Below are 222212 nucleotides of genomic sequence, written 5' to 3' on the forward strand. Positions count from 1 at the left end.
CCCCTGCTCCAGGCCACGGCTGCTGACATCTCACCGACACCAAACCCCTGCTCCAGGCCACGGCTGCTGACATCTCACCGACACCAAACCCCTGCCCCCGGCCCGCACAGACTGCTCCAGCCCGCGCCAGAACTCCCCGCCCCTCCAGCGGCTGCTGGGCCGAGGGAGGCACCAGCGCGGGCTGAAATCCAACACCGTGACTGCTGCGGCCACTGGGCGAGATACTGACCCTTTCACTACACAGATGAGACCTGCAGGCCTTGTTCCTCTCTCCAGGGAGAGAAAAGGAGTGACGACACTTAGGAAGACAACATGAAGACACCAAGGTCAGTTAAGAAGGAGTCAAGCCTCAGACGGAAGAAGGATGAGAAGATGCCAAATGGGGCTGAAAGCTCTTTTGGTAGGGCTATGGAGATGGACAATGATATACTGAAATATCCCCTTCAATTCATGAGAGAGTATGGGGAGTTGAAGTGTTCAAACTGTGGATGTGAGCAGAGGCATCCATTGATGAAGCCAAGCAGATGTTTGGAGTACCTGTGATCCCATGAGAAGCTTGAACAGAGACAGAGATGAGAGTGATGAAGACCCTTTTGCCCACAGGGAAAGAAGACCTCTGTTCCCAGAGATGATCACAGAGACAGATGAAGAGAACCTTGGCCTTTGAACAGCTCATCTTTAAAATAATACCCCATGAGTTCATGGGCTGTGGACACATCTCTAGGAGGGCTGTGAAAATGGGAGGAATTTCATGATGCAGAACTTTTCCTGTGCAGCTGGTATTTGTGGAAATGAAAAGCCACAAGAAAACTGTTTCTTGTAGAAAAGTCTCCATGGCATGGCAAAAGAAAGCTCCTCTCCCCACAAGAACTGATGAAAGACTTTTGTATAGTTGGTAACTGGTTTAACATCCCAGGTTTTTTCTCTACGTTGTCAGTTGGGAAAGGAAAGAAGTTGGGCAGGGGGAGGAAAAGTGTTCTTGAGGTTTTATTCTGATGCTTCTTATTCTCATAGTCCTGTTAATAAAGTTTCTTTATACCTTTTTAGTAAGTCTGTTTTGCCCTTCTCCTAATCCATACCTCACAGCAAGAAATGAGTAAGTGCACTGCTGATTTTAGCCAGTGCTAAACCCACCACATTATTTGGTGCATTGGCTGGAAGACTCAAATTGGCAGACCTAAACCACTACACTAAGGCAGCCTCAAACAACTTGGCTACCAAGATGGTGCTTCCACAGCCAAGTCTGCAATGACAACCATGGATGCAGGATGTGCCATGAGTATAGAAAAGAGAAAATACAGCTGTCATGATGGGAGCAGAGTCCTATTAACATTCAAGTGGTAATTTTATGGAGAAGTTGTGGTACTGTGACATGAAGAGAATGGGGTGTTTATCCAGGATAAACACCTGTTTAGTGTCAGGTGTTGTAAGAGAGCTCTACAAAACCTCTCATCATTTTCATCCTCTCATTTCTATTATTTCGTAAAAGCTCTTTTTGTGTGCAAGGCAGTGATATTATCTTACTGAATTTTGTAATTTTGTAATGGAGTAAGTTTGTTTTGTCCTTGTGCTGTAGCACACTTACTTATAAGGGTTGGCAGCATGCACTCTGGACCCTGGAAGCCTTCTGCTGCAGCGATGTCTGAGAGATCAGCCAAAGAAAGCCAAAAAACAAGAAAATAAAAATTCAATCAAGCTTCTGAATAGAATGTGAGAATAAGAGAAGAATGTAGGCCTGCTAATCCTTCTTAAAGCATGGAAGCCATTTGTGATAGCTCAACATCTTGTTGTAACATTAAGCACTCCATGCAGATAAGACTGAAAGCATTTGGTGGCTGCTGGTATTTGGTAGTTGAGGAAGGGTGAAGGAGCTCCTGTACTGGGAGGGAAAGGAGGAAAGGAAACAAGACCCCTCTACAGCCCCTAATATAGAACAAGACAGCCACAGACACCAGCCCATGCCTTGCAGAGTAGAAAGTGATGCAGACTGATGTGATTCTGTGCCTATTCTTGGTGTCTGTTCTGTGTCTGATTCTGTGTCTATTCTTGGTATAGCTGAATACACCATAAGCATTGCTAGACATCAGCTGGGGCTGCATTTTATCATGCACCAGTATAGCAGGTTTCTCAAAGGCTGCTGTGGAAGGCTGGGAGCACTGGGAAATGTGGGAAGAAAAAGATCATCCTAACTTCTTTTCCCCTTCATCACAACAGGAGTTGTGTTATGTAGATATAAAAGCTCAGTATAATCATTAGAAGCATAACCATCTTTTTGCTTCAGACATAGGGGAAACCCAGTCTGGGCAATTCCGCTCACTCAGACACTGTAATTTGAAACTTACCTACAACCCCAAATCTCTCACAGTTCCAGTTCCATTTACTCATCTGCAGAATATCCCCAAGACCCTTAGATCATTCCTATCCCATAAAATCAAGGTGGGATTATGTGCACAGGCTGCTGACAGGCTGCAGATGAAGAAGGATGCAACTGGCTATAGACAGAGGATGCTTTGAAGAGGCAGGAAATATGTGGGAAAAGGAAAAAGACTCTAGCAGGTGAAATGGGGAAGAACATGTTTATTTGGACACTTTTGAAACAAAAAAGATAAATTCCTTACTATAGCCATTATTATTTTTAGACCTTTGGGTCAAGAAGTTTTCAGGTGAAGTGTCAAATATCCACCTATCCAAAGACTGTTCCATGACTTGCTGCAGAAATGTAGCTCCAACACTAAAGATGCTGCAGTTTAGTGCATCTTACAGTTGCTTTTTATTGTCCCACTAAGAAGGGGTGCAAGAGGCTGTAAACTGTCTTTGTGGGCAAAGGTTGAAGTGTAGAAATAACTTCTGAAATAACTTCAGTTATACAACTCAGTATTGGGACATACAAGCCACATGATTAAAAATATAGAAATCCTGGTTTTATGTCAGGCTTGAGGAGCTTGGCATTAGTATCTGGCCTGGAAGCAGCTTAAATGAGTCTGTTTTTAAGGATTGAAGAAAAAAAGAAAAAAGAAAAGGAAGCAGGCAGCAGACCAAGCTGTGCTTCAGAGAAGCACATTTCCATGCTGCAGTTTTGCCCCCCACCAAATATTTGGGTCATGCATGAGGTCCAGCCACTTCCACCAACAGGCACAAGCTGGTGCTCTGAGGACTAGAGAGCTGGGCAGGAGAGAAGTTACCCAAGATTGCACAATGGAGAAATCAGGGCCACACACAAAAAAAAAGCCAGTGTTAATGATCAGCCAGTTCCCCTGGTTCCAGTAGAATTCCCTCCCTTTCCCTGGCAATAATTGCAACACCATGTGTGGAAGGGTGACAGCATCTCAGAAGACCATGAATGGGAAGCAGTGGTGCTTGTTTCCCTGTCTCTGGAGCTCTGGCAGAGCCAAAGCTGGATCCTTGATGAGCCCAGAAGTCTGTGTCTCAGAGGAACACTGGTAGCTTTCTAGAGGAACTTCACGATTTCTGGAAGAATTGCAACAAAACTAGCCTTTTAGGAAAGTACTTGTATTTTTTGTTGTCATGTTCCGACAGAAATAATTTTTCAATCAGCTGATTTTTAGTTTTTTTCATTTGCTAACTATTCTAGAGAAGAATAGCCAGAATAATAGGCCTGTTGTGTACAATTACCACAGCTTTCCTAGCACTGAAGACACCAGTTAGGAAAAAATATGAGAACTCATGTACCAAATCAAGACTTTTCCCTCAGAGTGACAATTCTGGGTGACAGTTCTTAGGTGCTGATCAACCCACTGTGGAAACACTGGTTGTATTTGAGTTTCCTTGCTAGTCTCCAGCCCAATTCACTGTACAAATCACCAACTCTGAAGGCAGTCTTTTCTCAAGCAAGACTAAAGAGAGCATTTGTAGCACCTCACTACAATGTTTCGTCGCTCCCAGATGATGCTGGAGGACACTGGAATCCTTTCCAACATTCCATATACTGAGATGGCTTTCCAGGATGTGCATGCATAAAGACAAAAATCTTTCTCTTTAGATTGTGCAAATGAGTATTACTCCACCAGGAAAGGCACAACACCTTTCACACCCCAGCCATGTGTATTGAATAGAGGATTTACACTTTTCACAGTCATACCTTGGAATTCAATGGAGTGTTCCTGCTCAAAAGAGGGCATGCTTGCTTCTGACTTCTCTTTGTAATTGAAGAACTCTTAGAAATGAACAGGATATGAACAGGAACACTACAGGCCAGTAGAGCTTTGGCTGAATGTGAGTTTCTTACATCAGAAATTCCAGATGCTGGCAGTAACTCTCCCTCACCTTCTTCCCCCATGATCCAACACCCTCTCTTGAAAAGTAAGAGTGTTGGCAAACCAACATTTTCCACAGCTGGGAATACAAACTAGTCAGGAAACAAAAGCGGGGATGTGTGATTGTACCTTCAATCCCATAAAAAGTTCAACTTGCTACCTAAGTACATATTGATCATGCGAATAAAATATCAGGAGCTTTTCTATTATTAACCTCCTCATGGGTGGATGAATATATTAAAATTTATAAGGCTCTGAAAGATTCTGTGATGAATGCCACTCAAGGATTGCAGCACACCCAGACAGATCATCTGCACACATGTAAGTGATACTCACTTAGGAAAGTTTTTCTTTTGTAAAAACTGCAAAGGGCCCCCTTGGTTAATGACATTGTTCAATCTTCTTACCTTTCTTCGTAGATTCAGGGTAGAAAAGTATTCCCTTTCCATTTTGGTGCTTGTTGCTAGAGGTGTCCTGATAATCAGACTAATCTTGGGACCAATTTTCAACACCTAGCAGCTCAGTAAACTAAAATGCTTAGACAATTTATTCTCTAAAATATATTGTCAGCTAGGTAACACTTGATATCTCGTTTCATGACTGCATTTTATTTTTTTCAACTGAAATCCAGCATGTGTGTTTTCAAGAGATTATCTCCATAATCATTTCCTTTTTGCTATGGAAATTATCTGAAAATTGTTCTTTGATACGAGAGAAGAGTTCACAAGGCCACACTGTATAAAAGCTTGAATCATGCAATTATCATTTGTAAAGAGAAACTGTTATCAAAGTAACTGCAGGGGACACCTCCAGGACTCCTCTTAGAGTCAGGAAATTTGAAACATATATTTCTCTAACATGAATTTCACTCCAAACCCTTCTGAATAATTCATGTGGGTTGATTTAATGCCATACTTAAGTCTGGCACTCAGGACAGAGATCAGGGGGTTCTGCCACACATGGATGATTTCACCAGTTCCTCTAGGGCTAGGGGACAGAGCTGGAGTCTCTTCACTAGGGATTTGTGATGCCTTTAGTTTGGAGACAGTCTATTCCCATTCCTATATCAGCAGCCTTGTAGAGAAAGGCTGGGGTGGAGGTGAGTCCCTTCCTCTTTCTGCCTGTTTCTTCCTGCTGGGGAGGCAGGAAGGCAAATGGGAGCAGGAGCCCCAGTCCCCCATCACTCTGTCCCCTGCAGAGCTAATGGCAATCAGAACCAGAGCTTCTGCTCTTCCTAAGCAGCATCAAATGACCCACAGTGGGATAACAGGTGTTATCTGTTCTTTAAAGAAAAAAGGTACCTTGACATGAGAGAGCACCATTTTGTTCTTCATTCACTAAATGGGGAGCTGTAAATCGCTAGGAAATGGTAGTTTACAAAGCACTGAGAGGAAGACCTGGTGTTTAGCATTTGACCAATGTGGAAAGAAGGAGTCTGGTTTTAACTGTCTGAAGTGTCCACACACAGGCAAATCAGCTGAAGGGATGCTTGCAGCTTGTACTTTTTCTTTGTAAAGGAAAAGGGCTGAGAGACAACTGTGTTCTGACAACTGCAGCTGGCAAATTCCTGTTGTCTCCCAACCTAGGATGAGTGGGAGAACTAAATCTATGTGGGAGCCTGTAACTACCTCTGGGGACATTTTGAGCAAAGGTGACTTCCATGAACTCAGGATTTCAGCCCACAGGGTTCTGGTCTGCTACTGTGCTAAAGGTGTCCAGGACTCCCATTCCCATTTCACAACACAGCCTGCAGACCAAATGTCATTTGGTGTTTCTGGATTTTTAAAAGAAGGACGTGAGGAAATGGGAAACAATCCATAGGCCTTACCAGTATTTAATCCCAAGGTACTTTTCTAATGCCAGGTGCTCCTTTATTTTCTTTATTTTTTGAAACTAATGCATATGTATTTTGACCAAAGTCAGAAGGTGGCAAAATACTGTGGTTTTGTTAATTCCCAAAGGCCAAATTCCTCCACTATCAAAACAGGGTGCTGATGTACAGAACCAAGTTGCTGAGCAATGCTGAGCATAACTGTGTTTGAGTTTCAGTATAACAAGGCTAGGAGCCTCTCACACAGATGTAAAGCTGATGAGTTGCAATACAAAAGTATGATAGTTTTGTCCTTTGCAACTTCATTTTGCTGAACTGCAACAGTCCTGAATTCATGTTAACTATTTTCTGTGTAATATGCCAGATTTTATATTTAAATGGTAGTCATAGGTGGTTATTACTTACAGATATTCAAAAGCCACGTTATCTTTATGACACTTGAGGAATAGGAGAAAACACATAGCTGTGCCATGAGAAGTTGGTCCTAAACCATCTTGTTCTAAGGTCTCTATTTTTCAAAATTTAATCACTGCCTAATGCTAGAGATGACACCTACTGGGCAAGTGAAGGCCTGGCACACCAAGTATTCCACAGCCTCCCGAGTATTTGGTAATTTCCTGAGACAAGAACATATCCTCTTCACCCTCTGTGACAAGATTTTGTTGCACTCTTCACACAGGCTGGCAATTTCCAGCTGCCAAGAGGAGGGACAGAAGCACAAGTCCTCAACTCACTAAAACTTGTGGGATAAAAAGTGGCTGTGTTTGCAGAGGAGAAGGTCCTCCTGAGACTATTACTTTTACTGCAATCTAAATATTCCCTCCATTTCATTTGCTCTGTATAGAAGCAGGAAGGCATTAGGGAAAACACCAAATACCTTTTTTAACACTGGCTAATTTTCTTTGCTCTACAGGCAACTATGACTATAACTTATTTAAAACATGCCATTGCCAAACAGTGTTAAACAACAAAATAGCAGGTTGTTAGAGTTCATCAAACACAAGCAATAGTCACAGCACAGTGGGAAAGAAAACACAGAAAATTGTCCCTTAATGCTAGCTAATTATTCACATTGGGACTAATAACAGACTTTCAATATGTAAAATTATATTAGGTGTATTATCCACGTTGTTGTTCTTATTGCTTTCTAAAGAAATTTGAAATTTCTGTCAACTCAGTCTGCAAAAGCAATGCAGTCCAAACATTGAGGGTACTTAAAGTCAGTCTATATTCTGTATTAGGCACTCACCAATATAATTCCACCAATTAAAATTGCAATAATTTAGAGGAAAAATCCAGCAATTTAGAGGATTGTTACTCCTCATTTGAACTTATAAGAAAAAACTTTGACACACTTTCTATGTGAAGCTACAGTGATTAACTGCATATATTAGATATTTGGAAGTATAATTAGTTAGCCATCTGCACAATTCAAATTACACAGGAAACATCTTATTCTTCACAATACTTGACAAACTGATGTTCCACAACTGCCCACACCTCTTTGTGTAAAAGAAGATACTTAAATATATGGAAAAATAGCTCAAAGCCATTCATATCTTAAAAATTGATTCCACCTTTATTAACTTAATAGGGTAAGTCCTAATATATTTGTATTCAAATAAAGAAGTAGAAAAGAAAAAACATAAAAAATAAAAGGAAAGTGTATGTTCAGGAGTGGTCCAGAAATTACCTCTGCCCATGCAGAAAATAACATCGCATAATAAAGTCCCCAGATCCCCAAAGGAATGACAGACTGGCATATAGTGTCATGGGCTTTTTTTAACTTACCAGTTTTTGTCAGCTGCTCAAGTTTAGTAAGGGGGTTCACTTTGATCTGTTGGTCTTTGAATGTTCATGTTCATATTCTCCCCATGTGATGGCAATATACAGGACACTGGTCTTCTCCCAACATCTTTGGTATTTGGAAAGATATAGAAACTTTACTCTGTGTTGAAATTTTTTTTCACAGGACAGCCCTAAATATAGAGATCCCATACAAGAGACCTTTCCCTCAGGCAGCCTTATTCCATTTTCTTTTCTGAGAGCATTAAGGTAAGATCTCACCAGGCACTGTTCAGGAGTTGAATAAATTTGTGTAGAAATGTATCAGCAGTTCAGTGAACAGATTCACAGGAACCACAGCTTCTGATTCTGATTGTGTTGTCGTCTCGGTTTGGAAGACAGGTGTCTGCTAGGAAGAGCAGGGGCCTCTCTTGGAATGAAAAATGTAAACCCCCCCTCCCTCTGAATTATTATAATTTTGAAGTCAAGGGGCTCTCAGGCAGAGATCTGCAGATAGGAATAACAATTCTTTACTAGTATGTATAACAAGGCAAACAAACAACAATAACTACAGCGTTAGCAACAAAACAGAACCAGGGACCCTGTGACAGCTTTCTTGGCTGAGATGGATTCTGAAGAACAGGTCTGTTCACAGGAAGGTGGTGGAAATTGAGGGACTAAGGATTGCCACTCAGAATTTTCACTGGAAAGAATAGGGAAAATTTGGAAAACAGATGTATAAATGTATTAGTGTTAATTTTTACTGAATTAATCTTGTCCTGACTTTCTGGAGGTGATATTTTTACTTTATGAGAGAGTAAAAAATGTGAACAAGTCTGAAAATAATCTGAGGGCAGTGTATTGTCTAGGAACACTGGAAGGTTTTGCTTGGAGAACAGCAAAGGTATCTTCACAGTGAATACAGTGCAGAAGGCAGCTTTGAAGAGGTGTGACCACAAACAGCTGTCTTGGGATGATTTGAAAATTCTTGTTCTGTCTTCTGGAAGTGTGTTTGTCTCTGTGTGTGATGTATCTATTACACATCTTAACCTGAAAACCCAGAAATACAGTATTTCTGCTTTACAGAAGTGTGAAGTGATAGGGAAACTTTTCTCTTTCATGTCTCATTTGAATTATTTTAAGTGTTATTGATGGGAGCTCTGAAATAAATTAGTGACAGACTTAAAAATTAAGAAAACCTTGAAGGTTATAAAAAGATAGTAAGTTTAAGTATAAAAGTATTTATAAGTATATATAGTATGTATAAGTATATATAGGTATATGAGCATAAAAGAGTGTAAGTTTGTAAATTTTTAAATATTATAAACTTTTAAATATAATAAACTTATAAAAAGTTTATAAACTTATATTAAAAGTTTATAAACATAAAGAAGTTTATAAAAGTTTCATGACCTTTGGTCATGCAAACTGCAAGCAAGATTTCTTTTACTCAGGATTGCTACACTTCCTGCATTATTCAATCTGGAGAAAGCTGACAAAAATACTTCTTGGGACACTAACTAGACTAGTGTGTTTTATGGGAACATATGGCAACAGTAGGAAACAGTAGGAAAACTGTCACCACAGTTTATCGTAGTAAAGCTTCATGCATTTAATTCCATGCTTTAAGAACACTTAACATGCTGAAATTTTGTGCATGTGCACTCATCCATGTGCAGAACTCTCAGGGAAAGAAAGAGAAATGCAACAGATGCAGAAAAAGTATCAGCAAAAATAGTCTGCTTTAGGTTAGGTATGATTGACATCATCACAGCTTTCTCCAAATTGTTGTTAGACTTAGAGTACTAAAATAATTACAGTATCCCTTGGGGGAAAAAAGAGTACTTGGTACAGTATTTGAAATGTGTTGGTGTAATTCTCACCTGGACTGTCTAGATGAATTGGAAGAAATTTGGGGTCCAGTTTTGGTTTTGCCCATCTGTAGAAATGAACCTGCTTAGGTTCATCTCTAGAAAATTCTCAGCCACTCAGATGGCCGTCTCATAATTTTTTTGCCAAGACAAAAGAATTTCCTGCAGAGTGACAAAACTGGGTTTTTTTCAGTTAGTAGATTACCAAAATAGAGTTTTGATTAGGAATATGTCTCAGCAAGAATAAAATCAGAGAATAAAATGTAGATGTCTCAATTCAGTGCATGGAGAGATAATGAGATTCAAATCAAGACCTTTTCTATGTAGAAAAAGAAAATTACTTTGGCTGTTATTTTTTTCTGCATTAATAAAAAAATGCTCTGGACATTAGTCTTAGCCAGATACATGATAATACAAAATATGACAGAGGTATTCAAAGGGGTAATCCTCACTATCACTGTGGCTGTGGTTAGTAGAGCTGAATTTTGTGGTCAGATTCAGAGATTGTTATAAAGTAATTCCAGCAGATTTAAATAAGGTATTATTTATTGGCAATATTGTGATGCTTCAGAGTTCAGGATGGCTTTGACATTGCAGGTGTGGAGAGCTGTTACATGTCACCAGATGCAAACAAATCATTCAAGGACTTCCTGAACACAATTATGTTGTTCTGAACACCACATGCTTTCTCCATAGGGTGAGTATTCTCAAAATAGTTTTATTTCTAAATCTGCTCTTGTAAATTCAAAATTTGACATCTCCACAAAAGGGAAAACTGAATAGTTTAAATAGTCTGGTGAGGTGGTTGTGCAGTACTTAGGTCTACTTCTGTAGACAGAACCCTCCAGTTGTGATACGGGTCAGTGTTAAGCCATAGTCTGGCCATCCCTTCACCATGAAATTCTTTGATGTCATGAAAACTACAGTGCATATTTAAATGAACTGTGCCAGCACTGGTATATTTACAAGTCCTGTTCTTCCACTTCACATTCATAGCATTTGGGGTTTTTTTAATTGAGTTTTGTGGGGTTTTTTTCCTATTTTGAAGTGAAAAAAGCAGGAAAATAGTGGTTGTATAATTTTATGTGCTGGAGGAAACACAGGTGAAATCACCTGTTTTCCCTGAAGTATAAATCTTGGGCAACTAAAACACCAAATAAATTAGTGTTATTTTAGAAAATTATATAATATTAATAAGTTCTAGAACAACCATCAGAAAAATATTTCCTATTAAATCTTTTAAATAGCATTTTCCTGTTTAAAATAGCCGCTCATTACTAGTGTTAAATGAAGAACTTAGAATGCAAGGATTTTTGGAGGACGTATTTTAAGTTTCAGGATAAATTAAGTCACATGTCTTCTGTCCCACTTTTTGATTTGCTGATTTCTTTTATCCCATTTCTGGAAAACCCATGAGGGTGAAGGTTTGGAGAACATCAGCTATTGGGATTTTAAGAGAGACAGGACCACTGAGAGACATCTTAAAGCATGATTTATTATTCTTCTACAGTCTCGTGAAGTTGTGAGAGCATCTTCACCATATTCACCAGACGTTCTTGGTCAGTGGTCACAAAACCACAGGTTTTTTAAAGGTTAATTAGCCAATGAACTTCTGCCACAAAAGAATGTTTCTACTTTCACACCAATAGTTATTTTGTTTCATACGTCTTTGCCACAGCTTGGACTTTCTAAACCAGCCATATAATGACACACAAGACTACTGGTTGTACCTTAAAGTTATTACCTTTATAACTACTTCTATATCTTAACTTTAAAAACTTAAAACTTTCCTACAACCTAGCTTAATGTCTTTTCTATCTAAACTTCACATTCTTGCTTATGATTCTAAATATGGAAGCCTTCTCCATTGTCTTAAATCAAACCCTGTGTTCATGTCTATGCCTGAGCTTGCATTTACAAAATCTTGAGAGCTTTCTGTGCTTGGGATTCCCATAATCAACTATGAATAGTTCTACATTCAGCCTTGGGACATAGTTTGGCTGTGCAGAAAAAGGCAGTCACAGGGCTAAACATTTCCCTTCTTTCTACCTTATCCAATGCATTGCCTTTTTCAGACTGCAGTTTTCAAACCTAGGTGCCTAAAATGAAGGGTTGTGGTGTAGCTGACACCTAAAGCAAGTGATCTCTTCTTCAAATGCCCTAAGAGCCCACCATAGCAATCATGTCTGGGGAATGTTACTGATTTTCACCACTGAGGTAATTGGCCCTCAGTAGCTCTTCTTGGGCTACAGTCATGTTGGCCATATTTTAGCCAGCAGTGCATTTCAGAAACAAGTGCATTTAATCCCTTTTTCCTGTCAAAATACTAGCAAAAACCAAGATTAAAAGATAAACACATTGATATAACCAGCAGTTGCTATAATACCCACGTGTTCATTTACTGTTGCCTAGCTGAACTCTAAAGCTATTAGGAAATCCTCATGTCATTTACTATTATTTTAGCAACGGATATCTTTACAAAATGTTATGAATCATGTAAGTGACTTTGTTCCAGTAATAGATGCATCATCTTAATGCACTTCTTAAGAGCTGAGCACTTGATGTGTTAATGAGGTGTGCAAAAGTACCACACAGTATTTTCTGCAATTGGGGACTACAGAATATAGCATTATTTTTGAGTAGGCCTTATTATGTCAAGCACAGCATCAAGTGATACTAGTGCTCACATCTGCAATTTTTGCTGATCCATAGGTTTTCTTCCTTAATGTCTCAGGGAATATTTGCATTTGGAAAGGTCAAGGGAACATGAAACATTCTCAGAGATGAAGATTTCTATTCATTGCAGATTGGTGTGCTGCACAAGCTTCCACAATTCATACATTAACAATAATCCTAGTTTTACTTGCAAGCATCAACCTTCTGCCTTTCATATAAAAGGCAATTTAATTCTTCCATGAGCTAAGTTTTGAGTAGTGCAAGAAGTAATTGTAACAATTTCATGAAGTGGGATGTATTGTAATCACTAGATACAGTTTTTGAACAGTTTGATATAGGCTTGTGAAAGAAGAAAAAAATTCCCTATTTTCTCTGCAGTCTCAACCACCTTGCTCTCTTCTGGTCCAAGAGTGCTACAGCAAGACAGCACAACTTGTACAGAAGTAAAAGACTCGAATTTCAAAAATAGGTCCAAGTTATTTAACTTCAGAGTAGTAGCAAGTTTGTCAGTAATGAGCCCAGGGGTGAAAGGTATAAATCAGCCAGCACACCTCTACTTTGCAGTCCTGGCTGCTAGAGAAGGACTTGCAGGGTCTCTTGAGGCTGGAGTGGACTGAGGTCCCTTGGCAGAAATGGGCAGCCAGGAGCAAGAGGGAAAACAAAGACCTGTTTTCACTAGGTAGTCCTGAATAATGCCTGTGAAGGATGTCTCTTCTTGCTCAGCTGATTTCAGGAGAGATGAGTGTGCACAAGTGCTTGTGTTCCACAGGCTCTGCGTTGTACGGGCAGTGGAGCAGATTTATCAACACACACACAAATTTAAAGGGCTCAAAGAAGTCTCCTTGCAAAGAAGATTGGCAAAGCACTATGAAGGCCACAGGTACCCAGTTCTGAAGCCAAAAACCATTCAGTAGAAAACTATAGTTGTATTTTTCCATGACAGTCTAATGCTAAAGAACCAGGAGAATCAGTAGAGGCTTACATTGTACGAATGTGCTGCTGAGTTCTGTCCCTGCAATCATGCCTCATGCTGGGGAAAGATGGATGACTTTCCTGAAAGAACCATTGCAAAAACTTGCCAAATTCAAGCTGTCAAACCTGGACCAGTCAGAAAATGGACAAGGTTTGGGGTCCATGAGTTGTGCTTCAGATTTGTAACCAAAGGAGAAAATTTAAAACCAAATGCAAGCTGTAATAAATCACTCTGATTTATTGTTTTGTCTCAACCACTTGTCCAATTGAAAAGTTTAATTACCTTCTGTAAATAATTTTCCAAATTTCCCTATTCTTTCCAGTGAAAATTCTGAGTGGCAATCCTTAGTCCCTCAATTTCCACCACCTTCCTGTGAACAGCCCTGTTCTTCAGAATACCCTGGGATATTGTGTGAACAGATGAATCCTTGATTTGGAAAATGCATGCTTGTGACTGGAAGCCCTCTGGGTTCCCTGGTAGCTTGCTACAGCCTGGATGGCAAAATCTCATTCTCTGTAAGTAGGTACTAACTCCCAGATATTCTGGTATCTCAGGTGTTCCAGCCCCATGCATTAAAGGGCATTATAAACTGGCATAGTAAACTCCTACTCCCTGACAAAGGCTACATAATTAAAGTTTCATAATTCATAGCTTTAGATCCTTTATTTGCCAGGATGTTCTCTTATGGGAATAATTGCAGTAAAAAAAAAAAAAACCCAAACCAAAAAATCCCACAAACAATAACAAAACAAAAACCAAACAAAAACAAACAAACAAACAAACAAGCTCTCTCTCTCTTTCTCTCTCTCTCTCTCTCTCTATATATATATATATACACATATATATATATATATCACCACTCACTGATGATTTCAAGGATATGTTCATAACAGTCAAATGGCTGAGGGAATTTCCTAAGGAAAGTCTTCAGGATAACAGCAGGAATATGGATATCATGATAATCATCAAAATTCACAGACTTACCTCAAAGGAGAAGAAGCAAAAAGGACATTCAATGATATGTTCTACTTTTTCTTAAAGCTACTTGAAAACTGTTTCACACAACAGTTTGAGCAGAAAAACTCTTGTCCTTCTGCTGCTGGTAACTCCTAATATTTTATTTTTGCATTTTTCATTTGCATAGAGTTTAATTAATTTTCCTAAAAGAGGTTCTCCCCATAAAGGCAATTCATAAAATGACTTCACAAGGAGGTCATTGACTTACAAAATTACTTCACTACATTTCATAAATTATTAGGTAAAATTATATTTCTTTGTCATAATCAGAGGCAAGATGACACAGGGACTCTGCACTTTGTGACTACACTAAAGTGCATAATATTTTTTTATATTTTTTTTGTGAAAAATACACCTTTTTTGACTCAAACCTCATTAGCTGTTACAGATTATTTTTACAGCTCTGGATGGACATCAAGAGATGACTTGCTATTCAGCAAGCATTAAATACCTACTGCTATCTCCCAGGTTTCTCTACTAGTGCTCTTATTATTTTATTTTGAAATGGCTTTGATTAATTATTTGCAAGAAATTGCATTTCTGCTTCACCAACAAAACCAGGAGCACTCAGATTGCTACTGGCAATGGTGTGATGACAATTTACCCTGATTGTAGTTTCTGCACATCTTTGATAGTTTGGATGCTGGCTGACCTCCTGAAGAGGCCCTCTACTTATAGTCCTGAAAAATAATTTGAAAATTAAACAAATATAAAACAAATTTTAAAAATAAACTGTTTAAAGGTGTTTTGGTGCAGATCATTGCTCCTTACATCCCTCTGGAAGCCACTGGGACTCAAAATTCTACCCGTCCATGGTGTTTTGAAATATCTGATTCTAGTCTTGAAGCAGTTCTGAATTAATATCCTGAAAGATGTGTGCCTAACATTGTGGACTAACTGATATCTGACTTCATCTAGGGAAGAAAGATGTTGAAAAAGGATTTCATTTGGACCTCAGTTTTCAAGGTAAATTATTTATCTTTTATTATATTAAATTATTATTTAATTATTATTTAAAATAGGATGGGGCCAAGAACTACTACTTTTCTTGAGACTTGTGGTACTTCTTGCTTTTTGAGTTTGGTAAAGCTCTCATTTCCCTCTCCTTCTTTCCAGTTTGTGCTGTTCCTCACATCCAGCACATAATGTAATTTCACTCACATGTTGTCTGAACTGGCAATTCCTACTGGAAATAGAGTCATCTAAAATATTAGCCTGTGCTGGTCTGACTAAACAAGAAATTGCAGTTTTGAGACGGTTGGTAGACTACCCACAGCTTGGAGGCACTACTCTATGTTTCTGTATATGAGTGAGGAAGACCAGATTGACTTTTTTATTTCTTCATGCAGGTGAGCAGCCAGACTGAAACATTCTAATATTTCAACTAAAGTACACATGAGTTTGTTTGCATGATCAATAATCTTTACTGTGTTCTAGAAAAATTGAGTCATATATTAATGAAGGATACTCAATCATTCTTTCAAATTCACTCAGATTGCAGAATATACTCATGCATGTATTTCATGCATGAAAAATCAGTAAATAATTAACAAAATTCCTGAATGAACCCATCATCTAGTATTGTTCACATGAATTTAGGTCAGTATACCAAAAAACTGGTAACATACCACTGAACTACATTATCATAGACAAGTTTCAGGGTCTTTTGCCAAGGACCTCAAGCTCTGTTTGAAAGTGCTCCACTGACTAGATTTAGAGGTTTGGCTGGAGTTCAGCTGAATACAGCTCCTAGTTACTTCCTAGCAAAATATTCCCTTGCCTGTTGAATATTAAAATTTTAGCTTATGCACTCACTTCTAGAAGGAGTAGGACATCTCAAACTACCATATCTAAGCTTCTTAACAGATGTGGTTACTAAAGGAACCAAGTATGATATAGTTGACCCCTGGCTTTACTCTCCATCAGATTGTGTTTCACTTAAATAAAATTACAGCAAATAACATTACTGTAGCAAAACCGTTCCATTAGATTTATTGTACAACCTGTCTAAAAACACTGCTTGGGAAGTAGCAGATGGGAACTACTAGCTTGTCAAGGCATGTCCTCAGCAAATGTTTCCTGAGAATTTGAGTAATTTTATACTTGTTGTCAGTGGACTAGAGGTGTTCAGTACAAACAACTCTTTCAGAAAATGGATATCCAGAAACATTTCCAATTTGGTTTGCAGGAATTGAGTTAATAATTAGTGTTTTTATCTGATATGAATCTTGCTGTAAGGACTACAATGTAATAAATATCAATTATTAACAGGTTTTTGCCTTTATTGTTTAAGCTTTCAAGAGTCTTATTAAAAACATTTATTTGTAGCACAGACAACAGCTGTGCTTATCTGGCTCTGCTTCCCATCAATGTTCCTGTAATGGCACATAATACTAAGCTCTTGCTGGTTATGTTTTTGGACAGGGAAAAGCAACTTTTATTTTCATCTGCAAAAAGCTGGGATACAGGCAATATCTGTATTCTTCTGGAACTCATTTCCCATGCCAGGTGAAACTGAATCAATACACAGCAATTTGTTTGAGTACAGGTGGCAACAAGCCAACTACCAAAGTAAATATACCCAGTGCTTTTTACATTTGTGGGCAACCCAGCCAAATGACAGGACACATAATTAAATGTAGGTTAGTGCAATTAGTTAAATGTAGGTTTCTTTTTCTTAGGGAAAAAGAAAAAGCCATATTCAACAGTAAATGAACCGCAACAGCAAGTCACTTTTTTTTTTTTTTTGACATATAAGATACTCAGAAAATAAGAAATTAGAGCAATTCTTAAATCAATCTAGGGTTCTGACTTCAGTCTCTGTTAAACAGAAATACGAGTCAACAGCAATTATGCTCTTGATGGAGGAAAACAATGAGCCTGGGTACACTGATGAACTGTGAGAAACATGAACTGAAAAGGACACTTTGCTTTAGAAGTTTGTAAAACTATTAATTATTCTTAGTGCTCTTTGTGGTTAAGTTGGTCAAGGGAAAGCTACCTAAATCCATTATTTGAGAGACAGCATTTCCCTTGTCACATAACCTGAAAACAGTATTAGCATATGCCCCAACAAGGGTCTCATAACAAGTGATGGGAAGTGTCTCAGTTTGAGACAAGTTAGGAGGAAACATCCTCAAAGTGGCATCTCCTCAGAAGAAGTAGGTTTCAGCCCTTCCCCCACCAATATGACAGGAATTTCTTGGTGGAAAGTGAAAAAAAACCAGTTTATTTAACAAGCAGGCTGCACACAGGCATGGAAGAAAGAATGAATAATGTTAGATATTAAAACCTTTTCTCTGTGGAGAAAGCTGGTGGAGTTTAGAGTTCTGCTCAGCTTCTCCTGAGGTCCAGAGACCAGACTGTGGCCAGGGATGTGGAGTCCCTGCAGCCTTCCCATGCCAGGCCGTGGTGTAGGGCTCCTGGTGATGTTCTGGTGCTCCAGATCATCCAGCTAAGGGAAACAGTTCCAGAAGAAGAAGCCACAGTCCTGGGGAAAACTTCTTGCCTCAGATAAAAAAAGCTAGCTAAAAGCAAAGAATGTGTTCTTTCCCTCTCTTGAGAAAGACAGGGAGCAAGTCCAGGGGAGCCTCTGTTTGAACACAGACTGCCAAAAGAATTCCAGCATGACCGGAATTACAGCATGACCTCTTACAGCCGTCTCTGTAAAAAGACTTATTTTTTCTTGTGTACAAGTTGGGCTATTTCACCATAAATAGTATAAACAACACAGTCTATATAAAGTATTCACCCTGGAGTAGCACTGCCAGAGCGCTGTGAGGGCATGAAGGGCATGAGCCTGGATTCCCCAGTTCTGATGAGCACTGCATGCCACTAGATTCTATCACCACTGCAGAGCCTGTGATGAGTTAATTCACACAAACTGTCCCCTGCCCTTCACCAGAATAAACAAATATAGAGATCAGTGGACATTTACTAACCTGTATTAAACTCCTTAGATCAAAAAGAGTGAAATTTAATTCTAAATATTAAGTGCTAGACAGAAAAATGTAGTATGACTAGCAAAGAAGCCATCTATACTCAATAAATTGATACTGCAATTAAGAATGAAACTGAGTAATTATTTAAATGTCAGTAATCATAAATGAAAGAAGGCAGGCACTTTATTCCACACTGAAATAACATAGCTTTCACCAGAGTAGACAATATTTCACAGTGCCATGACAGAACTGTGTCACACTCTGCATTTATTTACTGTTGCTAAAAATGCTTAGCTCCCCTCCTACTTGCCCCCATCAGTTGTCCCACAAAAAAAGACACAGAAAATCAAAAACAATAAAGATAAATTAAAGCAACACATGCTGTCAAATGGCTGGAAACTTGTCAAAGGAAGGCAGACAAGAAAATTACATTCTTTTTCTTTCAATCATCCTTGATTTGAGGGTTGCTGGCATCAAAAACCTTTGTTATTTTGTCTGCTTTCAGAAGAGAAATGGCAAAGACTGAGCATCTGAATTCCTTCTGTCCCAAATTCAGTTTGGAAATGTTTCTTACAACTAGGATCCTGCCAATTCTTACAAAGTGTTCATCCTGATTTGGAAGTGATTTTCATTCCCACTAATGCATGTCTAAACAAAGACATCTTCTTTCAGATTTCCTAGCTCTAGTAAGATTTTTTATTTTTTTTTAATTCAGGACTAATTTATTTCTTATACAAGGACTGCTGAGTTCATAGCATATTTTAATTGTCACTGCTTCTTCTTAAATACCCAAAGTGGCACTAACTTTACTGTTTAAGACAAAATTGAACGATTTTTTTAAAGCTAGTATAACAGTGCAAGTTTGAGCAGGAGATTGCATATCCTTCCTTCTCCTTGCATTCTGAGCAATGAATGCAGAGCAAATGAATGGGAAGTCTACAGCTCATAAAGGTGATTTGCATTGCAAGAAAGAGCACAGCAGAGCAAGACCAGAGGAAAAGGAAAGAGACATTCCCAGTCCTTCTGAAAAGCCTTGCAGCAGCAGAATCCAAAGTTTATTTGTGTCCTTGAAGTTTTGAACTGCATTCTATGGCCTTTTCATGTATGAACGAATATTCTCAGTTTACATTTGGAATCTCAGAGAAGAATTTATTAGTAATGCCTGATGTGTTGGTTTTGCATGGCTGGTTTTTGATGGAGAAGGAAGAAACCAGCCATTCAAGTGATTTTTCTGTGAGAAGCTGCTAGAAGCTTTCTCTGTGCCTGGCATAGCCAATCCCTGGATGGCTCTGAGAATACACATGCTGCTATGCCAATTAGAGAAGCTGGCAATGCCTCTGTGATGAAATATTTAAAAAGGAAATCTAAACTATGTGCAGGTTCTTCTGAGGGGTGGGGAGGTGCCACAGCTGGGGCCATCCCAGTGCCACAAGCAGCCAGGTGTGGCCATCTGGGCATGGCCAGTGGTGAGCTTTGCCTGCCTGTCACCTCTAGCCTGTTGCACTGCAGGCAGAAAGGCGGGGTGGTGGCTGCAGCTTCTCCTTCCCAGTGCTGCTGCATGGCTGCAGCCATCTCTGTTGGAGTCAGAGGCACAGAGTGCGTGCCCTTATCTCTGATACCTGGCTCTGACATCCAAGATAACACTGAATTTCATATAACACCATGAAAACAACTCCTGAAGTTAAATAGAGAAACTAAAAGTGAGAGTGCGTAAATTAGAGAGTTTTCTTAAGTCACTGGGTGAAAAAGTTAGTTTAGAGTTTAAACTAGTTTAGAGAACAGAAGACAAGATGGAGGATTTAGGGTGTTGTCTCTTTTCCTTCTTCTTTCTTCTTCATCTTCTTCTAGAGGTTTTTGGGTAACAGAAAGTGATTGGATGGAGAATGCCTTAGTGCAGCACACAGGTGATGGGTAATTGGGTCACTAAGAAAAATAATTTACATGTTTGTTGTTAATTGAGTGAAAATAAGTATAAAGATAAAAGAGCTGCATGTTTCAAGGCCATTTTGTGCCTTTCGAGCCAAGTCGAGCCAGGCAATGGTGAGTTAAGCAGAAAGTCTGGGGAAGACATGCCAAGTCTTTTGATAATATATTAATAAACACAAGGAACAAGAGCCTAACATTCCTTTGGAGTATCCTTCCTGACATAGAACCAAGATAAATGAAACTCCCTGTGAGGGAGTATCCCAGAAGAACTTGGCCCTGAAAAGACCGAGAACGAGCAACAATCTCGGCAAGGTTCGCAGCAAGTACCTGCTTGGCTGTACCTGCTTGGCTGTACCTGCTTGGCTGCTTTTTGCCAGCTGTGCTGCTGTGGGCAGAAGGGACAGGGTAGCAGCAGCTTTTATTTTTCAGCATCCTGCATGAAGAGAGGCGCTGAAAGGCAGGGGCCACATGGCTGGTGGAGAGAGGCACGGCGAGTGATACCCCAACAGTCCAGTTGAGATCAACCTTCCAGTGCTACGAAACCCTCTAAGAACTTGAGAACAAAAGAACCTATGGATAACAATTTTCTTCTGGATCACAGAAAAGGAAAAGAGGAGGGACATGGGAGGAGAATCAACATAGCAGCACTGAGGTCAGTGAAGGGAAGTAGAGGGAAAAGGTGCTCTGAATGTCAGAGCTGAGATTCTTCTGCAAGCTGTGGCAAGGACTATAACACAACAAACTGTCTCCCTGTAATTCCTGAAGTGCATGGGGGGATGTAGAGATCCACTCACTGCCTATGGGAAAAATTGCTCATGCTGGAGCAGGCAGATGCTGAAAAGCTGTAATTTTGTGGGAGACTCAAAGAGAGAGAAAGCCCTTGCTTCCAGAGAACTGCCTCCTGTGGGAAAGACCCCATAGCATAGTAGAAAAGACTTCTCTCCCTAAGCAAACTGAAGAAAGATTTTGACTGAAAAATTGACAAAAATTCCCTTACCCTGTGTCTCCCTGTGCTGTCAGTAGGAAGGAGGGAGGGGCTGGGGGGTGGGAAGGAAAGGGAAAGGTGTTTAAAAGGCTTATTTTATTCCTCATTATCCTTCTCTGATTCTGTTAATAATAAATTCATTTTGCAAATTTGAGACTGTTTTGCCCTTGAAGTGTTTCTCCTGGTCCCTATCTCAACTCATGAAACCTTTGTTAATTTTTTTTCCCTCTCTTCTATGCAGAGTGAGGGAGCAACTCTTGTGGGTGCCTGGCATCGGGCCACTGTCAAACCACAACACCTGAGCACAAAAAATACAAACTGTGCTTACTACAAAGGTCATTTTTATTTGATGGCACACAAACCAGTCTTGGAATTTATCTCATCTCCATGAGCCTTATGTAAAAATATTCATATGAAAACAAAAGAGCCAAGAACTTGGAATATTCAAATGGCCAATGTGAAGCTTTCCCAGTGTTGCATTTTTAGAAGATATTTGACTGATCACAAGAAGGGGAGGCCAGGATGCAAAGCTACAGCAACCCAGACATTCAGAATGCATAACCATCCATCTCTACCCATTCTGACTACCACCACCATTAAAAAAATGGAACCAGAACTTTCTCCAGCAGCAAGATTTGTTGTGATTCATGGAAAGGACAAAGAGGAAAGATTAATCATTGTTTACCACTGCTTCTTCTAGTGAACAGATAAAAGACAGCTTTAGTTGTCACTATAATCATACAATAGGATATTTATTACTTTATCATTAAACTTCTACTGCATATTTATTACCATTCCATTTAGACCTTTGAGTCAGCACCCAGGACTCTCCTGTGGTACCACGAGACAACAAAGAACAAAAGCTTTATGCTGTGTAACACTTCCAAGTCAACAAAGTAGGTGGGGTAAGAAAGACTTGGCCATGGAGAGATATCTGTGAGATAATTTTCCTATAGGGACCAGTTTTCTTTTCTGCTTTGCAATTCCCTAATGCAATTCTTTCACCATGACCTTATTGTTCCATCCCTTCTGAGCTGCTATTGATTTCACATGAGCTCTTTAGTAACCAGTTCTCTGTGCAATTCTCCTGTAGCTGTTTCCTTATATGGCCACTCTATAGAACACAAATGTTTTCAAATTTTGGAAATTTTAGTGATGATCATAGGAGGTTACTTTGCTTTTAAATTTTTTAAAGCATGAATAAGCATGTTGTTTATACCTTTGAGGATACTCTCTAAAACATAAAATACATTAACAGTAATAATCCTATCTATAAATTTCAAAGTTGTATTTTGCATAAAACCAGCTACAAATTAATGTATTTATGTTTGAAATAGGCTTCACTTGAGAGACATCCCCGCCCTTTGTAACCTATTTGACATCTTCATGCAAGTCTTAACAGCACAGTTTATACATGTATTCAATCAAATAAAAATACACAAAAGCTGATGCCTGACCTCCAGATATTGGGGGGTTTGCAAACAAAAAACAGATTTTGTTGTGTGGTTTTATCCTTCACAGCATGGCATTACTGAAACAGTTGGTCTTGAGGGGCAGCCCCCTTTTACAGTCTCACTTTGTCACAGAGGAGCTGGTGAGGACACATGGAGACATTAACCAGATAAAGAAAATAAGCACCCTGTGACTAAGCTTGGCTTCTTGGAGAAAAGGCCCTGTGAGTGAAACATCAAGTGTTGCTGTTCCCTGTGAAAAGAATAATAACAGGTGAAAAACACTTAAGAAAAGAGAGTGGATATTTAATTCAGCAGTGTAATTTCTCAGGGCATAGAAGAGATAAAGTAGTACACACACACAAAAATCTTATTTAGTGCAAGTCAAGCCTTGCATTTATAAACTAGATGGTTTTGAGGCTGTGCATAGAAAAAAAGTCCTCTGGTTTGCTGGTTAATATGAAGAGCAAGTTACAAATGGGCTTTTTTTACAAGCTTTTTTTACTATTTGGCCTGACTAAATCATCACATGGGTTCAGGATGATATCACACCCTTTCTGAAATTAAGAGCATTTCTCTGGTTTGGTCCAGAAGATGACCTCTGAGGTTTAGTCTTAATGAGCTGATGACTTTTTCAGATACTCAGAACACATTTTAGGAAATCAATTCTTCTCCATGGAAGTTTAAAAAACCAAAATCAGGAATTTTAAAATTCAGTATTAAAAACATTTTTCAGTCTAAAGTGAAGCTGGAATGAAAATGGTGAAAAGACTATATTTTATCCCCTTCTTGAAAAAAACAATCTGAAAATTACAGGAATTAGGAAACTTCAGCTTATTGTGTTTATTGTAATACATCTAAGACATGAACTATGATAGTTCTTGTTTCTAAAATACAGACAGATGTAGATGAATCTCTGCAAACAGGAAATTCTTTAGTATCTGTAAAAGTACTGGAGAGGCTTACTACCTGGATCCAGTGAGAGCAATCATGGTCAGAAAGAGCACTATGCAGTCAAATAAATGTAAATGTCACATAAATGTAAACTGGATCTAAGAAGGGGAGTTTTGACTCATTTGTACAGGTGACAGTGCCTCCACACTGGGAGAAGCTGCTGCAAAAAGAGGTCTCTGAAACTGAGGCACAAAATTGAGGAGGAAGACTGTGACCCCAAGCAATCTGTCAAAGGAAGTGGAATCAGTCAGGTGGAAAAGGTCGGGTGAGCTTCAGGGACTGAGAACTTCCTTAGGCTGGACACACCACTGCAGCTGCCTAGTCTGAATAGCAGCACAGCTCTTGCACCAGAGCTGCTCAAGAAGTAAGTCTGAGCAGTGCAGAATGGACATAAGGGATGCCACAGGGTCGCTGATATTTCAAGAAATCCTAACTCTGCCGATGAAGCAGGATTTTGCAGAAGCTTCTGTCCTCTAACTCAGAGTTTCCAAAACTGATGTCAAGTACACAACATGTGAAAATGTAGCAATGAAAGAAAGAGTGGAATTACTGCACCTTGGGTGAAAACCAAATCCTACTTCCTGCTAACTCTGCAAGGCTGAAAGCTACCAAAATCAAATGAGTCAGGGGAATGACAGTGAATTTTTGTCACTTCCAGAAGACAGTGACAAAACTGAAACTGAAACTTTCACTGTGCTTATGGCCATGTCTGGAGTGCAAAGAATGGTGCCAGTCACCTTCCTGGGGCTGTCAGCAACCCACAGAGCCAGCACAACTGAGTTATTCCAGATTTATAGAAAGAGTTAAAATCACAGCAGACAGCAGGTACAACAGATACCTGCACACCTATAATCAAGTGCAAAAAAATGCATGTCTATCACCTACTACTTAACAGGCTTGGCATGGCAGGTACTTGGCTTTCAAGTAAAAAGTACTTTTTACTTTTCAAGCATCAGCTGGCTGAGAATGTCAAAAAAACACTCTACCTGACAAGCAATCTCTCTTTAGAAATCTGATTTGTGGAAATCTCTTTATGATAGGGAATATCATAGCTCTGAGCAAACCTGTGCTTGGCTGGAAAATAATGTTGACCGAACCCTTGATGCTCCTTCCTGAGGGCACAGAAGGATTGAGAGCTGAGGAAAAGAATAAGTTAGTTCAGCTAAGAAGAGCTTGAACTGGACTGTGAATCAGTGGCCAGCACTACTCTGCCACTGATCTGTGAAGATGTACAAAGTAGGACAAGAAGTCTCATCACATCCGAGTCCATCCCTTCCAAGCTGAACTGACAGTGCTCTGAATAGATGAAATTCTAGCCATAGGTGGACAAGGCTTAGAGAAAACTCAAGGATGATTACTGCTTTCAGAATGGCAGATATTTCATCTAGGAGAAATGCTGCAGTGATGAAGATGAGCCAACCCTGGAGTTTTTTTAACCATAACCATCATAACTTGCTTTTTTTCCCCTCTACTGCACATTTGGTGTTGCTTTTTCAGAAAACTAGGTATCTGAGCTGACTCAGCAAATGTTGAGGGAGAAGAGTATGAACCTGGTGCAGCAGTGATGAGACAAAACACCCAGAAAGAACAAAAGCAAGACATAGAGGTTTTATGTCAGATCAATGCATGAATAACTAGTTATTGGTCACTAACACAACATAATGATGGCCATAAACCCTCTGTTTCTTTAAAATCTTTAAATGAGCCCAAGAAAGGATCAGAATGCAAAGCCTTTCTCATATACACAGGCAAAAGTTTAACTTAATTAACATTTTTGTGGCTATATTCTCATTCAATTTCTAGGTAATAACAAATGTAAGAGGTAATAATGTTGGTGCCTCACTCAGCCTCATTATAGCTCTATTGACTCCTATGATTAGTAAAGAAGAGGTATTTGGCTATGAAGATAAACTAAGTATATGGAAAGATGATTGTTTCATAATTTAAAACACAAAAAAATCTGGGTTTCATCTGCAGATGGGGCATGCACTGATATACTACACAAGCTCTAATTATCCTCTTACGATAATAATAATTACAGGAATGCCACTCACTTGTGTTCCACAATTCTTCGTAGTGAACTATTTACATTCCCTGTGTTCAACCATAATATTTGGTACAAGCTACCTCTGCAAAGTTTCCATAATCAGCACCACTCTGGAAACAGCACACCCAAAGACCTTTTTGGGTCTGAGTGGAAATCTTGAATTTGGACCATGAGGTCTATTAGGAACCAAAAGGTCCATTAGGAGCTCTTCACCTTTAATGGCAGAACTGGCCCCACTGCAGCACTTGGCCTTGGCTGCTGCAGGTATTCTAAAGTTAAATCAGCAATTTTTAGGGGCAAGGAGCCAGCTGTTTTGTACACAAGGATGCCTACAGATGGAGCCTGAAGATGCTCCACTAGTTGCACACTCTAAGGTGCAGTGGATATCTCTGTGATTCTCCTGTACTCATCACTAATAAGGTTCATTTAAGGTATGGAACATACAACAAAAAAAAGTGGTTAGTTTTTTAATGTTCCTATTTATCCAGAGATAAACTAAAACACAAAGGAGCATAGCCTAGCAATGAGGGCAAATGTCAATCTAGTCTGTCCTCAATTATATATGTATTATGTCACACTGACCTAATGGAAGCCAGGATTTCTCTTGAAAATTAGCAATAAAAATGAGAAGTAATTTTTTTCTTGCCTGCCTCCTTTTGTCTTCACAATTGTGAAGCCTATTCAGAGCAAGTTTTTAAAAATGTTCGTAATTTATCACTTTATCACAAACTCAGACCAAACCATGGTGGAAATTGTTGAAATGAACCCATATTAAGACACACATAGTTTGAATACTGAAAGCAAAAACTAGATTACATTGATTTTTATTGGAGATTCTATTTAATTCAAACAGTATTATATAGGTTTATGATGCATATTTCAAGACACTCTTCAGATTTGCTGTTTCCTAACTAATCCTTAGAGAAAAAAAAACTTGTTTAGTGTTTGGTTTGGATCTGTTTTTTTTTGATAAGACAGTATCAGACTTTTTTTTTTTTTGTCAGACAATAATCTGATAATAATTATTTTCCATCCTTTCATGGCAGCACCCAGTCACCACTCTAGTTCTCAGGATATAAACATATCCTGTGTAGTTATAATCTTTGTTGTAACAGGCATTGAGTATTAAATAGTTTCATACTATTGCTCTTGTTCAGAAAAACCCATTCTCTTTTGACACAGAACTCACCTTTACTTTTTAGATAGGATAGTTTCCTTCATTACTGGGGGGATTAGTTCACCTTTATTTTTGTCCTTCATACTGTCAGAGAGGGGAAAAAAACCCAAAAAGTAACATCCTTTAAATGGCATTTATAGACAAAGGCTCAAAAGACAGAACAGTCTGAGCAAAAACCTGAGAGAAATCTGAGAACACATATACATTACATTTCACAAATGAAGATACCTGTACCAAAAAAGAGATTTCTTCAGAACTCTAACAGGTACTGAATGAAAATCTGAAACAAGCAGCTTGGTTTTCTATCCAAAGAGCCATTCCTAAACACTTATTTCTTGCCAGGAAAGCTGTATAACTGCCCCTGTGCCCAGAAATAAGTAAGTGCTATGTGCTGGGCTGAAAGGGAAGCAAGGACAGAGTGGCAGAATGGTATTCCAAGTTAATTTTCTCCCTGCTTGAGACTGGTTTTGCTTAATTCAACTCCCTGCCTTTGGCATGTCCCAGCTGAGATGTGTTAATTAACCAACAGTCTGCTGGTGGCACCTCCTATCAGGCTTGGTTGGACACTTTTGGTGGAACAGGGTTTCCAGGCAGCTTAAAGGCAGGCAAGGAAGGAGTTCACAACAAATGCTTCACGTTAAGTCTTGATCAAGGGATGCTGCAAGTTTAGGAAACTTTTGTCATGTAGATTTTTCTTTGTAATTTGCTTCTTTTTAAGCTTTTAATGTCTGTATAATTAAAAGGATATTGTACTATTTATTTTGAAGGCAAAGCAATGCAGTGGGATTATTAATGCTTTTAATTATTTGAAATTAGGTTTCTTTCTCTTTCATGAGTGAACACTTGAGGCAAAAAAATCAAGTATTTTTTTTATCTAGTCAGAACAGAAAATTATGTAACTATCTTCCTTATTTTGAAAAAAAAGGGTTTTGGCAGTTTGGCAAAAGAGACAGTCAATATCTGCTGAGCATTCTGCTACACTTTATAGTAATCAACAACAAAAAATAACAGACCAACCTCATATTATAAAGTAGACCTTGTGCTACCAGCTGAAGTTGCACCTGCAGAAAACAATGATTCTTAAGGCCTTTTCCAAACACTGTGATTCTCTTTCTGTCTAGGCTTACTAATTACTTTGTACTTTAATAAACTAACTCATAATAACTGGAGTTCTATTTGACACAACTTCTGTAACATCATTGCATGGAAAGAGCAATCCAGTATTACATTTTGTGTTTACACCACATGTAAAAACTACTCCAAAAGGAATGTTACAGCAACTAAGTCAGAATGGAGGGACAGGGAAATTGTCAAATATCTCTCCCCTGTATTTTTTTTCGATAGGTTAACTTTGGGTCTCCATGCTCAAGAGGTTGGTCACTCCCAGCTTTGCATACAGGGGCAGTGAGAGGATCCTCCAACAGGAAGATTCAGAGCAAGATCATGCCTTAGATACCCTGTGGTTTTGCCTTTCCTACTCATAAACTGACAATTCACTTCATGTTATTTGGTTATTAAGCTATCAAATATTTTGATTCAATTCATTACTCCAGGGACACAATGCTGTCACTGATTAGTACAGTCTCTCCCATTCACAGTTTCATTGCTCTTTCCTACTTTCACCATCCAACCTCTTCCCAGGCACTAAAGTATCTTTATTATGTTATCCACATTTTCCCATACAATAGTTCATGTATCACATTCCCATTTGCTACAGAGAACACTGCAAGTCGCTATGTGATTGTAATAAACACATTGATACACCACCTACTATTTCAAATATTAGACCAGTCTGCTGTTTAAAAGGAAGCTGAAGAACTAATGAAGTTGCTCTTTGCTGCTATGGATTTCTATCCTAGGTCCTAGCTCTTTCTTCATCTTGGTAATCAAAGATTATTTCCTTATACCATCTACAACCTCACTTCCCTTACAGAGTATTTTCATAACCTCCCCTCACCACTTTGTTTCATATTTCCTCATAGGTAAGGAGCAGCTCATGTCTAATTACTATCTGGACACTAACTTATGCACCAGTATACCAAAGACAAGAGAAAACTGAATTCCTGCTACAGTTTCTATCCTTTCAAGCAATAATTTTTAAAAGTTTGCAGTATTTGGGAAAGTTCTACTCCTCTGCCAAGTTTGGATGACATAAGCCCAAAGCTCTTCTGTGAGTTTTACCAAAAATCAATCCATTGACTGCTCTTTTTCAACAAAACACCCATATTAGAATCTAAAGTGTATAAAATTCAATGATGCTCTATGTAGGGGTTAATACAGCTTTGTGGACACTGCTGTATCTACATGTAACATGAACTGTTTAGGAATGGGGAATTTTGCTTGCTGTAAACAAACACAGAAATATTACTTTAAAAATACAGGCAAATTTCACAAACCATGTTCACAATGTGACAATTTCAGACATTTGACCAAATAAATTATACAATGTATGCAACACACTTGCAGGAGAGAAAATACTAACAGCAAGGCATTAATTTAATTCAGATAATTCTAAATTATGGTACTTTATACATTAGAAATTATCATTATTTGCTGCTGCTTGCAAGTATAATGTTTAGATTAAACTATCCAACCTCTTGTTCTTACACATTGGCAAGGCACCATTAATTTCAATACAAAACAGCACCAGACCTGCTGGAGTTATGATTCTCTGCAGCATCATAATGACATGATAATGGCCAGAAGAAATATTTATGACCTGACTCGCAAGACCAAGTACCACCTCAATGTTCCCCATTATCACAGATTTTTGAGAGCTAAACCAGAGGCTATGAGCACTCCTCCACAGAAAAAAAAACAACACTCACTCATGAGAGAAACTCCTGCCACCAGGACCAAGTTCATGACCCAGTCCTCAGAATCAACACAGAACAAATTGTGCAGTGACTGTGCAGCCCCATTAATAAACTAGTCTAGCTAATAAACCCCACCAGGAAGGAAGTTCTAGGGTCTCTTTGCACAGTAAGCAATGTTGAAATCCCCAGTGAAATTATATCTCCCAGTAAGGGACTAAAGAAGAACAGGGGGTGGGAGATGAGGTCAGTACTGAGGCCAACATTCCTGATGTCAGCGAGGAAAAGCCTGCAGAAAATCAAGGTAATGGGGAAAAAGCACACATTAATTTTAGCTTTTCTAAAAGGGGAGTTCTAACGTGCTCCTTGTGTGTCAAAGGATTTTATTTCGTGTGTTTAAGCCCTAAACACTCAGAGCAGCTTTTATTAAAATTAGTCAAAAGCCTAACTCACTTAAATGGGAACATCATCAAGACTTTAATGTGCTTGGAAGCTGTTACATCTTTATTATTGACAATTTAAGCTCATGGAACCCATTCTCAGCCTCTCTAAAGTTGCACTGATTGCATTTGCTTTCTTACAGCTGCTCACTCCAGAGAAACCAAATAGCAACCCAGCAGCTTTTTAAAAATGTTCTCTAATTATTATTGTTACCCAGAAAAGTGTTTCCTGTTTCAGTGTATAAATAGCAAAGTGATTATTTACAACACTTGCTCCTGTTGAGAACTAGTATATTTGTCAGAGAGGTAAAACAAATAACTGGGCTATAATTTGCAATAATAAACCCTACACTTCACTTTTTTTTTTTTTTCCCCCTAGGGAAAAAAGGTACAGTTATACAGTTTTTGCACTTCTACCATTTTCTACAGGACTCCAGTTTCCCTTGAAGGAAAGGTTGTTTCTGTTCTCAGTAAAATGAACAAGGGTCTCAAGAAAAATGGTATTTTAAAATAGAATAGGCTGTTCCCTGACATGCAAATACATCCAAAGTATTGCTCTGTTTCTGCAGCACTGGGGTGAGCTGGGATGAGTATTTTCAGAGCATTTCACATTGTGGGACACAGCTTTCACTTTACTGGACCTAAAGTGACATAAAACAATTGGGACATGACATCAGTTAATGTAAATCAGAGCAGCTCAAAGATCAATGAAATGACACCTCTGTCCTCTGTTTCTGGATCCTGCCAAACAATCCATGTTTCTCCTGCCTCGTCCAGGATGGTGGGATGAGCTGCCATGCCTTATGATAGATAATGCAAACTGTTCATGAGGTATTGAAATGAGGCATTTTCTTACTTTTTTTGCTTTAGTGATGAACACAACAGGGCATTTCTACAGCGCTCACTACAGCTTCTGGAAATGATTCACAGATCTCAGTTATATCACAGCAATGTCAAATTCCAGAGAGATCTATTCTGGTAAACACAGTGCCAGGGAGAGGAACTTCTCACTGTAGGATACATGATCAATTACTGCAACACGTTACACACCCAATGACTCATTTCTGGACAGCAGACAGTTTCCCACACATAGTACTGAGATGTCAGTAGGTATTCTAGACTGATAATCTTTCTCTCTCTTTGCTTTTCCTATCCCTTTCATTTTCTCCCTGCTGAGGCCTGTGGAGGTTTGGTTTAGAATGCATTCCTCCTCCCTGGTCATGCATACACAGCATGGACAAGCAGAAAGATTATGACCAAAAGGAAAGCACTCTGAAATGTTTATGACAACAAATTAACAAGCGAAAGCTGTACAGTTGTGGCAATTTTGAACATTTTTTCTGTCCTCTTTCCCCCAGCCATGGCATTCGATAGAAAAAGCAAGCATTTCCTGTATTCTCACAAACAATATTTAATTTCAGATTTAAAAACTAATCAGATAAAACAGAACAATGTCAATAGTTAGTCAAGGTCAACTCTGTGTGCTGTATTTGAGCTCAGCTGTGACCTTCCTTGATGAGAGGCTGTCAGGTGTTTATCAGACCATACGGCACAGGACAATGATGCTGCTTGGCCCGTAGAGTCAATTATTAATTTCTTTGTTGGAATTTAGGACACTTCATTCACGCATTTTAACTGTACTTATCTGATCTACAAAAGCAGAGGGTCCCCATAACTTTTCCTTGCCCTTTTAAACATAAAATCTTCACTAATGACTTTTAGAAGAAAAATCTTATTTTTCACCCTGACATGCAGACCAAACTAAAGCAGATAGGTTTGAATAGCCAATTCCTTCTGTTCTACATTTTTTTGTGTGAAGAAAAAGCAGGAAACTACTCATACTGTAGCAACACAATGCATGAACATTGTTTGAAATGTCTGGCTTTATGAAAGCAGTAGCTACTGGTGAATAACAGGAGGTCATTTCCATAGTACTGTAGTACTCTTCTCTGAAAGTCTTTGATCACTATAAGCTGTAACTTACAGCCAAGGAGGAATACTTCTGTGTCTGCCCTGTTTCAGTGCTATTCCTTGCCATTTCCCTCTGCTGAAGACTTGAGGTGAGGCTTGATTAACCTTTCAGCTACCTCACTGTGGTTTTTGCTCTCCTCACTACCTGCACATAAGAAGCTTGAATTAGCCAGTTAGAGCAGGACACAATAAACAGCAAATGTGCAAAGCCATCCCACCCACTCTGTGTGACACATTCATCAGCACATATCAAACCTGAGCACGGATTCCCATTACACTGTAACCAAAAAATTAAGTATGGACATAACTTCCCCAGGAGGATTGTTTTGTCTGATATTCCCATGAAAATGAACATATATTTCAGTTGTCTTATTTTATGTTTTTAAGGAAATTCCACTGTCTTTAACATGAGATCAAACCGTCAAAGGCACAATTTGGCAACCAGGTAAGCCACTCATAAATGCTTTAGATAGACTGTCATTCAGCAAACTGGGCAAGTCTGGTCTACACCTGTAGGCATAAATAATTAAAATAGAATAAGGGATAACCTGTTTTGGTCCCCCACACTTTATTTTGAAGATGTCCTATAAGGCAACTTTGGATGATTTAAATGCTTTTACCAAGCTCACTTATTATTGTTGGAATTAGTGTAGCTCCAGTGGAAGCTTCAGGACAACCTGTTACCACATTCAAGTTCAAGCTGCAAAGAGCAAATTTTTGAGTTTTCACAGAAGCTCAAAATGAGGAAGGTTTTCCACTTCATGTCTGTGCCTAATACAAAGCACATGTTTAAATCCCAGACAAGCAAATGTAAGTAAAGCTGGATAGACATGTAAGATGAAATCAATTTGGTGTGTGTTTGTTTTTTTCTCTCCACAAAGAGCTTGGGGTGACTCTGAGGGTTTAAAGACACCAAATGCAGCCATTTTAAATTTAGATTTTGCATCCTGAATGGATGGGGGTTACATAGGGAAGAAAAGTTTTGAATTAACCCGAAGCCCTTCTGTTCATTTATAAATGAAACCAAATTCCGTATAGATTACACTTCCAAGAATTATACTCCCAGTTCTCACAGACTCTCTGTGATTTTTAAATTCCCAGTTGTCTTCCATAATTTTGAAAATCCAAATCTACAAGGTTAAAAATGTCATTGTGAGTTCAAAGATTCCTCCAAGGCAAGGTACAGGTCTTGGAAACTCATTGATTTATCACTGTCTAAATGGAAACTTCCTTCAGCTACACTTCAATCTGTCCTAACAAAACAGGATTTTCCCCTCTCATGTGTTGAACAAAAGTGAGATATTTTGAACCAATGTTTAGTCACCTTCTGCTCTTCTAGTTTTTAATTATAGGTCATGAAAGCAAAAGCATTGACCAATACAAACTGATAAAAAAGTTACAAGAAGGAGTGTTACCAGAGAGAGCATTGCCTGTTGCTTCTAGGGAGGCATGTTCTAAAGCAGGTGGCTTCACCACCTTCCAGAGCCAGACATCACTGGGATCCCATTATCAAACATCTCAGCAAAATTAGGCCACCTAGAAGTGCTCTGGATGAAGTCCATTCATACATCTTTTACTGACCGAATAAAAATCATCATCCCAGAAGTACTGAATATGATGGTATCTCAGGCCTACGTGCCTTCTAATTTCTATTCTTGAACTAAAGAAAGACTCCACAGAGAAACAGTCCTTTAATGGCAGTAACTTTATCTGGGAAGCTTCCCTGATAGTGTAATTTTTATTAACTGTAATGAAATACACAGTCCACATCTTCCCATAAGGTAATACAAAAATAAAATCGGCCCTCCTGCAAATCTCTTCAGGGAAAGAGAAGAGCCTCTCAACCAGAAGAGGCTTTCAAACCTGCCTCTTTGCCAGACAGGTAGGAGATCAATGCTGTTTTGCCATCATAGTCTATAAATAACATAAAAGGAGAGGGAATAAGCAGAAGCAATTCATCCTTCAAGATGCAAGTCGATACCTTTTTTTGCTTCAGATTTTAAAAGCTTCCAACACACATTATTTCCTCTCCTCCACTTTTACCTTTCTTTACAAATGTAGTCTAAATTAATTAATTTCTGATTCAGAAATTATAGGGGATTTGTTTATTTGTAATTTTAAGTGATGATGCCACTTCTGCAAGAGGGAATACAACATGGCATAAAACACTGTCCTTCTTAATGGCCCAGAAGAGCCACCTGAAAGATATCCTTTGAATTAGAGAAGTGAGTTAGCCATGTTTCAAGTATTAGGTTGAACTCTAAAGAGTTCATAAGCATGAAAGTCAATCTCATAGTAACCCTTACACAATAGATGTTGATGGTACTAATTTCGTATCTTCTAGAAAGGACTAATGCTTAACACTGAACTAGAGAAAAAAATCTCTTTTGTGTCTCATTTTCAGCTGAATCATTAAAACCAGAAAAGTAGACTGGGGGTAGAAGGAGGTTTGAAAAAAATGCATGTACCAGATAGCCTAAATTGCCTTTGCTGAATGTGAACAATATTCTTTAGCTGCTTCTGAGAAGAATAGAAAGATGACAGAAATTACTGTGGGTAGGAAGCTAGGTTTCATGGTCTCTTTTTTGTTGTTGTTGTTTTTTATTAGATTGAATCTTGCAAGTCCTATTGCCATCCCATTCCTCATGTAAGGTAAGCAATTTTTTGTATTACATAGAGGGCTATGTAATACAATATTGTAATCTATGCAAGCAGCTATCAGGGCTGGGAGGGCATGATTTTATTCATTTCATAAAACATCAGAACAATGTGTGAGCAGCAAAACAACCATGTATAATAGCTTGAGCATCCATTGTAGATTTATTCAGCCACTGCTGAGCCTGAAGCTCTGTTTTGGCTTGGCTATCCATAATCTAAATATCTCCAAAACACTTTCAGACTGTCAGCATCCACCAGCAACATATCGGCTTGGAGCTCTGGCACACACAGGGAAACTTTGGTCCACCAGGAAAAGTTGTGCAACCATGATAGCATTGACTAAAGATACTGCAACATGAAAATCAGGCAGGTCACTGGTACTGTGAGACTTGTCCTGAATTCATAGAACCTATTGTCTGGCCTCATACTTTAGTGACTTTTAAAGAGAAGGAGAAACTAAATATATAACAAGAAAATTATTTGCAGGCAGTCTGTCTGGTGAATATGCACATTACAGAAAGCTGCAGGGTACAGAAATCACATATTTTAGGAATCTTATGGCTTACTATTGCAGGCTGACCCCAAATAGCTGGGTAGGCAGAGGTGGCCATGGTGGAGGAATCTTAACCATAGGTGGAAGTTTTCCCTTCTGTTTCCTCCAAAGATTTTCTTCATATCTGCAAAAAAAATCAACATTTCAGTGATATTCTGTGCACCACAGATGGCAGAATGTATATGTGAACAGCTACAAGTGTTGCTCATGATGCTGATCTCCTGACAAAAGTGTATATCCTGCAGATCTTACAGAACCTTCTCTTACAGAATTTCAGGATGACAAATTTTTAAAGTGGTATTTATGGTGGAATACTTAAGCAAGACATAGAAGAGCCTTTTTGCTTCAGCCAGTGGAGCATAGTAATAAATGTGTCAAAAAAATAGAATGACACTGTAATTTAACAGCAAAATTCAGACATTTTTGCTCCTCAAATTACAACTCCCTTTTCTTTGGCAACCATGCAATCCAATTTATAACCTCAAAGCTCTAAGGTATTTTCTGTTATCCCCTATATTTTTACACAAAAGGTGTGTAAAAAGCCACCAGGCATCAGTAACAGTCATAATCAAAGCTTCCAGTTACTTTCATTCAGCAGTGACATAAAATCACTTTCTCTCAATACATCAAAGCATTTCCATGTAAAGCACCACATTAGAAAGACTTATTGATACTAATACTGGTGCTTGACTATTCCAGCCCTGTGCAGTTCTTTTCCTTTTCATCTCCCATCCACTCTCAAATACTTCTCCCTAGTACACACAAATACACACCACATAACCATAATGGATCCACTAATAGCTACATTACACCATTAGACACACCCAGGAAGTTTAAAATCAATCGACACTGATGACTGGGAATGCTCTTCATATAAAAGAAGTCAACCTGTTGCAATATGTAAGGAAAGAGGTCAGGATTACAGTTTTGCCCAAGAAAATTGTATGATACCTATAAGCAGCAATGACATATAGATTGGTTTTGCTAACACTCACACAGAAGTAGCAATCATATTAAGAAAATGCTCCACAACAGAGATGGAGTTTTTCCAAATCTGTCACAACTAAACACCTGATGCACTTCAGTATGTCTGTGATGGCCATGCAGCTTTCAGAATTAATCCAACCCAGCACAAATAGGTAAATTACACTTTAAATCACTGAAGAAATAGATTCTTCTTGGAATACAATGATCAGGATGCAACTCCACCTGAGAAAAAAGTGAGGCAATGTGTATTAAATTTACCACATACCAGATAACTTCTTGAGGGATATTTAACTGGTCATATTTGAGATGTTCTCCCAGATCACCTAAATAGTTCAAGTACGTGATCTTTTTCCCAAACTTGTGGCTAAAAAATAATTTTAAAAAATCACAAAGTAGTATAAAAATTAGCATGGGAGGAATATTTACAAAGGGTTTAGTTTCTAACACTACAAAAATGTAAGTGCTGATGTGAGTCATTGATTTTAAAAGAATTAAGGATTTTAGAAAAATTACGTATTTTAGCTAGATACAGGCCTTGCTAGAATTAGTTAGATTTAAATGATTAAGTTAGAAATATGATCTGAAAAAATGAATCCCAGATTTAGGTGAAGAATTACTCGTCCTTGGATATTTGCTTAGCTGTGCTTATAGTAAGAAAAGAGAAAATGATAAATAGGCTTAAAAAGATAACAGACCCTACATCTAAAAACCCAATTTAAATTCACAAGGGAGGAAAACTGGAGTTCTACCAAATGTCATTTGTAGAAAGGTTAGAGTGAGGAAGAGTAGTCTTCCTTCATCTTTTGATGACCCCTCCTCACAAAAAACTATCCCCTCCTCAAACTAGGGAGCTGATCACGCAGGCATAATGACTTTCTAAACTCATTACCATGCATTTTAATATGGAGCAGGGAACGGAAGGGGTGTTATGAACATATATTAGTATTTTGGATATTCAAGACTTTTGTAAATAAGTGGATACTGGAATCTTTTGTCAACTTGCAGTGTGTGTTAAGGGGATGACCCCCCACACTTGCCCAGAGCTGTGATTAAAACATACCCTTTATAACTTTAAACTGTTAGAGAGCCTTTCATATATTTTAACAGATTGATATTGATTCTAGATCAATATTGCTATTTTGGTAAATCAGATGCAACTCAAAATTTGACTGTAATTGAAGCAGTAGGAGACATAAAGATATATTTAATTTCATATGATCAAGCACATACAGTGCATGCCTGAGAGTCTGATTTGAATAAAAGTAACTGAATCCCATCTTTATGTTTTGTGATTTGCACAGATATGAAAAACATCGCTTTAAAAGGCACTGAAAACCAGTTTCACACCGCATCACTCACTAAAATAATTGTTAACCTTCGACAGAATGTTATCCAGACCACAGAATGTATTTGTATGATGTAGGTATTCCACTCTGCAAAAAGACAAAATAATGGGTCTGTAGAAATAAACCACACCGTAGTTAAGCGACAGGTAAAATTTTCAAAGCATTTTTAGTGTATACCCTTGAAGTGCTGGGCCATCAGCTTCATCCCTTTTGAACAGGGCTGGATAGCTTCTAGGAAACACCAGAAATACTATTTTTTTTTCTTTCTACAAGTTGTACAAAACAGACTTCTGAATTTGAAGCTCAAAGTATCATCAGTTAGGTCTTTTTCAGCCAGAATACACGACCAGCATATAGACACGGTGCATATGAGCCAAGGTGTTCAAACAAGGGTCAGGAACATGTTTATACATATGATCTGAAATAATGTCTTATTTTTCCACAACACAAAATATTTGGACTGTAATGAAGTGTCAAGAGAAATAGTAGGTGCTGTAGTAGTAGTAGTGTACTTTGCTTCAATTTACTTTAATAGAAAAATTTGGGAAGAACTCTGTCATGGATGAATTTGTCCCTGGATTGTCCAATCCGCATGCTCCCTCTAGCGGTACATGGAACAAACAGTCACTTCTCTGAATTTTGCTAGCCGGAATTTTGGAGCACACCAGGAATATCATTCTGTGCATGCACAGTTCCAGAGCTCCCCAGAGTGTCTTTTATCCAAAAAAGCCAGAACTTCCAACCTCTTCTCTAAGGCACAGTTGAGCACACAACTCTGTAGCTAATCACCTCTGGTAACAGAGGACATGTCACAGAATCCACAATATGTGAAAAAGTCATGGGCAATTAGGAATAAGTGCTGATCCTTTAAAGTGCTACATCACCACTGCCACCTAAATGTATATTATTTTCAAAACAGGTTCTGTTAGCTATATTAAAAATATGGTCTTCCTACAGTTATCTTGCACTTTAGAGAAAATACTCTTGACTTAACACATTACCTTCTTGCTCATTTCTTTTGGGACTGGAAAGATGTGCTAGCAGGTACCAAATGTACTAACAGACCACTGAAAAATAAATACATGTCTCTTAATAATGAAATCTATTTTACATCTGATATTTTTATTGGCACCACTATCTACAAATGAGTCTGGGCTATAATTCAGCAAATCTAGGAAATAGAAAGTCCAGAGGATTTTACTCCCTTATTTTTATGAATTGGATTAATATTGACATTTAACAGCATGATTTGCCAAGATAAAATTAAACTAAAATTAAAAGATACTATGAAAAAATTTAAATTGCACTACCCTAGTAAATTAACAATATTAATAAGTTTTAGTCTTTGATGAAAGAATGATTTGTACAAATTGTACATGGGCTATTTCACACTTAGTAACCCAAACTTTTTTGACAAACCCAAACTACAGTCGGTCTGAAAAGCAAAGGCATGGTTGTCTATGAAACAATTTTAAGTAGAAAAGAAGGTTTATCCCTAGCTTCAGCTGATTCCTGCTTTCTGGTTGTGGACCTTTTCAGAGTTTACTCATACTTTCAATTATTTTGCCAGTCCCAGTGTGCAAACACCTTTGTTGCTGTTGGTCACAGATTTATAAAACAGAAAGTAAAGTGTAACTAAATTACACTCAAAACAAGAATCGAGGTACACAGTGGTAAAAGTAGAGTACAAACAGAAACAACCAATTGTGATGAAAACAGGGTGATCAGAATGTCAAGGTAAGGATGCATCTAAGATGGCAGGCATTGTTTGAATTATTTATGCTAGACATTAATGCTTAAGTGTATCAGGATCACTCATTTTTCAACTGCCAGTGTGTCACACTTTCCAAAAAAAAAAAATAAAATTTAGACATAGTAAGATCCAGGGAAAACGAGTATTTGCAATGGGTAGCTGCAATCTCATATTTTTTAAGAATTAGCAGGCAATTATTGCTGTAAGTCAAATAGTACCACTGTTGTCCACCTGTGGCTCCACTGAGGGAATTAACATGCACAGGCTGAAAATCACTGGTGTCCCAAAAGCATCTTCTTGCAGCTGTTCCCAAGGAGCTCTCAGCTAACTCCAAGAAAAGAGATGGTTTCACCAGAGTATTGTCCTGTCCATCATGAATTTTCCTGGGTTAATTTTTGTGTTTTGTTAAATTTTTGGTCTGGGCTTTTTTTTCTAGAAGGTTTCCATACTTATCTTAAAGCAAATCAGGAATAAACAAACCAATAACAAAAATAAATCTATCTTCATTCCTGAGACACCATCAGGTACCGGACATCCTGCATCGGTCACACTTTTCCCACCACTGCTCTGTGTCCTGGACCAGCGTCCTGTGTCCAGTGACATTTATTTTACTGCTAGTTAAAATAAAGACCTAGAGTTTTCTTGTTTCAAGAAAAGCATTTTCTGGAATGATTTTCAGCTAGAATTACTTTTTAAAAAATTTTCACATGCACCTTAGTTGTCCTGATCTGTCTAGAAGTTAAATTTCCCTTTTCTACTTAATTAGTTTTCTAGCCCTCAGAAACTGAATTGATTGCAAGTTACTGTAGTGGAATTTTTTGGCTGGTTCTTTATGGCTTCTCAAGATTAGCTGTTTCCATCCTGTAGCCCCAAAAATATTCACAATATTATTTGAAAAATGTCAGAATTTCTTTGAAAGTGACCAAAGTTGAGAAACAGAAGCTGAGCAAGCCCCACCATTCTTGCACTCAGCGGTGTCTGCCTGTTGCTAATGGTTCCTTGGAGGTAGCACCAATTTTTTACCATGCAAAGGAAAAGAACACCCAGTAAATCAAACATCACCTTTACCATTATATCCTCCTTTTCAAATTCCTATGGGTACTTCAGGGATTATCCATTAACTTTGAGAACATAAGTAATGTCAGTCTTATTCATACCAACTTCTGATCAGCCCAAAAGTTAATAATTCATCATCCACTTTACTGCACCGCCCAGTAACTCCAGTCATGCACACAGTTCCATTTCTTAAAGTGCTGTCAAACACAACAAAAAAGTCATAGTCCACAGAATAACCATGCTTTAAAAGCCATATTTACTTTTACATAGCAGTAAAACTAATAGGAATTGAGACTCCCTCTTCTTAGAAAGAAAAGAACTCTTCTCTATTCATTTCCAAGCTTAAGCTCACCTTACTCATTAGTTCAAGAGTTTAAATGGGTATTGGACTGACATATTTTACTGTTACCTGACATATTTTACTTCAAGCCTTTTTAAAAGCAACTTATTAGAGAACAAACCATCCTTGAACTAAATGGGAACAATGTGTTCATTGAACTGCCAAGCACCTTATAAGAGGTTTAAAGATATTCCACAGAATTTTTATGAAGTTGGTTGGATGGACAACATACAGTGCTTTACCTAGGAAAAGAAAATAAAGCTGTTAGAAAAATGTTCAGTGCTAGAGATGGTAGAACTGAATAGCTACAATTGAATAGAAAGTTATTATTACAGGCATATTACACAGTATCCTTTTCAAGTACATTAAAAAGACCTAATTCAGAAGAAATGGAATGTAAAATGAAAAAAAAAAAACAAAAAAAAACCAAAACCAACCAAAAAAAGCCAATTTTTAAAAGTGGTCAGTTTTGACAATAGGCCAAATGAATTATTATGTTCCTAACCAGTGTCTGCTCTCTCACAGACTTAATGTCAGGTAGACAGAACAGAAATTAAGTAAATTTGAAAAAAATATTGATAGGAGAATGAAGGATTTATAAAGAAGTCTTTGATTAAAAACATTACTTTTTTCATATCTCTTTATTTTCTGCTTGCAGGACTTGCATGTTGGAAAAAAAATTAAAATTTTCAGATATAGAATTTATACATAATTTTTTCATTTTATCACTAATTTTGTCCTGCTTTGCTAGTAATTGTTATAAATACACTCGAGAGAGTGTTACTCTGTTTATCACAGTAATTACCAGGGGTGAAGCCAGCTGCTAGTTGCTTGATATTGCATTGTCTCTTCTGTATGAGACAAAACCTTCTTTCATTACTGCTTTGCATGATTCTACTGTTCAGTTCATGATATCTAAACAATAGATTTTAGTTGGCTGAAACTGAAATGGAAACCAGGCAGCACAAAAAGACTCCTCTCTTATTCAATGTTATTGCAAAATCAAATTGAGACATGAATATTGTCTCAATGAATCCTGATCCTGATCATTGTCAATGAAATATGATCATGAACTTAGTAAAAATCTTGTAACAGGTTATGCTAAGAGGGGGAAAAGGGAATCAGGAAACTCAGGAATTACATTAATTTTTCCTTTTGGTTTTTAATTGGGCCCGTACACATGTGAATGAAACAGGTAGTGTGTGTGTTCACAAAGCCACTGCCACACAAGGAAACAACTATCCTTGTGCAACTGGCACTACTTGCCTAAGAGCCCAAAAGCCACAATAAAAACTAACAAGTGAAACACCTCGGTTGCTTTATAAATGTTTCTATTTTAACTGTGTTTTGCACCTTGAAGCACCTTGAAGTTTATGTTCCTCAGTTTCCTAGATTACCATGTCCAAAAGGCTCTATTGAGCCTCTGCTGTGAACCTTCAAAGCAAGATCTATTCCTTTGAAAATACTACTACTCAGCATTTGCTTTCATGATGCTGGCTAATTAGTCTCATCTGTCCTCCTTTTCCTTTGACCCCAGAAGTCTGAAAAGGGCAGGGCTATTTTTGTTTGGTTGGTTTGGTTTTTTCCTTCAGGCTAATACAGTACCCCATACATGTTGGGCTGGGAATTTTGCTTTGAGTTATCAATGACAGCATGCCAAGAAGTTCCAACTGTTAATAAAATGACAGGTTCTGCCTGGTGACCTGAGCCTCTGTGTTCCATTTGTTCTGTGTTTTCTGGGTCAGGGTGGGGGAGCAGAAACAGATTTTTGGAATAAATGAGAGTCTCATCATGCACTTGTAGGCAGCAAAAAAAGACACTGACCTTGTACTGCTTCTCCCCACAACGCAACTCTAAATCTAGCTTAAGAATCTCCCAAAAGGAGAACAGTGCAATGCTTTACTCTGGAATTGTCAGTGCATGTCAAACCCCAGTATTGCAGTCCAAACCTCTTGTCAAAGACAGAATATAACAGACCTTTGCCTTTCATCTCCTTTATGCAGCCCTAGAAAGAACAGATGCATCATACTACCCATATTCAGTCATGTTGCCTTCCTGATGGCAACTTACAAACAAGTTACAACATGCTGACAAGTAAAAGACTGACTTTAATAGGGACTGGCTGCTCCATTGGTAACTTCACACTTTCAGGGAGCGAACATCACAATTCTGGTCTCCACTATTAAAATGAAATTCATCCAAGAGCTTTGGCCTCAACTACACCCTAGCCAGCTACTCCATGAAGTCCTGAACCATAGCCATCAGCACTCCAAAGCTCAGTACATCCAAACACAGATCTTGGTTTTCTTCCCATGCCCTTTCTTACCTTTGGATAACAACTGCAGTGCCCAGGCCATTCCTCAGAACGGTACAGAAGACACCTAATGAAAGAACCAAGAGCACTGACATCATTACAAGAATTTGCAATGGCAAAGTGAACTCAGTTTATTGAGGGTGGATCAGGACAGATTCACCTAACTTCCCTCATGGAAGTTAGTTATAGACATTACACAATCTGAAGAGTAAACCAGATCTTTTAGAGACTTACTACCTGTCAAATTTCTTGCAGGCTGTTTGTAGCCATTTCATAGATGGTTTATTCAGGCTCTTCAGGCCATAGTGAAAGTAGACAACTGTATAATCATTTTCTATGTACTGGCCCAGAGTATACTTTAAATACCTGAGGAGAAAAATAGCATTTTGGTTTTAAGTCAGTTTACTGGATGAGATTTTTGAAGCAGTAACTGGGAAAGAAAATGTGCTATTTTTGCACAGAATGCTATTGACTGCTGTGGTAGTTTGGCATTTAGAAAAAGTGGAAAACATTTACAGAAGTGATTCCTCTGAGAGAAGCTGCTGGGAGTTTCTTCTCCGGTTGAGATCACACTAACAGCTGGCCAGTTTTGAGAACTGACACCATTTTAGACCACTGAAAAGTAAGATCACCTTTGTGAATACTATCTTCTAAACCCAAGCCCGGGAACTGCTTTTGGGCCTTGAAAGGTGTCAGAGCTCTGGTGTGGCAGGGCCTGCTCCCTGCCCCACGGCCTGTGCGGCCTGGGTGGTGGTGGGGAGGTTGGGCTGGACTCCAGTGGCTCCAGGCAGGGGATGGAGACTGAGGGGCTTCCCCCAGCCCCAGGCCAGGCCAGGCTGTGCTGCGGCCCCTCCCAGGAAACCCTCTGGGTCCTATTCCAGCAGGGTGGCTGAAGCCTTTTCCAGGGGGGGCCCAGCCCTAGGCTAGGCTGGGTCACAGCTGCTGACATCTCACTGATGCCCTCTCACCCCCCACATGACCAGCACAGACAGAAAACCCTCTGCTCTCCCTGCGGCTGCTGGGCTGAGAGAGACACCTGAACTCTGACACCATGAATGCCTGCTGTGGCTTGGGCCAGATTTAACCCTTTCACTACACAGATGAGACCTGCAGACTTAAGGCTCCTCTCCAGAGAGAGGAAAGTGAGAAATCAGCACATAAAAGACAACATAAAACATCAAACTCAGTAAGAGAAAGAGTCAAGCTCCAGATAGAAGGAGAATGAGAAGATGCTTTAATAAGCTGAAATATTCTTTTGGTAAGGCCATGGAGATGGACAATAATGCTCTGAAAAACTCCTTTAATTCATGAAAGAGTATAGGGGAGAATTAAGTATTTCAAACTGTAGATCTGAGCAAAGGTATCCATTGATGAAGCTAACTAAGCATGGTGGAGTAGCTGTGGCCCTATGAGACTCTTGAACAGAGATGAGAGCTGATGAAGACCCTTTACCCCAAGGGAGAGAAGAAGTAAACCTCTGTTCCCAGAGATGATCACAGAAACAGAAGAAAACCTTTGCCTTTTAAAACTCATCCTTAAAATAATACCCCTTGAGTTCATGGCCCATGGACACACCACTGAGTGGTGTGAAAATGAGAGGAGAGCATGATAACAGAGTTTATTCTCAGGTGGCTGCCAATCATAGAAATGAAAAACCACAAGAAAACTGGTTTTTGTGGAGAACTCTACACGGAATGACAAGAGAGAACTCTCCATACAGAGACTGATGAAAGACTACTGTATAGTTGGTACTGCTTTAACATCCCAAGTTTTGTCTCTATGGTGTCAGTTGGGAAAGGAAAAAAGTTGGGGGAGGTGGGGAAAAAAGGTTGCTGGAGGTTTTATTCTGGTTTCTTATTCTTGTAGTCTCGTTAATAAAGTCTCTTTATTCCTTTTAAGTTTTAAGCCTGTTTTGCCCTTCTTCTACTCTATATCTCACAGCAAGAAATAAGTAAGTACTCTGGTGATTTTGGGCTAGTGCTAAAAACCACCACAACTGCAAATTCATGTTTGCTTCAAAATATTTATCTAAGAAGTTAATCTTTCTCTAGTGGCAAATAATTCCACATCATTGCAATGCCTGAAATTTTAAATAAAATATTTAGTTACAAAAACTACAGTGCTCATGAATCACTGAAAAATGAAGACAATATGGGACTGTGTTTGCCAAGAACGTTTTTAAGAGATGTATTTTAACTAAAAGCAACTTGTATTTTTGCTTTTCTCAGTCTTTGTAAAGTCTTCCTTTTAGACAAGCAAACAATGTCATTTTCCGTTTTCAAAACAATGAAGAATTTGTTTTGGGCTTTCCTCTTAATTTAAAAGTTTCTAAATCCTTAAAAATCCATTACCCCTAATTAAACTGCTCCTCTTGAATGTATTTGTTTTTCCCTTGTTTGCATTGTGAGGACTGAGTTTGTACATGATTTCCCTTAATTTAAAGCACGACATGATGTATCCCATCTTGAAATACTGCATGATTTATAAGCAGATTGCTGCGTGTCCATTCTTTTACAGTATAGTTTAAGATTATTTTCATTCCCTTTCTTCTATAATTGAGAACACAGGATGGCCTATTACACAGCTCAATGACTCAAATAAAACAATGATGGAGCAGTGCAATCTAACCTCATTTCTTGCTGTGTCAGATGTCAATTTTCTCATGTTATTCTCAATGCTGCCTTCTTATTCTGCAACAGTCCTAACTATTGCTCTTAATTGAATGTAAGTATTTTCATTCAATAAAGTAGACAGTTCCATGTGCCATGTACTGGGCTGTGACTATCTGCAAGTATGAACACTATGAGTACCTCCCTTTGCATAGAAAAGCCCTTCACTTCTTACCCTGTACTCCCACAGTCTCATTTATCTTATTCCCTCAGCGTACTGTAAATCTTAGACTGCAATTAACATAATGCTGTTTTGATCCCTGATGCAAATATTAATGGTATTTTGATGGAAAAAGTAGTAGTGACAGTCAATCAACACTTCTTTAAGAGTTTTAAATTAAAATATACCTAAACGGACTTTGTTACAGAGTGCCTTGTGTTTTATTTTACAGCATGTAAATTTCTTGTTACATTGCATCCAGAAAACATGTATTTTTAAAAATAACAGAGTGTTTTGGGAACATATAATAACCAGTATTTTTCTACAGTCAATTACCTGTTCCAAGACTGTTACAAAATTGCAGGGATGTTACAAAAGCTTTACCAAATCAATTCTTTAAATTACTTCATCACAAAATACCTTGCAATCAGGGCCTACTCTTTTCCCACAGCTTTTTCTCAGAATTCAACATCTGAATCTAATTACTTGAAACCAGATCACTTGCTATTGCTACCTTCACATTTAAAACTTACCTTCAGTTCTCTCTTAGGACAGATTTTCCAAGTGAACCTAATGTGGGCTCCAATTCAGGAAAATTTGCTGTGAAGAGCATAAAAAATGAAGCAACACACTCAAAATAATTTATTAAGTAACCTGTTTTTTAATCCCTCTCCGTTTCTGAGAAGTTGAAACAACAAAATTTTTGTCCTTTCCAATGGTGGTGTTTGAAAGGTACTCAAACATTTTGAGAATTGAGGCTGTACAAGAACTCCAAATAGGTTTAAAATGCTTAATAAGGACAGGATTCTCAAGACAAAACAGATCTTGCAGTGACAAACTACAAGGCAGAAACATGTCCTTATACCTTGCTGCAGCAAGTTTATAAGGAAGAATGTTGTTAATTTACATATTTGCAACCACTTTTAATGCAAAACCCAAAAATTATATACATGTAAAAATATTAAGCATAATGTATTGAACATAATATAGGTAATTTTATAAAACAGAAAACCCACTAAGATGCAAATAACTAAACAACACTCTTCCTGAGTGATTCAGGTAAAGTATGCCAAATTGAAGCAAACACAGCTATTCATGAGAATATATGTACACAGCACAAAATTGCTAGAATTTCTCTTTCATTGGTCCACACTATGAATTTTTTTTAATTTTTTTTTTTAATACAAAAAGTATTTGTCAATAAAATCAAGACAACAAGTAAACCTTGAATTGCTTCTTCCAGTAGAGACTCCAGGTGGGTTAACTGCCAGTTTAATCCATATCTCATTCACTTAACATTAGTAGTTCTTACATCCTCTTCATTTCACTCCCTGCCTGTTGCTTCTCCTCCCTGAGAGCTCATTCCCCTGGAAGCAAGTTAACAGAAGTTCTTATATAAAGTGTAAAGCAGTCCATGCAGGAGATTAAAAGCAACTTACTCAAGCAACCTTGTGTGATTGAACTGGTGGGATGGGGGCATGTGGCAGCAACTGAAGATAATCACCTTCTTTCCAGAATTGTCGACACCTGGTAAACAAAACAGTAAAGACAATACTCAGTTACTAATGGGACCTCAGGTATCTGAAAGAATGGCATGTATCTCCTGATATTTGGGGCTACCTCTATCTCCTATTACTACCCAGAACACCCTGTGAAATTACACTGTCAAGTCGCATGTTACCTTTAAAAAGCTAGGCAAATGATAAGGCAAAGCTCAGAAAGTCATATGCAAATGGTGGTGGTGCTGCTCAGCTCCAGACAGGGAACACTGAAGTCCTCCTGGAGCATTCAGCTGTGGAAGAAAACAGGCCTGCTTTCCCTAGTAGTCTTGGAAACAGCAGGTTTTCAAACTTATTTTTGGAATTTATTAGAACACAAGCGCTTTGGGCATCTGCTTTGTCACACATATAAATTGGATGTTTTTAACCAATTTAAGCTTTCTTAGATACTCTCTTTCAGAACCACTGCTACACTAAGATCACATTAAAACACAATAGACAAGGCATAGAATGATCTGTCTAACCTAAAGATCTGTAGGTATACATCCCTTAGCCCTCTGATAAAGCACATATTGCTGCACTCAAGTTCATTTGCTCTTTGACTCATGACAGCCTCACCCACACTGTCTGTACAGACAAGGCTGGTGTTTGTGCCATGACCACCCCAAAGTCAAATTCCACTATACAGAAAGCCAGACAGAGGCTGTGTCATGCTCATACTAAAGGTCACTCAGCACTGAAGACAGTGAACTGGTAAGATTTTAATATCTACATGATACTAAGATTTTATATCTACATGAGTGATACCATTCTTTTTAAAGGAATATAGAAACATTTAAGAAAACATTAATCATATTTGATACATTCTTGGTCTAATTTTTACCTTCCAACTAAAGGATATTCAATATCTTGCTTCTATTGCTACTGAAATATCAAAGTTTGACTTGGATATCAGTAGGAGTATCTATAACTGGGGTTATTATTTAAGATTCTGTTATTCCCCTTTTACCCCCAATTAAGTAGCTGTAATGAATAAACAAATAAAAAGGAGTAAAATTGGGGAAGTTAAACTGCAACAGAATCAATTAATGAATACATAAAATCCTATGAGCATTTTTATGACAACTGGGTAGAACAGCTTCAGACACGTTAAACCATGCTAATTTGTACTAGTGATCAAACTATTGATCTGCAAAACAAAACACACTGCAAACACATGTTTTCCATCATTCAGCTCAGAAAGAGGTTGTTGTCCTCATCTGACATATTTCACACTAAGACAAAGAATCCTGCATTTGCCTTGTCCAGTTCAACAGTCATGATAGGACAGCATCTATTTAAACCCATTCCTTTTTAGGTGCCAAAGGAGAAAAGAGAGGGAAGAGACAAGATTAGCAATTTTCACATATGGACATGGACTGGGAGACATCTTCTGCATTATCTATTCTAATCCTGTGTGATCACAAGGAGGTGCACTAGATAATCCTTCCACTGATTTGTCAAGCTTTATCTTAAAAACCAGTTAGGTTTTTTCTATTTCATGATCCTCCTGCTCACTGATTTGACAACTAGCAACCCATTTTCCCAATTCCAGTCTGAAAGCCATTTTCATTTTGTACAAATTTGTTCTTGTGACAACATCACTCAGCTGAAGCAGTGCTTCTCCTTCAGCACTATTTATCATCCCGAAGTACTCCAGGCAATAACCACATTCCCTCCCATCCCATGCTCCACTGCTTGTAAACAGGTCTCACCTTCTATCTCTCCCCTGACATTGGTGTTCTCTATTCTGCTCCAACCTGAATATGTCTTTCCCAAGTGACAAGAACTATATGACAAATTTCAGATGAACATCACACGGGGGACTTAAAAAGCTTTCCTAATGATATCCACAGTATTGTCTTTGCTGAGAAAAAATGATGAAGTAATAATTTAGCTTGACAGCTATAGCTGGATTATCTCTGATAGCCACCCCACTCTTATTTCACAGAAGACCACTTCTTACTTTTTTTAAAATTAAGAAAACTAAGAACTTTTCCTGTTTGCTTTAACATCCTCTAAAGATCTATCTCAGCTTGAATTTTGATACTTATCACTTCAGTCCTATAGTTTTAAACAAAACATAGATTTCTCAGCTGTCTGACTCTTTTCTTCTGTTCTTCTTTTGGCTGGCTATTTATTTTTATTATCTTCCTCAAAGGGTTTTTTTTCCATACCACAAGGCCTGATGTTCCTTCCCACATTAAAATAAATTCTGACTCCTGGGTTAGGTAAGGAGCTTGAGAATCACTAAAGAGCACACAACACCACAATTATATGTAATCAGGTATGTCAGCATATTGCTCTTAAACAGACCATAATTTATTTCCTTTAGTTATTAAAGTGTCTTGTTTTATATTCTCAGAGTACTTATAAGGGCATTATAATGTGGCATGCTTTAATAGGAATGATGTATTAAAATTAAAACATTAATATGATTGCTTTATAAATCATGGCATGTTTGTGAAAAAAACTGCTGTGTTACAATACACTCCAGATATTTTATTTGTTAGAAATAATAGTTTTTATGAGCAAAGCTCCCTCAGGAGGGCAGTGACCTTGGAATATGCCTATTGCACATCCCAGAACATGTATTTTCCAGTCCAATGCAGTCTGCATTCTATGGATAGAATAGAACCCAAAGACACGAAAGTTTGAGAAGTAAAATGGGGAGTGGCAAACACAAAGAAGAGTGTAACTCAAAGTACATTGATTTCAAACCTGCACAGAGTGTATTTTGCTACCGGAAACCCAAATTTCCCTGCAACTTAAAACTGAAAGATGCCTGATTTTCTACCAGGAACAAAGGAAGAATGAACTGCAATTTCAGCTTTGCTCCTTGATGTTTCACTTTCAGGTCAAACATGTAGTTTTGTGTTAACCTACTTTATTGGCCAGCTTAATGTCACCAGACATCTTCAGATCAAAACTTCTTTTACCCTCCATGGAAAATGTGCTCCCCTCTTTATCTTTGTTTTCAGGCTCCAGATATTCAGGACACATTCCCAAAGACTGAGAGCACTCCCTGTCCTCCAGCCAACTACCTACATCTTTCTAGATACCCCTCATGCAGAGGAAAGGTCTGCTAGACTTTGCTCACACATGGATAAAAGGCTCCTGCCTTTGGATCAGGCACTTACTGTCTCACAGACACATTTCTGGGTAGGCTCAGGATTATCAGCTGTATGGCCATGGAGCCACTCCTGGAAACATAGCACAGAAATCATTTGGTTTCAGCCATTTGGCATAGATTCTTTTCATATTCTTTACTGACCTGCCATTCTTTATTGGCAATACAATGGTGAAAATCAGCAAGTAGACACTGAGACTGACTGAGAGAGCACACACATGGCTCTGGCTCTTTGGGCTTCTCTCTGCTGAAATAATTTGACAACTTGAGAAAAAAACTCAAAGAATTTGAATGCTGATTCCACACAGGTTGGTAAATTAATATTTAAAATTAAAGGATTATTACTTTGAAAAGTTCAATGCAAGTTTCCTGTTGGGGTTTAGGATTCTTCCTTTTGTTTCTTTTTCTCAGGGAATTTTCCCCCATACATGTTGCTAGCAGACAATAACTGGGTACTTGAGACAAAAGAGTTGCCACAGCTCAGGGGAGGGGTGCAGCTGGCTACTCTCTCTTTTCACCTGGAGGTTTCTCTGGGAAGGCAGAGATACCACGGGCTGGGGAAAAGAGTCTGGGTGCAGCTGCTGGCTCTTTCTTGTGCTCTCAGCATTCAGAGAGGGGAGAGGCTGCAATCCCTGTGGGGACAATTTGCCACCACTGAGGTGGTGTTGTTTGTTTGGCTTGCTAGACACATATATACTAGTAAAGAACTGTTAATCCTCTTAAAAATGACAACATAATATTGGCTTCTGCATTTATGTATTAGGTTTTACATGTTGTTATTGATTATAAGTATTTGGATATGGTACCATTTGTAACTCCTTTTAGCTGCTCGTTAGTATAACACAAACTATTAGTTTTGCACCACATAGCTTATAGAAATAATGGTGTGATGAATATATTATATCTATGTATGTAGAAATATGTATCTTATTGTAGAAATAGTAGACTGATGAATGTATTATATCATAGACCTTAGCAAAACACGAAATGTTAAAATGTTTTTATGTAACTAGTAGAATGGTGTAAAACAATGATGCTATTTCCCCCAAATCTGCCGACTGACCTCTCCTAGTAATAACAGTGACACAAACCAGAACACCGGAAAAGAATTGGAGAATAACTTGTTAATTCCTTATCAGGGAGTGTAAAACAACAGGATGGAAACACAAGAAGAAATAAAACATATTGACCTAATCCACAGGATGTCATGCAGAAAAGTCAGAGTGTAAAATCAAACAAAAGAGTTCCTGAAACATCAAAAAGCTTACAAGAATGCTTGAATAATGTATGAAACCCATGAATAGGCATGTACCTCAGTAATGTAACAGTATATAGATAATAATGTCTTAATCTAATAGTGTGTTCTCTGGCCAACAGCCAGAAACACACTAGCACTGGACATTGTCCTTTTATATTCCTTTATTAAACTTTTAAAAATTCTAAAAAGTGACCTTTGTTCTTCACAATCCTTTTCCCATATCTTTGCCTGAAAGTCCTTTAATTTCAAAGTTACAAAAATTTGGGAGGGAGGGAGGGTCATATTGTCTATTCCAAGGGAGGTTCCTGATGTCCTTGGCAGACACCTGTCCTTCAAACCAAGATATTTACAAAAAGTTTATACTAGTATGTGTGGATATTCTAATGAAATTTAAGAGCATAATAGCTATTCTTCACTGGAACTATATAAATTTATGATCTTATCACTGAGCACAGAAAAATATCATGCTTATATTTAGAGTAAAATACTTAGAAATAGTCCTGCAACTGTTTAGCATTTATTGTGTGCATAAAATTCAACACTGTTTGGGTTCTTACATTTTATATTGACACCTCTGTCTTTTCAGAACTAATAAAATCAGTAAAAAATTCATAATTTCTAAAACTGCCAGTTCTCTATACAAAATAACACTTTGCTATGTTGTATCACTACCCTGACCCAGAAATAATTCAAGAACTTTCCTGTTTTTAAGATTAACATGAAAAACTATTATGTTAAAATGTAAGAGAAAAAGGTAAAAACTTAATTCATATGTAAATTTGCATTCATATGTCAATTTGGATTGAATTAATATTCAATACAAATACTTTACTCTTTCTATATCACATTAGTTTAGGGGTTTTCATAGAATGATCAGAGAAGGAGCAGAGAGAAAGGTTAATTCCTCAATGGACTGAGAGACAGCCTTGAAAATCAGAAAGAAAGGAAGACTGTCTCCCTGTCAAGAGCATCTGTACTCTAGCCTACCAAATTCTATGTTGATCAAACAGTGTTGATTTCTCTGAAAGCAATTTTCTACTGGGCTCATCCATTCCATTTCAACTTCAAAAACAGGAAAGCAGTTTTTATTCAGTGATGGTATATATTGTTCTACACTTAGAAGCCCAAGTTCATGCAGTTGGGTCTTTCCAGTGCTTATTCCAGGATCATAGAATCACAGACTGGTGGGTTGGAAGGGATCTTAAAGATCATCTCATCCCACCCCCTGCCATGAGCAAGGAAAACCCTCCACTATCCCAGGTTGCTCCCACCCCCATCCAACCTGGCCTTGGACACTTCCAGGGATGGGTCAGCCACAGCTTCTCTCTGCAAGAGTCTCACCACCCTCACAGAGAAGAATTTCTCACTGGTATCTAACCTAATTTCTTCCTCACATCTCATCTGCTTCTGCCTTCTGTCAGTTTGCAGGTTGCCATGATGACACGCATGTGACGAAACATTTTTCTACAGTTATACTGTACATCCAACCTCAAAGTAGATTGCATTTTGCCTTTATAATGCTTGTGGTCACAGTTGCAGAACTGGAGCAGGTAAGGAAACCTTAAACCTCGACTCTCCATCACCAGTTTTCTTTGACTGGAAAACCTGTGACACTGTCATTTCACTGACCACAAAATATGTGAGCATAATCTCTTCCCCATACCCACTGCCTTACCTTGGAAGGAGTCAAAAATCTATTTATGGGAAAGAATTAAGCATGTCACAGGGAAAGAAAGAGTGCTTCCCACTGCATATAAATACCTGCATGTATCAGCCTTTCCTAGTTCTGAAAGCACTAAAGAAAAGGGACCATTTCTAGCCATTATTAGAAAAGATACTTTTTTGTTGTCTGAAACAGGACAGGTGTTCTGTTATCACATACACTTGTTCATTGGGCACAGTACAAGCACATGAGGTAAAAAAAAAACGTGCCTAATGTATATACAGTTGACAGAAAGCCTGATGTAAGCTTGCTCTACCATTAGAGCATGAACATGGATAAGTGCTTGCAATAAATACACTACACCATTTTTTTGATCCAGCATAACTGGTTATTGACTAAACAAAAAAATTACTGTAATGTAATCATAATAAACACTAATGATCAGTCACTATGGAACTTGCTCTCCAAATTAATATACTGTAGTACATACTAGTTTGTCAGAATTATGTTGGGCTGAACTCCTGTTTAACTAGCTTCCATCTCAAGGGATTACATACTTTCAATTGCAGACAAGTGTATTTTTAAGATTGTGGATTTTAATTAAATTCCTCTGACAAGTTACTGGACAAAGGGTTGGTGTACTGTGATAAAAAGGGTTCTTTTAATTGCATAATTATTCACTGGGGATTCCTCTGGGTGGAATAAATTAGGGCTTTTTAAATAGATTCCTGTTCTTCTTATATTTATGTAACTCAGGTCAAGGTTTCTAGTTCTTGCCAAAATATCCAAGCTTACCATCATCCCTTCCACCTCCAAGCTGCACAAAACAAAACAGTACTGTAAAGTATTGGAATTCCAAAAGCCATTTTATATGGTGTTTATATAGTACATGTTTAACTATAAATCTCAATTCAAAATCAACTTAAATTATGATAACAACAGCTGTCATCCCACTGTTTCTTCATATGCACTAGACAATTTCTTAACAAGTGCACTGAAGGCCCAGCTAGCTGTTGGTTTGACAAAACTAATTATTTTTCCATTGACTCACAAGTATTAAGATTAAATATTTGCAAGCTGGATAGTTTGTTATGATAACTTACTGTGCAGGAAATGTAATGCTGTAAAGCATGGAAGTGTTTTACTATAAGAGTTCAATGTGCAGTGTCCATTGAGCTGACAAGACAGTCAGTGAGTGTTTCAGATAACTCAGAGATTGTTCTGCTGGTGTCAAGGAGCTCAGGAGGGCCCAAACCAGTTCAAATCTTCAATACCAGCCATATAACCCAGCAGCAACAACAGCCCCCTCAAATATAACCCTGAAACCAAATCCTTCCATAATGCAGTCCACCTCAGTGTTCCCCTCTATTCACATCAGTGCATCACATCCTCAGAATCTTGATATTTCAAGTCACAGCCCCTACTAGATTTTTATAGATGCTTTGAAATTCCAACCAAAGAAACATTCAAGAACAGCTTTACATTTCACAGAATCACAGAAATCCAGAATGCCTTGGGTTGGAACGGACATTAAAGCTCATCTCATCCCACTTCCTGCCATGGGCAGGGACACCTTCCACTAGACCAGATTGCTCCAAACCCTGTCCAATACTCGAACACTTGAAAACTTCCAGGGGTGGGGCAGACACAGCTTCTCTGGGCAATCATTGCCAGAGCCTCACCACCCTCACAGGAAAGAACTTAACATACAATCTAGACCTACATCTTCGTCAGTTGAAAACATTCTTCTCTTCCCCTGTCACTCCATACTCTTCTAAATAGTCTCTATCTTACTTGTTTCCTCCTTCAGGTACTGTAAGGCCTCAGTTAGGTCATCCTGAAACTTCTCCAGTCTGAAAAAACCTAATTCCCTCAGCCTTTCCTCATGGGAGAGGTGCTCCACCCATTGGATCAACTTGGTGCCTCCTCTGGACTCGTTCCAGCAGTTCCATGTCCTTCCTGTACTGGGACTCCAGACTTGGAGGCCACTCTGCAGGTGGGATTTCACAAGCAAGTGGCTTCCACAGTCTGGGACAGCTTCTAAAAGTGGAAGCCCACCTGACATTACAGACTTTCATTAGTAACATTGACCAAAACAGAGAGTAAAATTGAGATAAATAATCCCATGAAACTCTTGACTTTTCTCACTGTTTCAATTCTTTTTCAATTCTTCTATTTATTTACTGTGTGTAAACACATGAAAGATTATACATAGCAGACATAATAATTTTGTGCCTTTCTTCTGCCTCACATGACAGATTTAAATACTGAACAATAATAGGAAAGACGTGTAAACTCTGTGAACAAAACCACTTTAGTCTTGCCTATTTCTTGTACAGCAGGTAATACATCCTTTCATAATAATTCAGTGTCTTCTTAAAATTAAGAACAGATTAATTAGATTTATATTCTGAATCTTCTCTATTTCTTCTTAGCAATGTGATAAAAGATTCCATAAAGTATTTCAAGATGGAGCATCCAATACAATGGATTCTCAGCATGCACATTTTCATGCATTTATAGACCTTATATTCAGTGGTCTAACAAATATGTAATCAGTTTTCTTTAACACTCATACAGAGGTAGCTCTACAGCTTTTTAGCTGGTAGATATCTCTGGAAAAATTTTAGTAAACACATGTGAGAGGAAAAACAGGAGAAAAACACCTATTTCCTTGTAAATAACCTTTAAACTTTTTCCTGTGCATCCCTTTTTGCACCTCATCCAAGCCTCCATACGCATCAAGAACTGTATGTCTAATGCCAAGCACTGTGTACATTCCAGCTGTTATTTGGTTTTTTTTCCCAGAGACTGGTGGCTACACTCAGTTCTCTTTTATTCTCAAGTCAGTCCTTTACATCAGGCTAGTCTCCTAGACTGAAAGTTTTTGAAGAGCAAAGCCCCTCTCTCTGTATGTATGTATGTATGAGTGGTTTTGGGGAAAAGCAAATATATATAGGCACTCCATTAAACTGTTTTTTCATGTTTTCAAACTATTCCAAAAGTAAGGATTATATTTCTGCTTTCACTGTTCAGGGATCGTGGCAGCTCCATCATTCAAAGGAAGCAAGTCAGGATCAGCTCTCTTGGGGATGTTGTTCTGTTCATACTACTTGGATTTTTCTCCTGGCAAACTTACAGGTAGTATTCAAATTGTCTAAGAGAAGAATTTTCTTAAATGACTTGCAAAGTCTCTAGTTGGAAATTGTTTGCTGAAGAGAAAATGGATTCCAGATCATCCATATTAGGTCTGACACCATTCCTTCTCCTGTTCCTTTTGTTCAAACCTTGTCACTATGTCTATATCCATTGTGTTACTTGACTAGAGGGAAAAATAACCATCTCAGTAGGCATGAACAGTTCTGTTATGTGCGGTTCTAGGTTGGAGACAGAAATCACTACCTGAGTCCTCTTCATCATAAAATAGCAAAAAGTTTATTACTGTTGTTCTTTTTATAGGGGGTATGAACTTCCCCAGTTTATATAGCTGATTGGTCAGGCCAGCTCTCTGGCCAATGATACAGAAACATCAGTGACTAACTCAGATCTACTCAGGGAACTCTTATCAAACCTCTTGATTAGAGGCTAAAATAGCATGCCCCTTTAGACAGCATCCTGAAGGTCTATAACACTTCAGTGGCAAATATCAAACTTAAATGCCAAAAAACCTCTGAAAATCAGGGGTCACACCTCCTTGGGAGAGGTTTTGGTGTCTGAAAAAAGGCTCCTCCTTTCAATGACCCTGACTCCTGCTCCATGAGTAGCTTTACTTTTGTGTCCAGCCACCCAGGCTTATTCAAGTCCTGATGAGAAATTGAGCCATCACTGATCTCAGAGAGTAAGAAGCCAATAGCTCACCGGTGTTAAAGGGAAAAGGAAAGCCGAATCACCAGCAAGGACATCAATACAAAGTACTGCAGCAAGGACAGGAATCGTGGCTGTCCCTTCAGCTACCCCTGTGGGAAGGGAAAAGGCATCCAACCAGAACAGGCTGGTTCCCTGCTGTGAAAGTGTGGGAAGAGATCCCTTTTGTCTGGCCTGAACGGTTTCAGCCTGTTGGTGGACTTCTACCAGGGTGTCTTGGAAGGGGGGGTTGGATGGCAGGAATTGCAGGAATGCTAAGGCAGCAAACAAGAGAAACTGGTTTTAGTGTATAGTTGAAGCCTACCACAGCTCACCCGGGAATTAAATCAGCCTTAACTAAACTTTGTGTCACCTTTTGCCTGGAAAACTTGTGGCAAAACAACAGAGTTATTGCTCGGACATCTGGAAAGGTTCCATATACAGCATAAATTCAGCTCCTTATGCATGCACACAACAATATGGATTTTAATTACATACTAAATATATGATGCAACAGAGTGCTGAAAAGTGAGCTAACTACATATAAGTATCTATGGGGGGTGAAGAGAAATAATTTTCAAGAGACTAGTAACAAAAGTGGAGGAAGTAGAACCCTGAAAGCACAGCACACCAATACATTGCTGGAGATAGTCTTCAAGAGCTATTTTATGGCTGAGAGTGTTCAGTCTCAAGATGCACAACTTGTACTACATCCAGACAACCATGGCATGCTTCCTGCAATTGTCACTACATTTTGTGTTTCTTGTCAGTGTGATAATACAAGCTCCAATTCTGCAAGAGGAATAATACACAGAAACTTTTTGTTCCATGGAGCTCTCCTACGAAGTCAGTGGGAATATCCACAAGAGTGCAAATTCACCTACCCACAATCAAACCCACCAATATTCTCATTCCCAGCCATGTTCAGCTTACATATCCTTGAGCAAATAACCACCACTCTGTTCTCAAGCAGAACTGTAAGCATCGCTGTAAAGTAACAGTCTCATATAATATCTACTACAGTATTAGTTTTTCCCGTTATGACCTTTGAAACATATTATTGGGGGAAACATTAATAATGAAGGTGTCCTGAAGAAGGAACACACTGAAAGCCTGGCCATGCCACCACCAGGTGAGTTCAGTGCAGCCGCTGCCCGATGGGGCAAAATGCGGGTTGGATCCCAGATCACTCAAATGGTTGGTTTCCCTTTAGAGAGGGCACTTCACGTCCAAATAAAAGATGTGTTAGGGTAAAAGGGCAGTGTTGCATTTTGGGTCTGCAGGACCATGTCCAGGGAAGCTACAGTTACCAGTGACCGACATGGGACTCCAATGACATGGGCTTCTGCTCAGGAAACCATTTATTCAACACAGGAACAAACTCAGCTTAGATCCAGAGACAGAGAGCCCCAAACAGAAGCAGGGTGGTGGGTTTTATGGGACAGAACCAGGGTGGAGTTTAAGGTGAGGGTCTAATAGGAACAGAACAAGGGAGAAACCCCAAGGGCTCAAACCCAATCAGAACTCCCTGGGCTGCTGCCCCACAAGGGGCCGGGGTGGGGCAATTCTTCCTGGGATCACAGGGCCCATCCCCTGAGGCAGAGGAATGGAATCCACTTTTCCTGGGCTTTAAACACTCACTTTAACAATGCTTGTCTGAAACTAAATCTTTGCCTCTCTTGGCAGGGGGCACCTCACACATCAGCCCAGCAGGTTGCCAAAATGAAAAGCATAAAGTGCTTGGTTTGACACATCCCTATATAGATCCTTGTATCCATACAGGTCTCCAAAGTGCTCTCTGGAAGAGTTCCCTGGGTCCCACTGTCCCCACGCCTCTCCTAGCCCCTCTCCCTCTAGGAGACCCGTTGGCTTTTGCCTTTTACCAGAGATGTGGCTTACGGAGTGACAGCTGCTGGGTGCCAGAGCAGAGCACAGCCCAGCCTTTTGGTTCTGCTTCCTGGGGCAGGGTACGGCCGGGACACAAGTCTAGGGCAGGCACAAGGCCCACCCTCCATGCAGCTCCATTCAGGAAATCCCAGAGGAGGGTGTGGGCATTGATCTCTTCTTACTGCCTCTTGATTGTTCAGGGGAAAATAACTCATGTACCAATGTTTGCAGCATTGCCAGCTGACTGCAGAGGGGAGATGATCTGTCGCTGTTGGACATGAAATGATTCACACAGACACAGCTCAATGTGTGATAGGAAAAATAAAAAGATTTATTCCGTGACTCCAATATTTATAGATTCTCAACAATGACCAGGGGTTGGATAGTTAGGTTATCACCTTCCCAATCACACTGGTAGTGAGGAACGTCCAACAAAAAACGTTTCTTTAATGGAATGTATAGACATCTATGTTTTTAGTTATGTTTATAGTTCCTGGGAAAGTGGCTAGAAACTATGAAAACAAGATCAGAAGGTTTACTTCTCAGGGTGACAATGATCACAGTGATACAGAGCCCCAGGGGACCCACCATGGGTCATTCATCCCAGGAGGGCACTCGGTGCTGCAGGGCTAGGTGGCATTGCCTGAGGAGTGAGCAGGCACTGCCTGCCCACTGTCAGTTGCCAGCCTGTGCAAACAAAGTTGACATTTACCATTTTACATGTATCATTCTGCACAGGTGTGTGACACCAGTAGCTCCTCCAGGCCTACTCATGTCCCCACACCATAAGGACAGGTGCAAATCATCCTGACAAAAGACTCCAAGGAAGAATTTTCCTTCGTCCCACAGTTTCACCTGCATGATGCTGTTTTATTTACACTCCCTGGAACTACTTTCACACTCAGAAATTGGCAGCAAAAGAATGGGAAATAAGCTGTGATAAATCAATGGTAAGGGGGAAAAAACCCCAAAACCCCACAGTTAGAGGCACAAGGCAATTGTACCACCAAGTCAGAAATTGTCAGATGCTTCCACTGCTCCTGTGAAATCCTGCCAGGCTCACCTCCCCTGGTTTCTGATGTTGACAGCCATCACAAAGGGGGTCTGTGGCTGCAGGATATGACTGCCCAGACAGTTCCATGTGCCTGTCAGACAGAACTGGCACTGCAGACTGAGTGATTAGTTTGTGCAGTGCTTTTTCTTTCTTCTGTCTGTCCTCTTCACCCAACTTTACTCAAATTAAAAGGAATTTCTGCTAAGGGCCCAACTTCGCATTTCTTCTATTAAATTGCATGTAGCTTCTCTTTCTGCAGATTCATCCAATTCTTTCCATGAGGTATTCCAATCCTTTCCTGTTGTAACAGCAGGCCTTGAGTTTATGTTGTCAGCATCTTTAATTAGCACACATGTTTTTTGCCAAGGTCACTAATAAAATTTTAACCAAGATTAGTTCTGAGATTGGTCCCTATGGAACCACATTAGTAACCTCCTTCCACCAAGACTCTTCCTTTCAGCACATGCTATTGTTCTCGCTTTTCATTTCTAACATTCATACACATCTCTCCATCTTAATTAATATTTTCCGTATGGCAACCTCTCAAATGTTTTATTGAAGTCCAGATAGATTTCATCTACTGTATTAACATTGTCTAAGAGAGTGATTTATAAGACTTTATCATACTGGCTTACTCTGGTATGTTCTTTGTGGAAATACTGCTGCATTTTAACTAGGTTTTCATGTATTTCCACATTTTTAGTTTTCCTTCAGTGATTGTTCTAAAGCTTTGTGTACTAATGAGGTCAGATAAAGAACCTGTAGCTGCTTGGATTAGACCAGTTTTCTCACAGCATACAAGTCCCACACAAAATCTCTTTTCTTTTCAGTGTTTCTTGGGCTGCTGTGGCCACCAGCTCTGACCTGAAATTAAGGCTCAGCATGCCTGTGATATGTGGTAAAAAACCTCTCTATAACTCACAAAGTAAGTTATAAGAGCTGGTATGTATTTATTCAGCACTAAGGTGCATGGGGGATATCTCCTCCAAAAACATGCACACCCTCAGAGACTTGTGCTTCTCTTTTTATTCTCTACAAACCAGGGCTACACAATATACCTTCATATTCATATGAATACACCTAATACATAATATACCTAATACATATTCATTTCCCAGCCCTGCCTGTCCCTGTTCCATATTAAAATTAGCTCCACATCTCTTTGCGACTGTGCACTGCTCTTTGTTGGTCACTCTGCTGGTCACCTGAGGGTCTTTGGGAATGAAGTCAGTAGTCTACCTCTCAGCTGAACTTTTCATCTTATCTCCTTGTTCATGCTCTCTTTTAGTCCTTCGGCCATCTTCCGGACTTTGATATCAGTTTTCCTGGCTTAGGGGTCCAAAGAACCCCCTTATCCTGTGGTGCCTTTGTCCCTGTATCCTGTTTGCACACTCTAGGTCTTTATCTTACCTTGTAGCCTTGTCGTTTTCCTGTTCTTGTAAGCACAGTAAATGTTTAAGCATTTCATATGGTTTTGTCAGCACCCCCCCTCTTTTGTCAAAGCATTTCTTGATGCTTGATTCTTAATTCTTAATTTCTCTGTCTTACCTGAGGTTTATTTTAGACTAACCCCTCAGTCCCAAAAAGCCAAATGTGTAGTTTTTATTTCAAAGTGTACCTCACAGGTTTTTTCTGCAAAACTACACAGATTGCCTAGTTCCCAGATTCCCTTACAATCATGGCTTTGAGATATTTTTGTATGCAACCTGAATGCTCTGGCCTTGCTTTGCCCTTTTAAATGCATTTCTTTATGCTTTCGTTTTCATTGTACTAGCATTTTGCAACTTAAAAAGAGCAATTTAAGAATGCTGCTTCTTCTTTCTTCTTCATGAACACATCCAGTGAATGAACTTTGAATAAACCTTATTGATTTAAAACCATTTTGCTCATCTCCAGTTGCAGCCAACTGCCACCTCAAAACCAAATGTAGCAGTGAAGTTCATGGTTGAATAAAGTGTTAAAGTTCATCCTACAAAACCCAGAAAGAGCTTTTTTTCTCTAGCATTTGTTTGATCTTTAAAGAGATTTCTTTCCATGGACTTTGACACTTCCTTAATTAGCTCCCAAATGATATGAGACTCCAGTCTGCTTATTTTCAAATGGAGAAGACTATGGTGAGATCCTTGCTGAGAGTGACATTTAATTCCTCAGAGCAATAGCACAAATGAGAGGGGTGGGAAGGCAAGTCAGATTTTTTTGCTGGAGCAATGTACTTCTGTAATCTTCAGGCAGCATTAAACTCTCCCCTTTGCACCTCATCTCCTCTGCATCCATTTGTATATCTGAGTAAACAGCTTGTTTAGAGGTGGCTTTAGGTGAACCCCGTACTGTGAGATCAGTTTTTAAAACAAGATTATCTAGAAATTTGGAAGAGGAAGCTCCAGGTCTCATTCAAATCAGGGCAATGATCACTCTAAGGACCATAGGATTGTTGCTGGAAGACCTTGGTGCCACCTCAGCTGTTCATCTCCTTTTGGCACAATGTCTGTACAAGATGTAATAATAAATGTAATAACCACTTGTGTTATTTTGACTGTGCTGACAGATTATCAGAATTCTGTAGGTAGGATGTAAAGCTAAGTATAGACTAGACTTTGGACACTAAAAGCAAGTTTTACTGATAAAATAGTAAGGTGGCATCAGGCTGCAGGTTTTTACTTGGTAAAAGATCATTTCTGCTTCCTCTCAAGATACAGGAGGTTTGCACAGTGTCTGAGATAGCAGTGAGGCCAGCTGACCTTATGCATGCAGCAAGGTTATGTTTGTGAGTAAGGCTGGGACAGCTCACCAGGTTAAGCTTACTAAGTCATGCAGTTCTTTATTTTTGTTCAAAGTAAGAGTGCTTTATGGGAGGGTTTACCCCTTTTGATACACTGTGCATATATTCTAGCTTTTCATTTAAAATTAACCAGAACCAAATGCATGCTATTTGGCATCGTAAAGCTGTAATTTATAAAGAGGTATGATTAAGGAACATAATTCACTATTGCTAAAAGTTATTTTCTCTAAAGTTGCTAATGAAAGCTCTCTAATGCAAAATAACTTAGTATGGATCACTGTGTCTTTTTATTAACAATGTATAATGTATCAGCAACATAAACACAGATCCAGTGGAACCTCCAGTATTTTTTTAATGCGTCTCAAGTTTCTAAAATGGCAGTGCATTACTACTGTGTGGATAATAAAGCAAAAACTAACTTAAAAGCAAAAATTAATTTAAAAGGAGGAAAAAATTCCTGTTCCACCACTTAGAGTATAAAATAATCTACACCAATAAAAAAGAACTGCTTCATTTCTGGGCTTATTTCTCCCATTGTAATATTTCTCCCATTCAGGTAAATTCCATTGCTACAAAACAAAAAAGAACACCAAAGAAAAGTTGTAAATCAAAAGCAAGGTTTAAGGGACTGAAAATTGTTTGAATTTTGTTTTTCCTCTCCATTGCTTTGACACATTTATGAACTCACAGTTGGATTTCCTCAAAGAGGAAATTCCACAGTAATTATCATTAGTGAGCCATGTTAATAGCAGTCCTGTAAAACCATAGGCTCTTTTCTAAGTCATTCCCTCTTAAAAGAAGTAAATGCTAATATGGGCCAAATCCTCATTTGCTTGCTTAGCATCACTGAAGTTAGCAAAACAATTTACTCTGTCAAATTACCCATATTTTCATTACAAACAAGCTAATTATGAGGCACAGAACAACTGCAAGAGTGATGTGGTATGACCCCCAGGAAGCACTGCTGTACAAATATCTTTGCTGCTTTGGTAGGCTTGGCTGGTAATTCCTGTAGGGCTCAGATAAATAAGGATCAATGAGAAACATTACAGATTTTTCTGAGAAATACTTTCCACAAGCACAGGCTTCAGAAAGAATACTGGTCCAAAGTAGCAGTACTCCCAGCCTCTCAATGCATACCGTATGTGTCCAAAATGCCACATGTTTCCTAGAAGGAAGACATTTCAAAACTCCAGGAAGATGTTAAAGGAATCCATGAAAAATCTGATCTTCAACCAAACTGTGATACTTAAATCCCTTTCTGAATGTTTTAACAACTGAAAATTAAACAATCTCAAAATCAAGTTCTTCTCACCATTTTCATCAGTCCTTGTCCAGAAATTTTTCATTAGTTTCTTTCTACCTCATCTTTACCAGAATTACATGTAAGACACTGACTTTCTGACCAGAGTTCATTAATAAGAACTTGTTCCCATGTTATGGACTGAGAAGAACCGGCTTGTTTCATGTTCAACCTGAATTTCTACCAAAGTTTTGCATCAGTTTGCATTAAGAGCTCCCTCTCAATAAGGACAATTTAGAAGTATGACTGAATGTAGTTTCTATATGAAAGTGTCTGTTTGGAGACAAATTTAGCAGAAAGCCTCTGAAATAAGTGTTTCCTCTAAAGAAAAGGTCTCCAGGAATTCCTTTTGCCAATGAGAAATGAAACCCAGTGGTTGAAAATTAAAAAAACCCAAACTTTTTTTGAACAAACAAATAAAAACAAAACAAAACCCCAAAACAAATACACAAACAAACAAAAACAAACAAAAAAACCCAACCACCACCTGCCAAGAGGGTTCCAGGTACAGTCTGCAGACTTGAAGGTAGAAAAATACTAATCCAACAAAAGGAACAATGTAGAGCATGCTGGTCCACACTGCAGCCCAAGCACCCAGAGAGAGATCATTTTAACCAAACTGCACAGGAGCCCCCACCACTGGGGTCTGTCTTAAAGGTACAGCAGTGCTTCTGGGCCTAAAGCAGACAATCAGGTAATAAAGTATCATCATAAAAGCACCCAAGACAGAAAGGACATTATTAGTATCAAAACAGAACAGAGAACAAAAATTCCCAGATTGGTTTCCAATGCAAATACGACAGTGAACAGTAGAATCAGCACATATGGCAGTAGATTTTTATTAATTGGTTAACAGCTCAAATAACATAATTGCCTATACATAAAATTTATGTAAATAGAGTTCAATCACCATATGGAACTTGAACAAGATGATAATGGGCAACAAAGCAAGACAATCCCATTCATTTTCCATATGGCTTCTGTTGACTTCAGAATCTATTAAGCTGAAACTTCTTTGTACACTATTATGGAATAATGTGTTTTGCTTTTCAAAATGATGTATTTAATTAGGAATCCAAGTTTACACCAATGTCCCAGAAGGTATATAAAGAGAACTCAAACTGGATTTTCTTAATGGAGTTTTTTATTTCTATATCAGTGTCATGCTTGCTTGACTTAATTTTTTTCAATTTGATAAAGATGGTTAAGCTAAACCTTATTTCACTAACAGGAAAACCCTTTCATCCTAACGGGACAGGTCTTTTTGTTACACCACAACTCTTGCAGTATTGCACATTTTATTGCACAAAGGCTGATGGCAGCAAATACAAGGATATCTATTGACACATTCCTCTATCAGCACCATTACAATTGTATCTACAACATTTTTCCTCTTTAGCAAGACAAATGGTATTAGATTCTTATTCTACAGTGAAGGGGATAGAAAGACATAGACACTTTGAAGAATTCACTTGGGAGAAACAAATCATTATTGAGAAAAACCTGACACTTTTCTTGCTTTTGGCTTCAACATATATATAATTTGGAGCCAATAATTAATGGTTTGGATTTTTCAGACAGATGTGTGAAGTACACCTTTAGCAAATCAGACTGAGAAGATGGTCTTTGCAGAGTGAATTGTTGACGCAATGCAAGTGCTTTTCCGAGTGACACAGGGGTGCAATCAAAGCACAGTGGCTTTCAGGTCCCAGACACAGTGAGGTGGAGGAAGAGATGAGGAGCAAACAGAACAAAAAGACTTCCACCTAGTGGAAGCTGATTTTTTAACAGCTGATTCAGAACTGTCTGCAGTTTTAATAGCTAGCTCTGCTCGTAAGCAGCACTGACAGAGCCCTTCTGTGCACATCAGTACAGAAATACAGACTGGGATGCTGTACTCAGACGTGCTCCAGACTCAAACCACTTTCTTACCTTCCCTGTCATGCTCAAAACTCCTCAAAAAGTAGTTAGTGTTCAAGTCTAAGTTATTTCAGAATTAGGTGTAGGGAGCATGGTATTGCCTTTGTATTTCATCCAAAAATAGCAAAGTGATTTGAACTACAAAGCCTGTTTGAACTGGGAGCTTTGGTCAAGAACATGAGAAGAACCTAGGGGCTGGCTATTGAACCACATCTTCATACACTATCAGACACCTGTCCCGATTGGTTTAATGCTGTTGCCCATTATTTTTCTCATTTTGATGCCAGTGTTATTGACTTTTTAGCTGGATCAAAGCCATTTTGATGTCTGGTAGGCAAAGTTTGGGAAAGCAATAGAAAATAGGACAGCAGGATATTTTGGAATTCACTGACTATCTAGCAAATGGGTTTTACATCCTCCTGCCACTGAAAAATGAAGTGAGAAAACAAAATCTCTTGTAGGACTGTTGTGGTATAACATAGTTTTGTTTTAGTTGGGGAGGGAGACCATGAGCTGTGGAAGTTGTTCCCTGTGGGGACCTTGGCATCTTCCTTCAGGCCTGGCAGAACTAATCAGCTGGCTAGTTTTGAATATTGATACCCTGTAACCACTTAAGAAAGCTGAACACACCCCTATGAAATCACGTTTAAACATGATCAAATCCTGTGACAGACTCGCTTGCTTCCGGCCTTTGAGTAGGTAACTAACTGGATGTTGGCCAGGCCAGGCCCCGCTGTGCCGCATGGCCTGTGAGGCCTGGCAGGACCAGGCCAGGCCCTGCTTTACTGCAGCGCTGGCCGGACCAGGCTCGCTCCACTGCTCATCCCAGCCAGCTCAGCCTGCGGTGGGCATGGCTCAGCTGAGATTCTGCTGCCACTGAGTGCCATCCATGGCCAATGGGCCAGGCTGGCTCCACTCGGCTTCAGGCTGAGCAGAGCTGTGCCCCGCTCCAGCTGCAAGCCACCCAGCCATCCTGCCTGGGCTGAGGAAAAATCATGCAGCTGAGAACAGAGGCAGCTCTGCAGCCTCATGCAGAAAGCAGCTCCACTGCTGGAATTAAACGTGGCAGGGGCCGGAAAGCAGCCTTGCAGCCAGAGTGGCCACCACCTGGCAGAGATCACATGGCCATCCGCAGGCCCAGGCGAGATAGCAACACTTTCAGTGCACAGATGAAACATGCTGACTTCAATCCTCTCCTGAGTGAGAGAAAAAGGAAAGGGTGAAGACACATGAAGAAAACAACATGGAGACACGAAGGTTACTGAAGAAGCAGTCAAATCCCAGATGGGAGGAGAATGAGGAGATGCCTTAGTCTTAGTCTGAAATTGTCTTGTAAGGCTATGGGGAAGATATAATTGATACATCAGACTATTTTTTCCACTGTAACTCATGAAATGCATTGGGAGGATGTAGCGTTCTAACCACAGATATGAGCAGAGGTACCCATGTCAACACAAGCAAATGTTGAAGTAGCTGTGATCCAATGAGAAGCTTGAACAGAGGAAAATGAGAGATGAAAAACCTTGCCCCAGAAACAGAAGAAGAAAACCTCTCTTCCCAGAGATAAAAGAACTTTTTCTTTCTGTACTAGAACAGCTCATCCTTTAAATTGCTCCCCAATAAGCTACCATGGTGGTAGTTGTGGGAAACTACCAAACTATGGGAGGGACTTCACGATTGCAGATTTCTCGGCTGTTGCTATTCATTAAAATTAAAACTACAAGAGGACTGTTTCTTGTGGAAAACTCTCCATGGTATGGCAGGAGAGACCCTTCTCCCTAAGAAGACTGAAGAAAGATTATTTTAAAAGTGTAAACTGACTGAAAATACCAAATTTGTCAGTAGGAGAAAGAAAGAAAAGTTGAGGGGAGGAGAACTGTTCTGAAGGTTTATTCTGATTTCTTATTATTTTTCTTTTAATTTTGTTAATAAAGCTTTCTTAATACCCTTTAAAGTTTCATGCCTGCTTTGCTCTCCTCCTAATCTTTATCTCACAGCAGAAAATAAGTAAATAATTCTAGTAGGTGCACTGGTGTTTGGCCAGCACTAAACCCACTACAAGGAGGAATGACCCGCAGTGGAGAATGAAGGAGGCATGACAGCTAGCACTGAATCCCATAACTAATTTCCAGCCTGAATAATTAACATTAGCACCCTGCAAGAAATTAATTTTCATTCACATCTGCTGCCTCTCTTATGGTCATGTCAAAAGAAGGTAGGGGTGATTCTTTCCTTGGTGATTTTTATACCTGCCAAGGATCAGCTCCACCTGGAGAGGAAGGAAAATCAAGTCTGATCTACAGTAAATCACACACCATTGGGCCTTTTCCTTTCTCCCATAAATGACAGTCTTCTGAACAAAAGACAGCAGAGGACTTGAATGTTTCATCTCCCTAAACAGATTTGTAAACCACAGCTGCACCCCATCAGGTGCTGAGGTTAGAAGTCTCCCATTTGCCTTTTTTTTTCCTTGATTAAAGGTAGTTGGTGAACTCCAGGGAAATTGCAAACTTTTAAAGAAAGGGCTTATTCCATCATCTGAAATTCACACAAGCATTAAGTCATTATTCAAATGAAAAGCTGCTCTTAGCCATTAACATATTTTTGTTAACAACAAAAAAAGCAAGATACTGATATGAGGAGAGATATGCACATTCTTATTTATATGGTAATTGAATGGTCAGGGAGCTTGCCTAAGATGTGGTCTGCATCAATTAAACTATGGTGTGACACTAGAAATCTTTTCCTCTTCCTAAGGTGTTGTGGGGGAAAGAGGCATTGAAAGTCAACCAATTTATGCAATCTATTTTGTAATATGATGACTGGCTTTTGCCTTTCTAAAGACATAGCAAAATTATTACTTCTTCTCTGTAACAAGTGACAAGAGAATTATTTCTATTAAACCCATCCTAAACAGGAGTAAGAATATTGCTTCCCCTCCTGTAAATTTACATAATTACTGTGTTCTTAGCTTACTTAAAATGTAGTGTGTTATAATTCAACAGCTCATATCCTATATCAATCAGGCTTTTTTCAAGAGGGAAAGTATTTTTAAAAGCCAATGTACAAATTACAATTGTATTTCATCCAAGCAGCATGTGTTGATAAATTGCAGAGCAAAAAACTCTGCTTTCATTGAGGTGGGAAGAGTTCAGATGATACTGGCGGTGCTGGATGTGGCCTGAGCTGGATCCAGTAAGTCCAGCAAGTCCCTCTGCAAACACTTCATTAACACAGGTAATTGTCAGTGCTGATAAAGCACCCTGAGAAGACATCTCTTACTGTTGTATAAATATCATTTAAATACCTTTAGTTCATCATTCAAACTGGGGCTGCTGCTTAGTGGTTAGACCAAGGGAGCCATTCATCACTGTTTTATGCCTACCTGTCTCTGGATTTGTGCAAATTCCTCAGGGTATCACCAAAGACAAACCAAAAAGACAAATAATCATCCAGCAGTGTGGGATTATTATTATTTTTTGCTGATTATGCTCATACATGTGGTATTAGTTTCCCCTCCTACTTAGTCTCATCCTGAAAAGCAATACTTTGAAGCACAGAAAAGTAAATACGTCAGTGCTATTGTGAATTACAGATGTCAAAACCATCATTTAGAAAGGGATTTGAGAAGTTGTTGTTGAAAAAATGTACATAGGTTGTCAGAAATTTCTAAAAGGTCAATTTCCCAAATCTCTAAGTAGCATGTCTGGGTAACAGACCATACAAAAGGCCAGAGCTCAGACACATGGGCTTTCAAACACATTTCTGCTCTAGACAAGTTTCCAGCATCCCACAAAGCGGACAGTCAGACCATGACGGTGGAAGACAAATAGCATAAACAAACACTTGGCATGCTAAGCACAAAATCAATGCCTAAACAGAGACTTTATAATCCTGAAAGGGATAATCTATCTTCCCAAATAAACTTGTGCTACATGTGTATTATGCCTTTATCCTATCACATGTTTTGGCCATGGAATCTTTCTGCAAATATAATTTGCAGAAGATTTTAGATGTGGGAATAATTGAGGTTTTCTGGTATGTGTGAAAAATAATACAGTATTCACAAAACTAGTGGTGCTGTCTTGCAGGTTCTTAAATATGGATCCCACCTATAGTGCCCTAAAATACATTCATTTTTAACTTAAAAAAAAAAAAAAGAAAAAAAAGAGAGGGTATTCAGAAGACAAGAAGCATTCCTAAACCGGTGGAATAGTGGAATATATGTGCTTAAGGCTAAATAACATGAGTTGGTTAAAGCAATGCAAGACAGTCCAGTGATCTTGTAACTGTGCAACCGAGATAATGGAAAACCTTAGAGTGTGCCTGATAAGCAGCTAAACTAGTATGGACAATGTCTGAAATCCATCAGGAAAGAAAAAAAGGGCCAAAAAAAAAGCTATGCATGATACTGTGATTTTGTAGGATGAGGAGGTAGTCCAGGTATTTGCAGATTGATTTAATGTGTTCAGAGTGGTTAAAGAAGTCATGATGAATGGAGTTAGGATTTCTCATGGGGATGAGATAAACAGCCAATTAACAAGTCAATATAGAAGATGGTGGCACCGCTACAGGAGCAAGTACACAGTAGATGCCCGAGCTTCAAAGGCTTATGTGGTTTGATGCTTTATATATATATATATATATATATATATATATATATATAATATATGTAATTTATTTTTTTAAAAAATTACAAGTAACATCTTTCTAACCCTAAAATATCAAACTGCTTTACCTTGATATACTGATTGCAGGCCAGCTACCTATAAAAAGGGATGCTGATATAAATAGGAATAAGGTGTTCTGTCCATATGAAACTGCTATTTTCATCAAAGACCAGGATATCCATTAAAGTACTTAGGGAATAAAGAAAAAAAAGTGAGTTTAGCTTAGCTGTTAGGAGGAAATTCTTCCCTGTGAAGGTGGTGAGGCCCTGGCACAGGTTGTCTAGAGAAACTGTGGCTGCTCCATCCCTGCCAGTGTTCAAGGACAGGCAGGGGATGGAACTGGGTGATCTTTAAGGACCCTTCCAATTCAAACCATTTTGTGATTCTATGATATTATTATTTATGTATTGTATATATTCAAGAACCCTACTGGGAGTCACATGTAGCAAAAGGAGAATATGCAGATTTAAGTTAGGCAAATAAAAAAAATTAAAAGAGGAAAAAAATAAAAAAAAAGGTGTTGCATAGATATGCACTGGTGTTTGAATTCCACAAAGTTACAGGACTATTACAGGCATATCCTACATTTCAACATGATCATTTCAACCAAAAAAATATTTTGAAAACTATTTAATTTCATCTATTTAATAATGATCTGAAGGTACCACTCTGGAAAAAAAAAGAACAAGTAAAACCCAAATGCAAGAAAATAGGTTTGAAGAGCTTTTTTTTTTTTAACTGAAACAATATTTTTGATCAGGAAGATAAAAAATGCTATTCCATTGCTGAGGGAAATATATTTGTTATGTATGTCCTCAAACAGGTAGAGGCTATAGGCAAAGAAAGTGTTGGGGCTTAGAGAAGAGCTGGGTTTTGGAGCTGACATTCTGAAAAAAAAGTTTGCTGATGGCAAGTGCTCATTGATGTCTGCAGGTGGGGTACAGAGATGGCAGGAATATAGGGATAGAGATCCTCTGACTTAAAATCATATTTTATAACCAAAGAGCTCATGGGGGAGAAGGAGCTTTTGGAGCAGCAAAATAATTGCAGCTACAGAGCCTGGGAGAGGGGTGGTACATTTAATTCATAGGAAGGATTGAGAAATTAGTGGAAAATAACAGGGAGTCAGAGGAGCTAAAATAATATCATAAAAAACCAGAACACTGGAAATGAGGAGTTTATGCTTTTCATGAACTTTTGCATTTTGCATACACATTTTCCCTCTAAGCCTTTGCAAGCAGTCCCAAACGTCTGCCAAGACACAAGAAAATGAAACCAACCCAATCTTCCCACCTCAGCCATGTGAGAGAGATTTTTTTTGCCCCTCCTGATTTTACTCCAGGGTTTTCTACTTACTTACTTTTCTCATTCATCATGAATGCAGCCCTGCTGCCTGCCTCTTGTTCCTTAGTGCATCTCATTGCACTGCACACCTTCCACCACATGCCAAAGTGATGATGCATATTTCAAGGGTGGCAAAAGAAGTCATTCATTTAAATAACACACAAAAGCTGGTGCTGAATATTGCCAAACACATCAGTGCTTGGTAGATAATCATTCTTCTCCACAGACTCTTCGTAAGGATGTACCAAGTGAAAATTATTCCAAATAGGCTGTAAATGCAAAGAGACTTGTGTTTGAAAACCAGCAAAGTCAAGGCAGATGGATGACATATAGTTTGGAGCTCCTGTAGTTATAAGACCCTGTGGATCAATTTTTGGAATCCACGGTTCCATTATAAATTCCGCAAACAACATTCTGCTCCTGGATGTTAACATGCTGAGTGTAGCAAGGAATGAGTTTACAGAAGTCCCTGTAGAGAGGGCAATGATATTACAAGCATCTGTTATACTTTCAGAAGCTTTATGTTGCCTTTTCTCTTAGGGGTTATTACTATGAGCAACCACCACATGTGAAAAAGCCAAAAGCCATTGGAAATACAGCTGGAAGAATTAAAAGACCAATGCATAGGGCTTAGAAATTCTTTGAAAATCTCTGTACTTATGCAGAAACTTTCTTCAGAAAGTCCCAAAACTACAAGGGAAATTCTACATATTCTGTAGATGGTATTACTCAATCTCTGGGCTACAGCCTTTTATTTCTTTATGTGCATTGGAGGAACTCAAGCCTTCATCTTGTCTCTGCTGGGATCTTCACAAATACAGAAGAGAAGGAAACCAGGAGCCCAAGAAAGCACAATCCAAGAAACATGCATAAATAAAGCAGCATGTCAGGGGCAGCAATTAGTTAGGTTATCATATTAGAGGGTTTTCCAGAGAGTGCAGGCCAAGTACTGTTTTCTAGCTCATCCTACCAAAAATCTCCAATTCAATACAGTTATGATCAAGTAACTTATAAAAAGATTTTTGGCTTAAAGGAAGGCTCATCTGTGTGTCATTAATATTCCTTATCCTGTATGTATGCCTGCACGTTTCTGTATGGTAGCAATTTTTTTCTAAGGTTGATTCCAGCAATAAAGACACCTGGAGTTTCCAATAAGGATATCTGGAATTTCCAGTGATAGCAGATAACAACAAATAGCTTTCTAGCTAATATACTACAAAGTAGTTGAATAGTATATGTGATAAACATCTCTGCACAGAAGAGAAAGGATTTTACAAATCTGCTTACTGCAATTAGGGGTAGCTTTAGAACCCCTTGCGTGGCAATGGGGAACAAACACATATGGACCTCCTTGCTTGTTCCAAAGAAGGTCATTTATTGTACTGAACCAAGCCATTTTATACTCTAAACTTAACAAAAAACTTCACCAAAGCAAGTGCGCACTGGGCTGCCTGCCACTGCAGTGTTGCTGTTCACGCATCCCTTTATCCAATCAGCTCTCTCATCATGTGGTGTCCACACATCTCCTCAGCCAATTGTGCCTCACACACAAAGTAACTATCAATTTTTTTGCCATCTATGCTACAAAGCAGGATTGGCTAAGCTGTTGTGATAGAACTCGTCCAAAAAACTTGTGGCTGGCCTGTGCTGCCAAAGCCACCTGTGCCACATTTACACTTACTGCCACAGGTTTTGCTGGAAAATGGAATAAATTGTGCTAAATGCTGACCTGTAGGTGTAAAGCAAGGTGGAATTGGGATCCACAGCATAATCTGTATTTCACCCTCATAATCTGAATCAATAACACCAGGTAACATAAAAAGCCCAAATTTAGTGGTGGAAGAGCATCCAATTAACAGGACATGCATATCATTTCCATGTGGTCCCCACACTCATAGTGTGAACTAAATACATCGTGGAGGTCATCAGGGTGAATGACTGTCTGGCAGCCAAATCCAGCCCTGCAATTGCCTGCAGTTGCTTATTTTTTGGGTTCTGTGGGGTGCACAAGCCTGCCCCTCACTGGTGGTTGCTTGATTGTATGACTTTCCCTTTTGTATTGTACCAAGAACAGCAATCAGTAGCCCAATATTTTCCTTTTCCGCACTGGGGACAATGCCTAGTAGGCATTTTTGTCCCGCCCTCTTGTCAAGGACAATCCCTCTTAGAGTGTTCAAATGGCATTTAAGACAACCTCCCACTCCCACTTCCAAAACCCAGAGGTGCGCAGCTAAAGCCACGGACAGAGAATTAGCGTGATTGGTGGTAGAACCCACATTTTGGCATGCCCTAACCATGTCTGCTATATCACAAATATGTGGATTGCAAAGAGTCAGCAATGCTTTTTTAAAGTCCTCATTTACAAAAGCAAGTTGCTGCAATAGAATAGCTAGAGCGTCATCACTGTCAACTTGCCAAGCAAGTGCTGCTTGCAGTCTATCAAGAAACTGTACAAATTATTCTGATGGACACTGTAAAATCTTAGCAAAAGACATATTGGCATCAGTGCCTGTCCCTGGGAGCCACCGCAGAGCCTGAAGGACTAGGTGGGTGATAATGTCATACATATTGCCAGGGTGGCCTGTCTGCACTGTAAGGACTTCATATGGGCCCTCTCCTGTTAATGAGAGACAACAATAGGCAGATCTCTGTCTCACAATGCTCCCACCTCAGCAGTACATAGCTCACAGTAATTGGTAAGCCAAATTGCAAATTGTGTCATGGATAAGATCTTTATTATGCTCCTTCATTATGCTTCTCCAATCGTTAGGTGTAAGAACATATGCAGTACTTATGGACTCTAAGTAACTTAAAACATGAGAGCAAGATACACTTTCCTTTAACAGTGTCCTCAGTTTTTTGATAATTTTATAATCTAAATTTTTGTAAGCAGGGCATTGATTCAGTGCAAAAATAACAGGAAAAGCAGTAATAACAGTCAAGTTGCCCTCTTCATTGTGGCTTCTCTACATTTCTGCCAGTGCTGTGCCACAGCATCATCGTTCCAGGGAGGGTACAAATCCACCTCTTGTTTGTGGCCTGAGAGTGCAGGGTCAAAAGGACCAACCATGTAAGGATTTTCCTCAAGGGCAGGCATATTTGTAGGGGATGAGCTGACCTCAGGATAGCCTGGTGTGTCAGAAGTGGGTTCAGTCAGGGCTGAGGGCTCCGGGAAATCAGACTTTGAGGTCAGGAAATGGCAGACATCCACACAACAGGACAGTCCTCCTTGTGGTGAGGTGCCCACAGGCCTCAGCATCATTGCTCCTGATGTTCCTGATTTGATTGCTCCATCAAATGTTTCTGTCTAACTGCCTGCCAGGCCTCAAATTGAAAAGTCCCACTAGGAAGGAAATCTTTTACATCTCTTACATGCATGGACATGCAAGGCACTTAGCTTAGTATCATCAATGTCTGTACTTTGTCAATGCAGGAGCCGCCATAAAAGGTCCAGGCTCCGTCTTTGTTCCAGGGATATTTTTCCTCCCATAATTTTTCCACTGCTCATCTGATAGGTGATGGGTGTGCGTTTGGATTCCTTTGCTGAACTTTTCCTGGTTGACCCCAATTCCTGGTTCAGTGGAAGTTGCTGCTGGTGTGGTCCACATCTTTCACCACCTGTGAAATGTCCCAGTTTGGGCAGACATTCGTAGCAATGAGGAACAAAGACACATGGACCTCCTTGCTTGCTCCAAAGAAGATCTTTTATTGTAACAAACCAAGTCTTTTTATACTCTAAACTTAACCAAAAATTAACCAAGACTTAACCAAAATAAGCACACATTGGCTTCCTGCCACTGCAGTGTATTTGTTCGTGCATCCCATTATCTAATCAGTTTTCTGATCATGTGGTGTCCATGCATCTCGTCAAACAATCACTGCCTCATGCACAAGGCGACTATCAACCCACTCTCCAGCCATCCAACCTGCAGCCAAACCCTTCCCAGAGTGCTTTTTGGTGAACAGAAGTGAACAGAAATGAAGAGGATTTAACAAAGGTGAAGGAGGTCCTTATTTTTTAAGGCTTTTCTTATTTCCTGCACTCTTATGCAGTGTCCTTGGAAATTCTAAATTAGATAAATCCCTCAGCACTGAGGAATAAACGCCAGAACAGAACTCAAGCCTCCAAACTTGTGCAAATAAACCTTCTGCTTAGCACTAAAATCCCTAAGGCTATGCAGATAATCAATGGTGAATTTCAATCAGTTTTTCATTCAAGATTTGCCTTGTAGGCTTCGATGATTTTCCTTGTGTGACTTACATTTGATCCATCCTTGCCAAGACCATCTATTGGTATCTGTTGCATCTGCTGCCAATTGGGTATTGTTGCTAAATAATATATGCACAGTAACTCCTCCACCTGGGAAAATCATTATATCTGAAATCTGAAAAACCCTGCTTTAGAAATAGTGCTACAGCACCTCCTGCCCAGGAGCTTCATCAAAAGAAGAGCATTGATACATTGGCTATCTTGCCATCTCAAAGTGAAGAGCCAGTGCTGCATGTGCTTTCACCCAGCAGCTGAAACCTTCAGAGAAGCGATTGTCAATTCCCTACTTGACAATTTAGGTCAAAATCAACAGTGCTTCAAGCTTTAGTGGAATTGCTGCTACCCCTGTAAATTACCATCAGTCACCTTGAGAAAAGTACTGAAAGCTGAAGAACAGAAAGCCTCTTTAAGTAACTCATCATCAATTATACTTAGACAGAGTCCCCTGTACTGAATTCACCCATATTTCAAGTAATTTAAGTAACTGTGAACAGAAAAGGATCTGTAATTATTTAAACCTGAAGTGTATCTATTCTTCATAGGTCCTTGTGAAATACTGGATTCGTCCCATTCATTTATGACAACACTTGGTCTCTCATTAATGGTTTAAAAGGACCAGCCTGCATGTCTCTGAATCTCTTTTTCCCTGTTTAAGATGGAATGTGACTTGCTGAGGACTCCATAGCTTGTAGGGGAGGACCTTCCAAGCTAAAACAGCATTTAGCAAGCGAAGAGAGTCCTGTCATTTCCACACTATCAATTTCATTTAGCTTTGTTATTTTTTAGCAAGACACAGGCAGACTTGAAATCACTTGTCCCACTATGCAAAACATTAATCTCTGTTCACATATTGCTGTTCTGGGAATATTTGTTGCTGTAAAGTAATTTTACTGCCATGAAAGGTAGTGTTTTTCTGAAACCCCTTTAAGAAAAATTAATTTCTTTGCCGGAACTCATAGTGCATCATGAGGGTGATCAAAAGTTAGAGATGGCTTTTTGATGACATTGCAAATGCCTCAGGCAGATGTTAAAGGTTGTACAAAGATGTTGCATAAAATGTTGTTACAAATAAAGTGATTCTTAAACATTGTTGATCGCATCAAGTGAATTAAGCCAGTTATACCCACTAGTGCTAATAACTACATCCTCAGCTGACATAAAGTTTTCAAAAAACATTAGGATAGCAATGCCTAACAAGAACACTGGAACAGATCTTTGCTGTGCTAAGTACTTGGCAGAGCACATTTATAACCTAAATAACCAGTGGGCTAAACAACCCAAAGCAAAAAAAAAAATAAAAAATAAAAAAAATGGAACTCTGGAGAAATAAGTCAATAAGTCTGAAGAGACTGGGAGATAGGGTTTGACCAACAACCCAAAAGAGAGAATAATGAGCAAGAACTGAAGAACTGTGGACTGCTGCATTTTGTCTAGAGAAGATTGTGTGGAGCTCTCTAAGAACCTTCCAGGACCTGAAGGCCTATGAGGAAGCAGGAGAGGTTCCTGACTCTGCATCAGGAACTAAAGTGACAGGATGAGGGGCAATGACTTCAAACTGACAGAGAGTAGGTTTAGATTAGATATTAGGAAGAATTTCTTCCCTCTAAGGGTCTTGATACCATGGCATGGGTAGCCCAGAGAAGCTGTGTCTGCCCAACCCCTGAAAGTGTTCAAGGACAGGTTGTACAGGGCTTGGAGCAACCTGCTCTAATGGAAAGTGTTCCTGACTGTGGCAGGAGGAGGGACAAGATGATATTTAAGATCCCTTCTAACACACAGTGTGTGATTCTTTCCCTATTTCTGTTGAATGCAGGCATTGCCTGGCTCTCCCCTCTACCATTTAATCATTGCCTCATGATTGAAGGAGTGTCTCTAAATTGTCACTAAGCACTTGAGGGGAATGAATCCCTTTTCTCCACTGCCAGATGGGGAGATCTGGCACCCTTGTGGCAGGTTTGCGCCTCTTCTTTCAGAGCAGCTGCAGAGCACAGAAACAGTGGGAGAGCTGTAATGCTGCTGAAGTGCTGTCCCAATATTGTTGTGACAAGCTCTGAAAACACGTTCTGTCACATCACCGAGACCACCCGTGTTCCTTTCAGCATGAATCAGGTGGCCTCAGGGTTACACAAAACCTCAGCATCACACAAAATTAAACAGCCTTCCCTGGCAGGGGATGGCCAAAATTGAACAGCCTTCACTGGCATCTCACTGGACTGAGCTCAAGTTTGCTTTATACCAAACAAAGCCAGATGAGAGTAAAAAGTCAAACAGATCTTGGCCTCCAGGGTAATCAAATAAAATAGACTGCACACAACTCATGCTACAATGGGCCAGTGAAAACAAGTGTCAATCAGCTGTTAAGGTTAATGAGGATGCAGTGTCCAAAACTGAATTAGGAAGCTAATGCATGCATTCCCAGGAATGGGAATAAAAGGGTAAGCCCTAGAATTCAACCACATTTCCATTTTCTAACTACATTCCCCATAAAACCTTATATAGTCAGTAAAAAAAAAGAAGTAATAAAATTTGTACTGCACCTTACATTTCAAGATTTTAAAATAACCATTTAGAATCCTAAAATTATAATGTCTCAAAAGTACAGTTTGTTTATTACTACCTGTCATTACTATCTATTTCAGAATCAAAATTTGTACATTAATTGAAGATTCCTTTTGCCAATTCATATGTATCAAATTATATTTGGTTTGGGATGGTTTCAACACACAAAATTTTTCTATAGCATTTTGAGACAGATTTTTTTTGTCTTCAGTAAAAATGCTTCTGTGCAAGATCCATTTGGTGAATGTAAAGTGAGCTGCCAGCAACCAACACTACCCAGAGACCATCTCTGTGGCTGGAAATGTCACACAAAAATCCAAGATACAAATGTAAAAACACTACACCACCACACCACTCTTCATTTTAGATGTCAAAGCAGCAATCTGGAAATCCAGAGCCTGACACATATTAAGGGCTCTGGGGCTTTTTCGTGTGTGTGTGTATGAGCTGTAATCACAGCCACTTGCTTGGAGAAGAGCAAAAATTAATCTGCTGCTCTCAGCACTGAAGCTCATTGAATTTCCTCTCACGCACATGCATTCACATACCCCAGCCTGACAAAGCAGAATTTACACTCTGTTAAACAAAAAAGATAAGGACAATTGAACTGATCTCAGTGTTTAAATATGTTGTAACATTTCAAAGTCTGTAAACCTTGTAAAACAAAAAAATTAAGAGCACTGAATTCAGCTATATACACTAGGCTAAAAAAGGCTCAGCTAATATTTCCTGAATGCAAGGTCACTAGCACTGTGGCTTTGGAGGAGGAAAAAACTTGTGGAAGAGGGAAGGAAGCATCATTTGGTTGCAAGACAAGAACATCTAGGAAACTCAAGTGGTAAAAAAACATTTAAATTAAACTAATAATATCTATCTAGTTCATAAATATGTAATGCCAGATCCTCCTGTCTTAATTTTCTTCACATTTTTTTTTCTTTCCTCTCTGTAATCAGGCCCCAATACTGCAGTGAAATATGTTGTAAAGTATATATTTATCTTTGTGCTTCCCATAAATTGAGCACAGATATTTTACCACATATCTCTCAATTTAGAGGGTTTACCCATTTCCTTTCATGAAACAGAGAGATTACTAAGGGCACAGATCACACAACAAAATTCTGAACACAGTTGGACACAATGGTAAATCAATCTATTGTTTCCATAAGCAAGAGTCACTTGCCTCACCTCCAAAATTCAAGTCAGCTATAGCATCCAACAGCTTTGGTTATGTAAGGAAACAGTACAATATAAACTGCATAATTAAAACAGATTTTATACAATCTCTTTTGCATCTATCCAATTCTAGAAGACTGTAATTTGTACCAGAAGAATGACAACCAAGAGCTACTGGAACCTCATCAGTAAGGAAGGCCAAAGCAAATACAGCTCCCGTGTATCATGTTAGACCAATTATAATTTGGGTAATTGCTGTTCTGCTCCTCTTCTCTGGACAGGAATTTTATTTGCTTCTTCCTCCCAGTTCACACACAAAAAAACACAACACAAATCTCCAAGTGATGAGTTGTCAGCAAGTTCTTTGAGATTGTTACTTGACATACACTGTAATACTGACAGAAAATTCCCCTTCCCTGTCATTGTCAAAAGGCACTAAGACATTTTTACCATGTCTTCTATCAATTCAAAAGAGCCTGCACAGAATAAATGGCCTTACAGAAGGATAATCCCTACACATGGTACTTTTCAGCCAAAGATTTAAAGGGCCGAAGGAAAGGCTATGTAGCACACCACAGGAGAGAACCTAAAAGTAAATCAAGCATTGATCTCTGTGCAGTCTCTCTACAACACTGTCCCTTCTGGACAGTGCTGTATTATCTCTACACACTTATCTTTATTTTGCACAGGCAAATTGACATGGACAAGGTACCAGGGTGCTCAGTGTGCCAGGCACAAGAAATCATCATCCAAGTTAGAAACACCATGGTATTGCCCTGCAGCTGAAATCAGGGAGTTAGCACAGAGCTGTGGCAGTGAGCATCTGTGCAGCCAGAGCCCAGGAACAATGGGAAGCTCCCTGTCCAGTAAACATTGTGTGCACGGGTGATTTGCATTGCTCACCACACAGAGCATGAGGTGCAGCACTTGATAAATAACAAAGAGAACAGGAATTTTCAGTTCTCTTGAATTTTCTGAATAGAAATTAAAGACTAAATGGCAAAAAAGATAAAAGGATGTAAAGGTATAAACACAGGATGATCAACATGTCTGGAAACAGTGGAGAAACTGATAGAAAGGACTACAGTGGGTTTTGCAAGTCTTGTAACACAGAAGCAACAGCGCATGCCCAAAGAAAAAGTTCAAGTAAAGGTCATCTTTAATATTGAAGCATTCAGTGAATACAACCACCAGAGACCCCTTTTAATGACCCTCCAGGACCATAAAAGAACTTCCAGATGGAGGCAGATGCATTCAAATTAGTTCAAGGAAAGTGATGTTTATGTATTGGATAAGAAACACATTTTAAAGACTTTGTGATTATGGTGTATAAATACTTTGTTGTAAAGTCTCATCATACACACAGAATAAGGAGATATTTTCTGTGTGTCCTGTACAGATAAAGAATGCCCACTTTCTAATGCTTCAAACTGTGTTAGAAAATTTATTCTGGCCAATTTAGATACCACATTCATATGAAGAAAATATATGTCAAATGCTCTGTTCTGAGCATCAGGTGATGTCTCCAGCACCTAGGCTTCTGATGAAACCCTAAGAATTTTGATAGTAGGAGATCTATGTACTTTTTTGAAAGTTAAGAAGTTAAAAAGGGAGTGAAGGGAGCCATCAGGCTTGGGGATATTAAATAAATATATAATCAGTAGTACTGACTGATTCATCTATGAGGGCACACAGAAAGCAGTCTGAAGTTTCTGTCTCTTCCATCCTTTAGATGTGAAAGGCTGCATTTAAACTACTGATGTCATCCAATTCACTTAGAATCATGGACTCATTAAGGTGGGAAAAGACCTCCAAGGTCATTGAATCCAACATTTGACCAAGCACCACCTTGTCAAGTAGACCAGAGCACAGAGGGCCATGTTGAGTTGTTTTTTGAAGACCTCAAGTGTGAATCCATCACTTCCCTTGGCAGCCCCATCCCAATGCTTGACCTTTCTTCTTCCTGTTTCAGTCAAGGAACCAAGTCCATCTGACTGTTGCAGCTGTTCTCTCCAGTGAAATTGTTTTGCTTGTTTACTTTGTTTCTCATATATAGAAAAATTGAGACTGTACAGCTACTATTTTTCTAATTTTATGTCTCCTTGTTTACTTCATGTTATCTTAGAAATTTTGCATTTAATGCCATGTAAGAAGGACTTAATGCAAAGTTTGCAGTTAAGTTCATCCCTTGTCTATCCCTGTCACCACTGTTGCTTGTTTTCAACAAGGTCTGACACAAGATATGACTGGGTCCTAAGTGTAGGGCACTTGTCGTTCCGATTGGGAACGGCTGGAAGGAATGACATAGACTCTCGAGGGAGTCAGAACAAGAGGATCCTTTAGTTTATTGCTTGCAGGCCTGCTTTATAGACAGATACGTGGAAAGTACAGAAAGGAAACTCTCATTGGTTAGTAAACTGCTACATTACCATCATTGGTCAGTGGGGTTCACCACCCCCCTGACTTTCTCCTGCAAGGAAAACAAGGAACACATAACAACACCTGCAAGGTTGTTTTGTGTCCCTGAGGATTGTTTTAATTCTTTCTTATGTCTTTCCCAGACTACTCTCTCAGGCCCAGCCTGAGAAGCTGTGCGGCCTGTAATATGTACAGGCACTGTCAGAATTTAGCATCCATAGGCACTGGCAATCTTCTCCCATTCCTCTCAGTCAGCATCCTGCTCTGTTTAGAGCTGCATTTTCATAGGACACAGATGTGGCCAAAAATTTAAGGATATTTGAAGGTCATTCTTGCAAAATATTTTTTTTTTCATTGAAGCAACAAGGGCAGTAGGCACAACACAAGATTGTGGTGGACCTGTAAGATTCCCTGTGCAGTTAGTAATGAGATGCAGGATCCACCACTTAAGTTAGGTCAGGGCTCTGAACTGCTCCTTTTCACCTGCTGAGAGTCCAAGCCATCTGTGGAGAATAAGCATCCAACTTCCATATTTTTGAGATACTGTACAACCTCCTGCCCCATCATGGGCTTGCTTTAAAAAAAAAGCAAGCCAAACTAAAGTATAAGTAGGGTGCAACCAATGAGTAGAAGACCAGATTCATACCTCAAATAAGCAGTACCTACACACCATGGCCTATATGGCCTTGATTGTCATTTATGCTTTTACCATGCTTTTAACTCTTGTTTGTTTGCATACAGCTAACCACACAACTAAAATGTACCTATTCCTTTCCCTCTCCCAAAATTTTTACACCTTAGAATATGACCTACCTTGAAACTGGGGAGGTGTGAAGGAAAAAGAAAGTAGAATTAATCCACTGATGTTTTTGGGTTGGGTTAGGAACATGCCCAGGCCATGTGGGTTTATTTGCTGTTACTAGTTAAAAAGATACTGATACCTTTTCTTATTGGCTCTCAATTCATAAGATGGAACTTTTTTTTCTTAAAGAAACAATTTCAAACTATCTGGGAGAATGTTTGCAGCCTGTAGCATTCATTTTTGTATCACTTCTTGCAGCTAGTCCCAGTGGCAAGTTAGACAGCAAACTACTGAGTTCTCCAGCTTCTCTCTCTCTGAATTCATGTGCACATTCCCACACAGTGACACTTAGGAAGTGCATTTTAGTGAAAAGATGTCCTGTGTTGAATCAAGAGACCCCCCAGCATCCAGGAAAAGAAAAACAGTGGCAAACACTAAAGGCTCTCTGGAGAGAACCTTTGGTCACATTTTTGGCAGTGAAAAATTTAGCTTTTAGCTTTATAGGGGCCCACACTCCACCTCTGAAATAGTAAACTGAAGAAGAGTATTTTTTAGTCCAGAGAAAGCTTCTCCTCAGAGAGTGTGTCTAGGATGAGAGCAGGATGCTTTGAGGAAATGTTGGAGACTCTCTTCCCAGAATCCACATCTATCAGCAGCTGGTGTTCCTGCCTTAAACAAAATGCAGACCAAAGTACATGCTTCTCCTAATGAACAGCCAGCTTTGTTTTTACAATGTCTTTTGGGGCACTACTATCCCCTGCTTGATATGCCACATGCTATAGAAATCAAGTGATGGAAAATATTGTCCAGAGAGGTTGTGGAATCTCCTTCATTGGGGTATTCCAGAATCATCTGGACACAATTCTATGGCCATGTGTTCTGGGATGACCCTGCTTGGTCAGGGAGTTAGACCAGATGAGCAACTGTTGTCCCTTCCAACCTGACCCATTCTGTGATCCCACATGTTGTTATTCAGATTCCTAGAGAGGGAGGCAGATCCAAGTTTCCTTTAAAAGCACATGACATTTCAGAAGGATCTGAAGACAAAAGAAATGAGATATCAAGTTTCAAATCTTGTTACTCCACATATTCGACCATTAGATACTGACCAAGTCCTGCCTCAAAACAGTCTTCTTGTATTTAAAGTAAAAATAAAACATTCTGCTGGCTACACCCACATCTCCTCACTCAGAGGAAGCAGAGATGACACCAAACCCTGCAGATTAGAAACCTTAGAAAAATCTCTCCTGAGAGTTACTTGCTCCCCTCTAGATTAAAAAAGAAAAATACCCAAAACTGCAGTACTGCTACTCTGCGCTCTTTTTCAGCCTCTTTGAAAATCTCAAGGTAAAGTCTGATCTTATGTGCATAGGTTTGAGTTCACAGTGTGCTCATCTCCAAGGCTTTTGTGTGTGATGTGGCAGTTTCCATAAGACTGGATGATAAAACTGATAAAACTGCTGTGGTTTAACACTAGATAGCAACCAAGATCCATATAGCTGCTCTCTTGCTTCCCAACTTTCTTGGTGAGACTGGGAAGAGAATTGGGAAAATGTAAAGCATGTGGGTTAAAATAAGAATAGTTTAATAATTGAAATCAAATAAAACAGAGGAATGATTGTAATGAAAAGGGATATAACATAAAAGAGAAATAAATCCCCAAAAAGACAAAGTTCTCTCTAGTTGTCCCCATATGGCACAGGCCAAAACTGAGCCCAAAAAAGTCTCCCTCCAAAGTGAATGGGTGACTTCAGTTTTGGACCATTTCACTTGGCACTGAGAGCAGGAATTCTGCAAGCAGCACCAGGTGGAGGCTCTGTCCACCAAGGTACCTGGGCACTGCAAACATGTGAAGCTGGCAAAAGCATTTTCTGGCACTCTCTTTGTGCTGCCTTGATGTGAACCTCCACCACAACTAGAAAAGAAGGGCTTCTAAAAGATTAGAGGATAGGGATGTGTTTTTCTAGGAATTAGGCTCTCCACCGATGAGAGCTCCTTGAAAGTGTCTTCTGGTTTTCACTTCCCACTTGTGTCTCCCAGGTCTCTGCTTCATGCCTGAGCCTGGAGGACTGGGTGTTAACTGGACTATGAAATGATCTGGTCAGTCACAAATTTAGGTAAGCTCTCTTTATAGCCTTGGACAAGTCCTTCTTGTCCAACTTCTGAATAATTTTTGCTGAATTCTTAAGAGGAATAATAGAAACTCCCAAAGGACATGATTAATATTACAGTGTGCCTGGGCTGCAAGAATGCTGCTCCAGAAATCCTCTAGGTATTGTAAAATAGGAGCAAAGACCTATACCTGCCTCTGCCTTTACCTATATTTACCTTCTCCTAATGCCTAAAGGCTTTTTAAAAAAAAGAGCACAATGTTCACCTCCACATATAAAATGTATTGATCAAACAACACCGGTAAATTAAGTGTAGCATTGTTGTTTAAGCTAGGTGGGCAAAACTGGCTATTATGCACTTCAGCATACTACCACACTAATGCCATATAGATAAAAGCACAAACCCCATCATCTCATGCTCTAAGATAGATATTAAATTCAGTCATTTATGAGACAAATACTGTAGGCTTTGCTTTGTATCATAGCCAGGAATAGCAGCATGGAACATCTATCAACAAAAAACTGTTACACATTCCTGCAATTGCAGTTGCAATTGAATCATCCAAAACTTCTCTGCAAACACAGTTATATTACATAGTCTCAAACAATCGTGGTTATTTGGCAACTTGCAAAGCTAGGTTACTTCTTGACTACACTGAGAATATATTTTTAAGATACAGATTTTTTTTTAACTAATCATTTGCCAAGGGTACCTTAAACTACAATTCAATGACTTTAAAGCTTTACTTTCATGTTTGCACAATATATCTCATTTTCTGTGAAATAAATACACATTCTACCATTATTTCTTAAAATAACAATGCTCGAGGATTCTGTACTGACTCTTGGAGTCTCTCTCTATGTACAAGTAACCCACTCACTTCCACTTCAGTGAAGTTTTTTTAATGTAGCAAAAGTCACAGGTTACAGTGATAAAGCAATTACTATGTCTTGCTAGGCATGAGTTAGGCACCTTAGTCTGAACTTGTTTTGAAGTCTGCCTTGACTTAAGACCAGCTTTACATGAGAAACAACTGGATGTAATGCAAATCACTTCCCTTTGCAAGCATACAGAACTGGGTGTTTTGAGAAAAGATGATGCTGAAATGGAGAACTCAACCACCTCATGGCTGAGGACCAAACTTACCATTTTCTTTCACCACTTAGAGGAAAAGCATGCCATCTGAACCTGGAGAGACCAGGGAGATGCCTGTCATCTTACTGAAAGTATTTTGCATGAAAATGTCACACATGGGAAAGAGCGAGAAACTGCTTTTTGGGAAACACTCTGGCACCAGCTCTTGGCCCAATGCCAGCCCCCACATATCTCTCTAACATGCCCCTTTTCTCTGCTTGGGCCCTGTGAAGGAGCCTGCAGGGCCTTCCCTGGACACCTCTGTGTGCCAGAAATACCTAAACTGTGCCTCTAAGGTGATGGGTTAGATATGAACAATAGCTTCAGGCACAATCAAAAGTCACAACAGAGTCAGGGCCACTGGAGATGTCTGACAACCAAAATAGCACCAAGGCAACACAAAGAAGAATCAAACTTGTTATAACTAACTATGTAGTTGTTTGCTTTCACTACTATGTATTGGCTTTGCAAAAAAATATTAATCAGAATGATTTCAATATTATACAGTTTGTAATCACTTTTAACTACTTTTGATATAGCATAATTTGTCAGCTTTTTGTGGCCAGTGCCCTGGCTTCTGTGTAGTTTGTATATTTTAGTGTGATAAATATATATTATAGTTTAGCCTTTAGCAAAATATTAAAACAGAGTCCATGTGTTGTGCATTAGAATGTTAACTTTTGCAGAAGCAGCTAATGCTTTTATCTTTGTTTCTAACTGACAATAGTAAGAATAACTCAGATACATTTCTGAAACAGCTGATGTTGAGTTAAAGTACTTGTGGAAATAGTTAAAACCTTCTGCATGGTCAGATAACCTTGAAAGAATCATGCAGATAACATTGAAAGAATGGATATAAGGAGGACTCTGCCACTGACCCTTCAACTATCAAGAACTGTCTCCCGCTGAAACCATGGCAGTGAAAAAAGACTCTCAAATCACATCCATGGTTACTGCACATACTCTAAAGAGACAGGTCAGGGGTCAAACCAAGCTAAAGAATTCCCAGAACATGTAAATGAGTTCAAGGAAATGTTTGAATATGTATAGTTTTTATGAATATGTATTTGACCAATGCAATAGAAAAAGTGTATAAGAACAGTTGCTATGGTTAGCCAGTGTGCCTCTGACTGTTGCCAAGCACCCACCACTGTTATTGATTTGTCCCTTATTATCCCTTATTAAACTTTTTAAAATTTTGAAGAGTGGGCTTCATTCCTCATAGGACTGAATAAGCAGGGACCTCCAATAACAGCACAAGCTGTGGCAGTCAGGTTTGGGGAAGTAGCCCCAAAGACTCTGTTATGATCCAGTTTAAACCCAGAAGAGCAAAGAAAATTAAGTCTCAATGTATAAAATGGAAAGAACATTGAAGGTTCAAAATATACCCAAAAAACGTGATTAAAACCAAATGAGGTTAGATGTTGGTGCCAGAAAAAATACATATATTTTATTTTATTTAATAGTAAAAAAGAAAGAGAAAGAAAGAGTAAAAGAAAGAAAAAGAAAGAAAAAGAAGTGTGCACAGGGAGTGGGGGGACAGGGGGAGAGTGACAGAGGTTAGGTGGAAGGATATCACCCATTCGAGGGTCCCAAGAATGTTTCATTGCTCCCCTCCATCTGGGTCTTCTTGGTGGTGGGGGCTCCCGCTGCTGCAGCCGCGCCACGCCACACTGAGGAGTACAGAATGCAGTGGATTAGTTCAGCTTGGGGCAGGTGGCAATGACCCCGTGGCTCCCTTGCAGGGGCCAGGGGACACCGTCCCTTGCCACACTGAGGGTCTGTCACATCGTGTTGCAGTGCTCTGGGGCAGGGTCTGGGGACCCCTGTGATGGGCCATGTCCCCCCTTTCTGCTGTGGATAATCTTTTCCCCGGGTGAAGGGCCCCTCAGCTGGGCTCCTCTACACAGTGCAGGATGGGCAGCCACTGTGCCTATGACCAGGGCCTTTCCAACACGCACCCAAAGCCTTTTTTCCCTGCCCTTGGGTGCCAGGGCCTTTGTGAGCCTGGCAGCTGATAGCCCTGGGGCTGTGGTCTCTGCCCTCAAGGTGTTAAGCTTGTGCTTTGTGAATGTCCCCAGCCATGAGTTGTTCCTTTATCTTATCTTCATCAATGAGAAGTGTAAGGCCTCAGTCATGAGGCCTATCCAGGGTGTGGTGGTCTTCTCTGCAGCTTTTGTAACACAGTTTTAAAAGTCCTTCATGAAAATGTTTAAGTCATGAACTATAATACTTCAGTTTGACAGACCTCAGAGGAGACCCACTGGTGGATATGGAAACTGAATACAGAGTCTATGCCTTGCTCATGGCCTGAGGGAGAGAAGCTACATGTGGGAGCCCTGGTCCAAATCTTTAGGAGGGTCATCTGATCTCCCTGTAGAAATGGGTCTCTCAGTTACTGAGCTGCAGCAGCCCTACAGCAGTGCCTGTGCCTCAGCTGCTGGCTCCAGGGCTGGGGAACAGGGAAGGCATCAGCAACTCCAGGCACACCTGGAGTTAGAGAGGTGGTGTGGGTGGGAGCATGACAACTATTGCAAGAACTATTTACTCCAGTTCATTAAAAGGGCCTTCCACATCCCCACTCTCAACATCTCAAGAGATGGCCCTGCTGTGATAGATATGTTGGGCATATCACAGGACTCTGCCTTTCAGTATTGCCCCTCTGCTGTTTCTTCCTCTCATCAGGGTCTTTCAAAAGAGTAATTAATGCCACAGGAACCAGGGCCCAATGAAATCAAGAAGTGCTAGGGTTTGTGTTTATTGTCTCCATCAGCCCACAAATGAATACACAAGCTTGACCAGGGACTGATTTTACTTGTAGCAGGCTCAGCATGTTGCTGTAGTTCATCAGAGGGACTTGGAAAGCACAAATACAACGGTGTTTTACATAAAAAGCTGGCTTCTCTGCTCTCAGGCACCGCATTGCTTCCAGGTGTACAATTTGGAGCAATGGTGCAATCCAGTGGCTGGTTTGGATAGTAACACAGTGTTACTGTACAAACTAATCCACTGCAAGACCAGGAAGCACCTAAAAGGAGCTACAATACCACAGAGTCTGCAGAGAAGCAGTGACATCTATTAATGAGTGATCTTAAGGAGATGTATAGATGATCCATGGTTTTTGGAGACGTATGGAAGATCCATGGGTTTTTGATTAGAAAGGGTCAGGACTGGGTTATTTGAATCAATCAATTCTTTAGGTGCAGTAGCTCCTCACAGAACTGTACAACCCTTGCCAATATTTTTTTGAATCTGATTTCTCTACAGTGCTGAGCACATTGGCACCAAGACCAGCACCACATTTTTCTGGAGCAGAAAACATATCCCAGAAGAGAGCCACCCAGGACCAGTTTAAATATGTTGATTTTCTGAGGGCTAGCTTCTGGAGGCTGGAGTGTGGATGTATTAGATCTGCTACTATATAGGCATTTTGGCCTGGAGAGCACATGGAGAGATGGAAAGTGGACCTGCATGATTTTCATCCCAATAGGAAATGGCCAATGGAATAGGCTTGCTATCACTGCTCATACAAGGAATAACATGTCCTGGGGTGACTTTATGATACTGGTATCCCCAGTCGTCTGGTTTATGTTATATATTAAGTTCTGCACCTTTAAGACTGGCTTTGAGAGCAAGAGAGGGGGAAGAAGAAGTGCGCAGTTTGTGTTAAAGAAAAACATCACTCCCCCACATCCCGCTCCTGGACTGTGGTGTCTGCAGCACGGACAGACTGCGGGACAGAGCTTCTCTCTGGCTTTTAGTTAGTTTTAGCTAGCTGAGACAGAAGAGTTCCCTGGACCTTTGTTTTTTTTCTTTTTTTCCTTGGATCTGTGCAAGCCTGCTCTGGACTGAACACCCAGCCAAACCCCGGGAGCTCACACCTGTGACCCACCGGGGCCTGGGCCTCGGCACTTTCCAGCACCAGAGGGACTGATAAGAACCTGAGCAAGCAGAGCTACACCACATGAAAAAGACTTTTCTTCCTAGACTTGCCATCCCATTGAACAGCGAGAAGATTTATTGTTTAATATTATTCAATGTCTGTTAAATAAACAGCTTTTTCCACTTCTCTCCAAAGAATTTTTTTTTTCCCCTTTCCTGGACCAGTTAGTGAGGAGGGGGCATTTCCCTGGGGAAATCCCCATTTAGAGTTTTTCTCCCTAATTTGCCCTAAACTAGGACACAGAGGCAAGGCCATAGAAATCCCACAGAAATAGAATGTTGAAAATCCTATTCTGAAGCCTGACTTAGCCAGTGAAGGATGAAGAAGCATCTCAGAACTCTGAGAATTACCTCTGGGCTCCCACTCTGGGAAAGCATCATTTTGTGGCAATGACTTAAGCAAATCTTACGCAGGGCTCCTGAGAAACCTCTGCTGGGAGGGGAAGCATTTAGGAGTCTACCTTACTGTGTGAATTTTTTACATGTGGTTCAGTCTGAATAAAAGGGAGACAAGGTGTTGCTGAAGGAAGCTGATCACCACTTTTGACCATATGAGATGGAAAATTATCTGCAAACCAGGCTGCAACATGAGTATATCCAAGAAAATGCTCAATTCTGGGATCATCTCCCCATCTTCACCTCCCACAATTCCTGGCCATGCAAAAAGGAGCCCAAGAAACAGATCCCAAACCCCAAAAAGATTATGGTGGGCATCTTTCTTTGTAGCTTGTAGAGTCAACAAGCTTGGTCAAAAAGGCAACAGTAGCTAGGTTAATGAGGGAAAAAAGACATTGCAGTGGAAAGACCAAACTGCATAGCCCTTTTGAGTCAGCCCAGTGTCTCACTTCTTAAGCATGCAGCCTGGCCACTGACACACTTCTGAGAGAACATCTCCTTACATGAAGCCAGCTTGTGTCAGTGTCCCAATGAGCTGGCTAGCAGGGTTACTGTAGCAGAAGAAATAAGAACAGTATAGTCATCTGTATCAGAAAGACAGAGGAATAACCCTGGTGCAAGCCAAGAGAAGAGAAGAAAGACTACAGGTTTGATTTAAAGTATCATCTACGAAAAAAATAAACAAGTTTAAAAAAAACCCCACCCACCACCCACAAATTCCTGAACTCTGCTCAACAAGTAGGAGGAAAATATATGACAGTTTCAAGAATAAGGGAAAAATCCAACCTTATTTTCCATTATATGCAACTGTTTAGCAGTGACTTGAGGCTATATCTGAATACTCCTACAAACCAAACTAAGACTGACACATCCACTGCATTTGAAAAAATACACTAAAATTGCAGCATTACCACCCAAGAACCCCTGCCCACACACAAAAGTTAAGAAACAACTTTTGGAAGATGCAAAAGGTGGAATGTCAATGTTATTCTTCAGTGCAAGCAAGGCATTAAGTGACTCTTACTGACAAAAAGTTGGGTTTGCCCAAATCTGCACAGTAACCATGTGCAAGGCCTTTTAAAACTGCACATGTAAAAAGGAGACATCAAAGTGCAGTTTCTTCTCCTGATAAGTGTGGCACCTATTTTATTCTGTTTTAACATGATTTGCCAATCCCAGACTGACAGGGCCAGATCCTGAGCTAAATGCTGCAGTCTCTAATTGAAGAAGGCTCTCTGATACTCCAAGGGTGAGCTTACTGGAATGATCTGGATGTATCCATATATTGGGGATCCATTTGTAGTACCTTCCAGGGCTTGACCCATGCAAGAACAATTTCCAAATAATAGAGCTTTCTGCCAATAATCAGCAATTACTTGTTTATAGGAAGTCAAAGAGGGACTAGTGCTACCACAGATGTGTTTGGCTGCATCCAGATCTGTCAGTAAAACTTGGCACCCAAATGCCATTTTGTGCAGGAACAGTTTTTGGTGTTTGACCCAAGTAAGGGAGAAACTAATCTGGAAAACAATCAACACCCCAAGCTTCTTTTTCTCAGCAACGTTCATCTTATCCCAGAGAGTGCAGCTGGTCACCTTCCCCCTCGCTGGGCACAGCAGAGGCTGAGGAGCTGCAGGAAAGTTTGTGCAACAAAGGCCTTTCTTCATCCCTTCAGTCAACATGCCCTGGGGATCTGGAGTTTTCTTCACAAAGCCTTTATACACTTGACCACTGCCTGGTTTGCTGGTTGTAATGTGTACTTGACTGCCAACACTCCTCACTCCAGGAGTGGATGACACAAAAAGCTGTTAAAAATAATTTTAAAAGACAATTTTGCCAAAGATTGAGTGCATTTGTATGACAAATCAGGTTTTAAATCGAACCAGTTAAACTGAAAATCTTTTTCCTCCCTTACCTTGACATATTCCTCCCCTCACAAGTCCTATAAAATTCTCAAGAGCTGTATAAAATTTTTTCTTCAGATTAATTTCTGTTCACTCTTCTTCCCCAAGGAGGTTTGAACAAGATTTAAGAATAGAATCAATTACAAAACTGCTAGTACAGATGTGGGGTGAGATCTTAGAATCACAGAACAGGCTGGGTTGGAAGGGACATTAAAGACCATCCAGTTCCAACCCTCTGCCATGGACAGGGACACTTTCCACTATTCCAGGTTACTCCAAGCCCCATCCAACCTGGCCTTGGACACTTCCAGGGATGGGGCAGCCACAGCTTCTCTGGGCAACCTGGGCCAGGGCCTCACCACAGTCACAAGGGAGATGTATTTCTAATATCTAATCTAAAGTGCATTTAAAGTCATTTAAGTTTTTTCTTAAATGGTTTGCATCTTTTGTCTGCTCTAGCACCCACATGCCATCCTGCTTCCAATTTTTAGGTGCAGCATTTCCATTTCTATTTTTTCTACTGTATTTTACTGTGTAAAGGGATTGCCTGTAGATACCCCAAGAGTTACCAGCTTCTCCAGCGTCCTGTTGTGTGTTACCTCCCAGATGACTGTGTGCCCATAAGGATTAAGAATGCAGTGTCTTAATAATTCACAGTCAGTGTAGTATTTCTGACCAACAGACATTGCTGTAGAGAATTAGAGAGCACAAATACCATATCTGTATTTTAACATATGACTGAAGGCAAAATCCAGAAGCTCACAAACTAAGCAATGTTTACACCTGTATCTGGAAAAAAAATACAGTTTGTGATCGTGAAAAACAGAACATTACAATCTCATATTTCCATAGAACTACTGAAAGTGAGAAGTTAAAATAGATAAATTTTCCTCTTAGAAAATCAAGCCTAATGTATTCCAGTCCTTTGATTGAAAGAGATAAATGAAGCATGAAGCAGAGGTACTTGCTCTTGGGGATTACTGAGCATATTCAGGCCTGACTGAACATCATGAATTTCAGAGGGATCTAAACCATCCACAGTAATGGGCAATAAGAAGCTCAAAGCTGGTGAGAAGAGCACATGGACTAGAGGAGAACAGTGTCATGGAAGTGCTCAGAGCTCATAGGGTACTAAAGATGTAACATCAGCTAAAGAAAGCAAGCCTAGTGACACTGTAAACCTGTCAGTGGGGACTGCTTTTCAGAAGGAAAGCCAAACAATACATGTAGATAGATAGGGAATGGGTGATACATAAGAATCAATTAGTATGGATAAGCCTAAATCAGTGGTGCAGTGTGGAGGCAGGTCAGCCTGCCAAGGCTTTCCCCTGGAGGAATGTGCCCTCAGGGAGCTGTGTTAAGCTTATCTCAACCCTCTCCTGGAGAGATACCCCTTAGATGGGACCATCCTCTCTTGTCATGGTGAGCTATCCCACCATGCTTGGTGACTGTGCTGATCCTTTGTAACCCATTGGTTTTCCCCCCTGTACAACCCTGGCCTTCCCCCATAAAAACCCCAGCTTCTGCCCAGTTCAGCAGGGAGGTGTCAGCCCTGGCTACCCTTTGCAGAGCTGCTGGACAATAAAGGCTCTCTCTGTGGAATCACCACACGATGCTCCTGTCTCTCTATCTCTGAGTCAGCCCAGGATAACCTCACAAGCAGAGCTGGAATCACTGAGCTGAAATCACTGAGCTGAAATCACTTGAAGCCACAGGCTGCCCCTTGCTGAGGTTACCCAGTGGCCAGGGATTGCAAGACCCCCAAAGGCTGTCTCCTGTGAAACCACTCTCTCTGAGAAGATCGTGGCTTCCTGGGTCAGACCAACAGACCTGGCCTGTGCTACCATAGTGCAGCTACATTAAAAGAATGTGATGACCTCACAATTAAATAAGCAAGTGTAGAGATGCATTGTTAATTTACATTCAGTCAATCATCCTCCAACACACTGCCTCCTTTCCTCTTGCTGTGTACATCGAACCTTCAACCAACAGACGATCCACTCAGCGATTTGAAATGTAAGAAAGACAGGTAAGAACATTATCCCTGTCTTCTGAAGAGGTATAGAGCTATTAAGTGACTTAAATCTATGCAAAAAGCCCACAGAGGACATGGAATTAAGTTACCTCAGTCTCTGAGTTCTACCCCAGCAATCTGATCCTGAGTAATCTTCACTGTAAAGACAACAGTGCCCTAAAAATTCTCTTCAAATCCTCATCTCCAAACCCAGAGTTCAGAGGGTTAGGATTTTTAAAGGAATGCATTTTGAAATATAGCTAAAACTCTGCCTAAGACCATTCACTTTTGCAAGTGAAAAAAATGTATCATCCTAAAACAATTAGGAAATAAACATATTCTGGAAGAGTTCACAGCTTTAAACTGAAAATGCTGACAGAGACCCTCCGTAAGAGAAATACATACTTAACCTCCAATGCCTCATCTCACAAAGGCGAGCAAGCAACAATAGACTTCTGACAGATTTATTAGCCCAGCAGTTCCACAGCTGTTCAAACATCCAGTTTTCTCTTCCCCTCTGCTGTGGCTTTGGCAGAGGATCCTGGCAGCTCCTCTCTCAGGTAGGCAATCCTGCTATGGGTAGGCAAGCAGCCAATCTGCTACTCCATTGATGCAACAGAACACCAGAAGAGGCATCATTTGAGAAAGAATAGGGTGTTCTCATTATTTAATCACTACTCAAGTTACCTGTTTGGAAAATATTAAAGTGCCAGTGTAATTATGTGTCTTGGTTTGAAAGGGAAGTGTCTGCTAAGGAAGGCAGGAGCCTCCCTTGGAATGGAAAATGTAAACCCCTTTCCTCTGAATCATTATAATTTTGAAATTTTGAAAATCTTTCAGGCCAAGATATGAGAATAGGAATGACAGTTCTTTACTAGTATATATAATAAAGCAAACAAACAGCAATTTTGGCATTAACACCAAACAGAACACAAACCCAGTGCCAGCCCTCTCTCGGCCGCAGGCACTTTCCCCTTGGGTGCAGTTCCGGGCACGGCCGGCAGGGGCGCTGGTGGCTCCCGGCCGGGCAGGGCGGGTGCGATGATTCCCCCGCGGCTGCAGGGGGCGCTGTGGCGCGAGCTCAGGGAGCACGCGGTAATGGCGGCTGGACAGAGGCGGGAAGGGATGGGAGAAATGCTTTCTTTAAAAACCCACAGGGTCAGCTGATCCCAATGCCCCAGCTGGACTCTTGGAAGCGGCAAGCTGGAACGGCAGGAATGAGCAAAAACCCCAGGGTGGTGGAGGAGATGTATCAAACTGTGTAGCTGTAGCCGAAACCACGGATGTCTTGGCAGGCAGGGGATGCAGGGCTACAGGGTAGTAACAGCTTGGAGCAGTGCTGAAGGGGTGGCAGGGGCAGGGCAGCGGCAGGGCAACCTCAAGCAGGGCAAGGAAAGGCAGGCTCAGGATCCCAGGCACCTGAACAGATGGTGAAAAGTTCCTCTTTTAGTGAGGTAGGGTGTTAATAAGGTCCCAGTTCAGCAGCTGCTGCTCTCATGACCAGAGGCTCACCCCACAACAGAAGAAACATGACTGGGCTGGATGGCGGCGGCAGCGAATTCCCTCTCCCAAGCAGCAGCTCCGACTGTCCTCAGAAGCCAAGAGATAGAGATAGAGAGACAGAGATGACAGAGAGAGAGAGAGAGAGAGAGCCCTGCACCCAACCCAGTTTTCCTCACTGCATGGGAAACCTCAGGTAGAAAGAGTAGCCAGCTGTATCCCTCCCCCTGTGCTGACAACTTTTGTCTTCTGTTAAGTATCCAGTTGTTATTGTCTTCTAGCAACACGTATTGGGAAAAATTCCTGAAGAGGGACAAAAAAAAAGCAAACCAAAAGGAGAACTCCTAAAACTCCAACATTATGACACTGAGATAGCACATCAAAGCCAGCCCCTTTCTGCTGATCACTCCAAGAGATGCCTTCTGAGGGCAATACAGAACAGTAAGCAGGACCTTCAAGCAAGGCAAATACAAAGAGATGACTCATTAGTCTAAATGATGAAGCCAAGTTTAACCATGGAGCAACTAGATCAACACCACAGCATCTGGGGGAGTTCACATCCCCCAGTTTATAGTATTCTGGGACCACATAAAACATTTGAACCACTTTCTGGGACTTCTCTCAATACCTAGGGGAATTCAACCTCTTGGTATAATTTCAATCCCCCAGAGGTCCCAGAGATAACATCAGAGGCAGAGCCTCAGAATCTTCAGATAGATTTATTACAGATAGAATTATTTTCAGATTTTATTGTATTTTAGAAAGATTTATTTTCATTTTAAAAGTGTCCTTTTGACTTTGTAGAAAGGTGCAAACAAGACTGCGACTGCAAACCAAGTATTTTGTTCTCTTGGAGAGTACGATAGCAAGGATTTTTGTATTATTCAAATGGCTACATATGTTCTTTTCAGCACTGCTGGCTCAATTGATATCTGATTTTCTGCTCCCTGCCTCCAAATTATGCTACTTTTCTCAAAGATCTGGAATGACAGTTCCACCTCTACAGACCACAACTCTAAAATAACACTAAAGAATTTCTGACACCTTAATTTTCAAGATGTTCTTACAGCATATTATCCTAGTAAAGGCAATCCATACATCTCTAACCAGAACTGTAGAGATATCAGTTACTTCAACAAACTCACTGTCTGTATAATGGCCTTAGAAGCTGGCACACAGCTCTTCTGTGTGCCTCAGAGGTTCAGATTTAGTCAAAAGCACCATCGAAACCAGTGTGCCAGGAGCTAACTGAACAATGAAAGTAATTTTCTCCATTTCTGTGATAAAAAAGCCCTCAGTTTGGACAGCATTATTTGCAGCCAATTATTCTGCTACTTCCAGCAGTGCTCCAGGGAGCTTTATTACTTCTCCACAGAGCTCAGGAGCTGTTCTTTAGGTTAATCTCTTTTAGACTCCCAGTTCCTTTTGCTTACTTAATGTTAACCCAGCAGTGCCATATGACAGGAGCTTCAAGTGCTATCTGTTGCTTTTTATTACCTCTCAAAGGACTTTGGAACCTGTCCCAACCAGGGAAAGAACAGCTTTTGATTCTTGGATTAAGACACAAAGTGCCACAGTAACAGTGGAAGGGTGAAGAGGAATAACTGGCATATTCAGAATGCCACTTTAGGGCAAAGCTCAAGTGACACTGCCCTGCAGCAGGACTTGAAGAGTTCAAAGTCTATCACTTTATAAATATATTTTGGCAAGAACCTGCACCATTCTCTTAGACATGTGTTTCTCCTTTGTAATGACTGTGGTTTGTCTATAAGATTTCCATAACCCTGACATGCTTGCACTGGGATTTCTAGTAGGAGGATTACAAATTTAGGTAGTCTCATGTCTGTGCAGCATTTAAAGTCAAGGAACACTGGGCTTGGCCAGTAAGACCATCACATCCAGTTTCACAATTTTCAATCACATCTGCCTACACCTTTTAACATAAACTTGAAGAAGAGACAAAATTCCACTTTATCACTGTTGGAATAGGGAACAGAACGTCATATATTTTCATCCTGCTTGAGCAGGGAGGTTGTCCCAGATGACCCCACTAGCAGGTCCCTTTTAACCTTAATCATTCTGTGATTTTCAGGGTCTTCAGAGCAAGCCTGCTGAGTTTATAATGTTTTATTTAATTAAAAAATGGCCCTGGAAGTGTAGTTTGAACCCTGAAAGTAAAAATGCATTTATTCCTTATTTACTCATTAAATTTCCCAGAAGCAGAGCTGCACACAAAGCACTTCTGTGAATACCATATTTGTTACCTGTGACAAATTTAATTCAGCAAGCTCTAAAACACAGGTCAGCCAGCCTGTTCCATTACAGCATCATCAGGGCAACTTATGTTAACTGAGGACCTCTTCATCCTAAAGAGGACAATTATAGGAGAGGCCTCCTAAAGAGGCTCAGCAGAACTCACAGTTCATCCCAACAAGATGGACCCAATTTAAGAGGGAATGAATCCCAGTAGGTGTGAGTGAACCCAACCTCTTTAAATACTTATTTATCCCTAGCACAGCTGGTAATCACAGTTTTGGGGGTGAGGCTAGGTTGGATTTCTCTTTTCTGTCCTTCTCCAGGGTAGTCCTAGTGAAGTGGCCTTGGATTCTATCTTCTGAAGAGCCTAAGATCTGTTAATGAAAGCCTCTAGCTGCTGCTAGAGCTGTGACTTTGAAGACTTTAAGAGCTTGAAATGTAAAAGCTGACTGGATGTGCTTGGCTGCAATGCCCCAGCAGCCCAGGACAGCCAGTTCCCCTAACCGTGCATGTGAGAAGGTGGAGTGAACCCATGCCAGGCAGACTGTCTTGGACAAGTGGAAACATTGAAGACAAGGCTATTTCCTTCTTGAGGTTTTCTGAGGTGGCTGTTAGAACGTCTCTTAATGCAGTCACTGTCTTGAACCCAATCTCTAAATAACCTAAAACAAACAGAGGAGGATTTTCATTCACTACCTTCATGTGTGCAAGGTGGGAAAAGTTAGTTAATTGACAGTACATAAGAGGATTCAATATCTTCCATCAGAGCAGAAGGCACTAACCATGCAAAAGCTTCAGTGGGAACTTGCAGTCCTCTTCTTTCCTCCATTGAAACTGTGCTTAAACATTCCCCAGTAATTAAGTATGCTTATGACTCTTAAAATATTTAAAGTTCCTTGAGGGAAGAAGGTGTGCAGAGGCCTTGATCCACTGTATTTTTATGTTTGGGGTTATATTTTTTATGTAGGAGTTTGAATCTTATCTTCTCCTCCCCTGCATTGTGTCCTTATAACAAGACTGTGGATATGCTTTTTCTCCAAATAATAATTTAGGAAACAGAACAGTGTTTGTCAAAAGGAACAAGGATGGAGATTGTGGGTGCCAGCATGGTGGCTTGTACCACTTTGGGACACTTTCAGAAATCATCACTCCCATCATACACAGGATCCAATTTCAGCAAGGGTTCCACTCTCTCCTGTGGTTTCCACACGGCCAAATAAGACAAGTGCTCCTTGAGACTGAGGGCTCATCAGCAAGGACAGGGTGGGTAAAGACCCACTGGTAGAAAATGAATAAACCTTAGATTGAGCAAGTTGCCAACATACTCTTGAATGTGCTGTGGAGCACCACTGTGGGATTGTGTAGGCATTGCCATGGCCAGGGAGAGACCAAATGGATGATCTGGTAATCTGAAATTTAAATTTAGCTGCAGTTCCAGAGGGATAGTCTGATAGCCTGCTTCCTAAGCCATTTCATTTACTGGACCTCAAAGATCCCCCCAGGCCCTGAAGCTGGTTTCTCTGAGGGTGTATTGTGCCACACCTGCATTTCAGACATTTGGTTTTTAGTCCCTCCTCACTGATTCTGCCCCACATCCTGAGTTCTCTGGCTGAAGTCTGAGACTTCTGAATTTAGAAACAATTATTTATCTCTGCCTAAGAGAAACTTCTAAGTATGATCTAACTTAAATTCTTACCTGTAGGGCAGGCTGCACAGCTGAACTTGCCCAACATGGAGAAGCAGAACAGGCACCAAACCCCTGCCTCATTTCTGGGGGAGGCCCTCAGATGGCTTCTGGGCCTCTCAAATCTCTGCATTACAGGGAACCTACACACCTCTCCAGCAGCTGAAATCTTGAGCGGGGAAGCAGGGTGGTAGCAAAAGACTGAGCTAACACATGGTGAGGGCAAAGGAAATGGTGTCAGAAGCACAGCTTTTAGTCCAGAAACACAATCAAAGCCTGGGGAAGAATGTGGCAAATGCTGGGGTCAGCACTGCAAGTATAAAGCAAAGCTGGACAGCCCCTGAGCAAAACACAAGGCACTGCCCAAACCAAACCAAGATCAATGCTGAGCAGCTCAGGATATATCCACTGACTCCTTCCACCAAAGCACAGACACAAAATGGAATGGCCTTCACTGAGGCAAAACCCCGTGATCAAAACTGTATTGCGCAGCAGGATTTCTACTTCACCTTAATATCACATGCATCAATCCTCTGCAAAACTACTGATCCAACTCTTAACACCACCATGGTACTGTGAGGGAGAAAAAAAGAGCTGGGTGTGCTCAGGACAGGAAGAGCAGCAAGGTTCACACTGCCCAAAACCATAACTGACAGCGGATACATTATGGTATTTCTATAAGAATGTAAATATATAATGATGATTTCCCCTGAGAGGCCATATTTTCATTTCTTTACGAAACAATTAAATTGAATTATGATGGAATCTCCCCATACAGATGCTTCAGGAGTTGACATTACAGATTTCTCAGAATTGCCACTGTCTCAAAAGTGCCTAATTCAGAGCAAATTAATACAGCCTTGAAAGCTGATTTTAAGACAACTCTCCCAGACACAAGGTACTGGCTGAGGAAACAGTAAAACAGAAAATGGGACACCAGGCATTGTGTGACATCAGGAAGCATATTTCTGTTTATTTGCCTTTCTTCAGGAACTCTAACTCACCATTAGGCAAAGGAGTGCATACAGGATGTACAAGAAAAAGATTAAAAGAGACTTCTTTATTATCGTATTCTGTGTCATGAAAGCCCACAGCCTTTTTTTTTTTTTTTTTTTTTGTGTGTGTGTGTGTGTGTGTGTGTATGTGTTTGTTTATGCTTCTACTCTGGTTGAGGTGTTACAGTTCAGAGAACAACCCATCATCTGCAGGAAATCTCTTCAGAAAATTAGAAGTGAGCACAGCTATTTGCTGAGTGTTTTCCTGAACAAACACTGGCAGTGTTTGTCCAGGAAAAATAGCACTATTAGTATTTTACCAGACACTTGTGAATTTTTGAACCCCTAAGTTTATAAAGAAATAGGAAATCCATCTGCAGGGTGACAGGGATGGGCAAAAGTGGTTGGAGTTGCTTCCACCTCAGCAGATTCCCACCTGCTATAAACTTGTATTTGCTCAGTACACCTATGATAACCTGGCAAAGGTTCTGCCCAGGCATAGACAGCTTGCCCATAGTCCAACTCACTGCCTTAATAACTTCCATATATAATATTAAACCCCACAGTTTGTCTCCTAATATCCTTCACATGATGCTCTGTCTGCTCACATCCACATTATATGCTGATGAATTGGAACAGCCTCGGCCAAAATCAATGAAAATGCCTTCAGAATCAGAGTCGATTGACTCCAAAATCTGATCTACTATGTTTTCAGGGCTGGAAGAGGGAACTGGAAGTAAGGAAGTGTCTCTGTCAAGCTCAAAAGACCTGTGTGGGTCGCCAATTGAGTGGAAGAGTCCTTTCTGTTGCTCAGCTGTGCTGAGTTTGCTGGAGCACTGCACTGACCCAGTGCTGGGCCTCTCCTGATCTCCTGGCAGTGAGCTTTTCATGGTTGTCATGGAGCTCTTGGAACCGTTGTCCATGATGGTGGTGAGGTTGGAGTACCCCTGGAGCTCCAGGCAGGAGGTCATTTCTGAGACGGAGTGCCTTCGGATGCCAGTTCCATTGGCAGCTATGCTCTCAGTTTCGTACTCAGCCACTGGCGTCAGCAGAGGATTGTTGTAGCTCTTTGATCGCACCACAGGGTTCTTGGCAAGGATGTCACCCGACTTGGAACGTCTGAAGAACCGCTTCTCTGTAAACAAAGATCCAGAGTAATATCTGCAAAGTCTCCTATTATGGTACTAATAATTATGAGTGTTCAAAAGAAATGTGAAGTCCTGAATATTCATAAGCTTTTCTTGAATAAACTTTTCTAGAAGAAGACATTTTGCTGTTTTTGTAGATTCATAGGCTTCAGATTTCCTAGATTTCTTTAGCATACTGAAGACCCCAAATCTATCTTTACAAATAGTAACTGAGATTCTCTTATATTCACACAATTTCAGCAGCTGAAGTAAAACAGTGAATACAGTGGGAGAGGTGATATACAGCTGTAATTACTTCATTTAGACAAGAACAGAAAGTGCAATTTTGTTTTTTTTCAGGCCATAGAAGTAATTAGTCATCTATAGTAGCTGAAATTTAACTTTTCCACCCATCCTGGGAAAATAAAGTCTCTTCAAATTTGGAGCTTGAGGATTAAGACATGCAGTTTTTCTACTAATTCTGGAAAAACTTTCCAAGTATTGTTCAGAGACCACATGGGGGAGAGCACCAAGAGTGTCTGAAAATGTTAACTAGAGGGCAGCGCCCACAGAAACCTCTTTATGGGGGAGAAAATCTGCATTCAATCAAGTAGTGATTGCCTGAATGCTGTTAACCAAGTGGGATTTTCCCAAAAGATAAGCAGCAGATGGCAGCAAGTGATCAGCAAGTGATTTTTCAAGAGAAAGCTCCCTCTCTGGCAGTGGTTTAGTGCTGGAGTGTCCTGACAGTGTGAATAAAATGACCATCATGAGCAAAATGACCACCACTCAAACTCTGTGCACGTCTCAGTGCTCAGATTCACTCCTGCTATTAGAAGAACAAGTGGTGTGAGTAATAGGTCTCACTTTTGAAGCTTTCTTTCTGCTACTCTCACTTTGCCATCCCATGAAAGAGGCACAGCTGGAGCAGGGGATCAAATTACCCTCTGGAAGTCAACCACAACCAGTGCATACTGCCTGCTTTAAATCAGGATGCTAGTATATGCTCCCTGCAAGCTCTGCAATTTCCTTTACATATTCCAATCTCAAAATTATGCTATTGTGTAATTATGTGCTTACCTGGACACAGATCATATTCTGTACTATTAAAAAAGCCAATTTCTGTATTTAAGATTCTATTTTGTAGTTGTATCTGCTTCAGCAGTGAAACAATCTGATCCAAGTTAATTTTAGGACTTTTTCTTTGTTAGGAGTTTGAACTGGCAAACAGGTTCCTGGGGCTATGAACTCTGGTCACAACATGCAACATGCTAGCAAAATAGCTGAAAATAATTAGATGCATTAGTTTAACAGAAGCAGCCACTTACACACTCAGCTTCCTTGGATCCAGGTTCAGTGATTACAGCAAGACCCATTTCAGGAGGGAAATGCAAGAGGAAGTGCCCAGCCCACCAAAACCCTCCTATTTTATGCAGTCATGTAATAAGACATTTATTTACTAACAATTCGTTTCACTGGTGGTTTATTCTCTTTGGGTGCATTTTTTCTATCTTGAAGAGATAGAGGTTGTATTTAGAAAAGGTCAATTTGGGGCTCCATTTAAATGCTTGCGGCCTTTTAATGGCAAGCAGTGAATACAAAGCAGTAATCCTGAAGAATTTTCCATAAATAACCAGCCTCTATTTATTCATGTAAAACTCATTTGTTTCTTCAACACCTGCTGCAACACAACCATTTTGCCATTCAGCTTCAACTGAAAATCAATTACTTTATTGACCATTTCTGACAAGCAAGATTGAACTGACTACAGAGAAAATGGGCAATTGAACTTATTTTCCCTTCTGTCTGCCCTGTTCAGTGAGGCCACACCAGTATTTACAATAAAATACTCAGGTACTACCACATTTCCTTTTTCATTTACACTGGCAGTATCCCCCTTGTATTTTCAACAGACTGCATTGCCATACAGGATATTCCACCTTCATCCTGGCTAAATCCTGCTATCACAGAAGTCACCAAAGGCTTCAGAGCTCCAAGAATCAGAAATTAAGCTGAAGGGAACTCAAGCTGCCACCAGGCCAGCCCACATTTCTCCCTTGCTCTTTACAGATGCTGATGTACATGACGGGTAAAAAGTGTCTCAGCAGTGAAGATTCAATAACCTCCAGAGTAAATTCACATGAAACTAGGGATTTTTCCTTCCATATAATATGAATTCCCCCTGCTATGTGAGACCCACTGTGTATTTCTCATCTCCATTGAGATTATCTTCTACTCTGCAGAAAGCTTTTATATGTTTGAAGGCTTATGTGTTAGTCTTCTCTAAGACAAATTCCTATACTCTTCCCTATATTTAACAGCCTTGTACAATCTTTGTGTACTAATGAGCACTAATGAAAATGAACTACTGAGTACTTTAGAAGTGGCTTCTTGCCTCTTCCTCTCACTGTTCATCTTGTGTTAACATCCTTGTTAAAGCTCTCTTGCTACATGGTGGAACAGAAATTCTAAACACATTCTAGATGCATTTTACTGATTTTTATTACTAAGCACTCTTATGATGATGATCTGTTTTCATCTTTTGCCACGGCCAGTTTCACTGTGACTCTGCAGAGCATGATTTTAGAAAAGAAGGCTGATGTATTTATGTAAGCTCTGTCAGTCACCTCTTGTGCAGGCCCTGGCCCAGCATGGAGGAAGGTTTTGGGAAGTCCTCTGTGCTGTGCCAAATGGAGTCTGTGTTGTTCTTACCCAAGATACAGGCAGAGTGTGTGAAGGGTCCATCACTGGAATACAGACCATACGTGCCCAAGTAAGGAGAAACAACTTTCTGGATCAGGGATTCCAGTTTCAAATAATCTTCAGTCACACCTTTCGACTCATGAACCCCCTGAAAAAGAGGAAATACCCAAGATGAGCACTACCCCCTTCAATCAAAAGCTCTCCTGGCTCACCAGGGCAACCAGAGAAGAACAAGCATTTTCAGTGAGTGACAGCAAAGGTGCTCTGCAATGTGATCCTCGTTTGCTGGTACAGCTGATTCCTCTTCTGTAAAGCCAAGAGATGTCAATCAGACCAGAGCTACTTCCAGGACATTTAAATCCAGGAAAGTACATCCTACTTATTGCAAAGCACTCAGGGAAGGATAGAGGATGATCTATGAAGAGGAACTAAATACATCGCTAGACTTTTTGCTATTGCAATCTTACAGTGACTTCCTGAATGATAGCATCTGGTACCACAGGGTGTCAGTGCCATCCCAGCAATACCAACAGCACTAAGAAAAAGGTGAAGCTGAGACCCTCAGAAATATTTCTTCCAGGATATTTTCAACAACCAATATTTACAGTAAAGAAGTTTGTTCTCTTTCCTCATCCCTCCCCTGGCATCTATCATCTTCCAGGCAAAAGTCGCATTATAATTAGCACGCTAAGAGTCACCCACAGGCAAAATGTTTAGTCTTTAGCTGTTAACTCTCTACTTCCACCCACAATGAGACTTATTAGGCTTCAGAGGTGACAGAAAAACTTTGCAGAGTTCTATCCTCCCTTCAGCTTACAGGTGCAGAGTATGTGCTCCAATCTTGTCTGAGCAGGGCCCCACACACTCATGAGTAGGATACCTCTTGCAATACGGAGCAAATTCACATTTTCATGTGCTCAACACATCATGTCGCAGAATTAAGATCCTAAAATGCCATACTCAGCAAGAACTCTGCCAGAATTTAGGAGATTTTATGTGTTCCTGAGTTATTGTAAAAAGAAACTCATTGGGATGAAAGCCTCCTGAGAGCAATATAAAGACCAGATGAGTAAAATTGCAAAATTCCTTCAGCGTGTGAAAGGACTGACGTTCAGGATGTGTTCACAGCTCAGTATGACTCACCAACCAGAGTCTAGGGTGACTCTCAGATGTGTTTCTGAATGGCTGACTCTGTCCCCTGGTTGCTGCACTGCCTCAGTGCTGCCTTGTCACTTGATAAAAGTTTATGAAAGGAAAATTAATAATGGGCAATAGAGAATTCAAATTTGGAGAGAATTTGAATTTGGACAGAATTTGAATTCCAGTTCAGTAGTTTTAAAATAACAAATAATTTCTGGTGATGTGCTATGTCCTGAAAAACTTTGGGACAGCCACAAATACAAATTTGAGCACAAAGGCATATCCAGTGGATCTGAAAGCTTGAAAGAATCTAAGGAACATCAGAATGAGCCCTCAGCTATGCTGCCAGGCAAAAATAACATTGGAATAATTCAGAAGACTTAATGAAGGTGCACGTATTATTTCCAAGTCATCACTGGCCTACTGAGATCTGTTCCAGGGTTTCTTGCTGTCATTTAGTCAAGCCCTCCAAAAGGCAATATGCCTGCTATCTTACTACAAATTCACAATCCCATCATGATCACATCAAGCAAAGGCCAGGGCTTAGAACATCCTGCTCCAGGCTCCCACATGAAATACCTCTGGAACTGGTCTCCTAAACATGACATATATGAGTGGCAGAAGCCACTTATATTTAGCATTTCTCACACCCAGACTGTAGAGCTTTATTTACTTCTCTACCATTTTAGCATTTTTCATATTTGTGAAAGACAAGTAGCTACGTTTCAGTTACAGAGAAAGAACCCTATCACGTTCCATTGTAGGGAACTGAGAGGAGTTATTTTAGAACTAGATGGTCTAGAATGGAATTAAGTCAACCGAGACAACCATGTATCTGAGAACTGTTTATTGGTAACCAAAAGAAACAACAATAAAAAAGAAGTTGCCCTACTAAAGAGGGCTAGAAAAGACAGGGAAATATGAAGGAAAATGGAGAATGAAGGGGGAGGGAGAGAGGAGACGGCAGACAGAGAAGGAAAGCGGGCATTCCCACAGCAGGATGGGCAGCGCTGTCGCTGTCCATGTGGCGGGGTCACCTCACGCTGCCCGCCGGGGAGCCCGCGCAGCTCCCGGGGCGGCGCGGCCCGGCAGGCCCGGCCCCCGCGGCTCCCGGCGGCCGCACACGGGGAGCGCTCGGCCAGGAGCTGCAGAACCCTGGACAGGGGCACGGGGGTGTCACGGCAGCGGCCCGGGCCGGAGACAGCCAGGGCTGGACGCCGGGGGCTCAGGCAGGGACACGGGGAGGCAGGACAGGCGGTAACTGGGACGGGCGAACGGGTAAGGCCCGATACAGGCTGGACACGGGCTCAGGGGTCAGCTGGTGTCCCGCCAGTCGCTCAGACAGAGGGAAGGTGAGTATGTGGGAGTGAGCAAGTGCCAGCAGGGGCAGGAGAGCCAAAAGGCAGGCTGGAGCCAGGGCAAAAAATGACAAAAGGAAGGCTGGAGCCAGGGCAAAAAAGGACAAAAGGCAGGCTGGAGCCTGGGTGAAAAAGGACAAAAGGCAGGCCAGGGCAAGGGCAGAGGTGCAGACCTCAGCAGGCTGGAGCCAAAGCAACAACACAAGGCTCAAAAGGCCCCCAGACTCAAAAAGCCCCAACTCAAAAAGCCCCAGAATCACCAAGCCCCAAGGAAACAAGTCTGAAAACACCCCAGAGCTTGTGATGCAGTTACTTTTTATGCCCCCTGGCCCGTCCCCAAGTCTGCCTGCTGGCAGGAGAGCACTGGCCCAGTCCAACCTTCCACTGCAGTCCCTTGCTGGGGACCTTTCCCTATCTGACTGGAGAAGCCTCTCTGGGGAGCACAGTGTCTCATGTCAGACATGTGAGACACGAAATGGTTTCCAGGCAAAGTCTCCCCAGAGAAAAGGCTTCCCCCATCTTCTAGTTGTCTCCTTCATGTGGCACATGTGTACCCTCTCCCCCACACGACAATCAGTGTTGAGACAAATAAAAACTAAACTGGCTCCTCACCAACCCCAGTAAGTCACTAATGCCACACTGCTCACAAAACTACTCCTACCACTAGCAGAACTGTATGAGTAATGGAAGTGTCCTTGCCTAGTGGCACCTTAACAAAGACAGATTTCCTATCAGCCTTCAGGTCTGAAGAGTTCTTTAAGTTGTGAATTATATGTTCTGATGAACACCTCAAAAGTCAGAGCTATATTCTGCATGGATTGCTGCTCTTGCAGGGCTATAAGGAGACTTCCAGCAGCTCTGATGGGCTGGGATAGGCTCCTGTGGTAAGCTGAGAGAATGGAGACTTGATGCCCAAGCTACAGCTGCTAGGACAACTCTCCATTGTGGGGCCAAGGAGCTGCACCTGCAGAGTCCACTGGCTTTTTGCTCCTGAGAAACACTCTCTTCTCTCAAAATCCCAACTCCCTCACCACCTGCGTCAGCTTCTTCTTCAGTCTTGCCCTCACCTTTCATTTCTGCTCTCTCAAAGCAGTGCTAATCTCCAACTCTTTTTCATTTCAGCATCTTTTAGTTGCCACCTTTGAAGCGACCACTGAATTTTACTATTACAGTGTAAAACCACTCAGTATTGACACAGGCTGCTATTAGTTTTAATGCTCAGCTCTGCATTCCAAGGGATTATTTTAAAAACATACTGAATGCTCGTAAAATATGTGGTGTTCACAAGCCAGTGCCAATTTCTATTCTGTGGCTTGGCACAAACAAGCTCTATCACCTGTGACATCCTTCCTGCACTGACTATTGTTTAAAGCTTTCCTGCAGGGGCCTGATGGAGCAATCCCCTTAAACCTTTTACTTGCTGTGGAGCTTCTGTCACAGTAGGAGCATAACAGATCCTGTCCTGACCCCACAAAAGTTTTACTGCATTCCTTTCTGTGCTACTCAGTGACAAGCATCCTCTGGGCCTCTATTTTACCAAGTACAAGTACATTCCAAAGTTCAGTAAGGACCATTTTGGCTTTCCCAATCTGTATTTTCCATATGATCTAATGACGCTGTCACTTATTTATGAATCACCCCAGCCCAGGTAGCCTAGAGAAGTATCTGCAGGCTCAGAGCAAGCTTTAGGAGCCTGGAAGAAGCTTTTTTTGATTTAGATGCCAGACCCAAGAGTGCATTTAAACTCCTGTCTCCCCACCAGAGACAGCCACATGTCTCTGGGACACCATCCCCTATGCCAAATGTGCAATGCTCTTTGTGTAACACCAAATTCAGTAGAAAGGTACTTCTGGTAGAAGTTTAGGAATGGAGGATAGTTATTATAAATGTTTCATATATCTGTATGTAAAGATAGATAAATAGATAGATAACTATGTATAGACACACACCTACATACATCAGTATCTATATGAAGTCCTGTTTAGACCCTTCCCCAAATCTGCATGTGATTTGTGCTTATAAAGGCAAACAAAATGAGCTTTAGAGTTAAGCCAGCTTGGATGGTTATGTGTGTCACAACAGTTTCTGAAAAAATTATGACAGGACTTGAAACTCACCAATAAAATAATAATAATAAAGTATTTTCCTGTTATTTTGGCAGCTTATGCTTCTCCTTGGACTTACTGCTCAATGCCTTACTAGTTCAGTACATCAGTATGAAGCAAGAAAGCACAAGTCATAAGGCTGACTGCTTAGCTTACAAGAAGCCCTATCACTATTTGGAGAAAAAAGAAAACTTGGAGCATTATCAGTAAAACAGAGATTCTACCTGTATCTTTAATGCAATATTTGCTCTGCAGACCTGCAAAAGCTTACTTTAAAAGATAACTGTGACCTTTCATGAACCCAATCTCATTTTAGCAGGAGAGTTTCATGCTTCTCTGTGAGAGCGAGATGTATCTATTAAATTCCTTTCAAAGACCTTGCCTGACTTATTTATTCTGCAATTGAGGGCCAAAATAGCCCAATATCAAATATCTGCAAGCACCTTAGTAGTTTTGGAAGAGTGGAACTGCTGGATCAAATCCTCACATTGGTCACACTGTTTCAAAATGCAACAAGAATCACCTCATTATGTCTCCATCTGGAAAGGATTATAATGTAATATTATGACAAGAGTCTGCCCTACTCTAAAGGCATGGGGATAATGAGGATTTGAGTCCTGAATATGTAACTATTTACATAATAAATAAGACATTTATTAAGAACAGAGACATGTATTACTGAATGAAATACAGAACCCAAGTCCATTAACCTTAATTAAATGGTTTTGAAACCAAGAATTTTCTGTAGTAGTTCAGATGCATTAAAAGGGCCCTATGCATGACTGGTCTTGATATGTAAACATTTAAACACTCCCAAAAGGGCCACATCCTTAAAGACTACAGGTTATTTATGTATCTATTTTGTGAAGACACTGCCCCATCTGCTGAACCAGCATGTGCATGGGCCCCACTGCTACACTTGAGTGTGGTATTGAAATAAAACTTCTCCTGTATTTAGGAATAAAACCCCGTAAATCAAATCCACAATCATTCCAGGAAGTATGGATGCACCAAACTGCTCAGTTTGCTATCCCTGTTAATTCTGTAAATTAACCACAAACTCCTACTGAGATTTTGAAGGACAAAAGGGCTTCTTGTGAAAGCCCAAAGGAAAAAATAAATGAGTAAACAGGTATGTTCAGAAGAATAGGTGGGGGATTTGTACCTAAGCAATAAGGCCTCCTTTTTCAATATGTACAATGATAGAATCAGAGAATGGTTTGATTTGGAAGGGATCTTAAAGCTTATTTGATCCCATCCCCTGCAGGGACACTTTCCACCAGACCAGGTTGTTCCAAACCCCATCCAACCTGGCCTTGGACAATTCCAGGGGTGGGGCAGCCAGAGCTTCTTTGGGCAACCAGAGGCCTCAGCACCATAACAGGGAGGAATTTCTTCTGTATATAGGATTTCTTTAAGCTTTAAAGTCTGAAAGTCGAGGGCACCTCAGGCAGGCATTTAAGGATTTAAAAGTCCTTCTCAAAGATAACCTTAAAACATGTTCAGTGTTCATTACTTTCACCAAATGTTCACCAAATATGTTCATGAAATTCACCATATTCATCAATGTTCACCAAATATGGAGTGCTTTGAAGATCTTTTTAATGAACATAAATTTTAACAAAAAATACTGCTAAGCCATTATTAACATTATATCTAGGCACAGGTTACCTGACTTGTAAAGCTGCCGGAAACACAAACTCTATTTTGATAACAGTATAAAATCTCTATTTTAATTTGCCACTATTTTTTTAAAAATAAATAAAGTTTTAAAAATCATCAAATGTCCTTGTTTTATTTTACCACAACAATGAAATAAGCACAATCACAAGTCTGCACTTCAGTTTCCTATTAGGGTTCATACTACATTATTTTTTCCCACCCTATTCTTCCCTCAAAGCAGTGAATATGCAGGCAAGTAATTCTACCATCACTCCAACTCTGTGGATGATACAAACCTGCCTGGAGCCTCTGTCCCTCTGCAACTAGGTGGTCATTGCTGCACCCACCCTCTTTATTCAGCATTATAACAGAAATTCTTTCATTTTATGCTTTAAAAAAGACACCTAATATTTCACCAGGTATAATCAGCACTTCCAAGTGACTGTAAACCAGGCTGCCCAAGCCCAGCCCATTGGGGAGGTGCTCTGACTGTGAGTCACAAAGGAACCCACAAATTAATCACCAGCCCTACACCACTTCTCACCTGGTCCTGGCTACTTCCTTTCCTCAGGCTCTGGTAAGAAACTCACACATGAAGCAATCCCCAAAGACAATGACAGCCATAAAAAACTATTCAGGCTGCTGATAGTTAGGTACGTATCATTAGACAGCCTGACTAAATTAGGATACAGAATTTTAGGCTTCCCACCCTCTTCTGAGCAGAGGTAGGGTATGTTATGTTCCTGTCTCATGGAAAGCTGGCACATGGCAGAATGGTAGCTGGGTTTGTGCATCCTTTGCTGCTTATTCATCTCTCTTTTTAACCCCCAAAAACTGGATGTGAAGCTGCAGATCTCCTTTTTACCTGTATTAAGGAGCAAAGAAATGGTAAATCCCCACCACTAATAGCCTGCACAGACAGACCAATAATGAAGTACAACTGTATTGGGTTTGCATGGCAAAGCTTTGGTAGGAGGGTGGGGGGTACAGGGGTGGCTTCCACAAGAAGCTGCTGGAGGCTCCCTCCGTGTCTGGCAGAGCCAGTCCCTGGCAGCTCCAAAGACAAACATGTCACTGGTCAAGGCTGGGACAATTAGAAATGGTGGTAAATGTGATAACATATTTCAGAAAAAAGGAAAAAGAAGTTTTTGCACAGTTGTAATTGCAGTTGGGGAAGAGCAGAGTAAGAATATGTGAAACAACTCTGCAGACACCAAGGTCAGTGAAGGAGGAGGGGGAGGAGGTGTTCCAGGCACTGGAACTGGGATCCCTCTGCAGCCCAAGGCACAGACCATGGTGAGGCAGCTGTGCCCCTGCAGCTCATGGAGATCCATGGGCATGCAGAGATCCACCTGCAGCCCATGGAGGAGACCCAGCCCCATGCCAGAGCAGGGGGATGCCTGAGAGGAGGCTGTGACCCCGTGGGAGCCTGTGGAGAGAGGGGCCTGTGCTGGAGCAGGCTGTCCCTGAAAGACTGTACCCATGGTAGGGTGACCCATGCTGCAGCAGTTTGATGGGGAGTGTTGCCTGTGGGATGGACTCACATTGCAGCAGTTTGCAGGGATCTGTTGCCTGTGAGATGGACTCACACTGGAGAAGTTCATGGAGAACTCTCTCCTGTGGGAAGGGCCCCCCGGTGCAGCAGCTCCTGAGTAGCAGGAGAAATAGTGGGTGATGAACTGACTATAACCCCCATTCCCTGTCTTCTTGCACCACTGGGGTAGGAGGTAGAGCTAGGAAGGAGGGGTGTTTTAAGGTTTAATATTTTTTCTCATTATCCTGCTCTGATGTTGTTAGCCACAAGTTCAACTAATATCTCTGATTAGACTTTCTTTTGCCTGTGACGGTATTTCATAAGTGATCTCTCCTGGTCCTTATCTGAACTTTTTTTATATTTTCTCTCCCCTCTCCAGCTGTGGAGGTGAGTGATAAGAGAGGCTTTGGTGTGTGCCTGGCATCCAACCCACTACACGGGAGCCTGCTCCTGGATCATGGAGCAGCTTCTGCCCCACTGCTCTGGGAATTACAGCCTGTTCACAAGTACTTGCTAGCACAGCACTGTGTAGAAGATGAAATTTTCTTCTTAAGTACTTCTGGTTGCCACCAGCAGAAGAACTGTATATTCACCACCCCATCCAACTGTCTTGAAATCTTGGCAACTGGGGGATTACACTGATGGAAAAATGATTTACCCTAAAAATCCTGCAATGCAGAAGACCAGATAACTAAGTGCAGAACTCTCAACAGCTGCAGACAAAAGAGCTACAGTTAAAGCTATCACATCCTCTGACCATCAGGCACACCTCAAAGGGATGTCCCATATATGGCAAAAAACCAGAAACAAGCCTGGCTGCTGGCTGTTGTTGATACCCAGCTGCTTTTCATTGATGTTTGACTTATGTAATTCCACTTAAATGCCTTAGCTGGTTCTCCATCTGGCCATCACTCTCTCTTGCCTGATTCCTTCCATTTTAACCCTTTGCTTCATCCCTTTGACATCTTCTGTTTTGTAATACCCCACATCCACCCCGAGCTCCTCTTTCAGTCCATGGGCAAAGCCCTCTATCATCTGCTGAGCTCCTCTGGTACATAATCCTCACTGCATTCACCTTTACCAGAGGCTGCTTCTGTTCTGCATGGACAGCTGCACACACATTGCCTCAAGTAACTCCTCACTCATCTGGCTATGAAAATCATCATGAACAACTATTAAACACCCAAACTTTAAACTGCTTTTAATTGACCAGCAGTAACTCGGTGTTTTGCTGAGTACTTATAAAAGGTCACAGTTCTGTGTTTTCCAGTTCTGACTAATTCCCACCACCTCTAACACCTAGAAATGGAAGTATTGCTCAGTTGCTTTTCACTTCCCTCTATAGCACAGACTAGTAAAAGACCATTTACCTAATAAATTATACAATGAAATGTATCTCTAGTGTCTAAAGGTACCCTAAAAACTGGATGCAATGGAGGAACTACTTCATGCCCATCAGAAACTTGTGGATGTGCAAAATCAATGACTGGTCCTTGATTAAGGGCTGGAGCACTCACCTTGAGCTTTAACATTTCAGCTGATCAGCATGTGTACATGAGTAAGTGTTGGTGAAAAGGATTGTCTTCTGCTTCAACTGACAAACTGCTGGATAGCTTTTAAATGAAAAATAAAAAAGAATAAAATAAAACATAAATAAAATCTGTGTTCCTCCAGACCCAGGGGAACAAACAAACCAGACCTTCTGGACCCAAGCCCCAGGCCCTGCCAGTGACAGACACAGCACTAAGGGACACACAGCATGTCTTGGTGTTTAGGTTACCAACTTCTGAACTCAGGAAAGAAAGAAGGAAAAGGAAAACTTCTGGATTATTTAACAACGTTGTTTCAGCAATGATCACTCTTTGAACTTAATGGAACACAAGAGCAAAGACCTCTGCTCATGGACAAGAAGTGACTGTGTATGGCTCAGCTCATGGCCACATAATACATTCTGAACCTCAGTCTGCTGGAGCATCCTCCATATGGGGACACTAGGGGCACCCTTGATGGCTGGACACACCCTTGTCTACCAAAAAAAATGCTGACAGTCCTGACCTAGCGCAATGTGAAAGGAAATAATGCCAGAAGCATTTACAGGGTCAGGTCTGAAAGCCAAGTGAGGTCCTGGCCTCATGTACTGCCCTGTCTTAACTACAGAGGCAAACAGCTAAGAAATGCAACTATTTTCTGCTAAAAAGAAGCAGATTCCTTGGACAAAAGAAAAACTCAATATGACAGAAGGAAACACTCAGGCAATGATGACAATCTAACACATACTGGATAATAATCATTTCCTAACCACTCCCAAAGAAAACTGAAATTAAAAGTCACAAGGCAGACACAGAATATCTGTTTTGTGTGTGGTGAAACCCCACAGAGTAGGGTGGGCAAAGTTCTGTATATGCTGAATCATCTCACAATACTGCCAAATTCCCAAAACCCTGTCCTTGACTTGATCAGCCTGTACTCATGAGAAAAGGAAGTAAACATCTTTAAGGAAGAAAGCACTGAAAAGCGGAAGGATTTAACTGCAAGGAACAGATGCTGGCCGATCTTTGGCGAGCACGTACACAGGCAGCCATTGACCAGTGAACTGGGTGGTAACAAGTTACTAGCCAATTGGCATCAAATGTGTGATTTTTGAAAGCCATATAAATATAAGCTGTGAACAATGAAGATTGCTATTGCTGCTTGAACCTTGGAGTGTCGTGTCTGTCCCCACTGCGACAGTTGTGAAAATACATTATTCAGCCAATACTGCTGGTGGAGATTTGGTAAGGGTGAGCACACTGCACACCCTGGTGACCACATAAATAGCAAGATGTGCTCCTTGGCATAGTCAAAGAGAGAGCAGCAGCCTTGCTTGTGAGGCATTTGGAAACCAGTGCCTTACAGGTCAGGACTACTTGTTATCCCACTTTCATTGCATCACAACCTTCTGGAACCTGAGTAACCCTGCCTCAGGGCAGGCAAGAAATCACCATGGGGAGGAGCTGGAGACAAATGTGTCACTAGTCCTTGCCACATGCATCACCAGTGACACAGCATATGCTCCCAGTTACACTGTGGATCACATTCTGGATGGAGCTCTGCAGTCCTCCATCTTCCTTAGAAGAGACAGATGCACATACATTACAGCCAATCATCCAATTTGCACTGATCTTCCAGACAAAATCACAGACTACTCACAGGAAAACCTATGGCATGAAGTTATGGTTTACTTGGTTGAGAAGAGTTGTTGTCAGGAGTTGTCGCCAGATATGTACAACTTTTGTTTGCTCTACAGCACTGTTTCCTTGTCTAAAGCCATCCATCATAGGCTCTGTAGGAGACCACAGTAGTTCTTGGAGCAGCAAGTGTTGCCCAACAGCTGAAGCCTTCCTCGAGTGCACAGTGTTCAGGAGCTGCGGCTCTTACTGCACCACACAGCATTGTTCTGGAAGTCTCCTGTTCACATGCCCTCCATCTTCAGTGCCCATGCACAGCACTCTAAGGAAAAACTCAAAGATCTCACTCTTATACCCACTGCAGGAAATCACACGCAAGTAGGAGGACATACTGGGCTCTCTCACCTCCATTGCCTGCCTTGTTCCCAGGATGTCAGTCCTGCAGAGCAAATCCTGCAGTATTATACAAAGTTATATAGCAGTATTATACTATATGTGTGTAGCAACATCCAGCCTCCATTTACACATGCAGTCAACGCAAACTGATGAGTAAACTCATGGAAGTATTAGATGTGATAATGGATTCTTCTTAGCTTTTGCTAACCTGACACCAAGGGTAATGCAATGCATAGAATCAGCCATGCAGTTTCAGACCTAAAAGTTAACTAAACTCAACATTTTTTTTTCTAACAGTGATAGCAGGAGAAATGCACAGGCAAAGAAAGGAAATAGGGCATGCTCAGTGCAGGCTTTCTTGGAGGATATGCTGGTGCTTCTAGCAAACAGGGATGTAAAAACTTGCTGCATGGGACTTTGCAGCAGCCCTTAAGCATAACCAATCTGTGCTAGAAATTATTTAACAACCAAGATGAAGATTGTCAATAACTGATAGAACAACTAGTTTCCAGAAATAAAGAAGCAGCTTAGCTACTGAGTCCTCTGAACAGAGGAGAGGATGGATCTCTTTGGTACTTTTGCAAATTGCTTTTCTTGTGTGGTTGCAGCTTCCCTGTTTAGGAGGTAGATGATGCAATGCTGAATCCTTCTGCTCAGTCACCCTCAAAGACAATGCTTCCTGATGTGCAGAGGTCCTCCCTTTGCTTCAGTTTGTGCTCACTGACACTGAGCACCACTGAGAAGAGTTTGGTTTCATTTTCTTTACATTCTCTCTTCAGGTATTTATAACAATGGATAAGATAACCCTGAGACATCTCCAGGCTAAACAGCCCCAGCTCACTCAGTTTTTCCTCACAGTCTTTCCTCCTGTCCCTTTACCACCTTCACACTGCTTTGTTGGACTCTCTCAAGGAGGTCCATGTCTCTCCTGTCCTGTGAAGCCCAGAGCTGCACACAGCACTCCAGGTGTGGCCTCACAAGTGCAGAGCAGAAGAGCAAGATCACCTCCCTGACTTGCTGACAATACTTTGTCTAATGCAGCCCAGGATACCACTGGCCTTCCTTTCAGCCAGGGTACACTGCTGGCACATGATCTACTAGTTCCAGCAGGGCTCAGCATTTCTGGAGGACTTTACATCTGAGAGCTTCAAGTCCCATAAAAGTGCTGAGTAAACTCACTGTAAGGGATTACAAGATCAACTGATCCATTTTGGAGAGACAACTGAGTAATGAAATCCCCTGCATCCAAATAACTGGGAGCAAGAGACAAGGAGTGAGAGTTTAATGTACCTGCTCCTGCTTCTAGCCCTGTTTGTCAGGCTAGAAAACTTTGGGTACTTCCTCCTGGGATTCCCTGATGACTCATGCTATTTTCATCCCAAGCAGAAAACTCTGACATTATTTATCCTTTAGGAAATAGATTCAAAACAGAATCAAAATTGCTTCAAGCAGGGACTAAATTTTGCTTTGATGAAGCCTGTGTTGACTAAGCTGACCTGATCTGCTGGAAGTCTGTGTGCCCCCTTCCCCGTGGGGGTTCCTCTGCCACAGTCCAAAGGCAAAACAAGAAAATGTGCCTGGGCTGGGAAGAAACAGAAGTCACACTTCTAGAACAACACTGTTCTAGTTGCAGACTAGACCAAGCTGGAAGAACAAAGTCTGCCTCTGAGAGAGCTCTTTGAGCCCAGCAAGGGAGCAGAGAATTCACAATAGACTCAATTTTGGGAAACCTCTCAGACTATATTATGTGTGTTTGCAAACAGGTATTGCCTCATGGTGGAACTAAGTGGGAAAAGGAGGACTTGTACATCACACATTCTTATATTAAGTCAGAATAACGCTGTTAGTTAATAATTTTATACCAGTTTACAATCACAGGATGCTGTGCCCTGTGCATTACATGTTCATTTTTAGGCACTGGTATCCTTTTTGCACATACTGGATAGATGCAACTGCATAATTCATGGTTGTATTGCTATGAACCCTTGATAGCATTGCCTCACATTATTTTTTCCTCTCTTCATTTTATCCTAAAGCACTGGCATATTGGTAAAGCCTGTACCTCTTGCTTTTTTCATAGCAACAGCAGTCACAGGAGGGAGAAGCAGAGGAGCTTGCCATTGCCATATTGACAGAAGTCAGCACTTCAGATCCCTGTTACTGCCTCAGAAAGAAAGATCCTGTCATATTCATTTTAATCTCCAGCAAGTGCCAAATTATGTCAATGTCAGTGTGAGAAGCTGTTCTGTCTCTTCCTTTCACTGGTGGTACTGAGGCACAGACAAAAGATAAGGAAGACAAAACACCCAGCCATGGTTTGTGTTCAGCTGATGAGTTTTTCAAATGGCTTGGCTACACAAGGATAGGCAGCAATAGGATTTTTCTTTCCAGAAAGGACCAAACACTAAAAGCAGGCTAGTCTTTGCCTGACCTACAGATATTCCATGTCCTATGTTTCTTTTAACTGTCATTAAACATTTTATACGGGATGGAAAAAGAAAAAGTAGATAAGAACTAGTAAATAAATATTTAATTACTGAAAGTAAGGAAGTTACTTTGAGGCTTTAAATACAGTGCTTAGGATTCAGCAGAAGCTGAGCAGAAAGTTCATTAATTAAGACCCAACAAAAAAAATGGCATGCATTTCTTCCTTTTATATGTTTAGGGCTAGAGGCTGTCCCATTCCCACCTAAGTGACTCCCCTGGGCACAGGCCAGAGCAGTCAAATAAGCTCCTGTGATTTTCCAACAACTGAAAAAATGAATCAACACAAAGATGAGTATATCAGAAGAGCTGTTTATGGAATATAGTTGAGCTGCACTTACACTCACAAATGCTTTTGGACTGTCAATTACACTCACTGGCAAATACACACGTGCATGGAAATGCATGTGCAGCTCCATGCAGAGATCACCTATGAGCTGCCAAATAATAAGATTTATTTAATGTCCAAGAGAATAAATATTCTCATTTTTTTAGGCTCCCTCCTGAAATTGTTGCTGATCTATGCATTTTAGGCTCATCTAACATTGCTGGGGAACTTTTGATGACTTCTAAGTCTGAGCATTCAAGACTTCTACCCAGCCTTGGGTGTTTTCTCATTTATTTTAAGAAAATCCATCTAACATTTATTTTCAGGCAGCTACTCAAAGAGAAAAAGGGAGGCACTCCCTCAGTGTATCCAGACTGTTTTGAAGAGACATCCAAGTAAAGCTTTTGAAGAGCCACAAACATTAACATGACTTCTGTTACCTACTTGTGAGGATTTCTGACATTGCCTTTCAGTCACACTCCCCTTTTAAATCATTAATGAGCATCCTCCAAGGTGCTTCATTCTTCCAAGGTGACTGAATCTACTCCAAGAATTTTCTGCTTTTCTGAAATTCACTTGAATAGACAGAGCAGACAAGTCAGCTGTGCCTTCTGGATTTTTAAAAGTTTTTGCTATTTCTGGTAGCAACACCATTTTTCTGTGAGCCAGAAAGCAGCAGGTCACCTGTCTATCCTGACACTTCGCAGTTACTCTTGAGGAGGCTGAGCTTCCTTCAGTCCTAGAATACAGAAGTTCACGAGTCCAGGAGCCTGGAAGTCTGGGCCTGAGGCAGCCCTCCTGTCTTGTTGCAAAAGCTTTGCTGAAAGCAACACATTCCTACATAACAGTTTAACTTCAATAAAAAAGCCTTTGCCAATTAAAAATACTTGGAAAGTAACTGACTTGATCTAGAGCCAATGCCCTTTCTCAGCAACCCAGTGTGTGGAGAAAGCAAAGAAATACCCGCATACAAAATCTGAGCTCACAGCTAGTGCACCCCCCAAACACAGTCTGTGGATTAGGATTAGCCATCAGAAGTGGCTCTGAAGGCTGACTCTCCCTCATCCATCATCTGCCAAGGACATGGCAACTCCACACTCTGGCAAAATTCAGCAGTATTCAGAATTCTTACAACCATAGATAACTCCATGCAATGGAAACCAACAGATGCCCTGACCTACCTCTTGGCAATAAGACTGCTATAACAACATGACATGAAATGCATGACTTGCTACTGAAACAAAATTTGGTTTTTTTCCCCTCAGTGCTGGCTAGTGCTTTAATTTAACCCACATAATATCACATAGCCATCTCCAGGGAGCAAGTCTTCTCCTTGCTTCTGTTCTAAACATTATCAGCATGGCTATGTACAACCACATTCTAGAGCTTTTTAGTCAACCATTGCCCAGTTCCACCTCTATGACACAAGGGCTTTAGCAGAGCTGCTTCATACTGCCTAGACATCTTTTCTCACATGTTCAGAGGAGAAACAATGGAAATATCCCACTGCTTGTTGCATGGTTTTGTTCTCTTCAACTGAACAAGGCTTGTGAGTGGTACAGGAGGAATGAGGGATGTATTTTTTTTTGGAGCCCAACAATCAACCTACAAGGGGACAAAGAGGCCTCTAGGGGACTTCTGACCACTGAGGTCAGTGATATATTATTATTTTAACATTCATAAAATCACTTTTATGGTATTTGTCTCCTTGTTTCCTTCCATTCCCCGTTTGTCCATCCAGATACATCTACTCTCTCATGTATCAGGCTGCACAATCTCTAGTGCAGAGACCATGTTTTCCTTGTGTTTATACACTGCCCAGTGCATAAAGACTCTTGTCTCGCAATAAAGGAGGACTGGAGATACCTGCTGTCCAGTCACAGAAGCAGCTAACAGCTCTCAGCTTCCTCAGAAGAAATTTAATTGGTTTTATGCAACAGCCGCTCCAAGTACAACTGTATTTTGCAAAGTACTTTCCTGACAGATTTCAGCCAGGCTAAATTATGGTTCTTCCTCTTGCCAAGGATACTTCCTTAGTTTTTGCTTTGCATTTGGATCAGAAAGCACTAAAGCACAAGGCTCTGCCTAATGACTTCAAACCAGAGGCCTCTGGATCCACTCTCAAGAGAAAGTTCCCTCTCTGTGTACCTGCCTAGTCCCTCCACAGCTTCCACCCTCTTCCTGATGGATGGTCATTCTCAGCCAAACCATAACCACGGCCAGCCACTTCGCTCATGCCAAAGCCATAACTGGGGGCACTGGGCAGAACTGTCCACACAGCTGGCATGATCTGTCACACCACTGTAACCTTGTGCTTCAGAAGTTTTGCTGCCACTGCCATGTAGCTCACTGGTAACAGAAAAAGATTCGCAACAGATAACAGTTAAAATAAAATAATGTAATCTGAGTCCTGCTCTACTACATGATTATCTGTTTACCTTTTAATTGCTTGTAATAATTAGGTAGTGTCAAATTAATGAATTTCACACTATGTGTCACATATCACCCTATCACATAGTTGTTTCTTCCACAGCTGCAACAAAACTAAGGGTAAGATCATGAAATTACTGATAGAAGGCGATTAACAGTGTCTACTCACATTGGAAAAAAAGATGTATCCACGAGAATTATTCCATCATTCCCCCATCTTTAGTAAATTATAACAAATTAGCCTTTTTGTTTTTGGAAGAAATACACCACAAAGCAGTTGCCCTTTGCAGAAGTCCCCATTCCACCGGTGTAGTGTCACCATGCTGTATGCACGGGCTGCTGATTCTGGCACTGGCAACCACAGACCATGAGAGGAAAAGCTTGGAGATAGGGGCTTCGTGGCATGCCAGAGAAGGCAGTTCCACACCTTTCACAATTCTTTCTCTTCTCAGAGCACCTTCTGCAGAGAAGGCCGAAGCTAAGACATTTTATATAATTTGTTTTGATCACCCTGTTAGCTTAAGTGGAAGCATGTCTTCCCATAATAATAAAATTCTGTAGTATACAGAGAGAAACAGGCAAGCACCAAAACCACAGGAATCACTCCCATGGGAAAATAAATTCAGTTAGGGAGGAAAAGAGTCAGAAGGCAGCACATGGGAAGATAAAAGGTGACAACACAGCCAGCAAGATGATGGGAGAGGAAGCTGTGCAATCAGTAAGTACCAGTGTTCAAAATGCACTGTGCAGCCCCTTCTCTGCCACAGGAAAGAGTCAGAACGGAAGAATAAGCACACAGGCTGCCTCTCAATCTCTTGGCAGGAGGTTTCTCTACTCACCTTGTGCCTGGACAGAAAGCTTTGGGCAGTAAGAAGGTAGAGGCATGGTGGCAACTGTTCAGGGACGAGCCAAGCTACTGCACACCCTACCCCAGTTCAGTGCTGGGAACCAATGGTGACCTGGCTCCAAAAAACACGGGAAACACCATGTTTGCAACACTAGGAAATGACCCTGTGCAGCTTTTCTGTTAGAAATCCCTTTTGACATTCTTCTTGTTAATAGTGCCCAGTGAATCCCAGAAGGACAGAATGGGAGGTGCTGCAGCAACCCTGACCACAGGCTTGGCTGCCCCTGCCACCTGCAGGGACACAGCTCGGTCACAGAGAGAAAATCTTTTGTGCCAGCTGCTGGTAAACACCACTCAGGGTGCTGGTGGCACTTGGGACAGCTCAGAACTCTCTAGTCCATGGTAACAGTCAAAAAGTGTATGCCACCTCCTAAGGACCCCACCTGTAGTGCCCTGGGCAACTCAAAAGCCACTATTCCCTTGTGCCTCTGTCTATCTGGGGTGATTCAGGGAAAGGAAATTATACATTATAACTGAATTAAGAACAGAAATCTGTTAAGATAAACTATGCCTAGGCCTCTGATGGAGAATTGAAGCATCGTTATTACCTCCCTTCCTACTCCTTTAATTCTCAAGAATGAGTGTCAATACAGACTTCTAATGGGGTTTCCTTAAAAGGTAGCTTAGTTTAACTTTCTTCTATTCCTCCTGTAGAAAACTAATGAATTACAGTATTAAAGCACCCTGACTTAAAGGATTCTTGCACTGTGGATCCTGCACAGGAACACTTCCTGCTCAGAGTTTTTCAACAGTTAAAATCTCTATGCTGTCTTTTATGCCAGATTTAGTCTACTAGCCCAAATGGGTCCACAAAAGACATCTTCTCCCTCTCTTACTCAACAAAGTTATAGGGTCTGGAATGACACACTAATTCAAGTTAAGAATGATTTTACTGATTTTGATAAGGATTAAGGTCTTGCTTAGCAATGTACTTGTACTGGTTTTAATACCAGTTTCATCACTAGGGACAAACTCCAGGAGACATTTATTTTAGTTTAACCAACTCTACCTGAAGACACACCATTGGTTAAGTAACTGGTATCCCTCACAGAACTGACACTTTACCTAATGTGAGGTACTCTTAAAATGCACCATGAGTGTTAACACCCAAAGGAAATCTGCACAATGCAAACTGCCTTCAAAAATAATTCCGTTTAATTGGTATGGACAAAATTATGATTGTGTTCCAAAAAGCCATCCTTCTGCTAAAGATGAGGGACAAGATGCACATTTAAATTACTATGACATGGTATTAATGAGACAGGTTCACATATAACAAAGGAAAAGTATACTATTTTATGTTGCTTTCCTGGTTTTTCATTGCCGAAGTTTACAAAACTGGCAACACATGGTGTTGTCAAATATGTTGAGAGCTAGTTTTGGAAAGTACTCAATTTGAAAAGAAAATCTCTTTTTAGGTGGCAATTTACCATTGTCCTTAGTTAGAAAGAGGGTCCACATGAGTGCAGAACTATTGAGGTCCGTGGTGCAGAAGCACAGGGTATGTTTGAGCTACTCCTGAACAAGCCCCTGCCAGTCAGAAGTGGTTAGGAGTAACCACCATTGCTCCCCAACCTCTGCCCCTAGAGACACAAAAATATAAAGAAACTCAAAATCAAACATGACAAGTACTCCTCATCACATGCTACGCCTTGTTAATAATTCCAGCAATACAAATTCATTCCAGGATAACAAACCTGTGTCAATTTAACTACTGCAAACTGCACTTGCTGATTGAGACAATTAATAAACTTGAAAAAGAGAGAATATTGCACAGAAATAAACACATCTACAAAATACTCTGAAGTATGAATCTTGAGGGCCAGATTCTCAGTTTTGCATGTGTGAACACAAAGCAGCAGAGGGCTCTTCCCTTTGTGTCCTGGCTGCAAGATTTCTTACCTGACTCTTTTATGGAAACAACACAAACATACCACCCTTTTACCAGGAAGGAAGAAAACATCCAAATTCATGCACAACCCAGAGAAAGCATAGGCTTTTGATATGGTGATTTATATTTAAATAAAGTCTATGATACATTTAGTTATTGGCTTTCTCTTTTTTTGTCTTCCAAACCAGGAACTCAGACAAAAGTAAAGAGACATTAAAAGCATGTGGAAACCTCACACCCACACCACTTTGCTTCAGGTCTAAGAGACTTAGTAAGAAAACCTCCCAAAAGCAACCAACTTGTGAAAACTTGTGGCCATAAATGACTGCAACTGGCATCACAGTGTTACATCTATAGCTGCCGCTATCTGATAGCAAAGGTTTTTAACCACTGTGCTGTCCTTAGTTTGATGTGTGGCTGTTGAGATGGAAAAACAGCATTTCCCTTTCAGATCTTGCAATGTACTTTTCCACTCCTTTAAAATGGAAGGACCTTTGCAGAAATAAGAAAAAGGTCACACTAGGCAGCTTTATGTATTTCTTCGGTCTTCCTTAACGGAGAGAGACAATGGGAAAGGGAGTTCAAACAAGGCACAGAGAGCCAAAGAGGAAACCACAGCTTTAATATTTTTCTTTGGAGTTTTATTTAGTGAGGCCTCATCCTCCAGCACGAGATACTGTGTTATGTTTTGTGAGGCTTCCACCCTCAGCAGAAGAGGTACTGTGTTGTGCTCTGCTCGGTTTTTCAAACGTCAGGTCACCCTGAGAGATTCTGTGAATTCAAATAATTCTGACGTTGACTGAAAAATGCAGATGAGCACTCCTTAATTCATCTCTTTCAGCTTCCTCAGACCTCAGGAGAGGTACCTGGAGATAAAACGTTTCAGTTTCAGCATCCAGGGTAATCTTTGACAGCATACTTAGGGAAGCAAGAAAGTGGTAGTTTCACTCTTTGGTTCAGAAAGTTCTTTTCTGAACTCTGCCTCTGTTTACCCATTTTCCTCCAATACCTTCATTTCACCCAAACTGAGCTCCTGTGCACCATTCTATGCTGAAAAGCAGTTTTAGTTCTTTTACTTCCTTCACCCATAACTCTGCTCTTGAACTCCCTGCAACAGGAGCATCCTGGAGGCACTTCAGCTTGTGCTGCCTGTGAGCAGCCACAAAGGATTAACCTTTTAGTTTGTGCTTTGTAACTGAGTCAGGCTATACTGGCAACTGAGTGATATAAGGCCCTTCTTCCAAGTTGTGATAAAACTACCACTGACTGATAGAAGAGGAATATTATTCCTCCCACAGTTCTTCCTTTCCTGAAAGATTTCTGGTTTGTTGTTACAACAGGTTATAGCACTGGTGAGAAGGAGCTCTACTGAACTGAAGAACCCAAGTCCAATAATTAACCTGAGGACTGATCTCTGCTCCTTTAAATGGAGCAGTCTTTGAAAAAAGTCCCTTTCTGTCTATCTAGGAAAGTGTCTTCTTCTGACAAAGTAACAGCTTTTCCCCTGTACCATGAAAAGCTAATATATAATACCAGATGCACCCTGCATTAGTTCCCAAAGCTCTGCCACTTTAATCCAGTCTAACAGAACAGAGTGGTGCATTTCAATCTCTGACACTACAACTGCTGTCTAAAAGAACATGAGCTATTCCTTAACTACATCACACAGCTGCATGAGACTGTGAAGGACAGAAACAGAAAATCTCAGCACTAAATTCAACACTTGGTCCAGAGCCAACATCACTGGCATCATCCTCTATCCACTGGAGTCTCTCCAGAGACCAAGTTTCTTATGGAAGAGGTATTCACAGTGGACACAAATCAGGATTAGACAACATCCCCACCAAGACATCAACACTCAGTCCAGGAAATCAAAGCCCTCAAGACCACCATGTGCTTGTTGGACAGCTGAACTGCTCTCTTTCAACTCTATTAACAAATGGAGTTCAACTAAATTGAGAAAATTCCATTATGTCACCAATGTATAAAATTTGCTTTTGTTTAACATGACATTTGAAGAAAGTCTTTGCTCTGAATTCCAGCTACTGACTAACACTGCTAAGTATGTAAATAGCTAATTCCCAGATTTTCTTCTGACCTTTTCCCACAATTCCAATTAGATTTTAAACCACAAGAATAGCAGAGCTATTGCTGAGAAAAGACTTTCACCATCCCCACCACACAACCATAGGCAAAGTATGCAGAAATAAATACCCAGGGGCAAATTCCTTCTCTCTTGGTTATTGATTTCCATGAACAGCTTTGCAACAAGAATGGATTTGACCCTTTGCCCTAGACAGTCATCCACGGTGTTAACACTTTGGGTTGCTGAAAAAAGCAGACTTGCAAAGAAAAAATCAGAATGTTACTCAGTTGCCATCTCACCACTGAATCCATTCAAAGGCAGATTACAGATCCCAGAAAGTAATCACAAAAAGCTTGCAGACCTGTTAGCAACAATGCTGCTGAAGTCTGATTTAGAACAGGCAGTTTACCTCACATCTGGGAAGGGCTGAGGCCCAAGAACTTTCCTGTGAAGGTTTTTGCAATGGTCCTATCTTGTGTGGAGTCTCTGGTGTCTGCTAACACAGATGGGTTCATGGTTCAATCACTGTGAATTCCTTATTATCCTTAAACGTGAATTACACATTTAAGTCCATGCTCCAGCTTTTCCCTGAGGCTCCTCTCCTCTCTCCAGACACTAGTTTCCATGAGACTCCCATACTGCTGTCATTGTGTCACAATCAGCCAGCACTTTCAAGAAGTTTCTGGAAGGTGGGGGCTATGAGAAGGGAGACGAGACCAAGTAGACATTCCTATATGATAAGGATATTTTCCTCAGACAATTGTGTTAAACACACCATTAAACACTCCAACAAATGGACACTGAGATAGGTGAGATATCACTGATTTCTGAGAGGTGAAATCCCATTTCTTGACCCAGCAGACAGCATCTTACTCTTTCCCTCCATTTTCAAAACTGGCCTAATTTGATTATTATATATAACTGGCCTTACTAGATTATCCTGCTCTTCAAAACTATTTCATATACAGAACTAATTCATACTGTGATGAAGGGCAAAGAAACATTTATAAAAAAATCAGAAGCCATGAAAATCTGAATTTCCTCACCCTTTAAAAATCCTCCCCTGCTTCTCTCTTTCCCTTCTGCCTCATTCCTTTTCTCCACCTCATGCTTTTCTTTAATTAAGCAAATAAAAATATCTTAAAATTGCCTGTTGCCTGGAATTCCTCATTTTGTTTCTCCTACTACTACACACACATACACTCAGAAAAAATCTAACACTGAAGGCAAATACCAGTATCTCGTCCTGGTTTTGTATCACCAATTTTGATAGAATTTTGTTCCAATGACCTAATATGACCATGATTCAACCATTGTTGTATTAATTGTATATTCACTTTGATGCCTATTCCAGATGTGAAGCTTCATATCCTGAACTCATGGAAATCATGTCACACAGTCAGCTTGCAAAACTTCATGTTGCAAGGTTCAGTTGCAAAACAAGTCTGTAGTCTCACACTTGATCTTACAGCATCTCTACAGTCCCTACTTTTAGATATTAAGGTGTTTAGATATTAGATAGTTTAATTATTACATTAAAATTATATGTCACATTATTTATTATTCCATTATTAGATATTCTATACTATATGACATTAATATAGAGTATATTACTATTATTATACTATTGAGTAATTTAGATATTAGGTTAATAAGATTTCTTAGACACTAAACACTAGGATATTTAGATACTTGAATATTAGGATTTAGATATTATGACCACAGGAGCACAGAAGCTCTGGCATTCTGAGTAAGAAGTTTTCAATGAATGAGCAAAATCAGAGATGGTTTAAGAAGACTTCAGCAATGCAGTACAGAAAGACAGGCTGAGAAAAGGAACCAATTTACCTGAAGTATTAACAGCATCTGAATAATAGATGGTGGAACTCTGGCTCTGGAACGGGATAATGCATCTTCCAATTTTATATTGAGGGTAATTATATTCCTAAAATGCAGAAGAGCTAATTGCCGAACCGAGGGCTCCTTTCCCTTGGAAACACAAAGAAAGCAAGACAGATTATGAGCAGTGTGAAAATGAGTTTCAAAATCCTCTGTTCAAATTCCTTCTTCCACTCCTGAGGGATTACAAGAGTGATAAACCTATATGAAACACACAGGAAACATAACAAAGGACAGAGAACAGCCCCTAAGTGTACAGTAAATCTGATTTGGCAGTAGTGAACTCTAGAGATGGTGACTGTGTCTGCATGTGAACCAGATGAAGGGCTGGGGTGGGATGAGAGCTGGATGATATATGAATATTTTGTATTTTAGCAGTACATCACAAATTAAATGTATCATAAGCCAAAAAAAAAAAAAAATCCAACTGAACATTTCAATTTTTTAAATAACAGTACCTAAAGCAAGGTCTAAGAAAGGATTTACCATTCCTAGCAAGAGGTAAAGATGAAAAAAAAAAAAAAAAAAAAAAAAGGCAGGGCTGCAAATTATTGGTTGAATTTCCATTATTTTGTAAGATTTTGAGTACTCTCCGTTTACGGTCTTCAAATTTGGCCGCCTGACTCAGCCCACCTGTGGATCCTCCTCTCTATACAGTTTGAGAGACTTTACTTCTGTCAGGAGCAGAGCTGAAGTTTCATATTTCATTTTCAAAGACATCTGTTTTCAGTTCAACAATACCTTCTCACTGAGGAAAACCTCCAGCTGCAGAATGCAACTCAAGCTCTGTCTGCAGAGATTAATGGCACCTGCCTTATGTAGAGCTGTGAAACTGTTTCTCTTTCTGGCATTAGGGGTTTTTCCTTGGGTATACATGGCTGTACACATGGAAGGTTTGGTATTCAACTGATGCTGACTTAAGTCTGGAATAAAGAAGCCTGACCCAACCCTAACCATTTCTTTTCACTTTCAAAATTATTTAAACTGAAGTAAAGTAGGCCCAGTTGCTTCAGTTGCTAATTAATATAATTTACAAGAGCACATAATCACCAATTGGGCTTTTGGAAGAAACCTCAGAACATAAGCAACTAGATCTATTTGAATTTACATAGGACTTAGGACTCTTAAACCCTCAAAATTCCTTTGGAAATTCAAGTAATTATTTCCACCTGATAGGGGATAAGACTTGTGTTACTAAAATATTTTCAAAGGCCTCAGAAACACAACAGAGAATAGGAATGTTTGGTGCAATTTTCAAAACCAACTTAATGAGTTCTGATTTAGTCAAGTACTTAACAAAAAAAGGCTTAGAGCCTACCTGTATCTCTAAGTGTCCAAATATCTTGGATTTAAATTACAGGGCACTTAGAAAAATCTCCCTTTGTATTCTTGTATGTTTTTAGTAACATCTTATTTCCATTGTTTTAGAATTTCTACTGGTGACACGAGACATTAGGTGAAGCAGCTTGTACGTTTTCTGGGCTCTTCCCTTTCAGAATAAAATTAAGTGTGGAATAGAAACTTTCCCTCTAAATTCAGACTTCATACCTGTAACTGTCTGAAGATTCAAATGGTAGTATTTTTAACATTTGGGCAATCATTTTAGGCATAAGGTCCATTTGAAAAAATAAGAGAAGGTTTCTAAAGTTTCCCCAAATATATGCAGCCACCAAGTTCCTACTGAAATCTGTAGGAATCTGTAAGGAACTGCAAAGATCACTTGCACCTGTCTGGTACAGATTTCCTTGAGACTTCAGTGATAAACAATACTCTTTGGCTATCACTACATTAGAAGATCAAGTATCTATTGTGCATTTAAAATTACTGCAGTTAAAATCTGTGCTCATCTAAACTGGTCAAACTTCATTGACTTTTGCTGTCCACTTACCATAGCACAGAATTCAATCTCAGACATACAATTCCTTTTCAAAATTGGAGATACTTCAAAGACAAAACTCACATTGCAGAGAAGGAAATGGATATATTTACATCAACACAACTCCACTTATTTCCCTGTGCAATACTTCAGTTTATCATTCATAACCTTTTATGACTTATAGTGTGATTGGCAAATGGACTAACCAGCTCCCCTGCACTCCACTTTTGTTTTCAAAGTTCCTCTTCACCTTTTCCAACCAAGCACTTCAAACCATTTGCACAAGTAACTTATTTGCATGACATGACTAAACACAATAGCTGCACTAGGAGGTTGGCCCAAGGAGAGAGAATTAAGGATTGCATCAATCTGCTGATGAACCTGTAAAGTTGCTTTTTACAGTTTTTCAAGATTCTATGATAATAGAGTAATTTTTTCACCTGCACAGGATAGAAAATAGCCTGCAGCATGGGCAGGACATCACTGAAGAAAAAATCCCAGGTTTCAGCTAAGGTATCCAGTAGTTTCTGCCCTGCAAAAACACAAAACAAACTAGTGAAGAGTTTTGGTTGTAATCAGCTTGCTGCAAAAAGTAAAACACACAGGAAACGATGTGAATCTGCTACTATATGCTAAGATGAATCATGTAGCAGCTACTATTAGCGGTATGGAATTAGTTTTCCATACTGGTATATCAGATCCTTCCACATTTGTGTCTTTTCAGGTGACTCGTCTAATGTTCTTAACAAACTCAGAGTCTGAAGTTACTTAGAAGTTACTGTGAAGAACGAAGAGTAATAGCCCAGGTTACATCTTCCTCTTGCAGTAACACTTGCTGGACTGGACTGTGGAGGAGAGCAGGGGGAGGACACATCAGGTTAAATGTGGAAGTATTCCTGCAGAGGAGTTTACCCCACTGTTCTCTCTCCTGCCTTTCAAGCTGCAAGTCAGTAGAGCAAACCACACTCTGTGGAGATGCTCTGTAAAGCATCCCCTCAAGCTGGTCCCTTGTAGCTTTTCCACTGTTCCCTTTCCCACTTACACAGAAAAACTCACTCAAGATCTATGGAAAAGAAAAATCATGTTAAGGCTCTAATTTTTACTCTAACTTTCAAGCAATGCAGTTAGAATTTGCTATGGAGCAAGTTCCCTGTGGTCCTCACAACAAGGTCACCTCCATGTCCATTCCTTCCCCAGCAGCAGCCACCTGGAATCCTCCCCAGTGGAATCTGGAGAATCTCTGGCCAGGTTGTACAACCAAGTTGGACATTGAGTTCCTCACAGAACATTTTGCACAACACAGAAGCAAATGCAGGATCCAAGATCCACAGAGGAAATCTGGTTCCATGGGTGGGTTCTGGCTTCAGATCCCTGTTCCCCAAAATGGCCCATGTGACCCTGGATAAGCTCTTTACCATCCCTATGCCCCCAACCCAACTGAGGTTGGGTTGCAATGCCCCTGCGCTTCCACCAGCAAGTGTCATGGAGATAAAGGCATCAGAGATTCTGAGATATTCAGACAAGACAATATGACTTGCCAGGAAGCAAATTAAGTAGCAATCAATCAATATTACTGTTGTTGTCAGAATATGATACTATTCTTAATTTTTGTATTAGAGCATTACTTTGAGCCTCAGCCAGGGAGTATTTTGCCCAGAATTACACACGTACACACGAAGCAATTATGCATGAAAGCATTGCACTCAAAGTTAGCCAAATGCCAATCTTTACTACGGGATACTTGATCCCCCTGCCTTTTTAAGCATGTGATGAATACCAACAGCTCTGGTGAATCTGCAACTACTGAATTATTTCCAGGCTGATGACTTTAAGTGCTTTCAGATGTAGATCACCATCCGATACTGCAGCTGCTGGCTTGTAGAACACACTAAGGTCTTATTTTCAGCACCACCAAGCAGGAGCTCTCTCTGTCCTGCATGCTCATGTGCAAGACTGAAAAGGGTGTTCTCTGTTTCCATTTTTAAAACCTTTTTAAAAAGTATGTTTTTCATTAGTTCTAATGAAATACAGCAGGGAACCCAGTCCAAAAATTTCTAGCAGCTGTAGCAGTTGTAATAGTAGTAATAATAATAATAACAATAATGATAGCAGTAGTATGAATAGTAATAGTAACAGTAATAATAAACATGCTAGGTTTGGCTGGGATAAATTTAATTTTCTTCCCAGTAGCTGGTAGTGGCTGTGTTTTGGGTTGGTGCTGGAACAGTGCTGATAACACAGGGATGTTTTAGTTATTGCTGAGCAGGGTGTGCACAGAGCCAAGGCTCTTTCTGCTCCTCTCCCACCCCCCCAGTGAGGGCCTGGGAGGGGGGCAGGAGGGCACAAGGAGCTGGGAGGGGACATGGCTGGGACAGCATTTCCCAGCTGGCCACAGGGACATCCCAGACCATTTGGTGTCATGGTCAGGATACAGAGCTGGGGGGAGATGGAGGAAGGATGGATATTTGGAGTGATTGCAATTGTCCTCTCAAGTCACCATGGTGCACCATGGAGCTCAACTTTCCTGGGATGGCTGAACACCTGCCTGCCCATGAAAAGTGGGGAATGAATGCTATTTCTCTTTGCTTGTGTGCATAATTTTTGCTTTACCTATTAACTTGTCATTATTTCAACACCAGTTTTTTCACTTTTATTCTTCTAATTCTCCTTGCCATTCCATGGAGGGAAGCGAGTGAGTGGCTCCACAGGGCAGAGCTGCTGGCTGGGGCTAAATCACGAAAATAACCTTGCATTTTAACATCCAATACTAGTGTCTGAAAGACCAAAGGGCTTCTAAGACATAAATCTGATCATGAAGGAGAAGCCCAACCACTACACACTGAAGAAGAGATTTAAAGAGTTAAATACTGTTTGAGTTAAATTTAGTTCTAGTTTCCAAAAGGTGAGGTTAAAAGCCCTTATAAATCTAGTCCTTTTCAAATCTTGATGCTAGAATAGTATGAAGTAAATTACTCTGTTGAGATAAACATGCCTTTACCATCACACACTTATTCCGTCTTGTGGGCAGCTTGTTTTGAGATGTAATCGGTCTCTGCACAGCAACTCAGAAAGGATGCAGAGCTGAATGACTTAGGTGGGAAGACCTTTTACTGAGGGCTGTGGAAGAATTCCTATGATCTGTTGAAGAGCATCTTCCCCATGAAGGAATGTGACTTACATGTGCTATGAAGGATAGATCCTTTTATTACTGTCTGGCAAAGATCTCTACATTTAGCATATGCATTTGCTGGATTCCAGTAACCTGGGTTACTCTAAATGCTCGTTTTTATGAAGCACAATGTAGTCAGTCAGTCATACAAATATGGCATAAAAATGCATTTGGTACTTTTCACAGGACTTCTAAAAGTTAATTGAAACTCATGAAAGAAATATAAGAATAAATAATTAGATACTAAGAAGAAATTCTTCCTGTTGAGGGTGGTGAGGCCCTGCCTCAGAGAAGCTGCAGCTGCCCCGCCCTTGGAAGTGTCCAAGGCTGGGTTGGATGTGTCTTGGAGCAACCTGGTCTAGTGGAGGGTGTGCCTGGCCACGGTAGGTGGGTGGATCAGGATGATCTTTAAAGGTCCCTTCCAACCCAAACCATTCTGTGATTCTGTGATTTTCAAAACCTTCTGTAGGACAAAACCCCTCCAAAGTGTGGGGGGTTTTCTCTTACGAAAACTTCAACACCAAGTGGAGAGGGAAACTCAAACCATGGGATGGGGACAACCTGAGATTTGAGGGCAGGACTGCTGCTTCTGCAGACCCAGGAAGCAAGCCCTGCTCAGAATGGGAGCTCCAACACTTCCATGCTTCCAGCTCTGTCTTGGGTGTTTTGAGAGCCATGAGGCCACTGAATACAGGATGGACTCTGGGGCAGAGCTGCCTCTGCTGCCAATAAACACAAATTCCAGCCTTGGAAATTCAAGTCCACCATCAACTCCCCAGGAAAGCTGTGTGCCAGAAACGTCTCTGCCTCTGAATAAGAAGCCTGAATTACTGCTACCCTCCTGTAACTTGCCGGTTTTAGAGACATTTCTGATCATAGACTTGGAAAAAATATGACCAGCTTAATTCTCACCTTACCAGAATTTTTGACCATAATTTAAAGGGCAGCCATGAAATGATACACTAAATCAAAAAAACAAAATAAGTTTAAAATCAACACCTTGTTGAAATTTGGTATTTCCTAAACATGGTCCTATATTTGAAAGCCCTTTAGTCATCTCACAGTTTAGTTTTTAATCTAAGTTTTGATCTCAAACATCAGATACAGTATTTTTTATTTTCAAGATGGTAATACTAGGAAAAAAAAAGTATAGGACTTTGATAGGTCTGTATCTCATTTGCCGATTTGATACTTATAAAACAACTTCCTTTGTGATTTACAGAGCAGCTATGAAGGCCTTGCAATCCCTACAGCTCCCCTTGTGCTCTCCAAGCTGTTATTTTATATAAATGTGGAATTTGGTGTTCAGCTTAAGGACTTTCAGTACTTTTTTTTGTGGGCTTTTAGGTTTTTAATGTGATATAGATCCTCTTTTTGCGGTGTTCAGGGCTACTGTCTTTTCATCAGAAAAGCCTGATTGCGTAATACCACCTTAATCTGACCAACTGTACTGTCAGTAATGAAAGGTCATGTACAGGATGTATAGATAGCTGAGACTAATGGAAACAACTGTCTCCAAGCTCCTGCTTAAGCAGTATATTTAGACTATGTGACATTATGACTACAGCTGTGGAAAAGGAAAGATGCATTTCTTTAAAACTGCCTTCACCACCCCAAGATCTTTAGAATGTTTACATACGCAATAATCCATGAAGCTATTACAAAACCATTTCACCATCTGATGTATAGAATCACAGAATAATTTAGGTTGGAAAAAACCTCCAAGATCATCAACTCCAACCATGAACTCAGCGCTGCCAAGGCCACCTCTAAGCCAGGTCCCCAAGTGCCACACCTACATCACTTTTAAATACCATCAGGGTTAGTGACTCCACCACTGCACTGGGCAGCTTGTTCCAATGCCTGAACAACTCTTTTGGTGAAGAAATTTTTTTTCTAACATGCAATCTAAACCTTCCCTGGCACGACTTGCATGTCAAATCTAGGACAACACAGTATATTTAACAACACATCTAAACACCACTTAATAGAGTAAGAGAAAATATTGGTGGCTATAAAGCAACACATCAAGTGGAGCTTTATCCTTGATGTTACTTCCAGAGATGGCACCTCCAGAAGGTGTAGACAGTTGAATGGAGCCTTGCCTTTAGAAAAGACAGTGCCTGACCTCATTTATGTCAGCATGATTCCAGAATAACTTTTAAAACAAGCTACAGCATTATTTTGGACTTAGATACTTAAACTAAGTACCTAAAGGGATTTTTTTTGCTTACTGTTTTGTTTATTACATATCTTAGTCTATTTTCAGTTTTCCTGAGCAGGGTATAACTGAAGGAGAAGGAAGTGTCCTTGCTGGAGGCAATCCTTCAATGACTTCCTCAATGCTGCTCTAGGCAATCACCTCCCCTTTATGAAGGTTAATGAGAGCACCAAGACAGGACCAACAACAGACTGCAGGAATGGATTGAGACATGATAATCCACAGTCCCAGGAAGATAGTGGAAGGCATGCCAATGCCTCCAGAGCATTTGCTAAAACAGCTGTGACATACATAGCCATGCTAAAATGCAAGTTACCTTCATAAAAACGGATCTTGTCCCTTAGGATCACCATGCCTTTTGTGAGCAGCTGATTCTGTAAATAAAATATAGACTACATTTACTCAATTCTGTACTTTTCTACAGCAATCATATATCACATTTTGTTCATTTTTAATTTTAGAAAGTGAAGGGGGTATTTTATTTTAAAAATTAAGCATTGAAGGACTCTTGCTGTGTTCATCTTATTTAAATCACTTGGGACACTGTTGGGGTCGATGAAGGCCATGAGAAAAATCCCTGTAGTCATGGTGAGTAAAATATCACCATGATATGAAACTTGAAGGTTCCATAGTTTCTTTTTTACCATTGGCTGTATTTTGTCGCATTATTTTACAAATTTATAATCCCTAGTTGTTATTTGCTCCTTCCCCTCAGACTCCACCCCTACCTTAGTTTACCTAAGTTACTGTAACCCCCTGGTCCTCACCTTCTGTGTGCATTCCTATATGTTGTTCAGATTATGCGTTTGTTATTTTGCTTATTAAAGATCTTTACTTTTCAGGTCACACAATTGTGCCTGTCCCTATTTATTTTTGCCACCCTCTGCCCTGAAGTCAAGGGACCAAAAGGTTTGTTGTTGTTGAGTCACCCTCACTGCAACGGGACACTTGTGAAAGTATGCTATAATCACCTGCTGTTTTTAGGACAAAGGATGTATTCTGTGCAGTACAAAGAATTTCTCAAACTTCAAATGACTGACCTACAAAACATGTACTTAAAGAAGCAGAAAGAATATTGCTTCAACAGACAGTGGTACTTCTAAAAGTCTTTCCTAGTAACTCTACTGCAATGAATTTCACTGGTTTACTCAAGGACTTAAATTTTAAGCTAAAAAACAATGTCTGAAACCTCAAGAAAGACAGCAATGACCTATAGAAACAACAGTGACAGGTTGGGTTTTCACTATCTAACTGTATGTATATAAATAAAATCCAAATCTCATCAATGTGTTGCTTTCAAAAACACAGGGAAGTCAGTGGACATCTCTGAACGGTTTCAAGTATCTCCAGGTCATCATTTAGTGTGGGCAAAATTATTTTTCTTAGTAGCATAAAACAGAATTGGATTTAAATAAAGAAAGCACAGGCCTACCTGCAGATACTCAGTGAAAAATGATCCCAGTTCTGTTTTCAGTAATTGCCTGTTTTAAAAAGAGCAAGAAAAGAATCTGTGTAATCAGCAAATCACATTAGCTGTGCACTGCATGAATGAGAAGTCACTAATAGCAACTTAGTTGAGAATGAGCACAGAGACTGTCATTAATGACTAACTATAAGGAGAACAAACAGGATCAACAATACTGACTCAAACCATCATTCTTGCCTGTTGAAAAATATTTGCTGTCAGTTTAGATGCCTCAATTGCACATATGAAAGGAAAATAAGATTTGATGAAAAGAGGATGCTTTCCATCCTACATCCACTCAGGACAAGACAGCTGAAGTTTCATATGGTTTCAATGAAAAGGCAGGTAGGAATTTAACAGTTTAGCTCTGCCTTTCATAATTCCTCTACACTAAAACCTACAAAGCAACCTCAGAGAGCAATTGAAACTCCCATGCAAAACAAAATCCCAGAAAACTCTCAAATTCAGAAACTGAATTCAACTTGGTCCATAAGCCTGTTTGTATCCAGGTAAAATTTGCCACATAGCTAAAAAGCTGTGTTATTTAAATCTCACACGCTGGATGCTAGATAATGCTTCTCTTCAGTCAGGCCACTATTTAGATGCATAAATGACAGCTCAGACCTTATAGAAAAATAGTCCCAGCTGGGTTTTCTGAACAAATCTCTTTTGAAAACCTGCCTGCAGGACCATGCCAGGTTCCATGAAGAAATGATGTCAAATGTGACTTAAAAATCTAAACACCCACTTCAATTAGAGTAAATATGTGAATTATATGTTCGATAGTATGTCAGCTATCCCTTTGTGTTATGTCTTTAACTGACAACTGTTTAACCAAATTATTTAGCTAGTAAACAAGAGACATCAAACCAAGTCCAGCATATCCCTATATTCTGTGAAAGTCTACAGGACTTGGTTCTGATGTTTTTACAACAAATGCTTCAGCACAGCCTCCTGAGATCCCCTGAGAGTTCAGGGAAGAGAGGGGCATGTCAGTCTTGAGGAGTCTGAAATATGGTTATGGAATTATTTATCCTTAAGCACATGTCCACACTGACCCCACAGTTCTGGAAGGTCTAGGCATAAATTAAATTAAAAAATAAACAGAAGGAAGGGCATTTTCAGATGCTCCTAAGCATCAAAATCCTTTTCAGCTACAAACTTGACTAATTTAGACAAACTATTTATGGACAAAAGTTCTGAAAGCCAGCAGAGGTATTATCCATAGGTGTCCCACTGCCATGAAGATCACCAGCCCTCTTGGCATGCGGCTGCAATGTGGGGGAGAGGGCAGCTCTGGCAGCACCCTGCTCTCAACAGTAACACTGACAAGCCCTTGGCAGGGGTTAAAACCCAGCTCACTCAGAGCTGCTCAAGCTCCAGTGCCTCAAGGGAACTCAAGGAGAACAAGGTTGTAACAGCCAAATTGTAGCATGTTCACTCCAAGGGGAGATTTACTGTCCAGTGAGATGGCTTTTTTCTAGATCACAAGTGATGACACCAAAGGTTCATCTTACTTTGAACATGGATAGACAGACCACTTTTAGATTGAACTAACAAGAAAGTTGCAGATTTGAATTTTACTATGAGAGTGGCAATTTATTCTCATGTATCTCTTTGTGCCACTGTTTCAAGAAAATACTGGTACTTTATGCTGACAGATTTTGTTTCATTTTCTACCCTCTCCTCAAGCTAGCAGCTCCAGATGAATTCTTCAAAGCCTTGAAGACATGATGTGCAACTACCTTCTCTTTTAGTATTTTAGGTTCTACTGATAAATTCTGGTGTTTAGGTCAGGAAATAAAAATGTATGTTCTGCTTATCCAATAGCCAGCTCCCTGATAAAACAAGATTCCACCACATTTCTGCTTTTTCAACTGAAATCAAATAACTAGCTTGTAGGTAATTAGATGCACTGGACTGGACCACACCAGCAGCTGCCAGGAGGCAGCTCTACACCTACATTAACATCTCTGTTTACAGGGCAGAAGAACTGACAGCACAGTTCATGCATCTTCTTTTTGAATCCCTAATAATACAGATATTTAAAGCTACTTAATTAATTTCCAGTGAAACAGTGAGGCCTTCAAGTCAGACCAGAACACTGGTGTTTGTTATTCTTTGTATATATTTATTTAAATATATATAAGTATATATCCACAACAAAACTGGATCAAAGACATTGCTTGCTATTTCTTTTTCATCCTTCATTTCCTTAAAAAAAAAAAAACCGGTTAGGCTGTCAGATACTGGATAATTTCAATTACTGACCAACCTTATGGTCATCATGTGGACATCATGGTGGAATCCAGGTAAAAATCTGACTAAACTTAAAAGAGATCCCTGACCAGATAGCAGAACTTATTTCAAGTACATCTGATTTTTAAAGCAGGTATTTTGCACTCATAAAGCTTCTCTATCTGATATCAGGTCTTTACTGCATGTTTCTTAACTTAATAAGTTAACAAATATAACAAATACTTAAAAAATTAAGATGATAATATAAATTCCTTTAAAATGTGCTAAAATGTCTTCCAACTTTTTTTTTTTCCCTGATGCTGTTTCATTGGTTCATGCTTAAATTAACTCTTGCAACAGTACTCAGAATGGAAAGTGTAACACTGCACAACAGATATTAAAAAAAGTTAAATGAAGCAAACAAGTGATTTTACTGGGTTTGAACTCTGGCTGGAAAAGATGAAATGCCACTAAAATGTGCTTAAAATGTGCTTTGTTTGCATCACATCAGTATCCTGAAACTCAGAAAAGAGGAAGCTATAAATATGCATTAGCTTTAATACAGGACATCCAGCTTCCACTCCGTTTCCCTTCGCTTTTTCTTCTTTGTTTTAAAAGCAGTCAAAATAAACCTTTTGAAATGACATATGTTACATGAAATGAAAAAGGAGAAAACATTGTTTAATTATTAATATTGCAGGCATGGACCAAGAGAAAACTGAGCAGTACATACATGCATTGAGGTTTTTATTACTAGACTTTTGACTCAATCTCCTAATAAATGACCCAGTAAGGGCCCAGAGGAAGGAATGCACAGGCCACATACTGGTGATACTCCCCATTTCTGGGACTTTACTGTGCTTCATCAGCTTTAGCAGAGGAAATCAGGAGTTCCAGCAGTGTGAGAGACTCAACTCCCACACTGGTTTTATTGCAATAGGGATTCTGAAGGCTGTTTGTAATTCAGAGTTTAAGGGCATTTCCTAATGCCACAGGAATGCAAGAATGGTATCAAAAGGCGTTGGTGTAAATAAGTGGCAGCTCTTATGAGCCAAGCCTTAAAGAAAAGTAGATTTTCACAATTTGTACCCACTGATGTTTCCTTAAATAATCAGGGTTCGAAACCTCAAGATGTGTGTTCAGAAATTGTTTAATGTGTTTGTTTGCATGTATGTGACATATGGTAGTTGAATATAGGTGACATTCCTGAGTCAAAACAATGGCGTGCAAATATTGCTCAAATATTTACACTTGAGCTAGGAATCAACTTGGATATTCAGGGGTTTATTATGAAAAGTATTCCAGAATCTGCTCTAATTTAAGTGGTAAAGTAAAATAACTTATTTTACTGTCCTGTAACTATTCAAAAAAGTAACTAACTAATATTAACCATTTACCTGAATGCTTCCACACTTGAATTCCGCCCAGTGTAAATAATGGATTTGCTTCTCAGTTTGTACTCATGTGTCTAAAACAATCGTAAGGCAAGTGCAGATTTGTTCCACTTTTGAGGTCATGTTTATGTATCAGGAATTTTTGCACTCAATAATAACATTAACCCAAATAAAGTTATTTTGAAATAAATAACCAAAGCAGTAAGACAGGTATTTTTGGCATGTGTCAAATAAAGCAACTTCATCTCAGGTATGAGACACCAGGCATTCTCCCTTAAGTGACCTACCAGCTGAGATACCAACAAAGCAGCATCATCCTTACCCAAACAAAAAGAAATGGGCCTGCCTATCGAGTGGCAGCAAAGCCTATCATAAAATGGAAAAAAAAAAATCTGTGTATTTCTAGTCAGCTTGCCTGTTCAGCCACATGAGATGCTGCATTAAATTCAACTCAACTATGTTACTAAGAGTCATTGTGGTTCAGGGTATATAGCCAAGTAAATTAAAGCAAAATCTGGGCACATTTCTATCTATTTGTTGGTTCATACCAGAGTCTATTTGTCTGACACATCTGCAGAATATTTTTATTTTTCCTCTCCTGTCGCTCACCAGCAGACAAGCATATTAAGGGAAATGCACTGGGCCAAGAAATCTCAGTCCAGAAGTACCATTTGTTGTCATTCAGATAAAACTGAAGAATCCTAACAGCACTTATAATAATAACAATTAACCATTATTCCAGCAAATAACTCAACGTGATTGATGGATCATGCTAAGTGACAGACATCCTAGAAAAGTTATTTTTCATATGTCATTTTCTCACCAGCGAAGAAATAACTGAAGAGTAAGTTTATTTTAATTTCAAAAAAAAACCCAAACACAGGCCCAATATCATCTGGCTGGACTTTTCTGAAGAGATTTTTTTTTTTTCCAATTAAAGGAACCAGACCGGGCCAACTACCCCAGACTGAGAATCAGCCAGGGACAGATAAACCCAGAATATCTAGTTATTCTGGGGAATATATTGGAGAGTCAGACTCCAGTGTCCAAACAGAGTAGCAATGAGCTGTTAAGGAAAGGAAATAACTAAGGATCATACGTGAAGACAGCTAGAGAATGTAATAAGCTGTCTGTCTTTTGTAAGTGCAGATTCCTTTCCACCATTTATTTTATAAAGCATTGGACAAATTTCTATAAGAAATCTGCTACCTTGCCCTTGCCAGGGAGAGGGTCTGGTAAGCAATAGTAAGTGCTGTGAATCCAGATATCAGCTTATATCTTGGTAAATTTTCTTTTCAACTGTAACTTGAATAACTCAAATGGTAGGGTTTTCAGTTTTTTTTAAAGGGAAGAAAGTTCCCAATATACATCTCACTGGCCTACAGTTAGTCTGTTACAGACAGTATCATCAGAATATGGGGAAGAATTTGGAAACATAAACAGTGCTATTCACGCCATGATGTCTAACAGGACAGTTTTGTCACTTCATTTACATTCATGCTGTGTGGAAGGAGCAGTAGCTCTAAGGGACCACTAGTCAGGACATCTTTCCTTGCCATGTCTCACTGAGTGCCTGGAGGCTTTACCTCTTCCATGGATGCAAGGGAAGCACCTGAGAGTGGCACCTCTGGAAATGGCAGTGTCACTGCCATACAATGGGGCTGAATCACAACAGGGGCCCAGGTTTTCCATTCCTTAGTTTTAAACCAGCACAGTTTTAAACCTTAGTTTTAAACCAGCACATCAAAAGGCCCTACTGCTCAGAGGTGAATTCCTCCAGCAGAAGGAGGGACCAGTTCTTTCCCACAGTGAAATGCTGACACACATCAGCAGCAGTGATTACTGAGGCAAAATGGACTCTGCTGGTCAAAACTGCCACTGGGAGAAAAACCTTAATGCTCTGCAGAAGCTGTGAAGTGTGAGGGCTGGCAAACAGTACTGAGCATCTGGCTGAGAACACCTTGTGTGGCTGAGTCTCTTACCTGACTCCTTCATTGAGGTTGTAAAGTTCATGGTCTGGGAGACCCTTACGCTGGAATACTGCTATCACTCCATTGTGGATACTGAAAGAGGACATGATGAGTCATTAGCATCCAGTAAGATTCGAGAATGGTATGACCTCCACAATTATTCTAACATTTCTGTCTAGACACTTCAGGACCTTTTAAAAGTCACAGATGACTTCTGGTACCCCACCCATCCCAGATGCCTAAAAGGAAATTACTGCCTAGCAAATAGGTAACATCTTTGAAAATCAGCTCTTTTAGATTTGTTCCAACTCAGTGACTTCAATAGATGAACATCTGAAATCAGTAATTTCAAATACTTAAAGTGTATAAAAAATTGGCCTAAGTATGTCAGCTATAACTTTTAATACATTCACATATTAATACATTCACATATATCTGAAAAAATTGAAAGTATAGTTTTTATCTCTATGGCTCACTGCAGAGACAACAGCTTCCATTGCACTGGAGTCTGTGCAAGGCAGCAGCAATCAGCTTTAGAGCTCTGGAAAGCAGGACAAGGACCAGATCTGCCCACCCTGGAGGTACAAGGATGTGGGGCTGCTGTGTCTTGTGAAGAAGAGCTAAAGGTGGTCAGTATCTGTTCATAAGGTCTCCAGGGAGAAAACTTGATTCCTACTGGTGGAAGAGCTTATCACAGAATCACAGGATGTCCTGGGTTGGAAAGGACCTAAAGATCATCCTGTCCCACCCCTGCCATAGGCAAGGACACCTTTCCTTAGAGTAGATTGCTCCAAAAGCCATCCAACCTGGCTTTGAATGCCTCCAGGGATGGGGCAGTCACAGCTTCTCTGGGCACCCTGTGCCAGGGCCTCACCAGCCTCACAGGGAGGAATTCTTTCCTGATATCCTATCTGAACCTACTCTCTATCAGTTTGAAGACATTCCTCCTTATCCTGTCACCACACGTCCTTGTAAAAAGTCTCTCTCCTTCTTTCTTGTAGCCTCCCTTCAGGTGCTGGGAAGACTTGGTCAGCTCTGGCCTGATCCAGGGCCAGATCCAGCTGCACGGGGCTGCTCCCACTCCAAGGGGATGTCATTGCAGGAGAAATGCCAGGCAGCAGCAGAAAGTGCCTCAGGAGTGCCAGTGCACACATTAAACTTTCCCAGGCCGATGATAAGACAGCTCATTTCAATGCCAGCTGTGAGCAGAGGACTGGTTGGAAGGTAAACTCAACGCTGTTCACTGAGAGATTCAAAATGCAGGGACACAATAGCAAAGAGATGCACTATCAGAAAAGCACAGCCACCTTCATCTAAGGAAAAAGGAAACTAAAAGTGGCAGGTGAAGGGTCTGACCTGCTGTGGAGAAATACAGATGCAAGCAGAAATAAGAACCATTATCTTCTTCTCTCTTTTGTTCCTTTGAAGATGTTTCCAAAACCTTACACATGACTGCTGCCACAGCAGTCCCTCTTTCCCCACAAACACAGACATACATTCACAATCTAACCCAGATTATTTTGGCTGGCTCATACAGACACACTAAATTTATGATTTTTTGAAAATTGGCAGATAAATGTCTCTGGTATACAGTGAAGTGACTTGGGTGTTTTAATATTATGAGTAATAAGGGAAATAAGATTAATGTAGTGAATGAAACAAGCAGTCTCTACACACTCTTCTGATTCAGAAATGAACTTTGCAATGTTGCCTGCCAGACTTAGGAAGAGAAGAATGACTAAACATCTCTTCTAAAAGGCAAAGTGCTCTCTCACTCTCTCTCTGGCACCCCTTTCTAAATAAGGGAGAGGTCTTCTCTCTCCAGTTTAACAGGTCCGTTATTATTCCTCAAAGAAATGAGAGAGAGTAAGCTTTTTTAACCAGAATTAAAGGGGACAGGATGTGAGCATTGACATAGAACACCCAAGCAGTGAACTTTTAGTCTTCCTGGGAACTCCCTAGTAGTGAGGGACAATATCCTTGTCTGGAAAACAAGTCTTGGCCTCATTAAGTTGACCACCTGCCTTTCCTTCCCATCACAGACAGCAGTGCTTGTATGGAGGGTGCAGGATACTGCCCCTGCCTGCAGGTTTCGTGGGAATGGCACTGGAACTGGTCCTCCACACTTGCTTAAGAGCAGACACAGAGGAGTTGGAATAACTGGGATGCTCTTGGTGGCCTCAGTTGGTGTCAGATAATGAAAAGTTTGCTTAAATCTTCTTAGTTGCCTAAAGCTAAAGAAAAAAACAAACCCAGACCTCACTCAAATCAATGGGTTTCTATAACAAATGATTGTTTAAAAATATTTGGTCAGAATGGTTCAACCTTTTGGTGTAAAGAAAATATGAGCTGTTGCTTACACACAGAAGTCCTGCAAGATGCTTGTGGTGGGTGGATCACTTCACCTGTGCCTGCAACCAGCTTGCATTGAGGCTTAAGTCAATAATGTATATAATGAAACTTTTATTGCAATAGTTAACCTGAACTGGAAATGCCCTGTAAACTCCCTTCTGTAACTCTTTTACAACATGGAAGTTAATAATGGGTGCAGTCATGCACTAATATTACTGTGAACACCTCTGTTGTTGCTTTGTGTTTAAGTGTGTGCACAGAAACAAGGTACTGCAGGAGACCAAAAAGAGTCCAACAGAGCCCAAAAAACTCTACTGAGCAGGCTCACAGGAGGAGAGAAAATCAGGATGTGAAAACTTTAGAGACCAGGTTTTTTGGGAATGCTTTTAGAATGACAACAAAATGTCAAATGGCTCCAGCTATGTATATTGTACTTATCTATCCCACTGTAGCTACAATTGCCACACAAAACTACCTTAAACCAAGGCAGCACTCACAACCACAAAAATCAACTCATCAGCCTAAGAAACTTCATCTCTTTTGAAAGACAACTCATTCCACATTTTACTGAACCTCCACAGGAGGAGGTGACTCCAGCTGATTAAAATGTGGGGAATGGCAGCTCCAGCACACACAGCACAGGATTTCCCCACCATTAGCTGCACCATGAAGGGATCTGGAAGGTGTAAATCCCTGGAGCACAGAGCTGGATCCCTGCTGATGGCACTCACAATCAGCCCAACAGGGGCAGGTGGGGTAAATTACTCTGATTTTGCACATTATCAGTCTATTATATGCTACTGCCTACAGAGCTCAATACCACCAAAACATACATTTCTCCTGAGTTATCTGCCCATCCAGACACCACTGGAGTGGGAGCCTGGCTCCTTCTAGTACCACCCATAAATGTTCTTTTACTGACATCTAGAAGCCAAGAAGGAAAAACTATTGCAATTAAAACAGTTTTCTGTCAGGTCAGAATCAGTTTGGCCATAGAGATCAGGAACAACTCCAAAGCTGGGCTTGCAAGTCTTTTAAGTCCTGATCTTCTGTGTGTTTCAACCATGGCCATGGCCCTTCCAGCTCATGATTTCCTGGCAAAGCAGCAGGACTGGCCAACATCAACATCCCACAAACATCCCACAGATAATTTTAGGTCTCTAAAGCAGTCACTGCCTTTGTGTGCAAACAGCATAGGTGAAAATATCACTTATTTTTATGTACTGTTTGCAAATTCTCCCAGAGTTCCAGGTGAAGTCCAGAAGGAAAAACAATGGGTGTCAATAATCACACCCTCTGACTACCAGGCAGTTTGACAACATTTCCACTTTCAAAATGGACTAAATCAGTTAGGGCAAATTTCCTCTGCACAGTTACATGAACAGCTAATTAACAATAATTAACCTGATATAGCTGCATCAAAACCTTCTTGAAGACACTCCTGCTCCAGAGTAAAACATCATTTTTCTGAATTAGCACAATCAAATTGGGAAGAGCCAATTTTCAGCACAGCTTCAGTCCAGCTGCAACTCCACCAACCTTCCCTTGGCAGGGAAGGGCCTTGACCCTTCCAAAATAAGCTTCTAGATGCTAGTTCACTTATGTTCCAGGAATTTCCACCCAAGGTAAGGCAAACTGCAAAGAGGGACAGGCTGCAATTAAGCACTTGGTCATACAAGTGAAAATAAGCTGGTCTGGAAAACTCCCTCTTCAAAGAGTCAGGGAGGCATTAGTTCACCAACTATAATCACTGCTCTTACAAACCAAGAAACTGAGACAGACAGGTGAGGGGACTTCCTGGAGGTGTTATTAAGAGTTAGCATCTCTACTAAGTGTTACTAAGAGTTAGTATCTCTATGGACTGTAGGATAAAGAAGATTGGTTTCCTGCATTCAGGGAGTTGTAAATTATTCTGGAGGGCTATGGGGAGCAGCAATTCCCTACTACCACCACCACCACCTTCTGTTACTGTAGTCATGGCTGGAAAATTCTCCATGGAGAGCAGTGGTGGCTTGGCCAGTGGGAAGTCTCTTTCACCAGCCCTGTTCTTCCTCCCATCCTACAGTGAGATTCTGTCTGCCCCCCATGCACAGAGAGTGCCAAACACTCCACAGAGGGCTTCAAATAAAGGGTCAGAATAAAAAGGGTGATCCTCAGACAGGCAGAAATACTTTAAAATATTTCTAAATAAAAACTGACAGAAGAAAAATATGCTGGTCTGGAATATTTTCTCCACTGGAAAAGCCTTCCTGTCATCTGAAAAAACATTCATCTTAAATTAGGAGATGAAAGGTTTTCATGTCTGTAAAAGTTATTTTACAGCAAATTGTTTACTGTAAAAAATTAGCCCAGACCTTAAAATCCTTTCTGATTTGTATGTCTCCTCAGATTTACTGCTGATCTCATTAATGTCAAAAGCAATTTACCTGTTTTCTTCACCTTTTCCTTGCTATCTCCTACTCCTTCATGCCTCTGTGAATTTTCTTACATCAAAGAGGATCTAAGAACCTTTGACTAGAGGTTTTTCCAGAGCACAACTCAGACAGTATCAGCTCCTGATGAGGCTGTCTGTGCTAGCTCAGTCAGAATGAAAATCCTGCCACGGATTTTCTTTGGCCTGAGTGGGCCCCCTGGTGTGTGAGCTCAGGATTAAAACTCCTGGGTTTCTCAGTCCAATTGGTTTAGTCAGCATTCAGCCCTCATTTTTGCCTGAAGTGATTTTACACCTAGTGAAAAAATCTAAACTATTTTAATCCAGTGCAAATTCTGTGAGCTGTAATGAAGTGTATTGTCCCGCTATGTTGCTGTTGGTTGCCAGTTAACTGCACCAACAGTGTTCTGCTGCACAGATCTGGGGTTCATGGGAAAGCAAGCTCTGAAAAAGCCATGATATAAAGTCTCATTTGCCTAATAGCAGACAGCAGCTTGGCACCAATTTCCCTTTGATGTAACAGTGCTGAGAAGTTTCACTGCATTTTAGCTCAGACATGAAGGGAGGAGGAAGTGACCTTCCTTGCTACCACAGTGCTACGTTCCCCCAGTAGGCTGAATTAGGCTCCTTCAGGTTGTCCTCTCCTGGTGTCAAAATGCAGAAAGAATTTGCAGGTATGAACAGTCTGAGCTGAGACTGGTGTGAAGGAGGCAGCTGTGGCATCACTGGACCACGGTGGCCACACACAGAACAAGTGCAGAAGGGCAGCCATGCATCCACCCCCTCCTCCAAAAATGCCCCCAGTGACTGAGCTGCTGTCCTGCAAAAGACCCCATTAGCAGCACTTCAGCTTTTCACTCCCTGGCATGGCCAGGGGCAGCATCCCTGCTCTGCCTCAAAGATCTGCCTTTCAGCATGGGATCAGCCAGTTTGTGTGGGGCTGAACCTGATGTGTGTTGTGCTTCAGCTCTCCCCACTTCAGTTCTCATGAACTGAATTCAAAGCTTCTTTGAGAAGCAGATACACATATGCCACACCCAGGCACAGCTGCTAACATTAGGCAAGAAAGCAGCAGACATTTAAATATAGAACAGCCAGGCTTGGTGAGAGGGGAGAGCTCTGCTGCTGCATCTTGACTTCCTTGATCAGCAAGCTCTTATGCTTGCACAGAATGAAACAACACAAGCAATCATATCATTTGGAAGGAAAAATATTCCTGTAAACCAAAGTATGCAAAGTGTCCTATGTTGGGTTGTTCAAATTTTGCAGTAGAAAATTAAAAGAAATTCCACAGCTTGAAACTTTAAAAACCCAGACCAGATTTTGGAATGAGTCAAATTTCAGATGTCCAGGAACATTACAGTCTCCCCAGGAGAGATGAACACAGATTCCCCCAAGACTAGACTCTGCTATATATGTCAAGATAGACATGCACTGATGATAGGCAGAAGCTACAGTGTATAATTTCTTAATCCATCTAATTCAGTATCATTTAAGACCCACTGACATCTATTCAAGGAACAGCAATGGGACAGTTGTGTAATTGTTTGGATGAAACGTGCAGATGTCCATCTCATTGACTGGCAAGCACTTCTGGCCAGAGCTGTACCTGTCCTGTCCAAATTAAAAGTAACAAACTCTTGCTTCATTTCAACTAGGAAAATCCTTTAGCTTGAGAATCAGCAGCAGCCCCAAGCCTGGAACTCTCTGCCTTCCAGCAAGCCGGGTGACCTGCTCTGCTTTTGCATCTGCACCTCCACAGCTCCCTCCCCACATGCAAGACCTGGAAAAGCTAACCCCTGCCAACAAAAGCTGTCAGCACACCATCACAAAAAGGCTCAGGGGACTCTATTCTGATCCCCACCCACGAGTCTCTTACTCCCTGCTGTTTCCCTTAGGGCTACTGGCCAAATAAAGTCCCAACTGGCACAACTCAAGATGGCCCAATCTATCCTTGAACTACCATCACCATCCATCCACACATCCAGTACAACTCGGGTTCATACAAACAGCATGATATTTGAGAAGAAACTCAGTCTCTTTTGTGGTCAGCACAGTTTCAGAGTTTAGTGCACTGTTGGCGTTCAACAACTATTTCTTAATACAGACATGAAACTACAAATTTAGTGGTGAGAAGGACAGAAGATATGATATTTTATATATTTTATTTTTCTCAGAATTTTAACAAATGTATCTGTAGTTCACCGGTCTTTCTCTTCCTACAGTTTTACCACCATATAATTATAAAATACTACAAATGACACTTTCCAAGCTGTGATCTAGGAGGTGACATTTCATTTTCAAAACTGACCTTAGAATTTAATTCCTAACCATTTAGAGGCTTAGATTAATCTTTTAAGATTGTCACCAAAATAGACATTAAGATGCTTTCTGAATGGCTGAGCTAATGGACACATTCACAGCAAATGTTTGCATAGATTTTCTTGTAAAACAGCCATATAATTAAAATGTATAAACAAAGTAAAGGAAAAATCAGGGCTTATTTTCCCTGTCCAAAGTGCAGGTGTTTGCATGTGTACATACACGCACACACACATCTATTTGTACTAGCATGAGTAAACTTAGTAGACTTTGTCATAACTATATCAACTACCAGCAACAGCCATAGATATACAGAGAGGAAGTATGTATTTTAATAGTTGTGCACAAGTAATTCTTTTTTTTAAATGTAACCTAAGCCACATAAACTTTGAATATTTAGATAGACACAAAGATATATTTGTAGCTGGATGCTGTGAAACAAGTCGTTGTCTGTCACAAAGGCTGAAGGGAAGGCAGGGATGTCTCTCTGTTATCATCCTTCAGAGAAAGTTTAAGAGCAAGGGGAAAAAGGCACTCCTGTGTTAATCTGAGTGAGAGCTTCAGTGCATGTACCAAGACAGCCTGTGAGCCTGCCGAGGTGGGAGCCAGCCCAGCCTGCCGCTCACAGAGCAGCCACCTGCACATCAATCCCACTGCAGGAGCACGGGGAGACTGCCAGCAGCCAGCACACTGTGTGACCTTACCTGTTCCAGGTAGCGTTGGAGCAGGCCCGGCGCTGCTGTGTCCCCCGCTCATCCAAGGCTGCCTGCTCTCTCTTGCCCAGATCACTGAGGCTGGGCGAACTCATGAACTTCAACCTGCGAAGAGTCCTCATGGTCAAATGTGTGTTTGCGTGTGGCAGCTACAGATACACCATCCTGTTTACACACATACACACGCAGCTGGAGCAGCGGCAGCAGCAGCAGTGCGAGCAGTTCCCTCCGTTTGCTGTTCAAAAAAGAAACTTAAAAAAAAAAGAAGAGAGAACCGGTCTCTAGGGAGCACACCTCTGCCAGCAAGAAAACAAACCTTTAATCAGATCAACTCTGACGTCATCAACTGTGGTTAATAATTTCTCCAGTCCTTTCAAAAAATAAGTCCAACTTCTGGCTGCTGCCACAGCACACTGAAGGGGCCCCTTGTAACCACAGCTGCCCCGAGTGTGAAGGCTTCCCTTCCCCTTGGCCCCTGGCAGCATGTCTTGGGAATCTGGCTCAGCACTGCGGTGCTCCACCTGTCATGGGAACTGCTTGGCTCCTCCAGCAGCCTGGGGGGGTCCTGCAGCATTTCCCAACCTCTCGCCCCTCTTCCTGCTCTCATAAATGGAAACGAAACTGGAGGGCAACAGACAGGGAAAAAAGCAAACCAAAAACAAAACAAACCCAAGTAGCCAATACTGACGCCCTGAGACTTTATTGGGAAGTTTCATAACTGCCTGTGCCCTGCCACATTGCGACACTGAACACTCCAACTCTCACTCATACGTCCACATCCACACGCTCAGAGGCTGCTCTGGCTCAAAGCCTCACACAAAGGATTCGCAAGCAACATAACTGCGGAATGAAAAGTGATGGTCTGGGGTTTAGCATTTGGAGGAATTTCTGATGGTGCACAGAAGAGCCAGATGATTTGCCTTTCTCTGCCTGTATTGTTTGGTTTTTTTATTTTTAAATTGTGATAACAGCTGCAGTAAGTTTCTACAAAAGCCCCAGGTGTCTTATCTTCAAAGGAAAGTTGACTGACTGCAGCAGTGAAGCTGAAGGATATGCTTCTGCAAGACTCCACCCCATGCTTAGTTCGCTGTCACTCACTTCCAGCTCTGTTTTAAATCCAGGAATGCCTGGCTAATCTTCTGGGGTAGTTTGCAACAGACTGATCCAGAACATAAGAATTGCTCTTTTATTGCTACAGCACTGATCTGCATAGTCTGGTAAAAGCCACAAAGGCTTCTTGCAGAGTAACTTCACACTCACTGCAAAGAGTAGAAGAAATAGAAGAACTTATCCTTTCTTTTTTTTTTTTTTTTTTCTTCCTGTTTCCTACTTACTCTTTTCATCTGTGATTGCCTGTTGTCTAGATTCAGGTATAACCAGCTTTGTTGGTGTCCAAATAACATAGCAAAGCTTACTCTACAGGAAAACTCAATTTCTCACGGACAGCTTTGCCCTATGTGCATCATATACTGACATATTTTAGTAAAAAAACAATTCCTCTCACTATTCAACCAAAGTCAGATAAGATTATTGCATATAAATATTTACTTCCATAATTTGATGTAGTTTGTGAGAGCTCCATGGGGACCAATTACAGAACTACTTAGAGAAATAAATCTATTTTTACCTTGAGCCACTTTTAGCCATAGTGATTTTATCCCACTGCTTGAATTAGCATTGTATTAATTGCCCTTCCCACACCAAAACTCTCAAGAATACAAATGAGCAGCACAGTAGATGGAATATAACATATCACTTTGGAAGGGACCTGCAGCCCCACATCTAACCTAAGGACAAAGACCTGACTATCCCCAGTCTCTTCCAGATGTTTAATTCTTTCAAACAAACAACGATTCATTATGTATACGGCAGCAAAAGGAAAACAAATACATAAATATATATATATATATATATATATATATATATCTCCATATTCTAAGGGATGAGATGTCTTCTACAGCATACAAATGAGGGAGCAAACACAGCTCCAGCAGAACACTGCTTTATCCAAATGGGATGAAGGGCACTACATTTCTGTGGACAATATGGCTGGGGAGAGCAGGGGAACACAAATCAGCCTAAGTTTCTGCTAAGGGTTCAGATAAAATGTTTGTCTGCCCTGTGAAGTGAAAAAGCTAGTTAGACAAACAAGTGGCAATATAATTCCCTCTAATTTCATTTTGCTTTTTTTCTTCCCACATTCTGTGAATTTAATAGTTTTTGCAAAATGTTATAATACTGGATTAAATCCTTGCATTTTTTAGCACTTTGATTCTGTCTGTATGGTTAAAATACTACACCTGTAGAAGTTATTCTATTTATATGTCACCCCATCAACCTGTACTACACTCAGAGTCAACTCATGCACCAAATCATAAGCCAGCATTCTAATATCCTGAAAAATTTGCAACAGGAGACAGGTTTTCTCTACACTCTTTTCTCCTTTCTTTGATTACACCTGATCAAATGTTGATTTATGATAAAATAAATAATTTTCAACAAGGGCTACTTCCACCCATAACTGCAGATTAATCCTACATATTTATACCATGCTGAGAGTCCACGGACATGCTTGACTTCATGTCATTCATTAACTTGACCTAAGTAGTGCTTGGGTAAGAAGGGAGAAGATAAAATCTGCACTTCAGCATTACAAGTGAAGAAGAGAGAGGTGGTGTGACTTTCCCAGCCCACTTCATAAGGGTGGCAGAGACACCAGAAGATCTTGGACCTCTGTTTCCCATTCCAGCAGAGGAACTGCTGCAGGTAGCTGGGGATTTCTGGGGCCCAGGTGGCCAGAGGGCAATGCAGGAGTCAGAACTCCTCAGAAGGGCTTGTGCTACAGCTGTGCTTCTGCAGCCACTGGTGAAGTGCTGTCAATACAGCACTGCTTCCAGAGAGGCTCAGCAGCACAGACTGCTCAGCACTGGCCATGGAGAGGGGTGAGAGCACTGTTGGACTCACTGGGAGGAAGGGGAGGACTGGGGACTGGGAGGAGACCTCCAGAAGGTTCAGTAAGGAGCACTACATGCTGCTTAAACAGAACAGCTGCACTCAGCGCAATCACAGAGATGAGACTGTCAAGTACTGGTAGGTTAATTCACTTAAACCCAGCTTGCCATACATGGTACTAATACTACTAAGCTCACACAAAACCTGCAGCTCAAAGGTTAAACAGTTTAATCAGAGCCACATTACCACTTCAGTGAGGAAGGCACTGCCAGCCGTAGCTCATTCTCTTCCCCTGTAACATTTCTCCCTGTAAAAACAGGCCTGTCTCTACTAAAAAGAATTCTTTGATCTGTGGGGACCACATCCTGTGAATGACTGCACAGCAAGTCCCAGAGCTGCTAGAGTCATAGGGGAATTTCTGCTTACCTGGACTTACTTCTATTTTAAGGCCTAAAACAATATATAGGTAGATAAATACGAGCTGGAAGTTGAAGAGGATTTATGCTGTTACTAGAAAACCATGTTAACATACAGATCCAGGACCTTGTATCAAATGCTGCTTTTAAAATCACAGGAGTCACTCCACAGTTTCCTCCTGCTATGTCAGTTTTGCCTGCAACATTCTTGCTGGGACCTGTGGTATAAAGATTGTATTGCTGTGCCTAGAAAACATTAGAAAAAAAATTCCAGGCAGTCCTCCCCAAGCATACACTTGGTTTCAAAAGAATGAGATTTAATGAAAAAAAAAAAAATAAAAAGAAAGAACCTTACATTTTATTTACCTAATGTTATGTTAATTTTTACAGTTTAATTCTACTGTCTACTTAAAAGTTTCTTTTTGACCATGATGAGAGGGGAAAAGAAGTAAAAAGTAATGTTCACAATGGGAAACATTATGAAATTTACAATATATGAAATCCGTAATAAAGCTGTGGCTGCTATGGGTCAACTTGTTTTAGACTACACCACTCTGGTACTGCAATGACAAGTGAGCACTGCAGTGGTATCGCTACCAGTGGGAGGATGCAAACAGTAAGAGAATTTGCCATCTCAGCTTTATTCACCATTCAGAGCTTTGCCATGAAACAAAACAACTCAATAAATAAAAATTTTAATTGGATAAGAAAAAAGCAGCCCACTACTTCACTTTATCTCCCTGTCTCTTTTGGAGAAGACTGCAGAACATCCTGTAGTGATGCTGAGTGGTGTACACTTCACAACCAAAGAAGAGAATGGCAGAGAGGAGTTTAAAATCTCCCTAGAAAAATGCATTTTAGTTTTTCATAAACTACACCACAAAACTTAAGGTATGCCTTGACACATACCAAAGCTCAGGAATTAGTCTTCTGACAGAACAGCATAGCTCTCCTAAAGGACATCCTGCCACACCAGCAGATGAGGGACGAGGCAGAAAGGAAGGAGATGCAACCATCAGGAAAAAATAAAAAGAGCCAGAAGGAAATGAAGTTGTAAACCTTATGACTCATCAATTCCTTTGCTACATAAAGCTCCTTTATTATCAGAAAATAAAGAATAAAGAGAGTAAAGAAAGTAGACCAAAGAGGGTCTATTTACACCCTTCCTCCTCCATCCCAGTGACTCTCTGCAACCTCTGGAGATAAAGGCATTCTCAAGGATGCCTTTTTGTTTATTGAGGTTAGTCCTAGGACGGCCTTGGTTTTGCTAGTCCTTTATCTTATTTCTGCCCTCACCACAGCCAAGCCCTGATTTATAAGAGAGGACTTGGCCTTACTTAGATGTCTTCCCAACCTTTGGAACACATCCTGTGCTTCTACATCCTGTGACCAGCCATGCCCATGTGACCACAGCTGCCTCCCTGTGGACAGAGTTGGGCTTTCTGCCCCTTCACCTCCATGTGGGATTCACACATGGCATTTGTCTTTTAGGTTGTGACAAAGAAATGCTCATGACAGTATCTCCTCCCTAAGCAATCACAAGGTGACACCCATGAAGAGCCCTTTGACTAGGGCTAGCAAGGGATGCTCTGCAGTTTACAGACCATCTGCAAAGCTTCAGCACTGATATTCAGGCAAGCCATGGCTGCTGCAGTTCCACTGCCTGCCTCAGAGATACACTGGCTTCCACCAAACATGGCTATCCATGTCATGCCAACCTGCAGATGGGCCCATCTCCTGGACCTTTCCTTCCAGAAGTTTTTCAGTGTGAGGCAGAGCACCATGGGTGTGCCTAGGAGATTTTCTCAGCAGAGAGGCCTGCAAAGGTCTGGAGCAAAGAACCATCCAGACTGCAGCAATCATCCACTTCTAGTTTCTTTCCATAGTCTACTGATGGATGACATTTATTACCTGTACACTGAGCTTCTCAGCCTCCTCACCTTGCTCCCTTCCTGCTTCTCTTTCACCCTTAGCTTTTATACTCCCTCTTCATTTTTTGTCTTTCTTAGCTAGCTAATTCTTCCTCAGACAGTTTTTAAATATAAACGAAAATTTGGTATTAACAATATTTGAAAAACCACACTTTAGCTGGCTCTCAGGGAATCAAGGCTTCAGTTTGCCTGTTTGGACTGTGAACTCCTCTTTACCCTTTTCCCTTTGGGGATTCACTCTGTTCTTCAGTCAGCAAAACAGGGCCCTGAGCTCAGATATAGATCCCTGTCCCCAGCATAATCTAACACAGTTGAGCAATACCTGCTGAAAGCATCCATGAAATCCTACCCTCTTTGTCAGCAGTTTTTGGCTTTACAGAGCAATACAAGCAGTTGTTAAAATACAGTAGACAGCTAAATCTTTTTTGTTGTGTTCTTCAGGACAAAGGCACTAGGAGAGAATAAGGACAGGAATAGGCCTGTTACACCCCCATCCAAAATACCAAGCTTTCCATGATAAATCAATGCTCCTGGCTTGTAGTATTGCTTCTAGTTATCTCTGTAAAGGTTCTGGGAATTAAAGACAGTGCAGTGGTCGAAAAAAATTCAGTTGTTCTGCTGGAGGAAGAGAGGACCAATGCTCTGGATTATATGACCTGGGGCATTACCACCTTCCACTCACATGCACCCAGGAAAGGAGATGGGTTTCTGAGCGCCAAATGCACCTGTTTCAGGAATTACTGCTGCCCACTCAGTGAGTTAGCAATCCACTGTAACCAGTGTATACTCCAGGACAATCTCAAAACTTTGCTCTTAAATGGAAGTCAAATCTTAAATTTTGATTCAGAAAGTAATATTTCAAGAGTTCTGATCAATAAGTAAACCAAACATTTCAATACTTTGTGCTCTTATTACAAGATCATGAGATAGTGGAAAATTAATCTTACAAAGTAATTGAGCTCATAATACATGTGATTTTTGCCTTCCTGAGCTCTATGTGAATTCTTTCCAAAATTGCTTATCTTGCATAATTTTAATTGGCTCCCAGAACACCATGACCTTGATGCAGCAGCTACAGTAGCTCAGTGCTGACTTCTACAGTAATATATGGTACCATGCCTTCCAAATCTGTGAGCCCTGAGAGATCGGAAATGTGTGCTGCATGGTGCTATTTTTCTTATATGCAAGCATTTCTGATTTAAGGTCTTCCAAGAGGGCTCTGATTGCCTTGGAAGGTCACCAAGATAAACAACCCACTTCAGCAACTCACTGAGTTTCTAATGAACTGCACTGGTGGGCAGCTGTTAGTTACAAGTAATATCCCATCTTTCTCTCAAAGCCATATTGCTTGTGTAATGTTCTCTCAGAGCATGGCTAGAAACATGAACTGTGCCTTGAGATTACTGTGCCTAAGTCAGGGAGGTTACTTCTGACTCAAGCAATGCAAGAGCCAGCTCTGCAAACCTGGGGAATCTTTGACTCTCGTGGTATTACGTTGCTGGTATTTGCATGGTACTATAGCACTTTGGAACAAATCCTGTAGTCCTGCAAGAATCAAAAAAAGCCTGATGTTCAATGGATTCTTTCAGATAATTCATCATTCTCTCTTTGCCTCACAAGGATGTCTTTCTTAATGGAAAAAGCACCAGAGAGATTTAAAAGACAATCCAAAATTGCAACATCTATCTGTGCACTTGGACTCTGCAGCATTCAGTGTGATGGAACTTTCACAGGAACTTAAAAATGGGGACCTCTTGCCATCCTTCACACACACATCCTTCACACTTTCTCATGCTGAGACAGTCCCTGCAAACTGAGATACTGGGCAGTGCAAACAGCCAGAGTATAAAAAGTCTTAATTGCACAAATTTATACTTGTACCTTTAAATCTTCATTTCACCAGATCAGCAGGTCCAGTACTCAAGTATGTATGACCTCTCAAGTATGTATCACATTGTGAGTGTTTTCTCAGGATGCTCTGGGAAATAATTTATAACAAAGGGCAGAGTGATGTAATTTTTTAGACTCCACAGCAGTATTTGGAAAAACTTCACTGTCACTGCAGCTCATTAGCCCATCTCAGTCTTCAATCAGACACAATATGGTATCGACATCTGAGTTATCACCCAGGAGGAACGCCTCATTATGGAGGAGGTAAAGCACATTCCATTTCCTTGCAGAAAACATTTTTTTCCCCACGAGGTAACAACAACTAGATACTTAGATGAGGAACTCCTCCTTCTCTAAAGTAAGCATGAACACCAGCCTCCTCAAACTACTGGGGGATGCAGTGGAAGAACAGAGGCATCATCCAGAAGATCTGTGTGTCTTCATCTATGTTATGGTATGTCCCTTGTCTCTCTCTCCTGATGAGTCCTGCTATTTTGTTCACCAGGCTCCATTTCATCATTTCAAATGATTTGTTCTCCAAATCATTATAGTATAGTAACTTTACTTTGCAAAACAGTTCAAGCTTTCCAAAGGCATGCTCTTTTTTTTTTGGTTTTTTTTTGGGCACCCCTCAGAAAACTGCTGGAACTGTAAACATTTTAGGCTTCACAGCACTGGGAGCTCTGAGCCATCTAAGATCTTCCAGGCTGGCTGCTCTAGGACCAGCAGTTTGAAAAACCACCTGGACTGAGGTCCCACATTCTGAAACAGAAAAGCTGAAGGACTTGAGCAAGGCTCCCACATGTTCTGCTGAGATCCTGGTACAAAAAGCAATGTTTCTAGAATGCACAACTCCTTCATACAGACGGCTATAGGCCAGGTAGTCCCAGACTTGCAGCCAGCTCTTATGTGAACTGCTTCCTGTGGAGCATGCTTCATTTTGGGAATACCACCAGAAAAAATAAATTAACTTAAAACCTTTAATGAATGACAAAGCCTGGAGTGTGGTAATCTCCACATTTAAATCTCTGTCTCATGTGCTTTTGAGATACTTTGGTCTCTACAGAGAGGTTTACACGAAACTTCACCAACTTAACATCTTCACATTGAGGGGAAGATCACAGGAGGATGGACAAAGCTTGGTCCTGTGGAAAAACTGCAGCCTTTGCTCATCCTGACTCTTAAAATCTGGAAAAAACATTTGTGTCAGCCTACTTTTTCTAAAATTTCATTTCAGGCCCATTGCTCAAGGATGGAACACAATGACACCTGAGGTGATGAGGCCACCTGGAAAGGCAGCTGGGCTGGGCTGGGGCTGTGCCCCCTCAGGTGAGTGGGGAGGGAGCCCTGAAAACAGCCATGTAAAACACAAAAAAACCCAATAAAACATGCACCTGCCTGTGAAAATGTGCTCCTTGTTGCTTCTAACTACATTTTAACTCTTTGATGAGCCCCTCACAGGGAAAAACAGCTTAACTCCCACAAAGGTTTATAAATCAACAGCTGTTTGTCACGTGTTTTTTTTAATAAAAGACGCCCCTCTTTGGGTTTCCCACCTGGAATGGAAGGGGAAGTGATGGCAGGGCAAACACAAGAGGAATCCTGCTACTCTCTTCCCCTAGGCAGCTTGAGGGACCAGCCCAGTGCTATCCCCTTTTTTGATGGGACAAAAACCGAGTGCCAGCACCCATGGTGTGAGATGCTTCCCACAGGACACTCTGTGACCCTGGAAAAACAAACCAGGAACCTCCAAGAACCTCCTTGTCTTACACTTTTGCTCTGTCCTCCATATATGGAACACAGGTTTTCTCCACCCACACTCCTGGTACATACCTGAGCAGTGGTAGCACCATTTGGGTCTTCCAGTTTTGCTGCATCATTAAAGCTTTAGTCCCTGCTGTGATATTCTGGTGCTTTCAAATTACAGGGGCCTCGGTCAAAAGATAGAAAAGGAGGAAAAAAATGTTTCTTTTTTGTCCCTCTCAGAATGGTCAGAATTGGAATTAATTTTATCCTGTGTAATGTTTTGGCTTGGTTCTTATTTTTTCCAAGTGAGTTCATGCATTTCTACTTGCAGAAATAAAAGGTCAGGAAACCAGTCAATCCTCTCTCTCCTAAAAGGGGTGAATCCCTTCTAAGGAGTGAATCATCAGTGTATGGAAAGAAAACAAAATGCAAAAATACCTTCTGTGGGACTGTAATCATTGCTGCATGCAATTACAAAATGGACAAGGGGACTTTGGATGCCATTTGTTTGCATGAATTTTTAGGTAATCTGTTTAATTTAAGTGATGAACATGGGGAAGAAATTAAACCAAAACTTTTATCTTCTTGCTAAAAATAAATAAAACAGTCTTGCTTTCAGCAGTGTTTGTCTATGCAACACAAACATTTGAGCAGACTGGAGGAGTCAGGGAGGAGGACAGGGCAAGGACTCAAATCACTTTTTCATAAAATAAATCTAAAATTGTCCTGGCGCTCATCTAATCTTCCACATGTTAAAAAGGAGATAAGTGTATGAATATATGTGCATGCCATTATGTTGTTTTTATTAGTCATCTGTTACAGAGATTAGTTCCAAGAAAAAGTTTTGGATCCAGATCTGAACTCTCTGGGGAAGGAGAGTATCCAGAATTGAACTTTTGATTACTACTGGCATAAAGATAATTTGACTCCAGGTTTTTGATTCATTGACTGAATTTGATTTCCCTGATTTGTTTCGTACAAGAATTTAGCATATCAGTTTAAACATAAACACATCTAAACATATTCCTCTGGAATAAAATAGAAAGTTTCAGTGTTTTTTTACTGTAGTGTTTCCTATCTAATGCTTTCAACAAAAATATCTTGGTTCAAATGTTTCCAAGTATTCTTTTTAAAAAGGCAATAGGCTTTCCAATTTATTGCTGATACCCAGTAGTGTTAAAAAAAACCCAAAACAACAAACCAATGAACAATACAGAAGCCTTAATTTTAAAGGCTGAATAATTAACAGTGTATAATTGTCCTTCCCTATGAGAGGGACTAAACTTTAGTAGTCAAAACCTAATGCATCCAAAACTATTAGATACTTTAAGACCTAGTTGAGAGGTTTAATGAAAATATAACCAGGACTCACTTGCATTTCACACATAAGGTCATTTATTAGACCTTTATCACAAAATGCCATCAAGTTATCAATGCCAGGCATTGGAATAACTAGAAGTCCCGTTTCAAATACAGAACACAAGTTCTAAAGACATAAAAAACCCAATCAATTTTCAAGCCCATATCATGATTCTTTTCTTGAAGCCCTATTTCAGTAATCCTTATCATTTAACTTTTGGAGGATTATTCAGACCTCAGTGACATGACCTATTCTCCTGGAGAAAGTGGAGGAGAATGAAAGGTACTACTTATACCTTCCTTTACTTAGCACAAAATTCAATGTAATAATAGACTTAAGCTGTTATATGGTTACCATATGTTATATGGTAGAATTACTTCACATAGTATTAACAGGTAGATCTACAGACAGAATATTTATGCTTGTATCTACATTTTACTACTGCCTGTATTCATGAGATGGGAAATAAGTAAAGAGATGAAAACTGGAAACAGCATTTGAATGACTTTCTTCTTTTTGATTAAGAAAAAAGGTCTTCTCCATAAGACCTATGATGGGAGACAAGACACTCATGACCACAGCAATAGCAATTCAGTGGCCTGGTGGCCTGGGAGGTCAGAACTGGAAGGTGAATTTAAGACACTCTTGAGATAAAGTTCTGTCATTCCAGTTTGGTCTTCCATTTTTTTAAGCTCATTCAGCTCTAGTTAATAGAAAATGTACAGGAAAATCCAGATCTCATTCTGTAACTGCTGGAGAAAACTGGGCACATTCAAGGTGCAAAACATTGCATCCTTTAAAGGATCTCAACCTGGTCAGGAAAGTCATGCTGAGTATGTGCTTGCTCTCTCCACTGGCTATAAAGAGATTATAATGTGAGTAGTGCAGATAAGGATATGGTATTCCAAGATGTAAACACCTAAATTTAGATGACATGAATGTCATTCCTAGGGTTTTTTTGTTTGATTGATCATAATACAAGTGTAAATAATCTGGCATTCAGTTAACAAATTTATGATTCCTCAAGTACATGCTGTGATCCTGGATGAAGAAATCTTCAAGAGCTATCACTGGTACAAGCTCAGGTGTATTTCAAGCTGGGAAATATTAAATTAGTATTTCAAGGAGAATCTGCTGCTGACCAAAGGCATTGAGAGGTTGTGAGAAAAAGGACAAAGGCTTTAATAAGACAGTCTCAACAGAAAGACTGGCTACGAGCATCTGGCTATGGAATCAAATGAAATTTTAGGGAGACTTCAGCTCAAGTTACACCCTACAGCAGTGAACAATAATTGAAGAAAAAATAAATATACTGCCAGGTTCTCCTCTTTGTATTTGAATTTGTATTTGGAGGAGGCAAAAAAGGGAGGAAACAAAGAGTTACAATTTTCCCAGGAATACTAATTCCATAATACTAATTACTATAAAAATGAGTGCTCCTTCTTCTGTGACACAGTAAACCCTCCTAACCCTCGTTACTATCTCAACACTCTCCTACTGACTTCTGTCTCCTCATGAGGAGAGCAAATGTGTCACTTTGCCATTTCTGACTGGCCCTGACATGCCAAGGCTTCTGCATGTGCTGGATCTGAAATCTGTGACATTTCCATGAAATAGAAAATGGACATAGAACACATCCAGAAAGTAATGTACAAATCTATGTATATATATTGCCTATGTACAAACATTTACAAAGGCTGTGGCCTGCAGATGAAAACTAATGAGGGCCTGAAGCCTTCAATACCTGTTTCCTAGGGCCCCTGTTACAGTACAGCCAGACTCCTAAAATCTTTAAATTAGAGCATACCACAGTGAAGAGTAAGTAATACTTATGACTATAAAAATATGTTGGAATATAAAATTTGAGTACAATAAAACTATAAGTATTGCTTAAAGTTTACTATATCATCAGCCAAGTAATGCATTTTTGCAGCAAAAAAAGACCAAGTAGTTATAAAATTCTGGGTTTGCAGTGGGAAGGCAGTGATTTTTCATAAGAGCAAACACTCTGTCAGGGTGCTGGTAAGTTGCTCAAGACATAATGTTTAGTAATGTCTCCTCACATGGTGGGAACTCTGATCTGACTGCCCACCACAGTATGGTTACAGATTACATGGCAATCTATCAACAGTTTATAATAGGATAGTTTGCAAATGTTCCACGAAGAACAGAGGGCTTACACATGTGTCTGTTTACTCTGAGTTATTTGGAATACCAAGAATAAAAAGTTTAACAATGAACAAACCAAAGACAGATTGTACACAGTGAATGTTTAAAATATTTCATTGAAGCATGAAAGCAGCTTTTCATTCTGCTAGCAGAGGCTGAATCTTCCTAGGAGCTGTATTTGGAGTTGCAGCTGACAGAACTGATGTTGGGCAGCAGATTAGTTGGTAGACTGTTAATTTAGCAAAGAGCAGATGTGGGTATTTATTTTAGGGAGGGTTGTAAAGCTCAGGAGCAGAAAGTTTCTGGGTATGGCTTGAAACAATGCAGGCAGAGGTAGCAGGGATTTCCTGCCTGAGTAATTCTTCCCTCACCTTTTCCAGATGAATCACTTACGAAGAGAAAAGTGATGCCCATACTCCTCATGACTTGGGAGTATCAAGTTCCCATTGTACAATACCCCCTCTCTGCTACAGACATCTTTAACTCATGTGTCAGGGAATCCAGAGTGGCAGTACCTAAACAGCACCCTTGAAATCCTAAGGGACAAGAAGAGCAGCACAAGTGAAAATGAGTGGGTTCATTTTTCCCTCAGTTTGAAACATCTGTGCCCAGTTTACAGAACAAAATAAATTCTGCTGTAGGTTTCGGCCTTGCACACATCCCTGGAAGTGTTGGACATGGTTTGGAACAACCTGCTCTAGTGGAAGAGGTCCCTGCCCATGGCAGGGGAATTGGAACAAGATGATCCTCAAGGTTCCTTCCAACCCAACACTGTGTCTATGATTAGAGCCATGCAAGGTTCTGGCAAACTATCGTTTATAGGCGACCATTTACTCCTGCAGCCTGGGATGCGACCAAGTAACAGGAGGAAAATCCAGGAAAATCCAGCTACCATTGCAATAAAGTAGCACAGAACACCATTCCCACTTCATACAGACTGGGAAGAAAGTATGCATTATATTGATTTACCAAGTAAATCAAAATAAAAGTTTTCAGGAGCCAACCCTTTAGAAAATACCTCATTTCTTAAAAACACAGGAAAAGAGCCAAAGCCATGTCAGAGGCTAGATTCTGCAGTTTACTGATCAAGTAAATAAATCTCTACATGTTCAGAAAGAAATCCTATTGGAGGAGGAAACTGACAATTGTTTTATGGGAAAATTTCTAAGTTGTTTTGAAAAAAAAAAAGAGTTCTTACATGTGATGATAATGTTAAAACAGAGTAACATAACAACGTAACACAGTAAGCACATTTACTTTCCTTTCACATAAATGCACTTGCACACCACCACATACACTCTCATTTTTAAACAAAAGTAATTTCAATAAATCATTAGAAATGTTTTTCTTCCTAAAAACCTTGAATCTCAAACACAAATCCAATCCTAACAATTAATATTAAGGTTTTGGCCATGCCCCCCTGCAGGAAAGCTGCAGCTGTGTAAGACATGTAAGAGCTCAGCTGTTCAGTGTCTGTTCTTGCCACACCCATACATATATATGTATCAATCATATATGGGCCATTCAAGATTCCCTCGTTGCCTTAGTGCACAGCCAGCCAGGGCAGCTAAATCTGTGTCTGCAACATTGACTGTGATCTTGGTGAACAGTAGCTGAATGCTCTAGTGCAGCTTGAGGGTGCTGTGGTGGGTGACACCCCAGCTTTTCCATCACACATTCTGTCTCTCTTCTTCAGGGTTTATTTTCCTCAAGGACACAAAGTTATTTAGAGGCTTCTCTGAGGCAGCAACAATTCAAGCAATTTTCTCTATTGCTCGATCACAATCCTGATTCAGCTGTAAATAGATTCCCAACTGAAAGTTCATGCATAGCATTTTTTGAGTCACATTAAAATTAGATGGATGCAGACTGACATGCACTGACGCTAAAGACTCCAAAGGACTGCACTATTATTCAGGTATTTTTCTGTGGCAGAAATTTTGGAGATGGTAACCCTACTGAGTCAAACAAAATTAACTCTCCAGGGTGTCTGAATTTGGAAACGTTTTCCAGTTGGAATTAGTATTGCAGAAACATGTGCTTACCTGCTAAAGGAAGAAGAAAACAGGACTGAATAGTAAACAGGGAAGACTCTGCAGCAGGTTTCCAAGAGTCAACATGAAAATTCTTGGCAGGCAATACAAACTGGTTGAAAAAAGTCAGGCCCTTGCAAAAAAAGTCACCTCTGCAACAAAAGATAAACAAAAGATCAGTATTGTAAATATTGCTATTCTACAATATGTTTCAAGAGTGCACTAATAAACCCATAGTGACACACAGAAGTAAAATAAGCACAATAATCAGTGCTGTTCTACCTCATTGCTGACTCAAATATTTCTTCTTGCACTTTTCCCTTTTCTGTTTTATTTTCTTCATGGGGAGCAATTCACTGGCACCAACATTAAAAGCTACACTTATCTCTAAAGAAGGCAAGAGAACTTCCATGGGCACAGACAGTTCAAGCAATACTGTGTCCCAACATTAAGGAGATGACAGAAAAAGGTTTGAAATATGTTGCATGATTTATTGTGATTAGCTTTGGAGAGTAGATGTCCTGTAAGACCCAAGAAAGTCTTAAATGCATAATTTGGAAACACTGGGAATTCTTTCTTTAGGGCTTCAAATGATGGGTACAATATCACTGCCTGCCCTGGGCTGGTCTTGAAGTGCCCTCTGAGGTGACTATGAACACACTTAACAACCCCAGAGTCAATAAACAGGTGAAGCACAATTAAGAATTATGTGACTTCTAACCCCAACATAAACACCTTCATAATTTAAAGATTATTTTTGCAAATAACTGGTCAATAAATATAGAACACTATTAGGAAACTCATATATGTGTGTGTATGTACATATATATATGTGTGTGTTTGTGTATACATATGTGTATGTATATATATATATATATATATATATATTATACATACATATACACATACATATACATATACCATACACAGATACACAGTGGTATTCACATGCATGCACATTCTGACTACAGTTCTTCATGTCTTGCACTTTGGACAGTCATTAGTATCAAGTCTAACACAGCACTAAATTTAACTAAAAATACATGGATGTCCTTTTTGGCTTAGCTCATCCTGGGTATGAACCATTCTTGCTTTTGTTTTTTGACATTTCATATTCACTGCATGTGCTTAAAAATACGTATTTTAAAGTTAATCTTTCCCATGCTTGAAAGAACTAAATAATCCCCTTACACTACCCCCTTTTTTCTCCTCCACGAGTACCAGCTTCATTCTGTTACCACTTATTTTAGGCAAACTTAGAGGTGTTAGTTTAAGTCAGAGGGTTGGGTCTGTCAGTGCATTTTGCCCGTAATGCATTCAGGAGCACAAACACAAGCAGCTCAGCAGAGAGCTGCAGAACTGGAGAAATCACTCTCAGCTTGGAGGCTGCAGAGCCTTGAACTGGTGTCCTGAGCACCTGGGCCAAGGTAGGGACAGCAGCCTCTCAGCAGCATGTGGGAGATAATACATGAACAAAAATGACATGAGGGATGCAAAAACAAAAGGTACAAACATAGTCATGCCAGAGCAACAACAATTCCTGTGGATGAGTATATGAAAAACTGCTCTAATTGTATGAGAAATCCCACTCATGACAGAGTTGACTTACAAAATAGACCCTGGGCAATACATGACTGACAGCATCAATATTATTTAGCTAAAAACAGATGACTGAGATGCTTGTGCTATCTGCTTAACACCAAACCGACTGCTTTGAAACTTTCACATAACCTCTCTGCAAGAAATGCAACATTTTAAGAAATTTTCCCAACTGACATGAACAGAGATTGGTTGTAGGATATTTTACAGGAAACCCTCCCAGCCAAGGCATGGGTTCTGGCCAAACCCTGGTCCTGGCTGGTCAGGAAGTGTGCCATCAGATCTGGGAGTTTCTGTGCTAAAAATATTATCAATCCACTTTGACTTGCTGATTTGGGCCTATAAAAGCTGGACCCCCTTTTGGGGTGAATTTGGAGACCTCACCTGTGGATGGAAGCACTGTGTAGGATTTTTCCAATTGCTGGGAAGTGTTCTCCAAGTCCTCCCTGTGAAACGGGGCTCCCCAGTGACTGCAGATTCTGGATGATGGTGACGTATTTAGGCAATTGGTGATGCATCTTTCTCAGTCACTATCCTTTCTCTTGTATAGTAATGCTTAGGTGTTTTTCCTTTCCTACTTTTGCTTGTTGCTAAAGCCAAGTGTGTAGATTTATTGAATGTATCATTTTACTTCTGTGCTGACTTAAAATTCATAGTAAAATAAGACCATTCTTTCCACTGGTGCCTGTGTCCTTTAAAGTGACCCAGCAATTGGCAGAACACCTCCTGACTTCAGACAGATATTATCAACAGAGAGCACAATAATAGCTAATTGGTTCTCAAAAAATGAAGTGCTTATGGGTATGAAAATACTGCTTTGTTTGGAGAACATGCTTTGACATTTCTATGCTAGCTGATTAAAAAAACCCCTCCACTTTATCAGTTATAATTTGATCAGCCAGGATAATAAACCTACCTCATAGTGCTATTCTTTAGGATTCAAGGGGGTAACTTCAGAATAAAATTCCACTGTCTTTTTTACTTAAACTGATCTAACTTTGATGATTAAAGTTCAGCTATTCCATCAATGCAAGCATGAAGTATAAATTATCTTTTTTTTTGTTTTTTTAATTTGTGAAATATATTTATCTTGCTTTTATCTAATATTCAGTATATCCTAAACCACACACAGGTTCAGGAGAAGAAGAGAATGCCTAAATAAAACCTAACCATGATGCTGCTGCACAGAAGTTCTAGGAAACTGTAATTAAATATTCCTTTCTCCAGCTGAGCAATCAGTGCATCCTTTGGCAGATAAAGCAAATTAAGAATTCATTTGTCATCAAGTATTGATACCATCCCTTAAACCAAGCATTTCCCAGAAGAGGAATTTCAGAATTGCATGACAGTTTTCTCAGCCACACACTGCTGGCTTACCCCTCCACTCCAGGGATAGCAGCAGCTCAAGGTTCTCAGAAGAACCTCTGTTAATGACCCAAAATTACTTCAGGCTAAGAAGGTAGAGACCTCCTGACCAGCATGGAAAGAAACATGACTCCAGAGGTTTTTGGAACCTAAAGCTGCCACGAAATCCAGACTCATCTTAAACTGCTCTGAGCCACAGGGCAGTACAATTTCTACGTAAATGCTACATGTGAGGCAGAGGAGGAAAGGGTGTAGTGTGGTTAGTGATGCTGTTTGGGAATTTCTCAAAACCAAAATGTTACTCCTGGAAGAGATGATAGTTGTCCAAGTGTTATTGGACACAAAATGTTATATGCATTCAAAAATAAAGAGCAAAGCCCAGGATCACTCCTTACAGGTGTGTTACAAATAATACAACTGCCCTCCTTTTCTAAGTGACTGTATTATGGAATTAACTTATTTGTGTGAGTGAAATTGATTTCTCATACAACATCAACTTGCTCAGTGAAGGCCATACCCATTCCTCCTCAGTACTGACAACAAGAGCTGCCATAAATCAGTATTTCAGTGTAGCTGATAAGAGTCACCCTGCTCACCAACTACTGCTCAGCCAGCTACAGCCTGAGAAATCAGTCACACAGACTCTTAATTCTGGCTGTTACTGGGGATGCCTTTCAATTCAGCAATGAGTGGCCAGCAAATAAGCCCTGCATCTCAGTTTGAAGGCTAGGGATCTGCCAAGGAAGGTGGGAACCTCCCTTGGAATGGAGAATATGACCTCCTTCCCACGGAATTACTGGATCTTTATATTTTATCTTTAAGGGGGCTTTCATGCAAAGATAAAGGAAAAGGAATACGAGATCTTTACTAGTATGTATAACCAGGCAAACAACATCTGTAGAGGGAATGGACCAAAGCCCAGACTAAAACTGATGATGAAGATAAACACATGCTCTAAAAAGGCAGACCCAAGGAGAGGCCATGTAAAACAGTTCTTAGAAAAGCTTAAATATGTATAATTGTTTATAAATATGCAACAAGCTGATGCAATAGAAATGGTATATAAAGAAAGGGTGTTTCCAAAACAGCAAGTATGCTCTTGGCACAATGCCAAGCATCCAGCAGTTTCAACCCTTTGCTTTATTGTATTTGTCTCCTATTGACTTTTTTTCTTATTAAACCTTTTAAAATTTACCAGGAAAAGTGAACCTTGTTTTTCACACTGAGGCACCAGAGCAGATGCTGAAAGTCCTATTTTAGTGAGGTAGGGTGTTAATAAGGTCCCAGTTCAGTGGCTGTTCTCATGAGCAGGGGCTCACCCCACGGCAGAAGAAGCAGGACAGGGCTGAGCTTCAGCAGCGGCAGTGAATTCCCTCCCAAGCAGCAGCAGCAGCCTCCACCACTGACCTCTGAAGCCACCAGAGAGAGCAAGCAGCTGCTGCAGCCCTGTCTTCTTCCAATCCCATTCTATTGGTAAGCTCTGAGAGAAACCCTCAGATAAGGGAAGTGCAGCCAGATGCCCTCTTCCCCTGAACTTGGCCATTTCTCTCACTTAAGTGCCTGGTCATTATTGTCCCTTATCAACAAAATGGGACAAAATTCCATGAAAGGAAGAAACAAAAGGAAGAATCTTAAACCCCAACACCCTATCATTTCAGTGACTGTACTCGACAAAGATGCAAGCCAAGAATCAAAGCTCTGGCTGCAAATGATGATTGCAATTAAACCCTAATCAGCCTGAAAGGGTGATGTGATTAGGGTCTGTCATGTTAAAAACCATTGTGGCTCTATTATGGACCTTTTCCTACTGCAAAAATTTAATTTGGGACTGCAATGACAGAGCAGTGTATCGATAGCTGGGGACTGAGAAAGCTTTGGTCACTACTTAAAAAATTTTGCCAGCTCAGCTCAATCAACCACAAGCATGGCAAAAAGTGCATGGGAAGAATGAAGTGAATATAAATATAAAATCATCAATATGAAACGCACCATCCATACTCTTGGCTTTATTCTTCAAGTCACACGCATGTAGATTTTCCTTCGGGTAAGCTGAGCTTTATTTCAATGGCCTTTTGTACTCCTGGCATTCCCCACCCCTGCCATTTAACTAGTCAGCCTACAACTGGTACTGACAAAAAGAACCACTTGGTTCTGCCTGTGCTTGGCTTCCCAAGCACCATGGTTCACTCTTCTTTCAAACCTGTGAAAGACTTTTTCTTCTCTTTTTTCACCAGCGATAAAAAGATGACAGTACATCTTCTGGGCTTTACATCCCTAATCTTTCTCCTTCAAAACAACACTTTAATGGAATTCAAGTTCTTACTATAAATTCAAATTGCAACTAAAGGATGGATTCTGATGATTTCTGGCTAGAGAAGACAGAAAAGCCTCTGCTGACTTTCCCTGGGGCAACATGGTACCTCAGACAAATAATTAGATTGTTTTTAAGGCTGACATTTCACAGCAGATTTTTTTTTTTTTGCTGACAGCCTGTTTCTGTCGCATATATTCTGTTGCATGTAGTGGAACTTCATCTGCTTTTATAACTCTCAGGACATAAGCTACTGAAGATCAAAACCTAAAGGAAATAATTCTGAAAATCCTTTGTGCTATTCTTAAAAAAGCCAGATGAAAAAGTTGTAGAAAGGTCTGCATTAAAAAGTGGTGTTATAGATGACAATATAGTATTAGCTTTTGCCTATTACTGATCACAAAGATTTCAATATGGTACAATTTATATTTCCTTTTAACTGCTTTTTGGTACAGTATAATCTGTCAGTTTATGTATGCACCATATAGTTTACATAAATAGTACTGTGATAAATATATCTTAGGCCATAGCATAAAATAGAGAATGTGAAAAAGGAGGTTCACTCTCCTATTAAAATTTAAAATTTTATTAAAGATAATAAGAGACAAAGATAATAAAGCAAACATTAACAGCCAGGTGCTTGGCATTCTGCCAAGATCACACCTGCTGTTTTGGAAATACCCTTTATATGCCATTTCCATTGCATCAGCCTGTTACATATTCATAAATGATTATGCATATTCAATCTTTTCCAATAACTGTTTTGGGTGGGCACTCCTTGGGTCTACCTTTTTAGAGCACACTTATTTCTTGACTTGTGGTTTTATTCCTCTTCTTATCACCTTTTAATTTGGGTCTTGACTCCTTTTCACAGACAGTGAGTGTTGATAAGCAGCAGGGTCCCCATCATCTGTTCTTTGGATGTTATCCCAACCAAGCAGACAGTTCAAACATACTATATCAACTATTACCACTAGGCCTAAATTTTTGCTCATAGCAGAAATAAAAACTATATTCATACAGCAAAGTCATTTTAACATTATACATATTTCATCTTAACACTTGTGAAAAGCCAATATTATACCATGTATCTATAACAAGACTGTGAGGTTAAAATGCTTTTATTCATGTAACTAACTCAAAGAATAGTGTAAGATAATTAGGTCATTCCTCACATTTGTGGACTGTTAAAAAGGACTTCAATATGATTTTGGCTTTTGCATTTATTTATTAGTTTTTGCATTGACCATAAGTATTTAGATATAGTATCATATATACCTTTAGCTGTTTGTATAACATAATCTACCAGTTTAAGTATGTACTGCATAGCTTATAGAAATAGTAGTGTGATGAATATGCGGTATTATAGGCCTTAACTAAACACTGGGTGTTGAAATACCTCTATGTAACCAAAACAAATGGTGTAAAACAATCATGTTACCCCCCTTCTCCACTGACCGAATTCTCCAAGTGATAACTGTGACACAGACCAGAGCACCAGAGGACAATTAGAAAATATGATATTAAATTTAAAGAGGAAATACTAAATCCTTATCAGAGGATGTAAAACAACAGGATGGAGACACAAGAAGGAATAATATATATTAACTTGACACACAGGATGTCATGCAGATAAACCAGAGTATGAAGAAACCAAAACAGAAGAATTCCCATAACATCAAACACTTCACAAGAATGTGTGAATAATGTATGGACTTTATGAATATGCATGTATCTCAGTAATATAACAGTATAAAAATAACACTATTGGGGACTACTGGTGTGTTCTTTGGCTGTTTGCCAGGAGCACCCCAGCACTGGACTTTTGTCTCTTATTTTAATCCCTATTAAACTTTTTTAACATTTTGAAGTGTTCCATTTTTAACAGTGTCAAATTTAACTCTGGAGACAAAGAGAAAGCTAAAACATACTAAAAACAAAAAGGAAAATTTAAGGGGCTGATTACAGGATTAATGGTCTAAAAGCATCAATATATATCCCCCATCATACCTCAGATGATGACTTTTTCAATACTCAAGGCTCCAACTTCAGAGAAAGCTCTCTTCACACTCACAGCTCCAGGAATTCATATTTAGAATCTCTCTCATTCTTCACTTCCCATAGACTGACTTTTAATATTAAGGACTAATTGATCACAGGAACAATGATGCACAGGTCCCTGCCAGCTGCTTACATGGGTGAGAGTGGTGATGTTCCACTTTGCAGAGAGCACCAAGTGAACTGCATTTCACAGCACCCGAAGTTCAATTCATATTCAGCTAAGTGAAAACACTTCACAAGCAAAGCTTCCAAATGCAACTGCATCACTGCCAGCATTTTCACACTGCAAGCAGGCTGTGAATTTAATCCCAGAGGTAGAAGAGTAACACATTTTTCAAGGGGTTAACTACAATTTAACAAAACAGATAAAAAAGACATCCTGATGGCAACGTTCCTCAAATTCATCAATGTCTTTATAGACTGAGATTTTTAAATATTTCTGCATTGCCTTAGCTCTGCCTTAATGAAAATCATAAAAAAATACTGAACAATTTCAGCAGGAAAAGACTAGAAAATCCTATTCATAGTGTGCATAATTTGAAGTTAAATTCATCTTTGATGTATTAGTGCCTCGGTTTACAGGCTGCCCATTTACAAGTCTCACATGAAAGTCAACATCCCACAGTGATTTCAATAAAACATTAAAGCTTCAGGTTAGCTCAAGGAGAAGAGCTCTTGGATGGGTGGATGCAGCATAACTAGACACTAAGAGTTCCCTTTGAACTCTCCATGAACTCATTCAGGACAAAATAGAAAGGTCTCTCCTCTGCTTCCATTAAAGCACTTGAACTCATGAATTTTTGAAGTAGAATTTAAAGGGTTTTACTGCTAGAGGATGCAGTGAATGTAAACAAGGTCATTTTGTAAAAATTTCACTTGAGAACCTGCTGGGTCTCCTTTGCTGGCTCAGTCACTTTAGAAATCTCAGAGACAAAAACTGTCAACTGTTTTCCCCCTTAATTTGAAAACTGAACAAACCCAGGCAGATTTTTTTGTGCAGCAGCCTAGCACTACTTCTGCAGCAATACTTCCCTGCTCACCACAACAACAAAAAAAAACCAAGAAAAAGGCATTCCACTTCATCTTCCTTTGCTTTTGACTGAAATGCCAAACGCTAACATCAACATTTCTTATTGGTGTTCTTCCTCATTCCCAGGAACTTTGGGAGGTGGGAAAAGGAAAAGCAAACATGTCAATTTGTCCTCCTATTTATAAGCAATTCCTGCATGGTGGGCAGGTCCTGCCCAGAGTCATCCTCACCCAGGGCTCAGTCTATCTGCTGAGGTGTCAGACCCCATGTGGAAAACATCTTCAGCAAAAGCAGCTTCCTATTAAGAACAATAGCAACCCTCTAAAGAGATTAAAACAGTGATGACTCTGGGCAACTTGGCCTCAGCCAGCTTAGAGAAACAAATGTCACCCTCCTCATCCAAGCCACTGCTCCTGGCATGGCCAGCAGCAAACAAGCTTTGGAAGGAACATGAGGAGAGGGGGAGAGAAGCATCTGACAGCAGAGCAGAGCCAAGAGTGACTTCCAGTGCAGCAGGAATTTATAGACAGCATGGCAAAAAGGAATTACTAAGTTACAACCCACAAACCCACTTTACAACTTTATCTCTTTTCACTCCTCTGTAGACTTTGCTGAACCTGCTTTAAGAATCACCAAGGTTATCATGAACATCTCTACTCAAACCCCTAGGCTTCTGGCACATTACCTTTCAGGAATTTACCTCTCACATGGCTCTATTTTCAGAGCAGAGCTGGGCTTGCTCACTTCCAGAGTGGGGATCACAGAGCCTGACAATGCCAGCAGTAGTACCAAATAGAGGCATATGCAGAATCTGCAGTGGAGTTTTACAAGAGATGCTCACAAGGCCCCAGTGGCAAACAAAACCTCTGAGTGGATGGCAGGGATTGGGCAAAAGGAATGGAAAACATTGTAATTCTCAATTTCCAGTGCCACTATGACTACAGGGAAACTTAAAAAAAAAAAAAGGAAAAATAAAAAGAGTTCAATCCTTACATGGACAGTATTCTACCATCATGAATCCTGAAAACAGAAGTTACTGTCACTTGCATTTAACAGTATGAGAGAAACAGGGGGAAAAAAGAATAAGAACATTAAGTAGGCAGTTCATCCTGATCTCATTAGAGATGGCTTTTAAGTCTGCAAAGAGAAATTTAAGAAATGATGCCATTACTATCCCTTCTGCCCCTCCTCCTGCCCTACAAAAGCAAGGATGGTTGAGGGGCTGTCTTTTACTGTTGCTGTTGCTGTGTAAATCCACTGGTATCAGAACTCTGCTGCCAAGGGAGATGAAGCTTCACTGAAACTGCCAGATGCAATAGTGAGATACTTTCTGCTCCAACAGCCTTGCAGATTTTGAAGAAAAGCAGCAAATAGCTGGAGGCAGCAACTTCTTATACTTCCTCTGACATTTCTACCACATTCTGAGACTCAAATTCTGACTCTGCATGAGATAACAACTGCTTAGTCAAAAGCTTCCCCAGGAAACCCAGAAATATGAGAACACAGTCTGCATCTGCTGCTGTTCTCAGAGCACACACTACTGCCTGAACCCCTTGAGAATAACAGGAGAAAAGGATATAAAAGAAGCTTTTGTCTCCTCTCCAGGATGATATACCTAGACATCAGAGAACAAGTTACTGTGGGATGAGACAGAGCAGGTCTCTCATCTTTCAGTTCACAAAGTCTGCAGTGGTTTGAGTATAGAGCTTGGACTTATACAGAGGTTGGCAAGTTCATGGCTCCATTGATTCTCCATAACTGAAACCAGCTGGAGGCTGGATAAGCTGTGCACCAAAGTTAGGACTTGGTGTGCTGGAGGCATGTCACAGTCAGCTCTCTGTGACTCCGAGACCGATCCAGCTGAGTGCGCGTGGCAAAATGACAGAGTTGCCCAAAAAACTTTAATGATGCTAAAATAACAAACTGCAGAGACCACACCTTCTGGGGGCAAGCTCCAACAACCAAGAGGTGAGGTGAACTCAACAATAAATAGGGGTACCTGAGGGCAGGGGTCCAACTGTGAACACAGACCAGGGGCATGACCTTATATGTGACAGGTCCCAAACCAACTGAGAGCCAGAACCAGAAACATGGCCTATTATGGAATGATCCCAGTAACATCCTAATTTCTATCCTTTCAGTATCCTGCCTCTCAGGTTTATGCCTCCTGTACAAGTCATCTGAGCTAAGCCACTATCCATCCCAGCCAGTTCAGTTCGCATAGAGGCAATATGTAGAAAATGGTTTTGTGGGAAATAAACTAAAAAAAAAAAAAAAGAGCTGAAGAGAAGTAGCAGCAATTACAGGGCTAGCACAAAAAGCACTTGAATTCAACTCAGCTATCTTTTTTTGCTCCTGCCATCACTAATTTATAATCCTACACTGCAAATATATGTGATGTAAAGACTGCTATCCCATCATGACCTCTCTGAAGAGTTATGAGAGACACCTTAAGCCCCATAACCACACTCAGATTCTCTGTAATGACTGAGTTGCAGAGCTGTTCTCAGGGATCAACAACTGCCTAAACAGTCCTTCAGGCTCAAGAACAGAGACTTCCCAGAGATTCATCTCTGGAAAATCTTTATCATCATTAGTAACACCAAGGAGAGGAGTATCCAAAACTGTGCTGTGCTGGGTTTTTTAGGTGGTTTTTTTTTAGGTTGGGTACACAAAGTATTCTTCTATGGATGTCAATAATACTGGATCAGGACCCAGGTTGTCATGAGACCACCTCAAAGAGCCTATGGCTCTGGAAGAGGAGAAGTAAACCCAACATTTCTTGCCCTCTGAATCCCTCATATCCCTCGAGTGCCCAGTATTTACAGCCATTAAAGGTATTACAGTATATTACAGTATTAAAGGTATTTACAGCCATTCACAAGAGCACACTATACCTTTGGAATTTTTGTTTCATTTTGTGTCTGTTACTTTGCAGTTCATGCTTGCCTGTTTTCCACAGCACTAGATGCAAAGAGCATTTTCTTCACAATTAAAAGGAGAGCATCTTCCATATATCCCTGGAGCTGGGACTGTTAGAAACTGTGCAGCCCTGGGTAGCAGACAGACCTTGAGGTAATGAAGCATTTAAACACATCCTTAACTAATTTTAAGCACAGCAGTAGCACCACTTTAACTCCAACTGGCCATTCCCCTTTGTTTCTAGATAACCTATCAATGTTCCAAAATTGACTGTGCTGCAAAGACACAGGATTTGATCCAGAAAAAGCAAGTGTGCTGAAATGTTTGGCTCCCAAATTGTGTAAGTCTCTGAAGAGAAGTGCAACTCGAGAAGGAGAGGATTCTTACAGTTTTGAAGCAGCTAGAGGCTTTGCCTCAGGGTAGATTTTGTGACCAAGCTATTTAATAGTATTAATCTTCAGCTATTTGTGTTCACAATACACATCATTTGACTGTCTGCACTGAGTGGAAGGACAGCAACCTGTCAATGGCAGAGCAGCTGCACCACTCCAATCAGACAGATGGTGAGAATGTAGCTCAATTCTTTCCTTCCTTTATTTCCCTCCCATCATCTTATTTTATCCAGCCCCCCTCTCCCCTCCAGTTCTTGCAGCAGGGGAAAGGAGATCTAGTTGGACCTCAGTGTGCTTAAAGAGCAAATTATGTTTTTGATCCAATTACTTCCTGAGGCTCTGCAGCAATCTGTCCTTACCCCAGACAGAAAGCAACTGCTGTTGCACAGCTGGTCTGGCGCCAGCAGTGCTGGCAGATGAATGGCAGGCAGGTGTGATGTGGTTTGGCTCACTAGCTGCAAAGAAATCAAGGAAGAAATCCCTGCCTGCTGCAGAGGGGAGTGTGATTTGGAGGCTGTTCCTGCAGAACAGCTGGTAGTTTAATCAGATAAAAGCCTAATGGACAAGTCCTCTAATTCTTGGATCGTGCCAGGTGGCAGTGGGCATTTATTGGAGGACTGAAGGAGGCTCTCAGATCCTCACTGACATGGTTGTGGGCACACAAACCTCAGGATCATCTTGAGAGCAAGACTAGTATTAGATGAATGGAAGATAAATAACCTTACCACAAAAAGGTGGTAATAAAAGGAACCCCAACTCATCAATATAAAGAACAACCTAAGACTTCTTCCCCATTTTCCTTCACTTGATAAAGCAACAAGTTATCTTGGACCACCCAACAGTTGCCATCTTGGCTGAAGTTCTACACAGCTTCAAGCTTTTTAAAATAAAACCTTTTTCAGTCTGGGTGGTGGTGTCTTTTGCTTCCCCATTTTAAATTTCCAGGTTGACCTCAGAGACTTGCACTGTCATCTTGTCATTCCTACCAAAATTTCCAATACCACTGAAATTTTCACACACTAATGGATGAGTTTGTTTCCAGCAAAGGAAGTTATGACCACCTGAGAGAGCACAGGCCTCCTGCTGCTAACAAGGCAGTCTGTGAGCTTTGTGAGTCTGTACAGAGGCACATGGACAATAAAAGATACTCATCCTCAAGCATCAGCCTCTCACCAGGCAAAACAGAGGAAAAGGGCTGATAGAAAAACAATACCATTTGGAGAGGAATGTAAAGGTGGATGTATTTTGCAGACTAAAACATTATCCAAGCTCATAGGAACCCTCCAGCTCTGCCAGAACAGTTAAATGCATTTATCTAAACCAGTCTAAGCTTCTGCTTGTGCAAACAGATGACAAGTTTGGTGGGTGCAAGCAGGAGGCTTAAAGCGGTCACCAGCCTGGGAATCCCTCCCCAGAAGGGGAGCAGCCACAGCAGAACTACAACAGCCACCCTCACTGACACATGTCCTACCCACAGGTGAACCTGAGCTTTTTGATTTTACCTCAAATGGCTCTGTTCTGCTGAGCAGACACATGCAAGACTAACTGCTGACAAAGGGGCACTACCAAACAGCCAAGGCAAAAGGGCCTCTCCATATTTTAACTGGAAGCAGTAGTTTGCAAAGTCGATGGCAGTGCAGCACCTTTGCTGTGCTTTATCTGTGACATCCACCAAAAGCCTCAATGCAACTTTCTGATGGGAAAAGAAGAACACAAACCTTTGGAGCTTTTTAAACACTAGTTCCACTGCCCAGTTGCAAGCAGGTGACAATCCTGTGCAAGTACTAGAAGTCATTTAAAACCTCAACAAAAATGCTTCTTCAACAAAAGATGATACAGCTGAAGACTTTTCAAGCTTCCATGAAAACAGAGGAAACACTAGAAATCTGATATGACAAGTAGCTAAAGAACAACACAATTTAGATTTTAGATGCAGTGGCACAACCCAACCAGAAAATTTTGCTACATATGAAACCAAACACTGGGAAATCTTACAAAATTACAATAGTAAAAATTAGGTGATAACTGAAGAGGAGAAAGAATCTGGGTATCAAGGTATACTGGGGAACTTGTTGAATCTGTGATGCTGGACAATACCAACTGGTAAGAGCTCCGAAATTCACAAAATGCTATTGCCCAACCTCTGAACTAGAGAGCACTGCTTCTCCACTCCTACCCAGCAGGTCAGAGAACAATGCTGGAAAGCTGCCAAGGGTCCAGGCAAAGCCAACTAAGAGGGGGAACCCCCCAGAAACTAACCCCAAACCTGAAAGATGCTCAAAAGCCTGCACAAAACTAAGAACCATTTCTTTGACTTTTAATTCAGGGAAAACTCTCTGTGACTTTCAAGGACAATCACACCTCAGTAAAAATTAACTGCAAGTCAGGCAATTTTTTCCCCAGCCTTTATTGAGCAGACTCCTAAGCATTTACCAAATAGCATAAAACTAGTTGTATTGAAAGATTTAGAATTCTTATTTCTTGGGTTTTTTTGCATTATTCTCAAACTGTGGAACCTCAGTCATAGACTCACAGACCAAAATCTGACAGAGGTAGATGCTATGGGAAGGCAGCACAAAGAAAGATAATTAAGCAGTAAGCAAAAAGAGAAGCACGTGTTCTCCCAAGACACATTCTAGGCACAATCATTTATGGGTAACTAAAGAACGGTGAAAGAACAGATTTTTTTCCACAAAATCTCACAGCAGGGAGCCAGATGACTCAAAAAAAAAACCTCAAAACTCCTATATCCCTTCATTTTCAAACAGTGAAGGAGAAAAAGGCATTACAAGATATCACAAAAGGCTGGTGGACTCCATTTATGCCATGCTGAGTCAGCATCTCACTAAACAGCAAAGCAGCTTTTTTTACTCCTCAGCAGCATTTTACTTAAAGGTAATTAAAAAAAAGTTCCCTGACTCAAATTAATTCTGAAGCCTTGGAAGAAGCTGAAAGACTACTATGAACACTGTATGACTGCTGTTAAATCCTGGGTTTTCCTTCCATTTGTTTACTCTACACACACACCAGAAATATCCTGATTTTGCAGAAATACTGGTAGGATGATGTTTGGTAGCTCTCACCTCCTAACTAAAGGGCAGGAGAAGAGAGACAGGCTTTCTAAAAGGTTACATTTCTGTCATGACAGTGATGCTCAAGGAAATGAAAAAAAAGAGAAAGCAGACAAACAAAAGGAGCCCTCAAAAGTGAAAGACAAAATCAAAGCAAAGGGAACACTTCCTCCCTCCCAGTCCTCCACATCCACTTTCTTCAGGGATGGAGCAGTCTGTAGGAAGGCCTTCAAGAGCTGATTTAATATGCTGCCTCTCTAAGGTGGTGGGATTTGACCAGACATCTTCAAGTTTTGCTAAAGAAAAAAATGCAAGAGCCCATCTTTCCCTGCCTGTCTTACTACAGTAACAGAAACAGGTTGGGCTGGATCTGACACAGTATTAAAAAAAATCTAACAGAATTAAAGAAGAGTGTAGGTGCTCTTTATTTCCTTTCATAGTCATCTTCAAGCCTTGAAAACTTCAATCCCTCTTATATGTATTTGTTTCTAATCTTTTCCTAATTTGACTTTCACCTTGGGACAAAGCTGAGAAAAAGGAGGCACATAAAGGATGGAACAGAATGTGAAATCACCTGCAAAATGAGAGATTAACACAGATGCCTTTGTGGTCATGGAAAACATACAAAGAAATGTGACATGGGAGACACTGCCAGGGAGCCATGAAAGCACAGCTACAGCAGACTGCAGAAGGCAGTAGGCAAACATACCTGAGGGAGTCAAGGACTTTTGATTCAGTAAAAAGCTCTGCTTGTTTCTGTTTGAGCACAAATATTCTATGTGGAATCAGAGGACCTCCAGGCTTGGTATTCCCGTAAGAGGAAGCTCTTCCCCCAAGATGGCATTGGCCAGACTGGCTTCAGGCCCAAACACAAGGGCATTTGGTGGCTGAACCACGAACAACTGAAACAAAGGCCAAATTTCTGTTCTCCACCAAAGGTGCTGAATTGAATTTGTGAGTTTTTAAATTGCTTTAGCTTCATGGTGACTTCAGAAGACCCAGGTTTTCCGAGGAATCCTTTCTGTCCTTGTTTCCTGCTGCCACTGTCACCCACTGCATCACCTTCCTAGGACAAGATACAAGGTCACAGCTGTATCCAGCTGTGCTGTGCCAGTATCCATCTTTCACTGAGGTACCAGAGAGCTGCACTGTACTTCACTTAGGTGAGGTACAGTAGGGCTGGCCAATCTGCATCTTTCCCTAAGTTAATTCATGCATGAAGGATGTAGTAAATATTTCCCTTGTATTTCTTCAGGCCTGCAATATTTGCTCTTACATTTAGTACAAAGTAAAAGCCTCCAACATGACCTAGTACCTTTAAGTAAAATGATTTTATCTTTTAGGCTGTTGCACAGTTCCCTTCAATAAAATGGGCAACAGACAAACATAACCCCAGAGAGTAATAGGTTTACTGTAGTAATTTACAGCTCTTGTATGGAAGAAACAAACATAATCAGAGACAGTGGGGAAGGAGGGATGGGAAGCAGGACAGTACTACAGGATTCAGCTACAGCACAAGGATAGCACTGTCAGCATGGAAAAGATTCAAGGAAGAGGGCACATGGTGCTGCTGGATCTAGAAGCTCAGTACTAAATAATTGACATCTTCAGCTATTCTAAATGCACAGGCATCACTCAGCTTCTCCACACTCACTGATTTCTTACCCAGGCACTTCTCCAGAATTCACCCAAGTCTGCAGAAGTGCAAGCCCCAGTCCATCACACCCCCCAGCAGCTACAAAGCAAGACTTTAACACTGAGATCTGTTTGCACTGGGGCTGGAGTCACTATTCCCAGACATCTCTGTCATTGCCCAAAAAGCCACAATCCTTTAACTTCCTCACAGTAAGACAAAACCATCTGTGTTGGTTTTGCATTAATTGGTATTTAGTAAGAAGGAAGAAACCACCCACAGAAATTATTTTTTGGACACAAGCTGCTGAGAGCTTCCTCTGTGCCTGGAAAAACCCAATAGCTGGCTGGTTCTGAGAACAGACAACTGATTGAACCATTTAGAAGCTGGATCCACCTCTGTGAGAGCCATATTTTACAAACAGACAAGCCCAGGAAAGCTCTCTTGGCTTCCAGCCTTGAACAGGCAACTGGGGGCCGGCTCAGCCCATGCAGCCTGACAGGGCTGGGCTCTGCTGCAGTGCTGGCCCCACCAAGGGAAGCCCTCCAGGTCCTGTTCCAACAGGGTGGCCAGGGTCCCTTCCTGAGGGGCTGAGCCCTTCCCAGGGAGCTTGCCAAGCCCCTTCCAGCAGTGCCACCAGGCCGGGCTGGCCTGTGGCTCAGCTGAAATTCTGCTGCCGCCGGGTTTTGCCAGAAACTGCCAGGCAGAGGGAGGGGTGTGCTGCCTCTGAGTGCTGGCCTGGCTGCTGAGATCCTGACCACCCTCCCCCAGGGCAGCCACCGAGAGTGATGACACACTGAAAGACAACATGAAGACACCAAGTCAGTGAAGAAGGAGTCAAGGCTCATATGGAAGGAATGAGGAAATGCGTAGTATTGAGGCTGAAAGCTCTTTTGATAGGCCATGGAGATGGACTATGATACACTAAAATATCCCCTTTAATTCAAGAGGAAATATGGGGGGATGGAGTGTCCAAACTGTAGATGTGAGCAGAGGTATCCATGATTAAACAAAACAGACGCTGAAGAGACTGTGATCCCATGAGAAGCTTGAACAAAGTGATAAAGATCCTTTTCCCCCAGGGAGAGAAGAACAAGACCTCTCTTCCCAGAGATGAAGATGATCTCAGAAATAGATGAAGAGAACCTTTGCTTTTGAACAACTCATACTTAAAATAATACCCCCTAAGTTGACATGGCCCATGAACGCAGCTGTAGGAGGCTGTGAAAGATGGGAGGAGTTTCACAATTGCAGATCTTTTCCCGGGCAGCTGCTATTCGTGGAAATGTAAAGCCCTGAGAGAACTGTTTCTTGGGGGGAAATCTTCATGGCATGGCAAGAGAAAGCTCCTGTCCCTACAAGAGCTGAGGAAAGACTATTGTAGAGTTGGTAACTGATTTAAAATCCCAGGTTTTGTCTCTACATTGTCAGTGGGGAAAGAAAGAAGTCAAGCAAGGGGAGGAAAACTGTTCTGAAGGTTTTATTTTGAGGCTTCTTATTCTTTTAGTTCTGTTAATAAAGCTTTCTGATTACTTTTTAAGTTTTGAGCCTGTTTTGCCCTCTTCCTAATCCATATCTCACAGCAAGAAATGAGTAGGTGCACTGGTGATTTTAGCCACGCTAAACCCACCACATTATTTGGTGCATTGTCCAGGAAACTCAAATTGGCTAAGAATAAAACCGAATATTGGTCTGAGCAGGATCTGCAGCTCATCCTCACATCCTAAAGATTTCTGATACCAAGGTAGGAAGATAAGGGCTTTGCTGTAGTCAGCAAAATAAGGTGTTTTAAAGCATAATCAAAGCAAGTCTCTCTTAAACACCTTCAAATATCCCCTATGACTTTGCAAATCCTGACCAAGGGCACCATTTTGCACTTTATTCCAGCACAGCACACTGCTGCTCAGTGGTATGAACTGTCTTCATATTCCACTAAATCCACTGTTTCTCTCCTTGATCAGCCTAAAGAATCTGCTCCACTGCTATCTCACTCGTAAGGCAGGCAGGAGACTGTGCATCATAGCAGATACAGGAGTTTAAAAAAAACCCAAAACCACCAATAAGGGACAACCAAAGCAAAGGCTTTTATTTGCTTGTATTTGGAATTTTTGAATGCATGCACAGAGCTCTGCAGCCAGCCAAAGCAGTAGCAATGAATACCTAAGCTCCCTCACGCCTCTCCAGAAGGTCTCCTAATCACTGTGGCCATCCCAAACCACAGCCTGCCTCCAGACTATATGGGATGCCATAAGGACTTGGATCATACCCAAAGTTCAGATCACTGACCCAAGTTATGTATACATTGTTCAGTAGGGCTTGTGGACAGAAAGCCATTCTGAGCTCTTCAAGGCTGTACCAGATATATCTCACCAGGTTTTGCAAAGCTCAGGTGGATCAAGCAGGAATCCCAATAAATGTGGCAGCTAGTCCATTGACCTTCACTATGCTGTGCAGCATTCTCTGCATTTCCTATACCAGCATGAAGCAAGGAGCATCCAAGGGTACTGCTGGAGTCAGAGGCACAGAAAATATCCCTTCATTTGTGCTGACAGGCTCAGACACTTGAGAGAACACTGAGTTTAACCTGAGACCATAGAGAAAGCTCCTAAAACTGAGCAGAGAAACTGAGAATGTGAGTGTGTAAGTTAGAATTGTATTAAGCCACTAGGTGAGAAAGTTAGAGTTTGGAGTTTTAGCTATATTAGTAAATGAAGTACAAGACAGAGGATTTAGGGTGGTGGCTCTTTCTTCTCATTCTTCTTCTTGATCTTCTTCAAAGGTTTTTGGGTAATATTAGGTGATTAAATGGAAGAATCCGCATTGCAGGACACAGGTGTTTGGTTATTGGGTTGTAAGTAAAAGTAAGTTACTTGGCATTTCATTATTGGGCAGGTTGACACTTAAAAGACCTTGGAGAGATACTTCATCTCTCCATTTTGTAGTTAGCCTACTGTACATAGCTCCTCACAGTCTGTAAATATGTAATATAGATAAGGAAGAATAAACAACAGAGCCCTAACACAAAAGCAATCTCTCTCGTTAATCTTGATCCTGAGGAACAGAACTGAGCTATCACTGTCACACCCAGACAGAGTATGTCCCAGAGCTTAAAGCTGCATGCACACTTCTCAGCAGCTGGGATCACTGCAGAGAGGCCATCCAGGATCTGGCCAGATATGCCTTCTCCTGGCTGAAAAGAGTGGCAGGCCTCATACACATTTTCCACCTGCTGTATCAGTACAAGAAATACATCATCTAAATACATAATGTGTGCTTCTGGGAGTCATATTCCACTTAATTCTCCAAACAAGGTTACACCAGGCCCTAGGGAGGACACACTGCACACCCAGCAGAGCAGTGGCCACTTGTCTAAGTGTAGTGGCTCAGCTATCATGCTCAGTCTGTAAACTCCACGTGTCTGCATGTTTATCCAAGTACATCTGTGTCCCTGCATGGAAAACCAAAGGAAAAACAAGGAATGCTTAAGAAATGCTAGCTTAGTTTACAGCCCTGACATCCATAAGCTCTGCCTCTGAACCCCTCCTGCCCACAAAATTGCACCCCAGGCTCAAGTCTTTAAAAGAGTTCAGAGTGCTGGACACACAGGAGTTTGTGCTCAGCAATGCAATGCAATGCGATTATTTGCAATTTGCAATTCCAGTTGCAATTCCAGTGCTTTTATTATTCTTTTTGCCATAACAGACTTTAGGACAAGAAAGGAACCCTTCTAGTCTGACCATCTGTGGGGGAAGCAGGACACCCTTCTTCACCGGACTACACAATATTATTTTAATTTTTTAAGTATTTTTCTTCCCCTGTTAATACTGTGAATGGAGAAGCTGTGGAAAGAAGGCAAACAAACAAGGAGGCTATTAGGAGGGACACACAATTTTCAAGCATTTATCAGTCCATCTGCTTGAATGAGAGGAAAGCATCACATTTTTGCCTATGCATGCAGATGATAGTCTTTATAAACTTAAACTCCTGCATCTTCCAACAAACACAAGAATTTTTTAAGCAACCGTGGTGCTCAGTTTTTTGGTTTTTTTTTTTCCCTAAGCTGGAGGTTTATTGTCTAAATGCTGCTGAAGTGGCAATTAAGTGTCTCTGAGGTCTGAGTACAAGGCAGTTAAGAGGAATCTCCCACATTTAGCCATAAAATTAAAGTGTTAATATGCAAGACAGGGAATGCACTTTGTTTTCTGTTTATACTCCACCTAGCAGAGGGTGGTCTTAATGCCTCAACCCAGGGGTTTAAAGGCAGGAAAAAAATCACCAATAAACAATAGATACTAAGGCAGATAAATGAGGAACTGGATCTATTTGCTAAATAAGCATGACAAACACTAATAGAATTAGCATCTATGGCTTATAACTATGCCTACGTAACTCTAGTTTGCTGTGTAATCAAGTGGGCTAAGAACAGATAATCCTTTGCTATGCAACAACAGGATCTGGCCTACTGTTTAAGACTGATAAAGGAGGAACTAGTGCTCTAAAAACTACTAAAAACTAGATCTTTAGTTTAGACTATTGCCAGAACCCTTAAAGGAGGGTTGGATACCAAGAGAGCCTGCACAGGGACCAGGTTCATCCAGAGGACATTGTGAGGATGACTACTTACTTCATCCAGCGACCCCTGCCCAAGACCACCAGGAGACAGTGCACAAGTGCAGACTGAGAAAGAGCTGGTTAACATACGAAGCAAGAGGAGGCAGACATAGGTTATGAATATGTATAGGTGATGTTGAAACTTTCAAAAGTATGTATGATCTTAAGTGTATATAAAGAGAGCATCTGCTTTGTTTGGCACGTACATTTGTGGTGGAGCAATCCCCCGTGCATCCAGCACTGAAAACATACCTACTTTACAGCCTTGCTGGTTGTGGAGCCTTTATTCCACATGTCAGTTGGTGAGCCAGGCAGGAGAGTCTCTGTTTGGCTACGGGATCGGCTGTGAGCAGACATCCTAGGCACACCCTGAGCACTTCCTCAGAGGAACTCCTCTCCAGCCACTCACTGCAGGAGCAGACAACGATTCCCTGTGGCTGTGGGACAAAACAGCATGTTTAATAAAGAGGGCCAGTAAGTCATAGGGGATATCCATGCTTGGCTGGGGCCACCAGTAAAATGGCCAGAGACGTCTGGCATACAGCACAGTCTCTGCATAGGAAGGGGGGTACCCTGTATGTGGTGGGAATTTGCTGACCAAAGAGCGGCTGCTAGCAATCTTGAGAGTAGATTGAGTAAATCCAGGGTCACCACTGCATCCCAGCACTGGGAGCCAAGATGGACATGCTAATGATCGTATAAGAAGCAGGAGAAGGGTAAACAGAACATTTCAAATGAGTACCTAGATAATATTCGCAGCTGCTAGAGAGGTACTAACTGGAATAAAAACTAGATGTTTAATTTGTACATGCCCAGGTATCTTATGTTAAGTTCTTAAAATGTTTCACGTTTTTGTGTCTGTGTGTGTGTGTTTGAGATGCAGCATCGCTGCAAAGCAAGTGGGAGTCCTAATCTGCAGTTTTGTGACCCAGTGAGGGGCATGGCCAGACAGACAAAGCACTTAAAACGTTTTGTATGGGTGCATCCAGTACCACAAACAGTTTTAACATCAGGAAACTGTGGATCCAGGTTGTAACCAACAACATACTAAGCTAGCTTTGAAATTAGTAAATGTGTATCTGTGTGTGTGAATAGCTGGGAAGAGGATTAAGATAAGACAATAATAAAGTGTGTAAAAAGTTGTGTGACAGCTAGGGGCAACAAGAAAAACCCCAAAGGAAACTAAAGGAATGGGGAAAGGCCAGAGTAAAAAAGTCCCACTAAAAAGCCCTTTAAGCTGCATTTCATTGGAAAGATATAGTTGGCTCAGAAGGCACAGAAAATAAAAGAACTTGCATTAAATATTGCAACCTGTGGTAATTGTTGTACAAATTACAGGATAAGGCAAAATAGCCACTTAATAGAACAATTGATTATAACACTATTTTGCAGTTAATGTTGTTTCCAAGGAGGTAGAGAAAATGGGATGCAGTGTCATATGCATATATGATTTTTACCCTCCAAAACCACCCGGAGTAGCAGAGGTACTGTGGGATTGTGCCACCACAAGTCCCTCTTGTACTCGCCCTTGAAAGGGATGATAACAAAAAATCTGAAGTGGTGTTGCTCAGCATGCAGTACTGGCCAACGGTGCACTAGAACAGATAAAATTCACCAGGCACAAGTACAAGGTGTTACCTCAAGAATATAAGAACAGCCCCACTATATTTGGCAATCAAGTAGCAAAATATCTTGAGTCCTGGGAGGCCTCATCTGAAGAAGAGAGGCTGTTACAGTATGTAGATGACATCCTGACTGCCACCAAGACAAAGAACACTTGCCTGACCTAGACAATAAGTCTGCTAAATTTTGGGGGGCTCCAGGGATATCGGGCATCTAAGAAGGCCCAAGTAATGTAGCAAGAGATAATTTATCTAGGATATGAGATCACTGCTAGACAAAAAACTTCGAGACAAACCCCAAAGCCACAAATAGAGAAAGAATAACAAACCTTTTTGAGAATGACTAGGTGGTGCTGGCTATAGATCTACAACTACAGACTGCTAGTTAAACCCCTATATGCATTGACAGACACTGAACAAAAACACCTTCAATAGAATAGAGGAGCTATACAAACCTTTGAGTCACTGAAAAAGACTCTGATGTCAACTCCAGCCTTGAGACTCCTAAATGTGAGTAAACCATTCTTTCTCTTTTCCTATGAGAAGCAGGGGATTGCCCTAAGAATATCAGCACAGTATCTAGGCCCATATCGCTGAGCAGTAGCTTACTTTATCAAACAACTAAACACAACAGCAAAAAGTTGGCCGGGATGTTTGCGAGCAGTCACAGCCATAGTACTAAACATCCAGGATGCCCAAAAACTTACCCTGGGCCAGAAAATGACTGTGTTATATCCCACACAGTGTCTGCAGTACTAGAGATGAAAGGTGGGCATTAGCTTTCCCCACAAATACTTTTAAAATACCAAGCTACAACAGTAGAGCAAGACAATGCGAAAATTGTAGTAAATAATATTGCCAATCCAGCCTCTCTCCTCAGTGAAATACAGGAGAACCAGTGCATCATGACTGTCTAGAAACCATCAAAGCAACATATGCAAGCCATCCAGACTTGAAAGATAGTCCAATAGCTCACAGATAGAAGCAGTTATGTCCTAAGAAGTAAAAGAAACACTAGATACGTCATTACCACCACTCAAAAAATAATAGTCAGGGCCTTTTCCCATCAACACCTCTGCACAAAAGGCAGAGATAAATGCTCTAACTCGTACTTTAAAACTAGCCCAAGGCAAAACTGTGAATACTGACTCAAAATATGCCTTTAGAGTCATACATGGGCAGAGAGCAACCTAGAAAGAAAGATTAATAAAGTCACAGGGCAAAAACATCAAATATGCAGAAGATATCCTAAAACTGTTGTTGGCAGTCCAACTCCCTGAGAAAGTGACAATCATGCACATCAAGGCACACCAAAAAGTAAGGCGAGGATTAGAAAATGTAAATGAGCTAGCAGACAGAGAGGCAAAACAAACAGCCAAAGGAGAGGTAAAAACAGAAGCTTTGAACCCTGATGGTCAAATCTCCCTAGAAAATGATCCAAACTATACCAAAAACATCAAAGCCTCATTGAAGACCTGGACAAGTCATATAATGAAAGAGGGTGAGCTCTCACCCCACAAGGGGAATTGATCATTCCCTCCCATTTAATATGGTCCTTAGTTAGGGAAGAACATTAAAAAAAGGCACTAGAGGGCAGAAGCCCTATACAAGCACCTAATCTAAAAAGTTGTAGCTAAAAAGTTACATACCACTGTAAAACAGGTGACTCACCAATGTGATCTTTGCCTCCAGACCAACCCCAAGAATACCCTCAAACCAAAATTGAGCCAAATTAAGAAATGCAATTAGCCTAGGGACCAGTGGGAAATTGATTTTTCAGAACTCCCAAGAAAAGGGGGTTAAGATATTTACTGGTATTAACTAATACCTTTTCAAGTTAGCCAGAAGCATTCCCTACCAGAACAGCCAAAGCTCAAGAAGTAACCAGAATATTAATACAAGAGATAATACCATGCTTTAGAGTTCCACCAATTATGTCTTCTGACATAGAAGACATTTTATCTCAAAAATAGTGCTTTTGATTTTACTTTGCATAAGTTTCATTTTATTATTGTTTAGGCTTATTTAGATTTTTAGAGTAATGAAATATATAAATGTAATGACCGCCATACTTAGAGCACATTAAAATACAGTAAGAAGTAATTGCAGTATCGCCTAGAAGGCAAAAAAAATTGCCTATGGTATAGAAAAGGGTGGGCTGACATAGGGAACTTATAACTATGCCTACGTAACTCTAGTTTGCTGTGTAATCAAGTGGGCTAAGAACAGATAATCCTTTGCTATGCAACAACAGGATCTGGCCTACTGTTTAAGACTGATAAAGGAGGAACTAGTGCTCTAAAAACTACTAAAAACTAGATCTTTAGTTTAGACTATTGCCAGAACCCTTAAAGGAGGGCTGGATACCAAGAGAGCCTGTGCAGGGACCAGGTTCATCCAGAGGATGCCTATTTACTTCATCCAGCGACCCCTGCCCAAGACCACCAGGAGACAGTGCACAAGAGCAGATCAATGATGAGCTGATACAAAGGGGAAGTAGGTGGGCATTGTTTATGAATATGTATAGGTGATGTTGAAACTTTCATAAATGTGTATGAGCTTAACTGTACATAAACAGAGCATTTGTTCTATTTGGCACACACATTTGTGATGGAGCAATCCCCCACGCATCCAGCACTGAAAACATACCTACTTTACAGCCTTGCTGGTTGTGGAGCCTTTATTCTGTGTGTCAATGGGACTTCCCACATGCTACAAAATAATTACAAAGGCCAGTTTTAAAGTGTGAATGATCAAGAAACCTTCACGAAAATTCAGGAAAAATTTCAATACATTCCAAGGGAAGTAATAGCTCTGCAATTCAGTTACATCTCTGTCATGGTTTACCGTATCTTGGGTTTTAGTTAAAGAAGAAATCCATCAGTTACAGAAGTGATTCTGTGTGACGACTGCTAACAGCTTCCTCCAGATCCAACAGAACCAATCAGCCGCTAGTTCCACTTAAGAAAGCTAGACTCGTCTCTGTGAAGACACATGGGAGAATGAACAAATCCTAGGATGCTCTCTCTTACTTCTGGCTTTTGAAGAGAAAAGCCTCCCCCCTAGCCCCGGTGTTGCGGCTGGGGAGGGGAGGCCGCGGGGCCCTGGCCGACGCTGGGCCAGGCTGCAGCTGCTACCATCTTGCTGACACGAAGCCCTGCCTTGCCGCTGGCCCAGGCCGAGTCAGGGTCTGCCAAGGCCCCAGGAACAGCTCCAGGCTGGGCTGGGCCATGGCACATGTTGCTGAGATTCTGCCTGGCTGTTTCCTGCCGCCACTGAGTTTCACCAGCAATCGCTGGACAGGGGTAGGGGAAGACACAGGCCCATGGCATGCTGCCACTGAGGTCTAGCCTGGCTGCTGAGATTCCTGTCTGCAACCCCAACCAGTGCTGCAGCTGAAAAATCCTCCACCATAAACAGCTCCAGCCACTGCCTAGCAGAGATCACAGGACCAACAATGAGAGGTAAATTTCTGATGCAAGGCCCAGGCAAGATTAACTCTTTCAGTGCTGTAAAACTCCCCAGAACAGATGAAACTTACAGACACCAAAAGGAAAAGACACCTTAAGAAAACGAGATGGAGACACCAAGTGAGGTGCACTCCTTCCTCACTCAGTGAGGAAGGAGTCAAATCCCAGAAGGGAGAAGAACGAGGAGATATTTAGTCTTAGGCTGAAATTCTTTTGTAAGGCCATGGTGATGGACTAAGAGACAGTGAAATATCCCTGTAATTCTTGAAAAGTATCAGGGGATGGAGCGTTCAAACTGTGGACATGAGCAAAGGCACCCATGCTGAAGCAAGCAATGTTGAAGTAGCTGTGATCGAATGAGAAGCTTGAACAAAGACAAGAGTAATGAAGACCCTTTACCCCCAGGAAGAAGAAAAAGTTCCCAGAGATGAAGATGATCTCAGAGATAGATGAAGAGAACCCTTGCTTCTGAATAGCTCATTATTAAAAGCATCCCCCATTAGCCAAAGAATGAGCCCTCGGAAACAGTTGTGGGGAAAGATGTAAGTCAAGGGTAGGGACTTTCACATGGCAAACAGATTTCCATCTCCCAGGTGGCTGATTCGCTGTGACACTGAAGCCATGAATGAACTGTTTCTTGTGAAGAAGTCTTCATAGCACAACAAGAGAGATTTTCTCCTAAGTGAATTGAAGAAAGATTGTTTTAGAGGTGGTAAACTGAAATTCACAGGTTTTGTCTCTTTACGTTGTCAGTGAGAAAGGAAAAAGGAGGTTGGGGAAGAGAGGTGTTCTGAAGGTTTATTATGATTTCATTTATTTGGTTTTTTCTTTAAATTTTGTTAATAAAGCTTTCTTTATACCCTTTAAAATTTGAGCCTGCTTTGCTCTCCTCTAATCCTATCTTGCAGCAGAAAATGAGTAAATAATTCTGGTGAGTGCATAAGCATTTGGACAGCATTATACCCACTATGTTAAATTGGTGCATTTGCCAAGAAACTCAAATTGGTGAACCAAAACCACTACAATCTCTCACTAAGCATTGTTAAAAACGCCATGAAAGAGAAACTAAGTTAATTGAATTTAATTCAGATAACAAATATTATTTTGCATACTCTTCCCAGAAAAAAAATAAAAAGAGATGATGCCAGGAGTGTATTACCAATGTTAAAAACAGCAAAAGAAAGAATTTACTGTACATGAGTACAATAAGCTAAGCATAAACCTTATATCTTATTCATGGCTGGGATAATTCTTCAAATCAAGTATTCAAGTAAACTGAGAAATGGTGACTAAAACACAGTATACTTAGTACATGGGGAAAAATTACCTTTTAACCTGGATTAATATTTTCTCTCTATGCCACTGCAGACAATTCTGGTGGTCATACAAGCACACACTTAAGCCGGAGTATCTCCAGGAAACAGCTTAATAATGATAAATGAACAGAAGTCATGCAGAATAAAATGGAAAATCAACTCACACTGGAATTATACACAACACAATTAATTTGGGAAGCATGCTGTAATGCCAAATTTGATTCATGCAAGTAAATCTCATTAATTTGGGCCAACATCTGTCTTCTTATCTGAACTTTCCAAGTTGCTTCTCAGTTACACAAAACTGGCGTGGATATTTTATAACAGCAAAGTCTCTAAAATTTTCCAATACTTTCTGTCGTCAGGGATACCAGAATTACCACAAGAATGTATTTTTCCTGGCATTGTGAACTGGACTGATTCAGACTTCACTGATAGATGTCCTGGTTTGAAGGCCAGGTATCTGCCAAGGAAGGTGGGAACCTCCCTTGGAATGGAAAATGTGACCCCCTTCCCTCAAAATTATTGACTTTGAAATTAAGGGTGTTCTAGGCAAAGACATGGGAAAAGGAGTAGCAGTTCTTTGCTAGTACGTATATGTATAAGGAGGCAAACAAACAGAACACAAACCCAGTGCCAGCCCTCTCTCGGCCGCAGGCACTTTTCCCTTGGGTGCAGTTCCGGGCACGGCCTGCAGGGGCGCTGGTGGCTCCCGGCCGGGCAGGGCGGGTGCGATGATTCCCCCGCGGCTGCAGGGGGCGCTGTGGCGCGAGCTCAGCCGCCTTTCTGCACGCGGTAATGGCGGGCGGGATGGAAAAGGCGCTGCCTTTGCAAACCCACGGGGGCAGCCGGTCCCGGTGCCCCTCTGCATGGCGAGATGGGCTGTAGCAGGAACCTCGGAGCCACAGCTGGAACGGCAGCGACGAGCAGACCCCGAAGCAGCAAACTAAATGTATCAGAAACTCCGCAGCTGTAGCAGGAGCCGCGGGTGTCCCGGCAGGCAGGGGATGTGGGGTTACAGCGCAGTGAAAAACCCGGAGCAGTGGCAGAGAAGCGGTGGGGCTGGGCAGCGGCAGCCAGGCTCTCAAACACGGCTGGGAAAGGCTCCCTTGAAGGGGCTCTGGAGCTCGGGGTCCTGGGTTTTCCCTCTGAGGGTCTTTCCAGTGCCAACTGGGTGTTCAGTAAAGTTCCAGTTCACTGGCTGCTCTTAGGAGCTAAGCCTCACTCAGAGTACAAGCAGTAAAAGACAGAACTCCACAGTGGCAGTCTTCCTACAGCACCCACAGACTGGCCGTCTCCCCTCCAATCCAAGAGAGAGCAAGCCCCAGAACCCAGCCCCTCACACCCCAGCCAAAATTTCTGCTATCTCTGCCCTTACAAGAGAAAACTCCTCAGCTACAAGAGTGCAGCCAGCTGCACCCTTCTCCCCATGCTGGCCACTTACTTTCTCAATTATCAGTCATTACCATCTTTTAGGCAACAGATGGGACAAAATTTCAGGAGAAAAAGGAAAAAAAAGGAAAAATATTAGCCTCCAACAACAGGATACACTACAGGAAATTTTTACCAGTAGCTTTATTTAGGAGCAGTGATTTTGTTGGGCTAGTCCAAACAAATTATCTGTTACATCTGATAACCTGCTGACAGCAGCCTTTCCCTAGTCCTCCACAGCAAATAAGAAAATAAATTTTTAAAATAAATTAAAAAAAAAAAAACAAAATACCACAAAACCCCACAAAACAAACAAGCAAAACCATGCCAACAACATCATGGTAACCATCAGCGCAGCAGTCAGATGTGCACTCTGCACCAAAGTTCTTAGGGCCCATATTTTAAAAACTAATTGCTACTATAAACCCAAGTTACACCTATGTGCACAACAGTAGGTATTCCTTTTAAAGGGAAATTAGGAGGCAAAATTAATTTACCTGATTATCACCAAATCAAATCACTTTTCTGTTATTTGTCTAGATCAGGGTATAGTAGTTAAAAAAAGGGAAAATCAGTAGCCCTCCACTCTTCCTGGAGAGAAGCTTTAACAGATTGTTTTATAGAAAGAAAAGTTAATATTATGTTGAAAGGAAAACTAACAGTAGTGGTTTTCAGAGGAGCTGGATGAGCACATCCAAGCTGGGTTAACACAGTTTCTGGAAGTCGCTTAACATATCCCAGCTTTCTGATTTCCTTTGCAACCAAGACAATGAAATCTCACTTTCTTTTCTTCTAAATCTTCACTACAAATGGATGATGCAGGAAGTGAAAACCTTATTCCAAGTCACCAGATGTGTAACTTTTGCGACTCAAGTTACACTTAATTAAAAGAGGTTCATCCTTAAACCAGTACTGTAAATGGTTGTCCATGTATTACCTGCCCTTCAATAAACCATTGGAGACAAACTGTCCCCAATTTTTTAATGAAGTCACTATGAATCAGAATAAACATATTCCTCCCTATTGAGCAACAACATACCATCTTGGAGACCTTATAACTCCAACAGTTCTGCAGGAAGAGCATGTCTAAGTTATATAAACTCTTAGTTTATTGTGGGTTACAAGAAATTTAGTGGAGGAAGGATTGCCTGTTACAACATCAAATCACCCAGGAGACGTAAATTATCATACATCGTACTTCTCAGTGGTCTGATCAGATTTTTCATAAAACAGCCTACTTCATATCTGAAGAGAGAAACAGAACAGTGTCACAACTATGCAGTAACACGACAAAACCCAGAGCTGCACAACCCTCTGAAATGGCTCTTCCCATGTTAGCAACAAGTTGTGCCTATTACTGGACTCGGAAAAGGATGAGGCAACTACTGTCCAAGACTATCCATTCGGGTTTTTTGCCAGTAATGGCTGAAACTTAAAACAGGAAAAAACCCCAAGCTCGTTGCTTTTCAGCTTTTCTTTAAGAGTGAAATTCAGCATGGGTCCAAGAACACAAACTAACAAAGTCAATGCAAACCCAGTAATATTTCTAGCCCAGCCTATTGTGCTCACCACTGGAGCACCTTCCATCACTTGCCTCCTCCCATGTTCCCTCACTGCATGACCAGAACAGAATTCAAGACGCTCCAGCGTTTGTTTTACATAATAACAGCAGACGTGCCAGGTGCCAGCAAATGCTCATGTATTTCCTGGATCAGAGGCTAAAGATGGAATGAGACCTATTAATTCATCTGTACCAATCCAAGCTACCAGGGAATGACTGCTCTTCCAGCAGACTACAGAGGGGGGCTTAGCAGCCAACTCCCAACAGAGGAGCTGACCTGGAAGACTAAAGAGCTCTGTTTCCAAAACCTCCACCCTAATCCCCAGGCATAGCTCAGCCATGGAAGATGTGACTCCTAATGAACACCCCTGCAGAACATTTTTCCCAGCTCCATGTGAGTGTTACACAACACCAGACAGCGTTACCACCATTTTTCATGGAAGATTATTTAGCTTCATTACAAGCAGCTTTTCTTATGTTTAAGTTACCTTCTCTTTTGCAGTCTACATCTAATCGCACCCTCTTGCAAAGGCTAAGAGATTATGTTTCTTGAGTAATCATACCTGAAATCAATGAGTCTTTGCTTCTCAGATAATGTATATTAAGTATTTTTAATCATCGCTCAGAAATCAGTCACTTTACTCTCCTAGTCAGCTCTTTCTGTTCCCTCAGAAACTTTCCAAGGGCAAATACCTTACAGTTATGCCAGGGACCCAAATGCATCCACACAGCATACGTAAAGCCTGTTATTTTTCTATTCATAACTGGGATATCATGGACCACTGTGCTGTCCGAACTACTGCTGCACTGCAGCAGCCACAGCCAAGTACTGGCCCTTGACTTGTTCCAGCCCTGTGACTGCAGGTACTCTTTCACACCCCATAGACACATTAACCTATCAATCATTTTCTTCTATCTTTCCAACCCTCAGTCTTCTCAGATTGTTCTGCATCCTTGGTCTATCTGCACAGGGACAGTTTATTGCCAATAACTGCAGGCACCCAAGTCTGACACATGAAAAGGTAAAACCCACCAATCTCCTCTGATGCCTTTCATGTTCCTTCCCCAATTGCCATCATCCTAGCTTCTACATCTCACTACTCCTGAGCAGAAACATGTTTTACTCTTGTACAGGAACTGCATCACTGTCACAGGATTGTCACAGATGAGCAGGCCTGCTTCATGCCTGAACATGTCTCCAGGTAAGTTACAGGGGACCCTCAGCCATCCCCATTCGAGCTGAGAAGTAAGCACATCACTGGCCAGAGATCTGGGTGGAGAGAGATCCCAGACAATGAGCTATCTAAGCCCAGGAGTTTTGAATTGAGTATAAAAGTGAGTTCTGCATAATAAACAAGGCTGTTTTGTCTCATGAGCATCTGGTCCATGAGTTGTGGAGTTTTCATCCCCCCATCCATGACTGGCATGCTACACATCACCACATTCCCGAAAGAGTTGCTACTTAGCCTGCTCACACTAGCAACATAAAGGTACCTCTGTGGTGATACCCAGTGTCTTTGGGATCACAACTGTACCCCAATCCACTCATCAGGCTCACAAGCGGACAATTTCAGCCTGAGCAACACAAAGGAGTATATTGTGGCTATCTGGTGGGCAGAAAGGGATTCGGACTTTACAGTTTCTATGACTTTTCAAGCAGTTGTGGGGTAATGTGACAGAAAGTAAACATCTTTCAAGTGAAAATATCTCAGAATAAAATTGACATCCCATTTGTTTTCAGAAACGGTGTTAATTTCAGATCCATAATCATTAAAAGAAACAATTTTCAACTCAATTGTCTGAGCAGAGGAATGCCCAGCACCACTGTGTGGCGTTTTCAGATAGCTGTCAGGTCTCATTTAGCATTCTGCACCGGTCCTATGGCTTGGTTCACCTGAAAATTTTAAATGCAAATGTATTTCCAAGATGGCATAAGAGAACAAGATCCGAATTTTACCTCACATGACAGCTCCTCATTCAGTTCCATTCATCTCCCTTTTCCTCATTCCCATATACACAGATTTGCTGCTACTAAAAAAAAGGAAGGCTTAAACAAGAAAATCTTCACCTACTATTTTTTCCTGTTGAAAGTTTTACTCTCACACTCTTCTGTTTAAACAAACCTAAACCACAGCTTAAATAATGCCTCAAAATTGCCAACAGCTCCAACCTGGGACACAGAGCAGGCAAGGAATTTCTTTCATAGCAGGGACTAACAGCACTTAATTCAAATCATCCCCATACATTATTTTTCATCTTTAAAGGGCTAAATATGTGCTAGCTAATTAATCACTCTTTTAACCACACCTCAAACTCACGGTCTTATCCTATGAAACTGGGGGAAAGCAAACACCTCTGAGAGGATGTGCTGCTGGACAAGCATTTGTCATTTCTTCTCTTCTTCATGCTCAGGGTCAATGAGTCCCGGGGCCACAGATGCAGGCAGATAATCACCAGCTCTTGTATTTCAACGGTTCCTTGGGAGGCTGACAGGGCTATCGGAAAGGCAAATTTTTCACTGACCTTTTTATGAAGGCATTTATTGAGCAGTGGCATTGAACCACTTCAAACAGTGTTAAATGATCAGAACCAGACCTAATAGTTCTCCCGTGGTGTGAAGATGTTGTCGCCCACGTGTGAGACCAGACAGTCATGTAAATGGAGGCACAAGCTCAACACATCTCAGCAGTCTGTGCTGAGCTACATGGCATCAGAACACATTCTAGAAATTACAGTGCCTTTATGGTGCAGCAAAACAAGCTCCAATTTTCACTTTAAAGAACAGCTTTTTGATTTGCATTTGTGATTTATTATCAGACACACACACAAAAGTGATACTTTAAAGGAAAATAAAGAAGTAGGCCAGGTCATGAATGATCTGAGCAAGCGTGAACGATATGAGCCTCCAGCTCCGGACCAGTCTTTCTTGCTGCAGTTAATATCCATATTTAACTCTACTGTTGAAAGAGAAAATACTATTTTTAGCTATTACCTATTACTTTTGTTCAGAGATTAAGTGCCACATACAGCTCTATTACTGTATTTACAGAACTATTTATCAATCCCAATGGCTTCTACCTCACAAAAAAAAAAAAAAAAAAATTTTACTAGTGTGCCTTATTGTGCCTAGATTTTACAACTGTAATTCTATCTGTTGTAAAAATTAGAAGTGCCTCCAGAATGGAAGTGGTAGGAGTGGTGACTGCAACCCAAGGATCAGATTTTTTAAGCGCTCAAAGTGTGATTTTCTTACGCATTGAAGATTGAGAATTTGGCTTACAACAGACACATCTCCCTCACTGTCTCCCAAAGCACCCTGGATATAAAACTTTGAATACTGAAAAGAAGACCTGAAAATCTAGCAATTAACTCTGGAGAGTAAATACAAGCTAGAAGCGTTCAAAATCTAGCTCTGTCTTGGGTGATGGGTAAATACTTCTGGAAATTCCTTTTACACTCTGTCTGCTCTGCAATGTCTTTTTTAGTGAGTTCCACTGGGACTGTGTCTTAATTCCATATTCCTTCCAGAGTTTTCCCCTAATTAGATTATTAAGAAGATACAGTGAGATGAAGCATTAAGTCAATCAACTATGTGTATTATAGATATGAAATCCTTGTCAATACATAATAATTTCATAATAAGAGGAACTAGATTTATACACTGTATTCATCTGATTCCTAGAATGAAGTTTTAGCTCTGCTTTGGCTACAGAAGTTAAACAGACAAAGAACAGTTTTGCCAGGCAGTACCAGAGCTCTAAATTCAACAATGTACTAGACAACAAGTGGATCCATTATTCTATAGCTGGCCTATAGGGAACTATTCCTTTAATTAAAGTTGTAAGAAAGCTGCCTAATCATCACCTAATAATCATCTTTCCCTAAAAGCTAACAGGTGCAAGAGACAGAAAAAATGACAAGAATTTATTTTAAATGAAGCATCAAAATTTAGCTTTAGACCTATCTTTTATTATTCATCAACATGCTAGTAAATACAAAACCTGATTGTTTCCTGCAATTACTTGCTTACATGTATGCTAGCTGGAAATTATAAGCATTAGGAAACTTAACAATTTCCTTTAACCTTTTCTTAAGGCTGTTCTTTCTTGTTGTTTCTGCAATATCAAAACGCAGGCACACATAAAGCCTAATGCATTCCTGAAGAACACGAAGACACCCGACCTTTACCAATGATCACTAACCAGCTGCCAAAACTAACAGCGACCGTGCACACACATACACACACACACACTGAAAGGGACAAGCCCATCTCCTGCAGGAGCCATCGGAGACTGTGCACTTCAGGGTGGAACATGCAAAATCATTCTGCAAAAAATATATTTTACTCATACATAAAGATCTTAATTGCGTGAATAAAGCTTACAGCAGTGAGACCACAGGAACCACATTTACAGCCAACTCCAGTTACCTGAGATCGCTATTCCAGACTGGAAGAGAAGGAGAGCAGTGTCTGCACAAACACTGAACATTCACGCAGGGAGTAAAACCTGCGAGCCCAAGCTCCAGCATTCCCAGGGACCTTCCGAAAGACTGCCAGGGCTGTGTCTCACCGCAGCTCACAGCCATAAACAAAGCCAGGACCCCCCGACCTTCCGCCGCCGCCCGGCCCGGGGGGTGCTCGGAGCCGCTCCCCGAGCCCCCCGCACCGCAACCCACGGCCGCCGCGGCGGGGGCCGAGTACAGACCTACGCCCCCTTCGCCCCTTCGCCCAGCTCTCCGGAGCGAGCCCGGGGCTGACAGACCCGGCGGCGGCATCACCCGCTTCCCCCGGACCGCACGACCCCCACTCACCGCGCCCGACCCCGGACGGAGCCTCCGAGGGTAGAGGTGGAGGCGAGGCCCGGCCCGGGAGGGTCGGGGGTCCTGAGGGGCCACGACCACTCCCCGAGCTCCGCCCGGGGCAGCGGCTGGCGCACAATGCGCGGCCGCGGCAGCCACGCCGGCGGGGCGGGAACGGGCGGGCCGGGGGACGGCCCCGCGCCGCCGGGAGAGGCGACAGGGAGGAACCCGGCTATAAACTACGACCTCGGAACCGCTAGATCCGCCCAACCCCAGCCCGGCAGGGCCGCCGGGGACACCCCTCAGCCCCGGAGTGGGTCGCGGCGGGTCCTGTGGCACGGCAGGCCGGGCAGCGCTGGGCTTGTGCAGCCCCTGGTTTGTTCTGCGGAACAAGCCCGGCCAATGGGCCCCTTCCCTGCTTCAGCCACAGAGAAACAAGGGAGCAGCGGCCAGGCAGCGGCACAGACACTTCGTGCCTACGAGAAAGGTGCAGGTGTAGGCAGCAGCGCATTCAGGCGTGTCAAAGAGAAATGATGCTGCTCCAGATGCTCCAGTGCTGGTGGAGCTGGAAGGCCACTAGGTAGCATCACATCTTCTCCCATTGGCACACAGATGCGGGTGTACAGGGGTCCCGGAGGGGGTTTTGCCGGAGCACACAGTACAGCGAGGGACTGGCCACAGTGTGCTTCACAGTCCCTGTATGGTCCAAAAACAGTGGTTTCGACAGGGCTGGAAGGGGTAGTTTTGATCTGAGTTACGGGATTTTAGGTATGCCTTGCAAGGGCTTAAACCAAAGGAAGTTTTATAAAATCTATCCCACCTTGACTTTCAGCCACATCAAGTCATAGCTTCTTGGTTGGGGTATCTGGCAGGCACTGGTCTCATACCTTCTTCAGCTGTCATGCCTTGAGGGAAGAAGCAAGTTCAAGTGACAGCTGTGTTTGTGTGTTAATGCCACTATATCATGTCACAGTACTATAGGTTTCAATCTACATAGTCTTAGGAACTGCTCGTGCCTCACTGTCTTCCAGTGGAAGCTGGACATCACCACTTCTGTAACAATTTAATTCAGGTTTTCCAACTAGAATGACTTTAAATGGTGACGGTATATGAAGGAATATAACAGAGGAGAAGTAAGGATCATACAAAGGAGTCCTCCTTGGCAATGTTCAAGGCAAACGATTATACTTTAAAAGCAATTGTTTATCTCCTGACTGCAGGAAAAACAGCAGCAGTGTATGAGTTGTTACTGGGTCATCATATATACCAACCACATAAATGATGCCTTTTGTGATTAAATGGTGAAATAACCAAGTTCATGACTAGATAGTCCAAGCCATATGAGCCATAAAACTAAAATCCAGCATAAAAGTAAGCTATGATTTTTCATCAATTTAAGTGATGCAGAAATCTGAGGAAGACAACTTTGCTCTTCCAGATCTTCAGTGGAGGAATGAGAGGTATTTACCTGGTTGCCTTTGTCCATGAATGCAAGGAATATTAATCTTAGAATTAAGGTGCAGTTTCTTCTCCAAATCTGGTGTTTTTTTCAAACAGTAGGTCCCTAGGACAAACTGAAGCCCATGGAAGAAACATTTTCATCACTGTTTGTTTTCTTCTTTTCTTTTATTTCTTTTCTTTATAAAATCTAAATCAAATTATTAAAACACAATTATGTATCATGCAAAAGAATCTGAGTTGGGTCTTTGATCCATGTGTTACAGAATCACTATTGGGCTGTACTTTTTTTGGTAGGAACAGGTATGTGAATTTGTCATCAGAAGCCCCAAATGCATTTGTTTATTTGACAAAGCAAAAATGCACAGGTTACAATCTATCTGGATGTTTTCCAAAAGCTTTGCTTCAAAAACTGTAAGTAAACAAAAACCCAAGAGAAATTGGTACTTAAAATGAACTTTAGTGATGACAACAAGATCATAACTAGAGCTGAATGAGCTCTGTACTTCTCCGCAGCTCAGCTGGGTTCCATCAAAACTAGCATGGGCACTAAACTTCTCTTAGGAGCTTCTTGTGGGATCAGAGCCTCACTATGCTGGATTAGTTTGTGATTATGCTAGGTAGGTTAAATACCACCCCAATATGGTATCTTGGTGTGAGAAATATTTAGTTTTCACAGCAGGAAAAAACACCAAAGAATTCAAATAAATCTTGGTGCCAGATGGAGTCTCATGAATTAGAATACTTTATTTATAAATTTATTTTAATAGCTGCATTAGAAAAAATCTCATCACTAGCAACATCTTCCTGCTTGGGTCTAACCTGCATACTTACACTTCTTGCTAGTGTAAGTACAAGAGATGGTGGACAGAGTTTAGTACAGCAGAGCTACACTGGAAACAGTTTTAACATAGAGAAAATGTTCAGAGAAAGCGTCAACTGATTTTATTGCTCACTGTCAGTTCCACACAGATAAAAGTGCGTCAGGAAGCAGACCAGGAGTGCTATAAATGTAGTCAGCCCCAGTTCCCAGGACAGAAAAACTGCCTGGTGGAGAGTTATCTGTACATAGGAACCAAGTATGAATTCTTCCCCTGCCAACCGTGTTAATGACCAGGGCAGCCTAAAAGGCAGCAATAAAGTCTAAGGTGAGCAGTGAAAACATCTGTACAAGTCAGGCTGGGCTGCCAAGCTCAAGGCAGGTCTTCTAGACACATGGTCATCCATGCATTGTTGGAGACTGGGGTGCTCATATTCACAGGCTGCCAAAGAGACAGGAGATTGGTAAAGTTAATTTTAAGCAAATGTTTCCTGATGCTTCATATGCTGAAGTGCATATATTTCAGATGTCTCAGCTATGGCAGCAGAAAGAGTTTGTAGGGCTTTGGGAAATGAAGGGTGATAGCTTAGCAAAACAAAGGCAAACCTCTTGCCTCCTGAAGTAAAAGCTGCATAACAAAGTAGTGGATGGAAGGAAATTCACACCAGAACAAGCACAGGAAGCCACAGAGCTGCAGGAAGGATGAGTTAATGAATTAATGGGAAAAGGTTGATGTCCTGATACTGGGTAAAGGCTGTGGAAAAGTGCCATCTCACACTGTGGAAAAATATGACTGCCAGAAGTAGCCTTGGTTAAGCCATAGCATGCCCACTCCAGGCAACTTCATTCCACAGGTATTACTGGAGGCAGGTATTTCCCTCCATCTGCAAGAACAAAAACTCACAACCAGTAATTTTTTTTAACTCTTGAAGCAAGAGCAGACACAGCTCGGTTTTCACCAGCTAGCTAAAATTAATATAAGGCCAGATTTACTGTATTGGACACAGTTACAGTGTTTGTGTGCACACTTGTTCCACATGTCCCTACTGTTACATCTAGGGGTTGATGTCAGAGAGGCTGAAGATGGGAAGCTCAAGGGATGTCAAGATGAACTATAATCACAACATTTTAAATAGGGCTTGTACTACAAAGGTACAGTCACAATGAATGGAAAAGGGAACTCACCAAGCCAACCAAGGCAGAAGTATGTGATTAAATCATTTTCTCAACTGTAGGACAACTGAAATAAAAACCTCTAACTTCTAGTTCTTAATGGAGCTGTAGGCCTTTGGTTTCCTCCATAGCCTGAATAGCTTAGAAGTTGGATGCTTGTCTCAGGCTTCTCCCCTTCTCTATCCACAAAGTAAATTACCACCTTAGCATGGAAGCCTCTCTATTGTTTCCTGGCTAGTGAAGTTGTTCACTACAAAAGTTGGGTTTTTTTCACCTGAAAAGGAAAAATCACTGATTAAGGATGCCTTCAGGCAACTCTGTCTTGGTTTTTACCATCAGCCAAAGACAATACAAGTATTTAGGAATGGAGTGGAATTTTGATTTGCAAAGGGATAATAATTTGTTTTTCTGTAGTGTCTTTTATCCAAGAATACCAAATGCTTCACTAATGTTAATCAATTGGCTCTGTCATAGCATCTAGCTGAGATGCTGATAATGATTTTGCAAAATAGCTGCAATAGCCAAAACATCAAAATGCAGGTAAGGTTGCTTACAAAAAAGAGGAAGTATGAGTTGCTGCAGGGTGTGCAGCAAAACAGTGATGTGTCTAAAGCATCCTATATCACATCTCCTATTGCTTCTCAGAGGTCCAAGAACTTTCAGCATCGAGGTATCTCCAGGTGTCCTTGTACGTTAAGCATAAGTACAGGAGTGGATGGCTGCCACCAGGGGTTCAAGGCAAACAGGTTTGAGCATTAGAACCACTTTTTATTTTAGAGTTCTTTTGCTAACATTGGAGGATATATGAAATAAGCCAGAAGTTTCAACTTGACAGTCAGCAGAAAAGGAGAAGAAACTGTGGTTCAGCTGGCATTTCAAAACCCAGCATCTTTGACAATGCAATTCAGTGCAGTGTCAGCCTGAGCAAAATTCATTTTAACAGCACTGTAGTACTCTTCAGAGATGCTGGTTGGGATCTCTGCTCTTTTTGGCACATAGCGCTGCTTCACCCACTCAGTCAAGCTGGCAGGGGCCCACAGCCACAAGCCCACCATCCCAAACAGGAGTTGACTATGAACCACAGTGGAGAGAGAGATCCTCTTGTGTTTGATCTTGTCTTGTAAACTAACTGGTATTGGGTAATTTTTGAGTGAAGAATTCATTAGGAAGATCTGAAATTTTTGATCCCAGTCAGTGAGTCTGCCTTGAGAATATGCAATGCATCTGTAATGCTTGTACAGAATGCCAGGGACCCAAAGTCCTGCTCAAAAGCAGAGCAGCTCTAATAAAAACAAACTAACAAACCCAAACCAAACAAACAAGCAAACAAACAAACAAAAACCAACAAAAGAAAACAAACCAAAACAAACAAAATATAACAATTTGAAGTGCTGCAGGAGATAAAGCTGTTTCTGCAGTGCTCTGCTGCACATACTGATGCAGGTAGTTTCTTGCTCTCATGCTCTTGCCCTTCCAAATCAGTCACTTACTCAGGTCCAGGGAATTGGTTATAGGATTTCTCTGGATATCTTTCTAAGATTTTAGGTGATTAATAAATTTGGGCTGGTGTTGGACTTGCTGCTGAGGGGTTTCCAAATTCCATGCCAGTGTTGGGTGCATTTCCCTGATTACAGGAGGGATTCTTACTTCTCATAACATTAAAAGTTAAGTGCTAGTAGTCTCTTCAGCTAAAAAGCCTACATGTATCATTTGCAGGGAGTTCAACTTTCTACAAAAATACTCCAATTTTAATAACTTTTCTTTAATATTTTTTATTTGTTTTTTGAACAATTTGTTTATTGCTTCCTTAAGGGAGTCTGTTTTCTTTTTTAAGTCATGTTTTTAATACCCTGAAGAAAAAACTTAGAGTAGCCCTATATAATAGATTTTAAATATTAATAGCACCTCACTATTAATGGTGTAGGGAATAATAACTTCTTTAAAATCTATTCACCAAAATGACCATAAGAAATTACATTATGTCTCTGATGCTAGAATAAAAGCAATGAAATGATAAATGCTTACATATTTGCTGTTTATTGAAACAATTCTTTTAAAAAATTACCATAAAAGATCTAAAATTTCTGTAAGACTTCAACAGCATATCCTATTTGTCTTTGAACAGACACTACTTTTTCCAAATTAAAAAGAAAAACATAGTGTTTGATCTCTCCATGTATCCAGATACATTGCTCCCAGAATTACTGGCTGCCCAGAACTTTTCAGATCTGTTCTACTGTCATAGTATTGTCACTGGTCTGTACGGGGCAAGGTAAATCTGGCCATTACACAAACCCAATTTGGCTGGCCTGGCTCATGCCTGAACATGTCTCCAGGTAAGTTACAGGGGACCCTCAGCCATCCCCATTTGAGCTGAGAAGTAAGCACATCACTGGCCAGAGATCTGGGTGGAAAGAGATCCCAGACAATGAGCTATCTAAGCCCAGGAGTTTTGAACCAACTGTGTAAGTAAGTTCTGAACAATAAAACAGGCTGTATTGTCTGATGATCAAGAGAGGACTCGAGTTGTAGTTTCTGTCTCCAACCCAGGACCCACATGTAACATTCTACCTCACTTATCCTTTGGCTGACACTTGTTTGCAGCAGCACCTGTAGCTGAACTTTCTCCAACAGCAAATACAAATCTTATATATTTGAAGAAGTTTTTTGAGCTTAAGCTGCTGGCCTCTAGTGGCTCCATAAAGCAGTGAGGCATCATCACAGACACCTTTGAACAGCTCTCTGTGAGGGGGAGGAGTAATAAAGGTAGATCAAGAAAATTCCAGCTGTTCATGACTATTACTTCCTTCAAGAAGCAGCTGAAGACTTTGGAAGATGTACAAAACAGAATGTCAGTAGGTAGCTTAATACTCTACCAAGATCCAAAGTGTGTAGGTTTTATATTTTCAAAAGACCATGCCATATTCATGCAGATAAGTACATATATAGATAGGAATGTAGCATTCTTGCCTAAAGGACAACTTTGCTATCATGAGCAACTCAGCTTCCTGGTCAAAACATCAGGACATCTGCAAAGAACAGCTCTGTGTGAGAGAAACATCCTTGATTGTGGAACAAGGTACAGTTATTAAGGCCTTTTTTTAAGGCTGATATCCTGAGGATAGATAGTTCAAAGAAATTTAAAAGAGAAAAATGTTTATCAGTACAGAAAAAATAACAACCTATCCAAATAACTGAAGGAAAGGCCTGTGTGTCATCAGAAATGCTGCCTGTGTAATATATTTCTTTGGAGAAGGCCTTTGCTCCAATATGACCATTATCCAGCAGCCAAAACATACAAGATTACAAGCATAACCTTCCTGCTCTTATCTAAACTGGGTTTTTCAACCTCCTTTTAGATTTGCAATTGAAACATCTTCTAAGTGACTCTGCAGCTTCCTACATGCTGAATGTAAATCCACCTGCCAGGAGGATGGCTTTTGTATTTGTACCTTTCAGTTGACCCCTGAAAATCAGAGACACTTGGGAGCCCCCAAGGAAAGAAGTGAAAGGTACTGATTTTAAAAGCTGCCCTCGAGGAGCAGCTGGAAGTTTGCTGGAGCGTCCAAGTAAAATGAGGTAGAAAAGCATCCCAAAAGCAACAGCCAAAGATGAATGAGGTGGGTGGGAGCAAATGTAGGGCATTTCCTGGCTCCTACCTGCCCTCATGGTGGGAATCCTGCACCTACACTTCAGGCATATGTTGTACCTGCCATTCACACAAAAGCAAGGTGTGTCCTAAAGACTCCTTACAGCTTCTTTTCTCTGCACTAGAGATGTTATCTATGCCACGTGCTGCTCTAATAAATACCTTTGTTTCATGAATAATATGTAGGGGATGATTCTATGATGCAGAAGACTGGTTAAAACAGCTACAAATCCACTAAAGAGTTACAAAGTTATTTGTATAACATTTTTCAAGTTCAGCTGTGTCCAGAAAACAAACAATTTTTATTTTTTTTTCTGTGGGAAGTACCTTTTTTCCCTTTATTGTGGTTCTTTCTCACAGTGCAAGATAGTTCATGTCACAAGAGATGCCAGTGGAACAGAGATGGAGAGGAGAAAAGCCATACAAGGAAAGGTTCACACACCTTAATGTGACCACTTAGCCAGGTCCTTGCCAGTGCCCTCTACCCCTCAGGACAGAGAAAAGCATAACCCACCCCAAAATATTGCAAAATGAGAAGAAACATTTTGGGGAGGCCGGTTCTCAGTGTTTGAGGTATACAATACCGTGATGAAGGTGTCAACTGCTGTGCAAAGATCGAGGCCCTCAGAGGAGATATGCAGAGACCAGGCACAGAGGATGGAAAAGCACCTTATCTTTATGGAGAGCTGATGAGTCAGTCCCATGATTTTTCAAAACTTTCAGTAACATGAGAACAAAGTGTCATTTACAATTAAAAATTATTGTCAATTCGGTCAGATTGCTAATTCATTTTATGAAAATCACGAGTTTGTGTGATGGAATTCCAGACTAGACCTAGCTTTTATACAAATCTGTTGACCTTTACTTTCATAGGGAGCTCCTCAAAGACAAGTTAGAAGGTGTTCAAATTTAGTCTTCCCTGCACCAAAAACCTGACTTCTTGACTTTTTAGATCAGATGATGACAAGTGTCTAGGAGTCACTTGGACAGAAGAATAATTTAAGAGGTTTATAAACAAATCCCTCCCTGTTCATTATGTCCTAGAAAAGCAGACCATTGCTCTCAACCTGTCTTTTAGGATTTTTTTGTGGGTTGCAGCTATGCAAACTCAGCTCTCAAAGGCATTTTCTCTTACATAAGTAGAGCTTGGAATATGCTCACAGCTTTGCTCAGCAGCTTCTCATTTCCCCACTGTGCTGCAAATTTCTGCTTTGCTGCTGCTTCCTCTTGGTTTACCCCAAGATCCAAATATCCTTTCCCCTTGGCCAGATTCAATTGCTCCCTAAAGGAAGGAATATCCTTGCTTTTTTCAGAGACCTCTTTACCCACCTATTCTCCTCTTACAGGGGAATAATCTATAAAGCAAGATCAAAATGCATACTGTCACACAGAACTGTCACTCTTAGTCAGCAGATGGCAATAATCATTGTAACTCTCTGATCACCATATGATCCAGTGACATGACTTGACTTTCCACCCGTTGCCTGTGGCAGCTTCCAAGACCAGCATCAGCACCAAGAAACTTACTTTCTAGCCTCATTAATACCCAAAGGTGGCCAGAGGGGTGTGTGCAGAGGGGATCAGCCATCAAGGCTACAATGCAGGAACAATTGATATGCAACAGATGAAGATAAAAAGAGAGGACATCATCAGATCCTCCCACAAGCTAGACTTAATTCATCTGAAGAGGAATTTACAGCATCCCAAACTTGGAAAAAGGGCATTTCTAAAGAAAGACTCTTGGTTTGACAGTATTTTAGGGGTGGTGGGTGTTAGATTCAGTGTTGAGACACTGAATTTGTCAAAAGATTGGGAAGATGCTTCAGCAAAAAAGCCCCAACAAATATCTGTTGGGAACAGACTTCTTTTTTCAGATCTGATGGAAGATATCAAAGAAGTCAACTTTAAAATGGTATCACCATATCTGCTGACAGTAAATGTTCTGGGAGTGTGCTATAAAACTAAAACTAGACTTACTCTATTAGATCTTACTTTCTGTCACAGTGGGCATCAGATAGGGCTGCAAAATCACACCAGCACAATGCTCATTTTTTCAGAAGGTTGCATAAATGTATGGTCAGTCACTGTGTGTGTGTGTGTGTGTGTGTGTGTGTGTGTGTGTGTGTGTGCTATGCATGCCAAAATACTTGTCAAAAAAGCCTGATGACTGAAGAGGTAAAGAACAGTCTCTTCCTTGTTCTGCTAACAGTTCAGGATTTCAGTACTTCAGAGAACATTTTTTTCCAGAAAGCTCCTTTATTTAACTTGTGCTGTACTTGTGCATGAGAAAATAATTGCCACACAAGCATCCACATCTCAGTTATACTATGGAGATCTCTGGAGCACTACCATGACAACTGCAATGTTGGTAGAAGCTGTTCCACTTGCACAAGCACTGTGCTGTCTCATGACCAGAGTAGTCAGGAATTGTCTCATCTGTTGTCCTCAGGAAAAAAACATTGTCCATAAAAAGATTGTTCTGCCTGGGGAAAAGGTTCTTGCTCAGTTCCAGCAGTGCAATTTCTGCAAGGTGCCCTTGAAGGAGCAGGAAGACACCAGAACCCATCAATGCCCCTCCAATAATCAAGAGTCTTTCCACACTGAGGAGGCTCTTTCTGCAGTCCATGGAAAGAGTGTGATACAGCCATGTGTAAGACAGGCAAGGTCAGCAACATTTGAAGAGAAGCACCTGAAGCAGCCACGCAAAAGCTGCCCAGTTCTATGGGATGGAGTGTGATGACAAACAGACAATGAAGGACAAAGCCTATGGATTCTTGCAGCAAAAGTCTTCATAACACAGTACTACCTCCACAAGCCAGCATGTCTCAAAATTTATTTCTCCTGCACAGGCACATTATTAATGCAGGCAATAAACTCCTGGGACAATCAAAGTACTGTCACCTTCTGTCTCTGCACTCATTTAACCCACTGTGCCTCCTGTGGCTCTGCAGCTTTCCACTAGGAGGGCTTGTGGTTTTATTTTTAAAGATGCAGTTAACTAATTGTCTACCCAGTTAGTTAGGCCCAGAGCAAGAAACCCTGTAACTAAATGAAGACCATTCATTTCAGGAAGTGTACACACCCAGAATTGGCTGAAACCAGGGGCTTCTGTCAGTTCCACCCATCTTGCTAGCATTTTCACCCAAAACCACTAAATTAATTAAGAAAGTATCTGCAAAAAGCCTCAGCTGCACACAACTTCACTGCAGAAAATTATTCCTCACTCAGCAAGAAAAGGAAAGTGAGTAAAATAATGCAAGTGATTTATATCATTCCATTTCAACAGCTTTTCAAAGGGCTGTTTGGGCATGCTACAATTATTCATTTTTTAACTGTATCTCACAACCATTACAGATCCTTGAACTGTCTGGCTGAGTGTGCTGGTTTTGCATTAATTGATATTTAGTAAGAAGGAAGAAACCACCCACAGAAATTATTTTTCTGAGAGAAGCTGCTGAGAGCTTCCTTTTTGCCTGGAAAAACCCAATACCTGTCTGGTTCTGAGAACAGGCAACTGATTGAACCATTTAGAAGTTGGATCCGCCTCTGTGAGATCCACATTTTAAAAACAGACAAGCCCAGGAAAGCTCTCTCTTGGCTTCTGGCCTTGAACAGGCAACTGGGGTAACTGATTTAAAATCAAAGGTTTTGTCTCTACATTGTCAGTGGGGAAAGAAAAGTGGTCAGGCAGGGGGAGGAAAATGGTTCTGAAGGTTTTATTCTGATGCTTCTTATTCTTTTAGTTCTGTTAACAAAGTTTTCTTTATACCCTTTAGGTTCTGAGCCTGTTTTGCCTTTCTCCTAATCCATATCTCACAGCAAGAAGTGAGTAAGTGCACTGGTGATTCTAGCCAGTGCTAAACCCACCCCATATGGTACATTGGCTGGGAAACTCAAATTGGTGAATCTAAACCACTACACTAAGGCACTTCTGGCCCCTGATATCCTCCCCAGACCTGCAGACCCTTCACAAAATCTCATTACAATGTGTATAATTTTCATAATAAAAGAAATTGCTTTTCCATAGTGGCATTACAACTGGAAAAATGAGCTGGGGGAATCCTGCCTGCAGAAGCGCTGACTCAGCTCTCACTACATCCAAATTCAGCATTTTGTAGCAGGCGGCCACAAAACATGGAGACACGAGGTGAAGTTTGTATTCTCTGAACTTCCTCAGCCTACCAAACTGTGAGCATCATGGTATCAGTATTAGCTGCTACAACAGGGATAACACTGGGGAAGAACAAAACACTTGAAGTAAGAAGAAAATGGCCTTGAAACACCTTTCTCTTGCCATATAGTCATTAAGTCACACAGCTACAATTAAGCAGACCTATGGGCAAGCATGAGGTCTCAGACAATTTGATTGTCTGTGACACCAGCACTGGAGAACATACACACCCTTTTGAACCCATTTTCACTTCTGAAACAGTGTTAAATAGCCCCACTGTAAACAAAAGTTATCTTTTCCTAAACTACTTGGGCAGTAGATCACAACCTGTGTTATGTGAAGGTTAGCAAATGTTTCATTTTCCTCCACACAGCAGTCTTGCATATCACTCACTGGTGTTTCTGCTTCTTGATCTGGACTTTGGGTAAGCATCCTCTAATGAGCCCCTCTGCTAATGCTGTGCAGTTGTCAGGCATACATGAAAGAACTGATCAAAATCAGATTTCTTCTTGAGCTTTAACTGATGTTTTCCTTAATCAGAGCATTCTTTTGTTTTTTAATTCTTTTTTCCAAACGTCAAAGCTGGTTGCTTCAAAGGATCATTTCAGTCACCCCTGCAAGAAAAGAGAAAATTGGTTCGAAAGATTAAAGGGAGCATGAGAGAGGGAGTGCAGACAGACAACACAGAACAAAATATTTATGAATGCCTGGTCCTACCATAGTGACACTGCAGAAGAAATGGAGAGAACAAATAAGATTTTTGCATCTAAGACACAATCATGACAATATATCAGAATAGTAAATGCAACTTTTGTGACATTCATGAGAGATTTTTTGTGAAGTTCCTCTACTCAAATAAGGCAGACCCTGGCAGTTCCCTACTCCAGGTATCATATTCCTGATACTCATTCCAGCTCAGAAGAGCTTCAGAAAAGCCAATTTTAATTCTTCATTCTCAGTTCTTTTCTTCTTTGTCACAGAAATTTAACTTAAGCAGGATAGGCCTTAAATCACAATACCTCATTTTCCAAATACACACCACATAATGTATTAAAGCTTTAGGATAGAAATCTATTGTTTGACATATTTCTAATATTTTCACACTCTGTAATTGCTCCAGTGTATTTCTGTTGTAGTTCATATTGACAGAGAAATGTGTTCATGTAGAAGAATTCAGAATAATGAAGTCCAGCTGCATTACTGTGCATATATAAAATATATTAATCTTGCTTCAACCTAGGCTACAGTGAATATCCGTGTTAACAGCCAAAGCTGTGGACCTGATGTTTCAAACAGTCTGTAAATACAAACTCACTGACTTCAGTGGGACTCTGCATTGAAATGAGAGTGTCTTTACACAACACTGCACCATTCCACACCACTGTATCCAGAAAGGAAAATTCACACCAGCTTCCTCAAGCATTCAGCATAAGCTGCTTCCCTATTTGGAGCAATGCTTATGCTGCCTATGTAGCTAGTGAGTAACAGAGGCTGCATTTCCTGGTTGGGAAGGGATGACTCAAAAAACTGACTTTTCATGCCAAAAGCAGCCAAAACTTTCCTAAAAACATCCAGCTAAAGTGCTGTGAAGGACCAGGAAATTTTAAGGCACTAAATAGATCCAGACAGTTCCTCATTCTTGTAGGAAAAACCTATCCACTTCTAAAAATCTTCTTAGAAAAACATACCTGCATTGTATGGCACAAGTCTAAGAACCATGGGTATTTCTAGTCTAAGTCTGGTATTTTCCAAATACACAGACCACGGGAAAAGACAAATTCAATAGCAAAAATTAGAAGACTCAAAGGTCATGGTTTCTCAACTCCCCTTTCCCATTTACAAGCCAGCAGTTTATCTGCTCGTGACCACATTTCAAAGAGGCCAAAATCAGGTATAAGAATGAAATGTGTGACTTGAGGACTGGAAAGTCTGTCCTCATTCCGTCACAAAAGATAAGCACTTGAGCAGACCTGAGAGTGATCCAACAATCTACAACAGAGGAAACCTGTGATAATAAATGCATAATTAACCTAGTAGCAAATAGTTCTGCAAAATGCATTGATTGGAAGTTGAAAAAATTCATAGCTAGATGAAAGACATCTCTTTTTTTGAGGTATCACACCATTTAAATGGTGACCAATGAGGAACCTACTACACAAGCATCACTCCCCAGGTCCAGTGCTGCAGTGACCTAAACACACTTCAACCCCAGACACACAACTGTTACATTTGGCTGAGTTACCTTTTTGGATGCATTATAGGTATAAACATGTGTGTGGAGTCACACAGGTACATACCCAAAAATGCCATGTGAACCTTGAAAGACTACTGCTTTCCTGGCTGTAGCTAAGGAATACATGGTCTACACAAAGTAATCGACTCCATAACCATCTGTGCCTCATTTCCTTGCTCTCTCCTGTTCTTTAGTTGGGACCCAGGATCTCCTACTCAAACATTTTCTTTTGACCCTTTGTTCTTTTTCACCTGAGTACTCAGGTCCTCCAGCAAGATCAGTGGCAAAAGTCTCAAGCCTTGGAATTTCTATTTTGTTCAGTTTATGGTCTATTGACACAAGCTTCTGATCATTAATTGACACCAATAATTTGAGGGGAAAGTGTACAAATACTAGAGACCTTTTCATCTTTCTAAGGGTGGGCATTGTAGCAATCTGAACATAAATCCATTACACATTCCACACCTTGCTCCTGTCAACTGGTTCACTTAATGTTATAATACCTGCTGCAGACTTTGAACCTTGGCCTTTGTCTTGGTTTGAAAAGCCAGGTGTCTGCTAAGGAAGGCAGAAACCTCCCTTGAAATGGAAAAATGTAAACTCTCCCTCCCCTCCGAATTATTATAATCTTGAAATCAAGGGGCTCTCAGGCAAAGATATGGGAATAGGAATAACAGTTCTTTACTAAGGAAATTAAAATAAAAATGTCATACAAAAAAAACAAAACACTGACAGAGTCAGAATACAACCTGACACCGTGTTGGTCAGGGTGTTGGTCATAGTCTGATTAAATGGTGGCTGCAGTCCTCCTGGAGGGACAGATGTGGTTCTGTTGAAACAATGATCCTGTAGAAGAGTGTAGTTTTCCTCTGAAAGTCCAGTGCTGGTGTAGATGGGTCCAGCCTGCCTCTGGGAATCCAATGGAGAAAGGCTGCCTGTGGTGTTCCAAGTCTCAGATTACATCCAGTCAGGAAAGCTTGGCTCCTCCCCCTGGGTGGAGCATCTCCCAATGATGATGTCATTTTATCAGTCATGCAGTGAGACTCAATGGCCCATTAACAGAAGATATTCCCCAGTTATGAGGGATGGGTCATGGAAGAGATAAAGAACACTGCCCCACCTGGTTTTAACAGATGGTAATGGAATACATACTTTTGGTTACATCTTGCATTGCAACCCAAGACAGTCCTGTAAAACGCATAAGCAAGAAAGAACATCATACCAATACAAACTACTCATTAAACCTTAGCATAAAAATTACAAACTTTGTTCCAAGATTTGTGTAACTGCAAGAATTTCTAATATGTCTGTAAGCCCAACAGGGCTATGTCCAGTGCCCAAAGGGATGGTAAACACTGTTCATTTGATAAGCATAAGCCTTTCCTCTTTTGGGGAGTAAAATGATGCACAGAGGGGCGCAGGTGTCTTGGAGTTTCCTCCATGTACTACAGCATTAACTGAGATCTCACCTTGTCCCATCACTTGCAACTCCTTAACCCTCACCTCAGATTCTGCAGGGCTTTTTCTCTTCATCAAACCCTCTCCCTCTTCAGGAATCTACACAAGTCCTTACAAAACTACTAAAAATGCAAAATATTTGCTTGCATTTAAAATTCCAAGGAAAAAATAAGTTGAGGAGAGCAGCTATGGTGTTCTATTTAATTTCTTTTCAGGCAATTCTGGGCACAAATGAAGACAGATTCCTGATTGGGATTCCTAACATATGTCTAATCTTTACATCTCTTCGGCCTCAGAAAGATTTGTGTAGAATGTACAGGATAGTTTGCTAGTTTTTTCCCTTCTGCTTGTCTGAGGATATGATGTGCTCATCACAAATAAAAAAAAAAAATTAAGTGGGAGAAGCTGCTTAGATTATTGAAGTATTAGCTATGGATGTGAAAAAAAAAGAGGCCTTCTGATCCATTCTCTTGCAGCCAAAAAAATAGGCTACAAGACCTTAAACCATCTGCAGCCAGGGTGGAAATTCTAATGATATCACAATGAAATAATCATTGGCTCCATATTTACTTGTTTCTCTCTCTCTTAAAGAAGGAGACAAATAAACAGTGAGAGGCTTCAGAAATAATGTTTAACACAAATAAATAAATACATAAATAAATCTTCATGCTTGAGAACTCAAACGCAACAGAAGAGAAATCAATTAAAGTACTTGTCCTAAGCCTCCTCCACACCAAAGAAGGCAGAAACACTCCTGTATTTCTTTACTTGGCATGCCCATATGGCAAGTGACAATCCTACATTTTTGCCACACTTCTTTACATGTGCCAGGTTTTGCTTTTCGCTCTTCTCACAGACATTCTCTGAGGCAGCCCTCTTTCAGACAGATTTGCAGATGAAAGAAACAGGATATATATTAAGAGACCTACATCACTTCATGCAGGGGTCCTCCAAACTCTCCTAAATTAATGCATTCTTCATCTAAGATGTTTATCATTAGATCATGAAAAAAAAAAAACAAACCAAAAAACCTGGGAAAAGCAAAGAATAAGTATGATCATGCATGGGAATACCGATATTGATCTGCTTGCAGAGTTGGACTGTTCATGCCTTGGGATGCAGACATGACCTGAAGACATGCCTCCTTACCTGAAGAGAGGCAAGTATGAGATAAATTAAATCTAGATAGTAATAAAAATACTGGCTGATACAAAACCTTCAAAAATTCCAAAAGAAAGGATTGCTTTTTAAAAAGTGAAGAAAGTCTTACGTTCCCTGTTTGAAATTAATATTATAAAAGATACATGTTTTGTACAATGAGCTCTCCAAAAGAAATGGCATACACTTTACACAATCTTTCCTTATGTTGTCTACTTGTATCTTTTACTTGAACTTGCATTCTGGAAAACTTTATTACAAGTAAGTAAATAATTACATTGGTCACTTGTTATTAATTCTTTTTCCATATTCTAGTCTCCCATTCAAGGATTTAGGAGCAACTCACCAGAACAACTGCCTTTAAACCTATATTAATGATTTCAGTGCATCTCAGTGGTGTAGTTAATAGTATTCCTCACCTATTTTTCTGCTCTTGGCTGTATCCTCCCACTATTTTCATTGGATCTAATACAGATTTTGCAGCCATGGGCTGAATCAGATCAGTTTACAGAAACAAGAGAAAAAAACCTCATTGTCTTTGAGATAAGTGGGGTGAGGTCCCTGCCAGTGAGGTTGCTGACCAGCAGATGGGATGTAGAGAGGCCAAGGAGGACAGAGGACAAGGCTGCCCTTCTCCTCTGCACATCAAATCCAAGGGTGGATACCCAGGGAGGGAATGGAAATTTTGTGGCCTGGGTACCACTCTTTTTTGTCTCCATGAAAGCAGCAATGTAAAACCCAGGTACAAATCTTTATATCAACACACCGTAAAGACAAGGCTGCAAAAGCTGCAGAAGGGATTCAGTGAGCAGTTATGAACCACAGAGCCAGTGCTCTAAATTGAATTCAGTTTGTGAAATATTTGGAAGCCAGAAGGAAAAAAAAAAAAAAAGCAAAGCCAGGGAGGATTACTTTGGAATGCAATACAGTGACTATGATTGTCAACCTATTTTCAATTATAAATTCCTTAAGACATCTCATATTTCTTGTCCTGTTTACAAGAGAGCAGTGATCATGCTATTAGGTATCAACAATACCTAAATGATGAGCGTGAAATTAAAGCAATGAGTAAAAACTGGAATAACAACTGTAATCACAAAGAAATAACTGCAGATAGGTTGTCATGGACAACTCAGTGACAGGCACGTCTCCCATGTAAAATGCCAACATGTTTTAAAAGGGAGGAGCTTTAACACACTATGAAATTGAAACAAACAGATTAAATATTCACAACAATATGCAACTTCTGAGGAATAGCAACTCTGATAGGCCTTAATTTGGCAGGGTGAATAGGGATGCCTTTATGCCTATACTTACCAATACACCTATTCTGAAGGTTTTTGAATTGCAGTCTGTGATCCAAACCTGTATTCATTTGGTTGCCACTATGAGCTACAAGACACCTAGAAAACACACTAATAGAGACTGTGAATTATAGTAAAAATATTAAATACCTTGGTTTGGGTCACAGAAATAATGGTTATAACAAACATGTATTATTGATGATAAATTCCCGTGTCATTAATTTATAAATTGAATGATATAATTATGGGTCCAGTGCATTTCAGAAGAGTTGCATTAAAAGTAAATTGAAGCATCTGTTTTATGAGTGACCTGCATGCAACATAGGCAGTTTTTTCTTTTATTATATAGAACCCAACTTCCTAGAAATGCCTTTTTTCTTTTCAGACTGATTCTTCTGTTCATTATTGCTGACCAAGCACATTCTGAAAACTCCTATATAAAGCACAAAGGCACTCTGACAAAAGACACCCATATGTACCTGAAAATTCTACATGATTATCTAGTCTGTGACTTGTATTAATAATTGCTAATTTGCACTGGAGATTTCCAGCTGTCCAAAGCTAGAGTGCTGAAGAAAGCAAAGATATTTTATCCATTCCTCTTAAAAAAATAAAAAGAAAGAAAAAAAACAAGTGAAGAAGCAAGGCTGGTAACAGGCATCCATGAATAATTCAAGTTTACTGCCTTAGCTGAAATTCAGACGATTTCTGAATGGGCAGCCTGCCTCCATCCCACAGAATGATGATACTTCATCAAAATAAAAGTATTCCCAGGACATAGAAAGGTATGAATGGCAGGCTAGTTTGGCTGTGGTTGCACCAGCTACATCGTATTTCTTTCCTGTATTTTCCTGTATCTGTACCCATGAGAAGGAGTGAACACTAGCACTGTGAGAACCTCCAAGCCAATACACAAGGCCTGTAGATTACCTAGAAATATATATACTCCAAGGGTAAATCTACTTCATTGCATTTTGGCTGGTGATAGGTATCTGTGAGTTTTCAAATTCTCATCTTCCCCTCAAACATTTTCCAATTTTTGGGTGCTCTATGAGAGTGATCAGGCTGTGGATTAAAGTTTTGGAGTTGGCTGGTGGGACGTAGCCCTCTGCTGAGTTTGTGAATGTTACTTTATACTGTGTAGAGGAACAGTGGACTAGAAATCATTTGGTCCACCTCTTCAATGGCAAAAACAAAGGTGTCAGAACAGCAAGTCTGGCCGTAGTTAGCTCCCCAAGGCAAAAGCCAAATCAAACGCAACACTTGGGTGACAAAGGGACTGTAAGTGATGACCACACTGCTTGACTCAAATCAGTGGAGGAAGTGAGGAATACAGAAGTTAAGAAAGGTAAAAAAATATTTCAGTTACAGCCCTACTGAGTGAAAGCAGGCTTCAGTCTACATACAGGAGAAGAAAACCTGTGGATGTGGTTGGTATGAAATTTAGAATCCTGCAAGCTAGCACAAGTGTGGCTCTGCATCACCCTTTTGCTCATTTCAGTACATCAGCACACTTCCCTTCTCTAACACTCCCTTTATTCCTATACTTAAAGCAAGTAATGAAATATTCCCAGCATTCAGTTGAATGGAGCATTCTGCCTTTCTGACAATGTCTCCAACAGTCATTGGCACTTCCTCCCAAAAAAATGCCTGGAAAAGCATTTGGCTATACATCAAATTTAACGTCTGCTGTCACTGAGACAGCACAATGGCTGCTGCTTTCACTGCTCATCTTGACTCCCATGGTCTCACATCATGCCTACAGCAGACCTCCACCACATACATGGGCCTGCTAATTGCAACACACAGATGGATTCACTTCATCTTCTAAAGTGTAAACAGTTACTTGGAAGGCAAAAATGAACAGCAGTGGCATGAGAAAAAACTACAGTTTTGTGACTCGGCACAGAAATGTCATTTGTAGCAACAATATTTGTTGTAACTGAATATATGGAGAGTGGAGAGAATATTTTTGCATTGCATCAATATTAATAACAACAGTGATACCCTAAAATATTAAACCAGGATGACTTCTTCTGAGTCACCTATGTAAGAGTTAGTCAGCAAAACTCAGCAGAGCTGGCTTGAGTAGAAGTAAGTGTGGGAAGATTGCTATCACAGTGACAACAGCTGACAAGTCCATCATTCAGGCAATCATATTTTTTCTAGCATGATAGGAAGTGTAGGATGCTTTGAAGTTTCATCATGCCACAAATTAACATTTACAGAAGCCAAGCCTCACCACGACATACGATCTTCAAATAAAGATCAGAAGTATCGCATGAGGACTGATTCTCCAGAGCTTTTCTGTTAGTAGGAATTGGTTGCAGAGAAGGAATTCAGGCCATTTAGGCCACAGTACTAAACATGACTGACCTGGAGAGTTTACAGGTGAAAAGTAGGAGCTGATAATGATCTACATAAAGGGTTTGCACTTGTTTCATTGCTCATGAGGTGCTTGGCACCTAACCACCCTTAACACCTCTGACCATTCCTTTCTAGATAAATTGTTTAAAAGCTTGCCACAGTCACTGTTGAAAAGCTTTCCCTGAAGGAAGGTCAGTTGTAGAATAAGCTTTGTAAGCTGTACTCTTAACACACTTAACACAAGTTTTTGCCAGGACTTCATTAGAGACAACATTAGAGACAAAGCATCATTAATACAAGAGTGGTTCAAGTGTTGTATTGTGTTGTTAATTTTGCTCCCCATGTTGTTATGTTAATGGTTTGTTCCCCTCTCCCCTTTGTTTTTGTTGCTATTTTAACCCAAGTTGTACCCTCCTACCCTAATTGTAAGTCCTTGTACCTGCCTCTTGCTCTTGAATGTTCCCTGTTCCTCCCCTTTGGGCTCTGTCTGTCACTTGGCTACTCCTCCCAGCTTCTAGAAAGTTCAGGGAGGGTCGTTGAGTGATAGGGCAGAGAGAGGAGGTTCCTCCCTGAACCTTCCTCATCAATTCTTTCCAACGTCCCTCTGATCCCTTCACACTCCCCCCTTGTTTCCCCTTGTTTTTAGATATGTCCCCTCCCCTGGTTCCTCCCCCAAATTTAAGTTGCTGTCATCCCTGCTTTGGGGGCTCTCCTGGAGCAGCATCCCTGAGGTCAGAGGTCCCTGTGGGAACTCAATAAACCTTGGACTTTGCCCTTCAAGAGAGCCTGACTCCTGCATCCTCCATTGTCACTGTGGTCTATTCCATTAAGCTGCTCCTCTGATTCCCAGGATTCAGAGGGGTGTCCCCCTGCAGGTCAACAGTGTCGAGCTAGCCCGGGTGGGTGGAGTGGTAACTCCAAAAGGGACACTGAGACAGTTCAAGTCTCACACAGAGATCTGGAAAAGTTCAGTTGAACATTCTAGTTCTAATGATTTCCTGTTTTACTTGAGAGCCAGTCCCAGTCTCCATGCCCCCAAGGAGACCAAGCAGCCTGATGTAGAACACCTAATTCCTCAGGTACAACAAGCATCCCACTCTTCTCTCCTCTGGAGAAAGAGCTGCTTTGATCAGGCTGCTTCCTTTTCCCAACCTCACCTGTAACAAAGTGCTCTACACTTTGGGACTGTCAAGTGGCGCTTGTTATTGAGAGCTGTTCCAAGATATCAATGGTTTGATGGTGTGAACTATTTCTCCTGTGTTACTCCTTATTCTGCTAGCCCTTCTCTCCCAGAAGCACCACCAGGTGCACATCCACAGAGACAAAGCAGGTCTCAGGTCAGGTTTCCAGGAACCCAGGAATTCAGTTCATGGGTTGAGATCCATATCAGAGGTGGCAGTAGCAGTAACTGTGGATCAGCATTTCTCCAGTATAGCTCAGTTGGGAACAAAGGCCTCAGAGCTGAGTTTAAATAGCACCCAAGGGTGTGGGTGAAGGCCCTAGGGGAAACTGATCAGGGTAATTAGGGTCTATTTTTGTCCTCAGTGCCCTTACAGAAACCTTTTCCAGTACAGCAAAATTTCAGATTTACCTATCTTCCTCCAGCTGTTCAATTTGGGGCAGATGAAGAGGACATCACTTCTCTTTTAGGCTTCTGCTGAGGAATATTTACATTTTTGTTCATCCTACCATCCATTGATCTGTGTTGACATGTTTTAGAAATGATTGGTATTGCTTAGCAATGGACTAGTAATTCTCATGGAGAGAAGATAAAATCGAAAACGTTCCTTTGTCGTTCCGATTGGGAACGGCTGGAAGGAACGACACAGACTCTCAGGGAGTCAG

At 40.7% G+C, this 222212-nt stretch overlaps 2 protein-coding genes and 1 long non-coding RNA gene across 5 annotated transcripts; 1 reads left to right on the forward strand and 2 right to left on the reverse strand.

Annotated features, from left to right (window-relative positions):
• Window positions 1-8155: 8155 nt before the first annotated feature.
• On the reverse strand, window positions 8156-47644 carry ARHGAP8 (Rho GTPase activating protein 8). Its single transcript, XM_015627015.1, is given in 12 exon segments — window positions 8156-8259; window positions 14275-14394; window positions 15032-15042; window positions 15044-15107; window positions 26921-26940; window positions 26942-26992; window positions 35357-35467; window positions 36596-36694; window positions 40995-41067; window positions 43354-43505; window positions 47408-47495; window positions 47608-47644. Coding segments are annotated over 12 exon segments (930 nt in total).
• A 53820-nt stretch (window positions 47645-101464) lies between these two features.
• Window positions 101465-200739, reverse strand: PRR5 (proline rich 5). 3 transcript variants are annotated; one of them, XM_015628766.3, is made up of 11 exons: window positions 200589-200739; window positions 165394-165533; window positions 151066-151135; window positions 150876-150989; window positions 143079-143159; window positions 137432-137480; window positions 136316-136373; window positions 131050-131141; window positions 128683-128823; window positions 105356-105494; window positions 101465-102651 (listed from the first exon to the last, which is right to left on the reverse strand). In XM_015628766.3, the coding sequence occupies exons 4-11, from the start codon at window positions 150977-150979 to the stop codon at window positions 102101-102103; spliced, it is 1215 nt and encodes a 404-aa protein (XP_015484252.1). In that variant the 5' UTR covers window positions 150980-150989; window positions 151066-151135; window positions 165394-165533; window positions 200589-200739; the 3' UTR covers window positions 101465-102100. The 3 variants fall into 3 exon arrangements, with proteins under 3 accessions (XP_015484252.1, XP_015484250.1, XP_015484249.1); XM_015628764.2 differs by lacking the exon at window positions 151066-151135 and adding an exon at window positions 186629-186813 and having other exon boundaries at window positions 200589-200674; XM_015628763.2 differs by lacking the exons at window positions 165394-165533; window positions 200589-200739 and having other exon boundaries at window positions 150876-151135.
• LOC107204882 lies at window positions 107579-110326 on the forward strand. The gene is made up of 2 exons (XR_001521778.2): window positions 107579-107764; window positions 110006-110326. It is a non-coding gene; the product is annotated as an uncharacterized LOC107204882 (long non-coding RNA).
• Window positions 200740-222212: the final 21473 nt, after the last annotated feature.

Source organism: Parus major, chromosome 1A, assembly GCF_001522545.3.
Source record: "Parus major isolate Abel chromosome 1A, Parus_major1.1, whole genome shotgun sequence".
NCBI classification, from domain to species: Eukaryota; Metazoa; Chordata; class Aves; order Passeriformes; family Paridae; genus Parus; species Parus major.

Bases quoted from the DNA above. Each gene is read 5' to 3' on its own strand.
- PRR5 (XM_015628763.2), bottom strand. From the start codon at position 151,006: ATGAGGACTCTTCGCAGGTTGAAGTTCATGAGTTCGCCCAGCCTCAGT. The intron at 136,374-137,431 runs GTAGGCCTGTGC...TTTTATTTACAG, and splicing joins TTTTCACTGAGTATCTGCAG to AATCAGCTGCTCACAAAAGG. The intron at 131,142-136,315 runs GTAACTTGCATT...GTGTTTTTGCAG, and splicing joins CAAGATCCGTTTTTATGAAG to GGCAGAAACTACTGGATACC.